The following is a 288,358-nucleotide window of genomic DNA, read 5'->3' on the forward strand; positions in this document are numbered from 1 at the left end:
ATACCTACATATAGAGGACATTTACTACACATCACATACCTACATATAGAGGACATTTACTACACATCAAATACTACATATAGAGGACATTTACTACACATCAAATACTACATATAGAGGACATTTACTACACATCAAATACTACATACAGTGGACATTTACTACACATCAAATACTACATATAGAGGACATTTACTACACATCAAATACTACATACAGTGGACATTTACTACACATCAAATACTACATACAGTGGACATTTACTACACATCAAATACTACATATAGAGGACATTTACTACACATCAAATACTACATATACAGGACATTTACTACACATCAAATACTACATATAGAGGACATTTACTACACATCAAATACCTACATATAGTGGACATTTACTACACACCAAATACTTCATATAGTGGACATTTACTACACATAAAATACTATATATAAAGGACATTTACTACACACCAAATACTACATACAGAGGTCATTTACTACACATCAAATACTACATATAGAGGACATTTACTACACATCAAATACCTACATATAGAGGACATTTACTACACATCAAATACCTACATATAGAGGACATTTACTACACATCACATACTACATATAGAGGACATTTACTACACATTAAATACTACATACAGAGGACATTTACTACACATCAAATACCTACATATAGAGGACATTTACTACACATCAAATACCTACATACAGAGGACATTTACTACACATCACATACTACATATAGAGGACATTTCCTACACATCAAATACTACATACAGAGGACATTTACTACACATCAAATACCTACATATAGAGGACATTTCCTACACATCACATACCTTCATATAGAGGACATTTACTACACATCAAATACTACATACAGAGGACATTTACTACACATCAAATACCTACATATAGAGGACATTTACTACACATCACATACCTACATATAGAGGACATTTACTACACATCAAATACTACATATAGAGGACATTTACTACACATCAAATACTACATACAGAGGACATTTACTACACATCATATACTACATACAGAGGACATTTACTACACATCAAATACCTACATAGAGAGGACATTTACTACACATCAAATACCTACATATAGAGGACATTTACTACACATCAAATACTACATATAGAGGACATTTACTACACATCAAATACTACATATAGGGGACATTTACTACACATCAAATTCTACATACAGAGGACATTTACTACACATCAAATACCTACATATAGAGGACATTTACTACACATCAAATACCTACATATAGAGGACATTTACTACACATCAAATACTACATACAGAGGACATTTACTACACATCAAATACTACATATAGAGGACATTTACTACACATCAAATACTACATATAGAGGACATTTACTACACATCAAATACTAAATATAGGGGACATTTACTACACATCAAATACTACATATAGAGGACATTTATTACACATCAAATACCTACATATAGAGGACATTTACTACACATCAAATACTACATATAGAGGACATTTACTACACATCAAATACTACATACAGAGGACATTTACTACACATCAAATACCTACATATAGAGGACATTTACTACACATCAAATACCTACATACAGAGGACATTTACTACACATCAAAAACCTACATATAGAGGACATTTACTACACATCACATACCTACATATAGAGGACATTTACTACACATCAAATACCTACATATAGAGGACATTTACTACACATCAAATACTACATATAGAGGACATTTACTACACATCAAATACTACATACAGAGGACATTTACTACACATCAAATACTACATATAGAGGACATTTACTACACATCAAATACTACATACAGTGGACATTTACTACACATCAAATACTACATACAGAGGACATTTACTTCACATCAAATACTACATATAGAGGACATTTACTACACATCAAATACCTATATATAGAGGACATTTACTACACATCAAATACCTACATATAGAGAACATTTACTACACATCAAATACTACATATAGAGGACATTTACTACACATCAAATACCTACATATAGAGGACATTTACTACACATCAAATACTACATACAGAGGACATGTACTACACATCAAATACTACATATAGAGGACATTTACTACACATCAAATACTACATATAGAGGACATTTACTACACATCAAATACCTACATATAGAGGACATTTACTACACATCAAATACTACATATAGAGGACATTTACTACACATCAAATACCTACATATAGAGGACATTTACTACACATCAAATACCTACATATAGAGGACATTTACTACACATCAAATACTACATATAGAGGACATTTACTACACATCAAATACTACATATAGAGGACATTTACTACACATCAAATACCTACATATAGAGGACATTTACTACACATCAAATACCTACATATAGAGGACATTTACTACACATCAAATACTACATATAGAGGACATTTACTACACATCAAATACTACATACAGAGGACATTTACTACACATCAAATACCTACATATAGAGGACATTTACTACACATCAAATACCTACATACAGAGGACATTTACTACACATCAAATACCTACATATAGAGGACATTTACTACACATCACATACCTACATATAGAGGACATTTACTACACATCAAATACCTACATATAGAGGACATTTACTACACATCAAATACTACATATAGAGGACATTTACTACACATCAAATACTACATACAGTGGACATTTACTACACATCAAATACTACATATAGAGGACATTTACTACACATCAAATACTACATACAGAGGACATTTACTTCACATCAAATACTACATATAGAGGACATTTACTACACATCAAATACCTATATATAGAGGACATTTACTACACATCAAATACCTACATATAGAGAACATTTACTACACATCAAATACTACATATAGAGGACATTTACTACACATCAAATACCTACATATAGAGGACATTTACTACACATCAAATACTACATACAGAGGACATGTACTACACATCAAATACTACATATAGAGGACATTTACTACACATCAAATACCTACATATAGAGGACATTTACTACACATCAAATACTACATATAGAGGACATTTACTACACATCAAATACCTACATATAGAGGACATTTACTACACATCAAATACTAACATATAGAGGACATTTACTACACATCAAATACTACATATAGAGGACATTTACTACACATCAAATACTACATATAGAGGACATTTACTACACATCAAATACCTACATATAGAGGACATTTACTACACATCAAATACCTACATATAGAGGACATTTACTACACATCAAATACTACATATAGAGGACATTTACTACACATCAAATACTACATACAGAGGACATTTACTACACATCAAATACCTACATATAGAGGACATTTACTACACATCAAATACCTACATACAGAGGACATTTACTACACATCAAATACCTACATATAGAGGACATTTACTACACATCACATACCTACATATAGAGGACATTTACTACACATCAAATACCTACATATAGAGGACATTTACTACACATCAAATACTACATATAGAGGACATTTACTACACATCAAATACTACATACAGTGGACATTTACTACACATCAAATACTACATATAGAGGACATTTACTACACATCAAATACTACATACAGTGGACATTTACTACAAATCAAATACTACATACAGTGGACATTTACTACACATCAAATACTACATATAGAGGACATTTACTACACATCAAATACTACATATACAGGACATTTACTACACATCAAATACTACATATAGAGGACATTTACTACACATCAAATACCTACATATAGTGGACATTTACTACACACCAAATACTTCATATAGTGGACATTTACTACACATAAAATACTATATATAAAGGACATTTACTACACATCAAATACTACATACAGAGGTCATTTACTACACATCAAATACTACATATAGAGGACATTTACTACACATCAAATACCTACATATAGAGGACATTTACTACACATCAAATACCTACATATAGAGGACATTTACTACACATCACATACTACATATAGAGGACATTTACTACACATTAAATACTACATACAGAGGACATTTACTACACATCAAATACCTACATATAGAGGACATTTACTACACATCAAATACTACATATAGAGGACATTTACTACACATCAAATACTACATATAGAGGACATTTACTACACATCAAATACCTACATATAGAGGACATTTACTACACATCAAATACCTACATATAGAGGACATTTGCTACACATCAAATACTACATATAGAGGACATTTACTACACATCAAATACCTACATATAGAGGACATTTACTACACATCAAATACTACATATAGAGGACATTTACTACACATCAAATACTACATACAGAGGACATTTACTACACATCAAATACCTACATATAGAGGACATTTACTACACATCAAATACCTACATACAGAGGACATTTACTACACATCACATACCTACATATAGAGGACATTTACTACACATCAAATACCTACATATAGAGGACATTTACTACACATCAAATACTACATATAGAGGACATTTACTACACATCAAATACTACATACAGTGGACATTTACTACACATCAAATACTACATATAGAGGACATTTACTACACATCAAATACTACATACAGTGGACATTTACTACACATCAAATACTACATACAGTGGACATTTACTACACATCAAATACTACATATAGAGGACATTTACTACACATCAAATACTACATATACAGGACATTTACTACACATCAAATACTACATATAGAGGACATTTACTACACATCAAATACCTACATATAGTGGACATTTACTACACACCAAATACTTCATATAGTGGACATTTACTACACATAAAATACTATATATAAAGGACATTTACTACACATCAAATACTACATACAGAGGTCATTTACTACACATCAAATACTACATATAGAGGACATTTACTACACATCAAATACCTACATATAGAGGACATTTACTACACATCAAATACCTACATATAGAGGACATTTACTACACATCAAATACTACATATAGAGGACATTTACTACACATCAAATACTACATATAGAGGACATTTACTACACATCACATACTACATACAGAGGACATTTACTACACATCAAATACCTACATATAGAGGACATTTACTACACATCAAATACTACATACAGAGGACATTTACTATACATCAAATACCTACATATAGAGGACATTTACTACACATCAAATACCTACATACAGAGGACATTTACTACACATCAAATACTACATATAGAGGACATTTACTACACATCAAATACTACATATAGAGGACATTTACTACACATCAAATACTACATATAGAGGACATTTACTACACATCACATACTACATACAGAGGACATTTACTACACATCAAATACCTACATATAGAGGACATTTACTACACATCAAATACCTACATATAGAGGACATTTACTACACATCAAATACTACATATAGAGGACATTTACTACACATCAAATACTACATATAGAGGACATTTACTACACATCAAATACTACATATAGAGGACATTTACTACACATCAAATACTACATATAGAGGACATTTACTACACATCAAATACTACATATAGAGGACATTTACTACACATCAAATACCTACATACAGAGGACATTTACTACACATCAAATACCTACATACAAAGGACATTTACTACACATCAAATACCTACATAGAGAGGACATTTACTACACATCAAATACCTACATATAGGGGACATTTACTACACATCAAATACTACATATATGGACATTTACTACACATCAAATACCTACATATAGAGGACATTTACTACACACTAAATACAACATATAGAGGACATTTACTACACATCAAATACCTACATATAGAGGACATTTATTACACATTAAATACTACATATAGAGGACATTTACTACACATCAAATACCTACATATAGAGGACATTTACTACACATCAAATACCTACATATAGAGGACATTTACTACACATCAAATACTACATATAGAGGATATGTACTACACATCAAATACCTACATATAGAGGACATTTACTACACATCAAATACTACATATAGAGGACATTTACTACACATCAAATACTACATACAGGGGACATTTACTACACATCAAATACTACATATAGAGGACATTTACTACACATCAAATACTACATACAGAGGACATTTACTACACATCAAATACTACATACAGAGGACATTTACTTCACATCAAATACTACATATAGAGGACATTTACTACACATCAAATACCTACATATAGAGGACATTTACTACACATCAAATACTACATATAGAGGACATTTACTACACATCAAATACTACATATACAGGACATTTACTACACATCAAATACTACATATAGAGGACATTTACTACACATTAAATACTACATATAGAGGACATTTACTACACATCAAATACTACATATAGAGGACATTTACTACACATCAAATACCTACATATAGAGGACATTTACTACACATCAAATACCTACATATAGAGGACATTTACTACACATCAAATACTACATATACAGGACATTTACTACACATTAAATACCTACATACAGAGGACATTTACTACACATCAAATACTACATATAGAGGACATTTACTACACATCAAATACCTACATATACAGGACATTTACTACACATCAAATACCTACATATAGAGGACATTTACTACACATTAAATACTACATACACATCAAAGGACCTCATACTAGAATTAGTTGTATTATTCGATTTTTTGCTATAGGAAGCATCACATAAGTGAGTTAGAGTGCTGTTATGAGAGAAAACTTCCTATTTGCATATAGATAGAACTGTATACCGATGGGTATCTTGTTGCATGGAATGTTGGCTGTGATTTCATTCCAAGTCATGTGGCCATCATAGATGAGCTGCCAGAAACAAGAAAAACTCACCAAAATATGACAAACCCCACACATCTAAATGCTAATTTGCACAGAATTCTGTTTTTATTAAGAATCTGGCAATTTATTTTGATTAGGATGCTTTTTTTGCAATTCATGAAAGATGCAGTTTTATCTTCTAACCTAAATATAATCATATACAATGTATGAATCGATAGTCATATATATATCCTCTAGTATCTGTTTGGAGAAATTCGCCATTGATAATTCATGAAAAACCCTCCTCAGGACTGCGACAGATAAGACAGCAATATGAGTCAATCAGTAGGGTTCACCGTCAGTCTACTGATTACAAATCACTGGTTTTGTCTTGTTTCAGTCACCGTGGTAATTTCACCACTGCTTGTGTGTCAACTTGACAAGGTCATTACGTAACCTGTAATTTAAAGCTTTTTCACACAGTTTTGGGGTTTAGTAAAAGGAGGAAGAGTTTAATGGGCCTATTTAGTCAGGAATTACATGAATACCAGTGACCATTCAGAAGTTTTGTCCGTCGGGAGAAGTACAAGGGTTAATCTATAAACGTCATAGTCTGTAATGTCCTGTTTAAGACATTAAGTCTTGCATCAGATCCTGAGAGAAATATGAACAGGAAGAATATCCATCTTGTCCTCTTTATTATATTATAGAACAAATGCGTATCAAGAATTTTGTGACCTTAAACTGCCAATTGTACCAAATATGTGACGCGTTGAGAAAAAATCAAAAAATCTAAGAATGATATTGTTATCCTCTCCACTGTATTAAAGATCTCCTTTTTCAACCAAGATACAAAAAGGTAAACGGACCCGAGTTCAATATTTCAAGGTTAGCAATGATGATAGGCCATGAAATTAAGGTGCACATTGGTCTTTGATAACAATTAGCTAGAGAAGGTATTCATTATCCACACACCTCTATTGACAGTAGTGAGAAGTAGAGTCGGGTCCCATACACTGTAGGTTGTCAGTGCCAGTTTTGTGCCATTATTTTTAAAAGGAAAAGCTCCATATCCTCAATTTAATTCTCTTACATGTACATAAGTATGAAATCTAAAATTGTCCACAACCATGTTTTGTAATTACCTTAATCTAGTGTAAAGTATTAAAATTACAGTTCAGTAGCTCCTACAAGAATACTTATGTTACTGCTCGTAATCAGAATACATCCCGATTTGTCCACACCCATAGACTCCATTCAGCTCATCATGCAAGGTAAACAGACTGGTCATGTGACTTAAACACGCCCTATTGCTATTGAAATGGGGTGTTCTCTGAACGCCAATATTTTTTTTAACAATAGATAGGTGTTGTTTCAGGAAACAATGGGGATGCAATTATATACTGTTTCATATAAGATGTCCTGTACAGTCACCTGAGATTTACCTGTGTTTCACTAGGCATATATCATAATTATATTTTTCCCCAGCTTTTTGTACATGCCCACATTCAACAAAAAGCAACAAATATATGATACAATGTACCATGTAATAACATCATTTTTTTTGTCTATATATACTTATACAGATCACATTTACTAGAAATATTCAAAGAGTTAAATATAGTTTACTTAGCTTGATCCTGTAAACGCTGTTTGATCAAGCTTAAGGGTAATAAACTGAAGAGCAAGTCTCATCCATATAAAACCCAATCCAAGTTCAAAAAGTTTCTGTTTTACAAACTCTAGCCAATTAGATTTTGGATAAGCTTTTTCAGTTTCTTGTGACAAAAATCTGTAAATTTCATTCAAAATACAATATGTACAATTATCATGATTTAATAACAAAGTAATATTTTATGTGATTAAAAAATGTGGTTATTTCTTAATCTTAAAAACGGAGATAGATTTCGCCTTTTCGGGCCCCGGAAGAACGCAAAAACACAGTTGAGAATATACCATCTTTACTTACTTTGGCCTTGATACCATTGTATAAATTTTTAATAATCCGAAAACATTTGCATCAATATTATTGATATTATTGATCAAAATTTTATTCCAAAAAGACCAATTCGCCATACACTATCAAACGCCTTTTCAAAATCTATAAAGGCGCAAAAAAAATTCTTCGAAACCCTTCCTGATATTCGAGAATGAGTTCAATGTTATTAGCATATTGATTTAAACGGGGATCGTACAAACTAACATTATTTTTAAAAACAGGAATAATAGATAAAAAAATCATTTAAGTAATGAGTATACCTTTCATATTAGTATTGTCACATCAGAGGAGATTACTGAGGCTGACATAATCAATTCTGTGTGAAAGGAACAGAGCTCAACGAGAGCGATGATGACGATGATGATGGAACTGACCCGGAAGTTTACATGCGTTACAGATCGCGAAGCCCTCGAATGCCTTGACAAGTTGAAATCATTCGTTCAAAATCAAAATGACGTTCAAGATTGTTTTGACTGTAAGTAAGTTCATCTCGGAAAGAGTCAAACAAACACTGGTCAGTAAGTTTTTTTCGCAGCTGCAAAACGTGATTAGCGTGATCGTGACATGAACTATGTAGCCATTTTAATACGCCAACTGTAAATTTCAATGTACAATATTTTAAACGTTTTATGTTAGATATTAAATAATTAAATTAACATGCGGTTTGTTTAGTTTAAGTGAGAAAAGTGTAACCTGAAACGTGTGTACATGTGCTGTGCGTGCATACATGGTGTTGCACATTGGAAATATGACCCAACATAATACGAAACCCGTATAGTACGAAAACATTTGAGGGGTCCCCAGAAATTCGTCATAACCGGGTTGGACTGTATACATAATCACGTTTTGAAAAGTAGGAAATTGAAAAGTAGGAAAACATCTTCTCTTAATATTTATTTTCAAAAATTCCAAAGAATCTGTTAATGTTATATATCGAAATGGAGTTCATTTGAAAATCGTACGCTTTGCATAAGCATCTTGTATTTGTAAACAACAAGACAAAAATACATTATGTTAAAAAGATGGCAAATATAAATGATATAAAATTTAAAAGTGATTTTCTCCTAAGCTTAGCATGAATCAATATCTTCCAAAATTCCGTTATTTTGTAAACTGATGGTCGGTGGTAAAAGTATGAATTGAAATATGTCACTCTTAATTCCGAATAAGTTTGACACAACAATATAAGATGATTTTCATCTACATCTTAATAACTTTCACATGGCGTATCTACCAGTATCAAAATTCAACGAATGTGCACTCAACCTATATGTACAGAGTGTATACAATGTATATGTGTATTGCTGTTTGGACACACTTTCCTATATAAAGCTGTATATATTTAACTATTTCATTCATCTCATTAGACATTTTTTTGGAAAAAAACCAGTTATAATTTAAGACTTTAATTTTAAAACTGTGATAAATCAAAATAATAATTTTTGACATAAAAATCATGTTCACGAATATAATATTGTATTGCATTTTTTTTTAGAAATGATATATTAAACTTTAAAAAAAAAATACACATATAAGTACATGATGTTTAATTTAAAATCCTTCAATTTACCTGTTGGCATTGAGACTCCTTTTTGGAAAAAGACTATAATCACTATCAAAACAAACTGCCCTACAGGTAAATTTAAAATGTTGGCGTTCAGAGATACACCCATTGAAATATACTGACATATTGTACTCAGTAGCAGCAGAGACCTATATACTATAGGTCTCTGGTAGCAGTATAATGGTTATACTTAAAATGTTATTTTTCAAGAAGGCAGCCATATTGGATTTTAGACCGATCAGAAACTTCAGCGAAGTTGGAGTTGAATCCCTCTGAAGTTTAAATTGAAATAGTGTTGTTCAGGAAAACCATGATTGCGCAATCATATTACAATACAATTACAATACAAAGTGCACAGAACACAGGTTTGGATCGATGCTACAATAAATAAACAAATCTCATCAAAAGATGAGGCATACAACTATTTTTATTCAGTAATTCTTCTGCACAATGCTACTGATATGGTCTGGATAATAACTAAATATCGATATCGATGCATCGACCGTAACCTGTAATGACGAAGTGTGAACCAATGATTTGATAACGTTGTACATCGTGTCAAATCAATATGTAAGTTAAACACATTTCATAAAACTTTTATTAAGGGAAAATCACAAAAATACACTAAAATCAATTAAAATTTTTCGATTTTTTTGAATTCTTATTATATGCATATAAGCGGGAGTCAGTGTTTTAGTCGATGCAAATACACGGGATTAAAATACAAAGATAAAGAAGAAAAAATCGGGACCTGAGAATTTTATGCAAATAAGCGGGTTATTCAAATAAGCAATATGCAAATAAGTGGGTTCCTCTGTAATAACAATACTTTGTTGGCTCCCACTCTTTAACAGGCTCATTCCCCGAACACCAACTCTGGTGAAGACAAAGGGAGGTGTTATTGTAGGAAGTTCTTTGAAGTTTAGTTATAGCCTGTTTCAATATGGAATACCAACTCAGGTAAAAAAAAAGGGTCAACTCAGGTAAATAAATCAGATATATAGTTTTCTAATACAAAGCACTATCATATAGATGATTTTACTAGTAATAAAAATGAAATAAAAAAAATCAAATTTCCAAAGCACTATGCCTAACTATATATTTTATTATCAATAGTAACAATATCAGATTACAATATATATATAAAAACAAATAAAAATCAGAAGCTATTTCCTAAATTCAAAGCACTAAATATATATATATTACTATTTATAATGACAATACATGTATTATATTAAAATATATATAAATATGTAAACATGTACACTAAAAAAAACCAAGCAGTATGCATGTATCTCGAGCACAATCTGGTTTTAGAAAAGGATACTCAACCACTGAAAATATTTTCATACTACATGTTCTTATCTCTATCTATTTCTCTAAAAATAAAAAACTATACTGTTCATTTATTGATTTTAAAAAGCGTTTGATACGGTGTGGCGTATCGGATTATGGAGAAAAATGCAGACCTCTTCCCTCACGGGTGAAATTTTCAAAGTTATCAATAATTTATATAATAACACTAAATCATGTGTTCGAAACGGAAGTGAGACATCTGATTTGTTCACGTGTAACGTGGGTTTAAAACAAGACGAAAATTTGTCACCATTTTTTTTCTATATACCTTAACGATTTAGAAGATTATCTTCAACAAAATAATGGTTCTTGTTTGCAAGAAATTGATAGTTTATGTGAACATACTCTTGGTGTATATGTTAGATTATTTGTCAAGAAGCAGACTTTAAATGGCTTAGCTACATAAAACAAATACTTAATGATACTGGTTTTAACAACATTTGGATATACCAAACCCCTTGCACATTAAATAAAACTGTTTTTAAAACACTGCTTAAAAGACGTTTATGTGACCAATTCATTCAAAACTGGTTTTCTACTATCCAATCATCGTCTCGTGGACAATTTTACTCTATCTTTAAAAAACAGTTTAACATTGAGTCTTACCTAATTAAGCTTAATTCCCAAGAGCGCATTATTATCAGCAAATTTAGAATGTCAAATTTAAAGTTACCTGTTGAAACTGGTAGATGAATTGGTATACCATGTAATGATCGTAATTGCTTATTATGTCATAACGGTATTGGTGATGAATACCACTATTTATTTCAATGCAATGATATTTTAGTGACAGAGTTTAGACACAGATACATTCCAAATTATTACTATATAAATCCAAGTTTAACTAAAATCGAAGGTATGTTTGAAATATGAAACAAGTCATTATTATCTAGAGTGAGTCATTTCCTGAAAATTGTAGAAAAACTTTGTATTTCAAGTAGATAATAGATAAGTATATTATTTCATGTTGTATTGTAGTTATTATACAATTTGTATGTATAGTGAGATAACATTGTTTATAACATCGTTAGTATATACACTCTTGTATTTTCATGTTATTACCCTGTAAGCTTTGTACATTGTTTTGTCATATTGACCTCTTGTTACACACTTTGTGAATAGTGAATAAAATCTTTAAATCTTGAATCAGGTGAGTTGATTTACCTGTGTTCTGATTTACCTGTGTTCTTACACTGAGGATATTTCTGTAACAGACTATAACTCCCTATCAACACACCTTAATCCCTATGTAAACACCCCACCCTAACCAGAGTTGGTGTTCGGGGAAGACCCCCTTTAACATACCTACCATCAATGATTTAAAATGTTTCAACACATCAAAGTTAATTCCATTCAGATTTTGATAGCGAAATTGCAGATGACAGCTTGGCCTGTTGATTGACCATAGATAACAAAGAATCTACAATGCAACAATCCAGTACAAACATTAGGCTAAACAAAATTAATTACTTGATTCTCAGGCCAATTTTTCTGAAAAGAGATGAGGCAGTGAGTGAATTTCTTTCATTGTTTTATTGGTGAAAAAACAGATAAGGTAGGGCCCGAGAACCAAGTAATTATTATATTTTGGCCTTACCAGTACATTAGGATCCAAATACATAACAACTCACTTCTCCAGTTACCATGTATACTTTATTGTATATATATTATATAATTAACATAGCAGTGTAAAAATATTAACTGTGTAGACAACAGAATCAGGATTAGTGAGCTTAGTTTGATGTAAATGTACTCAGAATGGGTAATCTTTGTGGCGAGATTGGAACAACCTCTAACATTGAGTTTGCATGTTTTGCCTTTAAATCTTCATGTTGTGCAACGACATTTAAATGTCATGTAGAGGATTAATAGTAAGAAAACAACACAAATATGGTTTATTTATATACATTCCCTAAAGGAAAATAATGCATTCTATCTTTTTTGAAATATGAAACCTTTTGATTTTGAAACAAATGTACTGGAAGACGAGTGTTTCTGGCAAGTTTATATTTAGAATATCAGAAAAATAACAAAGTAATTATACCAAAATAATTTCGACTTAAATCTATAACCAAACACCTAATTCCAATAAAGAGCAGCTACAGGCGTGATTCCGACATACATACAGTATTAATATGAAAGCAGACTGGTTAATAACAACATACTGTACACAATTTTGCATTACGCATTTGTTTGTGTTTTTCAATATGATGATGAATCAATTTGATGATTTTTCCTTGTACAACAGAAGTCACTGTGACTGTCTGAACCAACCTGATAGTGTTAAATAAAATATAAAAGGTATGAACACAAAACATTTTTTTTTTAACGAGACAACTTAAAATACTGAGTAGACTGTGTTTTGCACCAATACCCTATATGACAGTGGACGGATTTGACAATGATTAGCTGGGATAAACACAAAACCAGTTATTATTATGGTACATGAAAAAAAGACATTAACTTTACACCTGGAATCAATAAAAACATCAGTATGAACACATGCAATATTGCAAATTTGCAGTTGTGTTTGTTTTTTTATACCTAATTGTGCTACATACAAAACAATGTTAAATTGGCTTATGAAGTATTTCTATTTACCTAAAAGTGTTTTTCCAAAAGTAACAGTGTATTGCTGTTTTGACCAATTATCCACTAAGTGATTTTGACCAGTTATCCACTAAGTGATTTTGACCAGTTATCCACTAAGTGACCAGCTGATGTTTATTACCAAAAGCTACAATCTCATTTATCAGGATGTAGAAAAGACTGCCTCAGTGAAAAAAATCTTGTCCTTTTCAAGACAAACAACAATCTCAATAGGATAGTATTGCCCCAAATTTTTCCAACAACTTTAAACAAGAACAAAAAGTAAATACATGTTAATGAATACATGCATTATCAAGTACATTATGAACATAGGTAAAATATAAACCTGTGTTGCACACTTAAATAAATGATCTAAATTACACCTGAGAAATACTCTGAGTGCAGATACTGGCTTTCAACTTATGAGACATCTGATCTGATCCATAGGATATTCAACTTGACAGATTTAACTAAACTCTTATATTAACTAAGTATATTACCACACCTATAAAATCGAAATTGATTGTTCAATCCATCTGTAGAAATCACAACAGTAATTAACTCATTTTAACACAAATTAAAATTCTAACACTATGTCATGAAATAAAACAGTGAAACAGTTTAAGAAATAAGATGAAGAAAATCCCTGTAAAAGCCTTGGATAAATGTTTTACTGAATACTGAGCCTTTAGTATGAATGCAGTTATAGTTTCAAGGCCAACTCAGGACAATTACTGTTTGTAAGTGTTCAGGATAAACGGATGGAACATGATCAACTACATATTTTATCTTTTAAATTAATAATTTAAATATATAAATAATTATTATAATTTAATATTAAAATGAATATAAATTGTAAATAAAATGTATATATAAACAGAAATCTGTTACCTACAGTAACAATGCTATCACATTTTGTATCACAATATGGACGGAAATACACCGAGAAAAAGGACCTACCCAACTTCCTTTCTCAAAGTGCTTGTCTGATACCACAACTTAATTACTTATACTAAAAAATAAGTTAAAATAATAAAAGAAATAATTTTTGTTAAATGATTACAGTAAAATTTAGTTGTAGAATTGACTTTTAATAATGTTAAATATATTTGGATGGGTAATGGAATGTTTGACATATATCGGACAATGACACAAGCAACGAAACTGGAATGTAAGCTATGAAATTTGTAAAATGTAAATGAAAATGTATATTTCCTTTTAATATCTCTTGTGTACATTATGTATTAAAATGTATATTATAAAACTTTCATGAACATATGTTTCATGAGCTCTAACAGTGCTATAATGCACAATGTCAGAGGAGCAAAAATGTATATGAATGATAAAGTTATATAAAAAAATGACATCACCGAGTAATTAGTTGAATCTTCAAACAGATGTACACAAAAGATGAAAGTAATATTTAATGAAAGATTTCCATATATCCTATTCTATTTATACACTGGCTCTTTTCACACCAAATGCAGGCAGGAGAGGATATATCACTGATACACCACATCATTTCACACAATTGTTTTTCAAAACAATAATAAGTAAACTGTCCGTGAATACTATTTTTTCATGTGGTGAAGAAAGCAGTGAGCAACATTTGTGTTGATAAGGTAATTCTAGAATCAATATATTTCAGATTGTATTTGATTATTAATCAAATGTCCGACAGCTGACGAATGATTCATGCATACAGCAAGCATCTCCTTTTTACATGATCAAAAATTCATTCATGCATATTAAATACCAAGCATACCTGAGGTATGAAAATACTTTTTGACTGTACAGATATCGAATCGCTGTATGAAATACATGTATGATGTATGATATTTGGCATATTTCATTCATCAAATGTAATTATCATTTCTCTAAGGAAATTTGCATCACATTGAATTGTTGCATAATTCATTGGGCGAGACAGTAGCTCAGTATACTGTTACGTCCTAACAAGTATTTATATTTCACATTTCATTAACGTTAAATCTCTTTCTTAGTTTTCTTCAAAAGGAGAGAAGACTTCTCCTTTGAAACCAAAACACATGTAAAATGACGCCTTAGAGTTATAATTTGAGAAGTGACGACACACTATGTCCTACATGGAACATTAAGTTATTAAGTCCATGTTCTCTAGTTATATTATTGTTATAGCCAGTTTCTATTTCCGTGGTGACCCTGTCCCTATCGTGGGCTTGGTAGGGGAGGAGCCTGTGTAAGGAGGGATCACCATTGGCCCAGTGCTATTGAAGGACAGGTCACTGGCCAGAGAATTGTCGGGAGAACCTCTGTAGTCTGTCCTTGGTGAGTACAGACTCTTCTGAGGGTCATCATAGTATCCACTGGCAGCTAACATTGCCTGTGCCTGTGTCTGTGACTTAGCGATGATTTCATTGATTGCTTCCATCCGTGATTTGTACTTCCTGTGAAAAAAGAAACATTTTTCAATGAATTAAAAGCATTATATGAAACATAATCATTGATATCAAGTTATGAACTCAAAAAAAATCAAACAACCCCTTTAAATAACAAGAGCTGCTGTAGAACAGCATAACAGCTCATCTCGCAAATGTTTGTCAATAAATACCAGTAATCAAAATACATACATTCATTTGGTATTATTTTGCATACTGGATAAATAAGATTTATATTGTGTACATGACCGAATTAACTTGTTTTACTCAACCTTAATTGACATAGTTCATGAATAGCTGAAAACCCGTGATATGTTCAAAAATTGGAAAAATGTCGAAATCCAAAACATGTCAAATATCAGTACCCTACTATACTCCTATAACATAAGAGGCCGCTGGTCGGCTCTTTTTCTATCGGATATTATTTTGCCGACTGCGACATTCATATTATGTTTTTATGAATTTAAACAAATTTTTTAAGCTTACATATCTTGGCTATTTCAATCTAACGGCCATATGTAATACATGTTTCCAAAAAACACCTACTTGTCAGAGGTTACATTGTCTCTGCGCCGCATGGCGTGGTACTGATGTCTCAATCTCTGATTGTCTTCCTCAAGTGCCTGAAGTGAAGACTTTGTTATCTGGTGAACAGCTTTTTCTGTACTCAGCTCTGACTCGAGATCTATAACACGTTTTTTGTATTTACTCAACTGCTTCCCATCCCTGTCCTTGGAGTCCAGTCCACCAGATTTCTGGGACTCCATGTGTTCATGGAGCTGGCGGTTCATGTCCTGTATCAAACGGTTCAGGTCCATCCTGATAATACAAAGACCAAACTTAAAATCAGGAAATTGAAAATGAACATGATTTGAAAGATACAGGGGAGGAGAGTCATACTTCTAGTGATCCGATGTTGTAAAGCTACATTGAATGAGTTATCATATTTCAGGTCATAGAAACAATTTAGATGCCTTGCCAACCTACCACATTGATTTCTCATTGTCTCCTGCCTCTTCTGCTTTCTTGGATAAGTATATCTTCATTCTCTTTAGCTCTTCCTCCTGGGCAGCAAACCTACAATGGCAAGAGACAAACCTTTGATTCAGGAGATATATAACTGGTTAATTCGGTAAAGCAACTTAATAATTATCATACATACCTGGTATTTCTTACAACCTGGTAATCAAATTTCAAACCATTACCAGTTTTATATAACCCTTAAAAGGGTAAATAAATGCAACGCTGTCAACTACAGGAAATCAATTGCATGAAAATATATATAAAAAATAATTAAAAAATACACATATATATATATAATATTCTAGAATCCTTTGTACAATCAAGTTTCTTTATTGTTAAGAATTGGTTTATTGTAATTTGTGTACATCACAGTGCGTCTCCTTACTTGGAAGAGAGCTTTGATTGCAGCTCCTCCTCAGCTTTGCGAGCATCATCTGCACGGCGAATTTTGAGTGTGTATTCCCTGACCTGATCCTCCTGACTAAGGATTGTCTCCTGTAGCTGTGGGTACAAGGAACACAATGATGAACAAAACTCATGTTGGTATCACAATGACTACTCCTACATACTACAATGAGATTGTATGTGATGCTTATCCTATTCACACTCTGCATTTACAATGTAACATTAATAATCTTGAGGTATTTCATTGATTAGTTAAAATAGGGAAATTTAAGGGAACCCAATACTCTGGACTAATTAATGCTGGAGGGACAACTCCATATACCTTTCAGATGTTGACAAGTGTATCCAAAAGCATCCTTCTTTCAATTGAGTTATATAAATCAAAGCCTTTAACTGTCAAAATTCTATTATTAACTAAGAAAATAACTGACTCATGACAACGTAACTGCTGTGCCCAATCTCAAATACTTTACATATCTTTAGATTGGACTGAATGACAAAGGTCATTACCTGAAGGTTTTCCTTGTTTTTCATGGCAAGTTGGTCTCTGGCCCTCTCTACATCAGCTGACAACAACTGATTCTGCTGGATAACTCTGACACGGTCCTCCTCTATAATCTCACTAACAAATAGAAAAAGGAAAACATTTATGACAGAAATTTTAGATTTTATCCAACATTAACAATCATCAGATCAAAATTTTTTGATGAAATTTTGGAACCCAATAATTGATCAAACGTTGTTGTGACGTTATCAAGAAAGTCATACTGTACAATCATGAATACTAAATTAAAAAAAAAAGTTTGATCATGTGCTTTATGCAGATAGTCTTTTGTGTGTTTTACCTGGTAAGTAAAAAAATAATTGTTTGCCATACATCAAATGTTTTACCATGTGTTTTAATATAACTAGTCTAGAGCTTAATTACACTTGGCATGTTGATAATCAAGCATTTTTACATGCCTAAATAAATGTCCCCTGTTTAGTGTAATAACACCAATTATTATTATATGATATAAATTGTACCACGAAAACATAACAATAACAGGTGTACAGTCATAGAAATCTGACTAGCTGTTGGTTTCTTAAAATTGTTTCAATGGTGACTTCATGGCATCATAGACCAATTAAATTGTCAAATGTCATCATAACTTAGGTTTCAAGTCCAACTTAATGAAATGTTGTTTACAGGGATATTTATAAGATTTATATTTTTTTCAGAAAAATATGAGTATAAAATAGAATAAGTTAAAGAAAATAGCCCTCCCCCCTCAAGCCAGTAATGTGTTAAATACTCACAGCTGTTGTTTTAGTTCTGTTGTAGTTTTCTTAAGTTTGGCGTTTAGTTGTTGCTTTTGACTCTCCAGTATCTGTCGGAGTTTACCAATTTCATTCTGTAAAAAACACACACATGTCACTTCAATACTGGGGGAAGCTAAAATAAAGGACACAAGATGAGGAAATAATACCTTATAAGAAAATGAGAGGCCCATCACTAGTCATAAAACAGGGTGTTAGAGATACATGTACATCGTACAAGGTGATTAGAAAAATTAATATTGGCTATAATATTTATGGTAATACACAAGCTTAATGAGTAACAATTTAAAGTTTTCCTTGTAAATTACACAAAGCAAAATTGAAATCCTTAAGGAAAATGAAATTCAAAGAAACTAGGCTGATAAAGCTCTTTTCTGAATTTGTTCAGTTGGAACTGTTGTATTTGCATCAACAACATTTATTGCAAACCTAGTTCTTTGCCATGCACTCTACTTTCTCTGTCTTACTATACCTATTATCTAAATCCAACACACATGAAAACTACTCTGTCTTATATTAACTAATTTCATGTTTCTGGAAAGGGAATTGATATGCCTGTGCCTACTCCATTTTACTGTTTTAATAACTAAAAATTGACAATATCATTAAGATACAATAAATAGTTGATAATTAAACAGTTAATGCTAAAAACAAAACATTCACTACAACAGCAGAAAGATTAGTCCATGACAGAAGGAAACAGGTTTAGTCTGTATATGTTAGAAGCATCCAGTACTACATCTAAGTTAACTGTTTTTCAATCACAAAAACAGCTATAGGTTAACATCCACACCATCTTGTAATACATGCACTAGGCAGGATAAAATCTCTTTACTCTTTCCGTACTTTGTGTTCTCTCCGGATTCCGTACCAGAAGAAGTTATTAGTCTCGCCCCCAGAAGTTTAAACAAAATGGCATACAACATGTGCAATTTGGTGCATTGTATTTTTCAAATAGAAACACAAAGGTTAGTGTTATCTTTCTACATTACTAAGAAATATTTAACTAAATAATATCTAGATGTCAGATTAAACACTTTTAAACATCCGAGACAATGTTATGTAAAATGCAAATGTAGCAATTAAGCCGCCATATTGTTTACATTAACAACATATTAAGAAAACATCACCATTATACTCTAATGGAAAAGACACGCAACCCAAACGAAATAAAGACGAATATATCAACCAAAAATGTTTGTTTCAAAAGTGTTCAACGTGTTCAATGTCATTGCATCGGAGGATTGTATATGTCGGGTGATGTTTTCAACAAATCAACATTTTAATAACGTCAACTTAGTCTGTCGACTATAGTCGACAGGGGGGAAGAGGGAGCTTGAAATTATGTCGACTATAGTCAACAACGGGGAAGAGGGAGCACATTTTTATGTCGACTATAGTCGACAACGGTACTGAAAGATTAAAAAGGAACCAATAAAAATACAGAGTTTGGCTAATAAGTTAATTATTAAGCACTGATGAGAATAATTCTTCCAGATTAAAGTTATGTCACGTGTATGATATAACAACATCAAAGTACCCAGAGCTACAGATACCTATTATATATCTGTAATACTGACAACACTAAGAATGTATAGTTTACAGGATTATAATAAAGTATGTGAATTGAAGTTATATATTAAGAGCAAATCTAAAGTGAGTGGGGGCTCACAAAGATATATACATCTATCCCTATCGTCTATTAAAATGGTATATAATATTATGACTGAAATGATTTTTCTAAAATAGTATAGTGTGACTTTTGACCATTTGAATACGGACCAATTGTCAACCACATCTGATTTAGAATCAAATGAGCTAAGTCTGCTGAGGGGTACATATATTGTATATATTATATATTGTACAAAAGAATTGGGCTATTGACGGAATCATGCACACACCCAGACAGATCTAGAGAAAAAGCAGTTACTACAGTGTATATACCCCTTTACTCTGTAGGAGGAGGTTAGGAAAGGAAGTAGTATATGGAAAGAATCACAAATACAGGTATAGAATCTGATGTACAAAGATGAATTTGACATTTGTTACATGTGATAGATATGATGAAATTGTTATGTATACAGATTTGTTTGTTTTTGTTTAACGTCCTATTAACAGCCAGGGTCATTTAAGGATGTGCCAGGTTTTGGAGGTGGAGGAAAGCCGGAGTACCAGGAGAAAAACCACCGGCCTATGGTCAGTACCTGGCAACTGCCCCACGTAGGTTTCGAACTCCCAACCCAGAGGTGGAGGGCTAGTGATAAAGTGTCGGGACACCTTAACCACTCGGCCACTGCGGCCCCATGTATACAAGTAATATATACCGTATTGGACTTAATTTAAAGTGCATGTGCATTCATAAAAAGCATAAAAAGGGTGACCTTAATAAAACTCTAAACATGGAAATGCTTCTACGTAAATTCAGATGGAAAAATAACAACCTTTTTTTTTCATCAACATAATATTATTAAATTATCTCTATGTAGGAAAAACAATCCAGTCTTTGTTTAAAAGACAGAAGATCATACATGTATAAGCCGATCAGTGAGGTAAGGAACTTTTATCTGTATCAATTTGCCCTGAAAAAAGCAGGAGTGTGGTTGCAGGGGCAGGGGCAGTAATTAGGTTAATTATAGTTGTATTAATGATAAAAATTATTAATGCCATAAATTAATGAAGAAATATAGTTTGAATCATACACATTAAAACAAGATATCTGTTTATGCAATATGAATTCACAGTTTCCTGCTTTACCTCGACCCCCCCCCCCCAAAATGACCCAAAAAAGCTAGCTAAAAGACTTTAAACCTATATTGCGCCAGTGGCCAGTCAGCTGGACGGACTGAATCGGGGTAAAACTGTATGCCCCTGACAAAGTTGTACGGAGGCATACAAATGTAATCATTTATATACATGTACAAAATGTATAATGTTAAAAATAGGACCTTTACAATTATAAGTAATCTGATTATCTCCCTTGTCAGTATCCTGTACATTTTTCTATGTTGTGGTTCTATAACAATAATCTCATGAAATTGTTTTGGCAGCAAACAGACAAATGCAAAATGATAAGCCAAGCAAAATAGAGGAATCTGTTGCTTTAAGAAACATCAATTTTCAATCCATTGTTATCACTGATGTGAGATGCCTCACACACACACACAGGCTATAGAGTACCATTGGGAGAGGCTCCAGTAGGATCTCCTCATCAATCTCAAACTCCTAAAGTAAGAAACACATCCAAATCACATACACACCGAGTTTATATAGTTTAACAACATATTAGGGTTCTTGTCGTGAGAACTATTAAGTTTGTGTACCCGGTCGGTGTAGAGATGTTATATTCCAACATGTTTACTTTCCTGTAGTAGAGGTATATATACCATACTGTTTGAGTGTAGATTACTTCCCATTGTACACTACATGACTGTTTAATGATAACTTTCTTGTGTAAGGTGTCTATCAAAATTCATTAAGACTATGATAGTGTTTTAACATCTAAGTTTTCAATATTCAAATGTCTTCCTGAAGTTACAGAAAACCTGCCTAACAATAAAAACCTTGTATAATTGTAAATGTTTCGTTAGAGAACTGTATGTTACCCACAGATTGTTGGGTAGTTACCTGTTGAAGTTCTAACTGATCCTGTTTGGCCTTTGTTGATGACTCCTGTGTATAAACAGTGGCTTCCAGTTCCTGTTGCTGGTCTGACAGACGTTTGGCGCGATCCTTCTCTGTTTTCACCATCTGTTCCGTTTTTGTCAAAGTTGTGGCCATTTGGTTCAATTTTTCTTCAGATAAAAACTACAAGATACGATTTACAAACCTAAACGATTTACAAACCTTATTGGCTTCCGAATTTTATAAAGCTGATTATATTTTTCAGTAAATATCCAGGAGCGTAAACTTTCATATTTTGAGTAAAAACACAGACACATAATTATATTGAAGATCTAAGTAGAGAAATGTACGGCCCAAGTCAATAGCTCATAATTAGATATGTTACATGATACATATGTATGCTGGAACTAAACATCAAATCTGTTACTGACAGGATTCTATGTTAAGAAAGTGTCTGTTGAAACATTTGGTACCATGTTACATATCTCAAACTTTTGAACCATGATCCATCACATACTAAGTGGTAGTTAAGATAAAAAAAAAAGAAAATATACAACAATTAATAAACCAAAATCAGGAAGGCATAGTTTTTTTAACATAATTTTTTAAACCCTTTTGTTCAACACAAAATTATTTCTAGATTTTATGAAAACAAGTTCATTTTATTTCCAGGAATCCAATCTGGCCAACCAATTGATGGCGCATAAAAAGGATAACACACCTTATCTTTCCGTAGCTCGTGTAACTGGGATTGTACCGACTCTGCCCTTTGTTCTGCAATTTTGCGACTCGTCATCTCCTCCTGAAGGCGCTCTTTAGTCTCCTCAAGTGATCTCTCCTGCATCCTACTGTTGATCTGAAGTTTGTCACGACTATCAATGGCGGACGCCAGACTTGACTCCACAGATGCCACTCTAGTCTGAGCCTGAAGTTGAACATTTTAAAGATAAAATGACGGATAATTAATTCTGAAATTGCAGATTAAGGGCTAACTTAATGCAACCTGCTCCTTAAAAGGGGCAGAACTTCTCGTGAAGAAAACATCAGGTGAATTACAAGTGAAGAATTCCCTTGGGTCCTGATAATGTGCACCCCCTTTTACAGAAGTTGATCGAGTTACTTTAACTTTACAGTAAACAGAATTTCCCTATAAATCTCTGTGAACTCTCAGACACCCTGATTCCAGCATGCCCCATTATGTTGGAGGGATGGGGTACAAGATGCTGGTCTTTAAGTTGAGAATTTTGATACAATAACGGTTCATATTGTTGTGATACATATCTCAATCTCAGGCTGACAAACTCAGCAAGCCTCACGTATCTCAACTTAAGATCTCCCTCACCTCCAAGGGGGTGAAAGATTATGTCATTAGAATATGAGATGTCATTACACCATTGTCACTACTCCAGTATCACTACCTGCATCAGGCTGTCTTTTAGGTAGGATTTCTCCCCATCATACTGGTTTCGTAAGTCGTTGTTAGTCTTCTCCAGGACAAGGATCTGGTCAGTCAGCTTCTCCTCCTGTATCCTCATCTTATCCCGTAGAGCTGAGTGGTCCAGCTGGAGAGTGGACAGACTTTCCTATGGGAAACAGACGTGTCATTTTTATAACAGTATAATAAACTATACTATGAAGACGAAGCTGGTTAATTTAAATGAGCAGTTTGTAATCAAATCATCTTTTGTCAAAAGAAATTGTTTTGAACTTTAACAGCGTAAACTTTAGTAGCACCCATTAGTATATTTGGAACCAATTCTTTCTGCAACAACATTAAATTATCTGTCTATGATGACTGGATATTCAGCCAGAGAAATTATTAAATACCAGGTAGTCTTGGAGAAGCGTTATAGGGAAGCCATGGATTGAAGGCTTAATGTATTTTGAGGAGAGTGTTTCTAAAGTTATCTTCCAGAAAGTACATTGCATGCAAGAACAGTTCAATGCATGTGTGTTTCTTACAACATAGTAACATTTTGATAGCTTTAATAATTCTACAAACAGCTACTTTCCATAAGCTCCAACAATCTAAAGGACTTTTTTCACCTATAGTGTCCCTGTATTAATGTTAATAATTACCTGCTGTCTGGCAATTGTTTCCTGTAGTGTCATGGTTTCCTTGCGGAGACTTTGTGTCAACAGATCCGTGTCACCGACTGTACTCTCCATGTGCCTCATCTTACCCTCCAGCTCCACTTTCTCCCTACAATTTGCATTGCATTACTAATTTTTAGAAGTTTGATAATTAAGCAAACCTAAATCAATATTCATATTAGTATAAAGCACAATGTGTTTAATAAGTTACTTCATTTAGTTATCAATTCAATAGCCATTAGTCAAAAAATCAGTTAATAAAAGTTTCCTCTGTGTGTGAATACTGACTTGTTAGCATCCTCAAGCTCTTTCAGTGTACGTCCAAAACTGCTCAGCTGTGCTTCCTTCTGTTTGAGCTCTTCCTTGAGGACAGAATTCTCCTCTCTTTAAGATTAGATACATTTTTTGTATTATATAATCATAACCAGCAACAAGGAAAACTGATAATAAATTAGTCTGTGGAGGATTGTTATGGTACCAGTTACATATTTATGTATATACATACATGTATAGTGAGATTCAGGAATGTTTACAATTTCATTAGATTAAGTATACCCACAATCAGAAAGACAGATGTATACACTTTTTTTTAGCAATATCAGCTGAAAATAATACAGATATTAAATTAGAGTTTAATATAATAATCATTTCGTAATTCTAAAACCAAATCATATTTTATTCATTGAATGTTTCAATGATATAGACAATCCTGGTCAATGTTACTATCAAACCAGGTGTGTTCTTCTATAAAGAATACTGATGGAACATACTTGATGATTTTGTATAAACACAATCCTGGTCACAATCCTAATAAACCTAATAACGTACCTGGTGACGTCGAGGTCGCGCTCTGTCGATGTGTTCTCCCGCTCCAAACTGTGTTTCTGAAGAGTCAGCTCCTTCTGCATTTGCTGCTCAGTTCGGTCACATTTACTTTGTAGTTCAGCAATTGTTTGGTCCCTCTCACTAAGTCGCCGGATCATTGAATCATATTCTGAAACAATGCAATACAAATGGTATCAGACATCCATGTCAATACTTTCTGAATTTTACAATGAGCTTCCTCTTCTCCATCGAACTGTCTTAATATGAAGTTTATATTTTTCATTACTGATAGTTTTGAAGGCAATCATCATTTTGGCTGATGCTGCAATGTGTAATGTCTGTCATCAGAGTTTTTCTAAAGACAGTTCAATGCTTTATTTTATACAACAGTCTTATGTAGATTTGAATTATATTTGAGCTAAAAACTTAACTAATTCACGATGGAAAGTGCCCTGTTTGAGACCTTCTAGAACATTGTAGATGTTACCCTTGCCCTGTTTTGCAATCTACTTATAGTTACTATTCCTGCAGAGGGTCCTTTTTATTACCCACAGTAATATTGTACCTACCATGGTAGACGGTACAATTGTCCAGATTTATACCTACTAGAGTTACCTACCATGGTAGATGGTACAATTGTCCAGTTTTAAACCTACTAGAGTTACCTACCCTAGTAGATGGTACAAATGTCCAGTTGTATACCTACTAGAGTTACCTACCCTAGTAGATGGTACAATTGTCCAGATTTAGACCTACTAGAGTTACCTACCCTAGTAGATGGTACAAATGTCCAGTTTTATACCTACTAGAGTTGCCTACCCTAGTAGATGGTACAATTGTCCAGATTTATACCTACTAGAGTTACCTACCCTGGTAGATGGTACAATTGTCCAGATTTATACCTACTAGAGTTACCTACCCTAGTAGATGGTACAATTATCCAGTTTTATACCTACTAGAGTTGCCTACCCTAGTAGATGGTACAATTGTCCAGATTTATACCTACTAGAGTTACCTACCCTGGTAGATGGTACAATTGTCCAGTTTTATACCTACTAGAGTTACCTACCCTGGTAGATGGCACAATTGTCCAGTTTTAGACCTACTAGAGTTACCTACCCTGGTAGATGGTACAATTGTCCTGGGTATCATTTCACAAAGCTTCGTAACTTTAGAACGTTTGTAAGTATTTACGATAAAGTAACGCAAAACTTACGAATTTCGTAAGTGCGTTTCACAAAGGTGTTCGTAACTTTTTTCGTGTCTTACGTCAAAATCGTACGTTCTCCAGGTAAAAATATACCGCTCTCTAACTTGGAGGTAAAAAAGGACGACACTTTTGAGGTGAAAATTGTACGCCGGTCCTATTCCCGAGTCACGTACACAGACTAGGAACTTTATTTTGTTCTATCAAAACAACTGTATTATTGATAGAAGATCAATTTTTTTTTTATAAAATTCCAATTCAATATTGTTTATCATGCGGTAAAACAAACAGTAACAATGCAATTTTCACAGATTTTGCTAAATGTCCATCGATACACCTAATGTTCTTAAAATAGACTAACTATTGGCACAGTCTACGAATATGCGTACAATTAGTTTCATGACAATGTGTATTTTGCCAGCATCCCTCCTCGACATTCAAAACCCAGTTTCACCTCGAAACAATTGCTCACAAGGCATAATCGTTCTCTTATGCTAATTTGTAATTGAGTACGACATCATTTTCTGTTCAAAAGGCCATGCTTGCGCACAACTTTAAATTGTTTTCGTAAGTTACGACAGGGTGGATATGGCGTAAAGTTAAGCAAGGTTTTTGCGTAACTTACGAAAGTTCGTAAGTTACGACGTTTTTGTGAAACGCTTAGTAATTCGTAAATGTGACTTGCGCAAAATTCGTAAGTTACGAAGCTTTGTGAAACGATACCCAGGTTTATACCTACTAGAGTAACCTACCCTGGTAGATGGTACAATTGTCCAGTTTTAGACCTACTAGAGTTACCTTCCCTAGTAGATGGTACAATTGTCCAGTTTTATACCTACTAGAGGTACCTACACTGGAAGATGGTACAATTGTCCAGTTTTATAACTACTAGAGTTACCTACCCTTAGTAGATGGTACAAATGTCCAGTTTTATACCTACTAGAGTTACCTACACTGGTAGATGGTACAATTTTCCAGTTTTAGACCAACTAGAGTTACCTACCCTGGTAGATGGTACAATTGTCCAATTTTAGACCTACTAGAGTTGCCTACCCTAGTAGATGGTACAATTGTCCAATTTTAGACCTACTAGAGTTACCTACCCTAGTAGATGGTACTGATGTCCAGTTTTAGACCTACTAGAGTTGCCTACCCTAGTAGATGGTACAATTGTCCAGATTTATACCTACTAGAGTTACCTACCCTAGTAGATGGTACAATTGTCCAGTTTTAGACCTACTAGAATTATACCTACCCTGGTAAATGGCACCCTTGTCTTGTTTTAGACCTTCAACAGTTTCCCTACTGGTGGTCAGTTGAATCTGGGTGGTCTCCAACTCTTTGGTCAATACATTCACCTGTTCCTGTAACTTGGTACATGACTGCTGCTGTACATCTAGGGACTCCTGGGTAACACATAAAATAGTTAAATATTATATATAATGCTAACTAGGTGAAACATAACATTCAGGTTTTTCTATAATTAGAGATACTCATAATGGTACCAGGAAAATAGTCTAGACTTTGAAATATGTTTAAAAACAAGTATAATATACACTTTCTGGTTGGATTCGCAGTCAATGTTACATGTGTACGTGTTTACATGCATGACTCTATGTAAAACAATAGATTGTTTGATTATATATATCATACTTATGTCTATGACTTTATAACATACACATTGTTTTAAATCTGTATTACTAGGTTATCCAGTATACTAATACATATATTAATACATAGCACCAAACATCATAGTTACGGTATGTACAAAGGCGTAAAAGAATCATGCATCAGTCTATAACTACAGTATGTATAGATTTTGTTTTTTACAGAATAGATCTGTATATAAGGCAAACCTTTACTGAACAGCAGACATCATCTAACATGTTCACATAAAACTATCATATTCTAACTATCAGTGCACCATACAGGTGTATTTGACAGATGTTGGAGTGCACAAACTCAAAAGTAATTTCTGTGATATAAACAAATTGAGTACAGATAAAATATTTTCGTATTTGTAAATTCTTTCACATTAAGACAAAATTGCATATAAACAATGTTTTTAAGAAAATTCAAATAGTTTTGTGGAGTGAATTAAAGGACAAGACAGGTGCATTTTATAGTTGAATACCTACGTTTATGTGAACACTGAAAAGCTACCAAGTACAACATGAACTATGACAATATCAAATCTGTATTAGTGATATCCAAGCCAAGATTGGATATTAAAATCAGTTAATTTTACATTTTATCAAATATTCAGCCTACATCTGAAGTTTTAGCTGTATTAGTGACGATAATTGTGAAAAAGACAGAAGAATAAAACAATACAAAAACAAATCTAAATGTCTACATTATCTCTAAAGTATAATACAATCCTGTAAATATATCCAAAGGTTTCATGCCCTACCTTAACTGACCACTATTATATTCTATCCTTTTTAAGAAATAAACTATAAACTTACCAGTATGTCAGAGGTCATACATAACATGTTGTATGCATATGTCACAGGTCATATAACATACTTATGTCATACGTTATGCACTGTATGTCATGGGTCATATTACATACTTGTGTCATACGTTATATACAATGTACTGTATGTCATGGGTCATATACACTTATGCTGTATGTATATGTATATGTTATCATGGGTCATAAACACTTATGTCATAAATATATGATGTACATTTAGATAGACACAGGTTATAGGTCATATTCACAGTCACTTACTGATCGGTGTTAGTGATAACACTACAGACTTGTTGTTACAGAAAGCTGACAGCAATGTTAGAGTTGAGTAGATGATGAGCATCATTACAGAGTGTACAACATTTAGTGACTTTAGTTCCTACATATTAGAGTAAAATGTGATGTGAACATTAAGTGACACAATTTAAGTGTGAAGTAAGTCGGTTAGTGCCCATCTATAAAGTTTAAGATTACAAACTTTCAAATTTTCCACAGTTTGTTTCTCATCATTAAGGTTGTTCAACAACAATCCATGTTCATGTTTGAGTCGTTCAAGCTCATGACATGTAGACATAAGCTCATCTTGTTTTTTGGCTGCATTTGACTTTTCTTCTTCCAGCTGAAAAATTAGCTATCCTATTAAAACCTAAAGCTATAAATGAGTAATCATTATTTTTGTAGGAAAACTTAAATTTACTTAATCAGAGGTAGGTCATCTTTCCACAAAACCACAAAGTGCATAACTAGTCCAATGTGTGCTTGTTTTTGGTGCATCATGATATGCTGAAACTATCCATGAAATATATTTTAAGGGACAATTTTATGCAAGCTTGCATCATTTCTAAATTCTATTATCTGCATATTAAAACATTTTTTTGTCAAATTGTCTTTCATTTGAATCAAAAGAAAAGAAATCTGATAGTATCTCTCAATAAAAAAAAGCCAGGTCAATTTGGTGTATACTGACCCGCCCCCTTTCTGTTTCCAGGTGGGTCTCCAGTGTTGAGGTGAGGACCACTTTGTTCTCCACATCCTGCTGTAAGTTTTCCACCTTGCCTTGTAGATGGGACCGGTCAACCTCTAGAGTCTGACAAGTCTGTTTGGTCTGGCCAAGCTCGGCTTCCAGACCGGCAATGATGGCATCTTTCTGTAACACCTCTCGGGATGTGCTTTTAGTTGACTCTTCTGTCCTCTCCACCTGAAAGATAAAATAACCGAACATTAATGTTCGTTTAAAAAATCTGTCATATCATTTACTACCAAATTACTGAACTAAAACGACACTAAGAATAACAAGAATGTATTATAATCATTGTCAGTGGAACCCATTTACATAAAACTGATATCTTGGCAGATTTCTGAATGTCTTGCTTCATTCCTATACATGTACAATGTAAACATTAACCTCTTGTTAACATTCAGTAGGAACATTTGATATGGAGACAATTCTTCCTCACCTTCCTCATAACGTCTGCTATCTCTGCTCGTCGACGCTCCTTGATGCCTTTCTCCTTTTCCGCAGATGCATTCAGCTGGGTATTCTCCTTTTGTAGCCTTGCCCTCTCCTTCACTAGGAACTGGTTCATTTCCCTATTAGCCACGCCCTCCTTTATCTGACAAATATAGGAGAGGGATGTTTTGAATACAACAATGTATTTGTGAGATTATGTCTATCAAATTGTGTTTTACAGATATAGCTGTAGTTACTCATAATAATCACAATTACAGTTTGTATTACCCACTATGTACAACTCACAATTATGGTTTGTATTACCCACTATGTACAACTCACAATTATGGTTTGTATTACCCACTATGTACAACTCACAATTATGGTTTGTATTACCCACTATGTACAGCTCACAATTATGGTTTGTATTACCCACTGTATTACCCACTATGTACAACTCACAATTATGGTTTGTATTACCCACTATGTACAACTCACAATTATGGTTTGTATTACCCACTATGTACAGCTCACAATTATGGTTTGTATTACCCACTGTATTACCCACTGTATTACCCACTATGTACAACTCACAATTACGGTGTGTATTACCCACTATGTACAGCTCACAATTACGGTTTGTATTACCCACTGTATTACCCACTGTATTACCCACTATGTACAACTCACAATTACGGTTTGTATTACCCACTATGTACAACTCACAATAACGGTTTGTATTACCCACTATGTACAACTCACAATAACGGTTTGTATTACCCACTATGTACAACTCACAATAACGGTTTGTATTACCCACTATGTACAACTCACAATAACGGTTTGTATTACCCACTATGTACAACTCACAATTACGGTTTGTATTACCCACTATGTACAACTCACAATTATGGTTTGTATTACCCACTATGTACAACTCACAATTACGGTTTGTATTACCCACTATGTACAACTCACAATTATGGTTTGTATTACCCACTATGTACAACTCACAATTACGGTTTGTATTACCCACTATGTACAACTCACAATTATGGTTTGTATTACCCACTATGTACAACTCACAATTACGGTTTGTATTACCCACTATGTACAACTCACAATTACGGTTTGTATTACCCACTATGTACAACTCACAATTATGGTTTGTATTACCCACTATGTACAACTCACAATTATGGTTTGTATTACCCACTTTGTACAACTCACAACTATGGTTTGTATTACCCACTATGTACAACTCACAATTATGGTTTGTATTACCCACTATGTACAACTCACAATAACGGTTTGTATTACCCACTATGTACAACTCACAATTATGGTTTGTATTACCCACTATGTACAACTCACAATTATGGTTTGTATTACCCACTATGTACAGCTCACAATTATGGTTTGTATTACCCACTTTGTACAACTCACAACTATGGTTTGTATTACCCACTATGTACAACTCACAATTACGGTTTGTATTACCCACTATGTACAACTCACAATTATGGTTTGTATTACCCACTATGTACAACTCACAATAATGGTCTCATCTAACTTGGTATATGAGACAACAACAAGCTGATGTTTAGTGCCTGGAGTCAAACAAAAGGCTGGCCAAGATGTCTGAAGCGAGTTTGTTCAATGTCATCCTTACCTTGGCGGAGACTTCAGAAGTGAGGCGAGTAATGTCATCCTTACCTTGGCGGAGACTTCAGAAGTGAGGCGAGCAATGTCATCCTTACCTTGGCGGACACTTCAGAAGTGAGGCGAGTAATGTCATCCTTACCTTGGCGGAGACTTCAGAAGTGAGGCGAGCAATATCATCCCTGTTACACTGGTTCTCATTATGTATTAGTTCCACTCTCCTGTTTAGGAAGTCCATCTCCACTTGCTGCCGACTAACAAAGAGAAGTTTCATCATTTAATTGTGATTGTGAAATGTAAATGCTATCAGTAGAATTGAACAATAATCTAATATCATTAATTAGAAATGGAGGTACCTGTGAAGTTTTAAAACATTATGTACAGTACTTATACTTACCGTTAACTTAAGATCCATTAATCATTATTATCCCAATCTAATGCCAATTTGTTTATCAGTTCTGAGGTGGAATTCTACTAATGATGCAGATGGGGGTGGTAACTTATGATGCAGATGTGGGGAAGGTGACTAATGTGTCCTCCCTTTAGGATTGGCGATTTTCTTTAATGTAGTTTACTTGACATTGTAGAGACCAAATTAATCTGCTGTTCTCATGGCAACACTTATCTTTATATTTTCCTTTACTCTGTCTACACCTAACTAAATACACCCTGCCTTTTTGTCTGTTGATGATCCCCTCTATGCCAGTCCTCATGATCATGTATATCCTGACTGATTATTGAGAGGATGTTTAACTCCAAACAACCAAACAAACAAAAACTTGTATAATCTAAAGTGTATCATCTTTCATGCAATTGATTCTTATTATATTGAAACACTAATTAAAAGCAGAATTACTACTGTAACAGTAACTGTAATGGACAAATCAATCAATACATACTTGATTTTATCATTCAGCATTTCATGTTCCTTGTGTTTTGCCTCCATCAGAGTCCTCAGGCTGTCCAGTTCTCCGGCCATCTGTTACAAACATTGTAATTCAGAAGTCAATCGAAAATATGTATTGATGAATTCAGAAATTAAACTTTCAGCTATTAACTACTATCACATATTGAAGCAATTCCTTGTTAAATGAAAAAGATTTTTTTAAATCTTATAATTCATGCTATTATCAGTCTGAGAATGTTGATAACAATAATTTTGATAATACGGAACACTATTAATAGCAATTTCCTTATTGTTCATAATTATGTAATATTTAATCCTGTTTGAAATGTTTTTCTAATTAAATTTGTATTGTAATTTCCACTGATATAGGTTTTGTATTTTCCTAAATTACTCTTAACTTTAACACAGTATCCAAATTCCCCCTTCGAACAGAATACATGTTGTAATTATATTAGAAATAAGATGCATTGAAACATTTTCAAAATCAATTTTGAATTTAATCTTAATGCTATATTGTTGACAAAGCAAGAAATGGGTAGCTACCTTCAAAGCCTCAGCAGGTACTTGTGGATATTTGGAGGCAAAGTTTTCATGAGTTTTGCGGGTTTCTATTTCAAACTTGTGTATAACATCCTTGAGATTGGTCTCAAGTCTGACGATATCTTCCTCACTCTGGTCTCTTTCCTGGGACAGAGCATCATGCTCCTCTGCAATCTCCTAAAACACAATCAAGGCATATGGAGTTTAACAATGCTATACATATAATAATGACTGATCATTTTAGAATTTTAAATTATGAGCAAAATCTTCTATCAATCAGATGCATAATGGAAAAAAATCAATATTTTATTAAAATACTTTTTCAATTACCATGTAAAACTTTAAAAAAAAAATCTATATTAGCTCTCAGACTGGAGTTTTCATCCTACAACAGAGCATTATACAAGTGGCTAACCTCATCCTACAACAGAGCATTATACAAGTGGCTAACCTCATCCTACAACAGAGCATTATACAAGTGGCTAACCTCATCCTACAACAGAGCATTATACAAGTGGCTAACCTCATCCTACAACAGAGCATTATACAAGTGGCTAACCTCATCCTACAACAGAGCATTATACAAGTGGCTAACCTCATCCTACAACAGAGCATTATACACGTGGCTAACCTCATCCTACAACAGAGCATTATACAAGTGGCTAACCTCATCCTACAACAGAGCATTATACACGTGGCTAACCTCATCCTACAACAGAGCATTATACAAGTGGCTAACCTCATCCTACAACAGAGCATTATACAAGTGGCTAACCTCATCCTACAACAGAGCATTATACAAGTGGCTAACCTCATCCTACAACAGAGCATTATACAAGTGGCTAACCTCATCCTACAACAGAGCATTATACAAGTGGCTAACCTCATCCTACAACAGAGCATTATACAAGTGGCTAACCTCATCCTACAACAGAGCATTATACAAGTGGCTAACCTCATCCTACAACAGAGCATTATACAAGTGGCTAACCTCATCCTACAACAGAGCATTATACAAGTGGCTAACCTCATCCTACAACAGAGCATTATACAAGTGGCTAACCTCATCCTACAACAGAGCATTATACAAGTGGCTAACCTCATCCTACAACAGAGCATTATACAAGTGGCTAACCTCATCCTACAACAGAGCATTATACAAGTGGCTAACCTCATCCTACAACAGAGCATTATACAAGTGGCTAACCTCATCCTACAACAGAGCATTATACAAGTGGCTAACCTCATCCTACAACAGAGCATTATACAAGTGGCTAACCTCATCCTACAACAGAGCATTATACAAGTGGCTAACCTCATCCTACAACAGAGCATTATACAAGTGGCTAACCTCATCCTACAACAGAGCATTATACACGTGGCTAACCTCATCCTACAACAGAGCATTATACAAGTGGCTAACCTCATCCTACAACAGAGCATTATACAAGTGGCTAACCTCATCCTACAACAGAGCATTATACAAGTGGCTAACCTCATCCTACAACAGAGCATTATACACGTGGCTAACCTCATCCTACAACAGAGCATTATACAAGTGGCTAACCTCATCCTACAACAGAGCATTATACAAGTGGCTAACCTCATCCTACAACAGAGCATTATACAAGTGGCTAACCTCATCCTACAACAGAGCATTATACAAGTGGCTAACCTCATCCTACAACAGAGCATTATACAAGTGGCTAACCTCATCCTACAACAGAGCATTATACAAGTGGCTAACCTCATCCTACAACAGAGCATTATACAAGTGGCTAACCTCATCCTACAACAGAGCATTATACAAGTGGCTAACCTCATCCTACAACAGAGCATTATACAAGTGGCTAACCTCATCCTACAACAGAGCATTATACAAGTGGCTAACCTCATCCTACAACAGAGCATTATACAAGTGGCTAACCTCATCCTACAACAGAGCATTATACAAGTGGCTAACCTCATCCTACAACAGAGCATTATACAAGTGGCTAACCTCATCCTACAACAGAGCATTATACACGTGGCTAACCTCATCCTACAACAGAGCATTATACAAGTGGCTAACCTCATCCTACAACAGAGCATTATACAAGTGGCTAACCTCATCCTACAACAGAGCATTATACAAGTGGCTAACCTCATCCTACAACAGAGCATTATACAAGTGGCTAACCTCATCCTACAACAGAGCATTATACAAGTGGCTAACCTCATCCTACAACAGAGCATTATACAAGTGGCTAACCTCATCCTACAACAGAGCATTATACAAGTGGCTAACCTCTAAGTGTTGTTCGAGCTCTCCTCTCTCAGCACTGGTCTGAAGATGAGCCGATTTTTCGTCCATTAGTGCCTGCTCCATCTGTTTCATAGCCTTGTCCAGATTTCCATTTTCTTCTGTTGCCTGTTTTAGTGCCTCAGTCATTTCCTGATTAAGTGAAATATAATTTCATCAGGACAGGGACGATGTATTAAGCACAAACATATACATGATATATATATATGTGTGCTTTTAGCTACCATTTTAAAAATATTTACAGAGATGACTTAATTTGGTAAAATATTTGTTATGTACCAGAAAGTAAAATATCGTAATCTCATATAATGTACCTAGTAATTATATTAATGATTTAACCCTGTGTTAAACCAGCTGGATAAAAGTCGAACGTAACTTCTCTAAGGACTTTCATCAGAAGTTTAAGTATAATATGGTCTTTTAATCATTTTGCACCTGTGATCAAAGAATTGAGTAGACAAAGTCCTCTGTTTTGACAAACTCAATAATCTTTGGCACAACCAAGTTGCATACAGGTGTGATTACCCATATTCTACAACCTGTTGGTTACTCGAATGAAATCTTTAACTGACATGGAGTATATTCATATGGAAACAACTTGAAGATACTCCCTTCCAGCATGCTACACTGGCTCAATGACATGACCCTTGGTCTCTTAGATATACAGAAAATGTTTTAATAAAACGTTCATGCTAGATTGATAGATGATACATGTAGATTGTGCCCAATAATACATGCATGTTCACAAGCACCTTGCACCAAATGAAGGAGAGTTTTTCAGTTTATTTAAAATGTTCCAAATTTTCTTTGAAATCTAACATACAATGAGTTCTGTTTTCAGGTGATCTCGTTCTGTCTCCAGTTCCCGGATCTGAAGCAAGTGACTTGGAAGACTTGTCTCCACGGTCTCATCATCTCCCTTCAGTGGCCTCTCCCTCTTCAGTGTTGTTAATTCTTTCTCCATATACTCATATCTATCCTTCTCCTTGCTCATCTCCAGATTTAACACCTTCATCTAAAAGGATCAACAGTTCAGGAGAAAGGTTTACAATCAGAATTATCAAGGCAATTATACTTTCTTCACTCCTTTTTTAAAATTCAACATATTATGATAATAAGGTAAAAACGCTCAAGCAGTTAAGACAGTCCAAACCATGGAAAGTTAGAAATAAAATCTCTTGGACAGCAGTGCAGTGAAGTTTGATCCCAAGAGATCTATCATGTAAAAAAGTAAATGAGCTCTGTATTTAACTTGTTAATGAAATTTACAAATAATTTATAATAATTATTAGACAAGAAAGCTGCCATAGGTCCAGAACATGTTTTGCATATTAATTAATATGCTTGTTTTCAAAATTGTGTGGTAATGTATATCAGGCTCCTTCACCTATAAAGCAAACATTTGAAAAAGCAGGAACAATTTCCTCAGAAAACACCCTCTCAAATAAATCTACCCAGTAATGTATATTTTCTGATTGTTTCTGTTTTATTCCACAAATAAAGAGGCTTCTAGACTTTTAATAGCTACTTACCTCGGCACATTTCTGGTTGAGCTCCTGACTGACCGAGTCAAGTGTCTCCTTCAGAATCTGGAACTGAGCCAGCTGTTCTTTCTCTGTCCCACTCAGGGTGTCTAGTATCAGACCTCGCTGCTCTATCTGACCCTGGTAACTCTCAATCTACAATCATAAATACCAAGCTATATATTACAGATGTAACAAGAGACATATGATCATCATAGCAGTGTTTCCTTCCAACATTTCATTGAATTAAACTCTGTGATATTGCTCTGTGAAATGTTTTCAAAGATGGGCAACTGTAATCCATGGAATGGGGTTTGAGCGAAACAGTGCTTCATAATCATTATACAATGTACCTATACAGTACGAAGATGTATTGATTTTGGAAAGCAAAAGAACAAATATGAAGGAAGAGTAACTTTTCTGGGTAATTCATCTAAAAACAGGTTATATAATAACTTCTAGATTAAGTGATATAAAAACATGTACAAGACAACTTTACCTGTGCCTCATAGTCCTGGGACTGTATCTGCTCAGCATAAAGATCCTGACGTGCTGTCTGTAGCTCTGTCTCCAGGCTATCATACTCCTGAGTAAGTTTGCCAAGTCGCCGGTCTCTCTCTTCCAGCTCCTCTCGTAATATATGTAGCTGCTGGAAAGTTTTAACAAAATATAATCACAATTGCTACCAATTTGAGACTATTTCTATTTACATGACTTTATGATTTTATACTTGTACAAAATTTACTCTGCAGATGGTTTAACATTATTTGGCCATTTTAAATCATAAAAACCATTTTAAATTAGTATTTTGCACAATACTGTAAAATTAATGAAATATAATATAATATTTGGTAGTTGATTGAATTGGACACCATTTGATATTTTCTTATCCTACACAATATCAGGTTATAATGGAAAGAAAAGTCAAGAGTATGACAAATGGGACAGATTACAATAGTTGATCAGTATAGGTGAGATAGCTACATATACTGATTTTTATACATACTTAATTCACACGGGGACAAATTCTGTTAGGACTATTTCAGTCAGATGTCTACCTAGTGGGACCCCCAATAGTCTAAGAGTGATTTAATTCAGCAGTATCATACATGCCTGATTTTCTCCAAAGCTAATCCTGCATATTATTTCTTTATGTATGGAGTCCTCTCGTAGGATACATATTTGACTGGAATAGCCCTTACTGATAGCAGCAATATATTTAACATTAGGGTGTTGTGTCCCTACAAGCCCCTGCCTAACTCACCTTATTGTCAGTCATTTCTCCATGTTTGGTTTCCTTGACCTTGGCTTTGGCCATGTTGGCTTCTCTCAGGGACGCCTCTAGATCTCTTTCTACCCTGCTCTTTTCTGTGTTTAGGGAAGTAACCTTGTCACGAAGCAGCTTGATTTCAGACTGATGATCATTTATCTGTTAATAAAAGTAACGAAATCATGGACATCTGGTGATACTGGACTACATCATAAATCTATTGTTAAGAAAATTTCTTTGAAGAGAGCTTTGTTAGTGGGTTTGATAATCCTGTATTATATGAATTGTGTCTCAAATTAAATGTAGAACTGAAACAATTTGGAACATTCATTTGTGCCAGGGTGAATTTGCGGGAGTTGAACTACGTACCTGTGATGTGAGTTTGTCTATTTTCTCCTGTTTGCGGTCCTCGCCGCCATCACCTGTGAGGTGAGAGTGTGCGATATCCAGCTCACTTTGAGCATCCTCCAGAGCTTTGTCTCTTGCCTCCAGTTGTATTCGTAATGTAGACAGCTCGCCTTCTAACAAGCGTGTTGTTCTTGTCATCTGTTGGATCTGGCCTTCAAGGTCCTTAACCTGAGCTTGTAGTGCCTCAATACGTCCTGGAGAGAAAGAGTGGCTAGTTTAAATTCAACAATTTCTGATCAAAGACTTTAACTATTCGTGAAACAGAACGGATACAGAACGAATATATAACATATCAAGTAATGTAAACAGGAGACAGAACTGTAAGTTAATCTGTTTTAAAACAGGTAAAATCATGTGATCTGTATACAAGTGTAGGTGGAAACTGAATCCATTGTGTGTGGGGGTGTGATCTGTATACAAGTGTAGGTGGAAACTAAATCCATTGTGTGTGGGTGTGTGATCTGCATACAAGTGTAGGTGGAAACTAAATCCATTGTGTGTGGGGGTGTGATCTGTATACAAGTGTAGGTGGAAACTAAATCCATTGTGTGTGGGTGTGTGATCTGCATACAAGTGTAGGTGGAAACTAAATCCATTGTGTGTGGGGGTGTGATCTGTATACAAGTGTAGGTGGAAACTAAATCCATTGTGTGTGGGTGTGTGATCTGCATACAAGTGTAGGTGGAAACTAAATCCATTGTGTGTGGGGGTGTGATCTGTATACAAGTGTAGGTGGAAACTAAATCCATTGTGTGTGGGGGTAACCTACACACAAGATACACATGTAGATCGTGAATTGTGTCCTTCTGATATAGATAAACATGAAAGCAGTTCTGTAATTTCCAGTGAAAAGTTTTAAGTTGAAGAACATTTGTTGAAGTGGAGCCGGATACTTTAGAAGCGAGGGAGACCCTGTTCTGGTATAATCTGTCCATTGACATTGTCCCGAGTGATTGGCTGTATTGTACTACTGTTATAAAGGAGACTAACCATTGGTGGCCAGAGTAAGGGAAGCACCGAGACTGGTAGCACCACCTCCAGCCAGACTGGACTTCAGGATCTCATTCTCACTGCGAACAGCCTCCATCAAATCTTCACAAGTCTTCAGGCGAGCAAAGGCATCATGGCGTTCATTTACCAGCAATGACAGTTGTCTGTCAAAGAAACAAATAACAATTTGAAACATAATCAGCATTAGGACAAATCTGGCCTTTTCAAATTCAATTTAATTCTAGACAACTAACTAAAATTACCAAATGTAGCTATTTTTAGTGAAAATCATTAAGGATCTGCTGTAATAGTGCTGTAATCAGTTGTATACATGTTTTCAATAGCACAAGGCTAGCATAAAAAAACTATATATAGTCTATTTTAAATTTCCATTTAATTTCCTTTATCTATTTTGATTAAATCCACATACTCCTTATATGTTGTTTCCTTAATTTCCCTCTCCGACTTGGCATCCTCCAGTTGTTCCTGTAGTTGCTTGAGCTGTGCATCTGCGTGGCTTTTAACTTCTCTTAAATTCTAAAGAAATATTTTTTTCTATTCAACACTTAATATTAACATGTAAAAGGTAAAACAACTATTTAGTAAATAGTAAACATGAAAATAACATAAATGTCCTGTAAACTACTTGATATTGTGTGATTTTTATGATTGGAATTTACCCTGTCGGCTGTGGTTAAAGGAATAGACATTTCTGCACAAGCAGCTTATTCTCAAAAATATGATGTACAAAATGTACATGATATTTTATATTTAGTTCATTGAAAATTATAAAATATCCCCTATTATTGTAACCTGATGACCACCACTCCATTGTTGAGTTGAGTCTACCTAGTCTCTATTTACAGGCCAAGTATCCAGTAAATTAAATTGATATGTTTGCATATATGACCATACCTCCTCCTTGTGTGCTTTTGCTAATGATTGAAAAGATGGTCACAATAAGAGATGCTACTGTCAATGAAAGATAAACTCTTCATAAAGAATTATTCAAGTTTCCTACACAACTCTGAGTCATTGATTCATGAAAATATACTAATGATCACTATACTGAGGGCCAATATCAAATGTTATCTGACAAGTTACAACATACTTTGGGATTAAAAGAAACTAAGCTTTATATTACTGTTACAAAGAAATCCATTTTATGTCTCTAGCCAGACACATGCCAGTGGCATACTATTTACCGGCCAGTCAAGTTATTCAATAAGTAAATCAGTGTGTTTTATGGCCATTGTTGGATATAAACATATGGTAACAATACACTATATACAACACCCTGCACAGTCCCAGAGAGTGACAATAAAACATGCAGTTAGCCATTCACAACACAACTCTGTGGTCAATTACATCCTTATTCACAACACAACCACAACTCTGTGGTCAATTACATCCTTATTCACAACACAACCACAACCCTGTGGCCAATTACATCCTTATTCACAACACAACCACAACCCTGTGGTCAATTACATCCTTATTCACAACACAACCACAACCATGTGGTCAATTACATCCTTATTCACAACACAACCACAACCATGTGGTCAATTACATCCTTATTCACAACACAACCACAACCCTGTGGTCAATTACATCCTTATTCCAAACACAACCACAACTCTGTGGTCAATTACATCCTTATTCACAACACAACCACAACCCTGTGGCCAATTACATCCTTATTCACAACACAACCACAACCCTGTGGTCAATTACATCCTTATTCACAACACAACCACAACCATGTGGTCAATTACATCCTTATTCACAACACAACCACAACCCTGTGGTCAATTACATCCTTATTCACAACACAACCACAACTCTGTGGTCAATTACATCCTTATTCACAACACAACCACAACTCTGTGGCCAATTACATCCTTATTCACAACACAACCACAACTCTGTGGTCAATTATATATAATTACATCCTTATGTTTGGTAACAAGTGAATGATGTGATTTACATGCTGTGATGCCATGTTGAAACATATATTTTCTTCACTAAATCTTGATAGTTTTTTTCAGAAAAAGGTACCAAACGGTATGTGACAGGCCCTGTCACACTGTACATCAAATATCCCCATTCACTGGAAACAGAATTTTTCACCTTATGTGCAAAACAAATGACATTTTTAATTTAGCTTATTTTTTATAGTATATAAAGTTTGAAAACTGAGACTATAAAACAAACATAAAAAAAAGGAATTATTATAACATAATATCCATTTAAATATTATCAAATTTCCTTACATTTAAATTTCTAACATAGTTTTGTATCTTGATCTTGATGTGCCCCTCAGCCATGTTGTAATTTCTATATATGTAAGTATCTACCGTCACACTGTACCTTGAGCCCCTCGGCTATGTTGTAATTGTTTATATATTTTAAATGTCTACTGTCACACTGTACCTTGAGCCCCTCGGCTATGTTGTAAATTCTATATATTTTAAATGTCTACCGTCACACTGTACCTTGAGCCCCTTGGCTATGTTGTAATTTTTATATATTTTAAATGTCTACCGTCACACTGTACCTTGAGCCCCTCGGCTATGTTGTAATTTTTATATATTTAAATGTCTACTGTCACACTGTACCTTGAGCCCCTCGGCTATGTTGTAATTTCTATATATTTTAAATGTCTACTGCCACACTGTACCTTGAGCCCCTCGGCTATGTTGTAATTTCTATATATTTAAATGTCTACTGTCACACTGTACCTTGAGCCCCTTGGCTATGTTGTAATTTCTATATATTTTAAATGTCTACTGTCACACTGTACCTTGAGCCCCTCGGCTATGTTGTAATTTCTATATATTTTAAATGTCTACTGTCACACCTGTACCTTGAGCCCCTCGGCTATGTTGTAATTTTATATATTTTAAATGTCTACCGTCACACTGTACCTTGAGCCCCTCGGCTATGTTGTAATTTCTATATATTTTAAATGTCTACCGTCACGCTGTACCTTGAGCCCCTCGGCTATGTTGTAATTTTTATATATTTTAAATGTCTACCGTCACGCTGTACCTTCAGCCCTCGGCTATTTTGTAATTTCTATATATTTTAAATGTCTACTGTCCCACTGTACCTTGAGCCCCTTGGCTATGTTGTAATTTCTATATATTTTAAATGTCTACTGTCACACTGTACCTTGAGCCCCTCGGCTATGTTGTAATTTCTATATATTTTAAATGTCTACTGTCACACTGTACCTTGAGCCCCTCGGCTATGTTGTAATTTTTATATATTTTAAATGTCTACCGTCACACTGTACCTTGAGCCCCTCGGCTATGTTGTAATTTCTATATATTTTAAATGTCTACCGTCACGCTGTACCTTGAGCCCTCGGCTATGTTGTAATTTTTATATATTTTAAATGTCTACTGTCACACTGTACCTTGAGCCCCTCGGCTATGTTGTAATTTTTATATATTTTAAATGTCTACTGTCCCACTGTACCTTGAGCCCCTCGGCTATGTTGTAATTTCTATATATTTTAACTGTCTACTGTCACACCGTACCTTGAGCCCCTCGGCTATGTTGTAATTTCTATATATTTTAGATGTCTACCGTCACACTGTACCTTGAGCCCCTCGGCTATGTTGTAATTTCTATATATTTTAAATGTCTACTGTCACACTGTACCTTGAGCCCCTCGGCTATGTTGTAATTTCTATATATTTTAAATGTCTACTGTCACACTGTACCTTGAGCCCCTCGGCTATGTTGTAATTTCTATATATTTTTTAATGTCTACTGTCACACTGTACCTTGAGCCCCTCGGCTATGTTGTAATTTCTATATATTTTAAATGTCTACTGTCACACTATCTTGAGCCCTCGGCTATGTTGTAATTTCTATATATTTTTTAATGTCTACCGTCACACCGTACCTTGAGCCCCTCGGCTATGTTGTTATCCCGGAGGTTAAGAGCCTGAAGGGTGATCTCCAGCTGTCTAAGCTGGTGATACGTCTGCTGACGCGTGTTCCACAGTTGGCAGATCATGTCCTTTTCCTGTCCAGGCTTTAGTCCTGATTCCGCCTCAAGTTGTGACAAGATTTGTCGGTAGTCCTTCTGGAGGACACATGCAGTGACACAGACAACATATATGCAGTGAAAACCGAACAGTTCTGAATTATTGCCATTCACATAGGTTAATATGCAAACTTTTAAAGAAGCCATCCTGACTGAGGATAACCAACATCTGGTAGTCTTCAATGCTTATAATAAAACCTATGTTAGAATTTGGTATCAGCTAGAGCATACCTTTAACTCCAAGTAACTGTGTACAATCATGACACAAGCACTCATCCTTTCTTGATTAGTAACAACAGTCTAATATTTAAGATCATGCAGTGTATACTGTGACTTACAATTACTGTCACCGAGTGAACAACATACAACAATTTCTAGCCATCAGTGAATATCATGCAATTTGCAAACATATAATTCATCCCAAACATTCATTAAAATTAACTTGGTTTGTACACATTTTTTTGGCTGCTTTTATCTCAATGCAAAAATAACAATTGATTTTCATGTTATTTCTAAGACTGACCTTTACAGTTTCCTGGCGTTGTGATGCATGCACACCATATGGAATGTCGTAACCCTTCTGTGTTGTTAACGCTGCCTCATCAAAAGGAAGGGAGAGACGTAGCCGCTCGTTATCCTCCCGAGTATCCTTGATCTTATTCTCCAGATTGCGGTTCTTGTCTTTCTCTCTGTGGAGCTGCCTATTTAAGTCTTTCTCTGTGGCCTGTGTAAAGGAAAGGTTTTTGATACAGAAACCAGAGGAGTAAACCTCAGGCCAATAAATGAATGTTGTCATTGTGTTAATACACTGTATATACTTATTATAACAAGGACCTTGAATGACATGAAAAGACTGATCAGAAAACAACAAAAAACCTCAATAGAAAACAACAATGCAGTTCGTCAAAATTTTGATATATCTATAATATAGATTAGCTATTTTTGGATTGGGATGATGAAACTGTGGCCCAGTAGCCAGGATACAACCATACCTGTAAACGTGCATTCTCTGTGAGAAGTTTGTCCTCCACCTGAGACAAATTATTAGCACGGTCAGAACGCTCATGGTGCAGCCTTTCCTCTGTAACCCTCAGTCTTTTCTCCAGTGATTTGATCTGTGTGATACATAACAGAAAATATACCTTTAAAAGCTCATTTTTTACTAAATTGAATACAAATAGGATTTAATACAACTTTCCTCAATCACTGTCATCATTTCCAACAATAAAAAGTGAGCAGTCAGAAGACAACATAGCTTGATGAGTGAGTGGAAATTCAGAATTAGTAGCTCCCTCCCATTGTGTATCATACCTTTTTTTTGCCGGTGGTTGTAGCTGCCCATTTTATTTCATACCTGTCCTGTTTGTCACTTGTAGCTCTGCCCTCTTCCATAAAATGGGAGGAGGCAGAGCTACATTCATTTTATATCATATTTGTGTGTCAGAAGCCTTAAGTTTCACCCTCAAATGGTATACCATACCTGTTTGTCCATGCCTTGACATGCTTCCATCCCCTCCCATTGTAACTGCTTGTCAGTGGTGATAACTCCACCCCCTCCCTTGGTATTTGCTTGTCCGTGGCCATATACAATGTATACATAGCACCATTCCTTTCATTGTACCTGTTGTCTTTGACTATAGCTTCACTTCCTCCCATTGAACCTGTTTGTCAGTGGCTGTATCTCCGCCCCCTCCCACTGTATATCATACCTGTTTGTCAGTGGCTGTAGTTCCGCCCCCCTCCCACTGTATACCATACCTGTTTGTCAGTGGATGTGGCTCCGCCCCTCCCACTGTATATCATACCTGTTTGTCAGTGGCTGTAGCTCCGCCCCCTCCCACTGTATATCATACCTGTTTGTCAGTGGCTGTAGCTCCGCCCCCTCCCACTGTATATCATACCTGTTTGTCAGTGGCTGTAGCTCCGCCCCCTCCCACTGTATATCATACCTGTTTGTCAGTGGATGTAGCTCCGCCCCCTCCCACTGTATATCATACCTGTTTGTCAGTGGCTGTAGCTCCGCCCCTCCCACTGTATATCATACCTGTTTGTCAGTGAATGTAGCTCTGCCCCCTCCCACTGTATATCATACCTGTTTGTCAATGGATGTAGCTCCGCCCCCTCCCACTGTATATCATACCTGTTTGTCAGTGGATGTAGCTCTGCCCCCTTCCACTGTATATCATACCTGTTTGTCAGTGGATGTAGCTCCGCCCCCTCCCACTGTATATCATACCTGTTTGTCAGTGGATGTAGCTCTGCCCCCTTCCACTGTATATGATACCTGTTTGTCAGTGGATGTAGCTCTGCCCCCTTTCACTGTATATCATACCTGTTTGTCAATGGCTGTAGCTCCGCCCCCTCCCACTGTATAGCATACCTGTTTGTCAATGGCTGTAGCTCCGCCCCCTCCCACTGTATAGCATACCTGTTTGTCAGTGGCTGTAGCTCCGCCCCCTCCCACTGTATATCATACCTGCAGTGGCTGTAGCTCCTCCCCCTCTCACTGTATATCATACCTGTTTGTCAGTGGCTGTAGCTCCACCCCCTCCCATCTCTATTTGTTGCTGTAATAAGTTTTTCATCTCTGTCAGTTTGATGACTTGCTGACTAAGTTCTTTGGTGTGAGAGTCCTCCTCCTGTAGGTGGCGCTCACTCTGCTCTAACAGTGACTTGACGCGTGTCACTTCATCCTGGAAATGATGACACAGCCAAAATTAAGCACATACTAGTACTGTTATAATAAATTCACTCTAGCACATAGTACATTTATTATTGATCTGCATATAGTTATATTGACTAATATTGTTTAAATTAAAGGCATGTTTTCCGTGTGGTATATATAGTAGCGAGACTGATATGTTTACCTATGGTGGCTACTTCAGCTTTCATGCCATGATAATTCAATTTGTGGATCTATTTTAAATAATTTTGTAAAAATATAACTGTCAAGAATATCAATAATACGTAAGTTTTATAATGATAAATAGAATGTTTGTATTATAAAGTGTAAAGCAGAGTTAAATTCATTTTGGTATTTTAATATAATTATTTGACTTTCCTTCATTGAATTTTAACTCTTATCATGAACTACATTTTCACAAAATTTAATACTTATAGAATTATCTGAATTTCCATTGACAGAAGCTCAGATTTAAGTTTTCAATTTACAGAAAGTAAAAGAAACTCACCTTCAGTGTAGCAATTTCCAACTTATGAGCATCCAGTGTTCTGTTTTTCTCTGAGTTTAGTAAAGCTCTGTCCATATTCTTGTGAGCAGACTCGAGCTGTTTCTCAAGGGATAAAACCTAATAAAAACAGAACAAATAGTTTTATATCATATATACAATGTAGCTTCCAACTGGAACATGTTCACTGACCTACCAGGAACAGTACTGTTGTGTATCATGAACTAATTTGAAATTGAAGTTCAGTGTACATTGACCAATCCACACTAGGTTTGCATATATGACACAATACCATCTGGGGCTTTTATCAAAACAACACCGTTAACATAGTATTTCAACAAGTGTTTTATACTTATACACACCTTTAAGTTAGTGTAGTACAGGATACTGGTGAAACAAAGGCTTTATCAATAACAATGATTCAAAAAAGGCCTGGTATAGAGGCATCAGAGCATAGTGGAGTTCTCTTATTGGACTAATTAATAACCCTCAATTTAACTTCAATCATCTAATTAATTATCATAACAAAAATCCAAATGAATTGATGTAAAATAAATAGGGTTGATATAAAAAATTATGAAGTAACTGAATTGTGGGTCTAATAACAATAAATAAATGGTCATTATACAAAGATTGATTAAATTAATATGAATTTGTTTTTTAATTTGTTTTAGATGAACCCAACAGTACTAAGATTTATGTGAACTGTATACCTCATTCTTCAGAGATTGATTTTCCTTTGTGAGAGTCAAAATTTTGGTCTGGAAAACATCCATTTCCTCTATGGCTTGGGACTTATTTCTCCTTTCGACCTCAGAAAGTTCTTGATTCAGGTTGCCATGGAGAGATTCTAACTGTTCCCTTGACTCTGCCAACTGTTCCTCTAAGTGATTGATTTTTGCTGTTTAAAAACAAACACAATCTTCACAGGTGTGGTATAGTGTATACACATACTTAATGTCCTTCCCTCACCTCAAGTTTACGAGATTGTGTTATACCCAACTGATATAAACAAATCTTACATACTCAATTCATATCATATCAACAGTGAAAACTAGTACAGAGTATCTTACTTTATTTACTAAAAGTACTACACAAAATTATATCATTCTGACTTAAGTATTAACCTAACAACCTTTCATTGTTGCATCTGCTTATTAACAATAAACAGTAATTTGAATCAACTCTGTGCCATGGACTATCACCCACCAAACATTGATTAATGTGTATATTATTATAGTAAAACCTATTTTATTAACTTGAGAATGTAATGATATATATTTGTACATCAACATGACACTTTACCTGAAGCCCTGTTGTATTTGTCCTTCAGAAGCTTATTTTCTGTATGTAAAGTGGAGATTTCCATCTGTAGCTTCCTGTTATGACTTTCCATCATTTCCTGTTTATGAAATAAATAATGATCAGAAGTAAACAAACAAATGAACAAGTTTAAGTTTTTAATTTCATATTTGATCTATTACAAATAGTTAAAAACCTTATGTTCAGGAGTTGCTTGGATGTATGATTCTGTTTTTCCAATAATGGAGGCTATATTAAGATGATTTAACCCTTACCTTCTCCATCATCATCCCCCTCCCGTCGGGTGTGGCACTCCTCATATTGGGGAGGTTCCTTTTCTTCTGTGTCCCTTCATACCTCCCCTTGATAACAAAGACATCATATATTAATACTACATGGATTAGATACATCATATCTATAGGGTGAGAGGAATGTAAAGTAAAACATCTAACTATGGAAATCTATACATAATTGATACTGTGACATGAATAACATTTAGTTACTTTATGATATCACAATAAATTCTCGTCACCACTACAGCAGTCAGCAGCCATCCTCAGATGTATATAATAGCCATGTACATATCAATCAGGTATTAATTGTTTTTACATTTTATGATGTGAACAAAATATCTTTGAACATAATCCAAATTAGTTTTCAAAAAATTAATTATAATTATTTTGCTAATCAAAATCCCTCAATTTTCCGGAAAAAACCCCCCTGCTTTATCTGTATATGAAAATACTTTAGATTACTTTTTTTTCTTCAAGCAAGTTATGTTTACCCATCTGAATATAATTAAAATTATAACATTTATTTTCAACATCAAAAATAAAATTCTAACATGTCCAAAATATACAATATAGCATGCTTTAGGATTGTATCACATTCCATTATTACTGTACAGTGAATAATTTTAATTTGATAAGAGCATTTGGATCCCAATAAAAGTTGTAACAGTCATGCGGTTTCCGTGCATATGAACATTACAAACTTGTGATACAAAATTTAGCTTTGATGTGAAACATAATATTGTCAACATATAAGTTATGTTCAGTTGGTGTGTATGTCAAAAGTAGAAAAAAAGACAGAATTTTCTACTTTTACTGCAAAGTTGTTTGGTCTAATTAAAAGAACATTCATGCAAAATATCAGCACCCTTATGAATGCATGTTGAACTGTGAAAAGTTTCTTAATTGATTTTTTGATGAATGGAGAAGCTAACCTATATTTAAGGGCACATGTAACACTTCATGCTTCTGACCCTTTAGTGACAATAAAGATTTGGTGGATAATCCTTTGTTATTAGTTAGATATATATACTTCATGTGGTTTTAATAACTTATTGATATATAGTTACCAAATACATATTTCTTAATTATTATTGCAAATATATTTGGCCTGTTTAACAATCAATATAAAACAAGCATACCGGGTATTGCTAAAGCAAATTTATAAATGTCCCCTACCGACTCCCGTTAGAAATAATAACAGTGATCTTGACCCGAAATCCTTGACACTAGAACTTGTCTGAGACACCTGTATCATGGTTCTTTGCATGAAGTTTAATTAAAATCACTCAAGAAAAGAAGCAGCTGAAGCGCTGACAAGAATTTCCTAAAAATAGTATCAGTGCACGGACCTTGACATTGAACCAACAACCCTGTAACTAATAATGTCCAAGATATAATGGTCCTTTCAATTGTACTTGTTTTAAGTTTGATCAAAATCCCTCAAGGAATGCTGACAAGTATAGCGCTACATATGTACATATAAGACAGACAGAGAGGAAAACTAGCTCTATTCAAAATAGATTGACACTTATGATCAAAGTTTGCTTTTATTTATACCTTTTTGTGTCAGGAGAGGTATTTCTAATGATAAAATTTTTCATCTCATATGTACATGCTGTGTTGTAAAACAATTATACTGTACATGTTCCAGGTAGATACTGACATAGAGTGTTGTGGCTGGATTCTGTGAGACGAGGGTCAGTGACACATGCATATCTTACTTAGGTGATCAGGGACAGGTACACTATTTACACAGGAGCAGACTACCTACCATCTCCTGCACCCTGCCAGGTTTGGGGCGGGGCAGACGGGACCCATGTTTTGTAGGGGCACGTAGGGCCCTCCCTTTTGGGGGAAAATTCTGTAAGAGGTTCTATTTGAATCAATGAATGAAATTTTACCAGTTCACAAGGTTACAAACATCATATTGTTCAGTGTAACATGTATTTTCAGTTTTTTTGTTTAGAAACATGTACATGTAGCTTGTAGCATGCAGATTGCTGTTAATAAGAAAACAACATTATGATATAAAAACATCGCTATTAGTTCAATCATTAGAGGCATTAGAATGCCAAATCAACGTTAACTGCATGCTTACAACTGAAATTTTCTGATTACATTTTGTTATGAGATGTAAAATCTTTCCAGCTGATCTGCTAAAATCATAACAATGGCTCTGTTGGTATCAAAAAAATCTTTGATAGGTGAGATTACAGTTATGACAAAGAGGAACTTTAAAATGCCTTGGATAGCATTCAGATGGTGAATATTTCTATACTCTCGATAGCATTCAGATGGTGAATATTTCTATACTCTCGATAACATTCAGATGGTGAATATTTCTATACCTTCAATAGTATTCAGATGGTGAATATTTCTATATCTTCGATAGCATTCAGATGGTGAATATTTCTATACCTTCAATAGCATTCAGATGGTGAATATTTCTATACCTTCAATAGTATTCAGATGGTGAATATTTCTATACCTTTAATAACATTCAGATGGTGAATATTTCTATACCTTTAATAGCATTCAGATGGTGAATATTTCTATACCTTTAATAACATTCAGATGGTGAATATTTCTATACCTTCGATAGCAGATCAGATGGTGAATATTTTTATACCTTCGATAGCATTCAGATGGTGAATATTTCTATATCTTCGATAGCATTCAGATGGTGAATATTTTTATACCTTCGATAGCATTCAGATGGTGAATATTCTTACACCTTCGATAGCATTCAGATGATGAATATGTTCATGGTTAATGAGATGTTACTAGTAAAAATTATGTCAGCAAAACAACTCTTAAGCTACACACAGATTGATTCAATTTTCTTGATTGATCCATAACAGGATTCAATCCCTTCAAACAAATATGATAAATGAGCTTTGTTTAGGTAGTGTAATTTTATATTGGCCAGAGGTACTAGTAATTCCACCAATTTTATATTGGCCAGAGGTACTAGTAATTCCACCAATTTTATATTGGCCAGAGGTACTAGTAATTCCACCAATTTTATGTTGGCCAGAGGTACTAGTAATTCCACCAATTTTATATTGGCCAGAGGTACTAGTAATTCCACCAATTTTATATTGGCCAGAGGTACTAGTAATTCCACCAATTTTATGTTGGCCAGAGGTACTAGTAATTCCACCAATTTCACCTATCCAAACTCAAGACTATATGAAAAATACTTCGATGCTGAATTATGATACTTTGAAAAGTCATTATTGAGAGTTTTTAAAAGGTACAGACCCGCAATAAATTTGTGAGTTCTCCAGAATATTTCTTTAATGTACTGGAGGAATTAGGACTCTACCAGTCAACAAGAGGCCCAACGGGCCTTAACAGTCATCTGACTACCTTGAGTACATCATACTACTATAGCAAGTAATTAAAGGGACATTTCTTGGTTCGAGATCAGAAAGATGCAATAAGAGGCCAAATGGACCTGAATTGCTCACATGGCTCTACAGCAACTTTGAAGTATATCTAGGTCATTTCTGCAAATACTTTTCTGATTACCACTTTATTCAAATATTATAGGCTAGGTTTATTCATGTCAATAAATTTTCTATTCCTTCATTCCAGCATACTATCGGCCTAATATCATATAACAGAGTCTCTTGCTATCAAAAAATCATTGTTTAAAGATTTAAGCATATTTGACCCCTGTGATGTTTAATGAAGATCAAGGTCATTCATTTTAACAAACTTGGTAGCTCTTTATCTGAGCATGCTACAGACTCAATATCAAGTCCCTGAGCCTCTTGGTTATTGAGAAGAAATTGTTCAAACATTTTAGCCTATATGACCAATGTGACCTTGAATTAAGGGCCAGGTCATTCATTTGAACAAACTTGGTACCCCTTCACCCAAGCATGCTACAGGCCTAATAGCAAGTCCCTGGTCATTGAAAATAAGCCGTTTGAATATTTTAGCCTATTTGACCTTGAAAGTAGGTCAAGGTCATCCATTTAAACAAACTTGGTAGCCCTTTACCCTGGCATGCTACAGCCTAATATCAAGTCCCTGGGGCTCTTGGTTATTGAGAAGAAATAATTTAAATATTTCAGCCTATTTGATCCCTGTGACCTTGAATGAAGGCCAAGGTCAATCATTTGAATAAACTTGGTAGCCCTTTACCATAGGCTACAGGCCCAATATCAAGTCCCTGGGCCTATTAGTTATTGAGAAGAAGTCGTTTGAAGATTATAGCCTATTTGACCTTTGTGACCTTGAATCAAGGTCAATGTCATTCATCTGATCAACTTTGGTAGCCCTTTACTAGCATGCTACAGGGCCAATATCAAGTCCCTGGGCCTCTTGCTTATTGAGAATAAGTCGTTTGAAGATTATAACCTTTGTGACCTTGAATGAAGGTCTAGGTCATTCATTTGAACAAATTTGGTAGCCCTTCACCCCAGCATGCTACAGGCCTAATGTCAACTCCCTAGCACTCTTGGTTATTGAGAAGAAGTCATTTGAAGATTTCAGCCTATTTGACCACTGTGACCTTGAAAGTAGGTCAAGGTCATCCATTTGAACATACTTCGTAGAGCTTCATCCAAGGAAGCTACATGCAAAATATCAGTACCCTCATCCTTCTGGTTATCAAGAAGAAGTCGTTTGAATGAAAAGTTTACGGACGGCGGACGGCAACGGACGATGCACAATGACTATAGGTCATCCTGACCCTTGGGTCAGATGACCTAAAAATGTCATGTACCATTATATAATTTCCATCAATAAACCTATGCCTGAAGAAAAGTCGACAGTCTATGTGTCTTTTTATTTGAAAGATTAGCAAAAATGCTAAATATATTTCATTGTCTTGGGATATATAGACCATCTCCTACTTTAAATCAAACTGCTTATGTTTGTCTCCAGGGCTTATTACAAGATAAACACAGTAAAAAGTAGCATCCAATAAATATGTTTGTATGTGTCTCATTATACTTACACATATGGAGTCATACAAAATTTGTAATTGTTGTAGACACAAATTAACACTTGGATGCAGAGCAAAGCACAATAAACTCTGCTTTTATGAGACATTTTAGAACATGAATAAACAGAACAAAAAATAAACTGGTTCATGCAAATTCAACAGAAGAAACAGAGGTCGGAAACAAAAGGTGATGTGTGATTTACCTGTTTGTGATTAGTAGCATGTGCTGTGCTAGCTACAGACGAGGTAGAGGGGTCGGAACAGAAGTCCCACGAGGAGGAGGAAGGTGCATGGTTGGTGAAGTATAAAGAAAGCAGGGAGGCAAGGCTATCAATGTTCTTTCTCTCGTCTGGACTTTTCAAATAGAGTGACCACAACATATCATTCACAGACTTGCAGTTCAGATCAGCAGAATCCCTAATGAAGAGATTCTTAGCCCTGGTAGTTACTGATGACCCTGTCTGATACTCTTCATCTTCTTCATCAGAATCAGAAAATGATTTGAAACAGGAATTGATTGAAGATTTGCGATTTATTTGTTGGACACTTGTTTCATCACTGGATGACAATGGATATGCTGTGGTGACAGAATTATACGGATATTCACTGTCTGCATCATAAATGGTAGAATGGTCTGTGAGAGATCCTCCAGAAGTGGACCGAGGTTCATGATCTTGGCTTGTTTTATTTGACTGAACATTCTGTCTCTCAGCTGATACATCAAGTCCATGGATTCTACTAGGTTCAATTATTTCCTCACTGCTTTCCATGGAGGAGTAAGAATGAGTATGACAGCTATCCTCCATCCCAGGAGTTGATGTTTCACAGGTTGTACCGATAAAATGTGGCTCACTTCTCATTCTCATCTTCCTTGCCATCTTAGATACAAAATCTGATAACTCAATGTAGTAGGCAGTGATGTCACTGAATGTTCTCCAGTTGTTGAAATTCTCCTGCTGTTGCTGTGATTTCCCTGTGCGACAAGTTTCCTGACTGACTTCATCAGATACATGTAAAGACCCAGGAGATGATGGGTCAGTGGGTAGTGTCCAGTTTCCACTATCAGAAAATGTTCTTTCTGGACTGCTGGCGTTAACCTGTGCATCCTGTTTCCGATGTGTAGAGCTACCTTTCCTGATGCTCTGGTCTGTAGAATCTTTTCCATTCATTCTCTGCTCAACATTCTTTAAGAGGATAGAAGGTGTTGTACCATCTAAATACTTATATCCTGGAGTCTTTGGATTTTCAGATGTCATTTCTCTGTCTCTCCTCTTCTGTAGCAACCTCGATGGTGTTGTGTTAACCTTTATTTCATCACTTGAGCTACTAGTGGACACTTGACCTTTAGTTGAACTTACTTTTTTTGTGTTACTCTTTTTCAAAGTTTTAGGCATACTTGCTTGCCTTGAAATCTTAAATTTCTTTGCACCTTCACAAGACTTTGGATGGACATCACTGGTTGACTGGTTCTGACTTTTCACCAATAATTCTGATGGATCCTTGTGGTTAAGATCTCTATACCCTGGGACGTTCTCCTGGGTAGATATACCATCTCTGTCTAAACATTTACTCACAACTTTTGGTAGTGAGGTGTGGTTCCGATCTGTTGCACATGTGACTTTTAAAGGAAGTTGACTATTACCAACATCTCTGTTTTCTACTAACCTTGAATCCAATCTCTCCCTCTGTGCTCTTTCCAAAAACTGATTTGAAGATGTTAAAAACAGACTCTTGTCATCATCTTTATTTTTGGATTTCTGAAGAAGCTCTGATGGAGTTGTATGGCCCAAAAGTTCATAGCCAGGTGACTTGGAATTCTTCTCTGTAATCTCACGATCTGCCCTCTTCCTAAATAGGTGGGAGGATGTAGGATACATCCTTTCCTTTTTATTCTTATCAACAGTGGGTATCATTTGGTGAAATTCCTCATACCTTGGAGGTGGCTCTTTGTCATGTCTAGTTCTCTCCCTATCTTCTCTTTTCTGAAACAGCTTTGTGGAAGTAGGATAAACTGCATCATCACAACTGTCTTTGCTTTTCCTTTGCAGTACTGTACTGGATGAAACCTTGTTGTTACTTTGCAGTTTGGTGCTACTCTTCCTTTTGTAGTTCAACCATTTCTGGAACAGCCTTGATGGTGTTGTATGATCTAATGCAGTGTAGCCTGGAGACTTTGGTTGTGCAGTGGTTATTTCTCTGTCATGACACTTTGTCAGCAGCTTAGAGGGTGTGGTATAGACAAAACCGCCTGCTGCTCCATACAAACCCCCATCAACCATATCCTCACAACCTGAAAATTTCAATTTCTTCTCTGCTGCTTCCAAGTCTAATTTCTTTTGAAACAACTCTGATGTAGTTGGGAATTTCAATTCTGTATCATCTGCTATGCTTCCTTTCCTCTTTCTCTTCATCACTACATCTGATGGAATAGTATGATCTAGACCACCATATCCTGGGGACAAAGATTTTGTTTCCATTGTTCCTCTGTTCATTCTTGTCTCGAATTGTGATGAGGAGGTAGGATAGAATGTTTCAGAGCTCTCTTTCATTACCCTTTTTACTGAAGGTCTTGTTTCTGATTTGTTTGCAGTTTTGCCTAAAGGTGATGATCTCGAGTCACTTGTATGATCATTTATGACTGTAGGGTGCACTGATATGATTCTCTCACTTGCTTCAGAATCAACCTCTTTCATTGAAGTGAATTTTTGGGATGACATACCTTGATCCATGTATTCAGTTGTCTTTGACTGACCAATGGTCGCCTTTTTGTCTTGATCTCTGGTGCAAAGCTTTGACGGTGTGGTGTAGTCACAGTTCATCAGACTGTGGTGTAATTGAGAGTTTACATCTGTGTCACGAAGATGCTCCAATAGTGCTGAAGGGTTGTTGAAGTCAATGTCTCCATAACTCTTGAAACCTCTCTCAAGTGATAAAAAAGAGGAGCCAACATCTTTAAGTGACGGCTCTTTGACCAATTCATCATTGGTCAGTTCTTCTTCAGTTTCTCGTTGCAGATTGTTCTCTGGTACATCATTTTGTCCTGCAAATTGTTCAGTAATATTTTCTTTGACATCATGAAAAAGATCTGAAGACTTGTTCTCTTGGGTCAGTTTAGAGGACTTTTCTTGGGACAACATGGCTTCTGCTTGTTTTTTCTGCTTTTTTTTGATAATATCAGCTGGTCTCACTACTTTACCAACACTGTCCTTCCTAGCAGATGTAACAGGAACTAGTTTATCCACAGGTGATGCACAAGAATCTGATGGTCTGTCATGGTATTCATCAATGGAACTTTTCTCTGCTGCATCATTAAGAACAGTAGCTGATGACAAAGATTTAGAATCACTTGAGGAAAAGATGTTGACCATCACAGTGTCACTGAATTTGACACTTAAATCATTTTTCAACAAATCTTGTCCTGTAGAAAAAAAGCCATCTTCACCTTGAACATCTACTTGGTCACAATCGGGTAAATGTTCTAGTCTAGACAAAGACAACCTTCGTTGGATTGTCCAATGCTTTGGTCTTTGTTTGTGGTAGTACTGAGAATGCTCATCAGAACAGTCACTTTTTCTTCTGCCAAGTAGCCCTGTTGTGATTTTTGGAATATCGCCATCTTGAATGGCTACTGCCTCACCCGTACCATTGCTGGTTCCAGAACTAAGGCTACTTGTTACATAATCATCAGTATCAGGTGGAGTGGAGGTCACATCTGAATCATTTTGGTTTGTTACATTTGATACTTTTCCATCACTGGTGCCATTGGAGACAATATCCACTGTATTCTGACTTCCACTTTGTGTCACTCTGGTACACATAGGTCTATGGCTGCGAATATTTCTCTGTGAGAAATCAGAAAGGGAGACATTACTGATACCTGTTGTAAAATCCACCGAGTGTATACCATTCTTGGAGTAACTGTCTTCCATTGGTTGTTCACTTTCACTACCAATCAGGTCAGGATTGTCTGATTTCAGCACTTTCAGGGCATGTTCCAGTTCATTTTTAAGGTCTTTACTCAACCTCTTCTGAATTTTTGCATGTGTTGGCCGGTGCTTACGTATTACCTGGGATCCTTCAGCACAGTCTAAAAGGGAGGCATCACTGGCTTTTCTGGCAGAGTCTCTGTTGCCAACACTGTGGATTTCTTCAGCATCCAATGCCTCACCTACACCATTACTGGCTCTATACGGAGATCCTTTAGGTGTATGATCCACAGCATCAGCCCAAATATCAGGCGGATTGGTGGTGTCATTGGCAATTGTTGATATGTCCTTGGTTGTGACATCGGTACTTTGTGATGACATATCCTCAGATGAGACATTTCCATTATAAGTTGTCATTAGTTCCTCTGGATTGCTATTAGGACAGTCTGATAGACTATTATTTGGAGTAGACGTTAATATTGGTTGTTCATTCATCAGTACTTCAATGGAATCAAAATCTTCTGTACTGTAATACTTCCCCACATTACTTCTGTCAACATCTTCATCTACTGCTGCAGCTACTGATATGTGCTCCACCAAACGGTCCATTTTAAACTGTAGTGCAGTACCAGTTTCCTGATTCTCCTGCTGATTCTCCTCCTTCTTTGGGAGCTCCAGCTTGACTGTTGACAATGATTCTGATTCAATCTCTGAAGTACTTGATACTTTTGGTTGCAAACTCCAAAGGGATGTTATTTTCTTTTCTTGATCTTTCCTAACATCAGCTCCATCTTGACTATCATCTTGTTTTTCTCTGTGCGATGTCACTGTCTGACCTTCATCTTCTACCTATGTTTTAATACAAGCTTTCAGGACATGCATGCAGTGATGACAACATTGATCTACCAGTTTGTGGTTGGTGAAAGGTTATATTAGATAGGGTGAGAATGGCTAGCTTACCACACAAATAAACAAACTTAATACTTGGAATTCTCCCCATTGTCTGATATATATTATGAATTATTACATATATATAATTATCAAAAATAAATCCTTTACAACACGAATCATGGGGACAACTTGGAAACTACAGCTACAAGATCAAAGAAATGGTAAATTTTAGGACAGATGGGACAGCCAAGGACCAATTTATGTTTTGATGAAATTTATGTATGAGGATATTCAATTCATCATGTAATTTGTACAAGTCATGTAATTGGATGAAATGAACATGATAGAAAATAATTCTGATCATGTGAACAATGAATGATAAATAACTATACTATAATTATATTTTTTCACAGGTTAAACAATCTTGCTTATCTTATATAGTCTTTCAATGTACAGAAAGAATGAAAAATCCCAAAAAGAGTATGCAAAATTTAAAATAAAGTTGAGGAAATAATCAATAAAAGAAAATCTGATGAATTTTTCATCTCTGAAGGGATTTTACTAGTTCTACATGAAAAATTATTTTTGAACAGGAATTTGGTATGAATCGGTCCCTGACATCCCTAAATACAGGTCTGAATAAAATGTAAAAGCATTTCAACAACCAAGTTATAAGCAGATTAGAAAGCATCTACTCTATTATCAAGCTGCTGAAGTATCACTATATATGACACTGCCCCATGAGTACAAGTTTTAAGTAGAGAAAATTCCAACAGCTAAGTACACATGGAGGACTGTACCTTGTATAGACCCGAGGATGTGATATCTGGTGCTGATCCATATGGTGGGCCATGTTCTGGATTCTGGAGGGAGCTGATCCGTGGTGATGATGATGCACCTTGAGTAGTTTCACCTGAACGCAGTACATTTAGTATTTAAATCTTTATCGTGTACACTGTATTTTTGCATTTCACCTGATCACAGTACAAAGCATGTGAAACAATGTATTTTTGTGTTTCACCTAATCAAAGTACATACATAGCATTTTACTCCTGAGTAATCTATATTAATGCATTTTTGTGTATTCTAGGCATGCTAAGAACACCAACAATTAATCTTTAGCCTAAACATCTTTATCTGTATTCTATATATATACGCTGTATTTAAAGATTGAACCTTTAAGTAATAAACGCAACAGGAAGTGGCATTTATGAACCTATATAATAGCAGCAATGCTATCTTGCAGGGTATATATTTGAATGTTATGTAGATTTTCATTTCTAAAACTACCGTTCTTGAGCAATAATTTCAACTGAGGTACAGAATCCAAGCTTCTTTAGTCAAACTAGCAGAGTGTTCTTAAACTGTTGAAGAACATACTACTCCTTACTAATATTGATAATCTCCCTTACCTGGTAAATGTTTCTGTTGACGTTCACCACTCATTGTCAACTTGTACTTCTTTTTATACACATTCCCTAAGTTAAAAAAAAAGAGTTGTATTTAACCTGATTTCCTCTTAAAGGTTTTGGCTTCATTTACTATCTGAGTAGCTGTTTTTAAATTATAACATTATACAGAAGACTGACAAAGTGTACAGTTTGATAGTCCTAAGTAATCACAACTTCACACAAATATACTCATTTGAAATAAAAAAAACTCAACATATACACATAATTCCTGCAATAGCAATATTCCTATTCAAACATCTTACCCGGTAGATGTTCCTCTTCCTTCTCGGAGATCGTGTATAGTCCACTAACCCCTGAGGCTAGGTTGTACCCTCTTAGTCGAGTCGCTGAGCCCGACAGTCCAGGGCCATTGCCATACTGGTGAACCTGGCTATATGGACTGCTGCAAAGTCAAACAAAGACTGCATGAAATATCATGAAAAAGAGATCCCCCTTTGAGAAATTAACATACATTACTTAGTAATTTGGGATATACATGTATATGTGTTTTGATTCTCCAAAAATTACCAGTCGATAAGAAAACTGTCTCATACTAAAGGAATTTGAGAAACCTAAATGCAGACCAGAAATGCATGAATATTTCATTACTAGAACAAAAACATGCATTGGCGATGTTATTCGGTATGTACATGTATTGATCCAGGAGTTTAGGTAAGACCAGGTAATTGGGATCAATACGAAGAACAAAACTGTCAATCAATAACATAATTAACCAGCAATATCAAATCTCAATCATTTACCCAATATATATATGTAACACAGTATGTATTTAGATCAGAAAACATGATACACACATTACAACATAATTATGACCTTTGTCCCAAGACTCCTATATATAGATGTCATACATAGATCATCAAAACTCTCAGTGTATTATACAAAACTACATTAGTACAGGAAAATTTTCTGAGAGAGTACAGAAATTTTAGCCATTTTGACATAAAGATTATAATGCAATTGATGTTTAATTTGTTTTCTTCTTATTTATTTATCAATCAATATTTTTTCATTCTTAACTGGTTAATCAAGAATAATAAAACTTAATATACATAATGCAACAATATTGAGAAACAAAATTATTAAGAAAGTGGAAACACATTTCAGTATAAAAAGTTTCAATGAATGTAGTTATAATGTAAGATTACAAGGAATTATCAAATACGAGACAGTAAATATCAAAAAAGTACCTGGATGATGAATGTTTATAAACTGATCTCAACAAAACAGGTTTTTACAAAAATAACTGATCTGATGTTGCACAAAAACTTACTGCTGCAGATATACTGATGAAATCCTCGATTTTCTGGGTAAAAATATCTTGTGTGGAGATCGTACATGAAATCTAAAATTACCCACATTTGGATAAATAGGAAGAAATTTCCCCATAACATAAGGACAAGTGTGCACATATTTTCTTCTTCTCCTAGACCTCAGTTTGTGAAGAGGGTAGTCTGTCTGATTGTACCAGACTGAGTGTTTGTACACCATGATGCAATTGAACAGTATACATGTATATATGTTGATATGAAACCAGTACAAACAGTCACTGTATATATGTAAATCCAATCAAAATCTGACATTCACAGTTCAAATTCTTATTATCCTTTTAGTGTGACTGTTGGTATAAACTAGAGGTTCAGAAATTAAACTGACCAGATTATGTCCCAAAACTAATTGTCCAAGTAAAGAGATATATGAATTTTTATCTGGTATGATGGTCAAATCATAATGAGAAAAGTTAAACTGATATTGGGAAACTGTTTCAGAGATCTTCAAACATTATAAAGTAATAAAATCATGTTGACACTCTTCTTCATAGATAATCTGATGATCGTATTGTAAACACTTTCTCAAGTGGATAAGGATCCACTAACGGCCATAAAAACCCATACCATGGCCAACACCATTTACCGGGTAAACTTCAAAATTACCCAGTGGTTTGATTTTCTATAAAACATGTACAGGCCCTACAGGTCAGGACTTTAGAGTATACCTGCTGCACCCACTTTATGATTTGTATGAGTCGACTTATATGTGAACCTCCTGTAGAATTGGGGTTAAAATATGATTGTTCCCACTACAAGGGGACATAAAAGCAACCAAATGAGATTTCTCCATTCAAACAACAAACAAATAATTGTATCCCAAACTTAACAAGAGGCCCATGGGCCTTAACGGTCACCTGAGATTTGAAATATTTCAGTTTATTTAATTGACCCTTTTTGCCCCCCCCCCCCCCCCCCCATCAGCCCCTAGGGGTCAGTCAGGGCCAATATGTCATCCTTGCCAACATTGTCATCCCATGCTGACAATGTTTACAAAATTAGAATGAATTCCAAAACAAATAAAACAAATAAAAGTCAAAAATGTTACTTCCCTATATAAACTATAGTAAAGTTTACCCCCGCCCCGGGGGCTATCTTGAGACAAACAACATTTTGGTAAAGCACCTTCAGACCCTGCCATCTATGAAGTGTATTTGATTCTATCATATCTGAGAGTAGAGAAGAAGATTTTTGAAATTTCAGTCAATTTGGCCCTTTTAAGCCCTGCCCATCAGCCCCGGGGGGTCAGTCAGGGCCAACATGTGCATGCCATCAAACTGTCATCCCATGCTGACAATGGTTACAAAATTAGAATGAATTCCAATAGAAATAAAATAAATAAAAGTCAAAAATGTTATTTCCCTATATAAACTATAGTAAAGTTTAGCCCCGCCCCGGGGGCTAACTTGAGACCCCAGGGTCATGAAATTCACAATTTTGGTAAAGCACCTTCAGACCCTGCCATCTATGAAGTGTATTTGATTCTATCATATCTGAGAGTAGAGAAGAAGATTTTTGAAATTTCAGTCAATTTGGCCCTTTTAAGCCCTGCCCATCAGCCCCTGGGGGTCAGTCAGGGCCAACATGTGCATGCCATCAAACTGTCATCCCATGCTGACAATGGTTACAAAATTTGAATGAATTCCAATAGAAATTAATAAAACAAATAAAAGTCAAAAATGTTATTTCCCTATATAAACTATAGTAAAGTTTAGCCCCGCCCCAGGGGCAAACTTGAGACCCCAGGGTCATGAAATTCACAATTTTGGTAAAGCACCTTCAAACCCAGCCATCTATGAAGTGTATTTGATTCTATCATATCTGAGAGTAGAGAAGAAGATTTGTGAAATTTCAGTCAATTTGGCCCTTTTTAGCCCCACCCATCAGCCCCTGGGGGTCAGTCAGGGCCAACATATGCATGCCATCAAACTGTCATCCCATGCTGACAATGTTTACAAAATTAGAATGAATTCCAATAGAAATAAAATAAATTAAAGTCAAAAATGTGATTTCCCTATATAAACTATAGTAAAGTTTAGCCCTTCCCAAAGGGCAAACGTGAAACCCCTGGGTCATGAAATTTACAATTTTGGTAAAGCACCTTAAGACCCTTCCATCTATGAAGAGTGTTTGATTCCAGCATATCTGAGAGTAGAGAAGAAGATTTTTGAAGTTTTAGTCAATTTGACGCTTTTTTGCCCCGCCCCTTAGGCCCCTGGGGGGTGGGGACCATATAATTTACAATTTTGGTTGCCATAGAAGCTTCCTGCCAAATTTCATAGAATTTGGCTTGTGGGTTTTGGAGAAGAAGTCGAAAATGTAAATTTTGTTTTTATGGACGCACGACACACGACGACGGACAAAAGGGGATTAGAATAGGTCACTTGAGACTTTGTCTCAGGTGACCTAAAAACACATAAATTTACCACCATCCATTCATATATGCTTTTAACTTAAGCCTACCAGTACCAACTACATACCAAGGCCCACCCACTAAAATTCTTCTTGGTTTGATTTGTCACCATTTACAATTTACACGTCAGTTGTACAATGCACTCACCACTTAACAGGCAACTACGTATACATATTTATACTACTTATAACATCCATGTTTTTGTAGTTAGTGACACCTTGAACTGTAAGTGATGCAATATAAGTTAAACCTTTTTTTCATGTTTGTTTTCTTTTTCCAAAGACATATAAAGTGTATCAGTATCACCTTATGAACAACGACAATTGTGGGAATTGGTTTTCACTGATATATGTGCATGAAGATGACAAAACATAAGATGCACAAATGGGCAAAAGAAATCCCTAGAATTTCGCTAGTGTACAATCAAAATGTTTTCACGTCGACTGTGATGCTATTTTAAATCTCATTAATAATTCTTTTTGGGGATTAAAAAAAATAATGTTGATTGTAATTTTTCTGTACAGTATGTATACACCACAGTTGCTTAATTAAGACTATAATAAAATAACAGTAATAATAAAGTAACCTCAAATATAATAAATTGTCACTTTGATTAATCCTCGATCTATATATAGGAACCTACCTGGACCTGTGTGAGGAATACATGGTGTCCTAATTCTGTAAACCTCTTCTCTTTTAACAACTCACATTTTCCCATTCATGGATATAAAACACACTTATATTGATTACAAAATTTCCCCTGTAAAACATGATAGTTCCATAACTGCAACTTTATCCTAATGAGCAATTTTTTTTGCAATAGGTAGATCAGTCATTCCAAGAGATGTCACACACACATGTGTAACAACCCTACATTGTTGACCACTTCAAGTTATAACTATATATAACACTTCAAAATCTGAGGACTGGTCAATTTGTAAATATCCAATGCCACTCTGTCAAATACTCCTAAATTAACAACACCTAATGCTACCATAATGGTCCCAATTCCAAATTAATAAGGGATTAAGACTTATCAGTGTGATACAGATTAATGACAAGATATTACCTACATTATGTATACACAGGAGTCAGCTTAATGTTTACTAAATAGAACAATAAATATTATCTGTATGCTACACATGTGAATGTAATGTAAATAAAGAAAAAAATAGTAGACAACAGCTATGACTATTTGATAATCTAAGTAACTTTTAGAACACAGTAATTTTTATACACCAGTATAAAGTTGTTTTTTTTTATCAAGATATCAAAGCTTTCCATACACTGAATACATGAATTAAATATTTTAAGCTGTCAAATTTAACGAATTAAAAAGTTTTAATACCAGGTTGTAGTACATATAACTTTCCTCAAGAAATGTTTTGATATTAATCTTTATGGTCAGATAAACAATACAACTATAATGTACATCATGTTTACAAAGATGACATCTCGATCACATTTGAATTGTTTATATGATGTCAAGAACAAAGATCACACTGAATAACATAATACATCAACGATAAAACAGATGTTTGTATTTTACTGTTCAGACGAAATCAGTAACTTTTAAATTAGATTATACATGATTACAGAGCATTAAACTCCAAAACATAATTCTCACTAAATATTAAGGATTAGCTAATTTTAATCTGTTATAACATGAATTTCTCCACTCAACAATGATCAGAATGGAAACTGACTTCGAGGGACATTACAGTGAATGTTTTTTTCCTCTCAGGGAACGTATATATGGATACATTTTATGGAAATTAGAAAACTGAAGCACTTTCAGATTTGAGAGATGTTCAGTACATATGTATATATAAATGTAATGTTTTGTGGCCTTATATATGTACAGGTGAGTGTATCTGTAAAAGTGATCAAATCAACATGTAATATATATATATATGTCAGATGATAACTTGTAATACTTGGCAGCCCTCTTTGGAAGGAGACCCACAATAATTTTAACTTATTTACATTACAAATGTAATAAATTAACTATATAACTTCTTTAATTATTCTGATTTATTCATTGTTTAAAAATCAAATATATTAGTCCAGTTTGTTGTTTAACTTACCAGAATAAGACTTAATTTACAAGTGATCATGAAAGCAAACGAAAACAAACAAATTATGCAATGACAGGCTTTTGTGATGCCTGGATACAAACATTTTGCCTGGGACTAGTACTCAAAGCTTTTTCTGGGACATGCTCTTTTCAAAAAACAGTGTCCAACTGAATCCTTATTAATGAAATAATTCTCAAACGTGAATTCTGTGTTCAATCCAGCATTTTTTTAAGTTGCTTAAATCACAAACTTATCAAGAAAAAGAAAATCCTAACCATAAAAAATATCTCACTTGAAGTAAATGTATTTACAAAATTTCTTCAAATCATTGAAACCATAAGTATATGAGCCATGAACACAAAATGTGTACTTAACATATAAGCATGCAGGCTTCATGAATACAGGCCTAGGACAATGGTCCAAGGTAGCACAACACAGAAAGAATGCCTGGCAATGGGTGCATTTTGGTAAGCAAATAACTCCTGTATTATATATGATATGCATAAAAAATGAAAAAATAAATGTATACTATAATTGGTATATTTATTATGAAGTAGTACATACAGGCTTCAATTTTGTTAAAACTAAAATACATAAATTGATTCCGGATTTTAAATTTCCGGATTTTCCGAAAGTGTGTTGAAACAGGAAATTTAGTTTTGCCTAATGTACAGCGAACAATTAATGGTAGCTCATGATCATAATCAAGGTAAGATTGTGGGAAAACGTATTGTACAACATACATGTATGTCAAAACAAGATTAATTCTGTCTTTGGGACAGAGATATTTAATTTCAAATAGGTTTCAGAAAAAAAATTGTGTAGAGAATTGTCATTTTGGGTCAAATATCATAATATTTAGCAATTTTTAAGTTTTTACCATGGTATTCACAGGTCTAAAAAACATAGAAAAAATAAGTTTACTTATCCTTCAGAGCTGTATTAAAATTGCAAATGCTGTATAGATTACAAATATATATACCGGTACTTTAATGGAGGTAATATGTAGGGTTAACTGGCAATGTTTACATATCTAAAACATGCGCCATATTTTTCAGAATTGGGACATTTTTACTGTACACTGCTACCCAAACATCCTACAAACTAAAGATACTGGCAAACATAATATATGTATTTAAGAGGGATGGAGCCAACATCGTGTAGAAAGTGGTGGGTATTTATGAGGTACTCCCCGATAGTTGGGTACTTTGCTGCGAGTATGGATACCTTTGCTGCGAGTATGGATACCATAAGATATGCAGGGTGTTTAAAATTAAAAAACTTGACATATATAATATCTATATGAAGAAGGATTAATCACAATATCATGCGTCACCAATAATTGGGTTCGTTGACACTATTCTGTCGACTTGAATAAAGTAAACTAACCAACTTAGGTAACATGTGATTCCGTACATACAGTACTGTAATCTTTTCTACATCAACACATGCCACACAATATACCATAAAAAACTTATTTTGACCATGTTACAATATGAGAATGTGAATGACATGGTTCAGCACTTCTGAGTCTACTAATTGTTAATTATATATTCTGGCACATATACAGTTCTCTTATTGTAATGCCTATATATTGTCGTGCAGTTTTACATGCCCCCACCTGTGTAAAGTCAAAATGTTTTGACCTTAACTTGTTCCACAACGTACCCTCACATGAGACGGTATATTTCCTTGTCAAATTTCAAAAACATTTTTTTCATACTGAACCAAAACCAAAGGTACTATTATACATGGTAGCTTCACCTGTCAATACACCTGTCATATAAAATGGGTGTCAAGGATTTTCCTACAATTTTTCAACTGGGCCCTGGGTCCATTGAATTGGGAATTTCTATGCAACAAAGTGCGACATTGGGGAAAACAAAAAAGAGTGAAATTCATACAAATTTCAGTTTTTCTATGATGAATATTGCCTTTATATCATTTTTTATTTCATTTTGTTATCTATAACTTATTTTTCAAAAGTACCTACTACCTTATATCTTTAGGTCAAAAGTGACTTCAAAATTGGAAACTTTTCAGTGGCAAATTGGGAATTTTCACAAGGTTTTTGGGGGGAATGGGTCCTTTTAACAGACCCTATTTCTATTGTAGGGAAATCCCTGGGTGTATATATATTGACAGGTAAGGCTATCACTACTACCCCTGACCAAAATTTACAATCATGAAAAAGTTGCAATTATAGACACGGCATTGGTAGTGACAGCATCATTACATGCTACATTCTTTCTGGCTTTTTCTGGGGGCTGTTAGGGCTTTTTCCCAAAATTTGCAATTTACTCCTTAAAAAATCTTTCCCAATTCACCAATTTTCTTTCCGCATTAGACAAAAAGGTACCATCCCAAACCACTGAGAAAAAACAACACTTATCAAACAATCAGTACATTTAGTTGATATAAAATAAGCCAGGTGGAACAGCAAAGAAATCTGCAATCTTTGTGAAACAGAAGAGGTCTCTAGTGTGGCAAAATTAAAACAAACAAAAAATCAATATATTGACTGTGAAAGATTTACAAATTGGTAGTAGATTCTACGTGAAACAAGTAATTTGGGACGAAATGTCAAGGTACCTTAATTGCCCTGCTATGCATCATGGTTCGTGTACTGGTATTCAGGACGAGTGGAGGCATATTGTATTTGAACTTGCTACCTATAAACACAATATATTTCTACCGAATATGACATCCGTTGTACTGTCGAATGGTCATCAAAAATGCATAGAGACATCTGCCGTAGGATTTGTCTTGATCGCAACGAATGTTAACGGAAATGTTCACTTATTGGCTATTTTGTGGTTTAAATCATTCTCCTACAAACGAAACAAGTGTCTGGCAATAATAGCATGATAAGCCAGCAAATACATATACAAGTTTGCAGTACTTACGTTAAAACAGACACAGGTACGCTTATATCAAAACTTGTTCAGACAGTGCCCTCCATCTTGGATATCAGTAAACATTACCTGCCGCAAACTGGTCCCGCACCAGCAGACTAATTTTACGTCATTCTGTTTCCTTCTAGAAATTCTTTTGATTGAAGAATACTCATTTTGACAGAATTTTAGCATTACATTTTAGTCTTTAAGCTGTTCAAACAATTTATCAAACGTTTAATATGATTGCTGCAACTTTATGTAGAAAAATATTTACGACATTAAGGCCCCCATGCTAAGACATGTCAATCATAGTATCGATTCAAGCATCGTCGAAAACCCACGGTACACTCACACTGGTATAACGTATACGTACTGCTGGGCAGATGGGCTCGGTTTCGGGATTTTGCGTATTAGGGTACCAAATAGGGCCTATATGACATTAGTTAAGAACCATAACACGTAAAATCCAGTATTAAACTGATAAACGCTGCATTAAATGTGATATCATTTGGTTCCTCCGATTTTTAGGCTATTAGGCTAACGTTATGTGTAATGAAGAAGTTAATTATAAATTGACTGAGTGATATCGTTCATTCGTTGATTAGCTATAGGCTAAACCATAGGCGTCTGCGTCAGGTTCGAATTTATAGTTTGTACATCGACGGCAGATGACATTTTATACCTTATAGGCCTAACAGAGACCTAAATTAAAATAGGTCTCTGCTTATAAGACTGTTTGAGCAAAGCTGGCAAAGACAATTAAGATACAATTATGTAAGATAAACTATTTATTTTAACAGAGACATACATTCGAATTGTATATTAGCACCTACGACTGTTAGAGGAGGATCTCGTAGTTTTTTCAATAAACAGCTATAGCTAGACTTTGTCTACTAGCCTAACTACATGTACAGTCACTGTATGTCCTAACTAGCCCGAGTTTCCTCTGGCCCTGACACATGTATATGCATGTGACACCAGAAAGGTGTCAGGGCCAGAGAAACACGGGCTAGGTCCTAACCAGATGTGGTTACAGCGACTGGGGGCTTGACACGATCCAATGACCCAGAATGACCCCGGGGTCCGACCCCCACTCGTCACATCTCGGCCGATTCCGGGGTTAGCCGAATGGTCCTACCCCTAGTCTATAAGTCTCTTATTATTAACAACGTCAGGAACATCGTCTTTCAATATTCAACATACATGTATGCCCTAATCTGACCACAAATTAATGATGTACGGATTCATTCTTCCCATCTATGGCTCCTTTTAATGAAAACAACCGGAACATTTCCAGTGATACCGAACACATAATATATTTCAATCTAGAGTTTTAAGAGTATGTCCTTTTGAATAATAAGTGATCTGGGAAGTCGGACCATTGGGTTATTTTTTTCATCCTGTCATAGGAACGTGTCTTGCGCCTGTCCCTTCGGTTCAGTTAGCCTACTTAAAATTCCAAAATCGTTCCCCTGTGCTGCAGTTGTTTTGTACATGAACATGATGAAGGGGGTCTATACAACTGTAGTCGATGGAATGGTTAGAGTTAAGGTGGAGCACTATATAGGTCGACGTGACAGAATCTATTGTAAGGTAACGTTTGGTGGGAAGGTGCATAATCGATTCAATCGTTCAGATCATCAAAATAAACTTAAATTAGTAGACCTCCACGCTATTCATCTATACAATATATGTCTAGACAATAAAATATTCTGAATTAAAAAGACAAATATTCATTTGCATACAGACATATTTGTACAATACTATACCTGTGAGTTCCTTCGTAACAAATCTCTTATTTTCGTCTGCAAAAGCAGAACGTTTGTAGCACGGATATGTGCACAGTTTTCGATGACGTCATCCTTGATGACGTTTTTTTATTATGTGCCAATTATGGGCAGATAACTCGAGTTTTCAGTTAGCGTGTAGGAGATCAAGGAATATTAACGACGCAACTTGTAATAAAAATGTTTTTTTTTATGTCTTGTCTTTTTTTATGAATCTGCACCAGATGGAAGATAATCTTTCCTTTGTAAATGTGTCTATATCTGATTCCAGTAACTAAAATCCCGGTACACCATATAGTCCCCTGTTCTCATTTCTGACTTATGATTACCTTCCATTAATTTACATACACGCGATGTGATTTACACTCGGATACAATACGATTGAACCACCAAGAACGAACAGTTCTACAGATCAACGATTGCTCCTTAGTGCGACACATTTCCTTAATAATTTAATAAAAAAATATGTTTTGATTGATTTAAACATATTTTTATTGTCATAGGCCTAAATCAAAGGATTCGACACAAGTAAAGTTGTAACAACATTATTAAAGTCATTTCCAAAATAATTACAAAAGTTCGACATTTGGCAAAAAAGTAAAGGTCATCAATTGAATGTTTTTTTTCAACATTGTTCTCCGAAATTCCAAAAGCAACGGAAGTACAACGCCTCTGTATATCATAATGTGGACAATTTTCCACATATTTCGATAAATACCAGAAGAAAGTGACACATTATGAATCATTTCAGGCGGCTTATATAGATATATGCCACACGAAAAATCAAAGACTACGCAAGACTACGAGCAATCGTATGGTCGCCATCAAGTATCAATGGCGGTAAATTGTGTACATTTATTTTTGTAAATTGAAAATACGCGTTATGATTATCGCTAGAGAACCCGTGGTTTCATAGTAGATACCGCGATTCTCAATTTGAGAGCGTGACATTGCGCTAGGATTTTATTACAAGCTGTCTTTGGATCATCGATGGACAGAAGACGCGTACCATCCGGAACAAATTATAGTAGTCTGTTAGATTGTAAATAATGGTCTTGGCCATAGTTTGGGATGCACTTCGTCGTTTTTAGTCGGAATTGATAAATGCAGGGATTTTTTTTTGTTTTTGTCTCTGTATCGCTATTTTCTTGTTGCTTCTGATTGAAAAATACTTTAATGGACGTAAAATATAATTACCTGATGTTAAAGCGGGACTGATAGGTAAGGGAGGGAAACGCCTTCATCGTTGTATACAGATGTATATCATTGAAGTTCAATACACTGTCTGTAAAACGACATACGACACACATCTCTATATCTCCAATGTCGACATATGACAACCCCTCTATACCGCTACATTCATGTACACACATACAGGTAAAAGTATTCTCTAACATGGTAAGTCTTACGTTATAAAAAAACCGCCGTCGGTTACTGTCAAACCCCATAGAATGACTCGATGTCCAATAAGTTTTCACACAAACGATGAATTACTTGTTTAAAGCAATCTGCTGATTAATCGACAACACAATTAGCACAATTTGTAACTCTATGTGACAATGAAATTTTATATCAAAAGAAAAAAAGAAAAATGGCACATTTAAAATTCGCGCGAAAAACACGTGCATTCCTTTGTGGGTATATGCGGTTGTGAAATTTTGACCAGCTTTGTCAGGACACCTGCGCCATTTTGACCTAAGGGTAATTGCGGTAAACAGAATGACATCAACATCACAACAGGTATGTATTATGTAACGATTCGATATTACATAGATAAACAGTTTATGTACATGTAAAATGATCACATTTCCTGCTACAACTAATATCCATTAGCCATGAATTGGCAATACCATATATAATCTATATATATAAGTAATATTACTCCAAACTATCGTTTGTCCTCAGTTTGTGAAGCCACTATATATATTTAATTTATATGTTGGGACGTCATTTTTTATTTTAAAAAGTCCTTTTACGCTTGTTTAATTTTGTATTGTTTAACTGTTCAAAATCAATGATAATTAAAAATCAAAAGCGGAGTTTATGGTTTGTAATTATTTCTTACTCGGACTTCCATAACTGCGATTCCCCAGTGGATTCCCCGCATATTGTGTAGACAACTACATTTAGGACATTCGTAGATGCATTAAAATAACACATTTAATGTTACTCTCTAATGCAAAATTCAGTGTTATAAAAATACATAAAGTGTAATTTGGTAACCATACGTATGATTGTCCAAATACATGTACATGTCACATATTTGCTATGTTAACAAACTGCTTGTTACAATCTAGATTAGCGCATCATTACATGTCGCTCGCAAATGGAATGGAAGCAAGTTTTACCAACTTTAATTCAGTCATCGTCAATAACAAATGTCTTAATGTATATCATATTGTGTAGTGATGTCATTTTTGTATCAACCATTCAGAAAAAAGTACTGTAATACACGAACAATTGTTTTAATTAGGGAACTGTAATGGATCCTACCGGTAAGTCCCGAACAGATTCGATTTTTTTTTAAAATCGTCAACAAAATTATAAGAAACCATTTGTACATGATTTCCAGAAAACGTTTTCAACAACGGCATATTCTGTTTTAGAATCAAGGATTTGTGTTGTTGCTATGGATATATCTACTGCTGGACACGCTTCTGGTAACCAATGGTTACAGTTACATCGAATTTTATGGTAGTGACGTCATACAAAGGAACGTGAACGGGTTCCAGAAAAAGACATATATCGACCTTGCAACTCCCCTTCCCTCGGGTTCGATCAGCCAATTCCACACCTTTGCCGCCAGCGTCAACAATGGGGCGAGTGACGTCATACATTTCGGGATCTGGGAGAAAGTCACATCTGTGCAGTTTCGACTCCTTTATAGCCATCGATTTACCTTAGCCGGCGGAACACAGAATATTACGGTGAGCGAATCATATTACACAAAGAATTAGAAAACAACATCAGTAGACAAAAGAGCTAGAATGAAATCCGTTCGGAGGTCACTGGCTCGAATCCCAGTCTGTTCGTCGCATTTTTTTTTCATTTTTTTTTTATATTAAAGTCGGGCAACAGTTTCATTTGTTGTCATGATATATACACGCGTACAGGTAACACAGACTGTTTCGTAAGACCGGTTATTAGAAAACATTGCCGATCCGTAAGTAACAACTCGTTTGTGGGAGTTATCGCTCTTAGCTTTCGGTCAAAGATTGATTATGACATAGAATCTGTATATATTCGTCATGATTGATCTTTGACCAAAGAGCATGCTAAAAGCACATGTTCAGACTAAAATGTAGAGTCTAGATCGCAGGGAAACGCCATTAATCTAATATGACCACACATGATATACAGTGTATAACTCTAGCGTTCGTAGTAATCATCGTCAGTAATCATTAAGTATGACTTATTTACACCAATAACAAAATGTGTAGGGAGTGAAACAGTCGTACATGAGATTACTTACTTGCGAAACCGTGCCCCATTACATAATTTTAAAGCTAGTGCTATTTACTTTAACCTTTTTGTAGGTGCCATGTGTCTTTGTTTTGATCATTAACACCCAATAGTAAAACAATATCTTAATTTTGTAGATCGTTCCGGACTACTTTTACGTGCCACAGGGGTCTTACATGGGTTTAACATTTGACCAGTTCCCTGGGGGTATCCTGTTTGACTACACGAATCCCTTTTCTGGAAATAAGTTCGGGTTTTCGGCCACCCATGTCACCTCACCAACTGTAAACAGTCTTGTGGACTTGATATTTACCAGTTTCTCCATCATCCCGTCCGTCAAGGTGGAGATCGACATACGTAAGTGATTAAGCTATGTATTTGTATTTCGATGTGCTTGTCAGTTATAGTTATAATTACTGACACACACGTGTTTTTTAATATATATGTAACCCTGGTAAATACTATAGCCGCAATATACCGCTCGGCTAGAGAGATCTTCTCTTTAGCTCGATCGGTTGAGCGTAAGACTAAAACTAAGATTTAAATTTAATTAATCATGCGCTCTGTTACATATAGCAAAGGAATGCCTGTCTTTTAGTGAAGATCTGGTTGTTATTGTCATCTGGTTTGGTTTGGTTTGGTTTGGTTTATTTTGTTTAACGTCCTATTAACAGCTAAGGTCATTTAAGGACGGCCTCCCGTGCGTGTGACATGCATGCGTGTGGTGAGTGCGTATGTGTGTTTTGGGAGGCTGCGGTATGTTCGTGTTAGGTCTCCTTGTGATAGGCCGAAACTTTTGTCATCTGGGAATACATGTTTGAATAATTGTGATGAGAGGAATGACAAGATAACCCTGAAAATAACTGAGTCATTGTGTTTGTTCCAGTTGCCTTGTTTTTTACTCGAATTATTCTATTGGGACGAGAAGTATGTTGATGGTCCGTAAATGACCTTTGATGTTGATAGGATGTTAAATAATACGAAACCAAAACGTATGTTGATGGTCGTAGGTGGCGAACTGCCAAAATCACGGAACATTTGAATGATTATGATTGGTCGAATATTACACCTCAGAGATTTAGTCGATGGGACAGATATGCACAGTGTTAGGATCTTACATGTAGTTGTCGATTTGTCACTTTCATCATGTGCTATATACGTACATTATGTAATTTACATATTGTATTCTAAAGCAACCAAGAATACCAACATTATAACGAAACCATAATTCCAACTCAAAATCGATAATTTAGGGCAAAATAGGGGGGGGGGGGGGGGGGGGGATCTTTAACTAGTGCAAGGATATTGAGACCAGGTTCTCCGGGGGATGAGCGTCTCCAGCTTCATCGAAGACAACCGCCGTACAAATGTAGGTCACATTCGGGACAAGTCGCATTCTAAAAATGACAACTACGGTGGTGTCAAAGGAGCCACAAGACACATCAAAAAGCATCGAACAGGTTGGACTTCATATCGCTCAAGGAAACCGAACATTTTCAAATGTTTCCTATCCTCTCCTTTAACCTGCATCTCCGGAAAACTTGAATTGTTAAATTCGCCCTCATTAGTCGAAATCTGTCGCGGTATTCGTGATATTATAGGAACAAGCCCTTGACTATATATCGCATCAACTGAGAATTGTGAACATCGTAGCTACAATGTAGGAGAAGCAGCGGTGTTACTATCTAGAAATGGAAAATTAACATTTAAAATACATGTACAGTATAAGGACCTTACATGTAGATTTGTCGCTTTGTCGCTTTTATCAAGTGCTTTATACGTAATATACATATTGTATTCTAAAGCAACCAAGAATACCAACATTATAACGAAACCATAATTCCAACTCAAAATCGATAATTTAGGGCAAAATATGGAAAACAAAATCTTTAACTAGTGCAAGATATTGAGACCTCACACGCCGATAATTGCTTGTGAGTTCACGCGTTTGGTTTCTATGCACTTCAAAAAAAGTTCCGAAAATTGAGCTTGAATTTTATTGCGCTTAAACTATAGGGAATACATTTTCAAGTTATTGAAATTAAACATTATTTTTGGAATTCAGTGAGTGAGTTTCGTTTTCCTTACAAGCGAAAAAAAATCGTATCTCAAAGGTTTGTCTATAGAATAATTTACCTAAGTTGCCTCATTCATATACCCACGATGTTGAAAATTTACTCTATGAATCTTGTCTGGGAGTTACTAATCTTTCATGGACAAGTTTTATCAATTTCGGACAATTATCCGAAAATCACAAATAACGGTATTCAAGTGTATTTGCAACGTATCCATTGCTGTTTTGGCTGATAAAAATTCAAAATTTTCAGCATTTATTTCACATCGTGTATAAATTGCATTTTAAACTTCTATTACTAGAAGCATTATAACCGAAATCAATATTGGTATGTAACAAACCGGTCATGCCTTCATAATAAATGCTATATGATATAAGTCGTTATAAACGGCCTGTTATTCAAATGTCATACATGTTACAACGACCCGTTAAAATAGAAAATTAGTAAGATGATACATGTTGTATTTGGCCCGTTATAATAGAAAATTAGTAAGATGGTACATGTTGTGTATGGCTCGTTATGAGAGAAAATTAGTGAGATGCTACATGTTATATATGACCCGTTATAATAGAAAAGTATATGTCCCTGGTTTCGGTAGCACTTGTTATTAACTAATTCACAAATATAACTCAGAGAGTTTATTCAGCACTTTCATTATTGTTGTCTAATTCGCATTAATTGCAGGCACGTGTTCACGTTTGTTTCTATATATTTCCTATATGGCGGCTCTGATCCCGTTAAACCTTTGACGTCACAGGTCAGAGGTCACCGAAACGAGGTCAACGGCTTTGAGCTTCAGGTGTGTTTTCGAGAAAAATCGCAATTACTCTAAAACTAAAGTCGCTATGAAAGTCGTACTTTCAGCATTTTTAGTTTTATCCTAAATCACATTTTTTAAGCTTAACATAGCAAATCGTTCCGGGTACACTTTAAGTTAACATTTCAAACTTAGTATTAAACAAAACAATACAAAAGCATCAATTGGATTTATTTTTCATTAAAAACAAATATTTCAATACAGTATATCTTAAAAAAATTACAGCACAAAGATGCTCTTGCCCATGTTTTCTGAAAATCAACACAATACATGTTCACATTTAATGTCAATCTGTGAACCATTTATCGGGCATTTTATTCACTACTGTTTTAATTATAAGTACATTTGTCATTTTTGTATCAATTAACTCTGTTATAACCATAAGGCCTACAGGCACAAACTTGGCTTTGATTTCAGATTTAATTTGTCCACAATAAATCACATGTACATTTGTAATTGAACCAATTAATCAAACAGTAATTTATCACAGATTTTGAAATTCTGACTTTAAATCAATTCAAGTGATACATTCATTTAACAAATAAAAATAACAAGAAATATCTTTAAAAAAGATAAACGGCATAGTTTTAATGCTGGTGGTTATAATGTAAAACTGCTGGTGAAATAAATTAACGAACTAATTAATAAATGCGCAGTTTCAGGACGGATGACAAAATCATATCAGTTTGAATCATTTTTGGTGATAATAAGACTGCATTTTTGAATCAGGAATATTATTTTATTAATGTGTCATTTGAATAGATACATCCATTTATTCAGCTTGCATTCAATCTTAATTTTGTTTCGTCTTTAACTGCATATCTGCATTTTGCATTTACCGCTACATTGACCAATCACATACTTCATCTTGACCAGTAAGTTGCAGTAACGCCACCTTCGCGTCATATCCGGGGCCAAAATAAAATTATACGGCTATGCCGAAAAATATATGCATGTTACATGATCGATTCCCCCAGCTGGGCTACCACTGACAGCGATTTGTTTACACTTGTCGTCTGCTCTGAAGAGTTCCGCTAATATCTGTTTTGCAACTTCTGGTGTAATTAAGTTACGTGCACGTAAACCTGTACGTAGTTGTGAAAAGTTACGTACGGCTCTGTGAAACACTCCCTATAAAATGTACGTACACGTAGCTCCTACGGGTACCCGTAAAGTTACGTATGCGTTGTGAAACGGTACCCAGGTTCTCCGGGAGATGAGCGTCTCCAGCTTCATCGAAGACAACCGCCGTACAAATGTAGGTCACATTCGGGTCAAGTCGCATTCTAAAAATGACAACTACGGTGGTGTCAAAGGAGCCACAAGACACATCAACAAGCATCGAACAGGTTGGACTTCATATCGCTCAAGGAAACGGAATATTTTCAAATGTTTCCTATCCTCTCCTTTAACCTGCATCTCCGGAAAACTTGAATTGTTAAATTCTCCCTCATTAGTCGACACCTGTCGCGGTATTCGTGATATTATAGGAACAAGCCCTTGACTATGTATCGCATCAACTGAGAATTGTGAACATCGTAGCTACAATGTAGGAGAAGCAGCGGTGTTACTATCTAGAAATGGAAAATTAACATTTGAAATGACCACGCTTATTTCGTACAGGTGAGCTTAGTTGTAAGCTACCTATGCTAGTTATGTTGTAAGCATAGTTGAGGTCTCTGTTACCTGTTTTAATAAGCCCTTCAATATAATCAACCATGTATAAAGCAAAAAAACAAAAAACAAAAAACAAGTCCGACAACAGAAGGACACATGCAATTTGTTCCCATGTGTACAATTTGTATGCAAATAGCCTGTTGGAAGATCTGGTCACCAAGCTTATCAATGATGTCGATCAAAATTTTAATAATTATCTTGATTTCGTCTTTGGTGTATTCTTTATGTGCCCTGGTCGTATGTTTAACGACATATGCTCCCGTATAGTTCACAGCACTTACAACGCCGTTCGGGCTTCCTCGGGCCATTACCACAAGAAAATGAAGGCGTTCTTTAAGTATGGAATGGGGAATTTTGATGGAAGATACGTTTTTGGAGCGAATGGTCAAGTTTAATCAAAATATCTTCAGAGTTTTTCAAAACACACAAACAGTATTACATTAGGACTGTAGTTCTAACTTACGACAACTATGTACAGTGTACCAGAGCCAGCAATTAATTGTTGTTTATAAGGATTAACGAGGTAGATCCGCATCCTTCCCGCTGATTGGGCAGTATTTCATTTTTAGAAAACCCGGACAATGTAGTTGTCAAGCAAACCTAGTTCATTTTGCAACGGGAAATAACCAAATTATGAGATACCTTATCTGCAGTCACAACCACAAAACAAAACAGCTTGCGTCTATTTAAAATTCAGATTATTAATCTTAGTGACGGCAAAGAGAGTGAGTCTGATAAAAGTGGACAGGAAACCGAATCCTTTGATTTTTCAATACATCACCGTTGTGTGTCAGGGTTGTTTACAGGGAATTATTTAATGTTGCTCTAATCAGGAATCCCCGGGAGGACGGGCATGACCGGTGTGACGGGCAAAGTTGGGGCTACAGGTCCTCAGGGAGTCCAAGGTATGGTGGGACCGATAGGAGTGACCGGACCCAGAGGACCATTGCCAACAGGTAAGGCCAGTGTCGAGGACTAATACGATAAACACTATATTTCCTTAAATCTAAGACAGAAAATTATCAGAGCAGTTATTCATGAACTCTTTAATAAAGTTACTTTTGTTTTAATGGAAAAAAAAATGTTTAATTGTTGGATGAAATAATGATCTTTACAATATAGGAACGTCGTTATCTGTTTACAGATGTGGACGAGTGTGCCGCTAACACATATTCTTGTCCGGCCAATTCTACCTGCCGTAACACTTTCGGAGGGTATGTTTGTGACTGTAATGAGGGCTATCGACTACAACGGGACGGAAGTTGTAGAGGTCAGTGTCCATCTCTGGGAGTTATTGGTCAGTGGAAGTGTCCGGTAGACTGTATAGATAATGGCACCTCAGAAACGTATACTAATAAACGTTTGATGTAATGATCTGAGTTAATAGGCACAACATGTATATACTTTGTGTGTCATACATTTGATTTAAGATTTTGCATGGCCGAATGGTTAAGATGTACCGACACTTTATCACTAGCCTTCACCTCTGGGTCCCGAGTTTGAAACCCACGATGGGCAGTTGCCAGGTACTGACCGTAGGCCGGTGGTTTTTCTCCGGGTACTCGAGCTTTCCTCAACTTAAAAAATCTGGCACGTCCTTAAATGGCCATGGCTGTTAATAGGATGTTACAACAAATCAAGAAACCAAAGATTTTGCCTTATATAGCTCTTTTACAATTCCCTCTGTCTTCATATGATATCGGTATTTCTTTTCAGCAGTGCTGGCTTCTTCACTTGAGCAAGATTTAGGCGATAACGTTCGATAGGATTGATAAAACTAGATAGGTATTCAAATGTGTCCGTTAATATATACAATAGTCCAGAAATTATATCAATATAAGCTCTTTATCATATATTTCTAATTACTCTGCATTGTCACTATATCACATTACCAAACAAAATACAAATGTAAAAACTGATCAGATCACAATTCTCACATAATTTCCATTGGTGTAGTGACATAAAGAATATATGACGTCATCCCTAATTGACGTTGTTAATAAGTCTGACGTCATTTACGAAACCACTAACGCGCGTTATTAGTCCCCCACCGGAATCCGGGGGGGACTATAGGTTTGCGTTGTGTCCGTCCGTCTGTCCGTCCGTCCGTCCGTCCTTCCGCACACTATTTGTCCGGGCTCTATCTCCCATACTATAAGACACTGGAACTTCATACTTCGTGTGTGGGTTCCCTGTGGGAAGGCGGTGTGTCGCATACAAAAACCGGGTCACTGTGACCTATATTTTGACCTCTGACCTACATTAAAGAAAAAGCTTGTCCGGGCTCTATCTCCTACACTATAAAGCACTAGAACTTAATACTTAGTAGTATTGTTCTCTGTGGGAAGGCAGTGTGTCGCGTACAAAAACCGGGTCAATGTGACCTATATTTTGCTATTTTTTGACCTCTGACCTACATTAAAGTAAAAGTTTGTCCGGGCTCTATCTCCTACACTATAAAGGACTAGAACTTAATACTTGGTAGTATGGTTCCTTGTGGGAAGGCGGTGTGTCGCGTACCAAAACCGGGTCACTGTGACCTTTATTTTGCTATATTTTGACCTCTGACCTACATTAAAGTAAAAGTTTGTCCGGGCTCTATCTCCTACACTATAAAGGACTAGAACTTAATACTTGGTAGTATGGTTCCTTGTGGGAAGGCGGTGTGTCGCGTACAAAAACCGGGTCACTGTGACCTATATTTTGACCTCTGACCTACATTAAAGAAAAAGCTTGTCCGGGCTCTATCTCCTACACTATAAAGCACTAGAACTTAATACTTGGTAGTATGGTTCCCCGTGGGAAGGCGGTGTGTCGCGTACCAAAACCGGGTCACTGTGACCTATATTTTGACCTCTGACCTACATTAAAGAAAGAAAAATTTGTCCAGGTTCTATCTCCTACACTATTAAGGATTAGAACTTTATACTTGGTAGTATAGTTCCCTGTGGGAAGGCGGTGTGTCGCGTACCAAAACTGGGTCACTGTGACCTTTATTTTGCTATATTTTGACCTCTGACCTACATTTAAGTAAAAGCTTGTCCGGGCTCTATCTCCTACACTATTAAGGATTATAACTTTGTACTTGTTATTACAATTTCATGTCTATTGCAGTAAAACCTGTCTATAAAGGATACCCAATAGAAAAACTAAAGGTGTCCTTCATAGACTTGTGTCCTTTATATAGAGATCATTTATAGAGTATACCTACAGTGTACATGTATTTAGTGAGAATGGGATGGTTCCTGTATAGAAGCGGGTCTCTGTAAACTACATCTTCACCTTTCAATACATTGAAGAAAATACATGACCTTATTGCATCTCGAGATTCACACTCATTGCTATTGGATCTCGAGATAACAACCCGGTGGGGGACTGTAATTCGTTGAATTATCTTGTTTAATTTGCAATCATATGCGAATTACAGGACACTCACTTTCCAAACAAGACAGATTAATGTTTTATTAATGAGTACATATTTGTTGTTTCAGATTATGACGAGTGTTTGGAGAGTAATGGGTTCTGTGAACATAACTGTACCGATACTGACGGAGGGATGATGTGTTCGTGCTGGGATGGCTACCAGCTCGCAGACGACCTCCATTCCTGTTTAGGTAACGCTCACCACGGCGAAGTAGATTGATTGCAGACATAACTATGCCTGAAATTTTGTTTTTTTGAAGTGTATTCATCTTTAATGAACACAGAAATTTACAAAGGAATGTAGCCACTGCATACAGCATTCCCTGCCGGTTGTCAAACCTATTCCCTTACAAACAAAAATAAAGGCTATCGTAGTACAGTTGTATTTTCAGTCTAGTCATTAATTCAATATTTTATAAAATGAGGCTACATGCAAGAAACAACAATGGCAGAATTTGTTCAGACTGAAACACAATATTGTTTATGAATTGGCGTCTGCCTGGTTTACTGTTTTTTTTTGACACAGATTAAGTACGGGCATTCAGCAACTTACGAAATTCTTTGGAGAATTCTTTTCTCGGCATTAAACGTTGTACCTTGTGTATCACACCTTTAACGGTTTACATTTGTAAGCATAGTGATAATTGCGACCATGCAAACATTCACCAAATATTTGATGCCGTGAGGCCATACAAAATGACATTTGTTTTTGTAGGAACATGATTTCAAAAACAACACTTGCTGTAAAATACGACAATATCGCTATTTTGCCTTTTCTAGAAAAGAAAATCTCCATAAGGAAATAAAACCGTTCAGTGTTCTGAATGGATCAGTCAAATGCTCCAATAAATATGGCGTTCTTGAGGAACAGATGTTCGGTGATGTTTAATGCTGCCTACAGAGTAATGAATACTGTGGTATGTCATTATATTATTTTATTCCACCAGACATTGACGAATGTCTCAACATCTCGGCCTGTGTTCGAGGGACGTGCTTCAACTCTCCCGGATCGTACCAGTGTAATGAGCTCACATTAGGACTAATTTCTCGTAAGTGGATACGGACGGCCCGTAAGTTATGGCGTCATCAAGTATTAGCTAATCCATGTTCAGATAATGCAAAAAATGTAAATATAATAATTTAGAGGAGCAAGACTGGCTCTGAACTACTGTTTTAGTCCACAGAAGTTTGTTCGTCATGTCCAAATCGTAGTTGATAACTATATATATTACAAATGGACTTTTTCGAAAAATATTCCCGCTGATTCTATATTTTACAACATATGTTACGCTAAAAAAACATTTGAAATTCAAAATTATAGGATATGATCTCAAATATTCATACTAGCATGAATTAATTATACCAGGCATGAGGAATGGTTCGTCCTGATGATTTGTTGTTTTTGCAGCACTTTATGGCGTGGACTATACTGGTAATATCAGACCCGGAAACACCACTCCGGACACTCAGAAAACGAAGGCTCTCAACTCTGAAGCCGTCCTGGTTATGTGGATGACCCTCATATCATTTGCAGTCGTCATCTTGATTCTGATCAACATCAAAACATTTGTAAAGAATCGACGTCTTCGAAGGTATAACCGGGACATTACGACACAGACAGGAAGAACAGCGCATACCGGAAGTAAATCAAAATAACACTACTGAAGGACAAAATGTTACGGAAACAGGTGAACCTGGTCCTGTATCCTGTGGTCCCGGATATTCTTATTGAATACTATTCCTTTGGATAACAATATCTGGATGGCAGTAAGAAAGAAAGAATTAATAAGCCCACCGGAAACAAATCAATGTATGGGAAACAGATCGGTGTAAGTTGAGAGTAGGTCTTGGTATACCGGAAGTACACTGACCAACTGGTCCTGAAGCAGGTACTCTGTGTACCTAAAGTAGACTATACAGTGAAAGAAAGTTGACATTGGTATCAAATACAAAATATGACATTTTAGACTGTTGGAACATTCCTTTCTCCTGATAACAAGGACATGTTCGACATTCATAGACTCGTAGACCCGTGTAAGAAAAAAAATGAAAGAAAAAAATCAGAGTTATATTTACTTAAAAAGGGTTATTTAATGGAATGTCATAACTTTGAAAATGCATAATATATCTGTACTTTTGATAGTTCTGTGACAATGATATACATAAATGATAAGTGCTTATAAAATTACGTAAATACAATACTTAATTCATGACTGTTGTGTTTTTTATTTTAAAAGCGATCTTCACTAAGGTAAAGGACTTCTACTTTCTTCAACACACTAATTAGTAATCTGTGTTATCTGCATTTCATCATAACTACAATAAACACGTGTTATGTTTATGCCGAGGTACATCATTTAAGAATTTACACTGTTATTGGATGTAACACGAAAACCGATTCAATGTTTGAGTTATATTGAGGTCTCAAATCGTAAATGTACACATTTTTATTTTGGTCTATATAAAAACTACATCATGACGATTTTGGAACCTGGTTCTATAGTCACCAAAGTCGTGTAATATGTCCATGAAATAAAGCAGGTACTTCCAAGGCAACATACATGTAACACACACATATATTCAGTAACTGTATTTGAGCTAGCACAACAGTAACTACACATTTAATCCCACCATGACACTAGTTGCGGATACACAAAATCTGGATTTCTTTGAATTCACGGAAGTCTAATGTACAAATCAACGATGCGATCTTCCGTATACGATAATTTTATCACTCTTAACTTAAGTCCATGACAAAAATGTTTGGTAACAGACTTCACTACCACAGAGGTGAAGGCACTTATCACATGCTCAGACGCATTTAGTATATTCCTTGTCGTAACAGGTGCCCGGATCACAGTTGATTTCGTACACGAGTGGACCCGTCTGGAAACAGTAGATCACCAAGTTACACGGGGAGTAGGGATGTGTGTGGATAGTATACACGGGCTTATCAACGCAGAACGTATCTGTGAAAGATAAAACAAAATATTTTAGTAATTAATACCTTTTTCTCTGTTATGTCATCTACATGTATTTGGTTTTGGTTAGAGTTTGGGTCTCTGCTAAAGCTATCTCAATTAATTAAATGTCAGAAAACGCACATAGGATGGGGAAAGTAGGCTTCTCGAGTGCGATCTCACTGAAATATCATAACTTGGATACAACACACAGTCTTTTTATCCCACTATCACCATCATCATCAGATGACGGACTATTCAAATTGCCCTTCGTCCGTGGTCCGTCCGCTCTGTAAGCGATTAGTGTCGCTATCTATTGAGAAGTGCTGGAAGGATATTGTCCATTGTCCCAAGTTGTGCCAATTTAATTTCGAGTCTGATCCATATGGCGTCTCACGGAAACGACTGGACATGTCGCCTTTTACTAGACTAGGAAGCCACCGGGTAGCGTCAGTCTATTATTTCAGTCCCACGTGACCAGTCATCTCCGAAAACGGGAAAAAAGGATTATAGCAGAGACTTTCGACAAAATAACCGTCATTCTTACCCAAAATCGATAAAACGCGTGTAAAACACGCCGAACAAAAATATTGATGTTCATGGAAATCCTTCAAAAGTACAAGGTGAATAAGACCAGGCGTTCTGGAAGTGAAATTCTTCTGCTTCATCGACTCGCATTGACGTCACATCGTCGTCACATCGTCGTCAACAGTAACGATAAGATATATCCCCATATTAACAGTCCGATTTGAAAGTTTATACGTACCTGGAATGACGTGGAATTCGACATCTGTTTTAGGGATAGTCGGCCTTATCCATTACACCATCAGCTCCCTCAATGACACACCGGAAGTGTGACCCGTTATCGGAGGCTTTAGGGAGGAATTCCAGCGTGCTATTTATAGAAGTAGAACAATTCGAGAAAGTTTGTGACGTCACAGGAGTAGTACTAAGGTCATAGAATGTTTGCATTCCAGGAGGGCGGATTTTCCACCTGATAGCGCCTCTCTGACCGTGAATGTCGGCAGAACACTGTAGCGTTATATTCTTTTCAGCAACAACAGACTTGGGTACGATGATCGTGGGCTCCACTTGTTTTACTGAAATACGGGGAAACTGAAGTTATTGAACAGTAAAAAGTCGCCGAATGGAGTATATCTTACGTCAGATCTCGATCCATGTCAAGGATATCAAACATACATTTAGTGTTGTATATTGCATGCGAAAGTATTTATCCAAATACTTTATTGATAGCTTCGGTGTAACTTAAGAGATATAAACAATGTTTTCGCTTTATTTGACCTGATAATGATTTCGTTACCTTTGACAAGATATTAATCACTTCGTGAACTTTGATCTATTACCTTTGACATGCTATATTTTCAGTACCTTACACAGATTACGGGTATCCCTATTTGACCTGACAATAATTGCGTTACCTTTGACCTGATAATGTTATAGTTACCTTTGACCTCTGTGACCGCTGTGAAGGTCCCAGGAAGTGCCCGGACGATACACGAGTAATTGGTCACCTTGGAGCAGTACGGAATGTCAGACTCTAGCACAAAGGCGATAGCATCGTCCTTGTATGATATCTGGGAACTGAAGTCTGGGTCAAGGACGGACACTGATGGGAATAGGAACCCAGCCTTCACGGTACCAACAGTCTCAGTAACATCATTGTCATTACGGAAGATTTGAAGGTCACTCCATCCAGCCATATTGATAGCCTCACAGGTCAAGGTCATTTTTTCCCTCTCGGCGGTAAGGTCAGATGCCATTAAGGTCAATCCTGAAATGGGGGGTTTCAAAAAGGATGTTCACTTATTGACTGAATTACTGGTATTCATCTCTAATCGTATGGTCAAGTCAGGGATCGTTTGAGAGTGCTAAAATGAGGTCTCCTGCATATTCGGATACCCACGGAAAACGTGTCATAAATTTAAGATCAACAGGTTTGAACCATTTCAGCATAATTTTATTGATACCATTTTTTGACAAATATGAAGAACTATCAATTAAGACAGGCCTTAGTGATGGGAAAGTCGGTCATCAGGAATATCGGCGTTTTTGAACACCGCTTAGTCGTCCAATGTCGATACTCTAGATCTGTTTAGCGCACTGACGCATAAATTATATGCTACATACACATGGACTGTTCCTAACATGATTATACTAGATTATACTCGTTTAAAACACTAAAGACCTATAGGTCTTCTTGCCCACTATACATGTACGTCTATTACAGAGCTTGCACGCCTTTATGGGCGCAGCCATATATTGCTACACGTACTTTTAACATTTCCCTCGTAGTGCACCCTGGGTATCCGACGATATGTCTTAAGTGGTAGTGAAGTACACAAATTAATTGGCTTTTCCTAGGGCAATGCTAACGCTGGGCACATCATCTTTCGTGTTCAATCGACTTTTATTCCGCCAGTGTCTCGCAAGGCAATCGGGGTACATATATGGTCTAAGTTAAAAATATCCGACTGGCCCTAAGAAACTACTAAAACCCTGACAGAAACTACTTCAGCGCCTGACAGAAACTACTTCAGCGCCTGACAGAAACTACTTCAGCGCCTGACAGAAACTACTTCAGCGCCTGACAGAAACTACTTAAGCGCTTGACAGAAACTACTTCAGCGCCAGAGAGAAACTACTTCAGCGCCAGACAGAAACTACTTTAGCGTCTGATAGAAACTACTACAGCGCCTGACAAAAACTACTTCAGCGCATAACAGAAATTACTTGAGATGAGATACAATGAAGCCCTAGGTCTATATGATCATTTGGTATCACGGAAGAATTTCATTACTTGCAATGGTACCTGAAGTTACCTTATTGTTATACAGATTTAATTGGTGAGTTGGTTGTCGGTATAGTGTGACCAGATGGAGGAGGTGTTACGTCTATCTATTTGAGCACAAACGACGCGTATACTTACAATGTAAGTGCTTTGTTGGGATGTTGTAATGATTAATTTACATAATTACACAATTTTGAAATATTAGTTGTTTCAATGTATGTGATAACGTTTATGTAATTGCTAACAAACATACTCGGACCAGTTGGTGTCGTGATACTAGGCGTTACCGTGCCAACACCGGAAGTGGCGGTGCCCGGGTTCTCAGAAGGCGTGCTGTAGGTTGAATATATGGCAGCAGTCTGTGTAGTCGAGCTTGGCTGCATGGCGAGGTCAGCTGTTACATCTCCACCTGACGTCATCGTTGACGTACTCAATTTTGTTCCGGTGCCTGATTGGTCAGTTGACCTTATATCTGCTGGTTAAGAATAAGTGATATTTTATATCCTTTTCCATAGAATCATTAAAACAAGAGACTACTATACCGATAAACGAACAAAAAACAAAACAAAAAACACAATGAGAATAGAACCAGGCACTTCGGAAGGGTAAGCGTGCTATGTTTCGTCGACGACAGCCTTCATACAAATCGAGGTCAAGGAAAATTATAAGGGTACACAAGGGGAAACAAAAGGCAGTTAAATAATGTTTAGTAACTGTATCCGGTATACGAACATACATGGAGATGTTACAATTTCTCGTAAAGAAATGACAAGTGTCAACAAACAAGCTAAAGCTTTCAACGACACAAGACTGTGATTCTGTCATTCTATACATTCTTAAAATGTAAGATGTGTAAGATGATGCAGCCTTAATTCGATTCCTTGCTGTATCGGTTAACGGAACTAACTCATTGTTTTCTTTATCTTTTGCCACAGTTGACAATTGACTCATCGTTACCCCATTATACCCTATTTAAGGTTGACGACCTATGTTAATATTGCCGATTTCACAGTTGATTAATGTAATACAAAGCTAATTTTTTACAATGATAAGCATAGCTATACAATTTGTAGATATGGATAACATACTACAACATATAATGGATCAAGTTGATTGACCAGGCATCAGCAGATTATTAGTTGTAGGTACAATGTACAGTATAGCGTAATTATGTCTAAAAAGTTTGAGCAGTTGTGACATCTGATTTCAGAAGTATGCTATTATTATAGATGACTCATATCCTTCGTTAGAACATTTTTAATTGTCTGAGCTGTACCTATAAATACTATTTTGTAGCTATAGTGTAACTTTGGCTTTGACCTTGAAACGCTGAACTCAAATTCTTTTAATGCATTTCTCATGCTTGACCTTTATATAAAGTTGGGTTAGATATAGAAATAAAATATCCCTAGTCCTGCTTACCTCCACGGACCAGTAAACTACGTGATTAGTAAGGTAAGTTAATATGCCTCCACGGACCAGTAAACTACGTGATAAGTAAGGTAAGTTAATATGTATACGTGTTAAACAATCCCCCTTGTATTTCACATGTATATCGTTTGAATGGGGAAATAAGATAACGAGGAGTTTCCTGGGTCACTAATCTAACCTACATACATATGTAATATGCATATGCACGTCACAAAATATGTAGATCATACACTGACATCTGTCATTATCTGTCAAAAAAACAAACAAAAACCATTCAGTGTAAGTAAGTCAGCGAGCGTCAGTAAATCGGTCTTTACAACTATATATAGGTGTGGGTTTTTTTCGACGGAATTACAAGATAAAAATCGTATATAATTTAATGTACAAAATGAATAGTGTACAGAATATTAAATATTGTTTTGTAATAGTTAAAGATGCTACAGCGACGAAGTGTAATTACGACCGATTTAAAACAAGAATAGGCTATTGTGTTTTATACATTACCCAAAGTAAAAACATTATGATATAACCACGGACCCTCTAAAAGTTTCTAATTATATCTAATTAATTTAAAGTGTACGACACGGTCAGGAAATAATGAACCGATTGTGATGAAAGTTGACACGAGTGATCCTTACGCTACCATCAACGTTGTTGTAAAAGCACTATGCCTTTCCATGCTTCATCTTCGCTAGCCCAGGTTATAACACTCCCCTTTATGCGCGATGCACGCGTGTGGTGAGAACGTATATGTATTTTGGGAGTCTGCCGTATGTTCATGTTTGTCTCCTTGTGATAACGCAAAGTGGGATCATAACTTAAGGTGTTAAAAACGATCATTATTAGCACACTATTGCCATGATTTTCATTTGTTGGTGTAAATTAGATTATATATACAATTATATGTATTACTGTAGCATCTCGAATCAATGCTCTTGCAGCATACTCCTAGATGGAAGTAAAGATTCAGACCAAATTTCACATTAGTATATCGGTAATGATTACATCACCTCTGCCGTATATAACCTATCACATTAGTATATAGGTATAACCTCCTACATTATTATATCGGTAAATGATTACATCACCTTTACCGTATATAACCTCCTACATTATTATATCGGTAAATGATTACATCACCTTGGCGTATATAACCTATCACATTATTATATCGGTAAATGATTACATCACCTTGGCGTATATAACCTCCTACATTATTATATCGGTAAATGATTACATCACCTTGGCGTATATAACCTATCACATTAGTATATCGGTAAATGATTACATCACCTTTACCGTATATAACCTCCTACATTATTATATCGGTACATGATTACATCACCTTTACCGTATATAACCTCCTACATTATTATATCGGTAAATGATTACATCACCTTGGCGTATATAACCTATCACATTAGTATATCGGTAAATGATTACATCACCTTGGCGTATATAACCTATCACATTAGTATATCGGTAAATGATTACATCACCTTGGCGTATATAACCTATCACATTATTATATCGGTAATGATTACATCACCTTGGCGTATATAACCTCCCACATTAGTGTATCGGTAATGATTACATCACCTTGGCGTATATAACCTATCACATTAGTATATCGGTAAATGATTACATCACCTTGGCGTATATAACCTCCCACATTAGTATATCGGTAAATGATTACATCACCTCTGCCGTATATAACCTATCACATTAGTATATAGGTATAACATCCTACATTACCATATCAGTCAATTATTACACCAACTTAACCTTATATAACCTCCTACATTATTATATCGGTAATGATTACATCACCTTTACCGTATATAACCTCCTACATTATCATATCGGTAAATGATTACATCACCTTGGCGTATATAACCTATCACATTAGTATATCGGTAAATGATTACATCACCTTTACCGTATATAACCTCCCACATTAGTATATCGGTAAATGATTACATCACCTCTGCCGTATATAACCCATCACATTAGTATATAGGTATAACATCCTACATTACCATATCAGTCAATTATTACACCAACTTAACCTTATATAACCTCCTACATTATTATATCGGTAATGATTACATCACCTTTACCGTATATAACCTCCTACATTATCATATCGGTAAATGATTACATCACCTTTACCGTATATAACCTCCCACATTAGTATAACGTTAAACGATTACATCACCTTTACCGTATATAACCTATCACATTAGTATATCGGTAATGATTACATCACCTTTACCGTATATAACCTCCTACATTATTATATCGGTAATGATTACATCACCTTTACCGTATATAACCTCCTACATTATCATATCGGTAAATGATTACATCACCTTTACCGTATATAACCTCCCACATTAGTATAACGTTAAACGATTACATCATCTTTACCGTATATAACCTATCACATTATTATATCGGTAATGATTACATCACCTTTACCGTATATAACCTATCACATTATTATATCGGTAATGATTACATCACCTTTACCGTATATAACCTCCCACATTAGTATAACGTTAAACGATTACATCACCTTTACCGTATATAACCTATCACATTATTATATCGGTAAATGATTACATCACCTTTACCGTATATAACCTATCACATTAGTATATCGGTAAACGATTACATCACCTTTACCGTATATAACCTATCACATTAGTAAAACGTTAAACGATTACATCACCTTTACCGTATATAACCACCTACATTATTATATCGGTAAATGATTACATCACCTTGGCGTATATAACCTATCACATTAGTATATCGGTAAACGATTACATCACCTTTACCGTATATAACCTATCACATTAGTAAAACGTTAAATGATTACATCACCTTTACCGTATATAACCACCTACATTATTATATCGTTAAACGATTACATCACCTTTACCGTATATAACCTCCTACATTATTATATCGTTAAATGATTACATCACCTTTACCGTATATAACCTATCACATCCACAGGTGCTTGCATAGAAAGTATCACTTTTGATTTTTTTTTTTTTTTGATATGACAGCGGTATGTGTAATGTGTAAGAGGGAAGGTTGGCAACTACGCCACGAGCGAAACGGCACCCCATCTCACTTCAATCGACTAAAAAACACATTTATTCAAACTGACACGGCGCACACTATATGCGACCGTCATCAGAAAACATTCATCTTTAACCTACCGTGCCACTCAATACGAATTGTTACATCCAAAACACAATAATCCGTGAAAACATCGCCGAATTCCTCGCTCAGAACGCCATTTCTCAAACGGCTCCCTGAGCCTGTCCAGATTCTTCATTTACATACGGGGTTCAAAGGTCATGCGATTATATGATCGTCAGTCGTCAGGTGTAATTTTGGGGGTCATCTCCGCATGCATTTTGTCCGGAAAATGTTTCGGCTCGCTGAAGAGTTTCGTCTAATTTACGACTAATTGAAGAGTTTCGTCGATGAACGATGATTTATAATCAACGTTAGATTACCATGCACCGTATATGACAGTATACAGCAGGCGCGGAACCAGGAATTGGAAAGGGGGGGGGGGGGGGGGGGGGGGGGGGGGGGGGGGGAGTCCAGTAATTTAGTGGTAATGTGGTAATGCGTGCACCATAGGCGGGAGCCGAATTTTTTTTGGCGAGGGGTCTGGGGGCCAAAATTTCGGAACAAAATTTCGGAAAAATGAAATGATTAAATGATTATAGCAAATTTTGCAATCTTTCGAGAATAAGATTTTCGATAAGTGGAAAGGGGGGAGGGGGCATAAATTGATTCACACAGAACGTCACTATCGTATCGTTTTCTAAATAATGAAATAATTGTCACAAAGGTAGAACAAAATGCTTATTTATTGATTAACTTTTGTCAGTTTACTGAAATCTGGACGAACAAAAAGAAAAGTGAATCACGAATAAGACGGTCATCAGGTTACTGGAACGTATACATGTGTACCAACATTACTTACTTCAGACCAGTTCATTTATTTCTGCACATTTTACAAATATCGTGTCGTCGTCAAATACGAAAATCATACCAAACGATTTGTACGTTGTGATCTATGATGCATCATCAATTTATTTACATTTCCCACAATGTTAGATTTAATGTTTGCTAGAAGTTCTTCGAGTTCAATCAAAATTTTATGAGTACATCTATCACTGTATGATTATCGAAATATTGAGTTCCTTCGGTCATTTTGTTTTAAACCCCTTTTTATTCAAATTTTCGAAACAGTATTACTTTCTTACTTGATTTCGGTTTTAATACACTCGATATCAGTTTGCCCCTTAATGTCTACAATCAGGGGCGGACACAGGATTTTAAAATAGGGGGCGTGCGAAATTAAAGGGGGGGGGGGGGGGGGGGGGGGGGGGGGGGCTTTCCGCGGGTGCTCCCCCTGAAAAAAAATAGGTAAATGCAAAATCCTGCATTCTAGTGTATTTCACGATAGATTCATACCTGGTGTGTTTTATAAAAACAAGTATATGAGAGATGTTTTTTAATGATTTTATATTTTTATTTCGCTGATTGATACGGGAATTCGTTTTTTAAGATACCCTTACTTTGACAACTTTAGGGGGGAGGGGGCTTTAAATCCGCCAGTGACAATGTCAAAGAGTTTAACGCATTGTAAAATGTATTCTTTGTAATACTCATTATCCATTTATTCCACTTTACATCGCTCGCATATATAAAATTTAACTTATTGATGAATTACCTGATTAATTGAGTGTGTAAGCAGCAAACGCTACTCTAATAATAATCAAGCTGGCTGAAGTACTTACAGAATTATGAAACTGAATTAAAATGAGAAAGAAAAGGGAATACTTGAGGGGGAAGTAGTGGTTATTTTGTGTCAACGCCAGACTTTTATAGTATTTTAGGGCTAACGCCAGAATACCCAGAACAACCTCTTATTCTTATCGGTATTGTGTGTGGTATATACATTTTTAACTAGTCATGTAGGGGTCCATTTTTTAAAAATTGAAGATTGGCATAGCCCTAAATAGATGGCAAGTACAATAATAAATCAAAATATCAAACAACTATCAGCTATTACCCCATCAAAATTTTAACTTCGAAAAATTGCAACTGATATTGCTTGTTCATGGTATACGTATAATGTCCCGGCCCTGTCTTGAACAAGTTATTGAGCACCGTTATATGCAATCTTTTTGATTGAAAACGAAGTTCAACAACTACCGAAATGATGCAGTTGAAGAAAAGGAAAGGACGATCTCATCACTGCATGGCATTAAAACATGCTATCTTATTAGTCCGTGATATCGCAAACGACGTCCTGTGCATGCACCTGTAAAATAAAATATGCCGAGATGACCCCAAAAAGTTCACCTGGTGACGGTCGCTTATATAATCGCATGACCTTTGAACCCCGTATGTAAATGAAGAATCTGGACAGGCTCAGGGAGCCGTTTGAGAAATGGCGTTCTGAGCGAGGAATTCGGCGATGTTTTCACGGATTATTGTGTTTTGGATGTAACAATTCGTATTGAGTGGCACGGTAGGTTAAAGATGAATGTTTTCTGATGACGGTCGCATATAGTGTGCGCCGTGTCAGTTTGAATAAATGTGTTTTTTTAGTCGATTGAAGTGAGATGGGGTGCCGTTTCGCTCGTGGCGTAGTTGCCAACCTTCCCTCTTACACATTACACATACCGCTGTCATATCAAAAAAAAAAAAAAAATCAAAAGTGATACTTTCTATGCAAGCACCTGTGATCACATCAGTATATCGGTAAATGACCTACCTGTTCCGTCTGCTATCTGTGTACCAGTGAATGTTTCTACAAAATACAACATGAAACATAAACCAGTACATAGTAGGAAATATCACAGGGACTTGGTACAAACCCCAAACCACGGTCCGTATACATGTAATATAATACTTATTATGGACCGTGTCCATCTCGTATAGGGTATACTGATATAATCTCATTCTGGGCCGTTTTCGCGCATCGCGGTAAAAACGGTTGGACCAGAGTTAACGTTGTTCGTTTCTGAAATAATGACGGACCAAGTGGTTTTATGCTGCTTTTGGACGAGTCTGTAAGATTTGAAGTTACATCACATGTACATATAATTTGTTTTTATTTCTATCCAAAGAGATTTCCAAGTATGATTTTGAAATAAACAACAGACTAATATACATGTACAAGATATATACATGTATATCTACCTGGAGTAGCCGTGGTACTCGTGAAATGAACGGCCAAAGCGATGACCAACACCACTAACAAAGTAATCAGAACGCTGATCCCGATGATGATGTACCATCGGAACTTATTCTGTGGCTTCCGGAAACCTCGTTTCAATCCGTTGACCGGAAGTTGTGTTTGTGACGTCATATTTGGTGTGCTACTTTTGCCCCATATGTCCTATAGAAGAAAAAAATTGTGTTTATATCAAAACAAGATTTTCTCTACACAGGCTCTCTCTTGTATTATATCAATTACCAAATCAAGCGCACTAGCTCTGCAAGTTACACATTAACACAACGCCACCATATACATACTGTAAGTAAGATTTGTACGAGAATGTTCTGTAAACAGGACCTTGGCACAAGCATAGCCTCATGTATCTGACAATTAACATCCTAGTTAAAATTATCCTCGATATGTCCTTAATTACCTATTTCACCGAACCAATCGGACAGCTCCTTGCAAACAAATTTCAAAATAAAGGCGCTTCCGTCTCACAGAACAGACGATCTCTTCTTCAGAAATATACGAGGATACATAATGTCTTTAACCTACAAAACATAGTTGGCATGTGTTTGGGACGTTGAGAAAGTTAGCTGAGAATGAAGTGTTACTTCCAACCCTAAAATGCGACAAAATTGTGTGAAAAAATCAAATCAAATCGAATTTTCTAGTTTTTGCGAGGGTGTTCGAACGGTTTCCCGAGGATCTCGAACGGAAGCTGAAAACCTCTCTGTGTATAGTTCATATCTAGAATAAATCTGACTTTACGTGTTAATTGCCAGATACAAGTGTCTATAATGTACAAACTTCCAATCCAGAGACTATGCTACTGATGTTGCACTAAGTCCCTGTGATTGTACATGTAAAATCGACATTGGTGATGGGAAAGGACATGTACCGGGCGTACAATGACCAAAAGTTTCCTAACACTTCACAGGAATATGGTTAAAAATATGCGAAGTCTGGACCACCGACAAACGATTCGGCTGTCAATTCCATAAACATCAGTAGTTAAAATGTTAGACGGCGTTCCAAAACAAAGAATGTATTGAATAAACATCGCATGCTTGACCAAACACGAGTTTCCTCGGGCATACTGACACATAGATCACTACTATTTATCATCGGCTATAAGCTTCCAGTGAACATTGTGTAACTGGAAGATAAACCCGATACTGTTGGTGATGATAAACATGATTTATTTAATGTCCAACAATCTAATTAAAGTACTTTATCACAGCGCATTCCAGTTACACGTGTACCTGGAGATCTTAGCACTGGACATGGCAATGTATCTTACGTAAATTATAATTAAAAACATCCGAGGGTTTCTGAACATTACTAACCAAGACAAGAACATTTAGTGTTTTCCTTTTTATGATGTTAAAGGGTTATTTCCCTTCAAAACCACTGACAGCATCAAAATTTATTTCCTGTTATCAGTTTGGACAAGTGAAATTAGTAGGAAAACCCACGTGTTATATAAAATTAGAACGCCGAAACGTAAAATAGCACAATGGTGAATCCAGATACACAGACCTACCTGATCATGTACATTGTTGGGGGAAATACAGAGCTTCCCTTATAATTTCTGCTGGGATCTCAATTTCATTGTTGTGGAAATATTATTTACTGGCGATTTTAAATGTTTACCAATATTTCATTCTGTTCGTCATACCTGTTATGACGCAAACAGGATCACATAAACGTTTGTAAATTGATAAAAAATGTAGGTCTATTACGTATTCCCAAATATGGTAAATTGATCTAGATAGGTTTATAACGAATTCCCAAATATGGTAAATTGAGGTTTACGATTTCCATTAGAATATATGTCGATGAGTGTGTACATTTTTATAACTATGACAACTGTGTTACCTAGGCAGAACCAACGGTACAACTATGACAACTGTGCTACCTACATGTAGGTTACAACCAATGGCATAACCATGACAACTGTGTTACCTAGGTACAACCAACGGTACAACTATGACAACTATGCTAGCTAGGTTACCACCAACGGTACAGCTATTTTATTTATTGATCTGGATTAAAAAGAGAGAGCGAGAGAGAGAAACAATTAATTAATTAAAATTAAGTATTCATGGCCGTCAGGTTGAATTCAAATAACATAAAAATAACCTGAATGATATATATAATTATATATCAGTTGCGAGAAAAAGACTTACCTATGCGTTATCAAACTGTATAAAATTAGGCAATACTGAATTTGCATAAAGTTACATGAATAAATCGCAAGACATCGGTTACGTAACAGGCATTTTGTATTTTACTATCTCAGTATCTATCGGTTACATAAGGCAGACCATGTTTCCATATCATAAAACAAAGGGTTGACTTTCAATTAATTAGATATGACAGTTCAAAATTATACTTGAAAGGAACCCGTGATTTTAATGTTTGATGTAAGAGACTAATGAAGTAAATTAACATACGATTTGTGCAGTTGCCAATTATACACACAGGGACTTTCACAAACTCCCATCACACGGTCCATATATAAGTATTATAACATATATCAAGTATACAATGTATGTATGGACCTTGGATTGGGAATCCATGCCAAGTCCCAGGGGTTATATATACTGTCGTCTGCTGTTGAAAAAGCTGGAAACTCTCTGCGATATATCTTTATAGAGAAAAAGAAATACCGTACTTTTTCTGCTTAAAACTGTAAAAGCACTTTGACAGAAAACAGTCAGGCTATACTCACCATTGGATAGGCATCATTCGGGACATCCGATTTCACCATGATGTCCAGTCTACATAGTTGAGGCCATCTGTGTCCGGAGTTCCTAGGGGAGGCGGTCAGAGGAAACAGTAGACAACGTCACGCCTCACTGATCTCACCCCGTGGACACGTGATCGTTTCCGAGATTATGTTTTTATAGATTATATTTAACTGTAAATCTTGTATATACTGTATGTCCCCTTCCGGCGCGAGACATCTGTTCTCACTCTGGTGTCCGAGTTGGACATTAAGCTGATAAAGGTATTCTGGAAAACCACGAAACAGATACATTACTAAAAGGTAGACTAGTACTATCAACACGAAGCGTGAAGGGTCTGAAACACCAATTTACTAATTACGATCTGTATACCCGTGCACGTGCCTAGTAACACAAAAGAGGTTACAAGCAAGGATAGGAAACATGATATAAATGACAATTATTAACTTCCCTAAAAACGACGAGGGCTACCAACAGCATTATCTTGTAAGCAGTTATGGTAAAAGTGAGATATCTGAGCATGTAGAGGCACGCGTAGTTATGCTGACAATTTATTTATGAGAGATAAAGTTTAGTGTTAAGTGCATCCACCAGTAGACGACTGTTAACTGTAACATGCTGGTCAGGTGTAACTATGGAGTTTTCTTTCATACGTCTCTCTGATTTTATCGATTTTTGACCATAACTATACAACAGCGCGGATGGTGACATCACAGACAGCAGGTAACCAATCACTGCGTATAAATAATGCTAGCGAGCCAATCAAATCAAACCGACTATTTGTATCCATGTGCGAACCCCGCAATGGCTGGTACAGCGACCAATCACAATGCTACCAACCTGTAGCATTAAAAAGACAGGGTACATCAGCAGTGCATGAAAACTCCGCCGTAGCCGGTCCCAAGCCCGCTTTGAGAAAGGAGGAGGGGAGCACCAACTGACAACATCTAACAGTCGACCCGGACTAATGTTCTAACCTAGAGTCGCGAGTAGAGGTTGTAACCTAAATCGAGACTTTAAACCTGCAACATCAACATCAACATCATGCAGTGCATGAACCGCAGGTTATTTATGGAGGGACAGGGGGCTTCACTTTACCATAATGGTAGAGGCAATGCTAGTTCTATTCGACTGACGCGGCCTCCTTCGCTCGCCTCCATCTTTCCATCTGGTTGCTGATATTTGAAGGACCTATTATGACGTTCGGGATGATCCCGTTTTCAGTAGGCTATTAGCTAAATGATATCACGAGGAGCCATTTTTTTGGGTTCATGAACTTGTCTGCGCATGCTCATATTGATAGTCGTTTGCGGTGATTAATTTCGTACTTCGAGTCGAAGTTGCAGTTTCAAAAACTTTAATCTTTAAGAAGTGTGTGTCACCTTTGAACTTTTAGTGTTATATTTCGGTTAAGTTTATAACTTCTACTAGTCGAGAAAAATACAAGATTCCCGTTTACTTTTATTGTTAATGTATAAAATCATTTCAACGACGGATTGTCCTTTAAGATTACTAATGGTGAAGTAAACAGCGATTCACTTCACCATGGTGGTATTTTGACCACGTTTCATTTCAGCATGCTTCAAAATATCACACTCTTATAACGATTTGAACAATATGTCTCCAATGAATTAACAGTTTGGAACTTATTCCTGTCATGAACGGCAGCCCATTCATATAGTAAACGTGTTATAAACGAACAGTCACACAATGCAGAAACAATGCAATTATATATAACGTCACAACTATATATTATTCATTTAATTAATTAATTTTCATTCATTCATTCATTCATTCATTCATTCATTCATTCATTCATTCATTCATTCATTCATTCATTCATTCGTTCGTTCATTCATTCATTCATTTTTATTTATTTATCTATTTATTTATTTATTTATTTATTCAGATGACTTCCTGGGTATGAGGTTATTTATTATCGATACACTAATAACAACGGAAGGTTTTGGGAGACGCTGATGAATATCACGGGAATGTTTTATGGTTGATATCGCGGTCTCCTTAGGATGTATACTAATTTCGTCTGTGATATAAGTCATACATGTTTGGTGTTCGGTGGTACATTTGTTTCTGATAGTTCCATAGTCACAAGTCTGATTTTCAATTTTTAGAGCATTTTACATTATAGATAACGTATCATAATCAACAGACTCTTACTCCCCAGGAACGTCTGGTCTCCTCCTTCTATTTCCCCAGAGTCTCTATTGATATATGTCGTTCATCTTCTTTTATTATGTCGATTTTGATTTTAGATTTACGCCTCATTTTTTTCTGTGCTGGTATATAGAAAGTTACTGATATATATCAAATTTCTGTGTTAATATAAAACATCTATAAATATCTTTCCATGTATAAGTATTCAAAGACATTTGATTCGTAGTAATTCATAAGCAAATCCTGCGATGGGTATTTAATGTACTTTCCTTGTTTGGTACTTGTAATATGACGTTACAGATATGTTTTCATTGACTACAGAGTAGTGTAGATTTTTTATTGTTGTCCCTATAAAAAGTTCCCCGTTTATGACAGTACTGATGTCGAAAAACGGAATTCGCCTAAAGTGTTACACGACCGTACATACAAATCTTCTCTGCTACGTCACTCAACAAAATGTGGTATCAAACATTGATCTCAAAACCTTCCGAAAATCTTACACAACATTCCGAACATAATTTAGAATTGTTAAAATACATTTTGTAAGTTTTAACATACATTAATTTTGAATTTCATAATATTGCAACTCTTGACGCGTAATAATGAAACAAGGCACAAAAAAGAGACTAGAATATAATTGATAAACATTCAAGTAAATAAGCGATATAACCTACATATTTAACACCAATAAATCAACTCACCTTTGAATGTATTTCTTTTCTTGGTAAGAATTCCAACCACTCGTTGAAGTTTTGATTTGTTGATGGCTTTGATATATTTGGAGATGATAACCGCCGCCTTCAATTCACGAGAATTGTCGTTATAACATCAGTGTTTCTGAAGTAAATTGTGTCTGCAGTGTGCCATCGATAATTTAAGATATTCTCATCACACAATAGCGATTAAGTGAGTAAAAACACCGCTAATGACAAGCACGTCAATGAGAGAGATGGATCGTCAATGTCACGCGATGGCCTTCACACATTCCGATACACCTTGTCGACAGCGATAGCCACACGTGTAGTTTGTACTCTTATACTGCTTCAAAGCATACGTATACGATCCCAGCTTTAAATAGTCACATTTGTACTTCACCTGATACATAACATATCCATGTATTATCATACATTCATAGCAACAGCTATGTCTAATTAATTGCCGAACTTTCAGAACGAGAATTTTCCTTCATAGTCTCTGTTAATTTATGCGGTAGCTCTAACAAAGTAAATTGAAAATAAATCATGCTTGTTTTCTACGTCATTGTGCAGCAGCATGTCGACCGTGAACAAATCACAGTGGGGCATTTATTGTATCTGCTCAACGGAATTTAATTATTCAAAGCTTGAGTAAAATTAAAATACCGGCATAATTGACCGGAATGTTATAAACATAATAAAATGAGAATAAATAAAGAATTAAACGGGGGTTATAACACTACCAGTTTCTACAGTAACGAACGATCACCCATGTCTACTTTATTACCACCATCGTCGGCCTCTTGGAGACTTCGCTACGCTTCAATTGTTTGACCCGTGGGGCCACTGGATGGAAAGTCAAAACGCTTCTCATCAATGAAGCATTTTCCCGTCAGTTGTAAACGGTATACCAAGATACAATGTAGCTGCACCCATGTCTCGGCATGCTTGTTATCTGTCATCTTGCCAAACAAACCATAGAACATGTAAAACTACGTTTCTGATTGGCTAGATTTTCCGCAGCCATTTTCTACGGAGCCAATGAGATGACTGGATTTGGTTCATGAATAATTAATAAAAACGAGACATTTCGTGTCAGTGCCTCCACAGGATTGGTCGGAGCTCAATTCTGTGACCGTCACATCGCTATGTCAGATCGTGGTTACCTTATGTAGACGTATCGGGGATTCCCTTTTGTGACCTTCGCGACCCCTACATGTGTTTTAACTGGAGGTTCTTTTATGTGACCTCTGCGCCATTACATGACTGTGTCTGGTATCTGGGGTTCAATTCTGTGACATTTGCCTCCATGCATGATATCGCATGTTGTAACCGGGGTCCCTGCGCCTTCTACATGATCATGTGTTGTTACGGGAGCTCCCTCGTGTGACCCGAGTCGACGTCAATACTTGACCGTTCGCTACATCGTGGGTTGGATTGCATTACCATCGTGACAGCATACATGTAGGCAACGCCTCAACATGTAATTAACACGTACAATTTACATAGACAAATACGTGCAATTGACCTAAATTAACTAGCGTCTCATTAGATGAGCTGGGTGTATACTGAAATAAAGGTTTACCTGTATATTTTATGTTTTATTAATAGTAAATGTATTATTAATTAACAATGTGCATGCTAGATTGTTGCAATATTTTCCCGCGTGTTGACGTCTTCAGATGTTTAGTGTTATGGTATAGCTGTTATCTAGTATGTTGTGGAAACGAATTAGCTTTCCATTGTCACGTGTATAATAAAATCTCAGAAAATCCCATAAATCATTTTACATATATAGTCGAAGTATCGCTACATTTTTAAAAGGAAACGCCTTATGCGTAAGGGCCTAGAAAACTTCGATGAGATAACGGTCCCGTTTGACAAGTTCCTTAAATAGAACAGATACTACAGGATGTAATTCTAATGGATATGATTGACAGGTAAATGTGGTTTTGACAAGTTCTCTATTGTATTTCATCATAGTCAGGCCATCTTCTCGCCGCGTTCATGATTACGACAGACCTTTGACACCGACCTTTGTTAAACCTGACATACACACTCCTTAATTAGCCATAACAACCGCTAATGAATGCATATGAAACTATGTTTCAATAAGAGATAATTTTACTGGGGCGATGTGATTTAGTTTTTATGTCAAACCTGTTCAATTTTATACATATATACTAATGCGTATGTATGAAACTGTATTGCTACAACGCGAGTTAATATCTATCTCGGCATTTCGAGTTATTGAACAAAAATCACGTGGAAGCAAACACTTTCGCACATATGTGTATACATGTATTCAGTTATTTAAAGACAAAAGACAAAAAAAAAGTTACCCTGGAGTAGTCCCCAGTAAAGTAACTTACCAGGTCTTTCCTACTCGTCACACAGCTAGCATGAAATATTTCAATAGTTCGATCATTGTTCCGAATTCATTTGATTAGTTGCTATATTTTCTGCTGATTTAAGATTTAACAAATTACTGGGAATATATGTTAAGTGTTTTTATGCATTTGAATGTGTTTCTTGTTTGCTTTTGTATCATTTTCATTCTCTTATCATGAGAGTTTTCTGTTCTAGGAAATCCTTATCGAAATCTATGATATAGATATACTGGAAGTAAATTTTAGTCAGACCTTTGGCAGCATACAATGCAGAGTTTCGAGATATATATTTTCGCCATCATTATGTCATTGGAAAACATAACTTTTTGTGGCATGAATAAATACTCTGATTTGTGAGCTATATTTTTTCTACCTCGGTTCTTAGTTTGAGGTCATTATTTAGAAGAAACAGGCTTGACAAGATCTTTGTTAAAGAAACCTCACATAAAAAACAAAGACATTTTTTTAACGAGAGAGCAGTAATTCTACGGTTTAGTATTTGTTACAATATCACGTAAAGACCTGGCCTTAGTAAACACAAGATACTGGTGATGTTTGAATTGTTTAATCACATCAAGCACTTATAAACACAATTACACGTTATTTCATATAAAATTACAGACAAAACATAACCACATTGTTATAGACGTATACAAAAATCTTAAACATAAAAATAAAAACAAATGTTTTGTCTGAATGTTCTTACAAGAGTGACATCTCAGACCAGGTAATCTACATTATTATATTACAGATCACGAAGCGTGCTGTATTTGCACCAACGCTTTGCCATATTAAAGTTCTACCACGCGCTAATTCCACTTGCAGGACTGACGTTTGATACTAATGAACACATAACTGTCCTTTATACTGACGTCTCCGCCCTACCACATCACTCCTACAAAGCAGTCATCGGCAGCACCTTATATCTAAGTCTATATGCACTCCATACTCCAACATGCACTTCAGTATCCGAAGTGTGTATCTATACTTAGGCGGCTGAGGTCATTGACGGCTCTATGATGTCCTGATTGTGCACTTGGGGATGACACTTTATCATTCAATGCTCTGGATGGTGTGTGACGGGCTTGCCTTATGTTATTCATGGAGGTAGCCACCAACTACTACAAGAAGGTCCCACCTCGAAATGACTTTGACCCGTTCACAGGACGACTCGCACAACAAACAACTAGTAAAATATGGTCAGTACTTTTGAAATACCGACACGAGGTACATGTATGCAGTAATTTATCGATTTTACGTGAAATACTAACCATTTGAAGCACATCATTGTAACCTAACGCACGAGGTAGATTATCGGCGAGAAAAAGATATTCCTCACCTACGCGGGATGCCTAAAGTTAGTATCCGTGGCAAGCTGCTGAAATTCTGTACCAATGACGCTGCTTACTCACTTATTGAGAGTTTTCTTAGTGAGGAAATCAAATGTAGGGGACATGAACACATTAACTATACATATATATCCGGAACGGAATCGCTCTTTACGCGAGTACACGTCACGGTACACTAACTACTACATAGCTTAATATATATGTTTATCAAAGATAAGTTTGTCTTGACGTTCATCACCATTCACGAATTTCGTAAAATGTCGCCATGTAGAAGTGACTCCGTCTTTGATGTCTTTAGTCACTGAAACCAATTGATGTATCCGTCGGACACACATAGCTTGTTATGTCTGGTCACCATCCATAATTCAGAGGTGACCTCTGACCGCTATAAAGTATTGACATACAAGTTGTGATTTTGATTGTATCATAAAAGGTTTCTTTCAACATATCAGTAGATCAGTAAGTTTCTAGGTATCCTCACAAAAAATAAAGGTAGGAAAGTTTTAGCATTAATAAAGATGACGTTCAATGTAAGTTTACAATGTGTTGACTAGCATCGAATACATACACAAATAACACCGTATTGATTAACGAATACTAAAATAAACAAATAAAACTCTCTATCATTCTCAGAAACAAACAACAATCTAATCAATGTCACACACATTGAAAATTATCTTAACTGAACACGACATGGGCAATGCTGTCAGAAAATACCATAATTAAATTGCAGGAGGTTTCCCGAGCATAGAGGTGGACTTAGGACATTTCTCTAACATGAAAGTCATATGTCTCAATAATCCAGACAATATACCTGACGTATTCGTTATGTTCATCACGTGACATAATTCTATCATTTTAGTAGTCCTGATTGGCTGTTGGAATTTTAAAGAAACCAACGTTTATTTAAATAACAATAAAACCTTATTAGGTTTTGATAATATTGATTGTCAAATCGACCGATAAAGAAAAAAATCGTCCTGACTTGGGATGAATTAGTTACATCAGAGTCTGTTGTTCAGTAAGAAAAATATTATAAAATAAAAGGAACGTCTAAATATTTACCCAAATGGGTTACTGTTATAATTTATTGTATCCCCTCAGACAAAATCATTTTTTTATTACGACTGTATCATACCTAAGAATGGTACTGAGACGGATTCAGATATTTCCTGTCGGTGAATAAAGTGATGCGCAGATCTCGGGTATTGTTCCGATCTGATAATGAAATCATTACGTATTATAATTGGTAGAATGATCAGGTCCATAAGGAAGATTTTTATTTGGTGTTTTAGCCTTCAGACTAAGTTCTTTCATGTAGTGTAAGGGTGTTGTGTAGCCGCTGTAAGATTCTACCCTCCTTCACAAATCTAAATCTAAATAATCAATATGTTGTTGGCATTCTTCAGGGTTCATTTCTCATTCATGATAAGGTATGCTTTGTGGGTAATTTTCACGGTTCTGCCATTCACAAATTGATACCATCTTCAGTGTGCAGACCTAAGACAGATCGAGCCCTCCTTTATTTGGTATCATATCGTAATCAATCTTTCATTTGTACATAACGGAAAGCAATGCATTTTCAGTATCAGTTTATCATTATACCTATCAAAAATAAGTATTTGATAATGTTTTACGACATATCAAACAATCATATACGCCATTTCTAAAAATACACTTTTACGTTACACACTCCAACCATTGTTTTCAGATCCACCACACACACCTCCCATCTCACACTCTTATATCACGGTTTAAAAATTAAGATAAAAATAAAAATGGAATTCTAGTTTTATCGTCATATTAATCAAAATAAATAGATATAAGACATTCTAAATAGCGTTAGGATTGGTTTAGATTGTTACAAGTTCGACAACATTTCTTTCGGAAGGATTGGTATTCACACATCTGTAGTAAGCCGACCACACTGCAGTAACGGGAATCGTCACGGCAATTCCCTGCAAAATGAAAATAATAATGATAAAATGACAAAAAAAAAAAATGAATAAATAAAATAAAAAATGAAAATGATTTTATGGCCTATCTTTGATTTTTGCCGTGCTGCTTTTCCGAGTTAACTCCCTTCAATTACTATCTTCATATTTTTACCAAGTCCTACACGGGCGTACGAGTTACTGAACTTTGGTAACATTAAAATATGCTGTTTGACATCTACGGTGAAAATTGATGGTGAAAAGCTGTGAGACATTCTTTAACTTGCATACCTTTACGACATTTCCTCGGTTTACATTTTTTCCACACAATAGGTTTAGGTTTTGTATGACAGTTGGTTTGGGCTGGTTTACCGCTATCCCTCCATACACAGGAAAGCATGCGCACTTTCTGTCTGTTCTCGCCACAACGAGGATTGCACTGAAATGTTTAAAAAAAATATATGAGGGTCAGAAAGTTGTAGGTAACTAACAAAATGCAACTAACAAACGTAAGCTACAAAACAAATCATCAATCTTAAAGTATCAGTTCTATTTTACCTTCTACCACATGATTGTTTCAAAGAATGGTAGTATGCCTGTTTTCCATGCCGACAATTCTTGCTTGACTATTATATTTTCACCAAGAGGATTTTTATTGTCAACAGATAACATTCCCTTTGTGTCGCAGTAATTACTCCCCTATGCTACCCGGTACTCACCTCGGAGACCTAGTACTCATCTTTATCATGATATTCACGTCTGTGACGTAGTACTCACCTTATTACATGTAACTCCAACAAACGTGGGGTACTCGCCTTTATGACACATGGTACTCACATTTATGACACGTGGTACTTACCTTATGACAAGTGGCGCTCACCTTTATGACACGTGGTACTCACCTTTATGACACGTGGTACTCACCTTTATGGCACGTGGTACTTACCTTTGTAACACGTGGTACTCACCTTTATGGCACATGGTACTCACTTTTATGAGACGTGGTACTCACTTTTATGACCCGTGGTAATCACCTTTGTGACACGTGATACTCACCTTTATGACACATGGTTCTCACCTTTATGACACGTGGTACTTACCTTTATGACACGTGGTATTCACCTTTATGACACGTGGTACTCACATTTATGACACGTGGTACTCACTTTTATGACACGTGATACTCACCTTTATGACACGTGGTACTCACCTTTATGACACGTGGTACTCACCTTTATGACACATGGTACTCATCTTTATGACACGTGATACTCACCTTTATGACACGTGGTATTCACCTTTATGACACGTGGTACTCACCTTTATGACACATGGTACTCATCTTTATTACTCGTTGTACTCACATTTATGACACGTGGTACTCACCTTGGTCCAGCCAGACGTACTCCATATAGGTACACACGCTTGATTGTCGCACTCCTGTTTCACCACTGGCTTCCGTAGATGAGAACACCGGCGGAGTGGAATGGCGGTGTTGTTGTCACTCTGGCAGTGGAGTTCCCGGGATTGAGTTGCTCGACCAGTTCTCTTGCAATGCTTTGCAGAACACTGAAGAAAATATACACATTTTGGAGTCATATAAGGGTCACTCGTTCAAAGTATGTTGGAAGCGCTTAATTTCTGACCAAAACCATGAACTCTTGGACAAAGCAAAGTCAAAGAAGAAAGGTGCACCAACCCGGTAATCTATTCGGTATTGTTGGTATGCCAGTATTTGAATGAAGAATATGACAGACGTTTGTATATTCTTGAGCGGTGCCATCATTAAAGATAATAATAAAAATCCCCCAGTAAACCATACATTTACCATCAAATGTTTTTATAAACAGATACACAATTGGACTGCGTCTTTAAATACGAAAAAATATAGTAATAAATGTAATGGACATAAAACGCCGAACAGCTGTTTCGTCTTTCTAGGATTCGTTCGTGATGCAAGGGGCCGAAAATTGTGGCTTGACATGAGAATAATTTTATATGTAAACAATATATTCACAGATTCAGTACTAGGTTTTTAACTCAGATATAGAAAAGCATTTTTTTTAGTTAACATAGATTTTTAATAATAATATCAAATGAAGGGTGAGGGATTTCTATGGCATGTCCTCAACGTAGGGTATGGGAGGATTATTTTTCTCCAATCATACTCTTATATTTACGCAGTATCCAGATGTTAAAAAGTAGGATTAATAAAATAAAAAAAATATTATGATGCAATACAACGTTGACGTTACGTGTTGAATTGTGGCTATGACGTCATTGCATTATTGCCGTGACGTGGTTGAAATGTTTCCGTTACGTCACTGTATTGTTGCTAGCACGTGCTATCACACCCTAGGGAGTAACCGAGAAATATTGAACGGGTAAAACGAGGGACAAATCTTGAATGGTGTTGGAAATAGGAATCTGTAATCTGCCGACTATGATCAGGGACAAGACATCAAGATGAAAATATGACTGACACTATTATATCGCCAAGGCACTGAAAGACAGTTCAGAGTGCTGTGCCATAAAACATCCCAACCGTTAAAACATCAGGAATGATAAAAAATAAGATATATGTAAAATGCTTCGTAATCATTTTATACTGATAGATACAGAAATATATGCCGAATAGTGATAACGTACATAAAGTGCATCATACCATACACTGTTTCGACCTGAGTGAAAGTCATATGTATGAGATCGGCCAAGGTAAATATCAACTACAGATGTAAATGTAAATGTGTGACGGCAAGGAGATTAGTTGGATAGGACCCCCGCAACTATTTCAAAATACTCAATGAACCAAACTTTCGAAGTTAATGCAAACATTAATATTACAGGTCAATTAAGGTAAATATCTGTTTTACAGACATATGGCCAGCTACAATATGCTTGCCCACACGTATCTCTGAAACGGGTGTTTAAAATCAAGACATTTTTTCCCCTTTAGCTTATATTTGAAAACAAGTACAACTGTTCATTGTACAGAATACACACACGCACACTGACAGATCGACTTCCGGTTACATCCGACCGCTTTAGCTCCAAGTACACATACATATCAGATGTAACAAAGTCTATGATACATTGAAGGTATCCAGGTACTTGTCGGTTTCGTCTAACAGACAAACCGTTTCTATCACAGAAGGCACTTATGCTTACAACAAGATTCCCTAAATGTGTTTTCCTCCATGATAGGTTTGTAATTTGTTTGGTATGGAAAGATGTTTCGAATTGGGATTAATATGCATTGTTTTAAATGAAATACACGATGTATATAAATAAACCAGAATCAAACAAAGGATACAACTCAACAATACGATACTCTGGTGGTATGCAGCAAACTATATTACATATTTACGTATGTAAATATGTTATAATGTTAATCAATATGTATAACAATTTGAGAGGAACTGGCATATCATATTATCATAAAACTGATACAAACGACATTTTTAAATACCAAAACCTAAAGTTAATGTTATATGGACGTAAAAATCAAGTTACCTCTTGCCATTCCCCAATGGCCCATTTTGGACACTGGTTTTGGATGACGCAGGGCCGGACACTAGCCGGTCTTTGGCTGCCGTTACAAGCCTCCTTGTTGACAACTTTGATATATACACTAGTGGCCTTGACACACGCCACTTTACGGGTCTGCAGCCCCTTTCCGCATGTGCGGGAGCACGCGCCCCAGTCTGCTGTCGTGTAGACAAAGTCTCCACCAAGACTGTCCAACATGGCGTCCATCTTAGCACGTCTCACCGCGTGCGGTCCTCGAGGCCCTGGGATTTTATCACTCTGAGGCTGGTCCAGGGAAGCGGACACTGATGTAGTCTCTTTCATGACCGATTTCATTAACTTTCTCCCTTTATTCATTGCTTCCTTTTTAGAAGAAAACTGTAATCGTATAGTTGCACTTTGCATTCCTGCTATGCATGTGAATTCTCCCGTATCCAAGGTAGGATCTGTCCGCTTTATCTTTAATGCTCCGTTTCTAGATATAAACACACGTTCTGTCCTAGACATTGGAATCAAACGGTTATTTCTTGTCCAGAATAAAAGCTTTTTATTAAAATTTTCCACGGGACATATGACCTTCACTGGTTGTCCTGCCAACAGGGTAGCAGTCTCGCCCACTCGGAGGTGGATACGCTTCGTTCGACTTATTTGTAAGAATGTATCATTATGAAGAGTAATGGCGGGGGCTTTGGAGAACCTCTGGTAACACTCCGGGCGGGAACATGATCGGAAACTGGCAGGTTTAGGACCGCGACATTCCACAGAGGACACGTTAACCTTTGACCCTTGCCTCGGAATCTTGACACAGAACACAGGCCGACTCTCCCTTCCTATTCCACAAGAAACAGAACACTGCGAAACAAAACAGATACCAATCATCAACCATTAAGATCTTGATAATAGATTAGTCTAAATTTAGTCTAAGAGATCATGATGACAGATTAGCCTTAATTTAGTCTAAGAGTAATGTAAACTTAACCAAAACAAAGAGAACGAGACAGAGCGAACTGTGAATGGTTCTCTATTTCTGTATATTCGTTCGAAATAGGAGAAATAACAACAGGTATCGTTATCTTAAGGAACAAATCACAGCAGATTTAATCGTCATTTGAGCATCTAATTTTTACTGCAGATTGTAACCCGAGCGAATGTCTGTCATTATACACATTACACAAATGCTTTTTAATAGTAAGAGTGTCTTTCAACATTGCAATGAAATTGTTTTCATTCCAAAAACCCTGGCTATGCGATATCATATACATAGCGGCCTACCTCTTCAAAATATACAATGCCGTGTTTTATCTATGAATATAATATTTAAAGTAAAATAGTATGCATATGACGTCAGTGTTTTGTTAAGGTTATAGGGTCTACAATAATCACGTGATAAATATTTGTCCAGTTTTCATGGGAACGACTCTCAATGTGAATTAGTGAATTTAAAAATACATTACATTGTTTTGTTTCTATTTTCATAATCGTGATTTAGGAAATATTTACATTTTTTCCCGGTAAGCCATTACTATCGTCCCGATAATAATTATCTTTTTTTGGGGGATATATCGTAACCCTATGCGTTCAGATTATGGAGCTCACGCAATGTATTTTCTTTAAAATATACCAATCCTTTTGAAACCATGAAACAAAGTTAAGAGTATTTCAAACAATAACTTAATATCACGCAAACATTTTGAGATTATAGCTTTTCGAGACAGAAGATGGAACACATTTAATGCAAATCAATAGGTTCTAGAGGAAAGTTAACATATAATGTATTTTCGATTGAAGCATATCAATCAATTTACAATGGCCACTAACGACACCAGTAGTGTATGTTACCATCTTGCACAACTCAACAGAAACACTGCATAGTCTGATTTTATGTATTACTGAAAATCAAATATTACGTCTTAAAATTCCTTGCGTATGTGAATAAATCAATGGACATTTCTGTGTAAATTTTAATGTGAGAAATGTATGAGGAATTAGCACGACAAAAGATAGGTACAGTATGTATAAAGAACATCTTGTTCAGTCAGTAAGCTTTAACTCTGTTTTATGTCTTAAACACAATTCCGTGTTTACAAAAATCAAATATTATCCTATTATCTGCATATTTCTTAATCCGCGAAAAACAGTATACATTATACACTACAATAACTATCATATATTGATTTTATACATTTACATATCAGATCAAAGAATTTCTATAAACCAGTGTGTCGCCAGCCTAGAACGTAAAACAAAAATAGGTCGCATATTCCTCTCAGCTTTTTTCGGTGCAGTATGCTAGATACATGCAGACATACCTCATTATCCTACAATATGAACATTCCCATAACATCATTAAAAACGGAAGAGAAGTGCATTTGATAACTACAAATAAATAAATTTGGAAGAGAATGTTTACGTACTGCTCGGTAGTGTACTCCTGTATGAACGTTAGATATCAACAATCAACATTAGATATCAACAATCAACGTTAGATATCAACCATCAACGTTAGATATCAACAATTAACATTAGATATCAACAATCAACATTAAATATCAATAATCAACGTTAGATATCAACAATCAACATTAAATATCAACAATCAACGTTAGATATCAACAATGAACGTTAGATATCAACAATCAACGTTAGATATCAACCATCAACGTTAGATATCAACAATCAACGTTAGATATCAACAATCAACGTTAGATATCAACAATCAACGTTAGATATCAACAATCAACGTTAGATATCAACAATCAACGTTAGATATCAACAATGAACGTTACATATCAACAATCAACGTTAGATATCAACAATGAACGTTAAATATCAACAATCAACGTTAGATATCAACAATCAACGTTAGATATCAACAATGAACGTTAAATATCAACAATGAACGTTAGATATCAACAATGAACATTAGATATAAACAATCAACGTTAGATATCAACAATCAACATTAGATATCAACAATCAACGTTAGATATCAACAATCAACGTTGGATATCAACAATCAACGTTAGATATCAACAATCAACGTTAGATATCAACCATCAACGTTAAATATCAACAATGAACGTTAGATATCAACAATCAACGTTAGATATCAACAATGAACGTTAGATATCAACAATCAACGTTAGATATCAACAATCAACGTTAGATATCAACAATCAACGTTAAATATCAACAATCAACATTAAATATCAACAATCAACGTTAGATATCAACAATGAACGTTAGATATCAACCATCAACGTTAGATATCAACAATCAACGTTAGATATCAACAATCAACGTTAGATATCAACAATCAACGTTAGATATCAACAATTAACATTAAATATCAACAATGAACGTTAGATATCAACCATCAACGTTAGATATCAACAATCAACGTTAGATATCAACAATCAACGTTAGATATCAACAATCAACGTTAGATATCAACAATCAACGTTAGATATCAACAATCAACGTTAGATATCAACCATCAACGTTAGATATCAACAATCAACATTAGATATCAACAATTAACGTAAGATATCAACAATCAACGTTAGATATCAACAATCAACGTTAGATATCAACAATGAACGTTAGATATCAACAATGAACGTTAGATATCAACAATGAACGTTAGATATCAACAATGAACGTTAGATATCAACAATGAACGTTAGATATCAACAATCAACGTTAGATATCAACAATCAACGTAAGATATCAACAATCAACATTAGATATCAACAATCAACGTTAGATATCAACAATGAACGTTAGATATCAACAATCAACATTAGATATCAACAATGAACGTTAGATATCAACAATGAACGTTAGATATAAACAATGAACGTTAGATATCAACAATCAACGTTAGATATCAACAATCAACGTAAGATATCAACAATCAACATTAGATATCAACAATGAACGTTAGATATCAACAATGAACGTTAGATATCAACAATGAACGTTAGATATCAACAATCAACGTTAGATATCAACAATGAACGTTAGATATCAACAATCAACGTTAGATATCAACAATGAACGTTAGATATCAACAATGAACGTTAGATATCAACAATGAACGTTATATATCAACAATCAACATTAGATATCAACAATGAACGTTAGATATCAACAATCAACGTTAGATATCAACAATCAACGTTAGATATCAACCATCAACGTTAGATATCAACAATCAACGTTAGATATCAACAATCAACATTAGATATCAACAATGAACGTTAGATATCAACAATGAACGTTAGATATCAACAATCAACGTTAGATATCAACAATCAACGTTAGATATCAACAATCAACGTTAGATATCAACAATCAACGTTAGATATCAACAATCAACATTAGATATCAACAATGAACGTTAGATATCAACAATTAACGTTAGATATCAACAATCAACATTAGATATCATCAATCAACGTTAGATATCAACAATGAACGTTAGATATCAACAATGAACGTTAGATATCAACAATGAACGTTAGATATCAACAATCAACGTTAGATATCAACAATCAACGTTAGATATCAACAATGAACGTAAGATATCAACAATCAACGTTAGATATCAACAATCAACATTAGATATCAACAATCAACGTTAGATATCAACAATCAACGTTAGATATCAACAATTAACGTTAGATATCAACAATGAACGTTAGATATCAACAATGAACGTTAGATATCAACAATCAACGTAAGATATCAACAATCAACATTAGATATCAACAATCAACGTTAGATATCAACAATGAACGTTAGATATCAACACTCAACGTTAGATATCAACAATCAACGTTAGATATCAACAATTAACGTTAGATATCAACAATTAACGTTAGATATCAACAATGAACGTTAGATATCAACCATCAACGTTAAATATCAACAATGAACGTTAGATATCAACAATGAACGTTAGATATCAACAATGAACGTTAGATATCAACAATCAACGTTAGATATCAACAATTAACGTTAGATATCAACAATGAACGTTAGATATCAACAATCAACGTTAGATATCAACAATTAACATTAAATATCAACAATGAACGTTAGATATCAACAATTAGGGGATAGTAAGTTGTTTTGAATGGCTATACTGGCGATTAGAACATGAAATTTGGTTTGAACTCGAGACCGATAGGCCGAGAGTTTAAACCAAATTTCATGTTCTAATCGCCAGTATAGCCACGAAAAACAACGTACTATCCCCATTCTAACACGTTTACTATCGCATATATTTAGAAACACTGTTTTACAGTGCTACAAGTACGCTGTTAAGTACTCTGTGACCTCCGTTAGTGACGTGTCATACTGTGGCGGATTGACCAATCAGAGAGAAGCTATCAAAGTCGGTCAATTGGCCACGCCCATACTGGCGAGAGCTCGGTCTGTATGTTAACGAAGCGGGGTATTTGGATTGTTGTGAAAGTCCTGTTTCCGAAGATTTAAAGACATATTTGGATTTACGCAGTATGTTTAACGACATGTGCATTTTGACAAAGTCAGGGTTGATGTGTTTCTACAGGCTCAACCGTTATGTGAAGTTGTGTGCACTTGTTCCATTTCATTTCGGATTTTACTTGACCTTAGATGCTTACACAAGGACGAAATGAACGTTTCAATCAATAAATGACGGTAAGAATGATGTTAACGATTTTTGTTAAATTTATTAAGTTAATTCATTCTATTCGATTTCTTCACGTTCGATTCCAATGTCACGGGTCATCAATCATAAATGGTGCAGAGTGTTGAATTTCGCTACGAGTCGAACTTGACGCCATATTGTTTTGATTAGAAACGGGGCGTGGCTTAACACGATATGTCATGGTTCTATCGCAGATTAGAAGTCGGTCCGCAACCAATCAAAACACGCGTTGCAAACGAATCGTGTTAGAATGAACGTTAGATATCAACAATGAACGTTAGATATCAACAATCAACGTTAGATATCAACAATCAACGTTAGATATCAACAATCAACGTTAGATATCAACAATGAACGTTAGATATCAACAATCAACGTTAGATATCAACAATCAACGTTAGATATCAACAATCAACGTTAGATATCAACAATCAACGTTTGATATCAACAATCAACGTTAGATATCAACAATGAACGTTAGATATCAACCATCAACGTTAGATATCAACAATCAACGTTAGATATCAACAATGAACGTTAGATATCAACAATCAACGTTAGATATCAACAATCAACATTAGATATCAACAATGAACATTAGATATCAACCAACCATCAACGTTAGATATCAACAATGAACGTTAGATATCAACAATTAACGTTAGATATCAACAATGAACGTTAAATATCAACAATCAACGTTAGATATCAACAATGAACGTTAGATATCAACAATCAACGTTAGATATCAACAATCAATGTTAGATATCAACAATGAACGTTAGATATCAACAATGAACGTTAGATATCAACAATGAACGTTAGATATCAACAATGAACGTTAGATATCAACAATCAACGTTAGATATCAACAATCAACATTAGATATCAACAATTAACGTTAGATATCAACAATCAACGTTAGATATCAACCATCAACGTTAGATATCAACAATGAACGTTAGATATCAACAATGAACGTTAGATATCAACACTCAACGTTAGATATCAACAATCAACGTTAGATATCAACAATGAACGTTAGATATCAACACTCAACGTTAGATATCAACAATCAACGTTAGATATCAACAATTAACGTTAGATATCAACAATTAACGTTAGATATCAACAATCAACGTTAGATATCAACAATCAACGTTAGATATCAACAATCAACGTTAGATATCAACAATCAACATTAGATATCAACAATCAACGTTAGATATCAACAATCAACGTTAGATATCAACAATCATTCATTTATCGACAGGGGGATGAACAGTCTTATTGCCTCATCGTTGTGCTTATTCTTTTAGAATGCTACATAACTGTAAAATTAGACATCCAAACACCCAACGTAAGAAAGATTGAGTGCAATAGGTTTGTCGCTAGCGGTCTTCACACGATGTTTAAATATCACTTCTATGAAAATGATGATAGGTTTAAATTTCACTAACACAGTGGTAGCAAAATATTAGAACATTCGTTATAACAATACTCCTAGCAGTGCAGGCGAAAAATAAAATAACACAAGCAAGGAACAAAATCGGAGACAGGTCAACCTTTCTATTATCGTCAATCATACAGTGGTATAGACAAACAATAGTCCGCCTAACAGTTTCTGTACCAGATACATGTTCTAGTCTACTTTAAACTATGCTATTAAATGTATCAAAGCGTTTTGGCGCCAAAGAAACGGAGACACAAACAATTTCATTGTCAGTGTCAAGCACTTTTATGACAGGCCTTTGATACCCAAAACGTACAATTTAGTCACTTAAACTCTTAAACCCTGGAAAGTTTAATACACTTTTCTGAAAAAAGAAAACGCTGACACACGATATGAAATACACGGCTATCTAGACTGCTGGCACTGCCGACCTAAATGGAGATAAACATTCTCGTCATTTCACAGATGCAATTACAAAATAGCAGTTGACTTTTGAAACATGAAGCTAAGTTATTACTACGTGAAAGTGTAGCAGCGGTTAAACTGACATGCAGATGTTTAAAAAAAGTAACAATTCAAATTTAAAATAGAATAGTTGTTCATTGCAGAGCTGTCTGAGCAATTTCATGTCAGAATAACTGCCAAGCGAAATACTTCAAATATTTCAAGACGTTGATGATCAGTTGAAGGGTAATACATTCAGATTAAATAGTAGTATACTGAAAGTTTTTCCTTACAAATTCATAATTCTGTATAACTTGCTTTGTATCTGTCAGAGAAAATGCTGTTGTATTCTGTATTTTTATCTATCAAATGTCGAAAAAAAATTCAATAATTTATCAATACATACCTCGGACCATCTTCCTGTCTGCCAATACGCAGGACAAAACTGCATGTTACATCGAGTTTCTGAAATTGGCATAGGATCTGGACATCGGTATGAGGGCGCATCTGTCGTTCGTCCTCTTCCGGTATCCAGCATGCATTTTACATCTCGACTCTTCTTCCCTCCTCCACACGGTACAGAGCACGCCGACCAAGAGTTAACGCGCCATCTATTAGATGAAAATGTGGCATGTTCTTTAAATTGAAGGACCCATGTCTCTAAAAATTCTTTGTGATTATTTAAATTGCTCTACAATCAACACACTTTTTTGAAAATGGAATCTTCAAATACTTGCTCAACGAATAACAAAATATTGTTTGTCCTGCAAATCGTTGATATTACTGAAATTATTCACCAAACTGACGGATAACATTCATGTCATTATCACATATATCCGCAACATTGCCAACAGGCATCTTTTAAACTTTGAATACGGTAAATCACAACGTTTAGAATGCCAAGGTTATATCATGATTAATATGCATACCCTGGATCACATGGCCTTGACCTACATTCTCTCGTGATGTCATGAGGTCGCGAAGAACTACACGAGAATTCAAATGTAATGGCGTCATAGCGCATGTCCTTGCAATGGAACGTCGCAGTCTGGTACCCTGTCTGATTAAATTAAAACAATTTGTTTTAAATTGAGGATTTGACAGGGAAGAATGCTCTAATTAAATGGCTTCCAAAATCTTAACAATCTGTGATACACTTTTTCAGATAGCTCTTTAGCATCCACCGATACCTTTGAAAAAGCAAGTGAAAACCAAATGTTTCAATAGGGTACAATACCCGTCATGAAAAAATGTCAAATCCAGGAAGTCCTAATCTCCAATTAGAACCCGGATGACTCATTCAATGATAACATTAAAGGTCCTCGTGCTGGGTACATGACCTCAAGACGAAAATGACGGTCTTTAAATTAATTTATATAGCGAAACAAATCAAATCATTTCCCATCATTTATTTTTAATCCAACTGCATTTCTAACATATTAATAGGAATCGTTTTCAACGACAAAAAATTCCAAAGCTGGAATTTCCATTAAACTGTTATCCCTCCATACGAGTTTGTGGCATCATCACACCACATTCCCATTACAGTTTATCAGCTCTGTGGGGGGAAAATACAAATCTAGCCTCATCAATGTCAGCATTACAAACCTGAGGTAATTACATTGTGACACCCCCAGTGTAACGAATAGCTAGCTTTATGTGTGTAATCAGCCCGAATAATTCTACTGGAGAAATATGAAGAAATAAGAGGACAATTATCCCAGTCAATAGGCTGATGAAGAAATAAAATCAGATATGACACTTGCATTAGTTGTAATAGGCACCATATTCTGAAGTGAAACCTGATTTTTTTTCAATTTAAGAATCCCATACAAGTCTGACCAAATTGCATCATATATATGAGGAAGTGTGAGAGAGTGTTAAAATTAACCTAACAAAATCATCTGCAGATTGCATAACCGACAGACATATATTTACGGTATGCGCATTGTATTTAGTTGTTAATTCAATGTGTATAACCATTACACTAAGTGGAAAATATATATGAGAGTGAAGCTAGAGTGCGTTGATAGCTATAATAAGGGCAATTAGATAATTAAACAACACACATAAGTCAACATGTATCTTATCATCGCGGAACACTTTAAGTGTCAAAATGTAGTTGGATTTATTTCATCCTGGGGTTTCAATTGCACATTGATAGTATCTGAGAAAAAGACTTATCAGCTGAATAAAACGAACTTTATTCATGACGGCGGCGTCAGCAGTTGATCATCAAATTACATTTTGACATGTGACGTTAAAACAAGAAGTAGTTATTGTGTAGGGCGAGATATACATAACGATTATCTCCCATATTCACCACAGGTGCATACTAAAAATATTAGCAGTTTTTTTAAAAATATCTGCAAGCTTTCGCATTCCACAGAAAGTAAAGGTTTGAGATGCTCACCAACCCGTCATTCAAAAGAAAATACATTGAAAGCATGGGAAATACTAACAAAGGAAAAGTTGACAAGGAGTCAAAGTGGCGGCCGAAATTAAAACAAATCTCACATTAACATATATCTACCTGTATCTATATTTACATCACATCATGTGATTATACTTTAAACTTGCAAATATCGTTTACGATCTAGCGACAGGATTTGAAGTAAGGGAATGCCAATTTAAAGGGAGGGGGTATCAATTGAACTTACACATACAGGAAGGCATTTAACTGTCCCTGAATAATTTCAACCATTTGCTTATACAAATCCACACTCTTATTGTTCAAAGTTGGTATGCGCTTTTGATTAAGACTTACGCCGCACGTAGCCGAACAGGAACCCCACCGGACATCCCACTGGTACGGGGTCTCTGAGGTCTTTCCTGACAATCTGTTTCCAGGTTGCCGACGACACGAAGCGCTATCCCCTTTACATATACCACAATCGTCAACCTCTGCCCCAGATCCTATGAAGCCATCACAACCAATGTTCTGAAACAAAACGAATTAACAAGGAGACAATATATACTGTCGTAAACACTCAATTTCCGGTAGCTGTAATAAAGGAAAATTCCAGTTAATCGCGGCTTCGTTATTCCAGACTCTTCCAAGCAGAAAAAAAACGAAAGTATGCGATTAAGTCTTTGAACAATGCTAATCTTCTCATGTTAAAATAATAAAGAGACCCATTGTGCTTGTATCGCTCACCTGCTACCAATACAACTTTAAAGTTTATATAAGTGTTTTATGCTGATGCTAAGCGGATTACCACTTTATTTAAGTATAAAGAAGGCTAGACCTATTCATTCGACAGACGACGGGCGGATGACGGGACGGATGACGGGGCGGACGATGGACGCCGCTCCTTGGCATAAGCTCACTTGAGCCTTCGTGCCAGGTGAGCTAAAATACTAAACATACCTTTGATCTACTCTAATTTCTTTGAGTGTGTCCTTATCTCTCTAGGAAAGCAGTTCCCTTGATCTAGATATATATCTACCTCGTACTAGAACATACCTCACACTTCCCTTCTATACAGTAATGATTAGTATTCCGTCCACATCTAGTTCCGTCAGGGATATGCACCTCCAGGACATCCGGAATGTTTCTGTGTTCATCCTTACACATTACAAAGCAGTGATACTGTTGTCGCGAGAGTGGTACCCAGTGATAGTACCTGCCATTAATAGGGACGCGGTTCTTCGTCTCGCATACCTGGTCTTCTACAGATTGATAGGTGAAGGAGCAAGCCTACAAAATAAGGTATTTGTAATGTTACGATACAGTATGGTAAAGAAAACAAAGAAAATAAGGAAACAAATTCATAAAACAATTAACATGCAACTTAACCAAATATTTGGAAAAACACTTCAGTCATTGCAGCATCAGTGAAATAACGAGCAACTGCTAAGGTATTGTGTCACTACCCCATAAAATGGCCAAAACGGGGACAAGGCAAGTTATAGAAATATTTCTAATGCTTTTGATATTCAGTGTACGTTTTTTGTTATAAAAGTCCAATGGTACTTAGAATTCAAGAGGTTGTTAAGAAATTCTCACAAAACCCCCAGATTTATCTCGAATCAATATCTCCATTCGCATCAGTCAGATTCCTAATTTGCATATATTTTTACATTTTGATCACATCTGCAATTCTAGCTTTGTCATCAAGGAAATGAGTTCCTTTACTAATTGACTTCCGATTTCTATTTTCTGATGATTAGATTAAGTTGGCTGTTGACAACAACTGCTGTGTGCCTGTGCATTTCCAATACAATTAGAAAGGGATAAAGCTCGCTCTATTGCATGCAACCAGATGCGCCGAACGTAAAAACCGAATTATTTGAGAACATGGTGCATTAGCACTAAAGGATTGCGCAACTCGAATCAAAGAACGAAGCACCATACATTTTACAGGATAAGTCCACAATTTATGTGTGTATGCCATAAGTGTATAGTTGCTCATTATGCACACTTATTTTCCTCTGTTTTCTGGTTCTATTTAAATTTCTCTATAGTTAAAGCACATTATAGGTACAGGACGACTGAATGCACTACCACTCTGCTACCAAAATGGTATGTTACACGGTCAAATGAAAAATTCATCCATTTATACCTTTTTCTTATTCGTGCATATCGACATACAGCTAAACGTTTAAAAGTATATTTTCCTTGTACAGTAATGCGAATCATATTCTCTATATTTGTGGGTTAGTATACCATTTTGTAACCAATGAATGGTAGTTTAACATACCTGTGTATTGCATAATTTATATTTCACATCTGGACCCCTGCATCGAAATCTGTCGCCTAAACAACGCCGTCTCTGATTGGTTAATCCTCCATCACATGATCGTGAGCAATGACTCCATTGGCTCCACGTCGACCAGCTCCCGTCAATGGAGTTGATTTCTTGAGCAATCTAAAAGATGCAATTAAATACATTGATGTTTCAAAGAAGTGTAAGTTTCAAGAAAAGACAAATTCTGGAATATAAAGTCAACTGTCTTGGAAGTAGGTTACTATTCAGAAATCGAAATTTCATAGCAGAGGTTTTGAAATAATTACGCGTATATAACACAATTTTAGGTCATTTAGTGTAATACCATCGACATGGACAATACTGGTTTTTTTTTTAATTTATTTTCATTATTAGTACACATAAAAAATGTAGTTAAAGGACTTGCAAAGGATTTGTTTAACCTCTTATGATAACTTTAAGCTGTTCTATACATTTGGAAAGAAAGGACAAATCAACAAAAAGAGGGATAGAGTTTGTTCCTTGAGTATTTCAATACATGTTGTTAAATGGAAAGATTTTGCAATTTCGCTTCGACCCCAACACTGATATTTGTGATGAAGAATTTAACCGTTCCATTGTGCATGTCATATTCGTTTGTGTCTGTTCGCATTCGGCTTTCTAGTGAAGTCTAGCTATAAATGTAGAATATCGCCTACATAGGAAAGAGGAAATACACGTTAACTTATAAACGAATTATTGATGTACACGAAGGACTTCTGCCTTTTTAGAAAGTTTAATTGCTGATTTTGTGGTTTACGTACTTCTAAACACGTTTGTTTCACGGCTAATTGACAACAAATAATTGAATTACCCGCATCACTATAACGGCCCACGGGAGTAACATAGCACGCGCGTAGCCCATGAGTCGGGCCAGTAACTACAGATGTGTTAAATCAAAAGACAATCGGATTGTGTACGGTCATAGCAAATAGTCGTCGGAAGACCTGAAGACGGGTCATTTGACACGACTGACCCCACATCCCGCTTACGAGAGAAGCTAGTAGGGTCATGGTTTGATTTGATAACAAGGGAAGGGTGAGGGTTTTGGGTTGCGGTTGCGGTTCTACCATTATTATATGTTATTTTCACAATGACACCTCAGCCTTGTTTATCACGTAAAATCTGACAATAATACGTAATACAATAGAAAGATGAAGGTAATAATGAAAACAGAACGGACATTGATGTGATAACCAGTCTCCCATTTACCTACGAAAATGCACCCCATGTGTACAGCCTGTCATACTCCAACCATCCAGGAACTACCCCCGATAGATATGTGACGCTATTGCTACAATATGCATTTTACCTTGTTAGATAAAAATACAAAAGGTACAATCTCAAGAAGAATTATTCTTCACAGGAAGACACGATTTCGTAACAATGATAAGTTGGTAAGGAGAGAAAAGTTTAAAATTTCGTTTTATCATTCTAAATGACAGAAGTAGCATTTCATTAACAAAAAATTCTTACATGAAGAAAGTACATATATTTAAAATAAAGTCTTGAGAAAATTGTATCCTCCTTATCAAAAATGGAAGTATTTACATTCCTCATAAGAACTAATTATGTACCATGCATTCCATTTTGCCTGTGTTAGTGTCAATATCCGTCTATAAGAATAAGACTATTGACTGATTTACATACAATTTGTTATCGTAGATTTCGAATACTAGAATGTTATCGCCTCATTTCAACAAAATAAAAACGTTTGACACAGTGACAACGTGATTTGTTGATCAGTTTTACGGCTCTTGAGGCTAGGATGCTACAGTCAAGAAATGGTAAGTTAATAGTGTGCTTCTATATCTTTACACATAAAAAGAATACTATTTGCCACGAGACGGCAATGTTAGTTCCAATTGATAAATGGATGCTAATGTTCTGTTGGAAGATATTTCCATCAAAACCATGATTTCAATCAAATCAAAATTTCATTCTCTACATTTTTGGCATTTTGCCAGCCTCCAGCCTGTATAATGTCTATGTAACGACAATCAATATAGATTGGTACCGGTGATTATCCTTCTTGTGAAAGTATTTTCGTATATTTAGCAAATTAAGGCGTTGTGAGCTGAGGTCGTGTATAGAGCGGAACAGTTTTTGATCTAATAGAAAACATATTTCAGGGCACGTCTATTAGACATTAATAACGTGATATTCCATTAATTATGAAGTATTAAGTATCACAATACTACTTTTAGTTAAGGGTTAACGGAACCCTGAAGGTCATTATTCTCATTGTGTTTGTATACTGTGTCACACTGCTGGTGCAACAAGTCGCCAAACACAATACTGTTTTGTGTGAACTCCTGGTTGTAACATATATTTCATGGGACAAATGTGTTTATCACAAATATTATTGTAACATATATTTCATGGGACAAATGTGTTTATCACAAATATTATTGTAACATATATTTCATGGGACAAATGTGTTTATTACAAATATTATTGTAACATATATTTCATGGGACAAATGTGTTTATCACAAATATTACTATTGAACGCAAATAAATTACTTTTATTTAATGTGCATTTCCACACTCAGACATGGTTGATATATTTTATATTAATATCAATACAATCTTATTTTGTTTCAGATGTAGCTGAGTTTCCCCGGATAATTAGGTATGAATGTATCCACAAATTATTGTATGAATGTATCCACAAATTATTGATTCATGTATATAAACTGGTTTTGAATGTTCGCTTTACTAAATTCTATTTATTGTAATGTTAATGATATGAAGAACACGTTCGTCAAATCAAATTCATTATAAGACAAGCAAATGGTAATACTGCCGACATATTTTCCTCATGAAAGTTACATGTAGACTAATAATGTAGGACAGTTGTGGTTAAAAGAGTTTTAGGAACATAACCATCCTTGCTTCTACAGTATCTACATGTATACACAGACGCCATGCTAACTATATACATAGTATTATCTTTCCGTCACATCACCAAAACACACACTATGTTCTATGGCGTCTCGCTAATTTGTTATCCATTAAAGTCAGATAAGGCCGCTATCTTCATCCACGAGAGGTCACCAAGTTCAATTGGTTATGTTTACATTTACTACATGTAGGTTAACAGATAAAAAGAACGGGATACTTTGCATACCCTGTTTCATAAAACTTTTATTCTTCTTAAGTATTTTATCTGGCATTTCACTGATACTTATTTAGACAAGTACCACGTGCAGGAGTAAATACTTACCATCAGAGCCAGCAACAGGGCTGATGTGATCCTCATTGTTATGTCATTATATTAATCCAAAATCAATTAAGTAGTTAGTTAGGGACCATCATCATTAGTTAAATCCAAGGCGTGAACACCCTACTTTGGTATGTTTGCCGCGGAGTAACACAATTTTTAAGGGGACATATTTCCACAAAAATGTGACTGAAATTAAATTCAATATCACACACATTTCACAATAAACTATTTTCCGATCGTGTCAAGCTATCAACACCATGCTGAGAATAGCGGAGTATCGTTATAAATGCTACACCCCGCTGATAGCTAGCGAAATTCTTGTCCGTAAACGACAGATTTGCACGATCTAAGCATTCTTCTCTGTGTGAACAAACTAGAATCTGTAAACATCTCTGACAACAGGAAGCAATGAACTTTTCGGCTGCGATGAAATATAAATCTTCAATCACTCAACCGACAATGTTACTGTGTGTGTTACATTGCTGAAATTGATCCGCGTTTCGGTAACCGTGTCACCATACAAGCGGGCTTTCTTCCCCGCCCAGTGCTGACGGGTTTACGTGTGTAGGGGTATTTTAGAGGACTGGCTAGTCTTTGTTACAAATAGGTGTCGCGGTGAGTTGACCTTGACCCTTACAACGTGTCCCTCCGGCGGATAAAAAGCTTCACTGAGATCGGTATACAAAAGCTATGTAACGATGCAATCAAAATGGGGGATATCTTTCTCGCCCCTTTAACAATACATCCCGATATCAAGATTGACGACTTTGTTAGGCTACATGTAGATATTTGATTTTTCTTCTCTATTTAATTTCCTCTAAACTAGAACATGTAAGCTCCCTTTATTGGGACTATTCCTTTCAAAGCCTTATTTTATTTATGAACAAACAATTTGAAGTATTTACAGGGTCCTCAAAAGGATTCTACATTTTGTAAACACGCTATTAAGTTGCTAATCCCTTGCTATTTTTGTGAGGCGTGATCACTTACAAAAATAGTATCGTGTCATTTGCTTGGCCATTAAATCCCTTGTTACAGGGACAATACATCATTTCCCCAATTTCTGGAAGATGTAGACAACAATTCATTATCACATTCCCTAAGGGTGCTAGGCGCGATGATCAGTTAACCCAACAGAAGGTCGGTGCTAGACTTGTGCTCTCTGTCCTCTCCCCAAACGATCCACAAACGACGAAAATACCATTATGTTCTGAGAAAATTTACAACATTCTATACCCATAATAAAATTCATCAAAACGACACGACAGTTATTGTTTCGACATTGCTACTACTTGTCAGAGAAATGCATCTCTCAGCTAAATATCTTAAAAACATTTGGTTAGTCACGAAACATATGCGTTTTTCAATCTCTAAGCATGCAAGTCTTGCTCTATAGCATCAATCAAGTCCTAAAGAACATTTACATATATATTTATTTTGATTATTCAGAGTTCGACTATTCCACTTACGGACCGAAACAAATCTCTATTTCTGTTCGTGCCGTACCCAGAATCTATGTATGCCATGGTATCAGATACAGAAAACTGATTGTGTGTTTAGAAAGCTGAGAATTAGGTTATAGGAGAAATGTTCGTGTTGACACCTTCACACCGATATCACATTTTTAATTAATATGGCTGAAAACCTTACTTATATCAAACTAGTATCATCGATACTGACCTAAACACGTCGAATTTTACCGTTTAAAGTGACTAAGAATCTGTTTTCGTGATCTGTCAAGATCAGTATGGCCGAGTGACACGAGGTACCAACATACAACAATAGGCTATGTTCATATCACTGTACATATCACTGTACATATCGCAAAGGATTTTTGACAGATGACTTATAGAGAGGACGTGATTTAGTCAAGCCACTTAATATGACGTTATGATTGTCGATACTATTTTTATACCTCTGGGTAGGCCAGTAAATCAACCTAACGTTTTGGATTGCCGTTAGGTTAATTAAGCCAAACACAGTGGATTCGCTTTAACATAAAATGACCGTTAAATTTCCTTCCTGTGATCTATTTCGATTTAAGTCCTAACAAACAACAATCTTGACGTTGTTAAATAAAACAGGTTTAAAATCTACTTATTTCACAACGATATTTATCTTTAAACTGAAACCATTCTTAGTCTGAAGAAGTGCGATCTTTCGTATACTCCATTAAGAAAATCTTGATACACGTTCGTTTTTATCAGAACCCGTCATATATGTAGTACTTAAAAGCTAAAACATTCCGTTTTATATCAGAATTCGATTTGTTATTTAACGCCATGAAGCTTTCGACTGCGTTAACAATAATCAAATCTTCACTTTCAATCTGAATATAAAACCAGCACCTAATACATATCGTGAACTTTCCTCTCCCTTTTAAATAGCCACTTTTAATACACCTTTCATCATCTCCACCAGCCTCTCCAACGCCTCGCGCTTATACTAATTATTTTAGTTTTTCAGTTATAAAAAAAATCCATCTCTAACATAGAACATTATGTGCCATCCTATTTCCGTTTTGCTGAGGAAGTAATAATTGCGGTGTGGTCTACATGATTTCATAATTTCCGTAATTCTATGAAGGGAAATAGTAGGGCCGAACAGAAGATGTGCACACACAGAGGGAAACATACAGAGGGTTCTATGAAATCGTACATGGTAGCTGGCTCAGATGGACAAGTTATTGCAAAAACCGCCAGTATCTACAATCTAAAGCATGAGATGGTATGCGTACTTCTATTTTTAAATGTGATAAGAAGGAAAATAAATAGTTGGTAGTTATAATCAACTTCTCTTTCATCCACAAGCCAGGTATATCTAGCGAGCAACGAAGACTAATGAGGGGACATATAAACAAAACTAAAAAAAAAAAAATGAAGATAGACAAAATGAAAAGAGAAGAGTGGAAAGGTAGCGGAACACTTTTTGTAATTATTGTATGTTGGTGACGTCTGTATGTCCTAATGGCGTCATTCAAAGGCCTTTGTGGGATCTATTGACAATGTAGTTTGATAACTTCTACAACACTATCAGATTGTCGTATGATAGATGCCTTGATAAAACACGGCTGTTATATAAAGTGAATGTCGGTCTGACAGCTACATGTTCTCACCTTCCCTGGGAGACGGAGTGACAAACACGTGTTTAGAGGTCACTACCCTTTCTATTACAGATTAATGAAAAATGTCACGGCGCCTTGTCGGTCGTATCACTAAGGAACACAGCGCTGTTAATCCAGGTATATCGAGTGATCGATACATATGATTTTGCGGCAGGGTGGCTGGTGAATTTGACGAGTTTAAAATAATATTAAGCACGCGAGATTTTTCACAGTTCAGACAAAGTCACAGTCTAATAATTCCTACCCATTTATATGAATTGTGAATCAACATTTTAAATCCATAATGCATGAACTTGATTTCAAGTATTCAAGTATTTTGATATTTAATGATAACAGGGGACCAACATCTCCCTGAAATATCATGTTTTTACATATTAAGATATGGCATCCGTAATGGTGAATTTCGTTTTTGTTATAGCGAAATCCCATTTAATTAAATGGCAGTCTGTCTGGGATACCGACAAATGAAAAAATGAAAGTCGTGTCGAGTAGTTAGTTTTGTTGTCCATTATATATTATATAGTGTTATTTGTAGCGGTTTGGTTATCACGAGTACAAAGCCTGGTGAGGCTAACCCAGTGTTAGTATCGGGATTCATGTATATTTTCCTGACTACATACAGCTATTTAATGCAAAACAATTAAACAAATATTAAGCTGAAATCAACATCAACTAATGACTTATTGTTGCAGAATTTTAGGTGATTACTTTTGCGGCGGGTACGATTAGGGCTTAGGAATCCAATATAGTCAGACATTAATGTCTTTACGGACCACCATGTCGGCGATGTGACATCCCCCTCCTTCCATCACCATCCGTTATAGATCCCCGCCCCACGGATTGCCCCTAACGACCTGTTACGCACCCTCGTACCAGGTACCCCGGTTAAAGGACGACACGTGTCCCTGACATCGACTAAAATATACACCAATCACCAAACAATGTACAGATCGTATGTTGGGCCTCTGTCTCGTGCCAGTTCGAATTTAATTGATGATCATTATATGTATTGTCATGTGTTACAGATTCCTTTAAACAAATAAATATTCTATCACACAAGCTCGACCTTCATTTATTAAGGTTCCCTAGTGCCAAAAGTGGCAGGTGACCCCGAGGTATGCAGGCATTTAATTTGAGAAAAGTTATCTGTAAAACATGGTAAGACCCATACGTTAACTTCATTTTTAAAATCCGAATATAATCAAAATCACTTTATTGATATTTATAAAACACACATGGTTAGAGCGTGACAGTATTGCCAAAAGGGAACTCGTATTACTCTCCAGCAGAATCGCTTAGTTGCTGATAGTTGGTGTAAATGGAGTGTCCCAATTATAATAATTAGCATCATTAACGGTTTACCTAAATGTTTCGCCTTTTAACCTGCCTACCTATTAGTTTATATTTTGGTTGCAAATATTTTGCGAATCCCAGAAGTACACAAATAAATACTAGCGCAGTTTTACAGTTGACGAAGACAATATCTATTACCTTTAAATCTAAAATCACATTAACGATAAATGCTTTTATTATTTTTTTCTGGAGTTATGTATCCTAAGAAATGAAGGAATGCACAAGCAACAAGAAATTCCGAACAGCAGGGACGCAGATGCTTGTGTCACAGGTTATTATAAAGGTCATGTCAAAGGTTACGTGTCAAAGTTTAGGTCTTATCTTTTGATAGTATCTGTGTAGTTTTGACCTGGAGAGACACCAGTGTGTGACAGCTCTCTAACAATAGTGTTTAGTGGCAATAAAACGCTCCTCGCCAACCCACCCGACACCCCACAACCCGACATCCCAATAGAACGCACCTTATTGAAATGTCATGTATGATAGATGGTATTGAAGCTACGGAGGCGTAAATGTAGAAATTTATAGACAACATCCAGGAGTTTTTATTATTATCATTAGACAGTTATTGAAACAGCTCTCGTTTCAATTTACGAACGTTGAGCTTCAGTACTTCATGAAAACGAAATGCAAGTTTTATAGTTGATGAGTGGAGAAAAGTTTCAAATCCTTTTATATTGAAGTGCACCTATTGTCAGTACATTTCCATTAATCCTGAGGACGTCACTAGTACATTTGAATCGCATAAACACTACATCCCAAGTTAAAGGAACAGTGAAGACAAAGAAAACAAAAGAAAAGACAAGAATAGGAATGAAACAAAGGACAAGAAGATCAAGAAGAAAGCAACGACAACAACAATTAGGAAGAGATGTAACCAGATGAAGCGACAACCGGAGCTAGACACAAAAAAAAAAAAAAACAGGAAAAAAAAACAACAACAGGAAGAATAAGGGAGGCACCAAAGGGAATGGCAACGACAGCCACTGAGGAGGCAAATCGACAAAAGGAATTGGGGGATACCTAGCCAAAAGGAAATTTAACAAATACATGGCCTTGGTCCTTATGTTTGTTTTGTACAAGTATATACTGGTGTTCACTTTCATCAAGATCCACAATCACGTGTTCAAACCAAAGTAATCTTATCAAAATGATTTCTTCACACGAAACCTACAAATTTTCTCGATAGTCATGTACTTTTACAAACAAAATGTAATCTCTCAAACATGCAATTTTCCCTTCATTCAAAATTTGATATGCATTATAATGCTGGTCAGCGAAATCTTTTATATGACTGAGAAGATTCAGTTTCCTCAAAAATAGATACAATCTACGCGTTTCGTGTTTAACTTACAGGGTATGTTTCTCACAGTTTTTTTTTTGAGTATGTTCACTGCATATACTGTAACCCCCAGGATTCAGGTTAGGAAAAGCACAAATTGGCAGTCAAAATTATCGGTAATCTTCACGAATAGCCGGACTAATTCGTCCTTATCAGCTCCAGCATCCCCGGTGTATCTAACATCTACACTTGTTCAAATAAATAAACTGCTGCATGATATTTCCCATGTAAACTGTGAAACGAAAAGTGTCTCTGTCAAATCACAATTGTGTCAACACTTTTGATAAATGTAACGATTTATAATCAGCTTGAAACTACATCATTTAAAATACGAATTTTCCGACTACAAGATGCTTTTTGAAAGGACAGCTTTCATTAATAACCAGACAATCCTTAGAAAATAAAATATGATTTGAATTATAAATTACTGTAAATGTTAAAGTTTCGAAATAACAAAGATAATAGTTCTGTGGTTATTTGGATGATGTAATTTGCATTATATAATAACGGTGATTCCGCTACTAATTTAAAGACCGTTGAAGTTTCTGCAGTCATCAAACTGTCGTTATTCATTTATCATATGAATTATGAATCATTTATTCGCTTTAAAGTTCGAATTGGTTCAGACACTCTTACATAACATTTGGTCTATTGGTTTGTCCTTGTCATTTCCCACGTTACACGAGAGATTATTTTATATAATGGAATAGCTGCACGGTCATGTCTGTTGTTGGAGTGAGATTTAGAAGATAATTGAATGGAAGATGGATGACCCATCCTGTTCCTGTCCAGAGACACATGTGTTATATATATATATATATATATATCATAGTAACACAATTGACGACGGAAGACAACTTTATGACTCGTGGCCTGACCGGACCTCGAACTCACGATCTACGGCACCCAATCGCCTAGCCAGAAATACCCGCAGCTTATACCACTGCACCACATCGGCGTTATATATACATCTTGTATATAGTTCATCTTTATAATTAAACCCAGAGAATATGTACGAATGAATAAAACAATTCTGCTTCTTAAGAAGTATTCCAGTAAATATGATGCTATATAAAGGACCCGTTAGCCATACTAAGCCATAACAATCAGAAAAGGTATACAGCGTCCGTGATACTTTCACCCAGTGCACGCAATGTTGGTCCAATGTATTGATGATAACATGAAATAACATAATTGCTGTTTTATATTATATATTCCGTATTTTCTATTTTATTCTTCCGGAAAACTGCTATGCAAAACATTATGTTCATTATGAAAAACTTCGTTTCTGAAGCGTTAAAGGAAACTAGTATATATATTGTATAATACTTAGAGATTAGGTTTTGCATTTCATGAACTCAAATCTTGCTGCATAACTGGAAAAGGTTTCTCTACCATCTTACAGTAGTCTGGTGGGTGGCACATTGGTAACAAACTCGCCCTTCACCTAGGTATACCATTGGGATGACCTGCGCGACCACATGGGTTTTCTGATCGTATGGTGAACATTTTACGTTGAAATCGAAACGAACTTTAGTTAATTAGAAAAGCTTTCTAAATGATAAATTCTCTTACTTAAATTTTATCGAAGATTTTGTGTAAGCTTTCTAGAAGTCCGTTTATTTCGATTTCGGATCATGAGAAAAGGAGAAAAAATCAAACTTTAAGATGTCATTAACTTTTGAGCCGTCAACATCAACTACAAAACAAGAGGCCCATGGGCCTTAACGGTCACCTGAGATTTGAATTATTTCAGTTTATTTAATTGACCCTTTTTGCCCCCCCCCCCCCCCCCCCCCCCCCCCTATCAGCCCCTAGGGTCAGTCAGGGCCAACATATGCATATTAAAAAATGTGATTTACCTATATAAACTATAGTAACACAATGGTGACAATGTTTACAAAATTAGAATGAATTCCAATAGAAATAAAAGTCAAAAATGTTATTTCCCTATATAAACTTTAGTAAAGTTTAGCCCCACCCCAGGGGCAAACTTGAGACCCCAGGGTCCTGAAATTCACAATTTTGGTAAAGAACCTTCAAACCAAGCCATCTATGAAGTGTATTTGATTCCAGCATATCTGAGAGTAGAGAAGAAGATTTTTGAAGTTTTAGTCAATTTGGCCCTTTTTAGCCCCGCCCATCAGCCCCTGGGGGTCAGTCAGGGCCAACATGTGCATGCCATCAAACTGTCATCCCATGCTGACAATGTTTACAAAATTAGAATGAATCCCAATAGAAATAAAATAAATTAAAGTCAAAAATGTGATTTCCCTATATAAACTATAGTAAAGTATAGCCCCTCCCCAGGGGCAAACTTGAGACCCCTGGGTCATGAAATTTACAATTTTGGTAAAGCACCTTAAGACCCTTCCATCTATGAAGAGTGTTTGATTCCAGCATATCTGAGAGTAGAGAAGAAGATTTTTGAAGTTTTAGTCAATTTGGCCCTTTTTAGCCCCGCCCATCAGCCCCTTGGGGTCAGTCAGGGCCAACATGTGCATGCCATCAAACTGTCATCTCATGCTGACAATGTTTACAAAATTAGAATGAATTCCAATAGAAATAAAATAAATTAAAGTCAAAAATGTGATTTCCCTATATAAACTATAGTAAAGTTTAGCCCCTCCCCAGGGGCCAAACGTGAAACCCCTGGGTCATGAAATTTACAATTTTGGTAAAGCACCTTAAGACCCTTCCATCTATGAAGAGTGTTTGATTCCAGCATATCTGGGAGTAGAGAAGAAGATTTTTGAAGTTTTAGTCAATTTGGCCCTTTTTAGCCCCGCCCATCAGCCCCTTGGGGTCAGTCAGGGCCAATATGTGCATGCCATCAAACTGTCATCTCATGCTGACAATGTTTACAAAATTAGAATGAATTCCAATAGAAATAAAATAAATTAAAGTCAAAAATGTAATTTCCCTATATAAACTATAGTAAAGTTTAGCCCCTCCCCAGGGGCAAACGTGAAACACCTGGGTCATGAAATTTACAATTTTGGTAAAGCACCTTAAGACCCTTCCATCTATGAAGAGTGTTTGATTCCAGCATATCTGAGAGTAGAGAAGAAGATTTTTGAAGTTTTAGTCAATTTGACCCTTTTTGGCCCCGCCCCTCAGGCCCCTGGGGGGTGGGGACCATATAATTTACAATTTTGGTTGACCTTTAGCTATAGAAGCTTCCTGCAAAATTTCATAGAATTTGGTTTGTGGGTTTTGGAGAAGAAGTTGAAAATGTGAATTGTTTACGGACGCACGACGGACGACGGACGACGCACGACGGACGACGGACGACGCACGACGACGGACAAAAGGGGATTAGAATAGGTCACTTGAGACTTTGTCTCAGGTGACCTAATAAGCATCAGTCGTGCTGTAGATTGTGGCCATACCCTCTGACCAATCAGTCTCAAACGAAATATATGATGTTATGTATATCATACCTAATCGTGTCAATACAATGTTGATCTTGATATCAAATAGTCGTCAAAAATTCTACCTGTGTGTAGTCTTTGTGAAAATACAGAACGGCAATATTACAGCGGCCGAACTAGTTGTATGGCTTCAACATTAAGTATGTACAAAAAAAGTCTTCGCAAAGCAGCTCATAGCTTTGTAATCATAATTTAAAAATTTGAATTAGCAATCATAATGAAAACAAATCTTGTGAATGGATTTTGTTCATTATATTGTTTTCTTTTTAGTAGTAACGACGTGTATTCGTGATATTTGAAGTATCGTTAAACTTTAATTTTATAGACAGATGAGCATAACATTTTTTTATTCAACTTAAAGTTGACAACGCTTAAATTTTGGGGTCAAAGAAGTCTTGATCAATTATGTGCGTCAACTTCAATAGATCTTTACATACTTCCGGTCGATACGTGATGTGAAAGTAAGTATTTCAACATAAATTTGTTTCCCTTTGATACCGGTAATTTTTACACGCTCTGTTAGCCATGTCGTCTTATGATGTTTTATCAGAACTTTACAACGGGAACATTGAATACTGTATTGACAGGCGATTTGTCTTAATTACCCGTGGCTTATGGAGGGGTTTTCAGACAAGCTTACCTATGTTTTTATTGTAAAATGTCGCATACATGGAAAATACTTTTAACAATAAGCATCCGCATTCTGGTATTCAGATTAACCAACATCGCACTGTAACATTACCATTGAAGTAATTTTTAAGTAAGAACAGAAAAAAAAAAAAAAAATACATATGTACTCAATGCCAGTGTTTTATAGGGTTAATAATTAAATTGTCTGTAACATAAATTATAAATGCATGACTAATATCTAAAATACTACAACCACCAATGATCCCGGCACTAGAAATGAGAAAACAGTCATCAATGATCCCCGGCACTAGAAATGATAAACAACCACCAATGATCCCCGGCACTAGAAATGAGAAAACAACCACCAATGATCCCGGCACTAGAAATGATAAAACAGTCATCAATGATCCCCGGCACTAGAAATGATAAACAACCACCAATGATCCCCGGCACTAGAAATGAGAAAACAACCACCAATGATCCCGGCACTAGAAATGATAAACAACCATCAATGATCCCGGCACTAGAAATGAGAAAACAACCACCAATGATCCCGGCACTAGAAATGATAAACAACCATCAATGATCCCGGCACTAGAAATGATAAACAACCACCAATGATCCCGGCACTAGAAATGATAAACAACCATCAATGATCCCGTCACTAGAAATGATAAACAACCACCAATGATCCCGGCACTAGAAATGATAAACAACCACCAATGATCCCGGCACTAGAAATGATAAACAACCATCAATGATCCCGGCACTAGAAATGAGAAAACAACCACCAATGATCCCGGCACTAGAAATGATAAACAACCATCAATGATCCCGTCACTAGAAATGATAAACAACCATCAATGATCCCGGCACTAGAAATGAGAAAACAACCACCAATGATCCCGGCACTAGAAATGAGAAAACAGCCACCAATGATCCCGGCACTAGAAATGAGAAAACAGCCACCAATGATCCCGGCACTAGAAATGATAAACAACCACCAATGATCCCGGCACTAGAAATGATAAACAACCACCAATGATCCCGGCACTAGAAATGAGAAAACAACCACCAATGATCCCCGGCACTAGAAATGATAAACAACCACCAATGATCCCGGCACTAGAAATGATAAACAACCACCAATGATCCCCGGCACTAGAAATGATAAACAACCACCAATGATCCCGGCACTAGAAATGAGAAACAACCACCAATGATCCCGGCACTAGAAATGAGAAAACAACCACCAATGATCCCGGCACTAGAAATGAGAAAACAGTCATCAATGATCCCGGCACTAGAAATGATAAACAACCATCAATGATCCCCGGCACTAGAAATGAGAAAACAGCCACCAATGATCCCGGCACTAGAAATGAGAAAACAGCCACCAATGATCCCGGCACTAGAAATGATAAACAACCACCAATGATCCCGGCACTAGAAATGATAAACAACCATCAATGATCCCGGCACTAGAAATGAGAAAACAGCCACCAATGATCCCGGCACTAGAAATGAGAAAACAGTCACCAATGATCCCGGCACTAGAAATGATAAACAACCATCAATGATCCCCGGCACTAGAAATGAGAAAACAGTCACCAATGATCCCGGCACTAGAAATGATAAACAACCACCAATGATCCCGGCACTAGAAATGATAAACAACCACCAATGATCCCGGCACTAGAAATGATAAACAACCACCAATGATCCCGTCACTAGAAATGATAAACAACCACCAATGATCCCGGCACTAGAAATGATAAACAACCACCAATGATCCCGGCACTAGAAATGAGAAAACAGTCATCAATGATCCCGGCACTAGAAATGATAAACAACCATCAATGATCCCCGGCACTAGAAATGATAAACAACCACCAATGATCCCGGCACTAGAAATGATAAACAACCATCAATGATCCCGGCACTAGAAATGATAAACAACCACCAATGATCCCGGCACTAGAAATGATAAACAACCATCAATGATCCCGGCACTAGAAATGAGAAAACAGTCATCAATGATCCCGGCACTAGAAATGATAAACAACCATCAATGATCCCGGCACTAGAAATGATAAACAACCACCAATGATCCCAGCACTAGAAAAGAGAAAACAACCACCAATGATCCCGGCACTAGAAATGATAAACAACCACCAATGATCCCGGCACTAGAAATGATAAACAACCACCAATGATCCCGGCACTAGAAATGATAAACAACCATCAATGATCCCGGCACTAGAAATGAGAAAACAACCACCAATGATCCCGGCACTAGAAATGATAAACAACCATCAATGATCCCGGCACTAGAAATGAGAAAACAACCACCAATGATCCCGGCACTAGAAATGATAAACAACCATCAATGATCCCCGGCACTAGAAATGATAAACAACCACCAATGATCCCGGCACTAGAAATGATAAACAACCACCAATGATCCCGGCACTAGAAATGATAAACAACCATCAAAGATCCCGGCACTAGAAATGAGAAAACAGTCATCAATGATCCCGGCACTAGAAATGATAAACAACCACCAATGATCCCGGCACTAGAAATGATAAACAACCATCAATGATCCCGGCACTAGAAATGAGAAAACAGCCACCAATGATCCCGTCACTAGAAATGAGAAAACAGTCATCAATGATCCCGGCACTAGAAATGATAAACAACCACCAATGATCCCGGCACTAGAAATGAGAAAACAACCACCAATGATCCCGGCACTAGAAATGATAAACAACCATCAATGATCCCGGCACTAGAAATGAGAAAACAGTCATCAATGATCCCGGCACTAGAAATGATAAACAACCACCAATGAACCCGGCACTAGAAATGATAAACAACCATCAATGATCCCGGCACTAGAAATGAGAAAACAACCACCAATGATCCCGGCACTAGAAATGATAAACAACCATCAATGATCCCGTCACTAGAAATGATAAACAACCATCAATGATCCCGGCACTAGAAATGAGAAAACAACCACCAATGATCCCGGCACTAGAAATGAGAAAACAACCACCAATGATCCCGGCACTAGAAATGATAAACAACCACCAATGATCCCGGCACTAGAAATGATAAACAACCACCAATGATCCCGGCACTAGAAATGATAAACAACCACCAATGATCCCCGGCACTAGAAATGATAAACAACCATCAATGATCCCGTCACTAGAAATGATAAACAACCACCAATGATCCCGGCACTAGAAATGATAAACAACCACCAATGATCCCGGCACTAGAAATGAGAAAACAGTCATCAATGATCCCGGCACTAGAAATGATAAACAACCACCAATGATCCCGGCACTAGAAATGATAAACAACCACCAATGATCCCGGCACTAGAAATGATAAACAACCACCAATGATCCCGGCACTAGAAATGATAAACAACCACCAATGATCCCGGCACTAGAAATGATAAACAACCACCAATGATCCCCGGCACTAGAAATGAGAAAACAACCACCAATGATCCCGGCACTAGAAATGAGAAAACAGTCATCAATGATCCCGGCACTAGAAATGAGAAAACAACCACCAATGATCCCGGCACTAGAAATGATAAACAACCATCAATGATCCCGTCACTAGAAATGATAAACAACCACCAATGATCCCGGCACTAGAAATGAGAAAACAACCACCAATGATCCCGGCACTAGAAATGAGAAAACAGCCACCAATGATCCCGGCACTAGAAATGATAAACAACCACCAATGATCCCGGCACTAGAAATGAGAAAACAACCACCAATGATCCCGGCACTAGAAATGATAAACAACCACCAATGATCCCGGCACTAGAAATGAGAAAACAACCACCAATGATCCCGGCACTAGAAATGAGAAAACAGTCATCAATGATCCCGGCACTAGAAATGATAAACAACCACCAATGATCCCCGGCACTAGAAATGATAAACAACCACCAATGATCCCCGGCACTAGAAATGATAAACAACCATCAATGATCCCGGCACTAGAAATGAGAAAACAGCCAACAATGGCCCCGGCACTAGAAATGAGAAAACAGTCATCAATGATCCCGGCACTAGAAAAGAGAAAACAGACACAAATAGTTCCGGCAATAGAAAAAAAAAAAAAAAAAAAAACTCTGGCCCCAGCATTGGAAAAGATAATAACCACCCTTGGCCCTAGCACTAGAAATAACTTTATAGCGCAGTGTTTTTGGTACTTGGCGTAAAATATATGTATCAGTCAATCAATGTTAAAAATGAAGTTTATTTGTGTTTTGTATAACCCTCTTCAATTCCATTGTACATGTATGACAAAATTATACATTATATTATTACAGTATTATTATTTAACATACTAAGAATAAAAAAAGTTATTATCGCAACATAAGAACACATCATATATAGGGACATACTTTGACCTAAATCAGGAGAATCTAAATTGTTGACATTCCACATCATGTAATAATTCCTAGGTTACATACTTTCCTTACTCAAGCGTAACATACTGTACAAAATGATTATCACATACGACATCCTTCCTTATTAACGGTATACAAACTTTTGTTTCTTGGCTATAAAACACAAGAAGGATTACTTAGTCAAAGTAACACATCAATTGGATTACTAAGTCAAAGTCACACATCCATTGGATTACTAAGTCAAAGTCACACATCCATTGGATTACTAAGTCAAAGTAACACATCAATTGGATTACTAAGTCAAAGTAACACATCCATTGGATTACTAAGTAAAAGTAACACATCCATTGGATTACTAAGTAAAAGTCACACATTAATTGGATTACTAAGTCAAAGTAACACATTAATTGGATTACTAAGTCAAAGTAACACATCCATTGGATTACTAAGTCAAAGTCACACATCCATTGGACTACTAAGTCAAAGTAACACATCCATTGGATTACTAAGTCACACATCCATTGGATTACTAAGTCAAAGTCACACATCCATTGGATTACTAAGTCAAAGTAACACATCCATTGGATTACTAAGTCACACATCCATTGGATTACTAAGTCAAAGTAACACATTAATTGGATTACTAAGTCAAAGTAACACATACATTGGATTACTAAGTCAAAGTAACATAACCATTGGATTACTAAGTCAAAGTAACACATTAATTGGATTACTATGTCAAAGTCACACATCCATTGGATTACTAAGTCACACATCCATTGGATTACTAAGTCAAAGTCACACATTAATTGGATTACTAAGTCAAAGTAACACATTAATTGGATTACTAAGTCAAAGTAACACATCCATTGGATTACTAAGTCAAAGTCACACATCCATTGGATTACCAAGTCAAAGTAACACATCCATTGGATTACTAAGTCACACATCCATTGGATTACTAAGTCAAAGTAACACATTAATTGGATTACTAAGTCAAAGTCACACATCCATTGGATTACTAAGTCAAAGTCACACATCCATTGGATTACTAAGTCAAAGTCACACATCCATTGGATTACTACGTCACACATCCATTGGATTACTAAGTCAAAGTAACACATCCATTGGATTACTAAGTCAAAGTCACACATCCATTGGATTACTAAGTCAAAGTCACACATCCATTGGATTACTAAGTCAAAGTCACACATCCATTGGATTACTATGTCTCTTTTTACAACAAATACAACTATGTGGCATCTATTAGGTTCGTGTTGTAGAGATATCTATATGTACTAGTTTTTGCTGAATAGTATTAATAATATTACAATATTTAAAAACAGTTTATTATTCCACCTTAGGGAGATACCTTATACAGGCATTAGCCTCTTTTCCAATACCCATTAATTTGTTTTCAATATAATCTTTGTGAAATAAAATAAAATAATTCCAATTGTCATATTGAATATATCAGATTTACACTCATGTTTACTGTCCAAAGCACGACCTCTGGAATTAACTATCTCTCCATATGTACATGGTCTTTTTCTGTCTTACATCATTCCTATGTCTCCCTTACATACATATGTGTTGTTAAGGTTGAGTGTAAACATATAATGTGAGATAAGAAATTGGTTTGAAAGACATATGATACATGTGTACATATATCCATATCTTGTGTAATTATTTGGTTGGGAAAAGATTTTATCTTGATATTGACTGAAATGGAATAATTACGTGTTCTGTTAAGACATAAATCTTCGGTACCGGATGTGAGCCAACACCCAGATAAACCGGATGTTGTTGACGGGACTCCGACCAATTTGTTGTCAATTGAGTCTGATATCTTCACCGATACTATCTGGTGTTGTATGTATTCTTCCGCCGAACCACTTGACCCCCTCTACAACTGTGGGTCTACGCGATAATTATCTACCTGCAAATATGCACATTCAGATGTATGAATCTGTTTTCGAAATGTATGCATTGACAAACTGATGCAGTCTTTCACGCTTACTGCATACACTGTGCTGTCTGTGATAGTTCATACCCTGAGTTATATATTTCATAGCCGTCTATATAATATAAGACAAGTGCGCGATCGCATCATAAACATAACTGTACACACGAGGCTTATCTTGTTAACGAAAGAGAACCCCAGACTCAACAGAATTAACTGATGCCTGGGGATTAGTTAGTAAAGCGGTTGTAAGCGAGAGCGTAAGTAATCGTCCTTATAACGATATGTATATCGCTGATGGTTAACAAAACGGTCAAAAAGAGTTCGACATTAGACAATCCGCAGCGCCCTGTCCTAGGGAGCCATCTGGCCCTGTGGACATACCGGATGGTGGGGCATTTCTCACATGACCGTTACAGGAGACGTTAGTACTAGTACACCAAACCAACCAACCAACCAACCAACCAAAAGTGATACTTTATTTTGTTTATAAATGAAAAATGTTTAATTAATGTTTAAACATATTTTTCTGATTTACAATGTTGCTTACTTTCAACGTATTTGATCAAGTTGATTATTTATGCTATACAATATGCTAAAAAAACTTTGACTTAAATCTGAGGTCATGCGGGTTAAATCATGCGACATTCTATGGTAGCAAACTATGCACTGATCTCTTTAATATTCGAATTACATTAGATCCCTTAATTATCTACACAAGGGTACTTAGTGACCCGTATGTTACCTCCAATTCTGACATAAAGGTGACTTTACCTACACGAAAAACGCTTTACATACTTTTACATCTGATCCGTAAGATACAGAACAATGCGAACACAGCAATACAACACGACTATTTACAGTGTTTATATCCACGGAGGATTCTTGCCAAGATAAATGGATATAATTGTGACGCGACAATGGCAGATATCACGTTTAAGACGATATACAGTACGTATGACCCGAGAGACCCAAGCTTAAACCGATACATACCCTGGAATAATTGGGTTTCATCGGAACCCTATTCCCCAAATCAGTCCAACCCTTATTTTTGAAGGGGGATATATAGGAGCCCTTTAAGGGAGTAATTCGATATTTAGGTCAAGCCCTTAGCTCGTAAAGTATGGCAGTTATAGTGTTAAGATTGAGTATTATCATATATTATATGCTGTGGACCAATATAAGGGGCTTTATGTACAAATGCAGGAATCCTAAGTGGTATGGGGTGACAGAGATCAGAGGTGAAAGCGATCCAATGTTCAAAGATTGAAACCTAAATCCTGTGCCCCGTCACCTCAAATAGGGTTTTAAGACAGAAGTCGATATGTCTGTAATACTATGATAAACACAGGTTTAAAGGTGGCGGCGATCTAACAAGATCTACGACAGGTGTCGTTCGGAACGCCTCAGAATAAGTCAATAATGTCATGTGACCTTCACTGAGGCGATCCGGAATCGACAGGTGCGTCCAATAGAATGATAACACTGTTTATAACAGCGATAGACACTTAATTCGAGGACACTCAACACACCTGTGGACAAGGACTTCGTGTAGGTTAAGTTGAAAGTTTCCCACAGAATTTATGAACTGCTATTTCCCCTTCACCCCATTAAACGTCTCCTCTTTTATATAGTGAAACGTCGAACGGGAAGAGGTTCCCATCGATTTTTCAGGCTAATTTGATATGTTGGCCACGAACTTCATCAATTCTAAACGGAACGAAATTATTCCTACAAAAAAAGTATTGATAACTTGATAATGTCATAATTTTTTTACCTTCCAGATGCGAAAGCAAAAACTGTTTAAATAACCTGAACTTATCATCATGTTTCGGTGCAATGGGGATAAAAGGTCATCCCCATCACTCTGTTTTTCTGTACACTGATACGCCAGGCGATAGCTTTACTTTCCCCTTTTGTATCACCTTTTGTATCACCTGTTGTATCACCCATTTCCTTGAAAGGATATATCCTCACTATTTTTGGATACTTATCAAACAAACATAATGATTTTTTCAAGAAAAAAAAGCAGCATTATTTCTTCCACGATAAAAAGGAAAACACAATGGTTTAACCAGGGGGAAAAACGCAACATTTGTTCTGAATTTGCTGATTGCGTTGAAAATTTAAGCCGGAGTAAATATCGACGGATGTATGTCAGTGTCACGTTCTTTATGTGATTTCCTATCTACCACCCAAGTAGACTTTTTTGTAATGTGTCCCCTTTTAATAGGACATGGGTTTCATACTTTTTTTCATCTCCTTCTGGGTCTTAATTAAAGGGACTGGTGTTTTGATAACAGCTAAGTCGTCCTTGGCCATGGCCAAGTATCACACGTGAAGTGTGAACCTTCTCACAGCTGCCTTCTAATATACCGGCATAGGGGAGTGAAGATCAAAAACAAAACAAACAGCCTGCCTGTCACTAAAAAGGGACCGAGATCAATTGGAACGCTTATCGTCTAAAATTCCATCAAATTAAGAGAAGGAGCGAAAGTAGGCGTGATAATATTTATAAAATGTCGATACCTAGCACTTTTTTAATCGATCGCAGCCGCTGTGATTTTAACGCCATGATTATATTATTTCTAAGTTCAATGGTAACAGAACTATATGCGATATTGACTGGACGAACATAACAGCTCAATTATAAGAATAAAGAAAACGAAGTGCCTTGGAAAGCATGTATAGCACGTAAAAAGCAGTCCATTCAAGAGCACTACTGATTTTGATCACAAAATACATAAATCTTGTGTGTAACAAACATTTTCATTGGCTTAGACATGTATGTTGTCAGTCCGTAACGTAAGAAAATACCGTCCATGTATGTAACATCGCTTTTGATTAGCTGATACAGCGGTGGTATAGTTTCTAAGACAAAAGAGCCCGCTAATAGACTTTTACATCATATACAGTAGATTAAATCATTAGGAGTATTTATTGGTGTTCAATTGTTTTTTTATGATATGGTCCCATTCTATAAAACTATATCAAAGTTAATCCTTCAATATACTTAGAATGTACAGTTATCATATAAACAAGTTACCATACAAGTTTATGTAAATTCAATTATCAATTAAAGAAAGCCATATATACATGACGAATCATCTGTGATTTGGCTGACGAAAATGAGAAATAGATTTCTCGACAGAACAACGTTTAACATCCTTCGAGAAAACAAGCATCTTCGTGTAATTGGTAGTAGAGTAATAATACTCCTAAAGGCGATTAAAACATAAGATAACCATAAACGAATACCTTTAAGGAATAATTTAATGACGCAGGTAAACCATCTAAAACAATATGTCTATCAAAAGAGAGAAACTCTGTACGGGAAGGTGTCACCTTTTTCGGAGGGATATGCGAGTATACAATGCATGCTAGAACATCAACAGAAATATTTCCCCATTAAAATGTTTTAAAAGATCCTCTTTCCGACAAATAAACAAAACAAAGACCGTTTAGATACGCAGAAGAAATTTGATCGTACTTAATACAGAATAAGTCACTGTTCTTAAAACGGGGTTTGCTAGTTTTGATGGTTCTGTTATCGATGTAGATAATCATAGGGGGTGGATAACAACATCGGGGCATGCACTTTACAGAACTAGGGGACTCGATCTAATTTCGAACTCCTGAAGCTGTTTTAACCTTTTCTGCCTGTGGGCGGGTCTGGATTTCTTTTAAGAACAATCCCTTTTATACTGCAGCTAAATGACATCTTTAAACCTCATACAAAATACGGAATTTAATAGTTTGTTTTACAAACGCTTTGCATAATAACTGTACAGGACAAAAGGGATTTGTCCGTCGGGTATCTGTAAAGGACGAGACGGGTGGAATGGTTACATAACTCCGAGGGGTACGTAACCAACAGTTGGGTATGTCAAGTATCGTGTTAAACTGTCAACGGGTACTCAGGCCTTTCATATTGTAAAAATATTGTGATAATAGAAAGTGTGTAGCTATTATGATATAAGGGTTTCAGGAGACGACACGAAAATACCAACTGTGAACGAAATAGTAAATCGAACTTGAATAGTACGAAGAGGGTATTTCTACATTTATAGGTTAACTTACCATCGTTATAAAACGTAACAAGGGTTGATGATATCTGTTTGTAGTGTCGAAGTTAAATGATTTCAATATTTCAGGTCATGAGTACACGATAATATATACACCGTTTCCTTTCAATAAGCCTAATAGTATCACAATTAACTATGCACCTGTTCTCACACCAAAGTCGGAACATTATATATCATTCCGCCCGTAAAAGGCTACGTTTCCGGCGGATGTAATAAATAAAATAACGTGCAATCAATTAGAAAGTGTCAATAACTATACACAGACACATCTTACTACTGCTATACAAAACTATGGATTCATAATCAGTTATCAACAGAATGCAGCTTAAATGCTCGCTGTATTACATTCGAGGTTGTAAAAATACGTGCGAGTGTTCTGTTAATATAGATATCGCTATGTGTTCTACCATTATACGTATGTGATGGTAAAATTAAAATGGATATTGCTAGTTACCTAATTGTTACCTAAATAAAACAGGGTGTATATTAACATTGTATCTGAGTTCAAAATTTAATGTGAGTGAGTAAACTTGTGATTTATCACTCTTAACACAAAGGACACGGCAATGGATGGTCATAGATAAACTGCTGTCACACAGCACCTATGACACCACGTAGCCTGCAAGTGCGTCTTAATTTAATTGCCCAATTAGGTTTGGAATTCGTGGGTTGAGATGTGTGATGTCCACCGACCGACGAGTCTAGATTATCTACACTTGGTATGTTTAGGAGAATAAAATCTTGTCGTTGTCCATGTATTGTTCAGATACGAGGGAAAGGGTACGTCGCAGATGTGTGAGCGTTTCGCCGTCGCATGTGTGATTAAACGCGATATCTGTGGGGCTATTCTAATGGTTTGGGGGGCATCTTCCACGGAGTTTAAATGTCCTTAGTGTTTCTGGACCTAAACTTCCATGCCGTTACATACAGAGACCATGGATCCTCCAACCACTTGCCCTCCCACTTAGACGCCATACCGTCATTTGTAGCAAGAAAATGGACAACCACATGTTCCTCTCTCATGTGATGTGATTCTCTCACCGCAAACAATACCCAGCCTCTAAAATGAGTGACGTCACACAGACTTTCCGTTTTACTTAGCATTAATGGCATTTTTTTTTATAGTTTCATTGGGGTATGAATGTTTTTGCATTACAAAAGTTTGCAAACAATTTTTTTCATACCTTATTGAAAATAAAAAATAATTGACATCAACGCTTATAATTAATTTTTGAAATTGATTTTAAAAATCAAAACATATTTATGTACAATATAACTGATCTTATAAGGAACAATGTTTCACAAATAAACACGCAACGTCAATTGCCATTTGCGGATTAATCTCAACCAATCAGAAAGCCGCATTATGCGTACAGCCAATGGAAAATTAATTATAGTGATATAAAGAGCTTTTTTTTTGTTGATATCAAATTTGATACAGACAGTTTAAACGATCATAAGATATTAGTTGCATAATTTAATCATGCGTTTCAATTTTGACGAGTACATTATACCCGTGATTTGTATTACGATGCTTTAGAAAGTACATACTTATTTGTGCGAGACTGTACCGGTTTTAATTAAAATTTGTTTGTAAAACTGCTAGAGAACTATATCACCGGAGATTTGAGTAAATTCATCTTTAGAATCAACTTCATATTTCGATCTTACTTTTACAAAGGAACTGTATTTGGAAGATAACATGTCCCTGTGGTAATATCAGTTGATATAATTGGTCATACAACTAACATCTAGTCTCTACAGGTGCTATATGTATGTCCGTCGTCATTTAAAACTAGCCAATATACAAATACTATGTAAGCTTGTCACTGCAAATGAATTACAATACCTACTTGTAGCAGGACAAGAATTAGGGCCACAAAATCCATCATAGGTCATATGAACAGCTGGTGACGAAATGCGATGATCAGATCGACGATAATGATATTTGGAGGGAATGTCACGTTATGGTACAAACATGTCTTCTCCGTGTGACACTAAAGCGTTTTGTCAATTTTATTAGCTTCACAAAGGCGTTCCAATTGAAACTACTCCACCAGTAAATAATTAGACTCTGTATTAAATGAAGTATAATTCTTTGCACAGTTCCACTGGGTCTTTGTCACATGAACTAGGTTTTTAACCCACCTACTGTACTCCCATCTATGCAAAATGAAATCAATATCAAACTGATTCTAAATCCTTACAAAGATCAGTGGCTGCATTTGCTTCATTTCGTCTTCTATGACTCCGGTCTCGGGTAACACCAGGTAAACAGACACCTGGCCAGTATATACACTAATCCATTGATAAAAAACCGGGCAGATTTCCGACACACACACGAACACCTGTGTACGTAATACACTGTGGCGTTCAGGTAAAGGGGAAATGTGTCAAACTCCCCAAAGTCACCTCTGACCTCTGATTATCTATGGTAAATGGAATGTCCGGTAAACTTGGCCGGGATAGTACGACAGTCTGTCTCATTTAACATTCACTATAGCGACCAGTTAATTCACAATCATAACTTAAACAAAAATACACACGGAGAACAAATTACGAACGAGAACGGGAGAGAAATGAGTGATCTCCCTTGTCATTAGATGTAACTGGAGCATAAGATGACATGACAATTATTGCCCTAATTACTCTGAGTGGCGATTGTGAGAAGGGGAGGAGGTGAGAGGGGTGGCAGAGGTCGCAAGCTTTGTCACCTATACCTTAATGAGGCCAACTATCCCTAGTCGTGGCAGGCGAGTGTTGAACGGGAAGTACAATGGACATTTGAACAGACCGATAGACTATTTACACAATGATAGAAACTTAACATTCTGTGACAGATGAACAGCTACACGTCCAGGTCTTGACAATGAATGTTTATAAGTAGCGCGTTGTAGGCACAAGGGTTTCATTTTGTTGTTATCAGAAGGGGTTAAGGTGTAGGAGGTTCCGCATAAAACAAAAGTTTGTTCTCAGATTTAGATCCTCCTTTATTGTTCGTGATTATTTGTTTTTATACGAAATGCTTTCACCAAAAAACTAATTTACACACGATGAGAGACTTCAAATACAGCACAAAATACAAAAGAGACTGTGGAGGAAACAGTACACGGGGAAACTCTATCAATAAATCCCAGTTTACCCATGGAACTCTATTAATTAATCCCAGTTTACCCAGAAAACTCTATTAATTAATTCCAGTGTACCCAGGGAAACTCTATTAATTAATTCAAGTGTACCCAGGGAAACTCTATTAATTAATCCCAGTTTACCCATGAAACTCTATATTAATTAATCCCAGTTTACCCATGAAACTCCGTCAATAAATCCCAGTTTACCCATGAAACTCTATAAATGAATCCCAGTTTACCCAGGGAATCTCTATTAATTATCCCAGTTTACCAAGGGAATCTCTATTAATTAATCCCAGATTACTCAGGGAATCTCTATTAATTAATCCCAGTTTACCCAGGGAAACTCTATAAATGAATCCCAGTTTACCCATGAAACTCTATTAATTAATCCCAGTTTACCCAGGGAATCTCTATTAATTAATCCCAGTTTACCCAGGGAATCTCTATTAATTAATCCCAGTTTACCCAGGGAATCTCTATTAATTAATCCCACTTTACCCAGTTTGCAAAAATGATAATACATGTATCACATGTTTATTGTACTTACAATAGGGAATACCAAACAAATTGGGCGGTAATTCCGATTCTTAGTGCAAACGAGTTTCAGTGTTTTTGTTTATAAAGGAAATTAAGTAAACACGTCATGATATGCATCATACACGAGTTACTAAATTTTCGAAATTTCTTTAAAGTTAATTTGCTACATTACCGCATCTTTAGATGATTCAGATTTACTTTGAATTTTCAAAGCAACATGCCGCATTTAGAAATTGTTTAAATGAAAACATTAAGTCTGAACAGGATAACTTTATTTTTATTGATAAACATGTGTTAGACATAAGGAAATGACGCTGGTGAAGCATGTTGGTTACTAACATCCTTACTCGGAAGTGTTTGTGGAATGATATGTCTCCAATATCTGTGCTGGGAAGTGTTTGTGGAATGATATGTCTCCAATATCTGTGCTGGGAAGTGTTTGTGCTGGGAAGTGTTTGTGGAATGATATGTCTCCAATATCTGTGCTGGGAAGTGTTTGTGCTGGGAAGTGTTCGCTGACTATATAGGTAGTACCTTACTCTAATAACCAGTATATGGAGTAATTGAATATAAGTACAAATGTATCAGATGTCTTTGTGGGCCTCCCTCGCCCAAATTAAGATTATTGTATCAAGTTTCATTGAAAACACCCCATTGCCGTCCATATCTACTTTATTCTCTGGCTGAAGTATTGTAATGACCCTGTCCCGATAAACTATTAATCTCGACCGTTCGACAAAACACTTCCAGTGAAAAGCAAACAGTTTCTATACTATTACAAACAGCTTCTGTGCGCAGCTATAGGTCGGCTATTAATATCACATTGTTTACCGAGGGGTCGCTGAAACATTCCCGTATTAATAAAGGTTTTCAGATTCATTAAAGTGACACATGTCATGTGTAAGGAAGGTCAATTTCAATCTTATAAAAGTGCATTTGTATAGAATTACGATAAAGAGAAAATGAAGTGGTATTATGACTAAAATTCATTCAAGTTTTTCCCATTCATAACAGCAATATGAAATATAACACATATCCGGTATTTCTAAGTGAAATATACCAACAGCAACCGCCATGTCGATACGCTTCAATATGATATACATGTAGTATGTAGTTATTATGTTGTCACATGCTGCAGAATTAAGGCTAATACTATTTAACTAGTTTAATTGTCAAGACAGCGCAAATCTAAAAGACTTCGCTATGACATCGTAACATCTTTCAAGACATAAATATCTTAAGCTAATTCACATGGCACGATGGACTTGATTTAATCAGGAAGAGTTTGTAGAATATATTCGACAATTTATATCAGAGCTGACGTAACTAAATAACAAAACAGGTATGGTATTTATAGTATGTAGTGACAACATCTATATTTTGTCATTATTCATCACAATACAACTACGACAGGAAATAGAAATCTTTACCTTGTACTGTGATGAATATTTATAATATGTGTACAATTCGCATCCATGTATGTAAATACATTACGATCCAGGCATGCATGATACATGTATAAAATACATCAAAGTGGCAAATGTCAAAAGAGCTTCTTTAACATAGTTATGCTCTCCGAGTATATTGTCTCTTGCACGAATTTATGTTTTTTTTTGTGTGTTTTGTCTGATGTTGTCAATGTTATGTAAAATTTGTATATTACAATGAATGTATGTATATGATACTGATGAGTCGGTAGACTCAAAGTCAATAAAGAACTTGAACTTGAACTTATGTATCACTTGATAGACGACTCCCACTATGATCACGTCAGAATATCGGGCCGACTATCACTGCGCCATTGAAAAGTTCTTTTTGAGAACGCCGATGTGTCGCAGCGGTATACGCTGCGGATATTTCTGGCTAGGCCAATTGGATGCCGTATAGATCGTGAGTTCGAGGCTCGGTCAGGGCACGAGTCATCAAGTTGTCTTCCTCCGTCAGTTGTGTTACTATGTTATAATAGAATACCGATATGTGAACGGAATCTTAATTCTAAATCGCAAAACCATGTGTTCCGGGAGGCTAAGCGTACCTTAATAAAAGTTCTATATTTAGATAACAGAAATTGGTAAAACAATATAATACTCAATGTCGGAAATGAAGACATGTTGTTATTACGTCATTACAGGTATTTACAGGTATTTTTGTGAACCAGTCTTGAGTGTATTTGCCAAACGCCGAACGTCTATCTAGAGAGCCAGGGTGGGACCACATTAAGGTTTTATCGGCTTCCGGGAAAGAGTGTAGACCTGTAAGCATTTAATACTGTTACATAATTAACATTCATGATTTTACACTTTGAATTGAGTTTTTTGACGGACTAAATAACATAATAATTTCTTAGATAAACAGTGACAATGGCCGTCGGCAGTTCCGTAGTAACAAAGTGTTACTGTTTGTCGAACATAATCTCATTCTTAGCTAATATTTTTTTTTTACGAAGCGGGGATTTAAAACAAGGCCAAACAGCAGAGCTACTCTCGTCACAGATTACATCCATTAACTGCCTGATTAACGACCGAACTCACACTTTATCAACGATCGTGTGACTTTGTTAAACACTGTTTGAAAAATAGTCTATGCGACACTTTTAACCCAAAAGATTAAATACGGGAAATGTAGGTTTTCCTGTATGTACAGTGTGTCATCGTGGTTATAACACCATTAGGTAAATATTCCCTAGCCTTTCGTCTATACTGTCCTCAAACCATGCGGTCTTAATTACACTGATGTATGTTTCAGCTACGCATCGAGTTGATTCATCACTTAAATATGTCACTTTGTGAATGGCATGAACTATGTGAATTTGATTAAAATACATATCATCAGTACACTACCTAATGTATAGATGATCTGTATTATAATCGGATTGTAGAGTATTGATAATGAAGTGGACGTTGGTTTTCGAACAGTTTGCTGTCCTTTTGATACAGGTGTCCATTTTGGGCGTATATGGTTAACATCTAATGTGAGCCAGCATATAATCCTGACTATAAGGAGGTTCTCTTACAATGTCTTAAAAATTAATGAAAAAGAAATAATAAAAATATAAGTGTCAGAAGTGGGATTCGAACCCACGCCTGGAGAACCAGACTGCGACCTGAACGCAGCGCCTTAGACCGCTCGGCCATCCTGACTACGTATTAAAACAGCTGTGTATGGGTAACAGTGTAATATCGATAGCTATCTATTAGATGTAAATGGTTGGTTTTACCTAACATATTCAGAACTCCAAACAATAATAACGATCAAATGCTCTGTTGGCACCATTACTACAGACTTCGGTTCTGCGTCAAGATTTAAGAGCTTTAGAACGTACATTAAATCTGCTTGTTTTGTAGCATAGACGTTTGGTTGTAATACATTTTAATAAATGCGCTAATTATTTCGCACATAATTATCATAAAACGAATTAGCTTTCAGCAAGTGGAATTACCCTTTTGACTCTGTTTCACATTAAGATTTGGAACACGGGGCTGTACTGCGATAACATTGGCAAGAATGTATAATTACAGTTTACATATAAAAACAATGATATGTGAACAGTTCCGAGGTGTCTCCCAATAGATAATCTGTACAACATATTGTATATTGATGTTCAATGGCAAGTTTCATATAATTTGCCATTAATCGTTACGGTATCATTATAAGATGCAATTTTGGCACAGGAATTGAAATCGTGTTGACTTCTAATTACGAAATAGAGTTTACATACATGTAGCATCCAATGGGATGGAGTTATAAACACCTACCATATGTCGGTGTTAATTCTGGACGAAAGTATCAGCCGACGCCTTCCGGCATTGATGTTACAGTTGTATAATTCCGGACTACAGTGTAACTATTGAGACTGTAATGATCGATTATGAGGTTACCTTTATCATAAAACTGGCAGTGAAATACATAGCGTTTGTTGCGGGGTGACAGTAATCGTTTTGATACTGAAGGTAAAACATACATTTTTTTTCGTTACATTTGTTTGAAAAATCTTATATTTCTATTGACAATATCTAGTATATTATATATATATATATGTTACACTTTTTAGAGCACATTTTTTTTAGAGTGGACTTATACTGTAACTGTAATCATTATATGAATTTAATAAATACTTATACGTACATTGTATTACTATAACCTACATATCTTACTCCAAGGCTTCCCCAAACAATATACGTTATACCATAACCTATATATTTTACTCCAAGGCTTCCTCAAACAATATACGTTATACCATAACCTACATATCTTACTCCAAGGCTTCCCCAAACAATATACGTATTACTATAACCTATATATTTTACTCCAAGGCTTCCCCGAACAATATACGTATTACTATAACCTACATATCTTACTCCAAGGCTTCCCTAAACAGTATACATGTACGTTATCCTATAACCTACATATTTGACTCCAAGGCTTCCCCAAACAATATACGTTATCCTATAACCTACATATTTGACTCCAAGGCTTCCCCGAACAATATACGTTATACTATAACCTACATATTTTACTCCCAGGCTTCCCCAAACAATATACGTATTATTATAACCTACATATTTTACTCCAAGGCTTCCCCAAACAATATACGTATTACTATAACCTACATATTTGACTCCAAGGCTTCCCCCAACAATATACGTTATACTATAACCTACATATTTTACTCCAAGGCTTCCCCAAACAATATACGTTATACTATAACCTACATATTTTACTCCAAGGCTTCCCCAAACAATATACGTATTACTATAACCTACATATTTTACTCCAAGGCTTCCCCAAACAATATACGTTATACTATAACCTACATATTTTACTCCAAGGCTTCCCCAAACAATATACGTTATACTATAACCTACATATTTGACTCCAAGGCTTCCCCAAACAATATACGTATTACTATAATCTACATATTTTACTCCAAGGCTTCCCCAAACAATATACGTATTACTATAACCTACATATCTTACTCCAAGGCTTCCACAAACAATATACGTATTACTATAACCTACATATCTTACTCCAAGGCTTCCCTAAACAATATACGTATTACTATAACCTACATATTTTACTCCAAGGCTTCCCTAAACAATACACATGTACGTTATCCTATAACCTACATATTTTACTCCAAGGCTTCCCCGAACAATATATGACATCATTTTATAAGATGACGTTTAAAAGTCAACAAGAGTTTTCCACAGATGGGTGTCATTTAAAACAGAATGAATCACGCCGGGCTGGGACATTATTAAGTGGCTATTCTGGTAATAAACATGTTTTAACGGCAAATGTAAAAATATAAAATATGGAGCGCTGTTAGGTGGACGAGTTTGTTGTGCTATCCTGGTGTGACCCCGCGTGGTTTATCTGTGTTTATCTGACCGCAGACTCTAGTCGCCAGCATGGCTATATCTGAGGTCAGTCCGGCTATTTATTTATCCTGGTTTACTTGAGATTAGATTATGGGTCATTATATTCAGGCGTCAAATACTCTCGCCGATAATAGTCGTCTTAATGTTAACGAGAGATGTGGCGACACTTTAAAATCCGATATACACGAGGCCAACAAATTAATTCAATTTAAATCATTGTCATTTTACGATGAGACATATACACCAATTTGTTCCATTGCAATTGCTTCCGTACCGTTTAGTTGACATCTGAGATTTATATACAAAAGACCCGCTAATCCATGAAAACAGTTTAACTCCGGGTCAAGGGAGATAATTGGACAAATGGATCCTTTATATTTGTCTCTGTCTGCCGCTTTAATGACAAGGGAGCGACAGTCGTGTTCACCACAAAGTAAGAATGGCAGGCTTGATTGAAGTTAGGCTATACGCTTAATTAGACGAGGTATTTTATGTATGTGATGATGAAAATGATTAGAACCATTTATCCTAATTACCTATTCAACCCTTTGTTTTTTGTATCGTTCTTTCATTGAATTGTTTTATGATTTCATTGCTTAAATATAGTCTGTGATCGTTATGAAGGGGAATGCCATTGAAATGAAACCTGAAATTATGAGTAAATTTTCACAAAGACGTCGACAATCTACAGTAATATGTTCCATGAATTAGTCTAACTAAACACATTTATTTGAAGTTATACTAGTTAGTAAAACATCGTGATAAAGGGTACATAAGACAATGGTATGTATTTAATAACATCTGTTAAACTTTCAGGTTTATTCTATCTCTCTATAAAACATAGATAATACGTTTATTCTTGTTTTAACTGAATGTGAATCTCAAAACATCTTTCCCTGATCTTAAAATTATTTCAAATTAGAAATCGGCCTGTGTCAGTAAATATAATTAATAGTTTACAGATAGCATGAACATATCACTATGAAATTTTAACTTAATTAAAATGTATTTTGTCCTCGTTTAATCCATTTCGAGTTAAGATGCCATTATTATGTATTCTTTTTTTATTTTAGTTTATCATTGCGAACCACAGCAATATAATGTGCAACATAAATATCTCAGAGTTATTTGTAATTCAAAATTTCGAACTGAGATGATATGAAAACAATATCGGGAATAGAGATGTTTCGTAAAAACGTATAAAAGAGAAAAAGTGCACAAACGCACGCGGGATCAAACACGTGTAATTCGCCATAAATATTAATAAGCCTATCTTAATAACAGGTTACAGTTTCAACACCTTGTCTCCTTAGAAACGCCAGATGACTTATACTTACGTCAGGAGAGACGGTAACCCCTCCACGCCAAATTGATATTCCCGTAAATTGTACCCTCCCTGCCAAATTACAACTCCCCTTCTTGCTCTTGACTAAAAACTAACAAGACTTGTTAGTCTATAGCAGCGAATGGTCGCAGATGTAAGCTTCACTATTTTAGAAGAAGTATATACATGAAGATGACATTTGGTACCAACTCACTGGGATGATATACACCTCAGTAAAATCCGAGTTAATCCTACACTGTCGATGTTTGTTTTATATAATACCAAATTATGTAACTATGTTCTCTTTCACGTTAAGCATATCATACTTCCAAATAATTCCAACACAGACAGGAATTACAAACACGAGTGCATCGTAAATGTTTATTGTAGACGAACGTCGAACAGGAATGCAATAACCCATACTTATTATCGGCAATTAAAGGATGTAAGTTATGGCGATATACAGACCCAATATTTATATTAACGCTCAACGATTTCTTTACTTCTATTATATCTTACCCCGTGTCATATTGCGCTCACGTTGACAGCGTCATTGCCGGTACCTGTAGAACACTTGGAAAACATGTGCAGACTTTGATAGGCATGGATTAATTTTGATACAGCTAAATCTGGTCATACAAAACTCGACAGGTTTTAAATATGATTACGCAACACCTGTTTGATGATAGTGAACCAGTCTGTAGATGATGAATGGTGTGTTTTCCATTCTCACTTGCTGTCGTGTTGCCTCATTTGGAAAACGGATTTAACCGCTTTACCTTAGGTATCTTGAGACTGAAGAAAGGTTTTCGGTTATTCCATTTCAGTTTTTAAAGTACATGTATCGACAAGTAAAATGTTGATTGCCATGTACACAAAAATATATACTAGAGCAGGCCCCCTCCCCCCCTCTCCCCCAAACAAAAAAACAACAAAAGAACAGGAGAAGCCGGACATGCATGAAATCTCGTAATTATAACTCAAAGTTGATGAAACGTTGATAAGCCCAAAACTCTTCTTATTAATAAATATATGTCCCGGAATGATAAGCGTCTTCTGTTACATGGACTGTACTCATCATGTAAATATAGGTCAAATCAAGGTTACCATCCCTTATATTACATTTCTTCTTTTTAAACTCGAAAATATAGCAAGCGGGCAAATTCAATCTTTCTTAAATTTGACATTAAATATTCCTTTATTCAGTTCACAAAAGATAAACAAATCCTTCAAAAGTTGTAAGCTATTGGCGAATTCTAAAAGCAATGTTTCCTTATCAAGTACAAATCTGTCTGATATCCCTACTTTCTCTGTATTCTATAACGCCCTATCCATCACTCTGGCTCACGGCGTGCTACAATTGAAGATACAGTCGTATTTGAAGTGCGATAAGCGCCTATATATAGAATAGGATGACAGAACCATTTCCAATTACAAAGCTGAATCTAAAGTACAAGGATATATCTACACCAATGAAGAGTAGATTATTCTGTTCTCCAGACGGACACTGTCCTAATTTTAACACTTGTATTAAATCAATATCACCATCGACATGGTATAATCCTTAATGTATAAACTAGTAGACATGAAAAAGGTACAAGGAATATAATATTCTTTGTCTCGAGCTGTTTACCCTATCCTTAAAAGGTTACTATCAAAAACTGTGTATTTCCCAATGAACGCATTGATTCCTTGAATATGTCCATCTGTTGCAGAGTTTTCCAGATATATATTTTCAAACGTAAAAATGGTAGATTGTTTTGTCTATTTGAACGTATCTTTGAAATATTTTTTGTTTTTAAATTAAGGGATAACGAAACGAAAACGAATGATTAAAAGCACTTTCTTCATGTGCATCAAACATTATAGTACGTTCCATAACGATCATTGCCACCTGGACCGGATCAGGGCCAGCTATCCTCACAGATAAAATATATCATCGATCAAGTCGACATCACAGGTAAAATGTTGTACAGAAGAACGTTTTTGCTCTCGAAACATATTTTTTCTAAGAATTAAGTTCTGTGCAGCTGGATACTTTCACTGCACTTTGAAGCTCTGATAACTTACTTTTTACCCTCTATGAAAAGGAAACATCTACCATGACAGCTACTATCGTAAAACGAAAAAAAAAAATATGACGTGTGAAGGGAGAAATTAATACTGGGTGATGGGGATCCTACCATTGACGGGAAAACATTGGATTTGCCAAAAGTTTGACACTGGTAATGATATATGTCCTTTGAAGATTATGAAGGCACATCCCTCAAATCAAAGCCTGTCATGTCTATCTTTTTGCTGCTAACCGATTCTTTTTATCTTCATCAAAAGTAACCACATGTACAAACTTGTATGCACGATTCCGTAACAGCACCCAGGAAACAACCTGTGCTATCCGCGAAAGGCGCATACTTCGATTTTTGTGTGTGTGATGACGTAGATAATTGCTTTCCAAAGATATAAAGACAAAAAGTATATCGTCAGTGGAACCTTGGAATTCCGAAGATGTATCGACTACACATAACTTATACGTTGTATTGAGAGGACTTGACTGGGTGGTATAACGGTACCAGTAACACACTTGTCATTCACTGAAGCCGGGGTTCGATTTGATCGGTCGTGATAAGGTATGTGGCCACTTGCCCGACTACGTGGGTTTTCTCCGAGAACTCAGGTTTCCAGATATATTGCGCGCTTCAATCGGGACAAACAAGAATAATTGACATACTTTCTTGTAAATTGTTTCGGAATTGTTATAAAGAAAATAAAGTTATCATTAACAATAACTTGATTGTTTGTTATCATCTATGCAGTAGGACTTAATATATCTTGTTTTTAGTGCTGAACTGTATATTGTTTTTGTGTATGCTTGATACAGTAACTGGATGGTCGGGTGGCGCAGTGGTAACATACTTGCCTTTCACCTAGGCGGCAGGGGTTCGATTCCCCGATCGGACATGGACATTTATGGGGTAACCTACCACAGTAAGACCCCTCGCGCGCTTCAATCCGGGCCAACAAACGTGATTAATATACATGTAAGTTGATAAACTTGTCTCGCAACTGTTGTAAAATAGATACATTTTACATTTTACATACCATATACATTTGGATTACTAACGGTCAATCATCTCCCCGTTCCGAAACTAAAGGGTAGATTTTACTTAAAAAAGTTTTTGTCCGAGTATTTCTTTGTGCATTTGTATTATAATTGTATGAAAACATTGGGTATTTAAATAAATTAACATGTATTTCCTCTTGGTTTAAATATTGGAAGGGTATAAATTAAAGGCGAACTTGAAAATCATATGAAGGGATAATAAATTCCGATAATGGCCTCCTTGTCATAACTTTGGTGTACTGGTGTGAAGTGGTCATTTCAACCGGTAATATAAGTTATAGGAAGGAATGCAATACACACAAGTGCTTTTCTAAGTGGGTCGTTTGTTTTTCTCAAGATCTGTGGGATGCTGTGTTTTTCTCTTTTCTTACTTTAAACAGGTTCGCTAATGATATTGACTGGGCCTGTTTGGTAGATAACATAATTTCTACAGATAAATCACATTGTTTACTTAATTAGAAATTTATTTTGGGAAATTTCTAATTAATTCTGTAGATAAGAGGCGTGTTGTAAATGGACATACCTGTGTATTGTTGTTAGAGGTACAACGAAAAAAACCTGATGGGAGAAGAGATGTGATTTTATCTGACAGCTGTTTAGTGAAATAACAAGGTGCTTCTGTACCATCAATGTAACACAATTAGGTCAAATTGGTGCTACCTTGAAGAAACTTTGATGGTAGTAGAAGAGCAAAACCAACACAACATAGATTGTCTATCATGCATACGGCTATAGGGAGTGATTTTTGCTGTTTTATTAGGGCAGTTACTGAACTACGTAACTTGACAAAAAGTGCAACGATATGCATTAAATGTAGAACTGAGTCTGCGGCACTCGTTATTAGAAATAAATAATATTTTGTCGTTAGTTCACCGGCTATTAGGTAACGAAAACAAATCAAAGCTTATTTGGGAAAAATGGTAAAATATGGATAAGAAAATAAGCGACTACTTGACCTAGACTTATCGCAAGTATTACACGTGAAGTGATGTCAATTTCTGAAGTAGAAATTTAACCGCTTATCAAAATGACAGCTCACATTGAAATGACCTGTTAGAGAGCGCGACTATTCAAGATGAAGTACATTTGAATTCTTTAAGTTAAGGGTTCGAATAGGAGTTCTCTAAAGACAACGTAACAAGATATTTTAAAAGTGTGAGAAAGATGTTACATTATAAAATGTTAAATACTAAGAATAGAGACTAGCTGAGGTAATGTCTCCCAAATGTAAGGTGGTTCACTCTTGCTTGTGTGATAGTTTTCTTATATATGGTTCCTTGGGATGAAAAATATTCGAAATAATGAAATATTAAATCCCCATTTGTAATAACATCAATATGAGCGGTATTCCAATAACGCATTATAGTACAATCAGATTGTCCTAACACAAAACAAAGGGATATATCTTAATAACACTTATCAAAGATGTATATCAACTAAATATTACAATTGTATTGTAATAAAAACAATGTATGAGGTAATACAGGCCCATAAAACTGAACTACATTTGTATGTAATGCTGAAACGTTATGTTGGATATTTTTATTGGAGAAAAGTGCATCTATTTTTACAGCAACACTCAAGCACGTGTTACATTCTTTCTAGGGTCTGTATCTGTATGTTCATTTATAGCTCATCACATTGTTGTACAAGTCACACAAGTATGCTCTAAAAACAATTAAAATCACAAAAGATATACCTATCTTGTACCAATATTGAATTGGGGCTTAGTGATGTGCATGGCAAGCAAAGATAAAAACACACAAAGACTCTTGTTGCTGACTATTGCACCTACATGTAATGCTTTTGAAGATTGTAAATAACTCGTCAGGAAATGAATGTTGGAAACTAAGTATGTTGATGGAAAATGAGTAAACCCCTATACTGATGGGGTATTGATACTAGCGACATACATAGTTACATTCAGCAATCTAAGTAATCTAATTATCTAATTCTTTATCACCACAATAACCATGATACATGTTCAATATGCTTTATACTAAAAGCCAGATATACTTGATTTGTTAGCTTAACACTTTATAAGAACAAAGTTAATTGATGTATTGTGTTTCATCTACAAGCATTATTAACTGATTCTATGTTTGTGTCAATAACATTGTGTTTTGTATTTCACAAAATACACATTCACTTTTGAGTATCTGACATTCTGTGAAAATGTTTTTTTTTAATTTGACCCAATGTGTTTTGAAGCTGACTATGCTTGAGCAATCCGGCTCTGATCCAAGGTCGATAACTCATGTGGTACGACAAGTCCGATCTAACAATACCGGCGAATAAAGAGATAGTTGATGGGTTGTTGAGAGAATTAAGAGTCTTAGATGGAGTTCCGAATGGATATGATGAGCTAATAATACGCTTTGGTCTTAAGAATTTACATCAAGCTGTCTAGAAAAATCAGCGAACCACTTGCCTATAATTGGGAACATATGTAACAAACGGGATAAATTTTCACGTGCTATAAATACACAAATATAACAAGTGATACAGATTTATAAAGAGTAGGTTTAGATTGGTATATTATCAGGTCGATGTTATCAGCAGTAATGTACTTTAAGGATGATCGGTCAATGTCTCACAGAGAACTACAGTAAATCAATATCACATTTATATATTACTAACATGGTATATAAATGTCCTCCCGTATCTAAATCGAGTTTCAATCCTTTGAAATGAGAAGTTAGTTTTAAACACTGAAACATCTGTTCATGGTTTAAATTTTGCACCGGGATGCCCTAATGTTATGTTTTATATTATGTTAAAATATGTTTATGTTACATGACTGAAAATCTGCTAACATTACCTGACAATCAAAAAGACTATATAATACACATTTAAAACACGATTTAAAGTCTATCAATGTTAACTACTACACATATTGATAAAGCGTTGCTGCATACGGAAATGCTGTTTTTTTAACGATTTTGTTTCAAGCGATTTATTTCGAAGTATATATGCTGGATACATCCGTTTTACATCAGCTTTATAATAAATCATAACTATATAAATAATTGACTCTCTTAACGAAGAAAAAGTAAATCCCCGCGAAGTGATAGAGAGTTGTCCGTAACATCCTTATTTACACGTGCCTGAACACTGATTCAATAGGAAACGCACGGAACTGCATACTGAAGTGTAATCGAGTGCAGACACCCGCGGTGTTTGTATCTCTGGGGTCAAATGTCATATCTCGACCCCTTTAGGTGTGAGGTTGAGGAAAGTGCGTGTCTGATTAAAACCAAAGATAATTCCTACTTAAGAAACAAACTCGTATATCTCAATAGCCTTGGATTAACGATAGTCAGTGTAAAAAGTACGTGTTCACGTGAGTAGTGATGGGCGGGATCATGCAAACGCCCCGAATGTCGGACCAAAGGTTTTGCAACCTAACTGAGATATGATAGACTACAGTTTCAGTGACAGAACATGTGTGATGTGGGAACTATATTTAGCAGTTAATGGTCTCATCGTGATTTTGGTGAATATCTACCGACACTGAATCTCCTGACGATGATATTAATGTTCAAGGAACGAATTAAAGACGTTGCATGTAAATAGTCATGCTGGAAACATCTGATGATGGTAATTGTTTTAATCAGGGCCATCCCGGGCATAATATCAGGGCTTCACACAACAATAAAATGATAAAAAATAATGTAGAATCACTTCAAGAATTCAGAGCTCTTAGCGTCCTCTATGGCAATAAGAACGTTCGCTAGTATTTTAGGTGGTTCGGTGTCACGACCCCGGTTTTCCATTTAGGTACGTAGCATTACTCAGATTTAACATGGTTGTTTTCTTCTTTTACACCCTCATTTTATGAGTCGGTATTTTACTATTACTATAAAATAAATAAAGAAAACTTCTTCCACATCATACATAGCAAGGGAAATGTGTATGACCAATATATTGCATTACTCATGTTGGTTTTACTTTGATTCTGGTTTTGGTTTACGTTTTATATTTGTCCTATTATTTTTTCTTTAGTGATTTATATACATTTGTATTTGAAATTTATATTTACGTTTGAATAAAAACAATAAAATTAAATAAAATGAATAAGTAACATCAGAAGTTAAAGTTGCCCAATACTAATATCATACGTTCGAAAATGTAACATTAACATCCGCAGCGCCAGCATCAGCAGCATATTATCATACGGAGAGTTGTTACCATTATCTACATACCAACATATTTACAATACTTATATACTTGAATTACCGTCACATGAAATACTATATGTCTATGTTTCACCGATGACATCTGGCAGCTGCCGCGCTGTACTTATCTATGTATTATAACCTATCATACATATTATATACCATGTTAGATTACTATCACAAATAATGTTAAGTTCATCGAGAAATTTATTCTCAAAGTATTATATTGGAATGAAAACTTTTCCACGTTTGGACAAAATTAATCCATGTTTGGGCTTATGCACCATTGACGATAATATGATATATAGAAAAAGGAAGAATAATTACGATTGCTTTATCTTTACCGAGTGATTAAGCTGTTTTGCTGTGCTGAGAGACTTATAGTGATTTCAACCACGGTTGAGTGACAGAGAGACTTATGTATACGATATATCAGGGTAATTTTATGTTATTTTATATTTATTTGTGTGCAGTGAAATAGACTGTAGATGACTTATTGCACTAAACAAAACGTTGACAAGTCTGGTATACCGATAACTGTGGCCTGTCTCTACAATTATACCTACTCCATCATGATTTAACACATAAATGACAAACTCAATACAGTAAGCAATGACTATTCATATTTTAGAACACTGATCAGCAATGGAATTATTCTAATTTCTGACAGTCACATGAAGAATACCTTTCCTAATGATGAGATAGGACACAAGGTAACACACTGCTATATTCACATGTGAGAATTAACAGGTAGTTTAATTACTATATTGAAGTCTATGAAAAGGTGCTAACACTACGTTAGCTGCATGACGGCTTTATTATGGAAAAACAAATAAAGAATTTCCATATGTACCTCATTGTCATTATATATTATTAAACTTACAAAGCAAAATAGAAATATAACAAGTTATAATTTTCACATAATTCTTATTGTAGTATTGATATAAACAGCAGTGCGCGTTATTCCATTTGTCTGCAGTTCTGTAAGAATTATAGAATAAAAAAACCTTTCCAAAGACGGCAGTTTAATGTTTAAATATCAGACCAATATTACAATGATTGTACACCATGTGCATAAAATGTATTAGACGGGAGATATTCTGTTGGGTGCTTCATGTAAGGCGGTAAAAGTCCTTTTATCCCTGAATGTAAGGCATTGTCTCTTCACTTCTTGATGTTGTCTTTCAATTTGTTTTGGTGTCTCATGAGTTCCTCGTGTTTTCTTTTGGTGACTTTATTGATGTATGTTGTAACTTACTTGTCACATGAAGATTGGTTACTGAGATGTCTTTCACTTTCAGAATGTTGTGTTCTCTGAGAAGCTGGCATGCTATTTTCAGTCATATTATCGATTAAGAAAATGTGATGGCACCAGTTCAAGATGACTTTTATAAATGTAGTATAGCGATACATCCTTATCAAATAAGGAACAAATTCTAAAAAGTTAAATAGGATATCGAGTTCCGTGACAATAAACGTCAGATGATATAATCAGGACCTCAGGAGTTTCCGGCACCACATGTTTTCTATATATCCTGTAGTGGTACTTTATTTAGCAAGAGGTACATGTATAAGGTTAATAGCCTGGTGTATGTACTTCTGTAGGTTTAGGAAAGACATTTGTCAGTGGTACGACGCCCCTAACATTCGCTGACTTGTGGCCCCCGATTCACATATCGCTGCCATGTTATAGTGTAGCTGATGCTGGAATGACTTGTAAGTCGGGATAATATGAGCTTTGGTGCTTATACCTGCCACATCAATCCATCGCAAACACTATTTATACCCGTCACTTACACACAGGCCATTACATGAAGCTATGCCATGTTAACAACTAGGACAGAATGTGTATGTCCGGTTCATGTAAGACACGGTTTCATTATTAGTCGGGATTTCACGTCTTTTCAACTAAATTAATGAATTCTTTCTTTAATTTCACCTTTTGTATGATGCACGCCATGAAGCACCTGATAATGTAATGCATCAAAACATTTAAGGGGTTTTACGGCTTACCAATATTTCTAATAAAGTACTCCAATTATGCCATTTAGTTAAAAGTTGTATTTGATTCTGCGTTGAAAAACATAAGATCTATATGAATTGTATATATTAATTTCATTTTTAATTATCATTGTAATAAAACATCAATTAATTAATATGTTGTCCGGAAACCTTTTGTGTGTGATATATGTATATGGATATTGTCATCTCACATATTTCAAGTGCAGTAGGATGTTGTTATCAATGTGTTTCCCTTATAAGTTATTAATTACCAAATGTCAACGTTATCTTACATAGAACCATTGCCAGGAAACAAAATTAAATAAGAAACCATCTGCTGTCTATTATGGTCTATAACGCCTTCAAAAACCATTACTTTATCACTTCGTCCTATGATTGGACAGAATGTAAGGAACCGATTCAGTCGAACACTGACGAGGCTGTAAAGATAATGGTTATACCACCACACACAGACTACGATAGCGGGTCAGTCAGACTCGTGATAATTGTTACATCTGTTGCCTGGGATGTATGCAGAACAATTGGCCATTGTTTACTGGTGTTGATGATAGTCTTCAACCTGTTGTATGTGATACCATGTACATGTATCTAGACTGATCACGCGCTGCAATTGTCTTACATGATTTAATGACAGACTTATAAAGCAACATTCATTCACCAATTTCAATATGCCGTAGTGTTAAAATCTGAACATACTATCTTGTTCTGCATTGGAATTTTAAATAAGTCTGATTATAGGTCAAGACATTCTTATATGCCCTTTAAGTATACAATATATTTTTTATCATAGGGAACAACCAGGTTTCTTACGTCCATTTGTACCAGTGATATTTTATCATATCATCGAAAAAAGTCTTTTAGCCGTTGTCATACTCCAATGGTTTGACTTGTTTTCACTTACTGGCGAATACAGACGAAGAAACAATACCACATTTATCCCCCAGACCACATGTAACTTCAGTATCTTGATGGCTTAAATCTTGAAGTTTGAAAACTAAACTTTTCTTTCATCAATTCGGGTTTTAAAAGGGGGGAAATCACACATTACTCCGACAATCAAATTGTAAAAAAGAAACAGATAATCTAAGATAATCCCTAGATGAGTGACAGCTTTGACAGTACCACCGAGAAGACTTCCTTACCCAAGCGCTCAAAGACAGACATCCACTAACGATTGAACAGCCCGATAGAATGGAGGAAAGAACACCACATGTTGTCATTGGTTACGATCAAGGGTGATAATCGGTGTTTTCTTTCGTATCTAGAATGTGACTAGATCTAATGTAAGAGGCCCATGACAGATTAACCAGTTTTCTATTTGAAATGAATAATATAAAGTATGTACTTGTTTTGTAATTAAAAATGAAAATGAAAATAATAACTGTCATAATGTTTTGTCATCATCTTTCTTGTGTTCGGTAAATAAATATTTCTTGGAACCCTCCTGCTCCTTAATGTATTAAGACAGTTTTATATTTGACTATTCCTAGATACTTATACGTTTGATATACACACCTTTATACGCCTTTCCTTCTGTACATGTCAGTATGTATGTTGTTCGTGATAAGAAAACAACAGCGAAGCATATTTCACTTGGATGGATTGCTTCTGTCTATTGTCTGATGAATTTTGCTAGTCGTGACACGTTCTCATTGGAACGTGATGGGAACTTAATGCCAATCATGCATTTATCATACTACTTCACTTTTCTTTGTTCTTCCCAGACAGAACATCAATACGACAACTGTAATATTATAAAACTGCGAAAACGGTAATGCTATTGTGTAAGCAAAGCAGTTACCCAAAAGCAAAATGAAAATTTCTATTGAATATGAATAAATAGATAAACGAAGGTAATTTGGAAAGTAGAAAATACATAGGAAATTATGCTTTCTGCTTGTTTCATGACATCGTAGGTGAGATCAAACTAAAGAAATGCCGCGTTCCCAATTGGTAACCAGGTTTTCATCTAAATAAGATAAGATAAGAACAGTTTTATTGTGAGTCAGGACAACAGAATGTCCTCTATACCAGACTCACAATAGATACATAATAAATCAATATATCAGATACTTTATCAGGTTTCCTGTAAATTATTCTCTATGTTCTGATTGCAGCTTAATACTTAAATAAAGTTCCTGATTTTTTCAGTGGTTGTCCAACTTATTTCTAAAAGAACTGATATACATATTGCTGACACTACACGTTCTGGCAGTTCATTCCGAATTGTTACTGTCCTGATCGAATAACAGCATGACTCGTTTAGGGAATATTCTGTTTTATTTCCCTCTACAGCTGTGGTGATCGGATGCATCTTTCCAGAGTGATATGACAGTAAAACATTCCTTTTAATAAATCTGACATGCTATTTTGTATAGTTCAACATATCTCCTCTGATCCTCCTAAATGCCAGCGTTGTTAGCATTAGTTTCTCCAGCCTCTCACTGTAGGTTAGGATCTTCATTCTTGGTTGACACGTTATCGCTCTCTTTTAAAACCCTCTATTTCATCAAATTGTTTTTGTAGTATTGTACTCACAAAGAACTAGCTTAGTCGAGCTGCGATCTTACTAAATTGTTAAAAAGTGGAATGAAGTACTTTTTGTCCACCAATTGAAATGGTCTCCTAAGAAGTGCAAATATAGAGTTTGCTTTTAAAACTTTTTCCAAATGCGAAATCTCAATCTATAATTACACTGATACCCTTTTCTTGGTTGGACCTCTGAACACTGTTTCCGTTGAGATGGTATACTGGATCAGCTTCATTGTGACAGATGCTTCCTCTCCTGCCTGTCGTTATATGTTTAATCTTTTCGGGGTGCATTTTGAGTAGCCATGTGTCGCTCCACTTACACATAGTATCAAGATCTTTCTGAAGCTTTAATCTGTCTTGTTCGTTTTCTGTTATTCTAAATATTTTTGTATCGTCAACAAATAAGTACACATCGGAGTTAACCGCTCCTGGGAGGTCATTTACGTAAATTACAAACATCAGAGGTCCTAGTACGGAGCCTTGTGGGATTCCTGATGCAACGTTATCCAATCGGAATCTGCACCATTTACAGATACTTTTTGTTGTCAGCCTATCAAGAATGATGATATCCAAGAACCCACTTGGCTTGAAAAGTCATATGAACATAACTTACTGATGAGTCTGTGGTGTGGAACCGTATCAAAGGCCTTTTTTGTAGTCCATGTAAATACAATTTATGACTTGTCATTTTCCCAAAGCTTCCGCCCATTTATCCAATGCTTCGCTTCTAATAGATGTAGACATATTGATCTTCCTGATATAAAATCGTATAGCTTGTCTGAGAAGATTTGTTATTCCTCATGAATTTAGTTATTTGTCCCCTTACGAAAGACTCCAGAATTTACATACCACATACGTTAGACTAACTGGCCTATAGCTGCCTGCTTCACTTTTAAGTTCCTTTTTAAAGTTATCAGAGACTCGAGCTTTCTTCCATATATATATATTTATCTTCTATTTCCTTTACTATTCTTTCAAATGTGTTCCAATTTTCACTGACGCTTTATCAATTGATTATCTTTTCATTCCATTTCATCTCGTTCAGTTTGGTGCTGAATTAGTCGTAATCAGTGCTTTTGTATCAAATTTTCTTTTTAGGGCGTAGCTTTAAATAGCAAAACAGGTTTTTAAATGACACGATCACGACAACCATAACCAGGTCTTCTTGAATCTTCATAGGTCGAAACAACTTTTTGTCCGTTTATCCATTAAAATTCCACATCCGTCAATGATATCACACTTTCGGACCGAATCCGTGAATAACAATTCATTTTAAAATACGACATGCCATAAACGTAGGTAGGGAGGTTTGGATGCGGTTAATTAGAAAGGGAAATGTTATCATAAATTCGAAATCGTCTCTAAGATCACACAATCTTAAAGGAACATGTCTTAGTGAGTGATCCATGTAACGAAAGAACATCTGTAGTGTATAAGTCCAGGAGAGTACAGTATATATGATGTATAAGTCCAGGAGAGTACAGTATATATGATCGATGCAGCAAATAGGTGTCCTTATCTAAATTCAGCTCAACATCTATGTATCTAAAGGAGAAACTGAAGAATTGGCATGGTCTTTGTTATCTACCCTGATAAGCTCTAAACAGTAACAGACGAAAACAAAACAACGCCTTTGCCAAGATAGTGCACAGTTTGATGTGTTTCATTTGGCATGCCAATTACAGTCTGACAGAAAACCTTGACCTTAACCAAAGATAATGTTAATTAATCATTTTCCTGACTTCATTCTTATTTGACATATTACCTGAACACTTATCGTATATTAACAGAATACCAGTTATTACCAAAAACAAGTTTGTAGCCATATCATATGATGGTTCTGCTTTCTTGGTAACTAATGCTCCCTTTGTGTAAGAATGGAAGTGTTCGGTTAGATTGATAGGTATAAAGAAAAAAACAGCGAAGTGCTCTTTAGAAACATTTTTAGATAAGATGATGTTTAATATTCACAAAAAGAGATATGCAGATTTGATTTGATAAAAACGTAGTTATTCAATTATTCTTTTAAGAACGCTGATGTCGGCTCAAAGAGCATCTAGAACAAAGATTAAAAAACAACAACATGTGTATTAGGTGCTACGGAACTACATGCATCTTGTGTGGTTCCATCTGTCCGGTGTCTGTTGTCGGAGTGGCTGGCACAGAGACAATAGGGTTGGAAACATAAATGAATATGTAACGATGGAGTAGATTGATCTTGCGTTTGAATGACAAGGGACACTAACAATCCCAACACTGCGTCGCGCGCCGGTTTGATATGCTAACATAAACACAATATTTCTAATGTTAGCGTTAGAATAATGCGGCAATTTTCACATTACCAACAACAGATTACTCCAATTTTGGCGACCTGGAATATAAGGAATATAAAGATTTCCATTCGGCTTTGAATCTGTAGATTGCATTGTAGTTACCGATTTTATATATGGTGAGTAAGATGATAAGCTTACTAAATCTTAAAAGAAGTTTATAGTGATAAAATGTGTTATGACCCGGTTTTCTGTTTTTTTTTTTTCTGGTTTTTATTTTTATGCAATTGGAAACATCTTGGTCTTATCAAAAGTAACAGTTACTCATTTGTGAATCATGACCGATTAGGAAAGCTGAGTAACTGCACAGCTTATTCATCAGCACGTTTACCCCTTGTTGTAACCAATGTCGTACAACTATGTGACTTCTAGTACCAGTGCTATGTACTAGAGGTCCTAGCTATGAATGTTTACAGGAAGAAAAATCTACGATACAAAAATCAGATAAGGACGACACTAAATTTGAAAGACAACATGATCAACAAGAGGAATTTCGTTAACATAGGGTTTAAAGTCCTCGCAACAGCCAAAGTGATATTGGGAATGGCTTCAAGGGAACACTGACAGTCCGGGTGAAATAAGAACGGGCGTCAAGGAGACATGGACAGCCAGGGTTAAAGGAGAAAGGGCGTCAAGGAGACACTGACAGCCAGGGTTAAATGAGAAAGTGCGTCAAGGAGACACTGACAGCAAGGGTTAAATGAGAACGGGCGTCAAGGAAACACTGACAGCCAGGGTGAAATAGGAAAGTGCGTCAAGGAGACACTGACAGTCAGGGTGAAATAAGAAAGGGCGTCAAGGAGACACTGACAGCCAGGGTGAAATAAGAAAGGGCGTCAAGGAGACACTGACAGCCAGGGTGAAATAAGAAAGGGTGTCAAGGAGACACTGACAGTCAGGGTGAAATAAGAAAGGGCGTCAAGGAGACACTGACAGCCAGGGTGAAATAAGAAAGGGCGTCAAGGAGACACTGACAGCCAGGGTTAAATGTTAAAATCAATGCAGTGAGAAAGTTGCAGAAGAAAACAGAGCCCAACAGATGGAAAAGGACAACCAGAAGTTAACATCTAAATAGATCAACAGTGATGTCACATCCTCGCGTATAGCACGCGTTTCAACCACCACATGTGAACTCAGTATGCTAAAAATAAGAGGAATCTTTACACGTGCGTAAGATTATCAAACTTTATGTCCAAGACATGCACTGTATAAGCAATCGTATTGGTCTACAACACGTCAGCCTCACGGTAGACACTATAATTTCTGTTTAAATAAAATCACGATGTCCTTTTTATAATGCTATTTACATAGAGCTGTTACATTACAGCTGATATGCGTGTTGTAGATTATGCGATAGTTCATGGTTTCTCCAGTGATTATCTAATTCCCCCTTTTTTGAAAAACAAAATACGCTTTTGAAGACATTTTGTAGTTATCCCATGTATCTTTTCGTAGCAAAAACTGTTCAACAATATATATATATATATACTTGGGTTTAGACGTTAAAAATATTCATTTATTTAATCTACTTTAATCTATTTTAATCTTTTACTAGATCATAATATCATATCCTATAATCCAATTAGGGATGGATATTTAGTCCACTGTTAATATGAAATAACGCTGATGAAATTAACTAATTACGTAAACATTCTACATTTATTATATTAATATATTTTTTTTATTGCTAGTGTATCTGCAGTTTCTATTAAGTCGGCAACCATGTGGTGCCAGTTGATAGATAAGTTTGGATTTAATGCCCTAAATCATGTCTGTATTGTAGACTCCAGATACTGCATATATAGATCTTGGGTGTTTTATCTTCACATCATCACACGAAATTGACAGTATAAAATCTAAGCCATTAAATGTCTCATCTTTAGAGTGTATCGTTCTGATGACTAGTACACATCTAAACATATACTATTCGTATACCCCGCGTTACAGGTACAATACAACAGAGAATCTCGGACATGGCGCTTTGCCATCTCAAATGATAACATCTTTGACACTCGGTAGATAACGTACGTGTCACAGTTTTATGTGAGTACCGCCATTTAATTAACATTTGTTTTCCGAAGTAATATTAGATTTATGGTATTAGGTATTAAAACATATGAGACGAAGACCATGCATTCCTTACGCCAAGTAATACTCTTTTCATTGCAATCAAATCCAGGGAAGATTTACTGATAGAAATACAAAAATAAAAAAAAACATAAATATTATTTTTTGTCAAGATTGATGTTTTCTATTGCTAGAGAGACATCCGAACAATGCCGAGTATCAAGGATATGTGTTTAGAGCGGTTACAAAACGATGATTGAATATTTTTTGTAAACAAATTGTTTAAACAATCCCTCATATAAATATGTATTACCCGCCATTTGATGAAAACATGATTGAAATATGGAGGAAATAGGGATGGCACCCGGCTGTGAATTATATGCTAGGAGTATCGTTAAATCTATTACACGCTTACACATGCACGAGAGGATGATAAGCGAACTGTAAGACATGTGATGCATTTACGACGATATAAACATTTATAAAAATGACTGATAGTATGCATGCATGTTGTAGTTGAAACCACCATTTCAGGACTTTATTTCATAGGAATTAGTATGGCGATTTCCCTTACTTCCTTTGCTTTTTTATTTGTCTGAATTTGATAAACACTAAGTAAAAGTAAATGGTCGGGTGGCACAGTGGTAACACACTCGCTTTTCACATAGGCCCAACCACTCTTTCACGGTTTCCTCCCACAGTAAGATCACTCGCGTGCTTCCATCTGTACCAACAAGCGTGACCGAAATAAGCTAATATAACTTGTTTCGCAATAGTTGTAAAATAAATAAAATTTACATCTTTTAAGTAAATTCGTCTGTTCTTTTTTTCCCTTTATGTTTCGCTTAATAATAGATTAAATCAAAGCCATGAATAACTATTTGTGATGGGGTCCTCTGTGTGCATATACAGTAACTTTAACCGCGACAAATAACAAAAAGGGAAAAAAAAAAAAATGCACATTATGACAGTTATTTGAGCGAAATTATTTCAACTGAAGTACACCCTTAACACTTCGTGCGTAGATATCGAGATTGGTCGAAAGCTGAATAGTCACATTATGTTAAAATTTTAAATTGTCAGCGATGTGTTGTAAACGAGATGTTGCCGATATGCAGATACCGCTCACAGGGAGCTGAAACAGTGTTACGCTCTACATAGGAGTTTTAGCATTATTCCTATATGTAAATACCAAACCGGTAATTGAATAATACATTCAACATTTACCTACAGACAGTAACAAATAGCCAGGTCCCTGCGCCAGTGCAAACACGTGCGGGACTAGGTAGCTCTTACGTGGTATTTTTAGAAGATTGTTTCGATTGTTGTTTTGTTGCATTGATTGCCTTGATTGATTTCATATTGTATGAAACTTGTGTATGGTACAACTTTGTACAATCATCATTTTGACTAAGTTTGGAATGGATATGAAAATGTTTTTTCTGAGAGAGTTACTTGATAAAGTAGCTGAGGTTTTAAGCGTTAAATTGCTTTGACATAAGCAATATAAACGTCCAGTGAATTATTATATTATATATGAAAATAGCATGAAATGCGAAAGTGTTTCATCTATTGGTATAGTGGACGTTCACATTGCCTATAAGCCGAACTCCGAAAGCAGTTATATTATACACCTGTATTAACATATCTGGTTTGTCGAATTAGCGGAAACAACCCATAGCGAACACTCCTTTTCCGGATACGGGACATATCTTTTACACTTTGATTTTGTACAAACATCATAGTTTTACTTTGGCTAAAAGTACATTAAACCGTATACTTATTACCCAATATCTCGATGTCGTGCCTGTGAATTTGTAAATTGTAAATTGTGCAACGCCTTTAAAAACGTGTTTCCAATAGCTAATTTTTGAAATTTATGAACCATTGAGCGGTATTATATATGATGGGCAGACTGTATTGTAAATTTAGGTTCAATAGTCTTTCATTTGATTCGTGTTGTCTTTGTTACAGAACCTGATTTATTGAAAACGATATATTGAAACGATATTAGCATATGGTGGACGGTGAGTGATTGAATGCTTGAAAGCTAATTTCTGTGCTGACATCACTAACTCATTCAAATTTTGAATTTTTCTTTTTCTTCCTGAAAGAGCATGGCCATTTTAATGTCAATAAATGTTGTAGCTATGTTTTCTTGCATAGCTTGTTTACATTTTGTTACATGTTACATAACTAGCTCAGACTGCTAGATACAACTAGTTCATTTAGTCATGTGGCAGGAAGCTTAGAGAGTAATATGTCGATAGCTAGCTTGAGCAGGATATTTTGTATATTTTACTATTTCATATTGATATACACAATCCTCCGGTTCATAGTTCATTAAATGGACAAGAAATTAATTTGCTTGCATTTGAAAAGTGAACCGTACATTAATTTGAATAAATAGAAATGGTAGATATTCTTATCATCACTACTTTTATTATGTAATACTGTACATGTATATATTACTAAAGTAATTAATCTTAACAATGAAACAGAACATGATTTAATCAGTCACCTATGCAAAGGGGAACTATATAGAAGAATCAGTCAGCCATCAAAAGGGGAATATTTGAAGAATCAGTCAGCCATCACAAGGGGACTATTTGAAGAATCAGTCAGCCATCACAAGGGAACTATTTGAAGAATCAGTCAGTCATAACAACGCGACTATTTGAGGAATCACTCATCCATAACAAAGCGACTATTTGATTAAAATATTCATCAATTCAAATAGTTAGACCATAACAAGGGAACTATTTGACGACCGTTTTTTTTCTTCTCTAAGTTGACTTATAAATATGGATTTTTCTGAATTTTTGTTTGAAAATCAAACAACGCATTTTTGCCTTTGCTGTTTATACACACGCACATACACACTTTCCAGATAAACAAAGGAGCTGTGAAATATATGATATCAGAGTTATGCTAACATTATTCGCATCAAGGGCGAAGAGATTCTTTTAATTTTCTATGATCAAACACGTGCATCAAATCATGCATGTGATATTAACCAGATGTGAGCGTATAATTTAAGCTGTTTGAACGCAGATAGACTTAGCAATCTCATTATAATGGTATTTTGACATTTTTTAAGGGTTTTAAAATAGTATGAAGAGCTTAGCCTATGGAAATATGCACTATTTACAAAGCTAACGGAAATCAGGTTGGTTGAAAGGACGAAATGAAATTCCTTCTTTTACAATCATGTATCAGCTTCATGGTTTTAACCCAGAACGAAGACCGTTTACCAAGTTGAATACATTGAATCTGAATTGAACCACGTGACCTTGTAGCATTTCCGGTCCAGTTTTGTGATATGATTTACATGTATACCATACTTTTGAGCGTGTGATTTCATGGGAACATGAGTTATATCTTACTGTGTAGATGATAACAATGCCTGCTTTATACATTTGTGGAATTAAATAACCCGACTGGCATAAAGATCTGACACAGTGACTCGAATTGCAGATGTTGCGATTGAAAGGTTAAATAACGCAACAGCTGCCGGGGTGACATTAGATTGTCGGAGCGTACGTTAGACAGTCACGGAAGAATTGTTACTGGAGATTATAACTTGTGTTGTTTCATACATTCCTGTTCCCTCTCTCAACCCATAAAGACCATTACCAGACTGTAGCATCATTGACCTGATTTCAAGAGCTCTTAAACCTACTGTTACACTAACCTCGTATCCAGTGATCGAAATTTGACGAATTAGATAAATACAAAAATATACTTGTTTAAGCTTGTTACGACTTTTATCATAGCCAGATCAAAGCGCAATGCTTTCTACATTATAATCTCATATTTGCTTCTGAACAGATTGAAATGTCATTTACTTCAGAGGGCTTGCGATTTCTGCTGTATCGGTCTTACCCTCACAGGTTAGCACTCCTAGCACTTGACCCACGGTATTATTGTTTCTTTACAAAACTATTCTCAGAATGTGAATTGTTTTATTCTTGTCCTCCTGGTTTTTATCATTATTGGCATAATCACTTCCTGTTGAGAGAAACGCCAAGATCACGCGTCGAGCAGTTATTATCTCGGTTGGAGGGGAATACCAGCACGCGACACGAAATCAGTAAATACCACACGACCACCGCAGTTACAGCAGTATCAGGAATAAAGATACACCAGGCAATTATAGAAATTATCTGTATAAACATCACAAATAACTATGACTAATAATATAAGCTATTCTCTACTCTGAATTGTCATATTTACACGAACTCGTTGTGACCATTAACGTTGTATCTTTGTTATTTTAATTGCTTAATGGTATTTTTTCAAATGTATCGGTAAAAGGAAGGACATACATTTCTAGTCCGATTATATAATTATATCTAACATAACCCAAGGAATTGTAATCAGTTTATAATCAGCGTTATACATGTAATGTATGTTTTTATTGCTGAGAGTAGCACTTTACTGAATTAGTCGTGGCTTGCTACCATGTGATAGAATTAAATATTATCCTAGTGGGCTGATAAGTTTGAATAGAAATTCTAAATTTGTCTAAACTATGATTATAACACAGCTCTGTTTCGATATTACTTCAATGCCCCATTTTGAGTTTCCTGCCATCCATTTGAGATTTTCACACGTTTTGTCAAATGTATCACTGACGAGTCCTAGAAGAACGAAACATGTATATGATGTCCCTAGCACCACTGCCGATTCCCAGAAAGACATATGTGTAGGATACAGTTATATACTCATTTATTTAGCATTGCTATTTTCACTATAAAATTCTTATTTAAAGGAGCTATTGGCCTATTGCCACTGTCATTCTAAAGGTTAATGTTACAATATGAATCTTTATATTGACTAGAAATAGTCATTTTTTTAATCACGATTTCATTTACAGCCGGATTACTGACACAGTCTAAGGTTAAAACTATGTATATATCCGGAAGATTAACTATTACTACATTATAGTACAATATGTACAGCAAGGTTTTGGCATTTACGTACACAACTTATCTGATGGCATAGACTCAATTGGCAGCACCCACTAGCGTTATCTATGATCCAGCCAGCAATTGGTATAGTCAATTGTGGTACTCAAAGTCATGTAGTACAGACACGCATTATTTTGTCATCTTAACTTAATATAATAAAAGTTTGATGATTACCCCGATATAATACATAAAAAAAATCATTAACTATCGCATAATAACATCAACGCGCAGGTAGTTACATGGATCTTTGTCGACATTAAATGCAGACTGGTGTATCACACATTGGCGGTGGATTTTATCTAACTATAAACGATATTAAAATACGTTTTTACCTATTTCAGCAAACTTATATGTCTAGCATGGATGAATTGCTTCCCTATCTCTATAATAGGAAGAGATCTTGGATATTAATTAGCACATGTCGCCAAAACTACATGTACTACATCAACATTGTGTACTAAAACAGAGGGTCGTCCCGTATGTATTACTTGGACACATATCAAATACAGGTACAAGTACCAAGATTGAGGCTATGTATCTCACTAATTAAATAGAATCAAACGAAAAGAAAATGGGACAGACATGCGCAAAAACCGAACGCAGTTGTAATATTTGAACAATTATGTTTTCAATTTATGACAAGAAAGAATAACTTTTTTTTTTTTTTTTTTTTTTAGCAAATATCGATATTGGAAAAGAACAAAGAAATAAAGACCAAGTCTTCAGGGAAGGTAATTTTTTTCTCCTTTTCGACGACACCCTCCTTACAAATCTAGGCAAAATCCACGGAAATTGATCAAAAGTTTTAAAAATTAGATCCGGACTGTAGGGAGTAGTTCTCAATAAGATTATAAGGAATTGCATTATGTTGGATATGCATTGGGGGCAAGCTGAATGTTTTTATAATCATGAGATAGGCAATAATGAACGGATCCATATTTCGGGAGAAAACTCATTGTAATTTCGATCTTGATATATAAGCTTAGATTGCCTGCTTCCAGTAGTAATATTATTATAAAACCTCTCGATATTCTTTATCAACCGGTGTTTATGAAAGCCCAATGCTAGCAAAGTATAGTAGTCGATGTCTATCACATGAAATTTGGAACAGGTTCAAATGCAGCGCGGAAAAAGGAAAAACTTAAAGTTAGAGAAGCAGGGCTGTTGCTATCGTGAAATGGAAAATTCTAAAAGGGAATTCGGAATCATCACGCTTTCCATACAAATTTTTAGTATGTTTCCCTTTTGGTTACGTTGTAAGTTTTTGGCCAATATATGGGACATTGTATTGTACTAGATCTCAAGTGAAAGTATATCCGATAGAAATGATAAAGGAGCTTTAAGTTATTAAAAAATAACTTATATTGGATTTATCTTGAAGTGACATATGCAGAACTAAGCAGCAGTCTCATAAAAAAGTACATATTTATCTCTTATCTCGTTGATCTGGAAAGATATTCTCATCTTGTACATTTCAATCAAGTCAAAGGATATTTACCTTTACCTTAGTTTTTAGTCTGTATTTATTATTTCATACATAAATTCCTATCAAACATAGAGAAATGTCGAAATGTGTAAATTGAATTTGAAATATCGTTTTCCTATTTTGAAATAAAATAACAACGCGTATTGCAGTTCTATAAATAGGTTAACTACATGTATAACTCACTTGCTATGGGCTTGAAACGTAGCTATCAAAAGTGTACATTATCTTACGTGCTACTGGTTTGAAACTTAACAATGGCACTGGTTTGCTCTTGCTCTTAGAAGACAATCCTTAATTTACAGATTTCGGTGGTTATATCAACACAGCTCCTAAGTATGACTATATTTATCCGTGAATACCTTATCATCATTCTGGTACATTCTATATCATATTGATTGAAGGCAGCGAATTCTTGGGCTAAAAGAATGATGCGGGTTCTGATGAAGCAATTATTCCCTAAATACAATTATCTTTATCTTAGTATTCATTTCCGAAAGCTGCAATAGCTAATCACTGTTTATCATTAATGCAGTGTGCAGACAGAATCCTTATCACCATGATTAGTAAATAAAAAAACAAGTTCTTGACATCAAGTAGATTCTTTTCTGGTTTTATTGACAGTGAAACCGCTTCGGCGATTGTTTTTTACGGAGATAAATAAACAAAATCAAGGAACTCTGTATGAGATAAAAGAATTTATTTCAGACTTGTGCGTGGCACGGTCTGGGATTTAAAAGATAAGAATATATATATAAAAAATCCAAATTTAATTTAAACTCTCAACATAGTTCAGTTTCAAACTACGGAAAAAAACAGACTTTGCGGTATCCAGTAGTTTTGTTGTCACTTTGCCGGTGCACAGTCTGAGATTGTAGCATTAGACGTACGTTAGAGATCTATCAAGATTAAAACGTTTGGTGTCACCGATAAGACAAAAGAAACCTACAGCAAAATCGTTCAAGTTTTAGCGTTTGTTCTCTAGAGATCATCATATGAATATTTCTTTTCTTATTCTTAGCCCCGATTATCACTGACGAGTGATAGACGTCTGGAACGAGTGATAGACGTCTGGACAGCTGTATGCTGTCCCTAACATTACTGACGAGTCCTAGAAGGCTGAACAGCTTTATAGTATCTCTAACATAACTGACGAATCCTAGAAGGATTGAACAGCTGTATTTTGTCCCTAACATTACTGACGAGCCCTAGAAGACTGGACAGCTGTATGATGTCCCTAACATTACTGAACTAAGGAGTCCTAAAAAGCTTTAAAATATATGGTGTTTCTAGCATCACTGACGAGTCCTAGAAGGCAGAACAACTCTATGATATCCCTGACATCACTGACGAGCACTTGAAGGACGGAACAGCTCTATGGTATTCCTGACATCACTGACGAGCCTAGAAGGACGGAACAGCTCTATGGTGTCCTTAACATCACTGACAGAGTCCTAGACGGCTGAACAGCTGTATGGTGTCCTCAACATCACTGACGGAGTCCTACAAGATTGAAAAAGCTATATGGTGTCCCTAACGTCACTAACGAGTCCTAGAAGGCTGAACAGCTGTATGGTGTCCTCAAGAGTACTGACGGAGTCCTACAAGATTGAACAGCTATATGGTGTCCCTAACGTCACTAACGAGTCCTAAAATGCTGAACAGCTGTATGGTGTTCTCAACAGCAGTGACGAGTCCTAGAGTGTTGAACAGCTGTATGACATTGTCACACTATTAAGTAGGTTCTATTTACGCCTGTCTATGTCTTGTTAACCCGTTTTCATAATTTCGAGTTCCGTTTTCTGGAACAGCCGGATGACGTAGTTTCATTATTAGGCATTGACTGTTGGTTTTACTAACTACCATCTTTATATTTAAATGTGGTGTTTCTAGATGGAAACCCCGTCATGCTGATTTCCGTAGAATTTCTTATGGCATATTGAAGAATTCCTCAATAGAAAGATATATTTGTCATTTAAGTAATGCTTGTAGATGTTTGTACATAGGTGGTCTGTGTATTATTTTGTACAGTAATACACCTTGTCAGCAATCTATCCTCATTCTGATTCCCGTGTAATCTGAGCACGTGTCTGATGCTTATTACACCAGACTTAGAATCACCTGATAACATTGATTAAGTAGATTGACTAGGCACGGTAACTCTTCTGAAATGTGTATTCTCGAAAGTTTTGATAACGAATAAGAATAACTTAGAGCAGACATAAATGGAAAACAGTTTGACGCTGAAAAATATGTTGAATTAAAAGAAATCCCATTTCATGACATTGTACAGATTCTCTCAAACAGATTGCATTTATCTCCTTGGTAGAAAAACGAATGAGTCATGGTTATTACTGAAAACGTAAACAGTCGCAAAGACGGATAAAATATATTAAATCAAAGTAAGCGTGTGTTTCTACTTCTTCGTGGTTGAATATTCGGAACGTTTATCGTTGTTATCGTTGATCACCATCAGATGAAGGAGTTTAAACATATAGGTATGAAACGTTCTAAGAAGAACCATTCCATTTAATCAAATTATGAAAATATCTATTTGTATCAATATAGTTTATACATAAGACGGGGTAATATGATACAACCATAATCTGTATATAAATATCTGAGTCAAGTGCTTCATAAGTGGTCATAAATTTCGCCCTCTTGGATTCATCGACGTCACTTTCCTCAGAAGTCTAGACTTAATATTTCCTGACGTGTTTTTACATGCAGTGATAGAATTATAATTATCGATGTGTGCAGACGGAAGCAAACTGGATGTCAGTACGCTACTGAATTACAAACCATTTCTCTTAGATCCCGAGGTACATTATGTAATACACGTGGATTGTGAAATACACCACTGTTGCAGTTTATGCTGCAAACAACGCACATGAGCTCCCATACCATGGGCGATTCTTAGCGACCCTTAAGTTATGTGGGTAGGATAAAACTATACAAATGAGAACAGCGAAATCGCAGATTTATTATAGATAATAGAAGAAATGAATATAGAAGTAAAATATACAAATGTATTTCGTAAAAGTCTCAGCACTGAATAGGTAGTAGGCTTCTCCATAGTTAATGCTAACTTATTTTGAAGTTTGAGAATACAGAGGTAGCATTTCTTTTTTTACATCATTTGCTGGTGAATGAATGAATAATTTGAATATGAAAACATGAAACAGTTAATCTTTGAAGATCTAAGACAAATTGTTTGTATTGAAGTTAACCTTGGCCTTTCAGCGACGCCATCATTCTGATACACTGATTTCACTGTTGATTGATACGTCTGGTAATACCGTCTGGTAACACTTGTGTGCTGTACTTAATTCTAGAACCATATGCAATTCATGTTTCGTACAAATAAATACCGACCCGTTTTCTTGGTCAGATTGTAGAGTGATCATTCGTAAACAATATGATTACTTAAAATCAAAATGTACTACAGAGGAATAGTCGTACACATTCGACACTCATACTTTCAACCTCTTGTATTCTCTGTTTGTCCCAGAAATATGGCGAATTCTGAAGCAGATTGGAAGGTTTTTGCGAGGATATGAAAGGATTGGGCAAGGACATTAAATAGTAAGACAGCTGATTACGTTGTCGGAATCATATTGGGATATATCTTCGTCAAACTTCAGTACAAATCTAAAAAAGTAGAGTATTATATGGGATAAATACAAACTCGGAACACTAAGCATTGCAGTGCAAATTAACGCATGGAAGAGTTTTACTTACTGTTACCCGTTTGCACTTGATTCAGCTTGTAGGTAAACTGTATAGACACAGACACGAGCTGATAATTCTCGACTTTTCATACAAGTGCAAGATATTTCGTATACTAATTATATTTATTTCAATGTCTCCGCTAGAATCGAACCCAGAGCCTCTGGTTAACTCCTTGCACGCTAAACCGATCAAGCTAAAGAGAAGTTCTCTCTAGACGAACGATATATATCGGCTAGTATATTCTAAGGTTAAAAAGTAGAACGTGTGCTTCTGTTCAAGGTTTAATTTACGAGTATATAGACACATGAAGTATCATTTGCACCTCAGACACATTAAGATGATGTTTGTAAGATTATTTGTCATTGTTAGTGTAGAACTGGCATGTATTCCCACGTTGTATAAATAATCAGGCATTTAATGCCAACGGTACATACATTTTGTAGACGTGACGGGCAAATGTAAAGCAACTTTTCTAATGTGGCTCAATGGAAGCTCTTGCTGTAGCGCTTAATGTTAGGGGATAGTCCCTGTTACGTTCAATGTTAGGCGACTGTTCCTATAGAGCTCAATGATAGCTATTCCTGTAGCGCTCAATTTTGCTCAATGTTGCGAACTGTTCCTTTTGAACCCAGTGTTAGGGAAAAGTTATTATAGCACTTTATGGTAGGGACTGTTCTTTTTCCGCTCAATGTTAGGAACAGTTGCTCAATGATATGGACCTTTAGCTGCTACGTTTCATGCAAGAGAATTGTTCTAATGACGCTTGCTATAAGGTTATTGATTTTAACACGGGATCCTGGTTTTAATACACAAATGGTCCTGGTTTTCATATTCAAGTAGTCCTGGTTTTAATATACACGTGATCCGAGGTCATTGTTTTGATATACATGTGGTTCTTGTTTTATTATACAAGTGGTCCTTGTTTCAATATACACGTGATCTTGGTTTTAATATAAACGTGATCTTGGTTTTAATATACACGTGATCTTGGTTTTAATATACACGTGATCTTGGTTTTAATATACTCATGGTCCTGGTTGTAGTATATAATCAAAAATTATGTTATCCTGATTTTAATATACCAAGTGGTCCGGGTTTCAATATACACGTGATCCTGATTTTGAGATACACGTGATCCTCGTTTGAATGTAAACGTGATCCTGGTTTAAAATACACGTGATCCTAGTTTCAATATTCATGTGATTCTAGTTTTAATATACACGTGATTCTATTTTAATATACACATGATTCTAGTTTTAATATACACGTGATTCTAGTTTTAATATACACGTGATTCTAGTTTCAATATTCACGTGATTCTAGTTTTAATATACACGTGATTCTAGTTTTAATATACACGTGATTCTAGTTTTAATTTACACGTGATTCTAGTTTCAATATTCACGTGATTCTAGTTTCAATATTCACGTGATTCTAGTTTCAATATACACGTGATTCTAGTTTTAATATACACGTGATTCTAGTTTTAATATACACGTGATTCTAGTTTTAATATACACAAAGTCCTGATCTTAATATGTTTTTAGACAAGTTATCCTATTCAAAGTGTAGTTTAAAAGACAATGTCGTGATTCAGATTTATTTATTCAAATTCCACTCAGACAACATGTCTGTGCTATTCGTACAAAAAATCACATTAATAAACAATCGAATATGGAATAAGAATGTCACATTACAGCCGATGTGTGCCGAATGTATTGAGTTTATCACAATTATTGTAAACATTATGTAGTAACAGCTCCTTTCCTGTTCTTGTGTAATGTGTAATAGAACAATATTCCGTGTTTTACGGCTATTAATCATGTAGGTAGTCAACTCATTTTTCCGTATTTTGTATAAGGCGATGCCGTGTAATCACTCGTGTATTGGTATTTTTCCTTCGAAAATTCGACACAGTTTTTAATTGTCCACAATGTCGAGCTTTTGTGCTCATATATCTTTGTGAAATACGTGCATTCATAATATTTACCAAACGCTATCACTGATAACAATGATCCTGATATACATTTATACTTACGTAGACCGGGCATTTTAAGCTTCTTATGGGAGATGTTAATGTACTTACTGCCAATTAGTGTAATGTATTCGAGCTGTTGAAGATTATTTTCCCCATTGTACTTAACTGTATGTGTGTTACAGTTGCGTGACTTTAGACAGCCGTGTCTACCATAGCGTATTGTCCCTTATCAAGGTTTGGTAATGGAATGTGAGACATAAGCATAAAACTGCTATATAATCATATCATTATAGAAAAAGTGCAACAGAATTGCTTTAGGATGAAAAGGTGTTATTTATGTTCAAAGTTAAATATAACTCTCTTTCACAAACAAAACAGAAAAAATATGATATTACTGCTACATTCAGAAGGATTTTCGGTTACTGAAAGTACGTTACCAAGTTTTAATTTTCTTCTAAAATTTAAAGTGAAGTAATTTTAATCAATTACTTTAGCATTAAAGATAAGCTGTCTGACTATCAATTCCAAATTGATCAAATTTAACAAGGTGTAACCACATTGATTAATATACAAAACATGCAATAAATGTCACTTACCACAGATCCTGGGGTGCCTAATAGCACTATCAGCATCAGTTGCAGCAGTTCTCCCTCCATCCCGTTGGTAGCCAGTAGAGAGTGACAAAGCCGATGAATTCACTTGTACAATAATCCAAACAATGACTGCAAAAATAAAATCACAGGCCTCAGATAGCATCTACAAACCGTCAAGTTTACACCGTCGTGAACTTTGAGTTTTTTCATTGTGGTTATGTACACACAAGTCACGCCCGCGTTTACATCTCACCGCCAGCCACTGTAGCCACCTCAGTTTAACAAGCGCACGCCCAGTGGCACGGAGAAAGTAAATAGCGCCGCCGTCTTAGTGATAGCACGTCAGGTACAGAGGCTGCACACTTTATTGAGATTATCCAAGATACCAGTGAATTATCACCTATAGCTCTCTAAGATACGATTTACAGTAAAACAGCCCGAACTCACTTAAATACTGAATTTATCCATGGCCTAAAGATAATATAAGTAGCCCAAGATACCATAGATAATTACGATACTGTAAATTACCTGAAACCTTTTAGAATAGTGTAAAGCACCATCAAATTCACTAAATTAGTATGATTTATCAGTAGCCCTCTCAGATATTGGAAACAATGTACGATATTTCCTGTATTTATAGTATATTGTCAAATATCTGAGCTAGTGTAAACGATCCAAGACAAATTATGATCAAACATCTGTATCAACTGTACGTATAAATTGATATCGGATATTACACAACATCAATACCAACTGTACGTATAAATTGATATCGGATATTACACAACATCAGTACCAACTGTACGTATAAATTGATATCTGATATTACACAACATCAGTACCAACTGTACGTATAAATTGATATCTGATATGACACAACATCAGTACCAACTGTACGTATAAATTGATATCTGATATGACACAACATCAGTACCAACTGTACGTATAAATTGATATCTGATATGACACAACATCAGTACCAACTGTACGTATAAATTGATATCGGATATTACACAACATCAGTACCAACTGTACGTATAAATTGATATATGATATTACACAACATCAGTACCAACTGTACGTATAAATTGATATCTGATATGACACAACATCAGTACCAACTGTACGTATAAATTGATATCTGATATGACACAACATCAGTACCAACTGTACGTATAAATTGATATCTGATATGACACAACATCAGTACCAACTGTACGTATAAATTGATATCTGATATTACACAACATCAGTACCAACTGTACGTATAAATTGATATCTGATATGACACAACATCAGTACCAACTGTGCGTATAAATTGATATCTGATATTACACAACATCAGTACCAACTGTACGTATAAATTGATATCTGATATGACACAACATCAATACCAACTGTACGTATAAATTGATATCTGATATTACACAACATCAGTACCAACTGTACGTATAAATTGATATCTGATATTACACAACATCAGTACCAACTGTACGTATGAATTGATATCTGATATTACACAACATCAGTACCAACTGTACCTATAAATTGATATCTGATATGACACAACATCAATACAACTGTACGTATAAATTGATATCTGATATGATACAACATCAATACCAAATACAAACTTCTGATATAACGCATCATCTAAAAACTATCAACTTATACAAGTACTTCATCCGAAGTGTTTTACTTTTTGTCGTATAATAGATACACATTTTGTTGTCGGTACCATTGCCACAGATACCATTAGATGGCACAGTTATAGTTGTATTTACAATACTTAAAATTCAGAACATTGTCGCATTATTCTCCGTTTAAGACATTTTTAAAAGAAATATTGTTCTCTTCATATTTTACCCTCGTTTGAATTATTGTTACACCTTTTAATATGGTAAATAAACCAACGTTCTTTTGACTTTTACATTCTAAGACTGTTGCTAAGTGTCGAAACCATATAAACCCAGAAGAACATTCAGGGAAACCTAACTTTTCCATACAATATGTAGAAATGAAGAAGGGGCAGGGGTCTACTGAGTTTGATTCATATGATTATTGTGGATATTAACTGTCAAATAAGTGAATATTTTACCAATACTTACACGTGAACACGACACAAAGAGCACACTTTTCTACATGTCTATATCGCTTCACTACCCTGATACTCATTTTGAGAATGTGACATTACATTGCTTTGACCTAGACTAAAACGACCAGTATGTATCGAAAGGACGCTCGCCATTCCCAAATATCTGGTCTCATTTTTTCTTGTAATTTATTTTATCATTGCCTTCGTTTTGATTTGGTTTTCATGTCGTTTTCCGTATTAATACTGTAACTGTTTCATCCTTCTAGGACTTTCAAGGTCATACTTAGGTCAAAGCAGATGTATATTAAGCAAGAATGTTACAAAATTCTTAATCTTTTTGAACAAGTATTAACATAAAAATTAAAGAAGATCTATTTGAAATTTGGTACTGTTTTATAATTCAATATGAAATAAATGCGTCTTTTAAATCATTGACAATATTTGTGACAAAAACAAACATGACTTCTACAGATATTACAAGAATCACAGCAGCAAAGAATACAATCAAGTACTATGATAAGGTTGTAATAAACGACACATACATGTATGACTAACAGCACATGTAGAGATGTTTACTTTTAGTGTATGAGGTTGGCGTATATCAGTCAAAGGAGGGTTACTCATAACACTGATACCAGATCAAATACACAACATTTCTTTAATGTGGTATTAAATACCACAGAAACATCCATATCAATAGTAGAGAGAGCTCCTAAAAACAAACAAACAAAACAAAAACAAATATAATGAAAAAGATATGATAATAGAACTGATTGAACTACTTCCAACACAACAACAACAGCCTTCTGTGAATGGTTTCAAAAAATCAAATACTAGCCAAAAAAGAACATAAATCAGGTTTTAAAAATAACCAGACCGTTGGGTTTCTGAAAATATTCAGCATCAGCACACTTCCATAGATGTCAAAATGATGTGAAAATTAGCATATAGATCATAAATATGCAAAACAAAATGCAGACATGTTTTGTGACGAGTGAAAAAAATCACGTTCTCATAGATATTGTTGCTTTCACGTAAGTGGTTCGTAAAGTCTAACATAGCTAATGAAATAAATTAGATCTCACTCACTGTAACATTAACGTTAGCCTGAAAGGTTACACCACATAAAAGTTGTATACATAGGTTGTTTAGAAGAAACCTTAAACTTCCTTGGACGTTTGATGGACAGGTTCCAATACGGCGTAGGTGGTATGGCTCGAGTTATGTAACTTTTCACACGTCATTACATATCAGGATCACAGGAGCGATTGACAGACATGCCCGACTGCGAAGAGTAATGAAACATGTTCATTGTACACATGGAAAAGCAATGATCGTCGTTTCCATATAAATCACAAGGAAGCGGTCATATATGCTTAATATCAGAAACTCTTCAGAAGATTATGCTCAGAATAAAATACACGTTGTCTATGGTACGTTCTCTCTCGGTTATCCTGAGTAAATATGATGACGTCAGTAATCAACGTTGAATTTATTCTTTCCAACATCAGATGTCGTTTAAATCATGCAAAATACATTTCAAAATGTTTTTGAAAATTTACAGACGATTATAAAAGATGGATATTTATTCAAATGTGCTTTCTCATCATGAACATCTGTAAATTGCGGATACCTGATTAATTACTATAAATATATATTGAGTAGTGTGTCCCAACTAAGCATTATCCTGTCCTTATGCATCCCTTAAACCCCACATCCCTTCTTTGAAATCAAACATTTTTGGTCCCTTATTCATATTCAGAACTACAGTTTTGTTCAATCTAAAATTGTTTCATGATCCCAAAGCCTGATCTTACAGTGTCTTGATATTGAATCGGAAAGCGCTGAAAGGACGAAATAGCGGTATGATGCTGTTACAGGTTCTTAATTCGGCATATACTAATGTATAATTTGAACCTAAAGCTGCCGTCCACAGACGTGTCTTTTGCCCTTTTTAATGTCTTTGACTATTCTTGGCATTGGATGTTGTTCAAATATTTTCTCTTCCCAAGTGAATTCAATCTAAAACTACTTCTTTAATTTGTTTGTACATGTATCTACTCAAACACTCGCCAAAGAATTGCCGTCGATCGAGATCAGTAAGTTTTGAATATTTAAAATTCCAGGGGAGTGTTTGAAATGAAGAAGATGCCCGTCTTGTCTGGACTATTTCATATGTTCCTGACATGTAAGATCCTGTTAGCTGGTAAAAATAAGAGCAAAGTGTAAACCGATTCCGTACACATATAGATAAAGCACCATTCCAGGGGTAAAACAAAATAGGCGTGCAAATGTCCATTAACTTAATGGGCCAACACAAAAACATGCATATTTCCGATATGATGGCATTTTCAATTTCCATGATTTGTTTCCTTCAAAACGATACAATTTTCCCACTTGTGTCTGACATTTCAATTAAAAATCAAATTTTACATAGTCACATATATTCATGTGTTTAAACCATAAGGTTATCAAAATATTACACCGTTACAATCATGCATTTATAAATAAAGATGTATATTCTTTATTAAAACTGAGACATTGGTATGTTTTGTATGCTTTACTATATGATTGTTATATAACACTATCAATTATTCATCCTAATGAGAGCACATGACATCATTTTCCGGGAAATACATATACCTCATGACATCCCCGAGGAATCAATATGACGTTTCGTCAGGTCCGTAGAATCTTATATTGATTCCTGCTAAAACTATAAATCATGTCGTCTCTGCTGATATGTTGTTTTAGCATAGGTTAGTAAAACATTCCCTGGACGAAACGTTATATTGACCTCCTGATGACGCGGTGAAGCATTTTAAAATGTAAATGTAAATAAGTAAATGCACACATTAGTTTCGGCCAATCCATAGTTTTACCGACCTGCCCTGAATTATATCCCACTCGGCCTTCGACCTCGGGTAATATTGTGCAGGTCAGGTCTGTAAAACCATGGATTGCCCTCAACCAAAGTCTGTATTTGTATAATATTTACACTTGCCAAGCTTTGTCACTATTCAACAATACCAGATGTATTTGTTTACCATTCTTGCATGGAAACATTGACTTTGTACTTGTGTACGAAAATGTTATAGTAAAGGATTTACAAAACACATGGCTTGGTTTATAACCATTTTAACGCACAAACATGGTGTTTTTTTCTAAAACAGAAAAAAGTGAATTTTCCAAATAAATGTTTTAATAATACCGCTTAATGTTTGTGTTATTTATGTTTACTTAAAAAAAGTGTCATCATCGGATGTTCTAAATGTTGTAATTCTTCCCATCGGTAACAGACTTTTACCGGATTACGACGTCATTTACAAATTAAAATTGATTTTCATGAAAATATAACAGAAAGTCGCGTTAGTATAAATACAATGTATAGTGGTTTGCTTTCAATACTATGTTAAGCTTGTTTTTATGGAGCTATTCCTCTCAGAATACCGTCTAAGTGGGTCCCTTTATTCCACTCAGAATATATTCTAAATGGGTCGCTACCTCGACCCATAGAATATATTCTGAGAGGAATTGCTTCATAAAAGCATGGTTAATATAAAAATGAAATCCAAGCCCTATAAGTATGTGGGACAACCCATAATTCTCACTAAAACAAAAACAGAGAAAACGTGGAGAGAATATTAACACAATATGACATGCTTAGTAAAAGATGAATAAGACCATTTGTTCTGGAGAAAACTGGTGTTCTGTCCCATTGATCAAACCTATCACACATAATTAGAGATTCTCTCTAGTTGTTAGCGCGATAATAACGCAATCTCGGGTATTGGATATAACCGCGCTTTATATAAAAAACTACTGATATCATTTAACTCAAAAGAAAGAACAATATCTCAGCTATCCTCATCAATTCAATGGCGATAAAGTAACCTTCAGAATAAAATGCGATGATCTGGGCAGTATTTATTCATTACAAAGTTCAATGCCATACATATGTGATAGTTTTTAAAAGACGTCGTATGTTATTGAAATCATATTCCCGTAGTTTATATTTTGCACTAAAGTGCACTTGGGGAATTTTTCTGTTAATGACACGTTTGTTTTCATCAGAATATGTTATGTTAAACCAACAAAAACAGAAGTAAACGCTTTTATCCAAGAAGAAAACATTCTTTCTGTGTATTTTGATAGGGTTATGTGTGGAAAATTGTATACAACTATCATAAGGATTTTTGTAGATTCCAACGCACATATTTAGAATAAAATTCATGTATTTCATTGAAGCTGGCCTATACTTCAACTAACTAAGGGGTCTGCTTTGTACCACGTCCCACCCACACATACTTTAAGGTTACGCCACAGGCATTGCTGAATGTTATGGCATATACAGGTAAACAACTACCAGGTGCACATCTGTAAAGAAATGCTTCGCATCGATTTGTTAGTTACACGGATTGATGCAACTTGTCACAACTAAAGTGTTTCTGTAAAGAACGTGCACCATTTGCGTTTACAAAGTGGACTGCTAATTCAATGATGCAACGTTTAACTTGCATTGTAAGACAGCTGCCGAGATATGCTATCTTCTGCAAGCATCAGTTTTGATTTTGTGTTACAGTTGATGGTACGCATGTAAATATATTCTTTTTACAAGCTGATGTCATTGGATATATTTTAGTACATTTTGTAGAATCCTTCTCAAGTAGCACTCTTGGGAAAATAATAATTGCATTAATCCTGAAACACAAATAATAACTGACAGTTTCAAATAAGTTTTTCATTTGTTGTGAGAGATACCGTCGGTTGGCTTGTTCCGTTCTCATCGCCCAAATTTACATTTCGAAATTACCTATATATGACATGCCTTTGCTAAAAAGGTAGCAGTGTATATTGATCTTTTGTGTATATTCCACTCACGGTTGATTGCCATTTTATTAAACATTAGGTATCTTCTACACATTGGATTGTCTTCTTATTTTTCCTCTTTTTTTCATCAAAATGCCCTTGACTTTATGTATTTTAAAGAACGAGTATATATACATATAACAGAACAAACACACTTGAAGGATCTGATTTTGGATGTGAAACATATACCTACACGATTTCCTCTATAGCGTATTGGCTCCACAAGAGTAACGCTTGACGTAGGCTATGTTTTTTACCTCTTATACTCGCCCCTCGAACTCACATAACTGGTGATGCCGTAGAATGATTTGTTGGATATACAATACGACATTCAGGTCATTAATAACTCGTTTTCCTCAGCAAAGTTTACGTTGTACATACCTGGTTGTTGTATACCAGACGTTTCATTGGAAGGCATAGCCAACTTACCGATTAAAGAAACAGACTATTGTCGTAAGCAAAAAGTTTATATATAGAATACCCTTCATTTCAACTCGAGATTAATTCATTTTATCACATATTCCCGAGTTACTTTAATAAACAATGCTGACGTTGATATTCTTAGGATGGCATTTATAGCTGATATAAATGCCTACTGAATGTAGATCCATTAAACAAACATACACAAAAGCATATTCAGATATTTCTTTTCTGCGAGGTTTATCAACTTAAATACCGAAAAAATTATAAATTCTAGAATAATAGAATGAATAACGTTCATCAAATAGCATAATCATCACAGAATACTTCATTATATTGAAGGACCTGTATAACGAAGAGAGTAATCACACTGTAGTAATCGAAGTAAACACTCGAAGGTTTCCTATCCACTCATTTACAGAACATTTATTACAAGTGTGCCGACGGCGACATTTGTCAAGTTTTTAGGGCAAATCGCCTCTTTCTTAAGAAACAAAGATGAAAGAATACATACATAATATGACTAAATAATGTATAGGGAAAGAATAGCTGTTTCCGGATGTTGGTATGTTAGTGTTTAAGCGTATCTAGTCTCTAATGGAAACCGTTACCCATTAATAACGCAATAAAAATGAGCCCGAAAACTTGTCAGCGCTATCGTTTGAACTTCTCTGCTTTTGATAATGTTTGAATATGCCCTGTAATGATATTCAAATAGGTTCGTGATTGATATTGAAACGATTGTTTATAAAGATAGAACATCTAAAATGTTGTAATGGTCTACCCTTTTGTAAGTAACTGAATGTTGTGAATGAACATTTTAAGCTACACACCCAGAAATTATTTATGGTACTTAAATGCAGAGCTTAACATTGCGATAAACTCTGTTTATATGATACTTCTTTTTGTCTTCAACTTTATTGTTTATCTTAATAAAGGCAATCGGTGCCTATAAAGGCTAATTCTTGTTTACATCATGTTGATCATCACCAACAGATTTGTTAGCTTTACGTCGGCTATTACATGAAAGGAGTAGCAATACATGTTTTAAAATAAGGAGTTATGCACATGCACTTGTAAACATAATTGCTATTTAAAGAAATAGTGTTTAACATGCTATTTTTGGAAATATATGTGTGATTATAATTTCTTTTCATTAATTTATTAAGAAATACTATATTTTTCAAGCTAACAGGTCCTTATGTATAAAAAAACAGTGCCATATGTTAGATATAAGTTTATACATGTACATGTGCAGATCATAAGCCTATGTAATATGTGTCAGAGATCTATGTATGTTCACGTACTACGCAAACGACCTTTGTTGACCTTTTGTGACCTATGATCCTTTACAATTCACATCAAACAAAGAGCTTGGGAAAAAACGTTAAGCCGACCTAGCTATGGTAACGGAAACGACCTTTTGTTCACAAGAGGCCTGTGGATAGTAATAACATAAATATAAGGTCGATTGTATTGCAAAATGTTCCCACTTTAATAGTTTTCGACAATTGTTCAAATAAATTTAAAATAGTATAAAGAAAGCCGCCAAGAAAACGTATACAAAAGGGGCAAAATAATAGCTATGGTGAAGTGTTGTTTATACCATTTGAGTTGATAAAGGAGAGGTTTATTGGGGGTGGGGTGGGGGTGGGGGAGGGGGGGGGGGGGGGGGGGGGAGGGGGGGATGGGTCTGTAATAGAAGATAATTACATGGAGTTTGCACATCTTAAAAACAATCATGCTAATTAGTGCAGAAAATCACACTTTTCAAATCCAAATTGTATTGCGAGTTAATCACATTTCGCAATCGGATCATTTACATACAGACACAGTCCAAGTTGAAAGGAGACAGGAAGTGAATTTAATGATTAATATAAACAAAAACTACATTATAGAAAACAGAATCTATTTTTTTCACGGTGTTCTTTTTCTCCATCATGTCATTCATTTATCCGAATGAGCATTATTACAACTTTATATTCTCTAGTCACGATCGATGTTCTCAGACCTTATTTTTACCCCCCCCCCCCCCCCTCGAATGTTTCACCGCATTGAAGCTTGCTTGTGTCGATAGAGACATGCCGCGTGATTTACTTTTCAGTGTGTATAAAAACGTAACGAACTATAATGTACACATCATAAACATACGAGTACAGTATTGTTACATGCAAATTGGAAAGTTAATTATTTTACCAATATACAAATGACAGTGTAGAGCATTGTCAATTTACATGTAAACGTCTTATCGTGCACTCATTTTGCCAATATTCAAATCACAAATGACACTGTACAGCAATGCCAATGTAAACAACATCAATATGACTGAGAAAGTAAACAGACGGCTTACTAACTATAACATTACTACAACGTATCGATTCTGATCTATGTCTTTTTGTGATAAGTATATTTATCTTTTATCTTTTTCTGAATCTTTAATAGATACATGCAATCCCTCCAATTTTCAGGCTGTGTGGAAAGAAAGCTTGACATTAAGATGATGAGTTTAGGAAATAACAAAATAACCAATAAGAGTAGTCGCCCCTGGACTAATTTCTGTTTTGATGTTGTCACGACCCATCAACATATTTTTCTTCGAGTGATCCCTTACCTAGCGTGCTTAAGTAACAGTTACACATTTAATTCCAATACGTTAACACAATATTTATTCAGTCTACATGGTAAATTCACTTTTATGAAATAAGGATGTTATACTTTTAGATATTGCATAAAATCCGACACGATAGCTGCTATTTGTAAAGATGTCAAAGAGCGCACAACTTACCAACCTAAACTCCAACAAACTCAGAGATACATCCAATAGTTAATTGCTTTCATGCCATAAATGTGCGACATATGTTATCTAGTGTTTTTGTTTATCAAGACCATTATCACGTAATAAATTCCGAGCCTCTATCCAGGTTCCCACGTCCATTCAATGCTTGTATTTAATGCCATCAGTCTGTTGTCAATAATCCTGAAAATAAATGATATATAGAAATCGTACATCAAAGACAAAAAGTTATTTTCGTTTGTAGCATAACATAACCCGAAGGAAAGCATAAAACAAAAACCGGATATCTTTCAACGATTCGTTTAAAGTTTGCCAGAAGAAACCAAAAATAAATATATTGCTAGATAAATAATGTACGCTCCTGGTCTGGCGGAAGAATATTTGATATCTTTTACCAGGTAGTGGCGGCTTTAGAATCCTGTATCGTAGCCAGAAGGCTGTTAATTTTACAGCTTTTACATGATTAGAGGCGGGTCAGACAGAACATAGATTCACAAAACATAATTATGTAAATGTTAAGTTGAATTTTTCCCCGTTTGGGGCTGCGTTCTCATGCAATATGTCAAATAATGACCAACATACACCAGATAGATGATTATAAGATAAAAATATATTACTTCCAATAATCTTAAAGTAACACTAAGAGAATGGCAAAATATGTCATCGATTTCAATCAAAATTCGGATTACAGTTATTATTTTTTTCATGAAATTTGCTTTGATTTACTGACCAGCTACGCAAGCAGTGATGAAACAAGCCATGCAACCGGAAATGAGAGCACGAAGAGAAACTCTGACGATGTCCGCCTTCCTAGAGGGCGCCACTGCCGTCAAGGCCCCAATCATGATACCGAGCGCTGTAAGATTGGAAAATCCGCACAACGCGTAAGTTGTAATGACCTCAGAACGATGCTGAAATGGGGAAAAAATTAATAAATAAAAATCACCACACTGTCAAAACATACTTGTCAATGTAATAAATTCATAGCAGAGTGGATCTTGAAGGACGTCTTTTTTATGCTATTATATGATTTTAATGTATGTACATCTATAGAATTATAGGAACAAACAAATAGAATATACAGACGTCTAATGTTTCAGAATAAAAGCCACCTGAAACACTTACTTAGCGGCCATAACTGTAGATTTAATACTCATTAAATTGCGACTACTTCTTATAAATAGTGTTTATGATAAAGCGACATACGAGTCTATGCCGTAAAAAATGTTCTATAGATATCAGGGTTTAAAACACTGTTACCTCGGTTGATGTTTAAAAAGAATGCTACACGGAGAAACCAAATGGAGCTACGTGGGTGCGAGCGACGAGTCATCCTTATTGTTTTGCACTAATTGAGTTATTTAGTAATCACGGTTGCTATCTATTTTGATTTTCGTATTTGAGGGAAAATGTCAGTTTCATGTTATACTTGAAATACGCCCGATACTGTTTTCCAAGTGATTGTTACAGTTACAGCCGCTTTAAGGATTAAAGGGAAATAAGAAACGGAAAATGATAATGTTAGCAATATATTTACATACAGTAAGATTGTGACGTCGTTACCTACCGACATAACACCTCCAATAAGAACAGTGGCGTTCCCGGGCGTATCCATGATGATGTTTCCCGTCTTGTCTAAGTTCCAGGTGCCCTTAAAGTTCCGGAATTTCTCACCATTTCTTATAACTTCACCGAGATCTTCATAGGCAAAAAACTCATTGATAAAGGTTTTGATGCCGACCATCCTAGCTGCCACGTGACAATCTGCTGGTTCCACTCCCATCAGGAAGACGAGTGGCCAGAATACGTACGAGCAAATAAGCTAAGCATAGACAAAATATATATTAAATATAGTATTAAACCAGAAAATATATGATCAAAGGAATTGAACCGGTCAGTTGGAATAAAAAAAAAAAACATGTACCAAACAATTGACCAGTTTTCTGAATATTTACGAACCAATGCAGAATGCTGAAGTTCAATTGTAGATCACAAGGAAAAGAAAGAAACATGGACAAGAGTTAACAGAACTAATCATACAATGATGTAGATGTTTCAGCAGAAGACTGTTCAAAGAACACTAACTCGTACCCATATTGGGGTATGCCAAACATGTATGCTGCCGAAATAGGGATGTTTAATTCTACTGCTATTCATCCAAACGAAAATGTTCTTTATACATCTCTGTATCTACAAAGCGGCAACATTTATAGTTTTGTATTGGTCATGATTATACTAAGTTCGATATGACAGAGATATACAAGAACCATGATATATAATAATAAAAGTTCGGTGACTATTTATAGAAATAATTCCAGTCTCTACTGAATGAATGTTCTTGATCAGGATCTTTCTATATCAATTCTACTAGATATCCTGATTTATTACTACTTTATATACCAATTAATCATTGTATTTTTAGTTAGAGTTGCAGTTTTATTACACGTCCGTTATTTCCTGCTGTATTTTCCCTTCAGGAAATACATGATCAGGGCCTTATTGTACAAAGCCATTGGCCTATAAGGCAAAACTGGAGACTAAGACTGTGTCTGAGAGAGTCATTGTACAAAGACTTAACCTGACTTAGCGTATCAACAGAGGGTATGACACAATGACAGGTCAGACGTTCAGTTTATCACATGACGAGGCTATCATTAAATACAATGTATATCCCACTGAAGATAAATATATCTCCATCACAAGTAATGTTTAGAGTCATAACTCAAGATGTAAAGTAGGATTTGGATTAAAAAGTTTTTATTCCTTTTTATATGATTTTGTAACAAAATATGTGGTTTCACTACAGATATGATAAACCCATCATACCGAATATTCCAACATAGTGTTTTAGACTCCCAATTCAACATGCATGTACAATTCATACAAGAGATTAACATAATAACCTTATTTCAAAATCACGTTGATAACGTGGAGGTAAGTTCCCAGTGTCAAAAGTATCAGTGTCATTTCATCATATAAATAATATAGAATGCGAGAACAGGAAGTAGAATATAGGGCGAGAAGCGACGTATCACTTACCTGAAATGATAGGACGGGATAATCAGGAGGGGTAAGTCCCACCCGGTCACCTAGCCATTCAAGCGTAGCGTTACAGAATCCCAGTAAGGAAAAGAAGGCCAACACGCTGACCAATATATAGGCCACTATAGACGTCGCACCAATGGCCCCGACGGAGGCAGCATCTATAATGTTTTGACCGTACCTTCAACAGAAAGAAATGTATTTCAAAAGAAATGCATTATTATCTTAAAATGGAATTGTTTGGAAAGATGTTTGTCTATTACACAAATAGCGACCGAAAACATGTTTCCTTTGTGGAGCGTGCGGATTCTTGACAATTTTTCACTATTTGGTAATGTGATGAAATGTGGATGTCGTAATTGTTGTAAAGACGAGTTGCCTTCCATTTGTCACTCTTATATTGCAGGTAACCTAAAAAAAAACGGGATATGTTTTCCAGTTTCGTCCCTTATTGGATGTAGACATGGGTAAACAGATACACATTTCAACCTAATGATATTACTACTGATTAATCTTATCCAAACAAACAAAATGGAAACTTGTTTATGACACAGGCAGATTTAATACAGCAATTTTAGTGATACTTACAGGAGAACTTGTTCAAAATCAGTTGATAAAAAAAATCCTTTCGAAATATACTGATATACTTTGACAATTACCCTTTTTTGTCCAAATTGACTTTCGATGTCCTGATGCTTTCATCTGGATAGAATAGTTTGGACAAGGCGAGAGCGGCCGGAGCTGACATGACGGATGCCGACAGTAGATGGTTAGCAGGAGCCTGTGGCGATGTAGATAACATAATCATCATTAAATAAACAAATTAATGTATGCAGATAAGTATATATCAAACAAAAAATGTAGGGAAGTGACTCATACAGCTGTTTTGTCCTTCTGGAACTCCTCGGATATTGAGTGTCAATCTTGTGGAAAAGGATGTGGTATTTACCACATAATTTACCCAACTTAATATTATCTTTATTGCATTATTTAAAGAGACAACGAATATATGACGAATCAGTGCCGTTATTCTTTAACATTTATATGCGACATGCATGGTAACGAGTACACAGAATCATTCACACTGAATAAGACGGTTGTTGTTTGGATGTCATTCTTTACGTGTATGCTCGATTTCGTACAAGGACCGGTTGCAGAAACTCGTCTCGATTGACGAGTTACAGAACTGGTCCTGAAGCAAGAGGATAACTTTCTTATCGCAAACAAGTATTTAAGTAAGTATTTTTGTCACCTTGAAGCATCTAATCTATAACGGTGATGTATTTCTGAGTATATTCGGTTTTCTGAAAGTACAATTGAGGTATACATCATCTAGCAATACCAGTAGTTACGGTTCCTATATAATTCGGCTCATGATAAAAAAAATCATGTAAGTATATTAACGAGCGTTTACGGGTCCCCATGCGAGAATTGAATGATACCTTGGCCAAGAGGTATGATCAGAATAATAGAAGGAAGACGTCAACTCCAAAGCCCTCATAGTCTACACGACGCAGACAGCAACGCCCAACGTAAACATATACATTTGTGTGTAAGGATGTAGTCACAATAGGAGTATCGATTTGGAGTGGTTCTAAATACTGGTCATAGCAATGAGCAGGAGAAGATATGGGGTTTGACTTTTGTGACCAACCATAACTCGTTCGTTTTGGTAATATTTAGGAACATCTTTCTGCTATTTTTAGAATGTTGCTCTATTTTCCCAGAACTTGTGTTTCTCGATCAGGCCCCAGTTTCATCCATATGGCTTAATTGAAGGACATTTCTTAACTTATAACTTAGATAGTATAGATTATAATTATAATTGCTTTTTCCATGGATTGTTTTAAGTGAAGGAATTATCTTCAGTTAAGGAAAGGTGATGGAACTGAGGCCGGATGGGGGCTTAATTCATGGTAATTATTTTTCTATCAGGAAAAGATAACAAAACTCTATTTTTATACAAATCATTTGCAATGCAGCTCTAGTCTCCAGTCTCTAGTTCCATTGTCTGATAAAACCAGACGTGTTCTCAAATACAGTATATTGTACAAGAATATCAATCAAAACCATACGAACGGTAGACAAAAACTAATAAAACTATATGGTACCACGTCTTACTCCTACTTGTAGTGTTATAAGGTACCACGTCTTACCCCTACTTGTAACTATAAGATACCACGTCTTACTCCTACTTGTAACTATAAGGTACCACGTCTTACCCCTACTTGTAACTATAAGGTACCACGTCTTACCCATACTTGTAACTATAAGATACCACGTCTTATCCCTACTTGTAGAGTCATAAGGTACCACGTCTTACCCCTACTTGTAACTATAAGGTACCACGTATTACCCCTACTTGTAACTATAAGGTACCACGTCTTACCCATACTTGTAACTATAAGGTACCACGTCTTACCCATACTTGTAACTATAAGGTACCACGTCTTACCCATACTTGTAACTATAACGTACCACGTCTTACCCATACTTGTAACTATAAGATACCACGTCTTACCCCTACTTGTAGAGTCATAAGGTACCACGTCTTACCCCTACTTGTAACTTTAAGGTACCACGTATTACCCCTACTTGTAACTATAAGGTACCACGTCTTACCCCTACTTGTAACTATAAGGTACCACGTCTTACCCATACTTGTAACTATAAGATACCACGTCTTACCCCTACTTGTAGAGTCATAAGGTACCACGTCTTACCCCTACTTGTAACTATAAGGTACCACGTATTACCCCTACTTGTAACTATAAGGTACCACGTCTTACCCCTACTTGTAACTATAAGGTACCACGTCTTACCCCTACTTGTAACTATAAGGTACCACGTATTACCCCTACTTGTAACTATAATGTACCACGTCTTACTCCTACTTGTAACTATAAGGTACCACGTCTTACCCATACTTGTAACTATAAGATACCACGTCTTACCCCTACTTGTAGAGTCATAAGGTACCACGTCTTACCCCTACTTGTAACTATAAGGTACCACGTATTACCCCTACTTGTAACTATAAGGTACCACGTCTTACCCATACTTGTAACTATAATGTACCACGTCTTACCCATACTTGTAACTATAAGGTACCACGTCTAACCCCTACATATAACTATAAGGTACCACGTCTTACCCATACTTGTAACTATAAGGTACCACATCTTATCCCCTACTTGTAACTATAAGGTACCACGTCTTACCCTACTTGTAAAACTATAAGGTACCACGTCTTACCCATACTTGTAACTATAAGGTACCACATCTTATCCCTACTTGTAACTATAAGGTACCACGTCTTACCCCTACATATAACTATAAGGTATCACATCTTACCCATACTTGTAACTATAAGGTACCACGTCTTACCCATACTTGTAACTATAAGGTACCACATCTTATCCCCTAATTGTAACTATAAGGTACCACGTCTTACCCCTACTTGTTACTATAAGGTACCACGTCTTATCCCTACTTGTAACTATAAGGTACCACGTCTTACCCCTACTTGTAAATATAAGGTACCAGGTCTTACCCCTACTTGTAACTAAAGGTACCACGTCTTAACCATACTTGTAACTATAATGTACCACGTCTTACCCATACTTGTCACTAAAAGGTACCACGTCTTAACCATACTTGTCACAATAAGGTACCACGTCTTACCCCTACATATAACTATAAGGTATCACATCTTACCCATACTTGTAACTATAAGGTACCACGTCTTACCCATACTTGTAACTATAAGGTACCACATCTTATCCCCTAATTGTAACTATAAGGTACCACGTCTTACCCCTACTTGTTACTCTAAGGTACCACGTCTTATCCCTACTTGTAAATATAAGGTACCAGGTCTTACCCCTACTTGTAACTAAAGGTACCACGTCTTAACCATACTTGTCACTATAAGGTACCACGTCTTACCCATACTTGTAACTATAATGAACCACGAATTGCCACTACTTGTAGAACTATAAGATACCACGTCCTTCCCTTACTTGTAGAACTATAAGGTACAATGTCTTACCCCGTACATATGATAGATGACAAGTGTACTCCCTGACACGGTGGCGAATCCGTTAGTCATCACAGTGTGTAGTTCCGGAAGCGTCATTTCATCAAAGAAAGGTTTTAAGAACGTGGTTGTCTCCCCCTGAAATATCATGAAATAAAATTAAGAAAGCCTTACACCAGTCACGTAGTACCTTGCTCCACATACTGTTAAAGAGATTGTACAACAGACACATTGCATTAGCACATTTCAATGCAAATTAAGATTTAAATACTGCCCTGAAAAATCAACATCATACAAAAAGACTTCATAAATAACCTAAAAATCTTTACAAATAGAGTGTAAAAGCATTTCTCAGCAGTCAGAAATATATGTTTAAAGTTGTAATTTATATGCTTTTCGAACCTTTAAACAATGAATCATACCCAGCCGACAAAAATGTTAAATGCAGCATGTAGAGATTCCATAGCAGATATACCAAGACTGTGCTGCATGACAATGCCGAGTCCCCGGATGAGGACTTGAAGCCAACCCAGGTAATAGAGGATAGCGATTGAGGCACTGAAGAAAACAATCACTGGTAGGACCTGACAACAAAAGGAGCTCAGTTTATTCTCACCTACTAGTTCATGCACATATGTCAATAATTCAGCAATAATTGTACGATACTAAATAAGTAATAGATTTAAAAGTAATTTTCTTGTTAACCTGGAGTAATGAAACATTTGACAGTGAAACAAGTCGAAAAGTATGTCTAATGAAATTAATTGTAAAAAATTCAAAGACTCTATTTGTATCACTTTACTGTAAATATTGGATTTCTTTTCACACAGTACATGGCTGAGTGAAATGAAAACCTTGATGAAATACTATTGGATCATCCGCTAATACAAACAGGGAATACAGTACTGCATTAAACAACCTTACACTAAATGCGAATAAATGCTGGTCGTGAGCAGGCCCGAAAACAAATTTGGCTCCAGTTTCAGAATGTCTGAGGTATTCTGTTACTCGTTGTGCAAGCCAATCAAATGCGTCGTATCCCCACGGTGAGCGGAGCACGATCAGTGCAAAGATAACTTGTAAAAGTAGTCCCCATAACACAGGTCGCCACACGACCTAAGAGACGAATAAACCACGAATGAGTCGAGCAACGTTTTAGTACTTTGACGTAGTTCCCCTCCATAATTTTATCGGTGTTAGCGACGACCATCAATCAACATTCTGGATACATTAATATGATTTTTCTAAGAAAGGATTATAAAACTAAACAATATAACTTTAAATATATCTTTTCTTTTAACTGTTAACGTTACCTTACCAGTGCAACATAATGACTTTAGAATGATTCTTTAAATAATTGATGCCTTTTAAATAAATGTCTTAGGTTGTAGATATGGAAATACTAAACTGTTCGATGAAGGAATCTGTATACATGTATCAATATGGAACAACCTTGACGATGCTAGAAATGGCAAAATATATTTCAACTAAATTACATGAAAAGTATCAATTTAAATTTTCAAAAAAGGTATATACATTTTTTCAGTTGATTAAAAAAAAGAGAAAAATAGCAAAAGTATATTTAGCACGGGGATTGCTAGTAAGTGTTTACGAATGCGTATTTGAAATTACGACCGATTTTGTACCATACCTTGGCCGGATCTTTGGAGAAAAAGAACATGACTATTATGAATATAAACATTCCGACAGCCGAGACGATGCTTGACGGTGATTGGATGACAACGTCAATCAAGATATAGATAAAGATAGCAAGAACTGCAACGACGCCAATTATTCTGAAAAAGGAAATGACGTTTGTCGGATGATTAATGCTGTACTTTGTAAAAGGCACACACATTTCACACTTCCGTTCACAAATTTGATAGACATATTCAGCAGACAATGATTGAAATATTGATCTGCCTTTCACACATTGATGTTTTATTTGAAGGTAGATTCACAAATATAGTTGATAACTATAGGACATACGTGGTCACATGCAGGATGTAGAACTCAAAGTTTAAGGACATGTTACATACAACCATCGTGAGGAAGACGGAACAGTGTTTTAATATCGCAGAGTAAGACCTAGGACTGTATACATTTACATTACAGACAGCTATCTGGATTTGAACGGGAAGTATTGACATCATCCTGAATTTGCTATGTTATAGCGTGTCGTCGGAAACCCAGGAGAATATGCTCTTGTCGTTTGACTCCAGCGACAAAAGCCAGTCCCCGCAGGTGTCAGACGATGATACGAGCGGAAACCAATTATTCTTACCGTTGTAGCTGTAGACGTCTCTTTTGAAACTGATCTTTTAGCTGTTTGAAACATGAAGTGGACTGTATGGACGATGACACCAGAGGACCTAACTTCCTGAAAGTCGTCCTGACAACAAATCCCATAGCAACAACAAGAGTGACCACCATCAGGCGGACTGACCCTTCATCACCAAACCTGTATAGCATCGCGTACACAAAATAGGCGAGGTATCCTAACAGTAAAATATTCGTGATAACTTGTTTTAGTCTGTCCTGGTTTGATTTGCAGCAAGCATCACATGATTGACGAACTCGAATAATGACGCCAAGCGGTGAGAAACTTTGATCCTGTCTTCCGGGAATGCTTATGTCGCCAGTCTCTAGATCAACCTCGGTGTTAGGATAGTCAATCTGTAAGTGTAATATGTATGTATTAGTAAGCGGCATGTCATGTAACTGTTCTGCGTCGTTTAGACCAAAATGCACTTTGACCGCCAAAAGAAATATAATGTTTAAGCACGTATCAATCATTAGAAAAAAAAAAATTGAAATACGTTTGACATATTTATTGCATTAATGATTTTGCAGTGTGACAAACAGCAATTGTATAAGACTTACAACACTGCTTCTAGATTCAAAATACAAAATTCCGGTGATATCGGTTGGGAATTATATGATAAACACTTACTGACGTTGATATGTTGCAATTTTCTGCATGTTTAGTGATACGGTTACTTCACAAAGCCACAAAGCCAATATATTGATAATTTCTCGCACATATATTGCTTGGCCTAGAGAGCTAGTCTTACTGTTTCGTCCTGTTTTTCTTTATCTGTATCCGAAGTCATCAGACGATCCAACTGGTCATTACCCAGGGCACTCTGACTATTCCTAGCCTCCATCTCTACTTCAGTTTCCATGTTTCTTACTAAAAACACTACATTCAATTATATCGGTATACAATATAAGCATGTCATTTAGTTAAATTGAAATATATCAATTTTCTTCGGGGGGGATTTTCTTTTGCAGCCTCGGACTAATTGTTTCATTACACAGATGGTAAATAGTGTATACATCATACACATAAAAGTATAGACATGAACTTTAAATTGACAGCACAAAACTGTTTCATTTAATAAAACCACATCATAGAGATATTAAAAAAAATCATATGTTAAGGCAGTTTTCAAGATTATTTTGTAACTCAACGTTGTTTCGGTATGCCTTATGCCTAACTATCATCAGCTTATGAGCTTTCAGTTCAAACAGTATATGGTTTTTTAAACTTATTAAATTGATATCTTTTTCTAAACATTTCATTTTAAACAAATATTGTTTAATCAATAGTAAAATAAGGTTATCTAATACCAAATCTGCATCACTGAAACTAAATTTTCTAAGTATAAATTCCTGTTTAATAAAATCGACAAAAATGTTGTTAGCAGCTAGTAGTTGTTTTAATTCACGTAAAAGAGCACTAACCTTATCACAATCCCAAAAAATGTGTTCAATGGTTTCTGGAAAATTTCTACAGAATGTACATAAATTATCTTGTTTTATACCCATTTTATGTAGAATTGTATTTGTAGTTAAAATTCTATGATTGATTCTGTATTGAAGCCATCTTAGTTTTGTACTATTTAGTGGTTTTAACAACATTTGCATACATTTCTTTCCATTGGTTTTCCTGGATGTTAAAAATTAAAGACCATTTTCTTTGTGATGTAGGCTTTGTGTGATTATGACACAAGATTATATAAATGTCATGTGTCCCTTTTTTTATTTCTTAGTATAACTTTCAAATTTAAAGGTATGTTTGGTAAACAGATTGCTGAAGAGAAAGTTTCCTGTTTACTATTTATAAAATGTTTTACAGCTCTAATAATACCATGAATGTTAAAAAGTTGGATCTTATACCATATTTTTGTTGAAATTCTTCAAAATTATAAAATGAGCCATCTTTTTTAACAATATCATATATATACATTACCCCTTTCCTGAACCATTCTTTGCAGAAAGCAGGTTTGTTGTTTATTTTGATGTTATAATTATACCACAAAGGATTTTTACATTCTTTTTCATTGTAAGTATTGGACCCATCTATTGTTATATACCAAGCTTTCAGAACATCTTTCCAAAACAAATTTGTACATTCTTCCAAAGTAGTTTTGAGTTTTTGAAGTCCACAATTTGCCATGGCAAAGCAAATGTATCCATATATTTATCTGTAATATACATCCAACTAGCATTATCTTTGTAAATCCGCCTTACCCATGTTGTCTTAAGACCTGTTATAAAAGATTTTAAATTAATCATCTTTAAACCACCTTCAATATATGACTTAAGGTAGACCGACCCTTCTGTGACGTCACAGACATGAGTCCGGCGATCCGGCGATCCGGGCCCTTGATTATATTCACGAATAGTTACATGTTCTAATTCTTTATTTGTTTAATGAGGATCACAAACAGCCCAAGGGCTACGAGATGCTCTCCTCAACACATTAAAACAATACAGTATGTACAAGACGTAATCATAACACACGCTCTCTCACTCACACATACATTCCATAACATAAAGAAGATGAGGTGGAGAGGAAGGATGAGGATAGAGGGAAAGTGGTAAAGCAAAGAGAGTGAAGGTGTGGGAGGGTGGGGTGGGGTGGGGTGGGGTGTGTGTGTGTGTGTGTGTGTGTGTGTGGGTGGGTGTGCGGGTGTGTGTGTGTGTGTGTGTGTGTGTGATAAGATGAAATTAGAACCTTTTTGAATCAACAATATAATCAAATACAAAGTCAAAAATGTTTTTGTTTGAGGAATCGGTATTGTTGTCAGAGCCATGCAATATAATGTTTAAAAGGAGATCAGGCATAAGATTTACAATGAGATCTGGATTTACATTTGGAGCAAGTTGTTATATTTTGGACAGGTCAAAAAGAAATGTTTTTCGTCTTCGGGCATCTGGTTTAATTTTCAAGTCAGCTGGGAGATAAATGTTTAGGCCTACAACACGATGCGGTCAAGAGGTAAAGGGGTCAGTTTTGTAAAACTAAAAGACTAGGTAAGTTAAGGCTTATGCTTTCAATGAAGTGAGAACATAAATTAAAGATGGTCCATTGAAAACAAGGACAGCGCCGATGTATCACATAATGTGCCAATGTGTGACGACCATATAACGTTAGTTACAGTCTCGGCGGAGACAATTTATATCAAGTCAGGAAGAGGTTAGCACATCTCCAATTTATGGCAATGTAGAACAAGAGGACACTTCATGGCGCACGGGCCGACGCATAGTGGAGTTGGGGACTTTGGCCGATGTTCTAAAAGCATGTGCACTTTGCGGCAACCAACAATTACTTCAGTATGTACTCCATCTGTCAGATTGTATATTGTTAGGGGAACGTAAGTTCGGCCTTGCGCACTTTACATGTGATATATTGTTATTCAGAATGCGAGGTAGTCAACCATATTCCAACCGCGGGTAGACACAGATCAGAAAAAGGAGGAAACGCATGGGACGTAAACACAAAACTTGCAACATGCATTGATGGTAGGGTAAAAGATCTATATAAACTCTCACGAAATTTACGTTGACATTCGACAATTTTTCAAAAACCTAAAACCCGTGAAATTGATGTAGATGTTAAATGCCTTTTTACTCATATTCTGGATATATTATAAATATTGTATTTAATTAACTGTAGGCCTATAAAACACGTTTCTTGTGATCGGTCTAGGGCTGGAGATTTCACTCCATGGGGAGCTCTCTACCAGGTTCGAGCAGCATACTTATCTCCCTGCGAGCCTTCAACTATAAATGTCCTGGCAGATGGAACATGGGTTACTTTGTTATTTGCTAACGCGGCTAGTGCTAACGATCTTTGCGAAGTCTGCTTACCTGTCTGCTGAATATCGGACGCCTTGTCGGTTGCTACCTCACCTACCTCATCGTCACTGTGATCACTTGTCTCTCGCTCATTTATCTTACCCTTAACTAAATCTAGGACATCATCAGGATGACAAACTATCTTTGGAAACTGAACATTGTCAGGATCTAACTGAGCGCTCTTATGTATAGCCTTAAGTCTGTAAGATCCTACTCCTATCAAACCCCTCTTAATCTCGTTGCTGTAGTAATTCTGGAGATAATATAATGATAGAACTGCGGTATCTAACGAAACTTCTTTCCAGTTATTTAAAGATTTGATTAAACTATTTGTTCCTTCAACAATATTATTTGTAATACCTGTATACTTGTTTCCTATACCAAGCTCCGCTAGTACCCACCAACCTACATATTTCACTTATATTTTGCTTGTATTTGTGAAGCGGGACTGGACTTGGTCGATCATCGGTGACCAGGTAGCTCAAATGGTAGAGCATCCGGCTAGTGTTCGGAGGTCCCGGGTTCGAACCCCGGTCTGGCCGCTACATTTTCTCCTCTCCTGTTACAAAATTGGCGCCCAACTAAAATACCCACGGTGGTGGTATAAGGGTCTCGTGTGTCTTCGAGGGCGAAGACTTGGAAAAAAGGAGGGAGGTGTGTAGCGGGACTGGACTGGGTCGATCATCGGTGACCAGGTAGCTCAATTGGTAGAGCATCCGGCTAGTGTTCGGAGGTCCCTGGTTCGAACCCCGGTCTGGCCGCTACATTTTCTCCTCTCCTGTTACATTTGTATAGATACCAGATTGCACTTGGTGCATAACTATATATAAATATTCGTAGTATACCCAATATTAAGGGTTTTTTTTCTCACTTTTTCACTTTTGTAATTTTCGCGAAATCTTTCACTAACATCACAAAAACATTGTCCGATATAATTGATTACTAATGTATCTAGAATAAAAGTCACGTATAAATATCTGGTATTACACAATACACGCTACTCATAAACCAGTAGTCCTAGCACGGTGGATCGGGAGTAGTCTGCCCTTGGTACGGGACCGGGCGTAAACAAAAACCCCCGTGATCATCGCCGCGATCTCAAAAAAGGCAAGATTTGAAATGAAATAAGTAGTATTTGTAATCAAAACTTATATTTGTATCAACAACTAGGTTTACTTGAAGTATGGAATCGAAAATATCACGGTTGAGTGCGGCGTACACAAAATCACACCCTGAAAAATGTAAATCGACGATTACTAAAGTTGTAGGTATTGCTTCCATTTTATTTTAAATGTCAGATTTTTTGAAATATAAATCGGGATTTACAAGAAAAACATGAGATTTGTTCAGTTAGTCGTTGTCGAGAAAAAAAATAATATCAATATTCCTGGTACGGGGATCGGGTCCGGGACCGGGTGCGGCGTACACGAAATCACGGGGACCCAGTTTTATAAATAGATCATAACAAAAACGGATGACGGATTGACAAGCACAAATTCGGATCCTTTAAAGAGGCATGTCCGTGAATGAATTGTAACGAGTTGCATAAATGCAAAAAATACATAAACAAAAACCATCAAAAGGCCAACTCTGGTAATTTCTACATCACTACCATGTCAGCAAATTGCGGCGACCGGGTGCTAAGCTCAAGAGCGTCTTCGTTGCCACAGGTGTAAAATACGGAAATGTTTAATTTTCCAATTTAACTATTACCAATCAATCCAATAAGACTTGACAATGTCAAAATATATAATTCCGATAAACTGTGAGATTTACAGTCATTTCGATCGCGGATTTTGCTGTATATGTTGCATAATTCGTGGATTGCGGCATAATTTGGTCATACCCGCCTACAATGTGGGCGAATTAGCAAAAAATGAGAGGTGTTTTCCCTGTCAGTTATCCTTGCAAGTTATAGCCAATTTATCATTTTGTTCCGTGGTCGGGTTATTTCCTTGAAGGACATCATTATCACATCAAAAAAGAGAAAAAATATCGATACACCCATGCGCTAAGCCCGATTTACCTGTGCTCGCGTGTGTTTGATAGGGAACAAGACGCTCTCGATAAGGGATATGCTATGTAATACATAGTTTATGTTACAATGTGTTTACATGTTTAGATTTAGATTTTTTAAAAAGGGGGGTATAATCACCTATTATATTTTGGCCTAGTTTGTAGCATTTTCTTTGTGTGTCATTCTTTTGAATTAACCCCCCCCACCCCCACCCCCCTAAAAAAAAGTCTAAAATCTGAAAATGTGGTAGTATATACATGTTACGGTGAGTGATTACTGTCATAGCTGCGCTCTTCTAAGGCTTTGCCTTCATTCAAATTACATTATCGCATAGGTTGGAACGCTCGACACTCGACACTCGAGCAACATTGTTTGAAGGGTCGGTCTACCTTAATTATAACATCACGTTTAATTTTGTCAAAGTATTACATAATACTACAACCAAATTAACAGTTACACTCTAGAAATTAAATGGTGTCAACCATAACTTTACCTAACATAATTTGAGGTATCAGGGTTTCAGCAACCATAGATATATATTGACACATATATTTCAAGCAACTAACAACAACAGCATCTGAGGTGTCAACATTGTCCATAAATATCGAAACTATAATAAAATATCAGTAGTATCACAGCTTCAAAACTATCTACAGAACAACAATAACATTAAGGAACTCAATCATAGCTCTTACAAAATATCAGTATCAGAGCTTATACATAAGATAAGTATATTATTTTATCGTCTGATAATCGGAAAACATAATAAAACAACAATAACAAGACAAGACAATGCATGGTACATAAACGTTTCTATACATACATGATATAGTGTATAGCAGGGCAGAATAATACAGCTCCCCCAGGTGGCACTACAGTACATCACTATCCTAATGACATACGGATGTGGACCGTGTAAGTCATTAACTTAACTAGATACCACATACTGCTGTTCTAGACTGCAATGGCCAAATTATTTCTCAAGGTCATTGAGTTGTTGTCCTTACCATATAACAGAGTTGTTTTTTTTTTGTGTTACGTGTTATTGAGCATATAAACTATTTTAAAACGTGTTGCAGCAACTTCAGTTATCATCGTAGTCATTGAACTTCCGTCGCTTCTATCTAAGGTTTCGAGTTGTTGTTATCATACAGTTACTGAGTGACCTTCTCTGGAAATGCTAATCGTGTAGTGTGTACTGGATATCTACAAGTCTCAAAATGGACACTTGTATAGTCTGCAATATTACGTAGATGTGTTTAGTTGTTGTTGTTATTTGGCGGTCACGGTCGGCTGTCGTAATATACAGAGTCGTCACACCATTTCAAAGACAGCAGTGCTATTAGAGAATTGTGTCTTTACGTTTTGCACAAACTTTTGCAATATTAATCCTGGTCCCTTTACTGTTTGGGCGATTCATACTTTATGTAGATGTTTTGCACATGTATATATTGCACTGTGTTACCCGGTTACACATATGATATGTTTACTTAGCAGACAGAATACATACCAATATCAGACCTCCTCACTCAATGACTCCCTCCAGCGTCCTTGCACATGTATGTAGTAACTGAAGGATCAGAGTACTGCTGGCTTACGCTATACCACTGATGAACTAACGACTAGTCGAGGTCACTTTACTTAAGGAGGCCCGGAAGCACAACATCATGTTTGAGTAAACGTTATAGCCTGACTACCTCCAAATCATTTTGTAACATTTTAGTTATAACAAGTACTTTTAATTAATATGATTTTTATATAAACCATTCAAACGAATGCCATTACAATCTATAGGGCGATTATGTAAGCACACTTGGCGTAAACATTATCGTAATTATAATTTAACAATTATAACTTGTAAAACAAATAGCAAAGTTTAGACACCTCACCGGTATTGAGTCACCTTTATGTGGTTTTATATACTGTGAATAATTTAGATTTCGGGAATTTTACTTTCGCGAACATACCTCTTCAGACTTATTCTCGAATACATGTTTACGCGATCTAATGTAGAAGTGACTAGAAATTCGCGGATGATGAGCTTTTAGAGTCATGTTACTTAAAGACCCCTATATCGGTAACCGATAATTCACCATCCAAAGGTGTAATTTACAGTATGCAGTTTATACTGGATCTTTTCTATGTTTAGGTAATATAAGGTTACTTATTATTTCACTGTGGTACTGAAATGTCCATATCTAATGTTTTTTTTTTATCTAACTTTAAATTTGGGTAAATTGTTCTTTTGTTTTCCCCAAACTAAAGCATGATAAGAAGACATTTTATAAAATATTTGTCTTATTTCAATAAGCACCCTATGTAAATTATGTTCTAAATTTACCAAAGATAAACGACACTTAGTAGATCAACCAAGTCTTCTCTGTTCATACATATCGTTTAGGCTTCCATTTCCATATCATTTCCTTTCTGCATATCCATAATTATGTCGAAATGTCTTTAACACACTTCCACATTTATTACTTATTTAATATTCAAAAATGATAATGATATTTATGGGTCTTATGTATTAAAACACAATCAATATTAATTACTTCCATACTTCTAGAATTATGTAAGTTACATTTAAATCACGTTTTGCATCAAATCGAAGTATCAAATTGCATATCGACTAAATAATGTACAATTGAATTATAAAATTCATATAAAATCTGATTGTTCAATAAAATTGAACTCGACAGGAAAGTCAATGATTACTTAGTAGACAGAAATATAATAGAAAATAGCGTTATGGAAAGGAGAAGTCGTAAAACTTATACATATCACCCAGTTCTCATTATCTATACATATTACTCAGTTCTCATTATCTATACATATTACTCAGTTCTCAGTTTCTATACATATTACTCAGTTCTCAGTTTCTATACATATCAGCCGGTTCTCATTAATGATATACATCACCGGGTTTTCATTAATGATATATATCAGCCGGTTTCATAATGAGGACCTGACCTTAGCTTTAATATTTGCATTTGACCCCGCAGTCTTCCATTGCTTCAATGTTAATGAGGACTACATCTTTGAACGGAAAGACGCAGTCAAGATCACATGACATGATATTTGTATACGCCATTTTGATCAACTTCACAACATTTACGAATGAATCAAACGTAGCGACTATTTTGTTTGGGAATAAATGCATTACTAAGATGTCATTTTGGCACTATGTTGATCATCGTTAATGTAAGGCTTTGTACTGTGTGTCAGATTTGTTTCGCTTCAACAACAGAAAGGCATTTGATTAAATGGAATGAAATACGGGGAAACGGATGAAAAAAAGAATGTACTTGTTTCAGAAAGTTATGGTGGCATGGATCTGCCATCACATAACGAGATAATTTTGTCAACATAGCGAGATAAATATACCATATAGCGAGATAATAAAACGACATAGCGAGATAAAACAACCGACATAGCGAGATAATTTAATGCGTTTACGAAGTCGCTATCTCGACATCTCGCCGCATAAGATGCTACTACTGACATGGATTTTTCTTTCTTGTCAGCGTCACGTGACCCCCATTCGGAGGTTCAGCGCGCCAGTGCACACGAGGCTTGGACAGGGAAGCTGAACGGCCCAACACCTACAACAAACAGGTTAACTAAGCATGTTAGATACCTAGGCCTATGGCAAATGTTACGATTATCGATGGTACTTTCTTCCCTGTCCAAGCCTCGTGTGCACTGGCGCGCTGAACTTCCGAATGGAGGTCACGTGACGTTGACAAGAAAAAAAATCCATGTCAGTAATAGCATCTAATGCGGCGAGATGTCGAGATAGCGACTTCATAAACGCATTAAATTATCTCGCTATGTCGGTTGTTTTATCTCGCTATGTCGTTTTATTATCTCGCTATATGGTATATTTATCTCGCTATGTTGACAAAATTATCTCGTTATGTGATGACAGATCCATGCCACCATAGAAAGTCTAACATACATGTATATGTAAATGTAAATATAACAATTAAACGACTGTCATATTCTATGTATTGTAACAATAGATGCAATCTGGATGACATATACATATTCATAGTACCCTACCTTATGTTGACAATAAATAGAATCTAAAAGCGTTTGATTATTAACAAGATGAATGCAAATTTGTTACATTACATATACTGGTATATATATTGATCGTGAATTTGAGAGAATTGGTTTGTAATTGAACACTTACCAGAACACAGAGCCGTGCGATGAAACCATTTGTCCAGTGTTGTATGCCCGACACCTGTCATCTTCACATGGCGACTGAGGTGGACATGCCAGCGGCGACCGTCTAACTTTAGTGGTAGAATAAACAATTTGAACAAGACAAATGGCAAACACAATGTTTCTAGATATAGATAGATAAGGGCGTATATCTGGCACAAACATTACAGGCAACCGGTATTATTTAAAACTCTAAAGCATATACACATATAGGGTCTATACATGTTTTAAGATGATTTGACTGTCTTTTATTTGTAATAACTGTATGTAATCAAATTTGAGTTCGATGTAAGGACAATTGGATGATATAATCTTCAATCTCAAATCAACTATTCTCTCAAATGATATCATCTGAAGGCAATTGCAGATAAGAAAGATACATGAATGATTCAAGCGAAACTAAGCAAGATATTTCTAGAGTCGCATTTCCCAAAAAGATGCAAACCAAAACATATGTGAGATCGTGGTATGTGATATTTTTGTATTCCAGATAAAGCTTATCCATGACATGCAAATGTACCCATAAAATGAACCTGTAGTCACACGATTACGACAATGTTACGACATTGTCCGGTTTACGACATCAGCTGTCGTAAACCGGATATAGTGTCTTTGCCAAAAGTGCCATTTCACGGGTAGACGACCATGTCTTTCGAAGACGAAAAAACGAACATTTATGGACAATTAGATGAGATAGTTTCGTGTCTCAAAGTTATACAGGAGTCACAGAGGTCGTTCGATTCACGGATGATAGATTTGGAACGTTCACAGAACGAGAGTCGACGAAAAGACGATTACTTATTTCAGCCACGTGCTCATCACAGTGAAGATTCTCAAACACAGGTGGCCGGTCCCACTACTAGTACCTATAGTGCAGCCGACAAATCCGACATTCAAAGGAAGTATGAAAGTATTCGAGATTCTTTGTCCAAGCTTAAACTCCCGAATGACTTGAAAGTATTTGATAATAAAACGGGAATTAAACAAATTGATCAGGCGCATTTGACTTCGGTCAGTAAATCGGCGCGTTACACAGAGACTGCCCTGAGATGGCTACAGACCATCAATATTGAAGAGAAACCCGTTTCTGTGGTTGACTTGGGACATTTGTTTACGATCCTGTCAGCGCAAATTAATTTTTTGCAATCTGAGTATTCTGCTCTGTTGGTGCAGAATACATTTGACAAAGAAACATCAAAATTATTTAGGAACTTGGAACGCAATAATTCCACATTCACTGAAACAAGTCTAAACAACTTGAAAACAGCAGCTGAGATATCAGCCATTAAACAGAGAACTGGCAATACTAATACATTCCAGCGGTATGCTCCACCTTTCCGAGGTCAGTACAGCAGGCGCGACAACTCTTACTCTTATGGAAGATCACAATTCGGCAGGGGATATCCACGACGACCATATAGAGCTATGATGGATGGACATGGTTACAACAGATTCCAATCTCCCATTCCGCAAGAACGTCCTGCAGATGATGGTTAATTACATTATGCCAAAGACTTTCGAGGTCATAGCAAAATTATATTTACACAGTTGTACTAATGTGTGTTTCAAAACTAAATAGTTCACTTGAACACTGGCGAGATATTAATGCTCCTCAAACTGTGTTGGATTGGATTTCGCATGGTGTTACAATTCCGTTTGATAGGTTACCTCAGAAATTTTGTTTACCAAATAGATCATTTTCTGCGAAAGAATCGCAGTTTATATCTAGCGAGATTGAAAGACTTGTTGATGAGGGAGTATTGGTAGAATGTTTTGATGGTATACCAGTATGTATTTCGCCAATTTCTTGTGTGCCAAAGAAAAATGGAAAGCTTCGTCTTATTGTTGATCTTAGAGTTTTGAATGAGTGTATATCTCAAAAATCATTCCATTACGAAGATATTAAGATTGTACAGGATATTGTTAAACCTAATGACAAATTAGTTACTTTAGGTATTAAAGATGGTTTTCATCATATTCCAGTAAGTTTGGATTCTCAAAATTATCTTGGTATTTCATTTCAAGACAAGATTTATAAATGGTCAAGATTACCATTTGGTCTCAAAGTATCACCATATTCTTTCTGCAAGACATTGCGGCCTATAATTTCTTACCTTCGAAGTTTAGACGTTTGTATAACTGTATATGTTGATGATTTTTTTTATTATCTGCAAATTTCAATGACATTTGTGTGTTGAGAGATTTTGTGTTATCTCTGTTAAGGAGACTAGGTCTCAATGTTAATTTTCAAAAATCTAGTCTTGAACCTGAATGTAGAAAAGACTATATAGGTTATACCATTGATACTGTGAATGATGATGGCAACGTGTGGATTTTCATACCTAAAAAACGCATTACAAAAGTAAGACATGACATTAATGTGGCCCTTAAAAAGAGTATCATAACTGCGAGAGGCCTAGCTAGAATTGCAGGACAATGTGTTTCTATGTCACGAGCAATCTTGCCAGGGAAGTTGTTATTGCGTAATTTGTACAGACTCCTCAAACAGAGGTTGTCATGGCAGGACAATTTAAAGTTAGACATTTGGACCATTCAAGATCTTCAATGGTGGGACAAGGCACTGTTTTCGTGGAACGGTACAAAGGTTATACATCGAGCTATAGATCTACAGATACTTACGGATGCGTCAAGCACCGGATGGGGTGCAGTTTTGGACAACAAGAAAGCACGCGGATTGTGGAATCAGGAAATGTCATTAGAACATTCAAATATAAGGGAAATGATGGCAGTTCTCCTCGCTCTAAAATCATTCCGTTCAGATATTCGGAACAAGGTAGTACAGCTCTTGAGCGACAATATTTCAACTGTAACCTATATCAACTATCAAGGCGGGACAAGTCACCGACTTACAAAACTGGCTATCGCGATATGGGCCGAATTGATAAAAAACAATGTTACATTGGTAGCCAAGCACATAGCCTGTTGTCGGAACCAGCAGTCAGACTTTCTAAGCAGAGTGGCCTCCCACTCGGACTGGAAATTAAACCCAAGACTTTTTCGTTACCTAGAAAAACTCTGGGGGCCACACACTATAGACAGATGTGCCTCATTTCTAACAAGACAGGTGCCATGTTACAACAGCCCTGTATTACGACCCTCTTACTTCGGGAATCGACTGTCTAGGTCAGAGAGACTGGTTACATCACAACAATTTTGTCAACCCCCCGTTCAAAATCATTCCAAGAATTCTTCAGGTTATCATCAGCCAAAAAGCGTTAGCTACAGTTATCGCCCCTTGGTGGCCAGGCAAACCATGGCTTCATACCCTGAGGCGGCTATCAATAGCACCGCCAATTCGTATAAGGAACACGCCAAGTCTTGCTTGACAGTAAATTTACTTCCGGAACCTCTAAAAAACCGTCGGTGGAAAATCTATGCTTGGAGAATTTCTGGCGCGAGAGATTAAGTTCTTTTGGATGGTCAGCTAGAGCTATTGAACAATTTATGAGTTGTTGGGCTAAATATACGCTATCACAGTACAATAGATATGTGAAACGTTTTTGTACATTTTGTGAGAAAGAGTGTATTATATTTCCACCAGACGCTGGAATGACAAGTGTGTTTGCTGACTTTCTATGTTCACTTACTGATAGTAGTGACAGACCACAGTCGCAATTAAAAATGGCGACAGCTTCGATATCGTGCTTGTATGATTCACTGGGACGTAACAATCCCATGCATTGTGTTACTTTGAGAAACTTGACGACTGCGCGCTTATCAAATCTGGTACGTCGAAGCCTGCTAAACGGACTTCGGTCATGCCTATTGTCGCGTTTATGGATCTTTTTCAAGTATGGAAGGACAATCATGAGCTGTCGTTAAAGGACCTCAGGCTTAAGGCGATAACGTTATTGGCTCTTGCATTTATGGCTCGACCCTCGGACCTAGCTCCTCGTGGGCAATACTTTGATCCAACATCAAGCTCGTGTGGCGCGTTTACATTTTCCAGAAAACAAGTAGTTTTTCACTCAAATGGGTCAGTTACTGTATACTTCTTCGGAGTAAAAAATGACACCACCAGAACTGGGTTTGAAGTTCGCATTCCTAAGTCGTCATGTGATAAAACGGACGTAGTATCAACTCTCCGTTCTTACTTTGATCGTACTAAAAATCTTGTGTCGGAGGATGGACCCGTGTTTGTTTCATTGAGCAGACCATACAAAGGTATTATGGCTAATACAATCAGTTCGATTCTTGCAGAATCAATTTCTGTCGCAGGATTAGGTGGGCAAGGTTTTACTCCCAAGTGTTTCCGTCCCTCAGCTGCTAATGCAGCTATTATGTCAGGTTGTGAACCTGAAACAGCTATGCATATTGGTCGCTGGAAAACCAAAGAGGTTTTTTATGATCATTACGTTCATCCTATGGCCCCTGGCCAGTACACTACGAACATTATGGGTTTTAAAGGGTTGCAGTATGATTCATAGTTTGTAATGTTTGTAGATTATAAAGTTAGACATTTTACATATATTATGTTTATATTTCCAGAAAATTGTGGTCATTTATGCTTGATATATGCAATGAAATAATTATTGATTTTTCCAATGGAAAAGTATCCATTATACAATCAATGGCATAGCCTTTCAGTACATAAGTAACACTTTTCAGGTTTATGATTTTGATATATTTCCCTCTATAGTTAGGCATTAATAAATTTAAGTAAAGAAGTGTGACGTAAGTTTGTTTATTTATATACGAAACTGTAGTCACACGATTACGACAATGTTACGACATTGTCCGGTTTACGACATCAGCTGTCGTAAACCGGATATAGTGTCTTTGCCAAAAGTGTTTTTTCATAGTTAAGGTTTATTTGATGGTTATATGTCCAATATTATGGTTGTATGTATGTGAAATGGCATGTGGTGGAGATAAGGCATTAATAAATTTAAGTAAAGAAGTGTGACGTAAGTTTGTTTATTTATATACGAAACACATGCACATTTCATTCAAAATGAATAGCATGAACACCATTTGTTTCAGAATGCATCGGTACGACGAATGTCATACCTATAGCTCTAGGTTGAATTCAAGTAATGTTAGGTTCAGAAATGGAAACAGATTGGTGACAGTGGAAGCATGGTCGATTACCAGTACTGAGGGTCAAATACTCTGGACTATTGCACAGACACCCATGATATACTTGTTTTATTACATAATCGCTAAAAACACTTAGAATCACCTTCCTGAAGGCTTAGTCTCCAAGACTGTCGTGTGGCAGTGTTGAAATCTGAGTGACTTAGACGCTTGAAAGGGTAGGACTAAATTCCGAAACGTCAAAGATGTTCAATAATTCGCATGTTACCGTGCAATAGTCATTTTAGCCGTGCAATAGTTCAATATATATCTTATCAGTAAAGTTAAAGAAAATCAAACGCATTATGTAATAACAACAAATATCCCCGCATATCATCATAATGGTGCCCATACATTTTTAATTGTATTGATCAGCCTACAAATACCCTTTATGTAAAACCCTGCCGTCAGAAGTCGATATTGTAAATGGGAAATATTTGACTGCATATGCTTCATTGGGAATAGAAAATAAATAAAAAGTATCTGTTTTTATATGACTAGGCTTATAAATGTTATGTTAAATATTTGCTAAATGAATTAAGTAGAACAAGAATGTCAATAGTCTTCCCTGATTTCGCCCTGCCAGCGATACACTATCTGGCAGAGCAGACTTGTCAACATGACAATGGTCTATACTGACGACGGCTAGCCGACAATACGATATCGTACAAAACCAGACGTTCCAATAATACATTCGATGTTTTTCCTATAAATGCCACGAGTGTTCCTTTCTGCTAGAATAAACACCAGTTTGATTTAGAGATCAACAACACTAAGCTAGTTATCGGTACATACAGATGTTTTATTTCATTACACATGAAGCTTGCGTTAAACCTGGCTATCCTTAAATGATGACGTTACTGAGGCTCTCTGTACTTTTGTGCCATTGAGAAACCATAATTCCGTATATAACAGACAAAAAGTAAGTCAGAAATCAAAGACGACTTTTGTTACGGAGGCAACATACTGTTTTTATCATGTGATTCAATTATTAGCACGAGTACTGTTTATCAGAGTATAGGTATGAGCATATTTAGTGTGCACCAGGTACATGTACCCAGATTTATGTATTTATAATGGTACTATGCACTCTCACCTAAAGTGTAAGAACCTATGTAAGCGAAATAAATATTGTTATATTGCTAATATTATTAGCTTCCAAATAAAAGACATGAAGTGTTGTTTGCAGTTTAAATGAAAACTTCTTACGGTCACTGAATATCGTAAAGGACGTCTGATATATTTTCGATTTTGTAAAACACCAAAATAAATCGATCGGAATAGCTTCGAACACGTTTCTGACAATAGTGAGAAAGTATCAGAGACTATGACATATATTCTGGTTTATAATTACGCAGATTTTTATAGATCAAGTACAAAACCATTACAATATCTATATTTAGTATTCATTTACACGTGTAAGGACCAGTAAGCAATATCAAGACTTATGCTAATCCACACTTTTCAAACTGTCGACGTGTACATCGGTACTCCCGTTACCTGACATGTTTTTGTGCAGAAAAGGTATTTTCATACCATTTAATGCATTTACCGATTCATTGAACAAATTATGTAGAAACCATAATTTATATTTTTAGGCACTGATAGGAAAATATCCTTTTTTATTTTTATTAATGTTTGAAAGATCGACCACTTATTGACAATATATGATAAATGATTTATTATAATACTGCCATGTTGCATAACATGTATCCGTCCGCCATACAAAAACGATGTAGTTGCAAACAGCTTAATGTAATTTTCATCCCAGTCGACAGACACAAGTTCACTAAACATGAAAATACTAGTGTAAAAAGGGACTTAAAATAATGTGCTTTTAGGTTTAGATGAATGTACAAATGAAAATAAAAAGTTTGTTTACATACATATTCATTATTCTATATTACCAACGTCTTCGATATTGTCCAAAAATGATGTTAAAATAGCAGGAAATGACATATTAGTAAGATAATTATGCTTTCAAAAACGGTAAAAATGTTTTATCCAAGATGTCTGTGTTCACTGTCGGGTCTTGGAGGTTATGTCCGAATGTATTTACTGTAGACAGCGGACTTCCATACAACTCCTTCTAATAAAGACTCGATGCTGACCATTTGAACTTGTCGGCTTGTTCATTCCTATCAGAAGACTAATTATGTTCTGACGTGCGTTTTAATCTCATAAAGCAGGTTTTCGTGTGGCCAGTGTCCACATCAAGACTGTGACAACAGATCACGCATTTAGATGTGGTTTGTTCAGTAGATGACTCACGACAGTGTGATTGTAGCTTCGCGAAATATCAGTTAGTATGTCTATTCTATCAGACAGAAATAACCTACCTTTCTGTGTTTGCTGAAGTTTTCAATTGCTGTTATCCTAAACCTTGAAACTAAGAACAGAACGTTATAACCTAGTCAAACCAAATAAATAAATAAATAAACAACGCTCTTGATCAATGTGATGATTAAATTTCCTATCGGATGAAGAAAACAAGTGTTTCACACATATCAACAGCATTCAAACAAACATATCCAGTTGTGTAGGAAGTGAAATCACGACGTTTTGTTAGTGTGAACTAAATCAGTCATCCATGTCTTCCTCAGCTTTCCTAAATATATTAAAATCCTCCACTTTTCCAGCATTCATCTAAGATGCCAATCATGTGCATCAAAAAGCGGAAACAAAAGGATTGATGGGAGAGGAGGCTCTCCCATCAATCCTTTTGTTTCCGCTCCTCTATAACAGAAACAATTTCAGGTTAAGGGGAACCGTTGATTTTGTTTTTTTAATACTCCCACCAGTAGCCTCCTTATGCTTCTTTAGAAGCACAATTAACGACACTACTGGTAAGGACAACGCATGTATATATACTTTGTTGAGGGTAAAGCTATCGAATCAAAAAGAATTTGCTTCGATCTGCCAGTGAAAATCTTGTCTTGTCAAGTAAATCAAGTGAAAGCAAATGCACTTATACCTCGATTACTTTGACGGCTTATAATAGTATCATGTCTAATCATCGTGTGGTTGGTCCTCTACTCTAATAATATTACAAACCTGATCTTTCTATATACATATGATATGTAATGTCATCGGAGGACAAGCAAATAAATGGTATGCAATGAAGTGGATAAAAAAAACACTAAACGAGAAACTTTCACTGCTCTGAGAAGTATGAGGGAGTATTTGACATCGAAAAGACTTTCAGCCAGTTTTGAGGACTTCAACTTGTATGAACTACATGAACGCCAAGTTGATTAAAAAAAAAAAAAAAAAAGGGGGGGGGGGGGGGGGGGGGGGGGGGGGGGGGTGCGACGTCAATCGCATACAGAAACAGCTTTTAGAAACATCGTGATGGCGGTATTGATTTCATAAATGCTCGTTTTTGAAAGTCTTGTAAGGTCAACCATTATATGAAAAGGTCTGGCAGTTTCATGCTACAATATTTTCTATAAAACAGATGTTTCTAAAAATAATTTGTTCTGTTGTTTTTTAATTAAAATACCTATTAGTTTTATCAGTGTTTTTTTTTGTTTGCTTGTTTTTGTTTGTTTTTTCAAATATCAAAGCAATTGCTGCAAGTTAATAGCGGTCGATACACAATTTCATCGCACAAACCAAGAACAATATCAACCTTGGGCTTCATTCTAAGTAATCAAAAATAACTACCGGTACTGAGTAATTGAATAAGAATCTTCCGAGTACAAACTAACCATTACTGTAAGGTGTAATCTTCCGAGTACAAACTAACCATTACTGTATGGTGTAATCTTCCGAGTACAAACTAACCATTACTGTATGGTGTAATCTTCCGAGTACAAACTTACCATTACTGTATGGTGTAATCTTCCGAGTACAAACTAACCATTACTGTATGGTGTAATCTTCCGAGTACAAACTAACCATTACTGTATGGTGTAAACTTCCGAGTACAAACTAACCATTACTGTATGGTGTAATCTTCCGAGTACAAACTAACCATTACTGTATGGTGTAATCTTCCGAGTACAAACTAACCATTACTGTATGGTGTAATCTTCCGAGTACAAACTAACCATTACTGTATGGTGTAATCTTCCGAGTACAAACTAACCATTACTGTATGGTGTAATCTTCCGAGTACAAACTAACCATTACTGTATGGTGTAAACTTCTGAGTACAAACTAACCATTACTGTATGGTGTAATCTTCCGAGTACAAACTAACCATTATTGTATGGTGTAAACTTCCGAGTACAAACTAACCATTACTGTATGGTGTAATCTTCCGAGTACAAACTAACCATTACTGTATGGTGTAATCTTCCGAGTACAAACTAACCATTACTGTATGGTGTAATCTTCCGAGTACAAACTAACCATTACTGTATGGTGTAATCTTCCGAGTACAAACTAACCATTACTGTATGGTGTAATCTTCCGAGTACAAACTAACCATTACTGTATGGTGTAATCTTCCGAGTACAAACTAACCATTACTGTATGGTGTAAACTTCCGAGTACAAACTAACCATTACTGTATGGTGTAATCTTCCGAGTACAAACTAACCATTACTGTATGGTGTAATCTTCCGAGTACAAACTAACCATTACTGTATGGTGTAAACTTCCGAGTACAAACTAACCATAACTGTATGGTGTAATCTTCCGAGTACAAACTTACCATTACTGTATGGTGTAATCTTCCGAGTACAAACTAACCATTACTGTATGGTGTAATCTTCCGAGTACAAACTAACCATTACTGTATGGTGTAATCTTCCGAGTACAAACTAACCATTACTGTATGGTATAATCTTCCGAGTACAAACTAACCATAACTGTATGGTGTAATCTTCCGAGTACAAACTAACCATAACTGTATGGTGTAATCTTCCGAGTACAAACTAACCATTACTGTATGGTGTAATCTTCCGAGTACAAACTTACCATTACTGTATGGTGTAATCTTCCGAGTACAAACTAACCATTACTGTATGGTGTAATTTCGATTGTATACTATCTAAGGAAGGTATAAATAGTACCAAAAGGAATCCTTTAACATGCTCAGTAATTTATCAATCCCTGTAAAACATTGTATGAAGCAATTAAAAACCCACACTACCTAACTGAAAAATAGTACAGGACTTCACTATACAACGTTATCAAAACACGTCATTGAGCGTATATAGAAAACTCTACTTCCCTTTTGTTGTTTTTTTAAGTATAAAATGTAACTTAAATGCAATTAGAAATTTACTAAATTTCAGTCTGTTGAAGTATGCCAACCTTGATGGCATAACACATGACTGTATATGTCTTGGTAACGGATAATTCACTCGATCTTTTAGATGTCTGTGAATGTTTTTTTTTTACTATTTCCTTGCTGTCTGTCTGATGGCTCGTTAATCGTACAAATGTCAAACTAGTGCGTGGGTAAAATTATTTTAAACTATAGTACCATATACAGTATGGGTATATATATTTCAATTCAATTTATTCGATCTTTTAGATGTCTGGGAGTGTGGGTTTTTCTCCATTTCTTTGCTGACTGATGGGTCGTTAATCGTGCAAATGCCAAACCAGTGCGTGGGTAAAATTATTCTAAACTATAGTACCATATACCGTATTGGTATATATATATCAATTCTATAGTAAAATGCCTTCCTTTCTCTTGTACACAGCTTCAATGCAGGAAAGAAATCTGCAGAAGTTTTCAGAATTTTCAATTTTTAGCTAATAATGTAAACCCTTAATAATTTGATTAATTTAGGTCATCTAAGAATATATATTTACATCTCACGATTCTAAAGGATATGGAAAAATACAACGACATGGATCAGATAGGTTTTGATACAGGCTAACATAATGTTTTGTACAAAGCCATGTCATCCTATCTGACACCGGTTTACTACGGAGAATATTATTTTACAATCTGTTCTTCATACATAAACAAGCAGAATAAACAGATATGCTTACGAGAATGGTACTACTAGCTCGAAATATCTAAAACGTCGACAAAATATGAGCACAATAATGAACAAAACAAAATAAAAAAGAAGCAAATACAAGAAAAATAGGACAAGATGTTCGGGAAGAGTATACGTCTTTTGCCTAATCAACGACACCCACGATCATAGTCAAATCCTGGTAATGTCAACATCAAAATAGAATATTTGCCGATGAGATCATGATGTCTCTTATAAAACTCTCGTTGGTCTTTATTGACCCGATACTCTCGAAACCAAGCCCTCAAGCGACCATCATTGAGAACAAAATCACAATATACCAGTCAATCAGAATTGATAGCCGGGATTGGTTAAAAGAGAGCTACAACCATGTGTTGAAAGCCTCATCTTTAACCATCTTAACCACTTTTTATTGTAAATGAATGCTGCTGCTGGAAGATGATGATGATGATGATGATGATGATGACATGTTTCCTGTAATAACCATTAACCGTATGACTCATTACCGCCAAATAGCATATCTACGGTTGTTAGACAAGTTATTGTCAATAGTTAAATCGAATACTAGAAATATAATTCATTCAATCAATCATCCTACAAATTGAAAAGTATTTAGACATGAATTGTAAGTTTGTCGTTAATTAACTAAAAGCTAAGCGGATGTACAATGACACGTGATTTTTGCTAGAACGTCACGGTATACATTATCTATTAGGGACGATCAGCCTCCGTGTTTCTACGGAGCGAATATACTTAATGATCCGTCTTATAATGTCGGAAAATCATAGACAGCCGAAACAGTTAATATATCGTCAATACCAGTAGAAGAGTGACCGCTGGCTCTACGGCAGAAAGGTTTAGACTGCGATAATACATCAATAATGGCAGGATAGGCTGTCAAACAGATCCGGATCAGGTGTCAACTACCGTATCCGTCACTATTCTCACATATAGCCTTTCTACACCACTACAGTTTACATGTATCATTTTGTCTCGATACTCTGCAATTAATCGAAGGTTCCAAACTTCCGGATCAATCTGCGTATGCCCAGCTGCCAATCAGTCGAAATGTTCACCTCGCTTCGAAATCCATCATCAAAGTGGCAAGGCTCTGATTGAGACAGATCAACATTTAGCCCACATTGGACTTACGAGGTTAGGAAAGACCTAAAATCACAAGAATCAGTGTGATATAAACGTTACATGAAGCCTGTGTCTTCATAGTATTTAAGGTCAGATGACGTCAGTGTCTACTTACTGAAGGTTATGTTACTGGTTTATAAGGTTCAGACTGACGGTTACCTCTGATAACGAACGATAACAATGACACATCCAACATAGAGTCAAGCATACCAATATATAATGACATTGAAAGGTCCTATTAACATTGTCAACTAGCATGTAAATAACTAATAAGTACAATTAACACATATTCCTCGTTGTCACCTCTAACCATGACTAAACATTAACACGTAAAACTAGCAGCTTAGATAACACCTGACTACCAAATGTAACCATGAAAAAACATCAATAAACATTCAACTGTGTGTCTTAATATCAATGACTAACATTTTTACCTAAACCTGGCTGTCAACTGTAACCTGTTAATGATGCTTAGTCATTACAGTTAACAGTCAGGTTTAGGTGTTAATGATGCTAGTCATTGATGTAATGATGTTAAACATAGTTACAGTTGACAGCGAGGTTTAGATATAAACGGTGTTAGTAATTGATATTTAGACTTACAGCTGAATGTGTATTGATGCTTATTCATTGTTACAGTTGGCAGTCAGAATTAGGTGTAAATGGTGTTAGTCATTAATATTTAGACTTGCAGTTGAATGTACAATGATGTTTAGCCCTCATTCAACTGTAAGTATAAATGTCAACGACTTACATCATTAACACGTAAACCTGACTGTCAACTGTAACCGTGACTAAGCATCATTACCACATTTAACTGGCTTTTACAAGTCAATTAATAATAAAAACATTAACAATAAAATAAATCTTTAAAACCTATAACTGGCAATGTACTTAAATCAAAAAGTCTAGCAGGGGATAACGCCACTCAAACTGAATAAGAGATATGTGCGAGAATATCACACCCATTGAAAGAGCTGACAAATAAGGAATGTACGTGAGCTTTGGAAAATATCTTACGGACCATAACTCAAAACTTTAACTGGTAGCACTTTGTATCCTCTATACCGTTGTTATATATAAGACAGCATAAATATGTACTCCTATAAAACACAATACAATTACAAGAAAAAAAGACGATGGTGCGACATAAAAGCTCATTTGACATGAACATAATTTGATCAGGATTATGATTAGTACTCTATGTAAAATGATTTCCTCGAGGAATGACTCATTTGAACGTTAAGGTAAAACTATTTGAATTAGATTTCACAATGATGACCTACTGAATATAGTCACTACTGACAACAATTTTGTCCTATGTACTGTATTCGACATCCTTTCTAATGATATCTGTCATTCTGGCACGTTTCTAATTTTGAAAGTCATCATGAAGAAAATTCCTTAAACCAATTGAATATCCTTATTACGTTACGGACTACTCAATTAGGCAAATTGACGCTGTCGAATACTCTTTCTATAGAAAATCGAGAGGTATCTAGGGACTGCCAAGGAACGTCTCTACAACAGGAATTCTGGTCGGTTCAGCAGCACAATTGCCATAGCCATGAGTCTTTGTACGTAGTCGTTATATAAGGCGTACTGAAGAAATGCAATGGTCGGCGTATATAGGACGTGCCTGATTATATCGCTATTCAGTATCTAGACGGACATACATCACCTTGTAAAAATTTGATTGATTTCTATACCGACGTCGTAGACAGAATTAACAAGCAAGAAAATGGCATATCTACCATCTCATCTTTTTGAAAGCTCAGCTACATTTATACCTCAACTACGATAAAAGAGAACGTCAGCTTAAAACACCATAGAGTATATCACTCTATACACTGCAGAACGTCACTTAAACTATTGTCGTTTACGCAATCTGTATTAGGTAATCATGGATTAATGAAGGCTTTGAATTTGTATTTCACAAGATTTGAAAATTATTTTACCGTTGATATCGAGAAAAGATGTTGTGGTGTTGCACAGTGGGAAGTTGCCCGTTTTTGTTCTAGACGATAGGTAAATATATATAAAGGTGTATACAAAATTAAACTTATCAGTAGAGAAAATTTATACGCACAGTGTAGTCGCTTGAATTAGAATCGTTTGATGATCGGCAATTTATTGCTAGTATGTTCTATTTTATCAACTATATCGTTATAATAGCCGGTTATATACGGTAAGAGTAGTTTTGTTTAAACATTAATTAGAATATTTATTTACGTGTTTTGTACTTTAAAAATGTTTGTTGTACACCATTTGGTGCATTACCCCAGCTAGTACTTGGGCGATTTCCACCTCTTACTGTGTCATTAACTCTGGTGGAGAACAATTAGTGTAGTATGACAGAAAATTAAATGAAGGCAAATCAATAAGGCAATACCAATTTACACACTTTCCTTATTTAAACTAGAAATTTTGAGCAGTTTCGTCGATCACAAATATCGATGAAATAGGAGATTGCTTAAGGTCGTATTTACTTCTAAGGCATCTCTGATAATACAACATCCCCAGAATCAATAACCTTAATGTGCTTCTTTTGTTCGTTAATAGATTAAAATTCATTTTTTATAAAGCTACATCATCAAATTTAAACGACAATAACACACTACTACAGTACAGGAATTGTCATTGTCATGCTACAAATTCATACTAAAATGTTTTTAACTTGCATTAACATCGTGTATTGCATTACCTTCACATTCCATTAGATAACCTAAATTTAATAAAACCTGCATATGAGACTATTTATCACAGTTTTAAGTGATTCGGTGAGGGTTTCAATACAGCTTAGAGGTGCCTCCTGGGTTAGCCAACAAAGTTGTCAGTCAAATCGCTTTTGTTTAATCGATAAGAAATACATTTTTACTATTTCAAATTATTCTAAAGACAAAACATGCTATCAACACATTTTCATTTTTTTTCTTTGCAAATGTACGATAACTTAAAAGCTACCAAGGAATTTTTTTATAATTTCCGATTTTCTTTTTTTTTTTTTTTAGGAAAGCAACATTTTTATTTGTTTATCTTTTTTTTACTGATTCCTTTTTTATTTGTAATTCTACCTGTTCTTGGATAAAACATGTCAAAGGTAAACAAACATTGCACTCTTTCAGATGCTAGTAAAAAGCTGACATTGACGCCATTTTGGTATTCAACAGGCGGAATTCTGTTTATCTTTCACGAGAATGTATTCTATCGACAGTGTATTTATATCTGATAATAGGTTAAGAGTGATTTTGGTTATAATTATATACTATAGCCCGAGTCTGAGGCAAGGACACTTTTCCAACACGAGACAACACTATGAGGCAACAGTGCTCACTAAAAGCCTCTATATTTTTGTTCATTAATATAAAACTATCATCCTACACTTCACAATCCTCTATGGGTATATCTTCATTTTATTCCCATCCAATCTGCTCAGTTAGACCAACAGTTCATAGGTAAAGTACTTAATAAACATATGGAAATATAACGTGAACCAACGTGGCGTGTGCCGAGATACATCCTCGGATTACTAACAGAATAACATGTCGATAAGTTTCGCTGACAAATCAGGGTTGCTTTTCACGTTTAACCTATCTTTTTTTTTCTAATAAAAGACTCACACAGATTCTATAAGTCGTAGATGATGTGATTTTTCCTACTCGTTTTATTTGTTTTTACGGCAGCTACCAGTATGTCTGATCGACTTTGTATTCTTGGGTTAGTCCACCATTCTTCAAAAAACCGGTTTGTGGAGTGTTGTATATTTTCGCGGCTCAGTTGCATACAGAGTGTGAGCACTGCATTAGAGATACATTATATCATCAATAGGGTCTGTATTCTATAATTCAACATAATTTATACGTTATACGAAAACATAGAGGCTTTAACACCATGATAGATTAGGTACATCAAACTTACATTTTAATTGTTAATATGATATGCGACATAATAGTTTACCATCGGAGGGACTGTCAGCATCAGTCATTCTCATCAACTGCGTTCAGCGCAAGCCTGTTCACAGACGAATAAGTGACTCCATGAAGTATAATTATGCTAATTAAGCTGACAAGTAGACAATCAAGATATCTTTAGGGAGTTATCACTGAAATGTTAATGGATGAGAGACTGCTGTGTGAGGGGTGGTTTACGTAGATATGTATATAACGTGACACGGTAACAATTCACAGTAACTACTAATTTACTGTTAAATGTTCTCCTGTGTATCCTGAGCTCGCAACATTATGTCGACAACATGACCATTGATGTCTGGCTATGCCATCATTGCATGGCTCATGGTCATTCGTGTTAGTGCTCAAATAGGAAATTATTCTTTGATAGTGGCAATACGATGCCTACAGGGGTTTATTTTATGGAAGAATTGATAGCTTTTGTCTAGCCTTTGCTATTGCGTTTCTCCTTTGAGCACATGTATGTCAATTGAAATTAATACAATTCACAATTTGAATATCGTTTAAAGTTAGAATATAGAATATGGCTCCCGCAACGTAAATTCAGAGAGACCCGTTCATACTATTAAGGGCACTTTGGTATCAACAACTTTTCACTTGGTGACGTTTTTGTCCTTCTAGAAATTGTAAAGATGTTACAGCGTTAATGACCTTTATCCTTTACACTGTTTCTCACAAAAATACATAAAATTGCACTCACATTACAGAAAGAAATGTAATCAACACCATCAGATGAAAAAAAAAACTACCAAAAAAACCCGTCCTACTCATACTTGTTTTCAAGGCATAAAGATAGGATACTACTGGAATGTCCTGTCGAGGCATTTTGATGTTTATGTAGAAAACTTATTTGTGTATGTGATAGTTAAAGATGATACACACGATTTATATTGACTTATCGGTCGTGAGGGTAAGTAGTTACGTCGCCTAGTACAAATATAAGCTTAACGGATTCGAATCACAAAGGGCTTTGTTTTTCGTTTTATCGGGATCGAAAAAGGAGATAATGTTCAACGAGATACTCCAACGACCGAGAACTTTTTCAGATTCTAAATAGTCAAAATATATAAATACGTTTGATAACATTAACTAGTTCTATGTTTGTTTGATTTGTGTGTAATATTCTTTTTATAAATAGCTTTAGTTTGACGCGTTCCTAATTTGTTTTAAAGACCAGTCACTGCTTGGTGTTGTCTCCCCAAACTTTTTGTATTTTGTCATTCATTTATGAGTATCTCGCAATATCACAGCCAGTGACTCCACAAAGTGTACATGTGTGTTATATTTACTGAATGCACCGAAACAAAAAAGGTTGACATGCCTACGCACAAACGGGTCGCCCATTTTATATATGCCACGAAAAAGTCAACACGACAGGTGACTTATACTGTACAATATAACATAAAGAGGCGGAGCACGATTGAATATCTTCGCGGTGCATTGTTTCCCTTAATATTATTATTTTTCATTTGAAAGATAAAGGATGAGCTTAAACATGTCAAGGGTGATAAAACCGTAGAGTGTCATTTTTGGTAAATGGAAAAAACACAAATAAGTCTATTGTTTTCTATCGATAAAAACATTATTAGTTGGTGTTTTATCATCTTTAATCATGACAAACTATTCTTATCTGTCCAATCATCATGTAACTATATTAGGAAATCTTTTTGATTGAATTATAATTATAGTAATGAATTTCCCGTTGACTCCATGTGCAATATCAACGTCATACATAATGTTTGCATATATGTAGTGACAATGGTAAACAATAGAGATTAAGAGAGACAATATGAGACATGTCTCCGTTTATCCAATCCGAATCGGCATTGTGGTCTGGCAAATATAATACTTTAGCAAGTAATATATTAGACGTTTAGATGTTTTTGAGATTGATAGGTTTTCCACTTAGTGTTAACTATGTGGCAGTCTCGGAAAAGTCTCATAATATCCGCCTGGTGACAGGTCACTTGGACGCTTGAATTGTACTGTTGAAGACATGTTCTTTAAATGTATTTAAGCAGGAACCGTCATTGTTGAACCCTTTCAATTATCAGTATAGGACATAAGGGTAAAAACCCTATTTCTTAGCGGTAGGTCGTGATATTGAGATTCCTGAGATTAGACATGCGGAACACAATATGCTATTGAATTAAGCTAATAAATGGATAAGAAGGGTAGACGCTGGTCAAATTGCAAAATATCAAAATTTGTCAGTGACCTACATTGTTATTAGCAAATCAATAAAATCAATAGATCCTAATACGTCTAATTATACAGAAAGATAGCGGATCAGTTCAACAGTGAGCTGTATTCAATGATGTGAAAGTAGCAAAAAGAAAATCAAAGAAAGCACGTATTATCTGTATCATATTACGTGAAAAAGGTGCCCCAGAGGATTGAACTCAAACCTACAGAAAAGATCGATTCAAAGTTAATCGCCGTCAAAGGTTTCTACATCAAAAAACCTTATATGTGTGAGGAGAAACAAGAAATCGTAATTCAGATAATTTTATTTTGCTTAGTTGAGGGGTCAACATTATCCCATAATATACCTTGGTATTTTTAGCAATGTATTATTTAGCAATGGAGCGTATTTTTGTTTTTGTTTTACATTACTTCAAAAAGATTCGATCACTGTTGTACCAATACTCGACAATTTTATCACGTAAAACACATATCTCCTGCTTGACTTGTCAAACCACTCACAAACGCACACATTCAATGTAGCTTCGCAGCATGGACAACTTACACAGAGTCATATATATTTTCACCTTTATTGTTGCTGAATAGGAACATTTGTTCGACACGTCCGTATTTGAATCGAGTGATGCCAAGGTTGATGTTGTGCATAACTAACAAATTGCTTGTATAACGCAACCAGCCCACTAGAATACTCCCAGACAGGACTCTGCTTAATTATGCCAATATTAAAATAGGATTTCTCTATGGAATGTATCCCAGATGACTGAAAAATCAACTTTGTCTAAAACAATAATATGCATTGCAGAAAACACTCAAATATAAGGTCAGTCTTGATTATCGAGGAATAATTAAGTTTGAACAGGAATAACTGTACCATAATAAGATCCGTCCATATTATATTTCAGACTGACAATAGTTTTGAGACAGTAGTGAGACAATTTGTATTAGTTATGATTGATTTCTCAATTTTCATTGAAATGTCAAGTGTTATGGCTGGCATGGTAAACGGATCATACGACTAAATGCATTCTGATCGGTCTTGGGCAACGGTTAGTTCGTTTTGTATTAACGAGGATTCTGGATCCCCTGGAGACGGGGGAGCGGACAAAATGATAATGGGGAAGATTGGATGGTAAAATTGTACCTCAAGATTAGGAGAAATATATCACAAAATGAGAATATATATATTACTACAGTTATCATAAATGATATCATTTATGTGATGTAAAGGTGAGCTAGTTTATACAGGCCCTCTAGACCCTTTATAGCCTCGATACATTTGCACCGATTTTGAGCCCGGAAATGTGTATAAGCTTTATTAGTTTTCATGTTTTGATGTATCTAATCATGTTTTTCGTGTTCAGATAAGCATCTACATCATCTGTCTTGCTTCATGAACAAATGACTCAGACAGCCTGGCTCTGATATAAATCGAAAAACAGTTACTGATACCTCTGTAAAACAATCTGGTACACGTCTTCCGGATATTAGGAATTCACAAAGGATAGTAAAAAACACTATGAGGTGGCTTGGTTTCATATTAAAACAGAAAGAAATATTCGCCACACCATGCACATTGTGTTAACATAGTAAATTAGATATTCTACGCTACCCTGATCAAAAATGTTTCAAATGACAAAAACTAATTTTTCAACGCTAGAAACATCTAACGGAGAATGATAGTATACATTAAAACAACAATATATGTAATTAGATATTAGCAATGAGTTGCACAGCGCGTTTATAATGACAACTTGACACCAATTTCCTCCCTGGACTGATTCATTTATCACGACAAAATCTTTGATAGACTTGTAGTCATATGATCAGTGTGCTTATGAGTCCTATGCTCTCTGGGATACTGTGTATACGAATAGGAGATTATCGGGAAAATCTAATTAGGGTGTATGTTTTGACTTACGTACAAATCAGGTGAAAATGATTTATATGATAATCAACAGACTACCCATTGTACAGTATTGGCGCCAGAAAGCCATATTAATCTTCTGTTCTCGTAAGAGAGTGCGGGACTATTCCTTGCACTGCATCAATGTAAATTGAAGTCGCGGAGATACATACATTTGTATTCAGTTGATACAAGAAAAAAGATATAAAGTGATGTTTTTTTTTTTAAATAAACGAAAGTGAAAATTAAGCGATAAGAAAACTTTGACACAACGAAAATGTGTTTACCATGAAACATACAAATGTACGAACGAAAATAGTGTCATCATCTTATTTTTGTATATATAGGTTTGTCCTATAGATTATAGGTTTTCCAGCAGAATTTTGGCATAAAGCTGAGGATAAACTGTATATTATTTTTTCTTATTTTATTTAAAAGCTTGTCCTGAGAGGTTAAAAGCCGTTATCAAATTATTAAATTTTGCATCAATGCGTATAAGATAACAGGAACTTTATTGACCACGTCAATACAATTTGGAACATGAAATCAATGAAGTGCAGTATTGACCTAATAATGTCTTACTACTATACCGACATGGGAGGGGATCGATTTGTTCCCTCTTTCTTGTATAACTGTATCCTCCCGCTTACAAAGTACAACCAACTTCAATTCAGTATTTAAAGGCTTCCCTCGAGAATTACTATTTTCAGGGTTAACTTGGTAAAAGTTAAATTGGTATATTTGACAAATTAGTAACACAGGAATAATGGTTTGCCATAGAAACACATGAACATATAGGATTGTGCGTCCCTACTACGTTCCGGAACAGGAAACGAATAGCCTCTTATGCAGATTCGGAGATATTCTCCCAGTAAAAGAAACCCACATTCTACTGCATGGATTCCGTTGCATTTGTACCGATAAATGAGGAAGGTAGGAACAGGGGGCGTCCTAATTGTAATGTTCTCTAGTTTTCCTGTTTTCAATCAATCAAGGAATACTGGAAATGCCAATCTTAATCTTTATCCTTAAATACAAAGCTTTAAAACTTTATCTTTCGATCTTATATTAGATATTTCAATTGTCTTTTGTTTATGTGGGCTCTTCCGTTGCATTTTATATATTGTATTTCCATGACTGTTGTCAGAAAGCTTAACAACGGAGTCTAATTCAATAGGACCATATCTATTATATAACATCAGTTCCAATTCACGATTAAGCAATCTTCCTACATTCCAATACGGTTACGAGTCCCAAAAGTCTTGTCAAAATATGATCAAATATTATGATATTCATAACGGAAATTTCTGTACTGCTAACACACCATTGAATAACGAAACAAATCTGCCATATCAATGATACAGTAATATCACAGATGGGGAAGTAGAGAGTATCACTATCAAGAAAATATAAATTCACAAACGAAAGTTACAAATCCCAGCGAATATCAAACAGTAAGCGGCGAACGATATATATTGGTTACATTGTAGGTGTCAATTGTCTCTCTGTAGTGTAAACGTGTTAAGTCCATTTCTTCTTAATCAAAGACAACACGGCATTGAGAAGTGTTAAGTTGAAAGTTTTGGGATATTGCAAGTCTTACTTTGAAAACCAGTTATCCAGGAGAAGGCACATTTGGATGTCATAAGAATGCTAAAAAGAAATCAGATAATGTTGAAATAACATTTATATATGTACATGGAATTGTAACACATGCAATAGTTTGACTAAGGAACGGTGTCTGTAAGCAGTATGTGATATACATATATATATATTATGACTGTAATTTGTTGTTATATAACATCTGCAATGTTTACCATATTTCTATATGCTGATGTCATACAATTTATCTTTGTTCTGTTTATCGCATGTCATTTTTATCTTCAAAATAACAAATAATAAAACAGATATACGAACAACACTGGTTCTATATTTAAGTAGCATGTGTGACATAGCTGGACTTAACCGAGATGCATACGACATGTGTCGTCGATGAAGCGGAAGACGCTGGTTCTTCCGGAACATCTTGTCTTGTAAAACGTTACATGTATGTTATCATTTTTGCATCGTTTTATGGATTTTAAATAAAAATAATTTGTTGACTCGTCGGATATGTCTTTTTTAATTTACCAGATCGCATTATCTTTTCTTCTTAAATGTCTTAAGTCTTTGCATTTGACATTTTGAAAGCGGCTATGCTGTGTTTCAAAACAGTAGGCACGCTCTAGAGGTGACAAATCCTGATTAAGGTACATGTTTTACTGGGGAAAAAAGCAGTCACAGAGGAGCATTATCAAGCTTTATAGCTGATTTGCCGTACCAGTTCCCAATGCTCGTTACACAGTTGTAATGGGCCAACTGGGTTAAATTGTGTTATGCGTGGATTATTGAAGAAATCCCGAGAAAACTCATGTGGAATGGCTGCTTTTCACATCTTTTGCATTATCTCTGGTTAGGTACTCTGCCGACGTAAATTGCTATTCTTTCTTGCTGTTGTCAAATGCCAAATGCACAGCAAACATTTAAGCAACTTCCCTCCAAATACCACTATATTGTGAAGCTTTGTAAACTATCCGCATTAACAAATTTTCTAGCGGATGAAATATTGATACCTTATTTAAAGTTCTGCAATCAAATAACACCATCAGCCGATGGCAAACCACATATTTACGCTGACGGTGGTAGTGGTATCACTGATTCCTTTATTATGATATTTAAACAAATAATGGATAGTTAGGACTGTTCATCGGTTCCAATCTTATAACATTGCTTTAGCTTTATTGTGGCATTTACGTAAGTACAACCAAACTACTAGGCTACTAAAGTGAAATGCTTTCGAGTTTTCAGTATGGCAGACATTTCTGGCACACTCCAAACATTTTCCTATCGCGGACATTCAAGAACAGAAAGTGAAACGACTTTAAAATATATCATATACACATAATGTATATCGTTCACTATAACATGATAAAGTTGAACAAAATCGTCTAAAGATTTTTTTTTTGTAAATTGACCAGTGCTTTAAGCGTTCAGATGTCTATAAAAAAAACATCGTTAACCTTCGAAAGGGCCATCTAGACTTATTAAGCTATCCTCCCGACGGTAATCACTTTGTCCAAATTAATGAGGTCTTTTGTAACGCCAGACGAGTCCTGGCAAAGTAAGTACCACAGAAGCAAAGGTCATTACATTCTTAAGTAATCAAATCGAACAGAACCTGGTCCGTAACAGTTCTGATAATGTATCATCCTTCTGTGGCACTTGTGGATACAGCACGTGAAACATGGCTATATATGGACGATTATAACTGTCGACGACCATCTATATCCGGTCTAAGCAGAGAGTTCACCACACTGTGGGCGATCACTACTGAAGGCCAACACAGAGTGGAGTAGGGTAAATAAACATTAACAATACGGTGTACAGACACCTTTACATGCAACAAGTCATTGCAGAAACATTAAAGATTTAGTGATTCCATCCATCAAAGAATCGCCTGTTGTTCTAAAAGACAAAGACAAATGAAACCCATGTCTTAAGTGAAACAAATGCTTACATTGAACATCAGACAGTGGGACGGCAACATTAGTTTTAAGCTAGAGTTCTTTGTATTTGCAGCAACATTAGTACAATGTTTTGACTAGACAAGTGGATTGGTCATCCACTGGCGACCACTGTGAAAATAGTCACAATGAATAAGAAAAAAAAGGAATCTCGTATTTAGTAGTAGTTTAGTAAAAGTTAGAGTGTACTAAACAAATGGTGAAAACATCTCAATACTCCTATGTATTTATAAGCACAAATTGTACTGAAGTGAATATATGCTAGATACATAGAAATGTGACAAAACAGTTTTTATATCTAAATCTTTACTACTGAACTGTATAATCAAAATTGAAATATTAGAGAAGATGAAAAGACCGAATACTACATTTTTTTTTCATGAACGACACTTGCGACGAAGAAGTTTAAATAAAATAAATGAGATGTCCACATAGTGAAAAACAATGAAGTTATAATGAAAATAACAATATAACTTCGCCATACAGCTAGCTATCCATAAATGTCTTCATAAGAGCGTGATCGCGTGATAGAGAGCTTACAACCTGCCAGAACTCTTCATTAAATTGCATAAATTTTTTTATTTTATGTAGACAGGCAATGAAACTACTGGATTAAAATCAAAAAGCCTAACGAGAAGATTATAGATAGGAAAAGGCATGAATGATACTATCAAGAAAAGGAAAGCGACTAATCATCGCAGTTAATTGCATCACTCAATATCCATTTTGGCTTTTGATGTTCATTCACGAAAGTAATCGACTTATGGCCAGAGAGACAATACACAATACATCGCACTAGACCATCCTAGAGGAATTATCAGGAAATCTCGCAATAAAATATAGATAATTCTTCTACAATATTCCTACCTTGCATAACTAAAGTGGGAATACTGTGATTGCATGTTGCAGCATTGATCTGTTAATCAGTGCCCGTTACCTTCCTCCCTTTATGTGTGGTAGCAGTTTATAAGATTGTAACGTTTCTTAGCACTTCATAATTATCATTTTGGTAGACAGGAGATTCTTTAACATCTTTTAAATGATAATGATTTTGATCACATCAAAAGAACGATATTCTGATTCCATTGAATTTCTGTGATTTTCACTCTCTGACCAATGTATACATCTATAATCTTCCCGTACGCTAGAATCATGTTCATTGTCTCTGTTGCGTTTAATGTATAGAAAATCTGAAGAGAAAGCGGACAGGCTGACAGGGAGCTACTATAATTTACATGTCTGTGTGTGACAGACAAGTACCACGTTATATCAAACAGTTCATCTGGAAGCTGTTTTCTTTCAGAGATAGATATTGATAATATACATGAATGGTACACATTTCTGGCATGACAGGCAATGCTTGATAAAATTGCTCATCTGGAAATAATATACATTCTATAATCTTTGAAAATATGTTTATTTTGTAAGTGACAGTTATTGATTTTTAGAAACATAACACTAGATGCATTATTATTAAACAAGGCACGAAATACATCCCTTGCCAGAGGACAGCTAATCCCAGTACACGTGCTTTGTTTGATACCCGCGTCATCCTCTAATTGATATGTGATCCATGAACAACACATTTTGTTGATAGCCACAAGCTTCGATATCACCAACGTGTCAACCATTCCAATACAGGCAGACACCAGTTATCACGCCACACTTTGGCGTTTTACCTCTTTTTTATGTTTCTGAAAAAGCACTGATAGATTCTGCTTGAGCAACAACCTGATGATATTTTAATTGAAATGGATAAAAATTGAAATTAAAACGCTAATGAAATGTAGCGTATTCAATTAAAGAATGAAAATTATCTGCCCTTCATTTGAGATAATCGTAGCATGCCGCAGCAGATTGGCTGGAAGTGGTGTGTCCTCGCCTCAGATCGATACGTCAGGGGGTGGCATTGGAGGCGGGCATATAAAGGCGATTGATAGCACTGACTCAGTGGTTGTACGCCCTTGGTTACTTCGAATCGAATACATTTCGGTTTATTTAGACAATTATTTTGATCGAGGTAAAATCTATCGCAATGTTCACGTTGAGCATTACATCACACATTTAGCGAAGCACTGCTGATCATGCATGCTAATGAGACAGAATAGAAATTAATTGTTCTAAAAGTGTCATGATTTTACCAGAGCACTTTCAATAGAGAACTGGATCAAGGTGACGTTAGATATCAAGATCGAGGAAGGGAATAACTATTAATGTATTCAACCATCTTGCTTATTTAATACCTAGCGTTACAAGGCAGCGAGGCGAAGATTCAGTGGCGCTCGGAACTAGACGCGTGATTGATATTTTACATTGATCCTCTATCCATCAACGAGGGGCGATCAACTGTAGTGACTTTAGGGACGGTAAACCGAAATGGTGCGGTAGTAAAAAGATAAGGAAATACTATGGTTACGCGGAAAAAACCGGAAGCGGTGATGCTATAAAACACACGAAGCGAAGTATGGTTTTGAAGATAGATAAAGTTTCTTGATTATTAAGACGCATAAAAGGATTTCCTATCGGAAGTGTTAACGCCGGAAGTAACAATTCAGGAAGTGACATCGACAACATTATTTTGGCAAACCGAGTTCATCGAATGTCCCGATTACAGAGAAAGATAACGACAAGCTAGAATGCTCCTACGATGGCAATGTGAAAAGCGTGATATCTTCATAAACAAACAAATTGAAAAAAGGAAACGGAATTAAGTGTAGCAAGCATTATGAATTCCACGACCAGCGAAGGATTGAATGATACTCTTACAGACGGACAGCTTCCGAATGTCAGTACGGCGAATATCATTGGATTCTCTCTGGCGTTTTTTATCGTAGGTGTTACAGGTATTGTTGGGAATACGCTTGTGATATACGTCATACTCGTCGACAAGAAGATGAGACAGTCTATGACGAACATGCTCATCATCAATCTTGCGATAGCCGATGGGATTGTTATGGTTTTCGGTATACCGGAAATAGTACAGTTCATGCTGAACAGAGGCTGGATACTTGGTGACTTTATGTGCCGATTGGAACGAACTTTACTGGTAGTCGGGCTGTACGTGTCAGTGATGACCCTTGTATCACTTTGTATCGAAAGGTAAGCTTTTCAAAACATCTCTTTTCAAACTTAACCTGATCAATTACCATATTTTACAATAACTATAGTTCCTTATTTTAAAAAAGGACTTCAAAATACAAACTACAAAGCCTTAACACTACATATCGTAGGCATTTACCTACCAATCAAATAGTAGTCACATAGCCCTGGCACTACATACCGCAGACATTTACTACCAACCAAATAACTACATAGTAATATTTAATGCAAAGATTGTAAGAAAATAAGTCAAAAATAATCATAATGATATTCATAAGAGCAACTATAAATGTTGTGTAGGACCTAAAACCCATTTTTTTTTCAAATTATGCATGTTGAATTGTTTCTTAACATGATGTATACTGTAAAGTGATCTTATGATATGCGTCAATACAATTGTTCAAAATATTGTCCATATAACAATGAGAATCAGTCGTACACATGTTTAACGAAATTGGGTGATCACTCACCTGATATAGCCAAGAGTTCAAAACAACGTAATGTTTCATCTTTATTTGTGATTCGACAAATCCTATGTTATGTAGATATATTTCTATTTGCTCAGCATTTTCACTATGTAACCTTACCAAGCAAGAAAGGAAGTTTTCGGACAATTTTTCTCACATACAAGTAACTCTGGTTGTTGTAGTGATATGATGAACGATGTTCGTGACGTCGTCACTAAATGACGTCGTTTTATCTGACGTAAGCATATTAAATATATTTTTGACGTCATGGAAATTTGTGCTACCGGCTTCAAACCCACCGATTGGTCAATGTAACTCGCATATATTTATGTAGTTTAGTTGTATTAAAGATGAATATCATCACGGTGGACTATATTGATTTATTTGTTTAACAAACGTGATGGTTTCGTGTTTACATATGCATATCAATGAACTACATTTTTTCGGCGGGAACGTTTGCGTGAACTCGTAAAGTCTAAAAAGAGGCCTTATTGACAGCGAGACATTTGACTTTGAAATGTGATAACAATGTTACTGATTGAATACAAGAAAAACTGGCCCCTTTGGGAAGTTGTTGTCCTGTAATTATCAAATGACTGCAAACAAATCAATCATAACTCGGTAATGTCTGCAATTATGTGAGAATTATAGGACAATTACTTTTAAAAGAAAACTGTTTATTGGTGAAATATTTTTAGCACCTGCTCGACGCGCGACACGTTACTAATTAGTAATTACATTCTGAGTCTTTTTGTTGCTGTTTATATCTGGTCGTTTGTTGCTAGTTTCAGGAAATAACAGAACAGGAAGCAGACATTTCCGGCTCGGGTGCTATAGCCCCATTATTGAATAATAATTGAACACAGTGACTGAGTAAATAGCTATGAACATATTATATTTCCTTTTTTCTAACTGAACAACTTAAGTTATAGAATTTGATTCCGTGTGATAATTTATCTGCGAAATTTCGACAAGGACAGAATAGTTTATATGACGTCACAGTCAAAACCACGGAATAACGTCAGTTGCTCAACTTATATATTGCCCTCAATTTCAGGATGATCTTTAAGGACTGGGGTCCATAGGGTACAAATATGGCATGGTGACTTGCGTAAGAGCCAGACTAATCATTTACATACATTTACATGTTTTGATGGTACTGTAGGTTCATTTATTGTACTTCGTTTAAAAAAAATGTTAACAATGTCCTACATGAACAACTAACATATTTATGTTAATAAATGTGCTCTTTTGTCCGCACTAACATACACAATCACGACAAAGCATAGGGCAAGTGCCTGAAAGAGAGGGGAAATAGAAAATTAAAAAAGAAGAAAAAAAAAGAAGCAAAAACAAAAACAAGAAAAGGATTTCCAAAAATTCCTCTAAATTAGGAATGAAATTAAGTTAAGTTGAGTTAAGCGAGTTAAGTGGCTGGCGGGTGTCGGCAATGACATAATACACTCGCCCTTCTTAAACACCTGGTCCTACCCCTGTATCTCTGTGTGAATCTATATTTATGTTGGCGATGGACCCTCGATTTTATAAAGCTTTAGATACAATTACGTTTGCGCTTATATCCCAGTATTCTTCTGATTTATATGATGTAATCTTAGCATCAAAAGCCAGAGTTAATACAGATAAAACCCATCCCTCTTACTAATTGCATCATCAAAGTTTAACTGAAACAAAATATCTTTATAGTTTTTTACCGATGAATCCGCTAACTCAATACCCCGTACTAATGAACTGTTTTATTGATGTTTTGTTTCCTGTTTAACCTCTTGCATCTTTGTGTTAGTACAGATCCGTTCATTAAGAAACGCATGACTTTTTGTGTTTGTCTTAAACCAAAACGACACACATTATTTTGGTTTTACTTTTGTCTTTTTTGTTGTTCACAAGTTCAAGTAACCATGTTGCTACTGGAATTTATTTCAGCCCATTTTTTTGGCTTGGTTTGGTTTATTTTGTTTAACGTCCTATTAACAGCCAGGGTCATTTATGGACGTGCCAGGTTTGGAGGTGGAGGGAAGCCGGAGTACCCGGAGAAAAACCACCGGCCTACGGTCAGTACCTGGCAACTGCCCCATGTAGGTTTCGAACTCGCAACCCAGAGGTGGAGGGCTAGTGTTAAAGTATCGGGACACCTTAACCACTCGACCACCGCCCCCCCCCCCCCCCCCCCCCACCCTCTCTCCGACTTTTTTTTTAACTTTATCTTTGTTACATATTCCCTATTTGAGTTCGATTGCTATGTTAAAATATGTCGATATGATATATCTCGCTTAATCACTATATCTATTATATTTTGGAATATTGTGCTAACGTTTTAAATTTTAACGTTTTAATAAATTCTTTATTTCAAGTTTATGCTTAATTATGTACCTGTGAGGGGAGGATCTTGTAAAAATGGTTGTTTTTAATCGTGGGCTATCTTAAAGCTTTATCTTTCTTTATTACACAATGATGTCTACCTCACCAATAAATAACAGACTGGTCTTCCTTCAGATTTACACTAATAGTATATGACATATGTGTATATCTTTAGATCAGAATACCCTAAATAAACATTGAAAATATTTCCTCAACACAATAAGGTCAATTGTATCCGATACATATCCACGATACAATCACCAAATACAAATGTAAAACGTTTCGAGAAGCTAACATTGACTTTTATAACATTATAACAAAGGTATACCATACAACAATCGATAATGGTGATGAATATGGTAAATACAAAAGGGGACAAGGACAAGAATGTTGACGAAGTTACAGACAAGAAGACAATCGCAAAGACTATTTTTGACAGCGAGATGTAAAGGCTTTGATATAAAGAACTATGAGTTCCGTAGCCTAACAAAGGCCTCGGCGGCAATGACGCCATCTTCATGTCGATCATCTCTTTTCAGATTTTTTTCTCTGTAAATAGCTACTTCAATTTAAACATGATAGTATTATAATATAAATTAAGACCTGATTGCCCTCTTACACGATTTAAGTTCCATGTGCCTTGATGAAAAATTATTGATTTATCATAAGATTCAGTAAATTTTCCATTTGGTGATTCAGCCCTCGGGGTGTCTGGGAACCACCATTAGTATATCAAGCTTAACACAAAGTCAAGGCGATAAAGGAAAGGCAAACCAATGTCTTCAATGTAAATCTTCGGGAAAGTTTAGAAGCCGGAGGATGTGTGAGACAGCGCCTTACAACTGATCTGATCAGCAGATCATAGACAAGATACACGACTTGTCATAGATATTTTATTTTCAGTATATACATGTACTTTGTTGGTTACACTGTTCAATATTAAGATCAGAGTACAGTGTTGATATCATAATATTGTTTCTGATAATATTCAAAGCACTAAAAAAAAAAAAAAAATAAAAAAAATAAATAGAAATGCTATTTGAACCACATCCTCCGAAAGTGCTATTAATCGGGTTAATAGTCCAAAAGTGCTATTTACCCGTAATCCCGTAATAAGCGCATTCATATATTCGCGATTGTTTAGCTTCGTTCATTCATTGATTGGACAATTCATTTGTCGTATATTTTCGGATCGTCGCTACCGCCATCCCTTGTATTAAAATAAAGTCCGAAAACGCTTTCGAGAACGTAAGCGTTTTCGAGACCAAGACGAATCATGATACACTTTTTTTTACTAAAATCATTCGAGTGAATGATACAGGAACATTTCGGGAAATGGCTTCATGTACAAGTTTCGATAATCTAGATGAAAAAGTGCTGGAGAGGATTTTTTATCTGAAAAAAATACACCGCTAACAGACAGCAAGTAATAAAAACGGCAGTTATCAAGCTGAATGAATGTCTTCGGGGAAAAACCCATAAGGAACAGTGGAGAATATGAACACTTGCTCGATAGAAAAAATGGAATGTGTTAAATGCTAGTATAATAAAACAGTTTTTTATAGGCATTTCTGGAAATAACACTTGTATTATCTCCCTTGACATTAACTATATCCCTCAGCTTCGCCTCGTTCGCCTCGGGAATTAGTCTCGAAGGGAAATAAAAGTACTATTTCCCTCACATCCATACACATTACTGTATACTATTGAGAGTACGGTCATTAGTGTATGTCTCAGCGAGGGGACATTCAAATACTTCAATACGTTATGGAGAAATGATGTATGATCCCCACCAACCCTGAGCCTACCGTACGTGCACTCATCTCCGTATGAGTATTTAAGGGTCCATTAAACTCAATCATTTTTTCCAAATGACCATGCAGGGACAACGCTCCTTCGTCATAAATGACAGGTTTTCATACTGCGTATCAAATTGGATATTTGATAAAGCTATAACCTTGGTTAAAACAGAGATATTTCAAAGCGAACATTTCATGGAAGTATCGGAAAATATAATGGGAAAAAATACAGGAAATAGAGGAAAGCTATAGTTATCGATTTTAATCAGTCCGTCACACTTCATTGATGGGAAGCTCATTACACGATACTGCTACATAACTACTTTTAATTGAACTATGATGCACAGCAGGTACTCTGGCATACTATAGAGATATACCAGGACGCTTCTCCAATCTGAGGAGCCTGTGCAAGTATCAGTAGGTATATCACTGATCAATAAGTCGCTTTAGTTTCAGCCTCTAGTGTCAGCCTTATACATGCTTAATCAGAAGCCCTTCTGATATAGTACACTGTGTTCCTACGCTTAATGACAAATTACAAACCAATGATGACGATTTTATGATAAGTTCTATTTTAGGTAAAATTTCAATGTTGTATCACCCCGGTGTCGTCATTTGTTGCGATGTATGGCAAAATGATGATGATATTATGATAAATTCTATTTTAGGTTGCGTCTGTATGCTTTATGACCCCGGTGTCGTTGTTTTTGCGATGTATGACAAAATGATGACGATATTACGATAAATTATATTTGCGTTGGATCTCTATGCTTTATGACCCTGGGTTTGTCGTTCGTTACAATGTGTCTTACATCAATGTCATTCCGTGATAAATTCGGTAGACATGTAACGGAGGATAGGCCATACCTAAATGGTCACGTTATCGTTAAGTATATTACTGAACATTCTTATGCATATCGGCGCTAGTGAGATTTACTATAAGTTAGCTGGAGTAATCCACAGAAACAAACCAATCATTCTAACGTAATGAAAATAGAGCTACCGGGACAAGTAAGGACGTTATTTATCACAAGGGAACCATCAGTAAATCAGCCGGTTAAAGGAGAATTTGGACATATGTCTGTGGAACCCATACAGCTTAGTTAGTACGAGTGGACAACCCAACAGCATTAACTTACTGAAACTCCCGGGCGTAATATAAAAATATTCCAGTTTGTACAAAGATGGGAACTAACGACTTGGCTTTAATAAGAGTATGACATTTTATCAGGAGTTATACAAATGGTGTGTGATAGACATAGAACCATTACACCATGCTCTACAGCAGTCGGGTCGATCGGCTTCATATTCAAACCCTGGTACCTTTAACTCATTGGTGTCATGCATCCTTGTATGACTTCGGTAAATAAATGGATAACGCAGTATTCACATATGGCTTCTTTACTTCAATCTGCTGTAAATTGTGTTATTCAATCAATATAGACCAGTACTAAACTGGTCGGTAGACCGGTGTTTAAATTGAATCGTTAAAAGAAAAGGTGCATACGATTGCAAACTAGCTATTGATATATGACATTAATCAAATCATATGCCATTTCCTACTGCAAATACAGGAATGTACACATCTCAAACGATATTGATAAAATATGGCGATTCAGCATTTATATTTAAACATCGCTTCATACGTTTATCACACCTTGTTGAATCAGTGAGCAATGTTATGTAAATATCCGTGCATACGAGTCTGTAAACCGAGATGGATAATCGTTATAAACGGGGAGGGATTTAGCCTGGTGAAAGCTTCAGTTAAACTTACGTTCACATGCATCAAATAATGATTTAAGATGCTATAAGATGTAATTCTATATTTAGCAGTATTCTGTAACGGTTTGACTTTATTGAGTTTTGAGGTTTAATCAAAATTGTGATCGTAATAGAACGCATCGCAACGGTACGATGAAGTCGAACCCACCTTACTACTGTGACGAATTACTCTAACAGTCTCTAGTTGCTTGCCGTTTGCTTTGTTGAAAATCTAGACCTCGTTACGTCCAGTTATGTCCACAACCGTCTGTAGTCGTTAAGTGATGATCATTAAATGTTTATAACTCTGTAATCAGAGTAGTAGTACCGCTGCCACCATATGAGCGTGGCGATTGATTAGCTAAACTATACCTGCCTTGTTGAAGGACCCTTGACCAATCCCATCCCTGTGTTGATAAATGAGACTGGTGCAATGAGCCAGGGCTCGATTTGACAGACCGTCACTTAAGTTTATAAAAGACCTTATTGGTTTTATGGTTCAATGATAATGTGTTACGAGCCCTAAACGTAAACGATTCCAGTACCTTACTTAAATGAAAACCATGATTCAGTACATACAATTATATACATTTATTATGTGCCAAGTATTTACATAAAAGTTGGAAGTCCTATGGTTCCGTAATCCAGAATATGGCCAAAATAATAAAAGTCCAGTGTACCAAATTTCTACAATGGGCATGCCCGGGATAGCTAAACCCTACCGCTCCTTCGGGTGCGTCCTCTCCGTTGGGGCCTGCGCGCAGCTGGCGGTTAACCAACTACTCCCCTACAGTGCCTGGGAGGGATCGTGTTTCACCCTGGGCGGTGATAACTATTGGTCACTAACGCTGATGAAACCTTACACATTGGTCAACCGTAAGACTGATCACACGTACTCTTCTAATTGTAAATGATATAAAACTACTTAACTTTACAACTGCCTGGTCGTTCAAGAAACGTGAAGAAAATATGATGTTGTAAACAATTTCAAAGTAGAATTCCTCTTGAAATATAAGCAACGGAAATTTAGAATGGCAACACAATGACATAGCATGGAAATTCCTGTCTCCTTATCGTATGTATTATTGTGATAATATGTTATTAATTGTGAGAGGAAGCACTCTTACGTGGTCTGCTACACACGTGTTTCTTCTCCGGTTGTGTGTATACAAAGTTTTACTTCCGGTATTGCGCATCGGAAATCTTTATAATTTTACACGCAAGAAAATCTTATCCTCTGGTTTGTTAATCTGTCAGAACTAAAATTTACTATATTCGTGATTTTGTAAGCCTTTTACATCGTTTTTATTAGAACATAAGTAACATTTTCTATGTCTCGTAGTCCCGCGATTTACGATCCTTTCGATCCTCTCGGACTTTTTCATACTGCGTAGCGATGTAAACAAATGGTGGCCCAGTTGTGTTTTCCCCTGGGACACAACAAATTTTCGATAGGGTAAGGAACATCCAATCATTTTGAATCAAACCAAAATTCTAGTATGTATATTGAAATCTCGGATAAACGGTCACTTTCAAAAATTCTGCGTTACTGTAAAGACCACGTAGGTTGCTGCTTTGAAAGTCGGCAGCTTCAAAACTATTTTTAAAAGGTTACAGTAACGATATGTTTTAGACCCGGAAAATCATTTGTAACATCATCATGGCAGAAATTATTAATATCAGGAATTTTCTAAATATACCAAACGATGTTGTTCTCAGCGAGGAAACACTTTCAAGACTTCGGGACATTGTTAAAAGTTCTACATCTTTAGGCCATGCATTGTTCTGTATTCGCCTGGACTGTGCCGCATTTTGTGATGGGTGTTATTTCTGTGACAACTCAAAAAACACAGCGTAAATTTTGGACATCACCTTATTACTCTCGCTAAAACAAGAATTTCGGCATTTTGGACTTTAATACAAAACAAGATATCTTTGGATTCATCATCATTTTGGACTTCAGCTAAAACAATCAACATTTTTATAATTTATCAAAATGGAGTCAATGGACACAGATATGAAAAAGGTAGAGACATGGGCTATTCACAAAAAGATCACCATGGAGTCTCTAAAAATATTATTTGGCCTTGGCTTCCAATCTATGGAAGCGCTTTCCTGCCTAAGTCCAGAAGACTTGTCCAAAGTTAAAATACCTGTAGGACAGGCAAAGCTCATAATTAAGGCCGTGAAGCAGACCTTCATCTCGGAACAAGCCCGGCAACCCGAAAAACAAACGACAAACCAGGAAGAGGACAACGACCAAGATCATAACAGTGGTCATGAGGACCTTTCCCAAGATCAGGACATTCTCGTGAGGGAAGTCCTGTCAAACCTCCAAAGAGCACAAGGACAGCAGGGAGGTGGACCACTAAGACAAGAGACACCAGCACAGATATTGCAAGGTGGGTACTCATGGCAAGATCCCCAGGTCCACCTAAAATCTCTCAATCAGACTCGTGATGGTGGGTGTTTGGACATCACTGATTTTGTAAATGGGGGGTTGCAGACTGAGAAGGTTGTGTCTGAAAATGATGATTTTCAATTTGTATATAAAACTGGACCACTTAAACCCAAACTTGAAAATATATCTCTGACTCAGTGGTCCAATGCAAATTTGGCAATTTTGTATAAATTAGTCCAGGATGGTATTTTACCCAAAGATAATGTATTTGACTATCTGTCACACACATCCAGAATCTATCGTTTGATATCATCGCATGAGATGGTGTCTGTCTTTCTGTACGATAGGGAGTATAGGCGCCTTCAACATGCACACAAATTCCGTTGGGGCACTGCTGTGTCCCACCTATCAGATGAGTTTTTACGACTCAGACATTCTCAGCCTTCTCAGTCAGCAACACAGAAGAAAAAATTTTCTTCTAATTCAAGCTCAGCAAAATTTGCTAATTTTACTCCCCAGGGAAAGGAGATCTGCAAAAAATTTAATTCAAAAGGGGGTTGTCTGAGCCAATCATGCAAATATGAACATGTTTGTTCTATGCCAGGCTGCTTTGCTGCGCATGAAAGGGGTAGCCATGCTTCAAAAAACTAGTTAAAGTTAAGCACTCACCAAGTTTGAACTTCGCAGCCTGGGAAAATGAATTAAAAAATGATGTAGACAAGAATTATATCCTAAATGGAATTAAAAATGGTTTTGACATAATTGATCCTTCATCAAACCCTACCCCTGTACTTTTAAGAAACCACCCCTCTGCAAGAATTTCAGGTCCACTATATCAGAAAGCAACAGACCAAATTTTGACAGAGATTGAAAATGGGAACTATGTTGAAGTCCCTAACCCACCAAAGGTCATAAGCCCTTTGGGGGTCATACCAAAACCTGATGGGGGCGTCAGGTTGATACATGACCGTAGTAGACCTGAAGGATCAGCAGTAAATGATTATGTTACTGACATTCCCAAGCACAAGTTTAGTACTGTTGATTCTGCTGCAAGACTGGTCTCACCAGACTGTTATATGGCAAAAGTAGACCTTAAAAGTGCTTACCGGGTAGTCCCAATTAGTCAAAAAAGTCAGATGGTAACTGGCATTCATTGGGAATTTAAAGATAGTACTCGTTACTTTATAGATACAAAATTACCATTTGGCTCTCGTTTAGCACCTAGTATCTTTCATAGACTTTCCCAGGCTGTGATTCGTATCATGAACCGTAAGGGTTTTCGTAACATAGTAGCATACTTGGACGACTTCTTTATCTGTGAATTATCTAAGGAACAATGCATGTATACCTTGAATACCTTATTATACCTCTTACGAAGGTTGGGATTCATGATTAGCTGGAACAAAGTTGTCGATCCATCCCGCACTTTAACTTTTCTGGGTATTGAGATAGATTCCCATGAAATGCATCTAAGGCTTCCTAATGAGAAGCTTCAAGCACTTAAGTCAGATCTGGACATTTTCAGTTCTCGTTGTCGTGCAACCAAAAAGCAACTGCAATCTTTAGTAGGCAAATTAAACTGGGCATCATCAGTAGTGTATGGCGGGAGAGTTTTCCTTCGCAGACTGATAAATGCTATCTGCACCCTCAAAAAAGATTCTCATAAACTCCGGTTTAATGCAGACGTCCTCCGGGACTTAGCTTGGTGGCATACCTTCCTTCAAACCTTTAACGGTAAATCCCTCCTATTAAACAAAGTCCCTGTTACGAATATATACACAGATGCTTGTAATGAAGGGGCAGGTGGACATTGGGGCAATGACTGGTTTTATTCCAACTGGTCATCTGACATCCCTGGTGCTAAACAAATGCACATAAATGAGAAGGAAGTTTTAGCTGTATGCCTTGCAGCACATTACTGGGCTCCGGCCTGGGCTAATAAGCGGATTATTGTCTATTCGGACAATATGGTCACTGTATCAAGCATAAATAAATGCACGTCTCGAAATCCTATTGTTATGCGGTTTCTCAGATATCTTTTCTGGCTATCGGCCACACATAATTTCCATTTGTCATCCAGACATATAAAGGGGAAACATAATTGTTTAGCAGATTGTGTGTCACGATTACATGAACAGAAAGCGTTTCACACATTTTTATCATTACTCCAACCTCCAGTCCCTATTTTCTCTTGGTTATACCATATGTCTATCAAGTCTCTTTCCCTTCTTTTATCTAGGCACGACTTTAAATACCAAGAGGCTGGATGAGCAAGTATCCCTCTTAAGGGCTAACGCCTTGGCTTCTTCTACAAGACGCACATACTGTACCTATCTAGATACATATCTCAAGTTTTGTGGGGACCATGCTATAAAACCAGTGCCTATTTCTACTGCGGATTTAGGACGGTACATTGCCTTCCTATCATTCCGCCTACAATTCTCCTCAATAAGGAATTACCTGTCAGCTGTAAGACTTCTACATCTGGAAGTTGGCTTAAACAACCCTATTGACAATTATTTCACCAACAGTCTCTTAAGAGGAGCTCGTAGAGTCCTGGGTGACTCTACTTGTCCAAAACTTCCTATAACACCAAACATACTATTACAAATTTTATCACAACTGGACCTTCATGCACCACGTGATATATGTTTCTGGGCGGCTTGTTTGGTAGCCTTTTTCTCCTTCTTTAGGAAGTCTAACTTACTCGCTCCTTCTTTAAAGGAATTTAGTCCCGAGAAACACTTGAGTCGTCATAATGTACTATTCAGCTCAAAGGGGGTAGTCCTTCATGTCAATTGGTCAAAAACTATACAGTTTCGAGAAAGAACACTCTCTGTCCCACTACCATTAATCATGTCTTCCCCCCTTTGCCCAACACAAGCTATCCTGCTTTTATTCAGGCTTTGTCCCACCCAGGATAAGATGATACCTGTTTTTATGTTTTCAACCCCAGGGGGTCCTAGGCTGCTAAATTACAACACATTTCTCTCCCGCCTACATCAATGCCTTAGGAACATAGGAATAGACCATACTAAGTATTCAGGCCATAGCTTTAGACGCGGGGGTGCATCCTTTGCGCTTGAATGTGGACTACCCTCAGAACTTATTCAGGCGCAAGGTGATTGGAGAAGTGATGCATATAAAAACTACATAGATCCTTCCTTGGCACATCGTCAGCGTCTCAGTAATTCCCTTGGGGAGGCTATTAAAAGAAAATTTTAAGGAAAATCAAGTATCTATGTCCTGAATCTTGCCATGAATACCTACACTTGATATATACATATGCATGTGCTATATATGAACAGTGAACTGTAAAATGTATATTGGACAGTGACTATATACTTTTCATATTGGACGGTGACATGTGGTGTTACTTGTGTGTATATTCTATGGACACAATAGCACTGCACAGTATTCACATAAATCCAACATGAATATGACACAATAACACTGCACAATAAGCACATAAATCCCTCATCAATGACACAATAGCACTGCACAGTAATCACATCAATCCCTCATGAATGACACATTAACACTGCACAGTAATCACAAACATCCCTCATCAATATAACACAAAAGCACTGCACAGTAATTCACATAATCCCTCATTACTATGACACAATAGCACTACACAGTAAGCACATAAATCCCTCATCAGTGACACAACAGCACTGCACAGTAAGCACATAAATTCATCATCGATGACGCTTCCTTTCGTTTTTAATCTAATCACTCAATAATGGTCTTTTACTACACATTTAAATAGATAAGTAAATACCAATCTGTTGGTGTCCTTTCAATGGGTTATTATTTCAGATGGACTCCTGTATGTTGTTGTTATAATGATCAGGTATGGCAAAGTGGTTATTTTATTATCACTGCTGTCACTCCTGTGACCACTGACACTGCAGCTAAAAATCACCCCCTTTATGCCTAAGGATGAGATAAGGAGTTAATAACTACACACAAGTAGTTTATTTAATTGATAAAGAGGGTTTGTTAATGACTAACCACGGTTAGTGACACCCTTATATAACGAAAACCATAATGTATGAAATACAAAGTTATCAAAAATTCTCAATAATTGCACTTATTATAATATAATATCAATCTATAGTAATTGGTGATCCTAAGAGCAAGTTACAGAATAAAATGATGTATTTACCCAACAGCTTGCTAACACAGCTTGAGTGATCTCCTGTGATGTATCACTGCTAATGATGGGTATGTACCTCAATAATCCTTATCTATCCTGCAGGTAGGGCGTAAGAATTGTACCAGATGCCCCCATTGCAAGATCGTAAGAGGCGACCAAATTTGGGATCTTATCTTCTCTTCTTTCTTAACAACTTTCTTCTTCCTAATGTCTCCCTTGACAATGCCTCACTTTTTGCCTTTGGTTGAGCGTTCGCCGCTGTGAGGAAGGCTGCTTTGGGTTCTGTCCCCAAGCCGAGACATACCAGAGTCTTTAAAAATGGTAGTTGCTACTCCTGCTTAGCGCTCAGCATATTTGGAGTGGGATGACTGGTTCGCCCGTTGTCAGTATAATGTGACCGGATGGGGTGTGCTGCTGGGTTTCTTCGGCAGTATCACAAGGAGACTTAACACGAACATACCGCAGCCTCCCAAAACACATATACGCACTAGACACACGGATGCATGTCGCACGCACGGGAGGCCGTCCTTGAATGACCTTAGCTGTTAATAGAACGTTAAACAAAATAAAACAAACCAAACAAAACCTTATCAGAGCTGTACACAATCATATTAAAAATCCGTGTGTCCACCTCTTATCAATCTCCTTATCTCAACAAGTGCTAAGGAGACGCGCACCTCCTTTTATATGACCCTAATTAACACCTATTGGCTAATTGACTAATCAAATTGAGTCCCGTTGGTTTTGGTCCCGGATGAGGAGGAGACTGCCTCAGCAGCTCGTAGCTATACTACAATTATATTTTTTAAAGATTTTCAAATGTAAGTTTGAGGAAATAGATATGATATACATTTGACCGTTATTGAAATGTATTGTCTCTCTCTCTTTCAAGTCTCAAGAATGCTCTTATTCTCACTATTAAAATTTTCCAATAAACTGGATGTCTCGTTTATCCGCGATTTCATTGCATTTATGAATGATGTCATAGTGATTTCCGCTTTCTTCTTTATAAATCCTTCATTTCTTTACACAAGTACATCAACAAGTATCACCAGAGAACAAAGCAAGAAGGAAAATACTGAAATGTAAATTGAACTAACATTTTTACACATCACCAATCAAAAGGGAGCAAGCCTTGAATGAGAGTGCAATGTTAACATTTTGTTGATGATTTGCAAATGTGTAATGTTGAAGTGGTGGTCTTGTAGATTTGTAGATGAAAAATGAATCGAAGTCCATACTTATAGTTCTTCGTTCATTGAAATGTTTTGTAACATTGAAAGGAGATAAGTGTACCATGCCTAAGTCCTAGAAATGTAACCGAGAACCATTCGCCTGCGTTCCTAAGTCGCAACTGCCATTGGATAGTCAGTATTTTGCGTAATGACCTATATTTTAACAAGGGAAGGTAACATTATTATGTTTCAAGATGTGACTTTACATTAAAACTCCGGAACAATAACAGACCAGGTATCTCACACGGTTATTCGTTACGACATTTGAAATAGGAAAATTTAAAATTTCCCACATACCATATAGTTATAGCCAAGGCGTTATCTGTTTAGTAATCAGACTGATGTAAGCTGCTGATATGGAAATCTGTAGTGTCAGAGCTTTACCTAAGATATAGATGATGTTTACGTTTTTGCCTCAATATATTTCATCCAGGTTTCATTCGTACATTCCACGAAATACGCTCCCGTACAATTTACAACTTTATCACCATCCGTCTTGTTTAGAAAAGAAAGCTCTCACAAAAGAGACGGAACGCATTCTTTTAAGTTTTTGGTTGGGCAACAAACGAACCAGCGAAAACAATATTAAGAAGATTTTACATCAATAATGATAATAAAAAAATTAAAACGTCAATTTATATACATAATTTTGTATTTTAACCCTTTAAAAAGAACCACTTATAATTGCCTAATATGACATGTACAATTCAACATTGGCTAATTCTAGTAATTTAAAAACAAGCAATAGTTTTGAAACAAGTTGCTATATGGAAAGTGATATCTGTCACAGTGTAGGTTACATTCGTATGTTATTGTTAATTCAGAATAGTCCTTGCTATTATCTACGTCCACGCTGTCCTAGAGAATACGCAATAATTGGCACCTGTTCAGCAGGCATAAAATTAGTTGCTTAGTTTCATAATTGATAATTGGTTAGTAAAATTTCCATGTAGTTGTTACAAACAATGACGTGTAGCATTGTTCCCCCAACGCGACGTCATAACAATATAACACAGAATAAGTTAATATTTCCTATACATGATACTGTTTCATGCTGTATCATTTCCTTTATTAAAGATTTGTTAAGAATGCAAATGAAATAAATTCTTCTGCTTTTCATGGTGCGTATTCAATATGTGTCAATCGCTTTGAGGAATGCTCCCAATTTTCCTCCCGTGCTTTTCGTATTCAGAAAAAAATAGCTAATCTACCATCCTTGGATGTTTTTTATATTCTATCGTGAAACTGGGACAAAACACTCTCTAGGATCTGTGTATTGTATACAAACTACTAATTATTATTTGTATGGACCACCACGAATGATAATGTCGCACAGCTGTGTATTTATGACAGAAGAAGTTACTCGGCATCACTACAGGTCCATTGTTGAAAACAGTTAAGATTCTGAGATATTGAATGATAAACTCAGACGAGGTTGACATTTACCACTTATGCCAATATCGTGTAAATAGACGAAGGTGCTAGATTACCTCCGATCTGACGCATAATGAAGCCCAAAAATTCAATTGCAATATATTATATATAAGCGTAAAGCGTAGGGCGCCTGTCACTCTTTGATTGCTAATTCACAGCTCATGGTCAGCGATAAGGAAAATTGCTATGACCGACGAAGATATTCTCCATCAATGACGACAGCGGACAAGCTTCAGAATGTACCATTTGGCGAAATTAACCTATACTGAATAACAATAATTACAAGCCAGTAGTGTCTATCCCCAGAGAGCCTGGATATTGTATTAGAAGCTGTCAGACTGAGTTAGAAATGGCAACGCACGCAGATCCCTGGCTACTCGTCCATCTTATCCACACCGCACCAAAAGCAAAGCGAGATCGACACTTCCGCCGTATTTACCCTGTTGCCGTACTTGCGAAGGATGATTACATTACAATTTAAAACGATTATTCCTCACGGATCGTGTTAATTTAGCGCGAGATTTTCATTAACATACCACGATTGGAGCAAAACAAACACTGAATAATTTCATTTCTACTGCTAGATTGGTCAGATTACAATTTTTGTCTGAAAGGGAAAAAATCAATAAAAAAAAGCCGAATTCGAGTTTTTTTTAATTTTTTTTATCAAAATATTTTACATAAATGAACTTATTCCTACTGTGAAATATCACAATCCAAATATGCAAGTGTGATAGGAAACAACATAATACACATTTATAAGCATATATAAAAGTTATATCGCTATTACGAATAAAGAAATTAAATATATTTCCAAGCGAGTAAATTATTACAATTAAATATTCATGTAACACTTATTAATCTTATTATACATCATAACAATAGCCCCTTAATACTGTATATAATCTGTAGAACAAGTACTTCATGTAATCGCCACTGTTTGATGTTTCTGTTCGTCCCGTCTGGATTGAACATATGATTCATGACGTTGTAATGACAGCGACGTAACATAACATAACATAAAACTTATTGTGTGATGAAATACAAGCACTACGTAAAGAAGCTTGCTGTGTCGTCTACTTTGAAATGCATTTCTTATATTCTGGACATTTTATTCAGGCTGGTAATGTTAATATGATACTTTTTAGGATACACTTTGTATTTCGTTTCTGTAATGATTTATTCAGGCTGGTAATGTTAATATGATACTTTTAAGGATATTTCGTTTCTGTCATGATTAGTGTCAATAGGATCAACTAAACAGTAGATCGAGTCTATTACCACTTCGCACATTACATATGTCAGTGCTAATACGCTTCACATTAGTTATGATTGGTCTGATGAAGGTGACAGTGTAGTCATCGGAACGTTACACTCTTTAATATCATATTGGTTGTTTAATATTATTTCTATCATTTATTTTCTGTCGACTGATTAATTATTGTCTTTACTAGTAGGTCTATTATGACAGTTCATGCTGTCTATATGAAAGTGAAACAATAACACATCGTTGTTGGTATTGCCACTATGTTAACTTCATTTGGGTATCTTTTGCTGCCTTGTTAGAGCAAAATTCTCTACCACACTGTTTGGTAAGGCGTTCAGTGAAACTATGACATATCACAAACGTTTTTACAAACTAGATAAAGTTTTATTTCATCTTTACCTGCCGCCATTAAATTTAATGCTGTTACAGAACCTTTTCTGCTAAAAATTATGAACTTATTTGAAAAGGGAGAAAAAAACAGAAGGTGTTTTCAATTTATGAATTTCGTGGTCTAGAATGTTCGGTGCTTCAGACCAAATTATAATACAAACAATGTGTGGATATTTATATTGTATTTTTTAGTGTTACAGGGCAGCCTTACTATAAACTTTGGTTATGTATAAGTAACTTAACCAGACATTTTACAAAGTTGATAAGACATGGAAGTACAAATTATATTTTCTTTATACTTTATGTTGAATTATGCTTGTTGAATGAAATGTTCACTACAAAAAACGTATATTTTCTTCAAACACATGATTTATGGTTTCTTTGTGTGATAAGTGTGCTTATGAAAAATATGAAAGGTGTTAGGAATAACAGCTCAATGGCAAGGCTTTATAATTATTATCTAGCAAACGTTAAATCTTGATTTCTTTGTTTCAGGTACATTGCTATCATCTTCCCGATAAAAGCCCACCTAATGTGTACCCGGAGACACACACTTATTGTTATAGTGATCATTTGGACATTGTCTATCGGGTGTGGTAGTCCTACGTTACTGTTTAACCAGGTGATATCTAGTGATCGTTACCAGGGCACCATAAAGTTTTGTCAAATCATACTACCAGGCCACGGGATGAGCAGTTATTTCCTCTACAAATACGTGGAAGCGGCGTTGTTTTACTTCCTCCCACTCATCATCCAGGTGATTTGCTACATCGTGATCGGGAAAACCTTGTTTATGGGAGTTGAGGAGCTTCATGGTAATGGACGTCAGAACGTTGACCAAAAGCGTTTGTCGGACGCTCTCAAACGTAGGAGAGCTGTGGTTAAGATGCTTATCGCCAGTGTGCTCATTTATTTTCTGAGTTATTCGCCACACCAGATTCTCCTGGTGTACAACACCTTCTGGCGCTCATCCTTCCAGGACACGTGGGTATATCTAGTTTTCGTCACTATTCTAGCCTACGTAAACTCCGCTGCCAATCCAATCCTCTATTGTATCTTCAGTCAGAACTTCCGGCGACACTTCGCCGAGTTGCTACTTTGTTGTTTTAGATCAAAATATGATGTATCTAATGGTAAAAATAATGTCCTTACACTAAACTCAGAATATACTATACTGTTGAAGAGGAACACAAATACTAGTAAGAATCAGTACGGCGTCAGTGATGTTTAAACGAGGAATATGAATTTATCACTGAGATGAGTACGTTGAGGACGTAAAGTGCCCCGGGTTGTCTGGACAGAAGATATCCTAAAACGAAACTTAGACTGGATATAACAACTTCTATTAACAAACTACTCTTTCAATTCAATTTGTTAGATTCGAATATATTTTGATTTCTAATCCAATAGTTTATATTCAAAGTATAACCCAAAGTATCAACACCGTTTGTGACGTTATAATGAACATCTAGATCTTAAGTTACGACGTCGTGTTGAAGAAATGACATGAGAAAATGACATTAGAGTGGCCATAGGAATTTTGTAAATACATGTACATAAGTCCATGCTGTTGTAATAAAAACTGTCTTTGGTGCGTTATATTGTACTGTGACGTTACTATTATCGACGTCAGAAACGGGATACTGATCCATGAGTTAATATTGGTGAGTGAGGGAGTACATGTAAATGATGCAGAGTTCTATGCATGTCTAACATTGATTAGGGGTAATTACGAAATAATTGTTATTTCGAGAAATAGAGATTAAAAAAGTAATGGACACCAACAGCTTTTGGTGGTAATCAACACCGAACGTTAAACTTTAATAATAACGATGTTTTGTAAAGTCCTAAATTTGGTGTATCATACACTGACGTTTGATGTCAAAAAGCCAATGTTCCTTTGCAGGTCTTAGGATTTGTTTTAAATCTTCATCTAACAGAAACATGTTTAAATTACACAAAACAAATTTGAATTTCAAAGTGTGGATACATCCGTGTATTATTGTCCATTAAGAATTGTACTTTGTATTATCTGCGTCTAAACCGTCGTAGAGAATAAGCAATTATTTACATGGAATTATTGACTTAGAATTGTTCAGCAGAATTCTCAAGTAGTTGTCATAATCAAAGACGTACAGCATTGTTCATAACAATATAACACAAGATAACTCGTTCTTTTCGTATTCAGGCAAAATATATTTAATCTCCCATGCTTGTGATTTTTTTTCTTTTGATATTCAACCGGGAAACAGCAGTTATACACTATCTGTGATTTGTGTATTGCATACAAACTACTAATTATTTTTTATGGACCACCACGAATGACAATGTCGCACAGCTGTGCTTTTATGACAGAAGGAGTTACTCGGCATTACAAACACAACTATTGTTGAATACAGTTAATATTCTCTGAACTTGAATGAGAAATTCAAACGAGGTTGAGGTTAACCATTTATGCTTTGATAAAATAGTATCTTAAAAAATATTGAAAACTGTCAATGAACCAAAATATCAATGTCTTAACTTTAAAGTGGACCTGAACACTATAAATATCAAATGTTAATAATATTTGTTGTGTACACTTTAATCTACCGTAATGCCAAAATTGAATGATTTTGTACTTTGACATCAACGCCGAAGGAAAGGTTGCTAATCAGTCCTGCAGTGGTGAGATACGACATTTGCCACTCCTACCCAGGCTTCCTATGTTTAAACATAAAATAAATATACGTTTGAATAATTATTCATGTGTCAGACTTAACAGAAATAATGTATCTGGTATAAACAGGATAATCACGAATTCAGGATCAAGATCACACAAGACGATAAAGACAAGGACGATAAAGACAATGACGAAAAAGACAAGGACGATAAAGACAAGGACGATAAAGACAAGACGATAAAGACAAGACGATAAAGACAAGGACGATAAAGACAATGACGAGAAAGACAAGGACGATAAAGACAAGGACTAGCATTCAGTTGCAATGAAGTGGGTATATGCACTACACTTTATGGTAGAATCAGTAAATCGCACAACCATCTTCTTGTTCTTCTTCTTCAAATCTTCTTCTTCAAATCTTCTAACAAATAGGCATTTACAGCATAGCAATAACAACAGACATGACATCACATTATTCTCAAAATCTTCAATTATAAGTCTTAAGCAAAGCTAAGACTACCATTCAATTACATCGAACCATGTTAATGTAAATCATCAATATTGATATGAATTTCTAGAAAATATCTAAATTCTGAAACGTGAACAATTACTGAAAATCATAGAAAATTGAGAAAACAAAGATGACAGATAAAAAAACAAATAGAGACAGTAGAATCAATACAATAATCATATATTTAGGACGTACAAAAAGAGTAGGCAAAACAAAAAACTCAAATATTTAATCTAATGGAATTGGTAAATATGATATATGAAGGAACAGAGAGGGTCCTACAAAGAAATTTGAAAAAAAATGGCTGTGATTTTTATAGAGCAAATAAGAATTTGATATGTATATATGATACCTGTTACTGTCACTAATATTATTGAACTGATATTGGTTCCTCTTGTCATTATAAACAAAATGTCATCCGAATTATATATTATTGACAATTGTGCAATATGTTTTTTAAGTAGATGGTTTGTACCTTATCTTAACATACTTTGAAAGCTCATGCTTCCCTTAAATACTGTAGTGTTTAAAAAAGTCCAAATCTAGATGAAGTAATCACGATTTATTATAATTATCTACCAGCTTTCTCCGAAAACATTCCGATTAATCATAATGTCAAAATAAGGATAGATCCTGAATATACACCGCGGTATCTTCCAAATAGAACATATAAAACCTGAGAAATTAAAAAACAAATCTACAAAAATAGGTTCGCTAATGGTGTGTGTATTTGGTACGTGGAAGGCTCTAAAACAGGCGACCCAGAAAAAGGTTGAGCTTGAAATTATACCGACAAAACCCTGATTACAAAAGCGAATGTAAGGCATTATTGATTGCTAGACAACAATTCGGTGAATATTGAAGCCTTTTGCATGAATTCTGATATATACAGTATGGTATCGGAATATTAAAACATATCCTAGATAATAACACAATCACAGGTCATTGAGAGCGCTACGTCTGTCTTCACGGAGTTAGGACAGTATCGGACCACAAGTAATGTCTGGTATGATTCAGATTATAATTCTGTTCGGCAACGATCGTCATTCAACGGATTGCACTTGATGAAACTCTTTCCAAATCTCTGCCGAATAGGTCTGCATCGAATGGAATCATTAAACATTTATCTATGTCGTTATAAATATTAATCATAAGAAGTTACGTATACTGTGGATTCGATTGCGTTGCCCTTACACAAAACTGATGACAAGAGGCTGCTTAATCGTAACGTCATATATATTAATAATCCTTGACGTAATTATTGATTACGCGAACATCCAAAGTAGATATTCAAAGTCAAAAACTGAAATGAAGGTAAAGATATTTCAAAATCATTTGACACATTGTTTCTAACTCAGACCAACACATGTTATTGTTATACCTAGCATTCTGCAAATTTTAATTATGTAAATACAAAGGTTCGCTCTGATTGGTCAAAAATGAAAAAAAAAAAAATTTACTGCAAAAAATGCAATAAAATATTATAGTGTAGTGCAGACTAGCTATTGAGTTGGTAGCTTTGATTTTATATATTACTAGAGCGCTTGACAGATATACGCTCTCTAGTCATAGCTCCGATATACTCGCGAATGAACAGTGGTAAAGCGGTTGTGACGGCTCATTCTATTCTCTACGTCAAACAAAACACAAGACGTGCTTATGTCAATTTACACTTGAGCTTTGAATAATTGTTACCAGTTGAAGCATTGATTACGGTTGAATAATGTTCCGTGTTTGCTAATTCCCGATTGGAAATATTAATCTTGCTGTATTTAGAAGCAATAAAAATACGAAAGATATTGGAAATGTGACAGAAAACATAACAAAATTACGGAGAAAAGTCTAAGCGTGTGCTCTAGATTAGCATCATTCCAGAGGTTGGAAGAACGGAATCTGTTGACAAATGCGGCCCATTTCATCGTGATGGATTAACTTCATCTCCAAGGAAACAAGTGCTGCTTCTTCTGCTGACAGCGCGTTCTGAGTAGAAGCTAAAATAATTTCAAAAACTTAAACTCGTAAATGTCAATAATCGGCTGCACCCTCACGAACATCTTTGAACTTTAACAACTTCGGAGTGTAAAGACCGTTACACATACAATTTGGCACAGGCATATTACATAATGAATTCCTGTGCTGTTTAGGTATCAATTTCATTCCGCAATAAGGGGTATATATCTATCAGTATATGTTGTCAAAGAATGAATAAGTATGAGGTTACATATTTTTTCTTCTCTCTCTCCCTTTGAATAGAGTAGAATAATACTTGAAATATCAATATATTGTACACACAATGATGGTAGTGTGGATATACCGCCATATAACCCCGACAATATTTAATCAATAAAACGGGTTTAAGATATAAACACAATACAAGTACAGATTCACATGGAGACAATCGAAAGAGCACTAGGAGAACAGGCCAAGGTGTTCCGGGAGGGTAAGCAGCGTTTTCTGCGAATCTAGGTCAAATCAAGGTTGTGTCAATCCTCTAAAATACACCATACAAATCTAGGTCAAATTAAGGCTATGTCACTTCTCTAAGATACATCGTTCGCATCTATGTCAAATAAAGGTTGTGTCACTCCTCTAAAATACACCATACAAATATAGGTCAAATCAAGGCTATGCCACTCCTCTTAGATACATCGTGCAAATCTAGGTCAAATAAAGGCTTTATCAATCCTCTAAGATACATAGTGCAAATCTAGGTCAAATCAAGGCTATATCACTCCTGTGAGATACAAATCCAGGTCAAATTATGGCTATATCACTCCTTTAAGATACGAATCTAGGTCAAATCAAGGCTATATCACTCCTCTAAGATACGAATCTAGGTAAAATCAAGGCTGTATCACTCCTCTAAGATGTACGAATCTAGGTAAAATCAAGGCTATATCACTCCTCTAAGATACACCATGCGAATATAGATCATGTCAGGGCTCTGTCACCCCTCTTACATTGAAAATGGAAATTACGTTTAAGTTATAGAAGTTTTTTTTACGAATAATGTAATTTTAATTGTATAATTATCTGATGATGAAGAATGAAATAATGACAGAAATCAAATAGTTGCCAGATCTTGTTAAGAGGATGGCTAAACTACTGTCTTTATACATAGGTGTCTTAAAATCTACTAGAGAAAATAGATAAATAATATCGAGAAACCGCCTGTATCTGTACAACAAGGAATAAATACAGCATTTGTCTGTCTTGACACAAAGGTGACATTCCAAATATTTTCACATTAAACTGTTTACTGCAGTTTAACTTGGGCGTGTAAATATTTGGATAAACCTGTCTACACATTCTTATTGTTTATGTGCGAAAATCAAACGAAACCTACGTTATAAAAAAAGCAATCTAATTAATTTTATCTAGAACGTATTTTAATGCCTGTGATTTATATCACATGTACAATAATGTACCCCCTTTCCAAAGGAATTAACCGACACCTTATGGACACTATATCGGGATCGATGTCAGTATTCATGCTAAACGAAAACTTTAAAAATCAAGTAAAACCAATCACAACAGCAAACGTAACACAGGTCATACAGTGCAAGCTACATACTGGACACGCGATGGTGATAGACAAAGGCGTCTTGCATTCTCCTTACTTCAGATAGTCCTTTTGAATGTGAATATTGCCGAAATACGATACTCCCACCTCACTGTACCTAAAAATCCTTACAGTGCTGCAACTAAAGTTAGCAGGCCGAAGGTGTTGGCGGTGATTTAACGTATTTCAGAACTATCGGATATGTGAAAGAGCAATATTTTGATAATGTTTCTGAAACATGTTTGATTTCCTTCTCCTAATCAATCAATCTTGTTGACCAGAGCTGCGTAAAGGGGGTGTTATTTTGGGAAACCACGAGAGAAAGACCACCACGTGATCAAATCTGTTCACGTCTTCGGGTAAAACCGAACCACAGATGCTTTTGTTCCGTTACCGGAATACTGTCGGATATATGGACTTTGGGAATTTGAAAATGAAATCAAAATGGATAATTTTTGAAAAAATCAACAAATCCTTTTTGTATTAGCAGTTTGTTCAAACAATTTTCAAACAATTAGGAAAAGAGACACAGTTACTGTTGCTTAACGTTGAAACGAACCAGTAACATATAAGTAATGGTTTAGATTAGGACTACGATATCATGGAGATGTCATGCCATTTGTTAGAGAGAAAAATCAAAAGCCACGTAATTTGTATTGAAGACGTAATTATTGTTTATGTAGTTTGATATGTGTCAAATTTCAATAAAACAAGCTACCATCCCAACTTTTGCACACGAAGATCATTAGAATGATAGAAAAAAACTACACAATTTATGAAGTCTTCACTAAGGAAGGACTTACAGAAGTTCACTGGAGGGATGGCATGCTCATTTCCATCTGCACGATTATATTCCTGAAAATTCACTGAATGCGTAAGATCTATTTTTTCTTGAATGATCAAACAAAATTCGATATGTCCAATAAGATCATGATTTATTGAGAACATCGTATATAAGTGGTACATTGGAGAGTTTAACGCCATCTAGTGGAACCCATCAAACCTACAGACGTTTGTTATTTTGGTGTAACATAGGAGCTCTTCGGAGAATCGCACTGATCCTAGACGATAGTAAATGACACGGGAATTGCAATTACCACCTCGAACTCTTAATGGAAAACTACAGCTAGATGCCACACTCCTGTTAACAAATGTATTTATACAGTTGACAAAAAAGAGAGTCTACGTTGTAACATCGCCGTGGTCATGTTTCTATCAAGAAAACTTTGTGATATAATCACATTACAAGCTGCGATAATGATTATCTTTTTTCTCTCATCGATCTCCGCCCAAGTGTCGCCCAGACAGGAAAGTAATCTATGTCAACAACTCCCATCAATTAAGCAACATTACATGGCTGTTAAATAATGCGGCCGTATGGCACAGTGGTAACGCAAGCGCATTTCACCGTCGTTACCAGGAGTTGATTTCCTTATCGACGTGAAATTATATGAGGTCACCTTCGTGGATTTTCTCTTGGTACTTCAGTTTTCTTCCACAAAGAGACCATTGTGCAGTTCCATCAGGGGAAAAGACTGTTTTATGTGTTTGAATAAAAAAAATAAAGCTATAAATTGCATGAAGTGTATGCAAATTAGTTTGGTCACAGGTAAGTCATCACTACATAGGGATCCGTTCATTGTGTCCATACAGTCTACTACAATTACTACAATTGACTTCGCTGTACAAAACTATGAATTTAATCTGTTAGGATAATTTTACTCTGTTGTTGTTTTTTTTTCAGAAAGGAAATACAGTTGAAAATAAGACGCTGACAGCTGGTAAGTCTACCTAAAAGACTATCAAACAATGCTAAAAAGCGAGCCTCAAACTTTGATAGATACATTCCTGGCCGAATGTTTATGTCAAGCATGCATATTATAACCAATGCACAAACAGCTAATTACTTTTCATCACAAAAGGTAAAATCAATATACATGTTCCCTTTCGTTGTTTACCAGATACGTAGATTTATTTCTGACTATATAAATGAACATTTTTCTGTGTTGTAAGATTTATATGAAAATAGAATTGGTAAAAGTTTAACATATGATTTGATCATGATCGTTTAAAATGTCAACTACTGACATAGCACAGCACTGTAAGTATTGATAATGTATAATTGATAATCTACAGAGCATTCAAAGAGATACATGTGTCCAGTAGGATTGGGTGTACATTTTCCAATGTATTTTAAAGTGCATCTTGCTATAATGAATATCCTGTAGTTATATAGAAGTGTTTTTGCACTAATGATATTGAAGGCTGGAATAAAATGCTCGTGAATAACTAGATGTCGAAAAATTCGAATGTCATATTATTCAATATATATTAAGAGGGACTATTACCTGTTATAAGGCGATTCTTTGTTTATATATCGCCTGTTTGTGTTCCCTTGTGATGGTGTTGTTTATGTTAAACTTTGATACATCAGCGTCATTTTTGCTGCTTTACTCATTTGTTTCCATTTGCTTGTTCTGCATTGCCTTACCAAACAAAAAAGTTATCATATCATAATTCGCATGCATTTCCTATTGGTGTATTCATATGAAGAAAATGGAAGTCCACGAAATAACATGGTTTTGTCTGACGTCACTATATTAACTAAAAATCACGAAGATTCGTGCTTCCGGATAAAAGAACCCTGTTGATTATCTAGCTGGTAACAATTTACGAGGGGTGATTGAAATGTTGTGAGCCTCGTATTTATTGAAGGAGCTACTAAAGGTCCTACTATTCTCCGACTATACAATGCCGTGTACCCAAAGACAAAGACTGGTCTCATTTGGTTAGTTGATATCGACGAGGTAGCACTCTAAAGTAATCAAGACAAGCAGATTTTGCAAAATGGACAAAATCATTGAAAGAGATGTGATCAAACATTGGTATAAAACGCTTTAAAACCTAAGGATATCCATAATGATATGATAATGTTATGGTATGATATGGTAGCAACACTATATCGCTCCATCAGACTTTTATCTATTTCCAAAACTGGAAAAGCTATTACAGGCACCAGCTTTAATTCCGATGATGACGTCATGCATGCATTGGATGACTTTCTGACCAGCCAAGAAAAGGAGTTCTATAAAAGTGGCATTAAGGCCCTTTTACTGAGGGGGATTATGTTGAAAAACAATACAATATAACAATACAATATGTCTGGCAAAATTCAAATATTCAATACGAGGCTCACGCCATATCAGTCAGCCCTCTTACGTATCAATGTTGTATTGCTGTTATAATATAGTGAAAATCTCAGATTAAAATGTGCGTTATTCAACTTTTCAATCATGTGAGAACAACAAATAAGGTAAAACATGACTGCTAGATATAGCACGATATAAGTTGGGTCATCTGCAAATTAGTAGGTTTATATATCGGTTCTTATGATATCTAGGATTTTATTTTGTATAGAGCTTGTCCTAGGACAAATCCTTGTTGAATGTAAATATACATTGTACTATCCATCCTCATGTTTCTAATTACCATTACTTGTTGTTTACAATTTAGTGTGAATGCCTAAATAACTAAAATAACAACGCTGATATCAATCTCTGAAATAGTTGATATTGTATTTTGCGATATAGTAACCAGCAGTAATATATTTGGGATAAGGTTGCGATTTAGAGATTTCTGAATTTGACAGATAATACAATATACATGTAGGGTAACAGTGCATAACAGTAAGTTATAATGGATTTGTCAAGGGAGGGGAAATTACCACTGAAATTCACTTCCACATTATAACAATGTACACAGTATAAATAAGGTATCAGCATTTTTAGAAATAACCTGAGGGTTAGATATCGTCCCTCTAGGACGCGTCTATAATGATGAAGGCCTTGACTGGTCCTTGACTCAGAATATTATAATTAGTCTGGTTCTGAGTTTCAAACTAGGGGGAGATAATCTGATATTAGACTTTAGCTTGGCAATTCGTTAAAAAACATAAGAACTTGTAATAAGTCTACTAAGGGTCTATAGTGAACATAGGAGGCGGGCAAAATACTCAAAACAGTTCAATGAAGAAATGTCCAAATCTATATCGGGATGTGCAAAAACATCTAATTCAACGGATTTAATTATTTTCAGGTTTGGATTTCAAAATAACGTTAAATACATGTATATTTGCAGACCCGTTTCAAGCAGGTTTTATGATTTCATTTAAATTATAGACTAAATTTAAACCATTTGCAATAGACTTATCTATTATCTTTCGTAATGGAAGCTATTAGGGTTATGACAGGAAAACAAATCAACTAAAAACAATATTTGGGAAAATAGTTTTTAACCTTCTAAGGGATCACGGGTATAAGGAAAATCACATCTCTGACGTCATTTGAAGTGTAATATCTACCTACCAAATTAGGTATATAGCAAGACCAACTGAAATATAGGACTGCTATGCTAAAATGTTACAGTAGAGGCATTGAAAAAATGCTTAACCCTCAACAAGGCTTAGATTCTTTTCAACTTGACAATATATCCTTTTATTTAATCTCTGAACAATGCGCATTTTTACTTAGCTTCTTTAAACATAACATTTTATCTGATATTAATGCAGGAAAAACAGTATGTTCACATACAAAAACTAAATCAAATGATACCATTTAATTTCCTAACTGAACAGCATACCGATTTTTGTAACAAGTGATTTAAAAGGACAGCAAAATGCTACCAAGCATTTCATATCCATTTTGTGCATGTGCAGCAGGTATGTACTAGAAATACTGATTTTGGTAAGGTGAGTCCAATCTCTGTTAGTGAAAGCTTGCTTCTCGTGCAATTCAATCTCAACACTAGAAACATGGATAGGTCCATGAATCTGAACAACGAACATATTTATTTTCCGCACATGTTTTACTCGATTTACAAATCTTTTTTTCAAGTGAAGCCATTATAAATCATATGAAATAAATTCAAAGTTAAACATCCATACAACTTAATCATTACATTGTATATTGAAAATTACATATTCCTCTTAATCGAGAGGACAATGTTAAATGTTAATGTCAAAAGATTTAGAAATAAAATAAAACACTTCTCACATTTTTGTTATTTTAAATCATGGAGTAAAATTGGCAGGAGTTGAGGTTTTCAGCAACCAGACGTCATTCATTATTTGCAGATATCCTAACTAAGATGGCAATAATAAAGAGCACGTATGACAGGTGGTCTCTTAATACTACTATAGTATATAACATTGCGAGGGGAGATAGGTCACATTTGAAAGGAAGTATCCTAATTCAGGTGGTCACTAAGGCAAGTTTGACTGAAATGCACATTTCAGCATGTGTTTTTGATGCTTGAACTGGATCATCCTTCAATTTGGTCTTTCACACGGCCTCCTATCAGTCTGACAGGCCAACTTTAAATTTTCGTAAATTCTTATATGTGAAAGCAAAATCTCTCATTTATTTGTAATTTAAATACCCACATCATATTTCAATGAATTTCTACAAGGCATTCATCGATTCATCTTACAAATGCACCAAAAGGTTGTATGTTCGATATATGAATTACCTTTAAGCAATATTCTTTGTTTTCAGAGTAATGATTCCAACTAGAATTTCTAGTTAATCTGTATTGTACATAGATTGGTCCTGTAAAACAGTAAATTTCACCTATTCACTGAATTCAAAAATGAAATATAAAAATCAGTCCATATTTGAATACTTGGTGTTAATTACTGAAAAAATAAGCCCTATACTACGTAAAGGTGAACAGAAAATATGCGCTAACAAACTACATCAAAAAGGTCATAGCAAACGTCTCGCTAATTTCTATAATCAAATATGATAACGTCGTTTCACTGCGTCCAATCAGTACAAACAGTTATCGAGGACAATATATCCTCCTAAGATAAAGTCAATCAGTAGACATAAAAGAGACTACAGGAAACCTATAGAAGGAAAGTGTAAAGACTCAACACTCACATCACGATAATACCTGCTGTTTGGGAAACTGGCATCGTAGAGAATCGCAGCAATTATCAAATTCATTTTTTATTGTAATTAGTTATCATTTGTCTGTTTCAGATCGTAATTAGCTAGAACATGTTTGTTTCAAGTCGTATGGGGTCCACATGGGAGACATAAATCACCATTATAACATTGCTTTGAGTCATACATTTTAGCAAACTCGATACAGATTAAACAAACTTCACAAAGATATGTCACACTGTTGTGCTCTCTACAAAATGGAGAGATCATGTATCTGTCTTGTAATAGACAATCACTTATTACAGGAGTGACAGTAAAAGATCACAGGTAGGATGTATCTGTGATGCGTTAGTTATCGTATCAGCCGTAATTCTCTCCAGCAGGGCCAAGATAATACATCCAAGTATACATCAAACAAACATAAAATTCCTAGTGAAATGGCAAACTGATTAGCAGGAATTAGTTGAAGTAGTGAAGTGTAAAACTAGCTTGTTTTTATGCGAATTTAGTTCCTTTTGATTATATCGTTCTCTATCATTATAAACCTCATTATCATTTATATGCTTCAATAGAAGCTTAATCTTTATGGTACAAACATGCTGTGGGATTTCTGTCAACATACATATTGTGGTGCTTTCATACAAACGAACACTTATAATACAATTTAAAACTAAAAATGCTATAATGATTCAACAGAATGATATCACAGTGAAAATATATAAATCAAATATAGACGTGTATGGAGACCCTTGAATAAGAACATTTAAAATATCAAACCAAGTATTTCGGGAGGGTAAGCGTCTTCTATTTCATCGACGCACATTCCGTGCAAATATTAATTTAATCCGAATAAATCGCATCCTTGAAACGAAAAAATGTTGTCGCAGACAAACAACAGCCATAAAAAATGTTCAATTTCCCCTTAATGGCATATTATTTAAAAGTTGAAGTGACAATGAATTCAGGTGAAAATATAGCTTTTAATGTAGAAATACACATCTTAAAATTGTCACCGATTAGTCATTTCTTTCGATCTTGAAAATAAAACCTCTACCAACAACATACGTCTAGAGTTTTTTACACATTTTTCAGGTGCATGTTTTCTATCAATATTGGCTATCCATACTTTGTTTTTATCCCAAAAAGCACTTACACGTGATCCAAAGGAGACTTGAACGTCATTGAAACCTCAGTAGAGTACATCCTTAAGAACTTACCTCTTTGCTTAAACTTAACTTTGACTCTAGGCTCCCAGGGGGTCCATACCCTCTGTTTACACATCATTGAGTCTCCTTTACCCAGTAATACTAGATTTTATCAAATTAACTTAAATCCGTTAAGAAAAATTAGGACTTTTTTTCTCTCCTTTTTTCTCTTACATGTATCTGCTGTACTTTTTCCGTAAAATCTTTACTCCTTTATCAAATCGATCGAAAACCAATCAGGATCTCTGTAATAGTAGCAATTAAAAGGGAATTGGATGATGGACGCTGCGCCCTGACTTTAGTGATTCTGACCATTTGATCTAAACATTAGTCATTCACACCATAGCTACTGCTTGTGTTGATTTATCCTGCTATAACAAATTCTGAAAAAAACCCAGTTTGGGTCAATACAGCTACCTTCATGCATTCTGTATATCTCAATTTCAGTTTCCTTGACAATGACATCAATAATGTCCGACATAGAAATGCGTGCTACTATATAGAGTAATACGGTTCTGATGTAAGTAGGTCAGGGAAATCGTCCAATATGAAATAGTCATAAGTGTGTCTAGTCACGAACGACCCCGGAACTGAACAGAGAATTTTCATTACCCAAAAGGACTATTTCAAAGCAATACATACTCTACCCAAGTCCCTATTGGGTCTGTATTCCTATCGTTTTATTGTCGGGAAAGCTCCCTTTTGGATAAGACTATTTTGCCGTAAGAGAGTCTTAATCTAATCATTATGAAATGCATGTAGCTTTTAACAGCATCAAACGCGAGTGCACAATCAGAATTCATAAAAGAGGATGAACGTATTTGGAATCAGAAAAAAATCAACACAAATTGACTGAAAACATCAATAACTGCATGCTTAGCCAGGCATACTGTAGCGGTGAAAAAAAACTCCCAACCATAATATAGTACAAGCAAGCTAATTAGCTACTTTGGTATCTATTATTCTGGCAAACGATCCATGTTTTTCATTATAGGCCTAATGTCACGATCATGTCTCTCTTTTCTGCTACATTGATACACGTGACTCACAATGGACACTATAGGATTCACCAAACAAATTCAGATGGTTGTATCAAAATTAGATCGCAGAATGCAAAAGGTAAAATATGATGCCATTTAAACTGCCTCATATTCCACAATGTACACCACAACATCATAAATATCGTCAATGTTATAATAAAAACACCATGTCTCAATCCCACGCATCTTGACGTAATGTGTCAGACAGATCTGCAGTTATGGGATGTTACGGAACACTCGCACGAGTGTGCAATACGATTGTATATCACTGCTGCAGAGCACAATGCGATGTGCAGTTTAATAACTATACATATTAATGACAAATCAAGAAAACGTGTTTTGGCGACGACATATTTATTTTATCTATCATTTTTGTAACTGACACAGATCAAACACATTCTATCTATATGCATTTTTGTATGGACACTTTGCATCATTTCATGATAAAACATGTTGTGAAAAACGGCGCTAAACTTAAAATCAACACGGTTACAAGCCTGTGGATATCTTTGAAGATAGGCAGTTTCATGATACATAGGTCTTGTGTAAAGGGCCTGTTTCCAAAATGGCCCCTTCTCTGATTCAAATTTCCTGTTTGTGGTGCATTGCCCATGCCGTTGTGGTCACAAATCTATAAAGTATAAAGATTTAGGTCACTTGGTTTGTTTTTTATGGCTCCTCAAAGTTGTACCTTTCAGAAGCTCTCTAAGTGTTGATAAAATGTGCATGTTATGTAAAATATTAATGAAAATCTAATCAAATGATGATCACCGTAAAGAATACATTCATGGCATGATTGTGACAAAAAATCATTTTTCCATCGCGCCATTTGGCTGTTTTATGGAAGAAACAATCTCAAAAATGCCATTTTCGATGATAACATTTTAGACACAAAAACTGTGTTTTTTTTAGAGAATACACCCTTTTATGGGCGTTGAATGCAAACCATTTTTATACTATTAAACAGTACGTAATATGCTATTGATGAGAGGAAAAATCATCAACATGTAAGTGGTAGAACATTTTCAAATCTTGGGTTGAATTAGCCTATGGTTGAATTGCCGATTTTCGACTTTCTTTAGATAATTAACAAAAACACGAGAGTATTTGCTCGGTATGTTGAGAATATGTACACAGATATGAAAAAAAGTGAGAGAAACACTTTTTCATAAAAAAACCCCAAGATGGCTACTTCACAAGTCCCCGTGGTTGAAGATATTGGCTGACAAATAGACAGAACAACAAACAAAACGTGTTCCTTATGATTTTGGTTGGTTTTCGCATTTACGGGAGTGTTCATAGCTATGGGCGATTGTATAATACCTATATTTATAAGTTTGGTTAGTCACATGGTAACGGGGATCTTTCATATCGAGCCCCAAACATACTTTCGAAATATGCACTCCGTTGCCGCATGGAAAACTATTTCAAGTTTTGTCGGAATTTCTTCACCTGTGGTTGTAATGGTCGAGGGTTTTCCAGCGCCCTGTAATACCCAAGGTAGTACAAGATACTGGAGATGTGCGCACACATTCCCATCGTTTTCTCTCCAACTGGGCACTGGCAGTAGTAGTCCTTTATTGGGGCCTCCTCATCGGGTGAAACGGTGAACCGTATCCAAACGTTATATTTCGTTTGGCTTTTGTGTCGAGAATGTATTTGACATCGGAGAAGGTCTGGGGAGTGCTGGTAAAGCCACACCTCTAGTCTCCGTCATCACTTAAATGCTCGGCGATGTAACCAGGAGCCAGAGATATCTGATACGTTCCACACGTAATGGTTCTCAAGTAATCGAGATCGAGACGGGGAAACAGTACGGAAGATGCATCCATCTTGACAAACTCGGACCTTGCCCGTCTAGATAGATCCGGATCTGTCTTGACTCTCTGAGCTAAACCATTCGGTGTTGTCAAACGGTCCTTCATACGTTCAGCCATTAGCCTATCTTTGGCATCTCTCTCTGGAGATCTCTGGTAGATCGGTCCTCTAATACCATTCAGACAGGTTGTGACGGTTCGAAGCAAAGCCTCGATGACATTGATAAAGCTGTTAGACACCAATTGCGTTCGGAAGAACGTCTAGTGTTTCAGACGACCATGATAGGATTCCACAATCCACCTCGATTTGGTGATAGTTCTGTCAAGATTTGCTTGGACGTCAGAATGTTGAATTTGACCAGGTTTCAGGTATGACGGCATGCTAGCATTGAGGCCAGAGGCTTCGAGAACTGGTAGGAGGTAAACCTCGGTCAACGACAACATTGTCATCTGGTTGTAGCCAAGTAACTAGCTTGTCCATGACTTTTTTTGTAATTGTAGCATCATTTTCGCTGCCAGTGAATGGTCCTACTGTGTCCAGAATGTAGCCATCTGGTAAGGCGATGATCATGAATTTGAGATAGTTTCTCTTCTTCTGGCCACAGTAGGACATTCTCTGGAGCTTGTGGTTGGAGCTTTTCTGGATATAAATATAGGTGCCGTCTTATATGACAGTGGCTTTATCTCCAAAAAATGCTTCTGAAAAGACAGTATTATGCCCGAGCAACTGTTCTCTTGTCAAGTGATCCGGACCTAGAAATTGTGGGACTATCTATAAGTCTAATGCCTGTAGTATGGAGTGGAGTTTTGGACACACTTGACTTTGAAATTCCAAAAAGGGAAGAACACTGACTCCAGGAAATGTCGGTTTTCAGGAACAGTACAGAACAGTAATAGAGCATCGTGTGTAGTCTTGGTATATATACCAGATGAAAGATATGGGGAACAGTGCGAGTGGATTTCGAGGAACTGATCTTTGGACCAACCTGTCCAGGCCATGCATGCCGAGTCATCAAGAGAAGAAAAGCTTATTGCAAACGCAGACTGGTTCTGTGAAAGGACGTGCGACACCTCTAGGAGGTCATTAATGATTTCGGACGATTTTGATGGTAACTGAGATTCCAAGGAACCTCTACCATCAAGGACAACCTCTGTAGACGGATCTAAGTCGTTTACCAATATGGTGAATGGAGCAGACGCGAGATGAGGTGGGACACCACAGTTTGTGTGAATAGATCAGTTGATGTCTTGCACGTTTTGGAAAGACTGATGATTTTGTTCCATTTATTGCAAAGGTAACAAGACAGAGACAGCATTTTTTTGTATGAAGATGATCCATTCAAAAGATCATGAAGGGTCAGCAACGGCAGGATATGGGACGGGGAGTCGTCTTCTTCCTCTATTTCCTGGTTCTGCTCGGGTTCAGGTTCAGGCTGATTTTTGGTCCGAAGATACTTCATGTAGCACTTCTGGCAAATAAGTGCTTGTTCCTTTGCTGACATCAATCCTTGTTGCACCAGCGTATCTAGGAGCCATTTATATTGTGGACTATTGACATTGCGTGCACTTCTGTTCTTACTGCCACTACGTTTCTTGAAGTATAGTTGACAGCCTTCTCCAACACATTTACCCTCCATTTTGAAACAATAACGATTGGTTTATGAAGCGTCGATAAAGTAACAAAATAGCAAGCCACCGATGATTGCTGTAAAGAGCTAATACTTAGTAGTTTGGTACAATTATGCGAAATGTGTGATAAATAACGAACAACTAATTACACAAAATAACAAGACAATATAATAATCACATTCAATACCTCCAAGAAGCGCAGAATTGATTGATTACTTAGAACAAAATAAAGTATTTCATATGGATAATCTATCTATTCGATGTTGCGTGGTCGGCAGGCACAAAGAAAGTGAGACAAGTCAGGGTCCCAACCCTGACAGTGCCACAACGCTTTGGAGATGGGACAATAAAACAAGGAAAGTGAGACAAGAATAGCTAGCGTCGAGTCAATGATTCCGTAAACGTATAGACAAAGACAAGAAGATACGGATGTACAAGGCGTCCTCAGTGTAAATCTTTATATCGATACTGTTTATTTAGTCGTTAGATATCATAAAACTGTCATGAAAATATCCGCTCTGATATTCAATATAAAATTGTGTATATCATAAGCTATATACTAGGGTTTCAGACAAGGTTGTTACTCATTTCCCCTTTTCTTTCAATTTACAACCACATTCAGGCGGCGATATGACAACGTTCCACCTCATGGAATTAGCTGATTTTTGGTACACATATGAAACAAGTAAAGCTCTATCCGATTTTGTGATCGAAATTTGCATCCAAAACTATATAACGGAGAAAATTGCAATTTTATGGCATTTTTCTTCATAATTGTGTCTCTGCAAGTGCATATTCATCCGAGAAAATTTTTGTTTTATGTTTTATGAATAAACACGATGTTTTGGAAATATTTATCAAAAGAAATTTATACTATGTTGCGAATTACAATTTGGAGATAACCTTCTTTTATTTACGACCTTATGTCTGTGATGCTCAAAATGACAACTTTATAAAAATACATTTTCACTGACATTATGAAATCTGGGTGTCGGAAAGGTGTAAAATTGTTCTTCGGAAAAGAAAAAAACTGTAGTTGAGCTAGATAAGAAATTATACGGGGGCAGGCTCCTTAGAATTAACATTACTGGAAACAGTGTGTGTATGAATGTGTGTAATACATTGAAAGAAAATAAAGGAATTGAAATGCGTAAATGAATGTAAGGTGATGAATGAGTGAATGAGAGCTCTCTTGTATGAGGATATATTTGTCAGGATACTGAGTCCAGGGCCTCAACCCTGGCAGCAGTCCAAATTGTTAAATGTTCTGGGGCATTAAAAAAGAGTATTTCTGTAATATAAAAAAAAAAATCAAAAAAATCTGCCTATACCACAAAATACCTGCGATAATTACTTTATTTACACCTGTGTTGACATGCTATGTACCAAAATATATTTTGCATGTGCTACATGTACATGGTATTCGTAAGCAATTGAGTTCTAATTAACATCAAAACCACAACGAAAACCAAATCATTCGGAAGTTATTTGTTCTGATTGTGGCAACCGTGACATGTAAATGGTATTCCAATCAGAGTTTACCTCTCCTTGAAACCCAATACCCGTACCAATATACTGCTAGTATGATAGGATTCAAAACTTTGTTTAATAACCGGAAAATATATGGAATTTGATACAGTGTCAAATAGATATCAGGTTACACGTATTGGAACAAGTCGTGTGTTTGAGATTTCTAAGTAACGAATTCTGTACCAATGGTATGTATATACCCAGTGTAACTGTTTACCAGTCATTAAATATACAAGGCGGATAACCAGATATTGTTACATACAACAAAGGCCCAGTACTTTATGGTTTATTGATAATAAATATGATTTGTGACAGATGATACCGACATATTTCTGGTGCCAAAGTTATAATAAATGTATCATATTTCATTATATATTTTATACTTCAAACCAAAATTTTCTAAATGTCAAAAACGTGCCTGATAACCGTAATATTCCTTTAATGAATACATAAACAGATTTTCATTCATAGGTATGAATTAACAAATTTTGGATTTCGTGTTACAGATAATTTCTTCTGTAAGTCAGGTGGTGCATTATTGCGGGTTAAATCAGTACACACATTTTTCCTGATGGTAAGAGAGAGAGACCAAAACGATACAGAAACATTACATAGGGACTTCCTGACAAGTCCCATAAAAACGTATTTCTTTTGTATCCGCTTTGCAATTAAACTAAAGAAGTATTGATCAAAATGTAAATGTGCATTATGTGTATGCATATTCATACACTTTCATTATGTCTTAATTTATTCATCTTTATGGTCATGCATATTCATCAGAAGGATATATATTCATAATTAGGAAAAGTTATAGCTCAAAAAAGAAAACTATAAACGAAACATGCCAATCAAATGAAATGTATTGTATACACTAATGAACGGTAAAACTGAAAATACAAAGGTATGGAAAAATAGTATTAGTAGACTGTTAATCTCCGTGATCATTACCAACAATGTCCAGCACGGCGTCATGTGTCAGTATGAAGTAGACAAAGCAAGCATCCTGTAAAACCAAACAATTGATAATTATCAATAGGTTGGTACGGCACTCCATAGCAGAGAATGAATGTGTATTTGTAAATCTGATAACAAGAACATCAGATGCCTGGGAATGTTTTTATGTTTATATACACGAAAGAATAGGTAAGGTTCCAAGCCACATAGATATTGCAATTAATTTAGAAAAGAAAAAAAAAAAAAAAAAAAAAAAACATTACTGGAAGCAGGCCCTTTGTACATTTTAATTGGGTGATGACGTCAATGAAATAAGTCACTGACATTTTTTGTATCGCCGGAAATACACATGATTATTCTAATACATTCGTAAAACGGGTATTTCTCCGACGAAGGAAGCTCATCTGATTGTTTTAGATAGTGTGATCGGAAATTTGTGTGTGGGTGTTTGATGATAATATTTATTGCTATGACATTTCCCGGAATGCAAATGTCAAAATCGCGATTTTTCATAGCTGTCAAATTTTGCCCTTTTGTAAAAACAAAACATATCATTACATGAATATCAGAAATGTGCATTTAGATTGCAGCACATCAAATACTGAAAACCTAATTACTAAATCAATCAGAAGAAGTGAAGCACCTAAGGTGCCCATGATGTCACTGAATATAACCTAAAAGTGGAAACACAACACAATAAAGCAATATTTTTCCAAGCTATGACGTCAACAGGTTGTTATAGCATTTCTATTCTATTTCTATTTCTATTTCATGGTAATGACGGCCTAAAAAAAGTTTGGATTTTCATTTGTGTCATCATATTCGCAAAAATTCTTAAAAGTTGTGTTATTATTTATCCAAATAACTGCCATTTTCGGTTATTTTCATTCCACCAATTCAACTTGACAATTTTATAAAATGAAGTTCGTATCTCAAATTTTCAAGTATAAAGATGTTATTAGTTATCATACTTCTCAGTAACTGTCAATTCATGTTATCACAAAGTAAACTCTGCACATCTTCTTTAATTATTTGTTAGGATCAGAATATGTAGTATTCATAGACGTTAATATCGCCTCCAATGCAATTATGATGAGCTTCGCTTCGTGGTTTTCAAAATCTGAAAACGATAACAATGTTCGTTGAAATGATGCCATTATCGGTGACGGTAAAATATACTGGATTGCTAGCAAGCGCTTGATTATATGAAAGAATATTGTCCTTCAGGATCAATTTTCTTGATGAAATAAAACGGTTATTTTGATGTGTCTTGTCAGAATATAGAAATTAAGATCGTCATCCGATATCAATCATGTATCAGCTTCGCATCTCCAATTCTACATTTGTAAGTCTGAATGTCAAGTGGTTTGATCTCATTAGATGATTTGCTATTATGATCAGTGTTATATCATATTACAGTGAAATTCAATTTGCAGTAAAAGTATTTACAGACTAAAAAAGGCTTGTGTATATGTAACACGAAGATTTAATCGTTATTTAAATTGTATAAGAAAGCCATGACCTGATATACGATGTGGCTGCAATGAGGATGTCAAATTAGAGATTATTAATTGCATAGGAAAGGGGTAATGTAGCTTAGATCATATTTATCATAATGATTATTTCACTTGTTTTGATAATGCTCATAAGTATTGTAATAACTGTATATTGATACATTTCAGATATTATCAAATATCATATAACCTTTCATACGTACTGCATTTGCAATACCATATTTGGACAAGTCCACAAGAGTTTATGATATTTTTGTCTGCCCAAGTTGAATTCATTCTTCTAACCGTGAGAATAGGTATTGATAATTCAGGAGTATGCTACAGTGACCATATATAGTTTAGTTCTACATTTCTTATTTTAGTGTATAATAAATCTAATTATTTTGAATAGAAACATATATGAATTACCTCCCCTACACCATTAAATCGTAAAGAGATCCACTTGTTCTTTTTGTTTGTGTATTATATTTCAGTTTCCTCCCTTGTGAGAAACATGCGATATAGCTGCTTGATATGTGTTCGAATAATACGGTGTACAATGACAGAGATAAATGTGTATATATTGGACAGACAAGACAAAAATACAAATCAAGTAATTGATGTAAATTCGCTATTTTATCCCTTCTTTACTGGCTTATACTAAGTAAACACACGTAATAATCACCCAAATACTTACCTTTATTCAACCTTGGTAGACTACAACTGTTCAATATCTGTCAAGAAAGTTTATATTTGAGAAAGAAACATAAACTCTTTTATTCATAATCTGACGAGGAAATCGTCCATGACGATTTTACTTCATTTTCATATAATTAATTTTTCTTTGTTTTCATGGTAAATACTCAAATGTGATTGGTCGAAAATCTTCTTTTCATTCTTCTATGAAAGAAATTCCGAGAATGGCGCGAAAAATGTGACGTCACAATACGACAATTGACGTTGCGTATTGATTTGAGAAAAAGAATCCCATTTAAAACCAGTAAAATTGTAAACAAAACATGTTTTAAATTAGAAAATCATTTTCAAAAATTAATTAGAAGCGTTGATGTCAATTATTTTTTAGTTTCATCGGGGTATGAAACACATTTTGTTTGCAAAACTTCTGTAAGAATCCGCTACGCGGATTCATACAGTTTGCAAACAGAATTTGTTTCATACCCAGATGAAACTAAAAAAATGACATCAATGCTTAATAAGAAAAATCAAGTGTTATTTTGACATTTTGTAGATGACTTTTGGGACAAAAGCAAAAGTTATGTATTTTCTTAGAAATATATGCATTGATCAAGAATTGAATTATATTTGATAGGTCATACATTAATGCAAGCTTCGAAGTTACAGAATAACATTAAATACACAATGTACATAATAAACACATCGTCAAACATTGAAGCCTTAGGCTATGACCCTTATTATGCCCCGAGCAAAACAGATACATACCTGTATATTATTAACCGATTTCTCGCCATCCTCGAGGTGTATGGGATTAATCAAACTTACTTTATATTTGCAAATTTAATTTGTAATGGGTTGCAAAATATCCGTGTGTATCATGTTATATCTAGCATTGTCTGTCAGCAACACAAAGAATATGGCGATATATATATATATTTCTTGTTTTGAGAAGGATTATATTTATATTACATATTATTAGATCTGATGGAGGATTGCAAGTCCCTGGAATTTGTTTTTTCTCTGTATACCAAGTTCTAATCCAGACCAGTAGTTGCGCTGATTCACAATACGCTCATGTTAAGGATGTTAAAGTAATCAAGAAATCTTAACAGACTATTTTTTGACGGAGTAGTAAAACTCAGTGTTTGTGTACACTGTAGTTCCTTCAGAAAAGTCACAGCACGTGCAGTTTCCAACTAGATAGATGTTCTTTTCTTATTGTTCTTTAGTCGTTTTCAAGTTGTTCTCATTTTCATCAGAGGAAATAATATATTTCTCATGTATTAAGTTGCTGGTTTCTTGCCATCAACAAGCATGGAAGGAATAGTCTAATGAAGCTAAGATGCAAATTTTGATCTAGTGTGTGACAGACGTTAATGTTCTTAGCCTTGTGAACTTGTAAAAAAATATCTGAAGTTGGTTCACCTATTTGTTTCTCGGATCAGGTAAATCGGATTTAGTTATATTTCAAAATGTGAAAGCAAAAATTGCAAAGCGTATTGAATTCTCATTATTGACAAGTATAACATTAACCGCAATAAAATGTATCTTCTTAAAGGTACGTTGTTCTTCTAAACTGTCAAACCTCTGTAATTGTCTATCGTATTGTAATAACAAATGAATGATATTCGTTCTACAGTGCACCATACGCAGAGTTAATGCCTGTATCAACATTTTAACTTCCCTGATCACTAGATACTGTTGGTGAGTGTCCGTGTATTCTAGAGAAAATTTATATCATCAAGTTTACCCCACGCTCCGTACATTGCATTGTAGAAAGCCACCCCTCAACAATGTATGCATGCATTTAGTCTATAGATAAACAATACAATTTCATTCTACTGTGCTAATCACAAAAGGGAGCATTTTCTGATGATTTGTTAAGTCTACGTTTTTTATCACGTAACTAAAAGTCACAATATTTTACAAACAACAAACCAGTGTTACACCTTCCAATTTTTTCAATTAAACTTTTGAAAATTAAAAAATTGGAACCAAGTATCACGAAAACCCCTTGTATTATAAATCAGTAAATAAAGGAACAAAGACAATATTAATCAATCATAATTAAGAAGTATGATTTGCGTTATGTAAATGAATTAACATTATGTTCCACCCAATACCTGTCATCTGACGCATTCTTCCCCGCGCGACCTATCAACGGCATGTACGTCATTGACGAGCTACGGAAAGCTCAGTCAGCTAAAAATAGACGAGGTTAATCACAAGGTATTTCCTCGGCAGATTGTGTATAAAAGAGTTGTTAATTTGTTCTCCAACACAACAAGCCCTGACAGAGACTCAACAAGTGAAAGCTATCTTCGGATACAAAGGTAAATATTTGGCGTTGATGGTACGTGTGTTTACATGGTAGTAGTTAGTTATGATAGAATCATAGCAAATTATATGGCGTCTTAAAAATAACCATTTAATTGGGTTTAAAGTTGATATCTGGTGTGAATGCCTACATCAACGTTCTTTACTTTATATATTGGTTTTTCATATTAGTTGGCGGGTTGTAACGCGACTAGTGCACAATCAGATTATGAGATTAAAGGCAAACTTATAGCTGGGAATACTTTTTATAAGTGTAGATTAGTACAATGTATGTAATTTAAACTACATATATAAATACTTTTTATTAAGCATTGGTTAAATATCAGATAACAATATATGAAAACAACCATATTCTTTGTTTATATTGTAACGCGATACAAGTGAATGATCGAAAAGCCTAAAAAAAATCCTGTTTATTGTTTATGCAAGAAATGTGTTCTAGTTAGACGAAACGCCATTTTGTCATTTCTCTTTATTGATCTTTTCTTGAAATTATATGGTGCTATCTGTAGGATCGAAGTACATTTTGTAGATTGTGACTTCTGAATTACTTAGTATTCAATTTGCCTTCACAGCAATAATAAAGATGCTGAAACTGATCTTACTCTCCTGCCTTGTGGCCTGTGTCGTGGGTCAATCATACCGTAAGTATAAAGTTATTATTATAAAAGCTTTATAATCAATATGATATAGTCATGGGTTAACAACTAACTGTATACCACTTATGTTTAGCGTCAGTATACAATGTCCCTTATGCTTTTTTTCCCCTATTTTTTGTTTCCGTACCGATTAGGAATGTATGTCTTTATTTGAATTACCATATGTGTTCCAAATATTGCTTTTCTGCTTAGTGTTTCAAGTCTTTAGATACCGGTACATGTGTTTGACATTTAAAATCTGGAAAACAATAAAGAGCTATGATGTATATATGAATTAAACAACACAAGCATACTTATAAGTAACAGAATAACAACTCTTATGTACCAAAACTACCAAAAAGTGTTGATATTTACAGGATCCAGCAGAGGAAGGGGGGATTCATTGCTGTTTGGTGGTATCCGTGGTAACAGGTGGGCCACAGGATTGGATCGCTTGGGGTCGGATCTCTGGGACAATGACGCTTGGGATCGTGATTCATATGGAAACGTCTTGAACCGACGTGGAGGTAGAATGTGGAGAGGCAGAAGAGGAAACAGATTCGACAGGAGAATAGACTTATTCGACAGGAGAGCAGACAGATTCGACAGGAGAGCAGACAGATTCGATAGGAGAGCAGACAGATTCAGTAGGAGAGGAGGATACTGATGAAAAGACAAACAAGTTTTGAAAAGGTATGCATTAAGTACGTCATACAAAAAGCTGATTTGAAAAAAATCTGGTTAAAAATAAAATAATAGATTTCTGTCAGGATATGAAGAAGTACACAAACATTATCAGTATTATAGTTTTATTTATGTGGCACATGAATGGTGTAATAACGTAAATACAATGTCGTTACACGAGACAGAGCAGTAGTTTGTCTTCACGCTTTAGTCAACCATTCTTTGCACCAACGCATTTATATAAAACAACTTTCGTTTCGGTAGATGAAAACTTCACATGTAATTCCCAATAGGAATGTTCTTGCCAATGCTACAATACCGAAGTAACGAAATAAAATATATTTAATACGTGTTGAATACTAAATCCTTATTCTGTTTTGCAGATCCGAGTGGCCAAAGAGTGAAATAGAAAAATCCATACCAACCATTCCATTGATACATTCATTTGTAAATTCATATCAATCATTTTTTTAATAAATTATTATATTAATCAATTAATTTTGAGTAGTATTTTTTGTTTTGTGTGTACGTTGATATCTTTATTACAATTTTATGCAATAGGTCGGCCAAAAGCATGTTTTCGTGTGATATTGCTCAAACTCTAGGCGTATTTATAAAGGAGGGTATTCAGTGTATGATGATCATAGAAGAGAACACCATATTTTATAATCGTTATATGTAATATACAAATCAATTCGACTATTACCTGTCCGTATGTTTATTTTTGTATAGGGAAGATGATCCACGCATTTTCTAATTATCCAATTTCTACAGATTAATCTATGTCCAAAAATATACGATATTTCGAAATATTTATTCTCTCGAAACAAAAAAGCAAACAAAAGCATGTTCCGTAAAGAATTTATTCCTTTGTCAACAAATAAATATTACAAAAGACGGAGCATTCACGATCATTCATTATTCAATGAAAATACGAAGGTGTAAAAAAAACAAACAGAGAGTATAGATATGATAGTTATAATAAAAAAAAACCATAATTAACAAAAGCGTAAAAGGTCGGTCAGATATGATGAAAGATATTTCAATTTCATGGAAACCGTGAATAAGTACATAGAGAGAAT

At 35.7% G+C, this 288,358-nt stretch overlaps 6 protein-coding genes, 1 long non-coding RNA gene and 1 other non-coding gene across 12 annotated transcripts; 3 read left to right on the forward strand and 5 right to left on the reverse strand.

Moving 5' to 3' along the window:
- Positions 1-13,629: 13,629 nt before the first annotated feature.
- Positions 13,630-69,914, reverse strand: LOC117334096 (nuclear mitotic apparatus protein 1-like). Of its 2 annotated transcripts, XM_033893544.1 has the most exons (41): positions 69,842-69,914; positions 61,362-61,501; positions 61,060-61,125; positions 60,448-60,560; positions 51,642-51,731; positions 49,853-49,939; positions 49,581-49,677; positions 48,989-49,176; positions 48,279-48,395; positions 47,607-47,780; positions 46,080-46,202; positions 45,611-45,811; positions 44,944-45,126; positions 41,455-41,561; positions 41,025-41,188; positions 39,996-40,228; positions 39,621-39,785; positions 38,856-39,005; positions 38,366-38,512; positions 37,657-37,848; positions 36,819-36,965; positions 34,535-34,708; positions 33,984-34,063; positions 33,227-33,338; positions 31,430-31,585; positions 30,940-31,170; positions 30,451-30,591; positions 28,752-28,902; positions 26,293-26,458; positions 25,753-25,848; positions 25,450-25,573; positions 24,789-24,953; positions 24,092-24,295; positions 23,374-23,553; positions 22,927-22,971; positions 19,729-19,823; positions 18,940-19,051; positions 18,410-18,525; positions 17,989-18,078; positions 17,548-17,820; positions 13,630-17,010 (listed from the first exon to the last, which is right to left on the reverse strand). In XM_033893544.1, the coding sequence occupies exons 3-41, from the start codon at positions 61,091-61,093 to the stop codon at positions 16,749-16,751; spliced, it is 5,685 nt and encodes a 1,894-aa protein (XP_033749435.1). In that variant the 5' UTR covers positions 61,094-61,125; positions 61,362-61,501; positions 69,842-69,914; the 3' UTR covers positions 13,630-16,748. The 2 variants fall into 2 exon arrangements, with proteins under 2 accessions (XP_033749435.1, XP_033749436.1); XM_033893545.1 differs by lacking the exon at positions 22,927-22,971.
- A 3,351-nt stretch (positions 69,915-73,265) lies between these two features.
- LOC117334547 lies at positions 73,266-85,279 on the forward strand. Its single transcript, XM_033894227.1, has 8 exons — positions 73,266-73,359; positions 74,226-74,546; positions 75,219-75,438; positions 80,484-80,606; positions 80,795-80,920; positions 83,142-83,264; positions 84,021-84,122; positions 84,482-85,279. Exons 1-8 carry the CDS (start codon positions 73,339-73,341, stop codon positions 84,727-84,729), a joined length of 1,284 nt encoding a protein of 427 aa, XP_033750118.1. The 5' UTR covers positions 73,266-73,338; the 3' UTR covers positions 84,730-85,279.
- LOC117334548 lies at positions 85,140-102,362 on the reverse strand. Of its 2 annotated transcripts, none has more exons than XM_033894231.1 (8): positions 102,171-102,362; positions 99,279-99,562; positions 96,520-96,718; positions 96,092-96,127; positions 89,096-89,314; positions 87,499-87,825; positions 86,800-87,133; positions 85,140-86,042 (listed from the first exon to the last, which is right to left on the reverse strand). In XM_033894231.1, exons 2-7 carry the CDS (start codon positions 99,315-99,317, stop codon positions 86,829-86,831), a joined length of 1,125 nt encoding a protein of 374 aa, XP_033750122.1. In that variant the 5' UTR covers positions 99,318-99,562; positions 102,171-102,362; the 3' UTR covers positions 85,140-86,042; positions 86,800-86,828. The 2 variants fall into 2 exon arrangements, with proteins under 2 accessions (XP_033750122.1, XP_033750119.1); XM_033894228.1 differs by having other exon boundaries at positions 89,096-89,317.
- Positions 102,363-105,103: 2,741 nt separating this feature from the next.
- LOC117334541 (ADAMTS-like protein 1) lies at positions 105,104-149,733 on the reverse strand. Of its 2 annotated transcripts, none has more exons than XM_033894220.1 (10): positions 149,171-149,733; positions 123,664-123,831; positions 122,427-122,660; positions 121,728-121,901; positions 119,890-120,020; positions 119,367-119,571; positions 111,351-112,217; positions 109,224-109,406; positions 108,129-108,276; positions 105,104-107,861 (listed from the first exon to the last, which is right to left on the reverse strand). In XM_033894220.1, the coding sequence occupies exons 1-10, from the start codon at positions 149,207-149,209 to the stop codon at positions 107,746-107,748; spliced, it is 2,265 nt and encodes a 754-aa protein (XP_033750111.1). In that variant the 5' UTR covers positions 149,210-149,733; the 3' UTR covers positions 105,104-107,745. The 2 variants fall into 2 exon arrangements, with proteins under 2 accessions (XP_033750111.1, XP_033750112.1); XM_033894221.1 differs by lacking the exon at positions 149,171-149,733 and adding an exon at positions 126,937-127,486.
- Positions 149,734-154,044: 4,311 nt separating this feature from the next.
- On the reverse strand, positions 154,045-154,128 carry Trnal-cag. Its single transcript has one exon. It is a non-coding gene; the product is annotated as a tRNA-Leu (tRNA).
- Positions 154,129-196,724: 42,596 nt separating this feature from the next.
- LOC117334762 (solute carrier family 28 member 3-like) lies at positions 196,725-213,752 on the reverse strand. 2 transcript variants are annotated; one of them, XM_033894562.1, is made up of 12 exons: positions 213,636-213,752; positions 207,036-207,154; positions 206,246-206,637; positions 205,613-205,757; positions 204,886-205,077; positions 204,384-204,545; positions 203,974-204,099; positions 200,582-200,703; positions 199,920-200,103; positions 198,448-198,702; positions 197,611-197,791; positions 196,725-197,063 (listed from the first exon to the last, which is right to left on the reverse strand). In XM_033894562.1, the coding sequence occupies exons 2-12, from the start codon at positions 207,144-207,146 to the stop codon at positions 197,044-197,046; spliced, it is 1,890 nt and encodes a 629-aa protein (XP_033750453.1). In that variant the 5' UTR covers positions 207,147-207,154; positions 213,636-213,752; the 3' UTR covers positions 196,725-197,043. The 2 variants fall into 2 exon arrangements, with proteins under 2 accessions (XP_033750453.1, XP_033750452.1); XM_033894561.1 differs by lacking the exon at positions 213,636-213,752 and adding an exon at positions 212,515-212,554 and having other exon boundaries at positions 207,036-208,566.
- Positions 213,753-242,528: 28,776 nt separating this feature from the next.
- On the forward strand, positions 242,529-262,174 carry LOC117335007 (neuropeptide receptor 15-like). Its single transcript, XM_033894897.1, has 2 exons — positions 242,529-243,278; positions 261,069-262,174. The coding sequence occupies exons 1-2, from the start codon at positions 242,905-242,907 to the stop codon at positions 261,802-261,804; spliced, it is 1,110 nt and encodes a 369-aa protein (XP_033750788.1). The 5' UTR covers positions 242,529-242,904; the 3' UTR covers positions 261,805-262,174.
- Positions 262,175-285,870: 23,696 nt separating this feature from the next.
- Positions 285,871-287,774, forward strand: LOC117335060. The gene is made up of 4 exons (XR_004534282.1): positions 285,871-285,950; positions 286,530-286,598; positions 286,970-287,285; positions 287,660-287,774. It is a non-coding gene; the product is annotated as an uncharacterized LOC117335060 (long non-coding RNA).
- The last annotated feature ends 584 nt before the right edge of the window (positions 287,775-288,358 follow it).

Source organism: Pecten maximus, chromosome 9 (genome assembly GCF_902652985.1).
Source record: "Pecten maximus chromosome 9, xPecMax1.1, whole genome shotgun sequence".
Lineage (NCBI taxonomy): Eukaryota > Metazoa > Mollusca > Bivalvia > Pectinida > Pectinidae > Pecten > Pecten maximus.

Bases quoted from the DNA above. Each gene is read 5' to 3' on its own strand.
- LOC117334096 (XM_033893544.1), bottom strand. From the start codon at position 61,093: ATGAGTGGTGAACGTCAACAGAAACATTTACCAG. The intron at 34,064-34,534 runs GTAGCTACCCAT...TGTTTGTAACAG, and splicing joins TACCTGCTGAGGCTTTGAAG to ATGGCCGGAGAACTGGACAG. The intron at 28,903-30,450 runs GTTTGTAATCTT...TGTGTTACCCAG, and splicing joins AAACTGTGGAAAATTTGAAA to GAGTCCCTAGATGTACAGCA.
- LOC117334547 (XM_033894227.1), top strand. From the start codon at position 73,339: ATGACATCAACATCACAACAG. The intron at 73,360-74,225 runs GTATGTATTATG...ATTCTGTTTTAG, and splicing joins TGACATCAACATCACAACAG to AATCAAGGATTTGTGTTGTT. The intron at 83,265-84,020 runs GTAACGCTCACC...TTATTCCACCAG, and splicing joins CGACCTCCATTCCTGTTTAG to ACATTGACGAATGTCTCAAC.
- LOC117334548 (XM_033894228.1), bottom strand. From the start codon at position 99,317: ATGGTGAAATCGGATGTCCCGAATGATGCCTATCCAATG. The intron at 96,719-99,278 runs GTGAGTATAGCC...TTTCTTCTATAG, and splicing joins CGAATGATGCCTATCCAATG to GACATATGGGGCAAAAGTAG. The intron at 89,318-96,091 runs GTAGGTCATTTA...ATTCTTAACCAG, and splicing joins ACAGATAGCAGACGGAACAG to CAGATATAAGGTCAACTGAC.
- LOC117334541 (XM_033894220.1), bottom strand. From the start codon at position 149,209: ATGATGGATTTTGTGGCCCTAATTCTTGTCCTGCTACAA. The intron at 119,572-119,889 runs GTATGCATATTA...TTCATCTAATAG, and splicing joins TCAAGGCCATGTGATCCAGG to ATGGCGCGTTAACTCTTGGT. The intron at 108,277-109,223 runs GTGAGTACCACG...TAAACATTTCAG, and splicing joins GTACGTCTGGCTGGACCAAG to TGCAATCCTCGTTGTGGCGA.
- LOC117334762 (XM_033894562.1), bottom strand. From the start codon at position 207,146: ATGGAAACTGAAGTAGAGATGGAGGCTAGGAATAGTCAGAGTGCCCTG. The intron at 204,546-204,885 runs GTAAGGTTGTTT...TTTTGTTGTCAG, and splicing joins AGCATTTATTCGCATTTAGT to GTCCTACCAGTGATTGTTTT. The intron at 197,064-197,610 runs GTCAGTAAATCA...ATTTATTTTCAG, and splicing joins CATCACTGCTTGCGTAGCTG to GATTATTGACAACAGACTGA.
- LOC117335007 (XM_033894897.1), top strand. From the start codon at position 242,905: ATGAATTCCACGACCAGCGAAGGATTGAATGATACTCTTACAGACGGA. The intron at 243,279-261,068 runs GTAAGCTTTTCA...TCTTTGTTTCAG, and splicing joins GTATCACTTTGTATCGAAAG to GTACATTGCTATCATCTTCC.